General features: G+C 39.6%; 6 protein-coding genes, 1 long non-coding RNA gene and 1 pseudogene across 8 annotated transcripts in view; 4 read left to right on the top strand and 4 right to left on the bottom strand.

Annotated features, from left to right (window-relative positions):
• The window catches only part of dgke (diacylglycerol kinase, epsilon), a 15,072-nt gene extending 10,276 nt beyond the window's left edge, over window positions 1–4,796 (top strand). Inside the window, exon 11 of the mRNA XM_042485158.1 lies at window positions 1,296–4,796. Coding sequence (XP_042341092.1) covers window positions 1,296–1,517 — 222 coding nt within the window. The 3' untranslated portion in view covers window positions 1,518–4,796. The remainder of the gene's footprint in view (window positions 1–1,295) is intronic.
• Window positions 4,797–9,257: 4,461 nt separating this feature from the next.
• On the bottom strand, window positions 9,258–15,231 carry LOC121942008 (annotated as a pseudogene).
• Window positions 15,232–24,416: 9,185 nt separating this feature from the next.
• On the bottom strand, window positions 24,417–39,019 carry trim25 (tripartite motif containing 25). Its single transcript, XM_042484983.1, is given in 15 exon segments — window positions 24,417–27,435; window positions 27,552–27,611; window positions 28,904–29,047; window positions 30,332–30,391; window positions 30,506–30,556; window positions 31,947–32,165; window positions 32,418–32,483; window positions 34,010–34,030; window positions 34,119–34,287; window positions 34,623–34,856; window positions 36,316–36,411; window positions 37,996–38,120; window positions 38,123–38,395; window positions 38,398–38,612; window positions 38,921–39,019. Coding segments are annotated over 14 exon segments (2,250 nt in total). The 5' UTR covers window positions 38,597–38,612; window positions 38,921–39,019; the 3' UTR covers window positions 24,417–26,902.
• Window positions 39,020–41,334: 2,315 nt separating this feature from the next.
• rasal3 (RAS protein activator like 3) lies at window positions 41,335–57,816 on the bottom strand. Its single transcript, XM_042485128.1, has 19 exons — window positions 56,909–57,816; window positions 52,262–52,386; window positions 52,089–52,167; window positions 50,976–51,043; window positions 50,793–50,878; window positions 49,393–49,522; window positions 49,187–49,285; window positions 48,424–49,098; window positions 48,119–48,263; window positions 47,873–48,017; window positions 47,508–47,744; window positions 47,210–47,411; window positions 46,643–46,734; window positions 46,427–46,540; window positions 44,957–45,140; window positions 44,598–44,708; window positions 44,177–44,367; window positions 43,786–43,870; window positions 41,335–41,716 (listed from the first exon to the last, which is right to left on the bottom strand). The coding sequence occupies exons 1-19, from the start codon at window positions 57,516–57,518 to the stop codon at window positions 41,606–41,608; spliced, it is 3,489 nt and encodes a 1,162-aa protein (XP_042341062.1). The 5' UTR covers window positions 57,519–57,816; the 3' UTR covers window positions 41,335–41,605.
• Window positions 57,817–67,202: 9,386 nt separating this feature from the next.
• Window positions 67,203–117,448, top strand: si:dkey-237i9.1 (SEC14-like protein 1). Its single transcript, XM_042484982.1, has 17 exons — window positions 67,203–67,554; window positions 69,110–69,199; window positions 98,020–98,169; window positions 99,141–99,272; window positions 101,955–102,083; window positions 102,605–102,878; window positions 103,115–103,224; window positions 104,082–104,271; window positions 105,826–105,914; window positions 106,167–106,237; window positions 107,376–107,547; window positions 108,101–108,235; window positions 108,382–108,516; window positions 109,680–109,931; window positions 110,510–110,688; window positions 111,142–111,168; window positions 113,567–117,448. Exons 2-17 carry the CDS (start codon window positions 69,137–69,139, stop codon window positions 113,670–113,672), a joined length of 2,214 nt encoding a protein of 737 aa, XP_042340916.1. The 5' UTR covers window positions 67,203–67,554; window positions 69,110–69,136; the 3' UTR covers window positions 113,673–117,448.
• A 3,207-nt stretch (window positions 117,449–120,655) lies between these two features.
• Window positions 120,656–229,395, top strand: LOC121942501 (endonuclease V-like). 2 transcript variants are annotated; one of them, XM_042485721.1, is made up of 9 exons: window positions 120,656–120,718; window positions 122,891–123,062; window positions 126,314–126,448; window positions 129,587–129,626; window positions 132,168–132,280; window positions 147,914–147,982; window positions 148,203–148,331; window positions 179,370–179,439; window positions 229,288–229,395. In XM_042485721.1, the coding sequence occupies exons 1-8, from the start codon at window positions 120,678–120,680 to the stop codon at window positions 179,436–179,438; spliced, it is 768 nt and encodes a 255-aa protein (XP_042341655.1). In that variant the 5' UTR covers window positions 120,656–120,677; the 3' UTR covers window position 179,439; window positions 229,288–229,395. The 2 variants fall into 2 exon arrangements, with proteins under 2 accessions (XP_042341655.1, XP_042341654.1); XM_042485720.1 differs by lacking the exon at window positions 229,288–229,395 and adding an exon at window positions 187,237–187,658.
• Window positions 229,396–236,725: 7,330 nt separating this feature from the next.
• Window positions 236,726–259,356, top strand: LOC121941506. The gene is made up of 3 exons (XR_006105759.1): window positions 236,726–236,807; window positions 252,063–252,237; window positions 258,657–259,356. It is a non-coding gene; the product is annotated as an uncharacterized LOC121941506 (long non-coding RNA).
• Window positions 259,357–264,954: 5,598 nt separating this feature from the next.
• Window positions 264,955–270,758, bottom strand: LOC121942379 (neuronal pentraxin-1-like). Its single transcript, XM_042485564.1, has 5 exons — window positions 270,269–270,758; window positions 269,706–269,913; window positions 268,136–268,377; window positions 267,572–267,751; window positions 264,955–266,216 (listed from the first exon to the last, which is right to left on the bottom strand). The coding sequence occupies exons 1-5, from the start codon at window positions 270,695–270,697 to the stop codon at window positions 265,995–265,997; spliced, it is 1,281 nt and encodes a 426-aa protein (XP_042341498.1). The 5' UTR covers window positions 270,698–270,758; the 3' UTR covers window positions 264,955–265,994.
• Window positions 270,759–288,358: the final 17,600 nt, after the last annotated feature.

Here is a 288,358-nt window from a genome sequence, read left to right as displayed (position 1 = left end):
ACGTTGGGGAATTGTTGTGTTCATGAGCTTTGAGGTCGTAAAATGGGAACAACATGGAAGCTGAAAAGAAGATGGCTTGCATTTTAATGCTCCGAGCCTTTAAACAAGAGGTTGGTAGCTGTTTCCAGTTTATATTTTTATATCTTATTTTATTTTTTAAACGTTTATAAGTTATATATTATATATTCATATTTTATCTAGTTCACTCTACATGGACAGCAGTTAAGAATAATACCATATTACACATTACATGTGAAAAAAAAAAAAAAAAATTGATATTTAATACGTGAATTAATAAAAAAGTTTCCATTTTTTTTTACCAAACTTTGACTTTTGCCCATCATGTTTATGTATTTATGACGTCAAGTCGCCAACTCGTGTTATAAACTAACGTTATCAGTGTTATTATACTCCTGGCATGCTTTATAGTTTAAAGTTTGCTTGCTTGCTACAGCTAATAGATGGCAGATACTAAAATGCACAACTACTAAAAATAAATGATAGTTGTATAACTTTTTACCATCAATAGTTGACACTGTTTCCATGGTTTCTGCCATTTCTGCCACCCCGAAAAGTCCCAACTCTGCAACTTTGGTATCATCAAAAGTGTCAGTTTTCTTGTGTTGCGTTTAGATTCATTTCACAAGCATTTAAACCTGGAAACCCAAGCAAATTAGTTTGATTTATTTTGAAAACATAGAAGGCATGAACAACTTGGAAAAAATGTCCCGCAAATTCCCAAAAATTTGTAACAGGTGGCAAGAAAAATGACATAAAAAAGAGAAGATAAAGATAGAAAAAATTATTGGAAAATGAACACAAAAAAACAATTGTTCATAATTATCATAACTATGTATTTAAAATGATGTTATAGGAAAAAAATCGAATTTTTTTTAGCACTTTTCTTCTTCTTTTCAAATTTTTAGGTAATTTTTTTGTAATTTTAACAAATTTCTTGCCAATATTTTAGGTAACTTATTATAGAGTTACTCATTGCCACCTTCTTATGATCTTGAAAGGAATAAGGTCAAAATTTCAGTTTTCAAAGTTTTAAGATAGCCATTCATGTGCCTGTAACTCATAAATACAGGAAACACGATATTGCCGAGGAGGCTGTGAAGGCAGCGTTAACTCTTATTTAGTCGTAGTCATAGCAGCAGAGTTGTTCTCCTCTCTCACCACATGAAAACACAGAACAGAAACGTCAGTGAGCACCAGATGTGGTGCTAACTTCCATTATTACCACCATTATTAACGCGATACAGGATATCCCATAACTCTCTTTCCCTCTCCAGCTGGTTCTCAAGAGCTCCAAGATGCCCATGCAGGTGGACGGGGAGCCGTGGGCCCAGGGTCCCTGCACCATCACAATCACCCACAAGACCCAGGCCCTCATGCTGTACCACAGCGCCGAGCAGACGGACGACGACGACGACGAATCCAGCGCCTCAGAGACAGAGAGCCCCACCCCTCACGACTCACCCAGGCCCCCGGGGCCGGCCTCCGCTCGTGCATGACCCAACCTGAGCACCATGTGATCTGAAGCTCCCCTCCTCTTAGTGTCTGTCTTCTTTCTGCAGCCCAGTTTCCGTTAACCCCTCATTTGCAGCGGCACTCCTTTAAAGTCTTTGAACACCTCGGATCATATTGATGAGCAAAGGTGTTATAATGATCCTGTGTAACGATTTCAGATGTTTTCAGAGAGCTCACAGGAGTTAGTTTGGAAACGGGCTGCTGTGGTTAGTTTTCGGTCTTTTATCTCACCGTGTATTGTGACCCAGAGCTCAGGCAGTTCCTCCTGCACAGGCAGGGGTGGTCAGGAGGAGGTGAATGTTTTTGAGGGAGATTGTTGTTTGTTTGCACTGATCCCTCGTGCCATAGACATTTAGAGCCAACTATAGTGTATTTATGATACTGTATTTATAACCGAGTGCCCAGCGCAGCCCTGCAGGCATCAGTGAGCCATTTTTAACAAGTTGCGCAGGTTCCATTGACCCCACAAAGCCATGTCTCAGTCAGTGAGGAGCAGGTGAGGAAGTATTAATACAGGAAAGATTGTCAAGTGGAGGTTCTGTTGAGGGAGCATCCAAAGCTTTATTTTCCTTTCTTTTCTTTTTTTTTTTTTTTTACCTCAGAAAGAGCACAAACAGCAAACACATTTTCTGGGTGTGAGTTGTTAAACTGCACAGAGTATTTGTTAAAATCCCCTTCAGGAATCACAATGTTGATAGTTTTTTAGCATCTCTTGCATTTGTGGCCAGAGATGAAGCTTTGGATTGTGTGTGATGGAGCGAGCGCTCTGATGCCGTGTCTCTAGGAGCTCGCCAAACCTTTGTGTTGTACCAGGATACCGTTTTGAAACTACATTTAACTCTCCTCTCCTCCTAAAAGCTACAGCAAACAGCTAGGCTTGTTTATTTGTTTATTTTAAAAGTACTGCCAAGTAACTGAGGACTGATTTAACCTTTAGTTTTCCTTCTTTCTTTACACAGCTCCTCCTGTTTACATGCTTTGTGTTGCACTGTTTTGGCACTTACACTGATAGATCCCTCACACTGCTTAGAGTGTAGGTTATATAGTCCCCACCAGTTGGCCGACTAAAGACAGTATTTTCTGCAGACAGGTCAAGTAGAGTTGGTCTTCTACTTAATATTGATAGCATCAGAGTTACTTGCATGTGCTGTAGTGTTTAGATGACATTGATCTAACTGAGTTTTATTTGTTGCATTTTTCCTGTACTTTACATAACATGTGCTAGAGGTCATGTGTTTTTCTGTGATTAATTGAGTTATTTAATGTCCTGTTTCTCACAGCCATATCAGAGAAGTCTGAGGAATGTTTGTTTCTGATGAGTCTGGAGCCAACATGCTGCTCAAAAGGCTGGACAGGGATGGGGTTTTTTTTGCCGCGTGATGCCTATGCTTTTGGATTATGCACCTCCTTGGCACGTAACCAAGCCTCATAGTTTTATCACCCTCTATGTGTTTAGTGAATGTCCTCTTGCCTGAGGACAGCTGTTTGACCTTTGACCTTATCATCTGTGTTTACCAGAGTTGTGTTTGTCTTGTGTTGCACTGAATGAGTTTAAATGTTGCTGGGGGTTTATTGGTGGGTTTTTAGCCACGAGAGCAGCATGGCTCTAGTTCAGAACACTGTTTTAGAACAAATTACCTCGATAACCTTTTTGGATGAATTGTGATGCAATTTGGTACAGATATTTGATGGTGCCTTTAGAGTAAATCCTAATGATTTTGTTGATCCTGAGTATTTAGTTAGTGCCATCCACTAGGCTTGGGCGGTATGTAATATTTCATACCTTCCTGAAATTTCACTGGGGTGTACAGTACATGACAGTGTAAGTGTGTGGTGTCACGGTTGCTAACAATCACCAGCCCCGGTTTGGGCAGAATAAATCTTTAATTCACTGGGTTAGATGTAAAAAAACATGCCATTATTCCCCAAAGTCCTGTAACTTCTCCCTCTACTACTAGGTGTCGCTGTGTCTTTCAGCTCAGCTACTTGTTGCACCAGTCTTGCACTACATACAATTTGTTTAATAGAAAGAGGAGTGCCTGTATTTATGATGGTATTTAAGGATATACTTTTGGGATTTCTACATTATCCTGGTATACTATAACACCGCCCAAGCCTACCACCCACAGGTTGAATTTTTGCTTGTCAAACACTGTTGTTCTTGATACCAAAACTACTGAATGAATTTCTCTCAGCCTCAGCCGAAGTTTGAAATGAATGCTGGAAAGTACGCTTACATGCTATATTTAAACATATTTAGAGTTGGACCTATATAAAGATGTTGTTTGCAAAACAGCTTGAAGGGATAGTTGAGATTTTTGTAAGTTGGTATGAGTCAGTTTATTACATACAGTAGATGTCAGTCAGTACACCCCCAGTTCAGAGATTGAGGCTGGAGTCTGACGGAGGCTATTGAATGTACTGCTGTGCAGGGGTCAGCAATAAAAGAAATTTTATTAAAATATGTATTCCAACATACCGTGATACCGCCCAAGCCTACCTGATATGCTGTCTAAAGGATAATAACCCTTTTGATTAACATGACATGGTCATTTTTTTGGTGCCAACATTGAAATGTTTTGCGCCACTGGTGGTAAGGATCTAAGACAAGCAAAGCAATCGCTCCATTTTTTAAGACCATCCATAAAATTTGTTTTCTGGCATATATTAACTACTTAACCTCAAAAAAATGCTAGCGTGGCTAAAAACTTATTTCATTGTTAAGGGTGGAGGGACATGAACGTGATGTTTTTTTTTTTCTTTATTATGTTCCCAATTCAGACATGTCAGTTTATTATTGTTTGTGAAATCTTGGCAGATATAGATCAGTATTTATATAGACAAAAGGCAAATTTCACTGTATTGTGCGTACCAAAATCTTTCTTTATTAATTAATATATATTTGAACATGCTTTCTTTTGTGCAGTAAAATATCTAGAAAAAATAAGAGAACCCTTAAGGCTGATAAGAATGTGTAGAAAACATAATTAGTTTCACTTTGACTTCAATACACAAGGCTTCCCAGAAGGAAGCCTAATGTAGCCTCTACTAAACAGCAGTGAAAATACAGATAACCGTGTCTGGGAAAGAATCAGCTTTTATTGGTAACAATCATGTAAAACATAGCTGTTTATAAAAATGGTAGTTAAGAGCTTTTGTGGAAATTGTAACTACGGGTGAGAAAATCAGATTTTGGTTGAACTGAATGTAAAGAAGCGATCTTTTGAATTTGAAGTCATTCCCATAAATATTTTCATATATAAGCCAGCTGTCTTTGTGTTTTAATTAAATTATATTATAAATGATTCAATGAATTTGGGGGGAAACTACAATCCCAGCCTTGTGGTTGTATGCCTTTCACACCTGTCAAGTTCTTCCATGAGACATCTGTGTAAACTGTTGATATAATTAGTGCATGGATTCTTGAGTTATAGTCAAAAAAAATATTTTTTAAATTTTTTTGTTTTTTAAAAAAAGCTTAAAGACTTTACTTTTTTAGAAAGCCCTCAACTAGCCATGCACTTAAATGATAATTACCTTGGCACTCTACTGGAGATGTTTACTCTGTAGCACTTTGAGATTATCTTCAAATGAAAATTACATCACTAATACATTTTCTTTACCTTAGACTTCGACCATCAAATTCTAATCAAGTCATCATTGAGTCCAAGTGGACATTAGTGCCAAATTTGAGGAAACTCACTTATCTTATAAAGGTGTTCCTAAGATGTTGCGTTCACAGGAATGAGACAGACACAAGGTCAAAGTGACTGTTAGTTTTACAATGTTAAGTTACAGCTGCAGAATGTTAAGTTATGATTGTTTGTTTGTTCTAAAATGTAAAGTTTCCAGGATGCATCCAGCATGTTGTGGATCTTTCGATATTGCATTCACAAGAATGAAATGGATGTAAGCTCAAAGAGACTTTGACCTTTGACCACCAAATTCTAATCAGTTCATTGTTGAGTCCAAGAGGATGTTTTGAAGTTTGAAATTTCTTTTCTTCAAATTTGAAGAAATTCCCTCAAGGTGCTCATGAAATAACTTGATCACAAACATGGTACGGATGCACAGATGAACAACCCAAAAAACGCAAAGCCTCAGACCCTGGCTATTGGCAGTGCAGAAGCATAAAAAACTGCTGCTGTGATCTCTGACCAGGGATTTTGTGCTCCTGTTGGTTAAAATAAAATCATCACACTGACATTATTACATCGATGGATATGTTAATCATTTACCAAGTTATCAAATGTTGAGCTCAAGTTGTTTAAAAATGTCCTGCTCATTTCAAAGCAACTGCTACCGCACTCAATTCATCATTTACATAATTATATCCTCATGTTGAAAACAATCATGCAGTATATATCTGTAATGATTAACATTATGCAAACAAGTGTGAATGCGGACTGTGCGCATGTGAATGCTGTTTGTTTAAGCAGCAGGATGGTGCCATTCCCCATCATGTGATTTCATTTTTATGATGCACCAGTCTCCTACAGAGCCTCATACCACACACCTACTGTGTTCACTTTTTTTTCCAAGCCCGTGGCTGGTGTTGTGTTTATTTCTCTGATGAAGGATGGCTTTTGGGATTGTCTCTCTTCTTAAAATCAGATCTTTTCCCACCACGGTTATTCCCTCCTGGAGCGGTGGGGGACATTTTGTCTTGTTCTGAAGGAAATGAACCAAAAGGTTTCTTAAGTACACCTATAAAGGTGTATCACCAGCAAAAATGAGTGGAATTTTCAAATCAAAAATCATACATGCTCAAATATCATTGAGTGTGAACACCTGAATTTGTAGTTATTAGTTGCTTCAAGTTGCTCTTGAAGACACAATTCCAAATTCAAGTCATCTGAAGCCTCCAGAGTTTGCCAGCATCTTGCTACATAGGTGATTGCAGGACATATGAGACAGTTTATAAGCCGTTGTTTTTATTGGACTATCCTGGTGAGCTTTGGTCTTTGTCACTGCCACAGCTTCAGCACGTGGTTATTACTGTGCAAACTAAACTGGTGTGACCTTTTTTTGTAATTCAAGTTTTTTTTGGAGTCAAATTAGTACACATCATACATCACAGCATACTGACATTTTCTTTCTTTTTTTGTTTTTGTTTAGGACAACACAATTCAAAAGAGATAAATTAGAGTAAAAAAAATACGAAGCCTATGTTGTAAAATCACTCATACAAGCTACAACAACACCGGTTGAGAAGTTGTTGAGAAGCAACCAAACATAGGGAAAGAGGGGAAGAAAACAAGGTAACAACAAAACAAACCAACAAAAAAAACAAACAAACAAAAACAACAAAAAATAAATGAAAATAAAAATTAAATAAATCAACAATGAAATAAAAAGGGGAGGCAAACAACTTTAATACAGTAAACGTGGAGAGGATACTGAACCCAAGTTACATTCGAGGTAGTTGTCAATTTCAGTATTAATGAACCTGCACAGTTCCTTATCCTGTAGTGTACTATTGCATAGGTGCCAGTTAAAGCACTCCATGGGCTTTTGAGGAAAAAGAACAGCAAGTTCTACTGGGCTATGGCCAGAAATATGATGACTATCTATATTGCAGGACAGGGTGTTGTCCACCCAGGGCTTATTCACCAGGTAAAAATCCAATCTAGACTGTGTGGGAATTGTGGGGTACTGAATAAAATGTAAAGTTTTTCTCTGTCGAATGCGTTAGTCGCCATATATCCACTAGTGCTTGGTCTTTAATCAGAGTTTTCAACACCATTTCAGCCTTACTGTAGTGACTACTTACAGCTGAGGGTAGTTTGTCAATTATATTGTCCAAGACAGTGTTATAATCTCCCCCATCACAAGAGGTATATCTCCCAACATAGAGATATGATTGTTAATTTCATGAAACACGGAACCATCTGAACTAGGAGGAGCGTATATATTGATAAATGCCATCTGCTCATTATTAAGTTCACCAATAGTAATGACAAATCTCCCAAAAGCATCTACAATATTTCGTGATATGGTAAAATTTAAGTTTTTATGAAAAAAATCACCCCTCTACCTTTTGTATTATATGTACTATAAGAAATTTGGCCAACCCAGTCCCTAGTCATTTTCACTGCTTCTTGTTGAGATAAGTGTGTTTCTTGCAAGAATAATATTTGACATTTTTGACTTTTAGCGAAATTCAAATTTTTTTTCCTTTTGATGGGCTGTTGTATGGCTCTTACGTTCCTTGTCATAAGATTAATTGTATTAGCTCTGTTCAACATAACACAAGTAGGCCAGCCCATAACAACACAAATACACATAAAAGAAAGGGGGAAAAAAAGAAGACCCCTCCCCCATCTAATAAAGACCACCAAAGACTCCCGTAGTCACCCTCTATTGTACGACAATGTAGGTTTACACCTAGGGAAAGAAAACTTTACTATCTGCAAAATGGGGGGTAGATTTAATCAGCCCGATAGAGATTTGGCACTTATTATAGTCTGTTGCTCTTAAAAGGCCTGAGACTTTATTTTAAGCCATAAATAATTAATATTTAGACATTTAAGATGAAATGAAACATGCAAAAGAAAATCGAGCAGGACTGCTCCAAATAATAACAAACAAAATAAAAGGAAAGAATAAAATAAAATAAATAAATAAAATAAATAGGGGAGAAAAGAAATATATATATTAAGCTGAATTACATAATGACCCACAGTGCTATGCCGGTAGCCTACAGGTAAAATATAATAAAAAGAAAAAAATATATCAGTAGCTCTCCCAGCCAGAAGAGTTCGTACCTTTTTCCCCCTCCTTTCAGTCAGTAGGATTTAAAATCCACATTATTGCGTATAGGCCTATTCTCTCTTTTTTAAATTTATTTATTCATTTATTTTTTTATACTTCACAGTCACAGTCAGTCCATTTATTACTGTTACTTGCCAGACCTTGGAGCAGGGAGTCCACTTTTTGTTAATTTTTCTGATGCTGTCTCTGGGATCTTGAGTGCTGCGTTGTCCATCCTCCGCTGATGGTGCCATCCTGCAGAAGAGCCTGTCTTCCTTCACTGGCAGTAGTGTACAGTTGAATGCTGTTTTGGGTGAACACTTTGAGCTAAGATGTTGGGCTGGTTGGTCTTCTACATTCAGCTCAATTCATGCTTATCCCCTTGGATAAATCCTGGTTACACGTGTTGGGCTACAGGTATGCTTAAGTCATTAATCTCATTTAATCTTAAAGAAGATGTGAAGTTGTGGCTGTGCTTTAAAAGAACTATGGTGTTGCAATTGTATAACAAAGAATGTGTTTACTTTGCAGAAGTGAAAAAGACCAGAGGAAAGGGGAGTTCAGTTTTATCAGGAATTCGGTGTGGAGCCAGATAAGCACGGGGCAGATGCAAGAGTGGAGAAGAAGAAAACTGAGACAGCCAATGAGGAAGGGCAGCGCCCTGCGTGCACAATGACTCATGTAACACTTAAAAGTACTGGGTCAGGGAGAGACAGGTAGTCAGACTTCGTGAACTGACATGCTTTTGTTGCTGGTCAGGGAAAGGAAGAGTTGGCCCACAGCTCTGTAATTTTATTCCTTCACTGCTTAATAAAATACTGAAACCGGATATCTTCTCCTATTGCTTCATTAAAGAACTCGCAGGACAGCACTCACACATAGAAAAAGTTGAGAGTAGGATGAGTTGCTAGTCCACAAAACATGCTAAATTTAAATGAATGTGTAGAATATTCTTTTGATTATAGCATCTTTCAAATGATTCTGATGGCACAAGTTTAGGAAGAAGAGAATTTATGAAATCACCATGAAGATTTGTGCAGTTGAAGTGTTGCTGGCATCCCATTGTTTCACCTCAACGTCATTTTAAATGTCTAATAATAATGTGTATAATAAATATAACAATTTCATTGTGTGTGTGTGTGTGTGTGTGTGTGTGTGTGTGTGTGTACATTTATATCGTACTTACTCGTCTTTTGTCCTGCAGTAGATGGAGGACCCCTGTAAGAGCTTGGTGGATGCGGGGGTGGATTCCAGCCTGCATGTGACCCGATATAAACAGGTACAGGGATGGGCTGGAATATCGGCTGAACTGATGGACGAGCTGGACTGTGGAAACTGGGTGGTCTTTTCTGCTCTGCAGGCTCTGGTACTCGTGAAACAGAAGGTTACACGAGAAAACATTTTGTGCACCCATTACTGTTTTATCACCAGCAAAGAGTTGTGTCTTTCAAAATGCTTGTTGAATTGTGTTTTATAAAAGTAAAAGTTCCAGTCCCTCACTACGATTGAAACTAGGGATTGAGCGATGTTGTTTTTTCAGGGCCAATACTAAGAGTGATTTTTAGTAGTTAATGAGACAAATAACCAATATTCGGAACCAAAAAGCATTTAAATTATTTAATTAAAAAATGAAAATATTTCTGTTAATATTTATAGAATTTATAGAATTTAAAATATGACAAAACTTTGTCTTAAATGCTTTTTACAAATGTTTAATCTAAATTGAAACTTTCAATATCATATACAGAAATACATATATTGAAATAAAAATGGCTTCCTGAGTTCTTACAAAGTAAAAGTTACTCCCATGCTGACACCTTCTTTGCAATTTATAATTCATTACTTTTATCATGGATTATTAAAATAAAATGCCGATAAGATAATGCCAAATATCAACCCTAATCACCCAGGCCGATGATCTGTTGACCCCCAATTGAAACCAATGTAAAATAGTACTCAGTCGTACTGCACCAACTGGTCACATCTTGTCACATGGGATGCAGAGCTAAGGGATCGCCATCCAATGGCAACAAACTACATCAACGATCTTTCCTAAGTGTGTAGCCATAGCATCATGTGACATATAGAAGACAAAAAAGTGTTTCCATTGCAGTTTTGCAAAATATGGCTTTTTTTTTTAATGTATGTGTTTCCATTAGGCATATTTTATAGTCACAATTTAAATTTGTGCAATTTGAGGGTTAATGGAAACCCATTAAGGACCCATTATAGGAACCTTCATAGAAATGAACATACCATATTCCGGCTGAGATCCAGTACTACTCCAGTACGTGAATGGTAAACAGACTGCAATTAGAACATCCAGGTAGAACATCAAGGGTTGTTTCAGGTTTATGGGGTTTTTTTTAATACCCAGACAGTTAAACAGTTAGTCCACCACTACAAAACACAGCTACAATTAAGTCTACTTTAGGTACCCTTTAGGTACACTTTCTATGATGCCAATGACTATAATGCATTATTACTCATTCTGAACATACTTATGATGTGTTATAATGCCTCTATAGCGCTGTATAAGAAGCACTCATAGTTATTTATAATGCTTTATAAAAATAATCATAACTCACTGTAATGCCAATGTCTATAATGAATTATGAACATTTGATAATGAGTTATAGTGTGAATATAGTTATAAGCATTTATAAATATTCAAAATACTTTATAACAATATGCATTATAGACATGGGCTTCATAGAAAGTGTCACCAAATTTCAGTATGTCAACACATGACACAAAATCACCAGATGCATCAATGTCAGTGTTGATTTGGATGTAGCTAGCTTCATTATAATTTCATATAATGTCTCCAAATATATGATATCTCCCATTAAAATGTATCTGCACATTCACCTGGTTTAAGCATAGGTAGTCTGTCCTCGACAGGCTGTTTGAGGATCTCTGTCAGCTGCTCCTTCAGCAGCAAAGCTCTATGTTGCTGTCACCTTCTTGGAGTCCAGAGTGATTAGAGGGCAGAAAGGGTCAACCTTTACTGCCCGAGGCAGATCAAATGTAGCCTGTTAGGAAAAAAGAGCAAAAAACAAATACAAGTAACTCTTTTAAAACTGGAGCTGAATCATTTTTCTTGTGCTGCTTTCAGGCACCTTTCACAAGTATTAAAACATTTGATCTGTAAGCAAATTGGTGGAATTTCTTTCAAAAATATGGGGAAATGGGCAATGAGCAACTTGGTTAAAATGTTCCACAAATTACAAGAAATTAGTAGATTTAGAAAAAAATATTTTTTAAAAGTTTAGGGAATTTTAAAAAAAAATCTATATAATATAATAAATTTCATAAAACTAGATAATCACAATTATGTATTATTAATTAAGCATTTTCTTGTTTTCCTTCTTTGTTTTAGTACTTTCTTTTTCTTTTTTTATTTATTCATTTTTACTAATTGTCACTTTTTACTAACTTCTTGCTAATTTGGGGGTCATTTCTTCTTTTGTAGCTCGTTTTCTTTCTCTTTTTTTAATGAAAACAAGCCAATTTGCTCAGGTTTCAAAGGATTCATGGGATGTTTTTTCCCAAGTCTTACATAACATGGCTGTAAATATGTTCTGGGCATACTATTTGTTTTTAGGCTAAACCCTGATTTCCCTAATTTTCACCCTCCCAGACTTCATCTTACTGTGACAACGTTCATCCCACCTGCAGAAAGGCCAGGCTTTGGGACTGACTCAGCAGACTGTTGACATCTTCCCAGGCTTTTGTCATCTTCTCTGTATTCTCAGTCAACCTCTTCATGAGGTCCTGAACTTTCATCTGGCCGACCTCCAGCTCGCGGTCAACCTCATGTTGGGCCTCGCGTTCATCCTGGGCCAACATATCCCGCATCTGCTGATACACAGCTGCCAATGCTGTCTTCCTTTTGGTGGCAGCATCCCGAGAACCACGAGGGAGACATATAAGAAATAAATACAGAAGCAAGTAAGTAGATAAACAAACTGACATGATGTAATTGCCTTCACATTTAAAAATCAATCACTAATTAATTTGTCTCCAGTTCTTGTAAAAATCAGGAAATGCAATCGATGAAAATAACCTTCAGCTTGCTCTGCATGTCATTCATTTGAAACAAAATAGCATTAGTCTTCTCAATCTTCCTGTCCAGCAAACCCAACTTGTCCCGGAGCTCAAACTACAAAGACAGGAAGGAAACATGGCTTCAGTCCAGGGAGAACTGTGCTTTGTTTGGTGCAGACCCTGTTCACCTGTTCACAACAGCCTCAATGGAAGATCTAATATTCATATTTGTATTTTTACTACCATTGTTATATGTTATTTTATTGTTGATATTAGTAGGCACGTTTACATGGAGCCTACTAATCTGATTAGAATAGGTTAAAAAGTCCAAACAGATAAAATATGATCTATATAAAAACCTCAGTTAGCTTAAATAGGCCCAAACCAATTCAAATTTCAATCGGTTGCAGAGGAGGAGTTTAAACCTTTTCATAAACTGATCAAAAGAAACTTTGTATCATGTCAACGATTAAGCTGATTCATCTCTGGCTGCATTCTTTCTGCACATGCTTCGTGTCATATGCTACTGTAATTTTATTTTTCATTATGACATCTATCTGTCTGTTCAGGAAAAGGGATCTCTCCTCAGTCGCTCCTCCTAAAGCTTCTGCCATTTTTTCCCACATTAAAGGTTTTTTGGGGAGAGTTTTTCCTTCTCTGCTGTGAGGGTCTAAGGACAGAAGGATGTTGTGTGCTGCAAAGCCATCTGAGGCAGATTTGGATGTGTGATAATGGGTTTAATAAATAAAATAGACTTGACTTGGCATTTGTAAACAGTGCTTTCCATGGGGCCGTTCACACATCAACGCTTCTTGCATGAAACTTTAAACTTTTGTGAATATTTACCGATGAATTTTATCTCATATAGAACAAATTGTAAAAGTCTGTTAAACTGGTGCGAATCTCAGACCATATTTCCGTCATCTAACAAAAACCCATTGACTTTGAGACAAGAGAAGAACTAATTCCTGGGACACTAGGATTAATTGAGTTTCTCATGTATTGTCCGTATGTTAAGTTTTAAGTTTTATGTTTTAATGTTCTAAGTTATTCATTTCCTCAATAGCTGCCTGGACTAGATTGGGTTGTCAGAACCGGCGGATAATAAACTAGAGTAGTTTGACATTTTCGGAAAAACTATTACTTGCTTTATTGGCAAGAGTTACCTGGGAGGATTAAAATCACCACTAGGTCAGTTCAGTATGTAATAGAAGTCAGCAGCCAACTGGTTTATAAATAATGATGTTGTGGATTCTCAAATTCAGCTTTTGGGCTATTGCCATCTCAGTGTTTTTGGAGCCAAAAGGGACCATATTTGAATGAGAGAGGATGAGAGAGGATGAGAGGTTGGAGCTGAACATGTGCAACTTTGGACCTTGATCAAATGTAAAAAGGGTGACTCATAAAAAAAAGACTCACCCGCCCAAAACAGTTTGTTGCAGCAGGCTGTAAACAACTTTGTTTTTGCTGTAAAGTTGGACGTTATAACATGGGGGTTAATGGGGATCAGAGTTGCCAGATTGAGGATCAAAATTATCGTATTCTGAGAAAAATGATCAGTCACAATCACAAGAATGAATAGGTTAAATGTATTATTTCAGTAAGCAAGAATTTAAACGACTTGCTGACACATCTACAAATTTACCCATTGCTTCAGAGAGAAGCTATTTCTCAATCTACACAGCTCAGCCCACAGCAGCCGAGTGTTTACAAAAACAAACGGCAGTGGCGTGTGCTCCATGAACGTGACCCAAATATGGCCTCTACCAAACGGGATTGGCTGTCGGGAGATCACGTGAGAGGTGACGCGTAAACAAAGATGTAGGAGCCAGGAAAGCAGTTAAAATGAGATGGCCATACTAAACTAAGTGCTTATTGTAAGCGTCACAACGGTCAAATTATCCTACATTACCGCCGTTTTGGAATTACTGATCGGACATCATACAGAGGGCAAAACTATCGTACAAATACAATAATTATTGTACATCTAGCAACACTGATGTGGAGCAACTGGCTTCTGTAGCCAGCCTCAAGTGGCCAATTAGAGGAACAGCAGTTTGGGCACTTTTCATTTTTCAGCCCCCAAATTTGCCACCTGCTGCCAATTTAGAACAAGCAAAGAAAAACTTGGGAAACAGCTAGCCTGGCTCTGTGCTAATCCAACAAACCTCTAACGCTTACCCATTAACACATGATACCTTGTTATTTATGACAGAAATGACAGAAAATGCAGTGACAGTCCACATACACACACACACACACACACACACACACACACACACACACACACACCTCTTTCTGGTTCCTCTGCTCCTCAGGAGACATGAAGGAGCAGCCTTTGTGGAGCTGCTGGAGGCAGAGGCTGCAGATGGGTCGGCCATGTTGGCTGCAGAACAGCTCCATCAGCTTGTGGTGGTCCGGGCACATCCGCTCCGACAGGTCGCCCACAGGTGCACTCAGCTGGTGGAGACGAAATGTGGGGTTTTCCCGGTGAGGTCGCAGGTGCTCGTCACAGAAAGAGGCCATGCAGGTGAGGCAGGTCTGGGACGCTTCAGCTTCCATACAGGTGTCACAGCGAATGACATCCTGCTGTCTCTGGTCTTTGGTCTCCTGTGCCCCCCTGCCGGCCTCGCCCCTGCTCGTCCTCATGTTGAAGGTCTCCACCACGGTGCTGAGGACCGTGTTTTTCTTCAGCTCCGGTTTGGTGGAGAAGTGGGTCCGACACTGAGGACAGCTGTACGAGTCCTTCCAGGTGGCCAGGAGGCAGTCCTGGCAGAAGTTGTGTCCGCAGGGGATGGTCACCGGACAGTCAAAGGTGCTCAGACAGATGCTGCAGGTCAGCTCGTCCTCCAGACTCACCAGAGAAAACGGACTCTGGTCCACGTCGGCCATCATGTAACCTGGGATAATGCTGAGAGGGAGAAACTTGACATTTTTCCTTTATTACCCTCATGTTCCTCCCTGTGTTCCTATTGAATACCAATCCCCCTACTGGGGTTAAAAAAACGTTCAAACATAACCTTTTGGATCACACGTCAAATGTCAGCATACAATCAACCTTCTGATATTTTTTTTTCTCATTGCAATAAATGTAGGCTATAAGCCACAGCACACATAATATTTGCAGAGACCTTTTCCTCTAGTTCAGCCAACAGCAGCTCACAGGCAGTAACTGTGTTATCTCATGATAACTCATGACTCAACTGAACTAAATAACTGTGTGTGTGTGTGTGTGTGTGTGTGTGAGAGAGAGAGAGAGAGATAGAAAGAGAGAGACAGAGAGAGAGAGAGAGAGTCCTTTTATAAGTACAACAATTTAATCCTCTGTTCTTGATCGCAACACAACCATCAAATGATACTGAGGCCCCGGTGGCTCTCATTTGCATAACAGTGTGATATTGAGTGTGTTAAAAAGCAACAGGTAGCATGTTTTGTCACACTTCAATAACTCTGTGAAAGTAAAATCATTTCTAAAGGGATTGTTATTCTTTATTTTCTAATGCACTTGTGGTGTTGGGTGAACCCCCGGTGTGGAGATGCAGGCTGGATTCCAACAGAGAAGCTAAGAAATGTACTACTGTGAAACTATCCACCATGGACTCTGTACTTCCTGTTTTATTTTTTACTGGTACTGCAGCTGCCCTTACATCGTATGTACTGTTGCATGCAGTCTGCACACAATCAGGAAAAACTACTTCTTCATAAGTACATACTGTATATATAAAGATGAATGACACGCTCCCTCTTACGCCCATTATGCTGAAGTGAGGTGAAAATATCAGAATACGGCAGTGTCATCTTGTGATGTCCTTGAAAGCTGGAGTCTGCGCAGTAGCAATATCCACGGTGGCAGATCAATTTTAACTTTTAAGTTATAACTGTATATATTGTGGATTCTAACATTTTGCGTATTTGATCAGCCTACATATGCACTTCTCTATTATTATTTTCATTTTGCTGTTGTGAGGTTAGTTTGTGTAATGTATTTATGGCGTTGGGCGAGCCCCCAGTTTCGAGAAGCGATGTACTGCTGTGCAACAATCCAACAATCCACCATGGACTCTGTACTTCCTGTTTTATTTTGTCAACCCTGGTATTCCTTCGGTGGGTTCCACTACCCATATGACCGTACTGTATATTTTTTCTATTTATTTTTCTAAATATATCCTTTATTAATCCCCACAGTGAAATTTTTCATTCTGTTGTCATTTACACATACATGCACAAACAGGAGCTACACATGTACTAACTGGAGATACATCAGAGCAAGGGGGCTGCCCATGGATAGATGCCTTAGCAGTCGGGGGTTCCCTGCCTTGCTCAAGGGCATTGTGGCAGTGACCAGGAGGTGCTAGTTCACCTGTATGCATGTAGTATGCCAAAAAAAGATTTGGTATGTCAGATGCAGTATGCCAAGAGTACCAGGATGCTAGACTACATTCCAGCAGATTTTGCAGCATGCAAAGCGGCATGCTTTTCTGGCTATTCATACCCACAATCCTCTGCACAGCGACTGAGCCGCAAACAGATGGCAGCTGATTGGCAGCTGATTGGCAGTGGATTGGAAGCTGATAGGCAGCTGGTTGGTATGTTCAAAATAAAGATCTAACTTAGATATATCTTCAAGTTAAACTCTGTACATTTCCATGTAACCACAGCAGAGCTCTGTGGGTCGATCTCTTCTGTGGCAAGTACTGCGAATGGTGTTTTCTTTTATCTCCATGGTAACAGATAAATAAACAAGAGTGTTGTGGAGAAGTAATATGTTCATACTGCATGCAACAGTACATACTTTGCAAGGGCAGTTGTAATACGCACTAAAAGTAAAAAGAATCAGTATGTAATTCAGACTGCACCCCTTGTTTCTGTGAGCGTTCCCTCCTTCCTTTGTTCTGCATGACCTGCTTTCAATCACTTCATCAGCTGTCTTGTATATTAACCCTACCCATTGACTCAACTGTTTGCCAGTTTGCCTTGTACTCCAGTCTTTCTTACCAGTAAGTGTCTGCATGTTTTTCTGCTGTGTGTGTGACTCCTCCTTGCTGTTTGCCTTGTGTTTGATCTTTTGGACTGATTTCTCTGGTTTTTGCCAAACTGCCTGCTCCCAACCTGCACTGTTGCTGCTGTTTAGCCTTCCCATGTGTGTTTGGATTAAATTTTTAAACTTGAACTTTGCTTTTTGTGCCTGATTTCTGCATTTGGGTCGATTCCTGTCCTCTGTCCTTCACATTGCTGTGGTGGGGGTCAGAAACAAAATGTATTTCAGCTGCCAAAAAAAAAAAAAAAAAACAGTTTTAAATGTGTACTATGTTGGGAGTATTTTCACGGCTTTACCTTGCTCATTTAAATGGGAAAGTTATCAAAAGCTTTAGTTCCCCATCTATGCCCTCATCAAAGCCACCAGACTCCATTGAGAAAAATGATAATTTTAGCTCCCTGAACTCAGGAGCTGCTGGTCTACCGCTGCTTTGATCAGTTGGTTTGTGTTGTGTGACTTTACTGAATCCGAACAACTTTTTAAGACCTTGACAGATGTCAGTTATCTTGTGCTGCTTTGAGACACCTTTCACAAGCATTTAAACGTGTAAATCATAAGCAAATTAGTTTGTTGTCTGCCAAAAACATGGCATTTATAATTCTAAATAAATTATATTTATAATATATTTAAAAGAAGGTTACAGAAAAAAAATTAATTGATATTTATAATTTAGTTTTAGTATTTTACTTAGTCAGGTCATTTTTCTGTTCTTTACTCTTTTTTTGTGCTAATTTCAGGTACTTTTCTTGTAACTTTTTTTCTAATTTCTTGCTAATTTTTGGGCCATTTCTTAAGTTGCTCACTGCCATTTTTTCCATGTTTTTGAAGGAAATCAAGACAGTTGGTTGAGGTTTTAAAAGGTTAAATGCCAAATAGACACACATAACACAAACTAACTGTTGGAGGCAGCAGCAGATCAGCAGCTCCTGTGTTCAGTCAAGTTAAATCACTGTTGTTCTCAACGGAGCTTTGTGGAGAGCGATGTAACTGCTTCATTTTCCTGTCTCAAATCACAGTGAAAGTGAAGAAAAGCAGTGAAAATACTCTCAGTACAGTGTGTACTTACTGATATTGATTTTTTTTTTTTTTAGGTGGTAAAAATGTATTTGTTGCTGACGCCTTCACAGCAGCACATTGCTTCCATGTCAGACTCCAGCTTGCTTCTCCAAACTTAAGAAAAAACTGAACTACCCCTTTAATACAGTGACGTCTTAACTCTTTTCTGGCACTATGTTTGAGTTGCCTTTTTAATTTTAAGCCACTTTTTAAAAAAAATCTACCTGTAATTTACCTGTAAATTAGCAGTCCTGTTAACGCTGGCATATTCACTTATGTATTTTATACTGATGTCAATTAACATGTGTGTCCCTTTTCAAATAAACAAACTGATAAACACCTATTAATTTATTCAATGGCGATTACATTAAAGGGGAACACCACCGAAATTCGGAATCCCAGCAAGTTTTTTGGCCTTGGAATGTTCAGTTGATATTTGTGAGCTTTCTTTGTTGAGCTTCTTTCTGTCAAAGCCAAAAACCCCAGAGGAAACTCTTAAACCTGTCATGTCACAGGGTATAAAGTTTGACCTGGTGTATTTATGTCTTGCAAATGTGGGTGTAGTTTAGAAGGCAGCATCTGTGCTGACCTCACACCCGGGTGGGCGGTGAGTGGAGTCAGCATGGTGCACGCCATGAAGTAGATATCAGAAGAATGTCGGGTCCAAAGAGGAAAAAGACAGAAAGCTTTTGGCACGTACCCCACCATCAACGCTTAATGTTAACAGTTACACAACAAGCAAAAGAGCGAGCTGGCCAAAGAGACCCATGGAGCGGCATCTGTGGCGTTGTTCAGTGGAGTCACCTGGTCCAGAGGAGCTGATCACTAAGAAGCATGAGTGCTGTCCTCATGGTGAGTCTGACCACACTCAATCCCCCTCAGAACAGGGAGGTTACATTCACCCAGAGAAGCTCAGAACAGTTTCACGTCTATTGCACCATGTAAAGAGAGACACGAGGTTGCAGGCTTGCTAATCTTAGCTAACCCTTTGGTTAGCTGGCCTGATTTTTTCTTTGTTTTCAAAACATGGGAAGAGGGCGATGAGCAACTTAACAAGAAATGGCTGAAAATGTTGAAAGTGGTTCAAGAAAATTACCTGAAAATAAGGACAAAAAAAGGTAAAAAAAATAAATAAATAAAATGACCTCAATAAAGTGCTAATATATTTGTGTATGTGTATATATATATTTTTTTTCTCAGGTTTCAGAGGTTTAAATGCTTGTTAAAGGCATCTGAATGCAACACGTTACCTGATGCTGATCCAGGTGTTAAATGGTTCATGAGAGTGCATGAGCCAGGTTAGCATAGCGGCGTAACAGATTGGAGCAGCTCCATAGACAACCAATGTGAGGTTTTGTGGATCCACAGAATGTTTTTTTTTTTTATCATTAGCATTAAGTTGATGATGGCTCCTTATCTAAAACGCACACCTGTCTATTCATTTATGCCCTTATTAATAAGTGAAGTTTGCTAAGAGTGCCAGTGTTCTGCTTGTTTTAAGACCATCGGAATTACATGCATGAATTTTGAAAATGATTGTGGTTCCCCTTTAAGTAATAATATATTATAAATTTAGACAAACTGACTAACTGGACTGCTGTCCTTCTAAATATCTGACATGAAGAACTCGAAGACTGGAAATTTGAAAATATTGCACTAATAATACCAATGGTGACAAATGACACTGAATGGATACCAGCTGAATCAGATAATAGATTTAAACAGAGCACAACTATAGTGGTATCACTTCATATTGTATAATATCCTCCAATAAGTCTTAAGATACTTTAACACTCACAGAAACGTATAATTTAAGGAAACAAGATTTTTTCAGGCATATTCAAAGGAGACATAATTTTGATATAATATTAAAAATACTGGGGAGAGAGAGGAATGAGTCTGATTAGGATATTCTTTGATGCATTTAAGGGAAATATAAGGAATAAAATGATCTTCAGGATTTATTCTTCACATCTGAAAAGATCTCGTCACAGTGTAAGTTAAATCGTAAGTAAGTGATGATGATGGTTAAACATCTGCAATCTACCACTTCAACATCTGTGAAGGGGATTCATCTGATAAAAAAAAAATTTCTGAATATAACTTAAAAAAATCCCAACCTAAACCGTCAGTACTGAAGAATGTGTGGTAATAATTTCTGCTGGGTATTTTTATATTTTGTCCTAAAACTTCCTCTCACTAGGTAGACATGGCCACAGAGGTCAGTTCAATAATCTGCTTAGAACTTGATTTAATTTCAGTGTTACCTGGAAAGTGTGCTAACTGAACTGATAAAGCAGAATCAATATTAATTACAAATATTAATTGCTAATATAAGTAAGAGTGTCAAACAACCTCTGAATGGATAGAGGATAAATACTGGAAAAATCTTTTTTGAAATTAGAATTTTGTTTCATGCATTTAATTAGTTCCCCATGATGACTATCTTGTTTTGTAAAAGAGAAACAATATAAAAATATAATATATTACAAGCCAAAGAAACACACACAGATATTTTTCAAAACATGAAAAACTGCTGAAATGCAGGTAATACAGATTAACTATGAAGGGCACTGTAAAATTAGCTGGCGTGGGCAATATGATATATGATGTCGCTACTGCATATTCCAAAATTGAAAATGAATAAATAAATCACTTGATCCATCAACCACATAAATGCAAGGAAAAAAACAAGTAGTTTCAAAACACAGTAATAGTTTTTATTTAGAAAAGCCAGCATGCCACTCGAGACTGGATATTGATCAGCTGTGTGATGTCTCTAAGCCCCCCTGTGAAGTCGACTACAGAAACGCATGTTGACTTGAGAAAAAAAAGTAATAATCACAGAGAATCATGACAGGATGAGTATGAATGTCATCTCTGTGCTTCTGGAGGCACATTTTAACAAGACACAGAGATGGGGGTTGCTATTGATGTTATTTACTGTATGACAACAAAAGAGAAATGAAAATAGAAAAAGAGTATCTCACAGAAATAATAATCTTTTATTTGCAATCATTTGTTCATTCTTATTACAAACTGATTTTGAATTAACTAAATCTGATAGAGAAATCATCTTAAGAAGTTTAACACAGATGAGTTCATTCTATCCATACATCTTCTGTTCACCGAAAACAACCAGCACACACTTGAAGCACTATGCAAAGCCTTTAAGCATTAGACGCTAGGAACAATGAAAAACGCCACAGCTGAGGATCAACACAGGACAAACAACAAAATGATCAGAAAGCCATCAGAGTATGTGGATGATCTACCATATTTTTTACAAGACAAAAACAGAGACATAAGCAATACAGAAAAATGCTGCATCAAATAAACTTTAAACTCCTTGACTTTGCAAAGCAGAAACACACCCGTAATGTTACTGAAGCACTGTAAGACTAAACCTGTGTCAACACAATAACAGCACTTTGAAACTTCTTACATGGTATGGAGAAGCTCTCCGTAATTTCAGAGAGCCAAACTAAAACTCTCCATTGTGTTGATAAGCAGCTGCAAACGGTGCAAACAGCAGATATGACTCTATATGCAGCCATGTACTGTAGCTTCACATATCAGCATGTAACCTCAAAGTAAAGGTCCATACCTGAAGTGCACTGCCTGACAGGCCTCATAGAGATCATGTAACTTAACCAGCAGCTAACCCATTAACTCACCGCAGCAGTGGTCATGCCTGAACCTGTACCAGTTTTGTCACTCTGGACAACAGTGTCTCTAAGACCCCTTAAAGGAATACATTACCCAAAAAATGATCATTTGTAAATCAGTAAGTTATAAGAATTCATGGGAAAAAAAATTATTGCATGCCTCCACGGAAATGTTGTGATGTTACCAAATTTTTATTAAATTTTTTAAATTAATTCAGAGCCAGTTGCAATGAAATTTTGTTCCCTGTACACTGTTGTGTAGATTTGGAATGACAAAGTTGATCTATCTATCTGATTTTTTTCACACAAAAAAAGGTACTGGAGAGTAGGTTTGAAGTCCCTATGAGTTTGGTTTTAAACAGTAAAGGGAGAAATGTGTGTTACAGCTGGATGAATGACACTTGGTTTATACTGAATGGGTTGTTTAAGTTTGTAAACTGATGGTTTGACATCATGGTTGATGGTTTGGTTTGGTTTGTTTTTTGTTTTGCTGTTGTTACACGTGGACCCCAACCAACCAAACCAGTAGCCACTCTGACACTGCCTGCCCTCTTATGCTGTCTTGCCGTTCTGTATTTAATGGCCGATTGTGGAAAGGGGCGACAGAGTTGTCTCGTCTCTAAGGCGTGGACAGATGTAGTAACAGCGCTTAAACGAGGTCTGTGTAAAACGAAAATCCAGAGAGACATGACCACGGGCATGGCCAGTGTGACGTTTTAGCAATGTGTTATGAGTGCGACCCACTTCTGGAAATTTAAAAATGAGCTGTTAGCGGATGACTCAAAGAAGAACAGTGAGCATAAATGTCCGCATATTGGGAAAACATTTAAAACCAGGATCTCCTTTCCCTCCGAGCAGAGGACAAGTTTAGCTGCCATATAATAGAGACAGTAAATGATCGTTATTGACATGTTAATGCCATAGTTATTGTTTAGAAAGCACAGCTGAGAGAAGCCGCAGTGATAGCATATAAAAGTGACTGATGACCAGCTGAATAGCAGTATAAGTGTATTATATATTAATTGTTTAGGTGAACAAAGTAATCATAGCAATTACTAATAAAGAAAAACAAAACAGTGCTAGAGAAATCTTGGCTAATTTTAGTCATAAAATATGCTTAAATCCACAATGCTGTTGTTAGCCGTCACGCCTCTTTTATTCTGCAAAGCCTCAATGCAAGTTTTTAATCACACTGAGCAGAATGATGCTGCTGTTGTTTGCTTCTGTGTTAAAATCCAAAGGAGGCATAAAGAAGAGACCCCGAGTGCCTCTATACGACCATCTCTGCTAATATGTGTGCTGCTTTTTGCAGAGGCATGAAAAAAAAACTCTTCTACATGGAACACAGCATGACTAACTGATACACTAAAGGTCATTTTGTGGGTAAGCATTTCTTTAAATGCAGTGAGGTCAGAACTCACTGAGAAATAGACCAAAGAGAACCAAAACTGCAGCCCTCACTGCTCATGAGTTTGTCATGTCACCTCTGAGCATCTGCAAGGTGAGCATGATGGTGGTTAAGCTGATCAGAACGCACTGACCAACCACTGATGTCTTCCTGTGGCGCCACATCAGGAAACGAGCCACTGTGAACTAATGTGACCAGCGTGCTTCAGCAAACAAACTTTTTATCACCCAACGAATAACCAACCCCTGTGCACATCCAGCTGCCCTCCTGCTGCCTCACAGAGAGCCAACAGAGATCCTGATGGCTTTAATGTGCCAAGCATATTATGTGAAATTATTGCATTATATTTCTATGGGGCACACCATGCAAGCACGACATCCCGGGTCCAAATTTGGCCAAGGACCATAGCTGCATGTCATCTTTCTCTTTTTGTCCCTTATTATTTTCTGGGGTAACCCTTTGAAACTTGGGTTGACCTCGCACCTCTTGTGCTGCTTTAAGACGCTTTTAACATTTTTTTTTTAACCTTTGGACACTGAATAAATTAGGCAGATTTCGTTTGAAAACATGGTAAAAATGTCTCTCAAATTGCAAATGATTAGTTGATTTATAACATTATTTTTGAAAAAGCTAGGGGAAAATGTTGAGTATTTGTAAGTATCATAATTATGTTAACAAAAATAATTGATAAAATTATTTTAACTTTTAAGCACTTTTTAGGGTTATTTTGGTCTTTTCCTATTTTTTTATTTTTAAATTTGTTTTTTAAGTTTTTATTTATCTTTTTAGCAGGTGGGGTAGGTGCAATTCTTTCTGCACTTTTTACTAGTTTCTTGCTGATTTTCAATTCTTAAATTGCTCATTGCCTTCTTCCTATGGTTGACAGAAATCAATCCAATTTTCCCAGGTTTCAAAGGGTTAAGGTCCACTAATAACAGCAAAATGCCATAAAATAATCGAAAGAAAAAGAAAAAAAAAACTTTCAGCACACGAAAATCAAGTCAATATGACTTTTCTTCTCATCCGCATTTAAGAGTTGAGGATACAGGGCTTGGTGATCGAAACAATATATTCACTTATCCAGATAAACAAAATATTGTCTGTAAGACACACTGCATGTGCACAGCGGACAGCCAATCCAGCACAGAAACATATCCATTTCTAATCAATTAAATTTCAATCTAGAAATGTACAGCCCCTGTAAAAAAGGGTTAGTTGAGTTAGCTCAACCAACCACATGCTGTTGTTTTGTTGTCGAAAGTTGGATAGGTCTGTAAGTTGAGTAAGAAATGAGTCATATTCTGATGATATGAAATCAATATCTTGATAAAAATGTTTGCCACGCTGCCCAGCCCTATAACCTTATGATCCACACCCCAAAACAAATATTCATTTTCACATGCAGACTGCATATGAAAACACTTCACTGACTGGAGAGTGACATCATTCCTTCACTCCTTTGTCCAGTCACAATACAGGAGACACACCTGCACACACAGGCTGCACACTGAGTGTACACAGCGTCATCTGTGTGCTGTACTCCTAGTGAAGGAGGGAGACCAATTCTCTGAAAATTGAAACCAACACAAAAAAAAGCCTGTGACCACTATTCGCAGCTTCATCCCATCAGACAGCTGGCTGAATTGGACTGACAGCCCAAGTGACCTTTAAATTGTGACTTGCTGTATTTATATCTGTTTCAATTAAGTTTAATGGGAAAAAAAAACAAAGAACAGGCAGCATGGCAGATCATTAATTCTGCTCATCTTTTGCCATCAAACAGCATTATGTGTTTTTCTTCTGCATACAAGATAATATTGCATTCAAAACACACATTTAGCTTGTTTTAAGTGCTTATAAAGTGATTGAGACCTATATCTTCATCCTAATCACTTGGCATGCAGGCCGTGGACTTAAAAACACAAGAAATTATTGTTTCTCTTGTGATTTCTCTCTTTCTCTTCTATTTCATTTTTTGGTTGCATAACCACAAATTCTGCAGCTGTAAATAACAACTAGCATAGCTAACGACAAACAGCTAAGGACTTAGCCGTTAACTCTTCACATCCATCTCAGACGTGATGCTTTCAAGCTGTCTGCAGACAGGTTATCCCAGACTGGGCAGAAACACTGTAAGTGTCAATGGCAGGGGTAATCATTGTTTGACCTGACCTGTTACAACTGCACAAAAGGCCTTTCAGTTGCAACAGTACAGGCAACACTTAGGAACTGTTCATTATTTATGAGAGAAGGGGTGTGTGAAAAACAGGAGGCAGAAGATAGAGTTTTGATTCATCTTCAAAAGGTCTTGTTTTGTATTTATTTTGAAAACTTTTAGAACCCCAAACACGCAAGTGAGTTTGAAACAGTGATGTATAAAGAGACTTGGATAAAGCTGCTGAGTGGGTCAAATGACTGAATACTGGTTTAGCGCTCTGCTAACTTGAATAAGGATAAAAATGATATAATGTTGCTGCTCTCTAAACTTTCAAAATGTTATCGCACCAAATCGATCAAATTCTGATAGTGAAAAGTCATTTCACGACACTCAAACAAATGCATCCACTCATTTACAGACATCTCTTTGCCGACGTAAGTAAATGGGAAAAGTCTTTTTGGGGCCACAAGGCATCATGTGACTGTAATAGTTTGGCCACTAGAAAATTGGCTTCATTGTCTAGCACACTTCCTGGGAGACTGCAAGGCTGGGCAAAAGAGGGTGGGACCAGCTCAGGTGTTCTTTAGGTGCACTTATTTTAGCTTCCTTAGGTGCGCTCACCTGTCTAAACTTTTAGGGCAGACACAAATTGATGGTGACCAATACAAAATGGAGTGTTTTCACAGAGAAAGTATTTACTGCTGTTTATCAGTCTTTTTTGTTCTGTGACAGTGCACCAGCTATTGAGCCTCTCAGTAAGTGCGCACCAGGCTGCACTGTGTTATACACCAATGCTGTGACGTCATTTGAAACCGTGACTTCTCTTTTAAGCCTCCTTGGGGACCTGGTTTGAAAGGCAAGCTTTCTTTGTAAAATCTCCAAAATCACACCATTTATCACAGCCACAAACTGTGAAATATGATTGTTTATGGTGGAGAGAGGGTCATGCACTTTCCCCCAGTCATTTAGGGAAGCTCAGGGAAAAATATTAGTAGCTCAGGGGAGGGTCATGATATTGGAAAAATTAAGTCACACCCCGCCCACCCCTATTCTCGGAAATAAAGAACAGTCCCTTATCAAAACTGTTAGCAGAATGGCTAACTGGTCAGCCTCTTGAAGTGAAAAATAAAGATTGGCTTTATATGTTTAACAAGCAAAGTATTCTCTTCCATCATTAATGACAGTGATTAGAACAAAGTGCTGACTGTGTGTGTGCATATGCCTCGTGCATACGCTCCTCAAGCCTGCAGCTTGCACAAAGTGACGGACGAGCCGCTTGAGAAGATCCAGAAAGCTGGATACACAGCTTCAGCGAAGGGGAACACAAAGGTGTGGAAGGGATATGCCCTGTCTGCCACGTTATAGAACGTAGCGGTGCCCTCCTCACAATCCAACAGCACACCTATGCGCTTTGGATTGGGATTGACCAGCATGGTCTCACTACTGTTGTGCCAAGCTGACAGCTTGACGTTAAACCACTCGACACACCAGGACTGGCCGTTGCGGCCCAGTCGACTGGTGGGACCTTTGCGGTCGATGCTGCTGTAGGCCAAGCCTACACCAATGAAATTGTTGCTGCTCAGTCGGACCTCCCAGTAGTGGCGGCCTCTAGAGAAGCCCTTGGTGGCGAGCACCTGGGAGCAGACAGCAAAGCGTTCAGGGCAGTCGGGGTAGTCCGTGTGCTCATCGGACACAGATGCCTTCGTGAAGCCCTCACTCAGTATGATGCGTTTGTGGGCCGTCTTTGGATCCATAGTGAGCACTGTACCGTCTAGTAGGAACAAAACAGATGAATAAATAAATTAATTTAAAAAACATAAGAAATAAAAACATCCAGATTTGCTCCTACCACATGAGGACAGATATCTGCTGCACTCGTACACTTACATTTCAGAAGTTCAGTTCTTTTTTCAGCAGATGTTATGCTTGGGGGAATGTCTTCTGTTTCTGCAACAGAAGACGAGAAAGAAATTGGACATCAGGCTCAGGGATAACAAATAAAAGCTTAAAAAAGGGGAGACCTAAATCACTAAATCACTTTAGTCCATTTACAGAAGCTAACATTACATGTGAAAAAAAGTTTTACAAGCCACAAATTCTGATAAATTGCCTCCAGCGATGTCACTTCAGTCATCCCGGGATTCCACCAGCAGCATGTCCAGAGCGTTACGGCTGCGGCGCTGTTTTGCTCCGTCCTCCAAGCGCCTCTATATCCCACTAAGAGCGTCTGTTCAGCGTTTCAGAAGCAGAGCGTTCTGCCAGCTGATACTGTAGACCCTATGAGATTGCTTATTTCTTCATTTTCCCTTGATTTTGTGGTCATTATACCTTGATTTTAGTGATTCAACCATGGCGATTGTTTGGGCTGCAGCCTGCAGTCCAGCCACAGAAAAATAGATCAAAGATTTTCTGCCATTTTTCAGTCAAAAAAAAAAAAAAAAAACTCATCTTGATAGCTATAAAGATCAAAAAAAATAAATCCAGTTACACATAAAAAAAGATATTAGATTTGTGGCTGTGATTTAGTTAAATATCAATCTTATTAATTATACAGATGGATCAATAATAATTTTAATCATTAACGAAATAGATATGAGGTAGATACGATTTTAATCGCGGTTTTGTGAACAATACAGTGCTTTTGTTAATTATGATTCAATTTTGGCTGTTTCATGTACAGTGACTGTTATCAGGAGCATTAATTTTCCTGCTGGACAGCGTTTCGAGGGCTGCTGGACGGAGAAGCAGCAGATGCGGCCGATGTAAGGTTTTAGTAAAGTTAAACATGATCCCACGCCTCTGCAAGGCCTTTTAAATTTGAAAATTCACCGGAGAAAATGCTGCTTGACTTCCTGCCTGGTACGATCTGCTGTGTGCGGTTGACGTAGTTGCTGTCTGTGTCCGTCAAAAATAGACTCGCTGCACATTTCACGCAGAGCAAAGTGGCAAGCTGCAATAACAAGCATTGACTAGAACGCCCGTGATCGGCTCCAGAGGCCGTGCTGTGGCTGTAACGTGCCGCTGACAGACTCTGTGGAAGTTAGGGGGCCAGTACAGAAGCATGAAAACATCTTTGGGTGCTGAGTGGGTTGTGAGTGATGTAGGTGGCAGGTTTTGCAAAGGAAGAAGAGAGTGGGGGAAATACCTCTGATGAATCCACTCTGACATTTTTAAACTTTCCATCAAGAGCCTGTCAATACTAACGTGGTTGAGTGCTCTTTTGAGCGCATGGTGTCTACCTGGTTTCTCGTTGGAGTCAGTTTCAGGAGGTTGGGTTTGCTGCTTTTTCTTTTTAGGTTTGTTTTTCCCACCTATGTCCAGGAGGTTTTCCATTGAATGGGCTTTGTTCATTTTGTCTTCTGTGGCTTGAGCAGGTTTTTGTTCTGATGATAAAAAACACAGCACGTTTGATAAGTAACTGCAGTGATAGTTCTGAAGAGCTGTTCAGTGTTATGAGACAGGCAGCTGCAAATTTGAGTTAATTTGAATTGAAAATTTTTAATTTGATTAATTTAAAACAGTTCTCACACCCAACAATGATCAGTTATAGGCAGTAACACATTACACAGAGTCTACACAGTCTCAGTGTAACACATAAGAGTTCAATAGCACCAAAACTACAGCTTCCAAAATGACCATTCGGGTGAATCATCACTACATTTACTGAACAATACCACCCTTCTGAAGGTAGGATTTGTTATATTGGTGCAGTGGTTGAAGTATTCAGATACCTTACATAAGGGAAAGTACTAATACTACCGATTGAAAATACTGCTATAAGTAAAAGTCCTGCTCTGAAACCCCAAGCCACCAAATTATAAAAAACATTAAAAATGTAATTAGAAAAAAGATAAAATACCCCAAACTTTAACAACTGAGAAAATATAGAATAAAACACCACTTAATTACCATAATACTGCTAATAATAAAATATAATAAAATTATATTTGAAATTAATAAAAAAAAAAAAAAACAACACACGCCCCATAACATTATTTTTTTTTTAAAAAAAGAGTTAAATGACTTAAAATCAAAGTAGTTGGTAGTGGGGTGCCTGGTGGCTCAGTGGATAGAGCAGCGCCCCATATGCAGACATTCATACATCGCCCCCCCCTCTCCCCCTTTCACTCTCAAACTGTCCTATCCATTAAAAAGGCAATAAAAGCCCCCAAAAAATCTTTAAAAAAATAAAAATAAAAAAAATGAAAAAAATTTGTTGCTAATTAATTTTCTGTGAACTGACTTATCACTGCAACTTAAAACATATTTTATAAACTAATTTTTTATACAAAAATCCTCATCTGCAACATAACCAAAGCTGTCAGACAAATGTAGCAAAATAAAAAGTACACTATTTTTCCTCTGAAATTGAGTGGGGTAAAAGTAATAATGTAGCATGAAAGTAAAACTCACGTTAAGTACAAGTACCTCAAATTCATACTTAAGTAAAATGCTTGAGTAAATTTACTTAGCTACATAACACCACTGTACTGGTGTTAATGAAGATGCAAATAATATATTTTAATAATTTACCAATGCTTCACTGTGACAGGTCTTCTTCGGGGAATTGTACGATTTAATGTATTAGAATGCATTCGTTTCAGCTAGATGTATACTGGCAACTAAGTGTTATCTATTAGTCAGATAAAAAACTAGACATTTCTTACTTTGAGGTGTCTTCTTTGGGCCTGCTTTGGGTTGAGGACCTGGACCTGTCCATTGTTGCTCTGAGACAACAAAAGAAAAGACATTGAACTCTTGAGCCGTTAATTGTCATGAGTCAGTTTTGTTTTTACACATATCATAACGTGTAAGTGTTGGATAGATGAACATGAACATACCAGATGTCTGATACGTTTCAGGGCTGAAAGGTGTAAATCCCCCAAAAGCCCCTAAGAACATGTCAGATAGAGTGTTGTTTTAACAGCGTAATCCACATGATTTATGCCAAATCCTACCCCACCACACATCACAACACCAATTTGAGGAATAGTTTCAGTTTGGGCAAGAATTAGTCATTGTTTTGATTTGATTTTTTGATTTGTTTCCACCAATTCCACCATTAACCAACTCACCCAAAATACCAGTGTTAATATCTGCAATAAAATCCGACATACTTGGTTTCACAAAACTTTCTCAATCCATCTTTAACTGTAATGTTTCCCACTTATTAAAAGGAAACTGACTACTGGAGACAACTTTTTTAATTTGGTCCAGTATTGAGAGGAGACTGCTGCAGTGCAATCTAATTATGCTGTCAGTTTAATGCTTAAATGCTTAAAGTTTTTGTTTTTGCCACTGACAGGCTCACATTGTTATTTGTGTGTCTAACAACATAACATACATTCCACTAGACTGTCTGTTGCTGTGACATAATGCCTGTCCCATTTCCCAGTTTGTACGTCCTCAATTCCTTTCCTCACCTCCTCGCCTCATGTCTTGGTCCCGCCCACAGGAGATGCCAACAGAGGAGGTGAGGAAAAGACGTGATGAGGAATTACAACAGGCATCTGACAAAATGAGACATCCTTACCTCTAAGCGCCATTTTAAAGTGATGTCAATTATATATGATGCAGGACACAGTTGCACCACCTGTCCACTGTTTTGTTATGGCCAGTGCACGGTATAATTGTAGTGATGATGATGATGATGATGATGATGATGATGATGATGATGATTGTATTTGAAGTATTGATGATGATGATTGGGTGACAGTAACAGTACATATAGTATTGTAATATTGATGATGAGAGAGTGACAGTAATAGTACATATTGTATTGTAGTATTGATGATGTTAATTGGAGAGTGACAATAATAGTACAAATAGTATTGCAGTATTGATAATGATGTTGATGTGAGAATGACAGTAGCAGTACATATTGCATAGTAATACTGATGATGTTAATTGGAGAGTGACAGCTAAAAAAAAAAAAAAAAAAAAAAAAAAAACACACTTGGTCGGGGCTGATTTTGACAAAGTGGACAACTCCGTAAGACTTCACAATAAGACTTATCCTTGAATGAAAATGTTCCACACACACAGCGAAAAGCTTGTTAAAACAATTCATTTCTCACTTCTGATAACAATCTGAGTGGCAAAAACAAGCAATTCCAGTGGATGTAAACTGACCGTGCTCAATTGCCTGTTGGGATTACACTGCAGCGTGATTCCCTGCTGCAGCACTGTCTCTTAGAACTGGAAAAATTTCAAATAATTTTGTCTCCAGTAGTTTTCCTTTAACGTAACGAAAGGTCAGCTGTATGTTTATCTGTTACTTACTAGGGTTTCGTCCTGCCATAAATCGAGGTCCTGGTGGATACTGGGGTCCCTGGTAGCCTGCAGGTGGCGGGGGGCCGTGGTAGCCTGCAGGTGGCAGGGGGCCGTGGTAGCCTGCAGGTGGCCTCATAAAACCATGAGCTGGCTGGAATAATGGTGGGACGGGTGGACGACCTGGACTGTGAGACCTTGGAGGCTTTTTCTGCTTTGGAGGCTTGTTTACTTCGGAAACAGAGAAGGTGAGAAGAAATTTTGTTTGAGTTGTGTGCTAAAAAAAGTTGATCAAATTGATTGTTGCATTTGTTCACAACTTCACAGACTCAGTATGTACAAACACCCACACATTAACTAGCAAAATTCTACATCTTTAGCATTTTTTTCTGTCACTCCAAAGCTGTGCAGACATGTGTGTATGTTTTTCATTCGCATGGGCAGATATTTTATTAAAGGTTGTATATGTAAAGATGAACATACCAGATTCTGGCTGGGATCCAGTACTTCCAGAACTTGCAGGTGCGGAGCCAGAAGCTGCTTTATGATCTGTGCATGATAAATAGACTGCATTTATACCCTTTTTCTATTACTACAACGTCACGTTGAGTCAAACAAGGCAGTGTCGATTTGTCTTGCCAATATCAGTGAGGGGGCCGTCAACATGGCAACAGTTCTGGCATGATCCAGAGGTTTTAGCAAACTACAGACAAGGATTTTCCGTCAGGATTCAGAGTTCATCATAGTACAGAGACTAGTAAAAATTACTAATGAGTTTTTGATTGCCTCTGATAGAGGTCTGGTCTCTGTATTAATCCTACAAGATCTCAGTGCTGCATTTGACACCAATGACCATCAAATCTTACTGCACAGACTGGAAAACTTTATTGGCATTAAAGGATCAGCATTGAGCTGGTTTAAAAATCATACTTATCACATCATTCCCAGTTTGTTCATATCAATGATCAGTCCTCCCTGCATACTAAGGTCTGCTTCAGAGTACCACAAGGTTCTGTGCTTGGACCAGTCCTTTTCATTTTATATATGCTTACGCTAGGCAATATTATTAGAAATCACTCTGTAATTGTCATTTACGACATCTATAGCACGTCTGTCCGTACTGGAAGATGGATCCCTCCTCGGTCGCTCTTCGTTAGGTTTCGACCATTTTTTTCCCCTGCCTTACAGTGTCTTTTTTTGGAGAGTTTTTCCTTAGTCGATGTGAGGGTCTAAGGGCAGAAGGATGTTGAATGCCGTAAAAGCACTCTGAGGCAAACTGTATTTTGTGATGATGGGCTTTATAAAAAATTGAATGAAACATTAAGCTTTTGTTGCATTTGGCCTTTCATTCATACAACAACAAGGCTTTAAGGGCCTTAAATTGCATCTGTACGACACTTCATGATGCAAAGGAATACACACAATTAAAAAGAACAAAAAAAAAAAAGTTTGTCATTGTTCCCATCAGCTACCACCACATATACACTCCATTTCTGTGGGAAACACTGACGAGTGTGTGTGTTGCAAGACTCACACTCACCTCTGTCTGTGCAGGAAACCAGTGAGAAAGATGTTTTTAAAAATCTCCGTTCAGTTCTCAGCTATTTTGTAGCTTTTAACTGAATTATTTCTCTCCTGCTACCTGTTTGCAGTTTAGATATGTACTTTACAGTTTCATGTTCCCATGCAGCCGTACAATGCAGAGTTGTGTTTAGTGACTGCTTCACAATAAAAGCTTTTACATAACTAAATAACATGGGACTTTTATTGTGAAGAATCTATAAGAAATTAAATGTGTCATCAAGCTGCTTTTAAGCATTATTACTGAAGACAAGCCACCATAAGTTAAAGACACACCATCAAGCGGTAAATTGTGATGCAAATCTATGCTGAGCTGGGCTGACGTGCCCAGTCAAGCTAAATCAAGCCAAGCCAGCACATGAAATGGAAATAGGGTATTAGTGAACCACCTGTTTGAGCTGCTGAGCCACCCCTAAAGATCAGTCCCAATAACCCGCCAATGCAAAAATTAATAAGTCACCAACTGATTTATCTCCCTCATGACATAAACTCACCAACAATATCAGTTGTAAGTTCTGCAAGAAATTGGACATAATTCATTTCACCTCCAAATTCTGTCTCCAAATGTGAAATCTCTCACTCAAAATGTATCTGCAAAGTTACCTGGTTTAAGCATGGGTAGTCTGGCCTCGACAGGCTGTTTGAGGATCTCCGTTAGATACTCCTTCAGGGCCGCAGCAAAGCTCTGTGTTGCTGTCACCTTCTTGGAGTCCAGGGTGAGTCGAGGGCAGTAAGGGTCATAGTTCATGTTTGATGGCAGCTCAAATAAAGACTATGGGTAGAGGAACACAATGTTTTTTTCTTGATGAAAAGTGTTTACATTCAAGACAATGAAGATAAAGCTATGCTATTTTATACCATGGATCAAATCTGTCATAAATATCAGTGGAAGGAAGTAAGAATGACGTTGCCAGATTGCATAGTTATGTTTGAAACGTAGCAGTAAAAAAACATCTGGCCTGTTTCTTTTTGCTCATCCCATCCCCTGATATGAACTGTGCAGTTAGACAAGAGAACCAAAATGCTACCTCATTTCTGGGGTTTTAGACCCACTCCTGCAGCACTGGAAACAGATACTTTGCAGACAGATGATCCCAGTTGTCTCACCTGTAGGAAGGCCAGAGTATGAGTCTGACTCAGAAGAGTGTGGATGTCTTCTTTAGCTTTGTTCATATTATCAACGTTCTCAGTGAGCTTCTTGGCAAGACTCTTGAGTCTGGCCTGACCACTCTCCAGCTCATGGTCCACTGTATTCAGAGCAGCACGCTCCTCTTGGGCTAACATGTCGCGCATGTGCTGATACTCCGCTGTCAAAGCTGCCTTCTTGTTGGTCGCTGAGTCCTGAGGTAGAATCATGGGAGGATAGATAGATCAGTCGGTAAAAAGACAGGTAAATACAGGGCAAGCAGCTGAAATACACGGAACATGGATTTGTCACATAATGCAGACACAGCTACATGGACTCCATCTTTCCAGCATGCACTTTCTGCCAGCTTGAATGTGTGTATATTGACTTTTACCAAGTGGTAATGTTATGGTTATGGAGGGTTTGGAAGTGTAGGCTATGTTAATGACTGGTACTGAATTAACTGTGAGGGCCCGCATTAATATTACACACACTTCTATCGCACAAAATGCGCTTTTCAAAATCAAGCTATAAGCATATATTATGCAATAATATATGATTTTTTTTTTTACTTTCATTAAGTTTATTTTTTTTAACCAATTATTTTAATTAATTGGTTAATTAATTTTTTATTTTCAAATTATTTTCGATATGCTATCTGCTGTAGATGTTTTTCTTTTTTATCTTGGGCTGCAACAACAAATCAATAAAGTTGATTATAATCAATTATTAAATGTGTTGGCAACGTATAAAATTATTGATTCGTTGTGTCGCGTAATTCCCATGTGTCGAGTAATTCCATCACTCGCTGTGTGACAGTGCACCTAGTGGAAATTGCATGTATTTTCTCCATATGCCAAATATGGTTAAAAAAATGTGGAAAGGTGGAAAATAGTAAAAATGACAAATTCCAAGGCAAAAGCCCAGAATGACACCCAGAAATAATACAATGCATGTTTTTATGCTTTGATGGCTGTGGGATCAAAAATGTCAGTTTGAAATGGGTTTCGAAGGCGCATTGCTTAACAGTATAAATGTAACAATTTAGTTTTTCTACGTGTATTTTACACTAATTTGAAACAAAAATAAACAATATTGACAAAGTGTATGCCATATGCATGAACACAGCCAAAATTTTCAAAACATGAAGAATGAAAAGTGCATAAAATGTGCCAAATAGTCCTTAAGGGTTAATTAACTGGATTGTTTTAAACAATATGATGCATTGATTTGATTCATTTATTTAATGTGAAATGTAAAAAAACACACAATTTTTAAACACTTTTTTCCCCCCACACAGTTTTTAGTTTATAACTGTTTGAGTGTGGCAGAGCCAATGTAGAGAAAAATAAATAGACAGCTTTGTAAATGTAATTGAGAAGCACAGTGCCTGTGCGGTGCCTGTGGGCATGCATGGCTTCCATGTTTAGTGTTGCAGCTTCAGTTCATTGTAATTGACATGCTGTGCAGCGGCCATGCTGCAGAAGATGCTGCAGTGTCTCATTTAATTTACAGCAATACCCTACCATACCAAAACTCAGGTTTATTGATAGCAAATGAAGAGCAATCATTTCAGTATTTTTCTTTGTTAAAGCTTCTTTCCAAGCAGTGTTTTTTAATTTCTAATATTTATTTATTACTAATAATACTAATAAAACAAACATTAAGGCTTACCTTCAGTTTGTTCTGCGTGTTACTCAGTTGAGATAAAACATCCTCATTCTTTGTAATCTTCCCATCCAGCATGTCCAACTTGCTTCTCAGGTTGGACTACAAACAGAAAACCTGTCACTTTTCGTGAACCACACAGTTGTACAGTCTTAGGTCCTGCTCTGCTACGTCTGCCAACAATTTTACCTGGAACTACTTTCTACCAAACAAGTAGTCCCTATAGTGCATGTTGAGGGCACAGTTTGTAAATTTAGTAATACAGACACTTTAGGCAGATTTCCATTACAGATTTGCGCAAAACAAAATGTAAATGATGAGAAAACACAATTGCGAGATGACTGTGTTTCCACTAAGTGATGTTCTTTAACTTCTCCTCTGGTGATAACGTTCCAAGAAGCATGGTGATGGATGCTCAAAACATTAGCAGCTTTATTTCTATTGCAGCCACCACACTAGCTATCATTATTTCCAATCCAAGGCCACGTATGCCTGTTATGGAGCGATAATGGAACAAATATGTGTAGTAGAGGCCAGCAGCCAACTGGTGTATAAATAATGCTGTTGTGGAGCCTCGAATTCGGCATTTGGGCTATTGCCATCTCAGTGTTTTTGGAGCCAAAAGGGACCATATTTGAATGAGAGGCTGGAGCTGTGAGGAGCGAGGGCTGGATCTGACTCACTGCAGTGACTGGAAGCAATGACTCACAGGAGCAGCCCCGCCCTTAAATACCATATGTGCAACTTTGGACATTGATCAGATGTAAAAGGGTGAGTTATAAATAAAGGATTCACCCGCCCAAAACAGTTTTTTGCAGCAGGCTGTAAACAACTTTGTTTTTGCTGTAAAGTTGGACGTTATAACATGGGGGTTAATGGGGATCAGAGTTGCCAGATTGAGGATCAAAATTATCGTATTTTGAGAAAAATGATCAGTCACAATCACAAGAATGAATAGGTTAAATGTATTATTTTAGTAAGCAAGAATTTAAACGACTTGCTGACACATCTACAAATTTACCCATTGCTTCAGAGAGAAGCTATTTCTCAATCTACACAGCTCAGCCCACAGCAGCCGAGTGTTTACAAAAACAAACGGCAGTGGCGTGTGCTCCATGAACGTGACCCAAATATGGCCTCTACCAAACGGGATTGGCTGTCGGGAGATCACGTGAGAGGTGACGCGTAAACAAAGATGTAGGAGCCAGGAAAGCAGTTAAAATGAGATGGCCATACTAAACTAAGTGCTTATTGTAAGCGTCACAACGGTCAAATTATCCTACATTACCGCCGTTTTGGAATTACTGATCGGACATCATACAGAGGGCAAAACTATCGTACAAATACAATAATTATTGTACATCTAGCAACACTGATGTGGAGCAACTGGCTTCTGTAGCCAGCCTCAAGTGGCCAATTAGAGGAACAGCAGTTTGGGCACTTTTCATTTTTCAGCCCCCAAATTTGCCACCTGCTGCCAATTTAGAACAAGCAAAGAAAAACTTGGGAAACAGCTAGCCTGGCTCTGTGCTAATCCAACAAACCTCTAACGCTTACCCATTAACACATGATACCTTGTTATTTATGACAGAAATGACAGAAAATGCAGTGACAGTCCACATACACACACACACACACACACACACACACACACACACACACACACACACACACACACACACACACCTCTTTCTGGTTCCTCTGCTCCTCAGGAGACATGAAGGAGCAGCCTTTGTGGAGCTGCTGGAGGCAGAGGCTGCAGATGGGTCGGCCATGTTGGCTGCAGAACAGCTCCATCAGCTTGTGGTGGTCGGGCACATCCGCTCCGACAGGTCGCCCACAGGTGCACTCAGCTGGTGGAGACGAAATGTGGGGTTTTCCCGGTGAGGTCGCAGGTGCTCGTCACAGAAAGAGGCCATGCAGGTGAGGCAGGTCTGGGACGCTTCAGCTTCCATACAGGTGTCACAGCGAATGACATCCTGCTGTCTCTGGTCTTTGGTCTCCTGTGCCCCCCTGCCGGCCTCGCCCCTGCTCGTCCTCATGTTGAAGGTCTCCACCACGGTGCTGAGGACCGTGTTTTTCTTCGCTCCGGTTTGGTGGAGAAGTGGGTCCGACACTGAGGACAGCTGTACGAGTCCTTCCAGGTGGCCAGGAGACAGTCCTGGCAGAAGTTGTGTCCGCAGGGGATGGTCACCGGACAGTCAAAGGTGCTCAGACAGATGCTGCAGGTCAGCTCGTCCTCCAGACTCACCAGAGAAAACGGACTCTGGTCCACGTCGGCCATCATGTAACCCGGGATGACGCTGAGAGGGAGAAACGAAACTTAACTTGCCAGGTGCAGGAAAGCGAAAGTAAAGTAATATCGCTTTGTTTCGCTCACAAAGCAGTATTTAGTCTTAATTTAGACGGCTCTCCGTTAGTTAGGCGCATTTTGTTCGCAAAATAACGTTTAACAAAACTGTCAGTGATAAATGGCACATATGTGAAGACGGGGTTTAAACATTAGCGCGACGCATGGTTCGACATCCATTTACACAAATAAAAACTGACGAACAGACATCTCAGAAAGAAAAATACTTTGATATTTTCTGAATTAAATTTCTCACAGTACCTTAAAGTCCTCGGGTGGACAGTAAAAGCAGGATAACTCACTCCGACTCGGTGACGCACTGCAGTGTAGATCTTGTGCTGTTAAGTGTGCGGGTCAGCGGCACAGCCTCTATATAAATGATTAGGAGTGTGCGCGTGACTGACACACGCCCTCTCGCGCACGCGCTTTCACGTTCTCTCAGTTTTAGTTTTTAGCATTTGAATGTACAGATGTTTGTGGCTTTTTTTGGCATGACGTTACCAAACCAAAACAAAAAGTGAAATATTACATACATAATACTCTTCACAATAGAATAGCAATTTTAGGCTTAATAAGAACACGAAATTAAATAAAAGAGGGGAAAGTATCTTCCATTGAATTATTTCTTGCCTTGTGAAATTAATATATTCTCCTGCCAGCTCTACTCTAGTGCATTTTTCCCTCAGAAGGATTTACGTTTGTCAGTGTCTTTGGGCATTTTTAGGCTATTGTTTGTTTCTTGTTTTATTTTGAAGGTCACTCTTCTCGTGTGTCATGTCTTGTTTTACTTCCTACCTTTGTCTGGTTCCCGCCTGTGCACACCTGTTTTGTATCAGTCTTGCAGTCTTTTAATTCCCCGGGTCTGCACACCTGACTTGTAGGCTGTTATTCTTATTTGTTAGCCATCATCCTCTCTCTTTCTTTTACCTGTTCTACTGTTAAAAGGATAGTCAGTATTTTTGGAAGTGGGATAACATACTTATTCATAGTTGATGTGTTGCATATAGCAGATGGTGGCCGGCTCGCTACCAGTTTGGACATACAGGTAGGAGTACTGGCATGTAAGCAAGGCAATGTAGCAGTGGCGAAAGGTAGTTACAACAGGCCCCAGTGCACATTCTATGAGGGACCCTAGTGCACACTTTGGTGCACACATTGTTTTGTCACATGATCAAACAGAGACTTGACATTTGATAACATCAGCATGCATACTGCTCAGCGATCACAGCTGCATATCAATATGATGAAAAATCCATAGAAAATAAGAAATTTATTTGTTTTAATCCATTGTTTGTTTTCATTGTGTATGTAGAATAAGCAATATATTGTGTTGTTTCTACAGACTATGGGTTTGCTTTTTTTGAGGGGAACATACAGTAAGTGGCTACATATGCACATGTAGTGGATGATGAGGACAACTCCTGATAAGAAGATATTCAAATGCCTACCCAAAACTGAAACTTCTTTTGGAGATTCCTTAGATGACCCTCGGGGTCAGCTAATGGACCTAACTGCTCTTTTGAACTTATGACTCTGGGCAGCAGAACTCAATTACGACAGTTTTTACTGCCCGAACGCCAGTTTGAGTTAACTTACGACTCATTTGGGGCAGCATCTAATTGGAATCTAATTTATCCATATCCTAATTATCCTTCCTTTACACTGTTGTTTGCAGATGTTATATTATTTTGTAATAATATAATGGTTTAATAATGCCAATTGTGATTTTCTATTTATAGGTTTTCTCTGATAGACCTTTGCTCATAATAATTACTTTCATACTTTGTTATATTTTGATGCTAGTACTTGTATACCTTTACCTTTCAAATAGGATCTTTAACAACCTTTAATTATAACAGTGTTTCGATACTGTAGTATCACACTTACTTATTTTCACACATATTCGTTATGCTTGTTAAACGTGGTTAATGGTTGAAGTTAGTGGTTGAAGCGCACCTTCATAGTCACATATTTGTATTTTTTGTCTCATCTATAGATCTCTGAAAGTCTGGCCCAAGCATCTGATCAAGCTTCAGCTCACACCAAAACAAGCTGAAATAGATGGATCAATAGCAATATAGGTCAGAGGCTTAATATATTTCTTTTGATTTGAGGTTAAACTGTCCCTTTAAGGCCCCTAACTATTGTAGGTTGTATGTTTTGGTGATTAAAGCAACGTTAACATTCACACTTGCAGTTACTTAAATCTCCACACTTAACTTGGTGAATCAGGTTGGTGATCCAGCCTCGATTATATTATTGTATGAATATTAGCGATTAATGCATTTATGTGAATGCAGCATTTTAATGCTGGAGGTGATGGATGTGATAATATGGACACTGTAGACAGCTGGGTAGTTTAATATGTCAATAAATCATATTTCATAATGCGATCATATGTTTTCATGTAAAATCTTGATATGCAAAATAATCATTGCAGCCAAATAAATGTAGTGGAGTGTTAAGTGGAGTATTTCTCCCTGAAATATGGTTTTGTAGAAATTTAAAGCAGCATGTAATGGTAATCTTCAATTAAAGTATGCTACATCTACCTCAAAACTATACTTCATTGAAGAAGCTGAGTAAATACAGTTAATTGTTTCACTACTGTTGCAATTTGCAGTTAATGATGTTCGACGACTGTGACCTACTGTAGAATGTCCCGAGAGAAGCACTTGCGGTTAAAGTTCTTTTATTTATCATAAAGCTTTACAAGTCAAAAACATCTGTAGCAGAGATACAGTAAAAGCAGAAATGCAGACAAATCCTATTGGTTTCATGTTCAACTCAGTCAGGGTTTGCATACTCACATCCATTCTAAATATGTTCATAAAATCAACTTACACCTGATCAAAACACCATCAATGACTTCATTCACAGTCTTTGACATAACTGTAATTACACACATTGTGATCCTGCAGCTGTAAATCTTTGTACCATCAGAGTTCAGTTGCTGTTGATGTGGGGCTTTTCAGGATGCTGGGTGTTGTTTTGGCCACTGTTGTAGGCCTCACTGAGCTGGTGAAGGTCCTTCAGCAGGTTTGCAAACTGCTCCTCCTGTGAGCACGTAGAAAACAGCCATCAACATGTTTTCATCCAGTCAATCTAGTACACAACTCAACTGCTGTACACTATTAAAGAGTGGTTTCTCCCACAAAAATTCCATAGAAAATGGCTCAGTTATTATGGAAAAGATGCATTGAATGTGAACTGATAACAACATAAAGTGATAGTAAACCCTTAGGACCTGTTTTAATATTACACACACTCCTATCGCTCTGCACACAAAATGCACTTTTCAAAATCAATCTTTAAACAATATTATACATTATTATTATGTTTTTTTTCTAACCAACATCAGTCCTAATTATAAATATCAAATATTCACTAATTTTCTGAATTTTAATCTTTCAAGTGCCAGTTTTTTGTCATGATGTCACTATGTTTTTATATGAAAAAAACCCACAAAAAATTGATTATTTTCAATAAACTACATGCAAAGCAGATTTTTAAATTATTATTATTTTGATGATCACAGCCTGGATATGTGAGCAATTAGCATCAACATTGATTGTGACAGTGCACCATGGAAATAGCGTGGTAAAAATGATGTAATCAGGTGGAAAATAGTAGAAATTACAAATTCCAAGGCAAATGCCCAGAATGACACCCATAAATAATACAACGCATATTTTTATGCTTTGATGGCTGTGGGATCAAAAATTGCAATTTAATTGGATTTCAGTAGTGTATTTTTTTGCACGTAAGAATGTAACAATTTTTTTTCCACAGTGTATTTTAGACTTATTGTAGAAACTGAGCTGGAAATTGCAAGATTTAACAAAAATACAAATAACAAAAAAAAAAAAAAATAAGAAGAAGAATGAAATGCATGTAAAATGTGCCCAACAGTCCCTAAGGGTTAATTCCAAAATAAAGATTAGTTAATTCAACCACAGGTCATGCGAGGAATATAAAAGGGCACCCAACACACTCTCAGATTAATTTGAATTTAATTTTAACACTACACAAAAACAGTGCAAATACTTAGCTACAAAAAAAATTAAATTTTAAGTTAAAGGAACATTTTGGTTTTTTTTTTTTAAATCTTTCTATTTCTGTTTATGGCTTTAATCTATGCTCTTGCCATAATCACCAGATTTCATTGACAAAAACAGCAATTTAAGCTCATTGAACATGCTGGTCTAAAGGTGCATGCCCACTATACACCACCAATACACCTGAATTCACGTCTGTCCTGCCCCGTTCACTAACAGAGAAAGTTTCACTTTAGTATTTCATGGATTTATACAGAGCTGTTCAGAGAGTCACATGAGCTGCAGCTTGAGTGGCTGTGGTGATGTGAGTTACGTTCAAATTTTTGATATTGCCACTCAGTGTCGTCGCGCCTCAGCTTGGTCCGCATCGCAGTTATTACCAGCATGCTTTGTACAGGGAATCAGTCGCTTCCAGTACACAATGAATGGGAACAGAATTCTAGTGTAGTCGTGTATAGTGGGGATGCACCGTAAGACTGCTTCAATCAGTTTGTTAGTTTGTGTTATTGTGTGACTTTGGTTATAAGAACTATTTTTTTCTTTTAAATGCCAAAGCCACACAATGACACAAACAATATCTTGAGCGAGGCAGCAGCAGACCAGCAACTCCTGTGTCTAGAGATGGTAAATCACTGTTTTTCTCTATGTAGTCTGGCTTTGAAGAGAAATTATTGTTTGAAATTAAGGTAAAGGAGTAAGAATACTCTAAATATAGCATGCACTTAAACTGATATTGATGTTTTTTAGATAGCTAATATATGTTTTGTTGCTGGCCCCCCTCCAAAGCAAGATGCCAGCTGACCTCTACTGTATCTAATATACTGAATATGGATAAGAACCCCATAAAAATCCCACACTGAAAATTCGGAACTATTCCTTTAATGCTTTTCACCTTTAGACCTGTAAAAACAAAACCGTCAAACTCGATAGTTACAAGTTAGCCTGTGTGAAGTAATGACCTACACACAACAGTGTTTTATGGTTCTACAAAAGTTCAGTGCTGTTTTGACTGACATTGACTTTTCCTTTAATAAAGCTTGTTCTTTGGCTTCTGTCTTTTTCTCTTACCAGTACGTTCATTCGCTCGGCTGCTGCAACGGCAACACTCAGCTTCCTTTCATCTTCCTCCCTCTCCTCCTCAATCACACCCAGTCTGTGACACACACAGATATGCTCATATAGACAAATACAGAACACCTCAGTAAAAAAATGATATTGAAACATCAAATCATTTACTGATAATTTGAAATATAACATAACACACTGTATAGCATACTGCTTTCTACACCCAGTGCAGGTGAAGTATCAACAGCTTTATTCATCTTTTTGAGAATAATTAGAGTGTGGAATACAGACTGAATACATGTATGCACACTAAACACACAAAATGCAAACAAAATTCAATATATTAAGCTTGAAAATGGAACATGCACATTATTGTTCAGCTCTACTATCTTACCTGAAGGTGGCACTGGCGAGCTGCTCTTCTTGCACAGCCAGCTGATTCCGGAGCTCGGTCACCTCAGCCTGCAGCATTGCATTCTGGTCCTGGCTTTGAATAATAAAGTCCTCCAGGCGCTTTGCCATGTCCAGCTCTCGCTCTGTCACCTGCTCTATTCCCAGACGAAGCTCTGATAGCTCTTGAGCATGCTTGGATGAAAATGACAATTTGACACTTTATGAAATCCAAATCTTCAATAAGATTTCCATGCTTATCCTTTAAAGGGTTACAGGGGCTTGAGCCTGGTGACATTGGGCAACAATGCTAACCACAGTTTCACCTTATGCCCCATCCCATGCATTTTATGCAATATCATAATGAAATCTTACACTGTACAGCCAGAAATATGTCACGTTAGTGGGTAGAGGGTTTAACATACCCTATCCAGTAAACTGAACTGCTCATTCTCAGTTTTCATCTCATTTGAGTCCCTGTTGTGGATGACTTTGATCCATGGAACCGGTGCAGGTGGACGTTTGACAGTGGCACTCTGAAACAAAAAGAAAGTTGGTCCACTTGATTCCTTGTAATGAACCAAAGGCATCCTATTTCTGTGTTAACATACATGTCAAAAATATTTTTACTACTATTAATTAAAAATACAATATTTCAAGATGGCCCAGTAGAAAAAGATGAAGTATCTATTAGTGTATTAAGAGCAGTGGCATGAGCACATGACCTGCTGAGGTCAGTAGCCAAAATAGCCGAGCTGGGCTCATGGTTCCTCTTTGTACTCACAGTATTTGGTGATGAGATAAGTGGTTGGATGGTCTCCATCTCTTGCTCGTTGTCAGCTGTCGGCAGAGTTTCAGAACTAGTCTGCCTCTTCAAGGTATGTTTTGCCTGACCAGGACGTCTGTGTGGAGCACTCTGAGTTCTGGTGACTGGCTTCCTCCCTCTCATACTCCTAGTCCTGCCATCCCTGTTGGATAAATTAATACATGTATTAGTAAGTGCCATACCTCAAATGACGGCATTTTGAAAATTTGCAAATCAATTCAGTAGGTTAATCCATCCTATATCTGTTTTGGGCACTGTGTGCAGTTTCGTAAGGGGTTATGATAATATGACAGAAGCCTCTCACTTACCGATATATTGCAGTGAAATGGTACTTTTATTGCATATGGTGCATATGATTTTCTAGATGTTTGAGTATTCTTCAAAAAAAAAACCTTCTCTACTTTTATGATTTGGGCTGAAAAATATCAAATTTAAAGTGATAATCACTTATCCAAAGCCACTGTTACACTAGCCTGTCTCAAGAGGCCTTAATTACCAGCTTATCAACTTTCAGCCTCAATGTATGGTCATGGTCACTTGACCTGACAAAATCTAAAGACTTTCAACTTAACTTGGACTTAAACACAAATGACTTATGATTTCAATTGGACTTGGGCCTTTTGACTTGAAAATACTTGCTCTCTTCTCCAGAGCCCAAAGATCAATAAGTATGTTATTTAAAAAGTGTGCAACAAATCTATTCTTGTCCCTCCAGTCCCTGAATCAACCAATTTTAATACTATTCACTCCCAGTAAGTCGACTTTTAATTTCCCAAGATCCACTTTGTTTAAACCAATCCAACATCATCAAGTCAAGTTGGGGAAGAGAGCCATGAAAAACTAAAGTTTCATGACTGAGCGCAAGTTAAAAAAAAAATTATATATAAGTTTGCGTACAAAAACGATGTGGTGGTTAACAACAAACAAATTATAGAATGCAAAATGTGTGTAATTTTACAGATAGAGACGCAACCACTTCCAACAAATTAGTTTTAACACATAAATGCAAAATTAGAAGAGTCATGATTTTATTTTTTTGTTCAAATTGATTTGTCTATATTATTATTCTGTTTTTAAAATTACATTACACTTGGTGAATAGCACATTAGGACTTGTTTTGGACATGAAACTCAAAGTTTAGAACTAGGGACTTGTCAGTCTTGATTGACTTGGAAATTGAATGCAAAGATGTCAGACTTTGTTGTGATTTGCAAAAGAATGACTAGGTCCCACCTCTGCACATGGCTGAATAGAAAATTTACACCTAAGCATTACGAAACACGAGTTAAAGTCATTTGGTCTTTGGTCTTTGCAACTACCTCTGGATCTGCCAGAATGATCTGGAGAACATGTCTAACGGCCTAGCATTCAAAGAAGAATGGGTGGAATCATTGATACAAACACCTAATAGGCAGTCAGAAATCATACCCATCTTGTAAGCCTTTGGAGTCCACAGGAAGCTGCTGAAGGGATGACTGATGGGGGCTGTACTTGCTCAAGTCTTTGGGAGGAACGTACACTGGCTTGACTTGTCCCATTTGACTGCAAGAAAGAGCCTGCTTAAGTAACACGTATCAACACCATGTTCAAGTTTGTAATACATTACAACTTACAAGTCAAAGAAGATATAGGCCTTCAACATACCTGCTAATTATGATCCGATGTGCTTCAGGGCCCAGTGACTCTGTTATTTGGTTCAGAATTGAAGGCAGAGGGTGCAGCTTGTCAACTGTGTCCTGAGGGAGAAAAGAAAATGCATTTTGGACCCCATTTAGTATGCATTAATTATCTTGATACCTTGATGGAATAAGGGAAAAGGCCAGTAAGGCAATCTGTATGTGCAAACATCAGTCAGATATAGTCAACTGTGCCTGACTACATCTGGAGCTGGTCTGGCAGATTGAAATGAAATTGTTTAATTGCAAACATCGAAACTCAGCTCTAAATCCAAATAATATCTGGATACATATCACATTTTTACCATCAGGTGTAAATGAAGCTTTTAAGCAGATAATTGTCTTGTACGCTTTTTGATGCCACTTGTATATGAGTCTCTGAATTGACCGAAAACTATACAGTAAGCTGAACAGTCTACAAGTCCAAACATACACAAGCTTAAAGTTTGTATACAAATATGTTGTAAATACTATGGGAGTTACACAAACTTTTGTAACTAACCACCAAACTAGACTCATTGGTCTTCTGTCCTACCTGGTCCCTCTGATAGATGATGTCTACCAAAAGGCCATGGAGCACAGCCAAGCGCAGAGGCAGATCCACATATCCATCGAAGGAAGACATTGGGATTTCTGTGTCTCGATTCGACACTGTATGTAGAAAACCCCTCATTCCATCCCAGTGCTGCTGCAGGAATTCGTTCATAAAGAGCATGTACTCCTCCTTCTCTCCAAACCTGAAATCAGAACAATAGATTCCTTAAGCTACTTCCGGTAAACTAAGAGGATTCTTCATTCTCATTAGATTTTGTAGCAGGAAGGAGACCACTCACAGGGTGAAGTTGGCCAGATTCTGGATGACTTTGGCAGTTAAAGTGAGGGTACGCAGAGTGTTTGGCTCTGGATAAGGCTGCGTCAGACCAAACAGAGAAGGACTAAGGATAGCCGGACATAAGAACCGGAGGAAGAGGGAAGCAGAGATGAGACGCTGGCCAATCTCTGGCCTGCCCTGGTCTTCACACAGCTCCACCCAGCTGGAGAAGATGTTGTTTAACTCTTCAGGAAAGGGTCTGAAGGCAAGAAGCATATCGAGGATCAGCTTTGTGAATTTTTAAACTTTTTCATCAGCTCAAACAACTCTGCTGCTCTAAACACTAATTATTTCATGTCGTTTTGATGATGACCTCTCTTCTCTCACCCATGGGTCTCAATAATCTTCTGCACCACCTCCTCACACACTTCCATCAAGTGCTTCTGGTTGTTGGATAGTTCAGAGGCAGGGCATTTAAGAGGATCAACTTCACAGTTCTCCACTGATGCATAAAGATGGGTGATAAAGTCCCCTGCAGTGAAAAAGAAAGCACAGAGTTTGGTTAAAATAAAATAAAAAAGCACCAGCCAAATCCAGTCAAAAGAAGCCACCTTTACAACTGAGCTGTGCTACCTAGTGTGACTATGAGGTACTTCTGGCCAACCAGCTTCATATATTCATCTATGGCTTTAGTGGCCAATGTGTTTTCTCTGAAGATCAGTGCCTCCCTCTCTCCAAGACGCTCCACCTCTGCACTGCCAAGGTCAATGAGGAACTCCTGAAGCACAAACATTCAGATAAGATGACATATGTCTCATTATACCTTTTTGTTGTGGTTTTTAATATCAGATTGTGTTTGAGTTGTAATTTCCCATGTGGGAATTGGAAACATTAATACAATTAGCTTATGAGCATTTTCTGTGAGACTCATTCTCTACCTTGGCTTTGCCAATACTTTGCAGTACATGGACCAAAGCTCCTGCCAGCTCTTCCTTCTCCTTCACATTCAGAAGTGGCTCCAGGCTTCTGCACATTTCCACATAATCCAATGTCACATATTCAGCGAACTCTTTGTATTTCTCCATAGGCAGAACTTGCAGATTCTGAAAACGGGCCTTGATGCGGAGTGATGCCTGTGGCCCCAACAGTTCCTTGTTCCCCGCTGTTCCGGACGCCTTGTATGGAGTTATGGGATACCACTTCTCCTGATAGGCCCTCCCTCGAATCTCGGCTAAAGAAATGGCCACACTGCCCAGTGGGTGCAGGCAGGACTCTTCTCGGGAGTGGCGCTTTTTCTTGGGGTCTTCTTCGCGGAAAAGGTGCAGGGTGATTTGGGAGACACATGGCAGGTTGTCTAGCTCAAAGAATTCACCCCAGAATAACTGACACCCTCCAGCTGCACCTCCACTTGTCCCTAGGCTTCCTGAGGATCCAGTAGAGATGTCCCCTGCCAGGCTGGAGCGGTTAGACGGCTTGCCAACAGCTCTGCTGCTGGTGCGCGCGAAAAGGGTACCATCCAGGTGTACCTCGCAGTAATAACTTCGTTTGGGTGGCAGGTCCTTAGCTTCATTTATCCACAGACTCAGGGAGTTCTCTGTGCGCTCAATGTTATCCTGTGAAAAGTGATGCATTTAGCTCTTTTTTATAAGGATGTCAATGCTACATGAGAGATTTGTTTGGAACAAATGGCTAATGGCTTACCTTATTGGGTTGGGCAGCCCGTCTCAGGTCTTCAATCCAGCGATCACGTTCAGCAGCTGAGGAGCAGCCGAAGCAGTGGGTGTTCTCAGAGTTTATCACCTATAAGTACATTGAAACCAACAAGAGCTTTACTGGGATAGAAATGTTCTTTTTATACACAATAAAGTGCATTATATGGTAGACAGAATGCACAAGTCAGTGTGTACCTCAAAGCAATACTTCTCCCCCAAAATGGAGCTGTGGACTGGCCTGACAACAGTGCTGGTGTCTGCACTGAGATCCAGACTCCCCACTGCACTGACTGGAATTGACACAGACTCTCGGGAACCGTAGTGCCTTTGAAAATATCAGAGTTGAAAAAGTCAAATGGAAATGCTAAAAATGTGAATTAGAGTAACAAAATCCGGAAAAGTTGTGTGGGTTTGGACTGAATGCAGCAGACCATGAGAGGATCCCCACCAACGGCATATGCTGATTGGACAGTCAGACCAGAGGGGTAAAACAAAAATGAAAGCGACGGACGAAGAGAGGGAGAGAGCTGGCATCAAGGCGAGGCTGACCCGACTTGGACAGAGAGCTGTTCCTCTACCAAGCCTTCCTCTGGCTAATGTCCAGTCGCAAGAGAATACAGTGGATGAGGTGCAATGGAGGCTCACTCAGTAATGGAAAATCAGAGACTGCTCTGCACACATCTTCACAGATATGGTTAACTCTTACATCCCAGACCAAGCTATTGCACTGGATGGGCAGACCTTGTTGGGAGCCGTAAAGACACAAGACTCTGATGCAAATTAAGAAAAAATGCACTGCAGGAATTGTATGCCACCAGCAGCAACATGCAAAAGCAACCAGATGGCATTTTTCATTATAGCTGCTGATTTTTACCAACTCATCCTTCAACTCCAAAGATGTAGCAGGATCAAGGACAAATTTCGTTTTTTAAACTTTGTTCTACCTTCTACCTTCCTTCTAAAATTAGCTTTTACGTTTCACCATCCGTTATTGCACACTTGGGACTCTAGCTCTTTGTAGAACTTAATGTTACATGAATATATGTGCATGTGATATATGTGCTAATGAAGTAGAATCCCTTTTTTCCGTGAAAAGTTCAAAAGTTCAAAATATATGGCATTGTAGAGATCACATTGATTGCCATGACATTTTGCACAGACATTTATATTCAACAGGGACTGTAATCTACTGATTTTGGTGGTCCCTCAGTTTTCCTCAAGCGCCACCACAAATCATTAAAGTTTTATTTGTGAAATATCTTTGCAGCCATCAGATGGTTTGGCATAGCGTTTGGTACAGGTATCCAGAATGGTTAAAGATAGATAGTGTCACCATCAGTTTAAAATTTAAATGTGTCAGGTACTTTGGTTGATGACCAAAAACTGCTTTTACAAAACTAATGACATTTCCATCATCCTCAGATATTTTTTGTGTTTTGTTCTGATTAGCAAATGTTAGCTTGCTAAACTAAGATGGTGAATGTGGTAAACATAATACCTGTTTAACATCAGCATGTTAACTAGTGGCTGATAACAGTTAACCCATGATGTAAACAAGTCCTTTATTTTCCCTCATAAACATTACTGAGTGCTACCTGCTTCCTTTGCTTAGTCCTATAGGGTTTGCTTGGGTGTTGCTATTCCTCTTGGCTCTGTTCTCGAGACGTCGCTTGATGAGTGCCTAAGGGTGAAGAAGGCAAGCACGATGTATCAGGGCAATTACATCAACAGGAAGTGCAGGGCTAGCAGAAAGATTATTATCTCTAGTGTATACTTACCCTCACACCGCCATCTTGGTTCTTTGGTCGAGGGCCGCCAGGCGACCCCACATGGTCAGGGCTACATTCTAAGTATAGGAGAAAAATGAATACTCTTAGATTGGAAATGGCCTGAAAATGTACTTTTTATATCATTTTTTTTCTTTTTAAAATATTTTTGGCAGAAATATATTTTCTTTCTATTTAGGGTTGGGATAAATACTTTTGAATCTGAATAATTTGCTTCCAAGTCTCAATATGCAAATCAAATGTCTGATTGGCTCTGTCAAACCCTTTTCTCAAAACTCTAGGGGCATTATTCTGTGTTGTCAATGCTCCATCACCACGACCAGCACTTATTTCTGCATTTGCACTGAAGACTAAATTCTGAAAACATTAGGCAAAGCTGTAATATTAAGAAACACTTTCAGATTAAGCCATACAGGATGTGGTCTTCATAGGGAACTGCAGCTATCTAAGTAACTTATATACCTCGCTAGCAGACATTCTACTGAAACCCAAAAAGAGTTGCAGAGAGTGAAAATATGATATCTTTAAATGCAAAGATTTAAATGTAGACGTTTTTTGTGTAGGGTAATGTTACACAAATTTTCTTTCTGCTTACCTAAAGCCCCACCACAAACAATCCAGCGTCTAAATCCCATCATTTAGTCCACAGGCGTGCCACAGTCTTGTTACTTCAGTTTCTATCCCTTTAACATTGCCCTCCAGTCTTCATTAAAATATGTTGATGGTGACACTGAGCCAACCAGCCGAAAAACAATACAGGATCAGTCACTTCCACAGTGCAGCTTCTTCTAAGCCAGACACCTTGACTGTGCTCTGTCTCTCACTACGTACTGTCATTGGACAACTAGAACACCAAGGCAAGATGTTATCTTCCCCAAAAATGTAAAGGAAGTAATTTGATAGTTGCTGGCACGCATAAACACTCAGCCATTTCCTCTGTGACTGTCTGCAGCATCACTCTGAGTGCTATTGTGATGTCAGTAGCTGTGCATGCTTGTCCAAAACTTGTCCAAATGGGTGTTTACTGCATTACAAAACAGCACTTTGCTCTCTATTTTGCTTAATTTATATAGATATGTGTGTGCGAGTGTTTGATGTATTAACCTGCGTCGATATCTACAAGGTTCTGCATGCTGAGGTTGGACACACAGCTGCTGACACGGTTTCGGGTCCACATCGTTGGCTGAAAAAGACACCGTAATTTCATTTTTCCACATTTGCTACTTTTGTAATGACTTTTGGTGAGCCACATGGAATTGGCATGTGTGTGTTGGTACCTCTTCCTCTGGAGAAATGAGAATTTGTCCATCTTCAAGCATACAGTTGGTAATATCCCATAACGGCACCTCTTGAGGCGGGGCCCATTGTAGTCTGGGGAGTGCCGGTTCTGCCTCAACCACATCTGCCACACAAGCAGACATACACACACACATTGATATTCATCACTACACAGAGAACTGACACCACACGATCACATTCCACTAAATAATAAACATCTCTCACTCTCTGAAGAACCAACTATACAGTTAAATGTAATGTGTATATTGCAGGAAGGTAATTGTAGGCACATGCTGGCCCTTGTTTTTTATTTTTGGTAATTATGGCTAAATTACACTTATCTCCAACAGCATTTGACCACTCCCATCTGTGGAGCTGCCAGGGTTACTGATGCTATCTCTCTTTTCATTACACACCAGGGTGAGCTGCGTACATCCTGTAGTTCCTCTGTTTTTTTTGTTTTTCCTCGATGTACACGTCTGTCAGGATTCATGTTGGAAATAAGTCATGGACTTTGTCATGTAGTCGCTGATAATGCAGCATTTCTCCACATTTAGTTCTAAAACATCATTAAAAAGAGGTGCGAATTTTTCAGTCACTTTTTATTCATATTTAGAGCATTTTTGCATACTTTGTCAGATTTATTCTTTTGTGAAAAATATCTTTATGATAATGTCACTGTCAAATAAAAATGTTTAATATTAACATTCCCTCAGTTAGTGGCAGTATTTAGATTTTTCTTTTATCAAAACGAAAATCCGTTGGCCATCAAGTACACGGACCATCAGTACATTGAGTTCTTATTTTGATACTTCTGCTAAGCGGCAGTTTGAATCTGCATATTGGCTAAATATTTAGAATAGTGAAATAAAGATTTAATATTTATATTTAACATATAACGTTTAGATTTAATATTTAACATCTAGATTTAACATATAACATTTAGATATACCATTTGATCGATCATGTTTTAGAGCTAAATGTTGCTGTTACTTTCAGAGAGCACAACTTTACAATCAGCGCACCATATCTTATATGCTTGGATTTTTACCACTGTATTTATATTTTGTCATCTAAACTAAATATGAATTTAAATGGTACTTAATGCTGAATTTTTTTCCTTCCTAAAAAGTTGTGATGATGTTTTACTTTTTTATGCTGAAGTGCAATAATGAATAGGTTGAAAATAACACTGAAGTAATTGCAAGCAACAATAAAATGAAAATTATGATCAATATAGGTGATTGTAGTATACGGTAGGACATATATTGTATAGATAAAGTATTGCACCAATCAAAACATCTGTACGTCTAAAATGACACTGGGGAGTGACATTTTATGGAATGGATGAGCTTTTCTCCTTGTTTATCAATATAATCTGGATGAAATTGTATGTGCAGTTGCATGATTGTTGCTCACTCTGTGTTGCCAACATTTCTCTCAGATTCTGGGGCCAGAGTTTACTGTCAGCTCAGGTCCAGATATGTAGGCCACAGTAGTTTTTGTTGTAAATTTTGGAAACAGGTTTTAAATCTCTGGAAATATCCCAAAACCTGACATTCCATGCCATTATAGATTAAAGGTTAATAGCAGCTGGCGAAGGGGAAGATCAATCATTTTATTGATGGACAACAGGAATATTGAAAAGGTGATCCCTGCCTGCTAGGGTGTGTGCTGCTGTACTTTGCAGCGGCTGGTGTTTAAGTATGAGCCGAGACTTCATATGTAATGGATGTTGCTACTGTGATGTCACTCATTAGCTGTGTTTTGGAGCCAGATTAATTACCATTTTTGGCACTTCTGCGTTGGCTCCATTTTTCAGCCTCAGAGGTTGTCGCTTGATTCTACCAGTAAAGGCAAAAAGCTGAATAATAAAATAGTCTTAAAAAAAAAAAAAAAAAGCTTAGCTACATCTGCAGATTTTGATAAATCCTTTTTGATTCACATTCATTTACCAAATTTTTCTTTAATCAACGTATTTTTCTTTGTGCAGTATTGAACACTGTGTGTTAGTTCTGCCCTTTTTGGAATCAGAAGTCATGCAGCTCAGAGCCACACAGAGCAGTTGGTACAAGAGCTGATTACATCAGCCATGTCCTCCTCAGGATTTGACTGCTAAACCTCTATTGCTTTAACTTCAAGTTCCTCCTCAGCAGAGCGGAAGTTTCCTGCAAAAGTAGTTTGTAAATTTAGGTAGTATTGTTGTTGTTTTGTTGCTCTTCAGTTACAACTACAGAAATTTCTGTGTCATTTCTCACCAGTTTTGACATTTTTTGGAAAAGTATGGCTTTGTTATTTGCCAAGTTCACCTTACGTGTCTGATGGTACAGATACAGAAAGTATCTAAAGTCTTTTTGGGTGGGAGAGAGAAAGGCCACATCATCTGCATAAAACCAACACTTTATTTCTGTGCTTAAAATGGCGAGACTAGCTGTTGTTGATGCTTCAGGTCCACAAATGTTTATTTACATATTCATGAGGGGCAAGGCTTGGACCACAGTATGGTTTGAGGAAACCTTTCTTGCTGCAAAAATTTACATACAGTTTTGTGGTTACCACTGGTTGTGATACTGAGTTTGTCCTAAGTCTTTAAAACTTCAACTGGGAAGTACCTTCTTGAGGTTAACACTGACGTGGATCCTTCTTCTCCTCTAATTGAGCTGATGCTGAATGTTCTTTAAGATGCTATCACACGCACATGGACTCGACGCACATGACTTGGACTTGAGTCATAAATCTGATAACTTTAGACTCAACAAAATCAAAAAAGACATGCAATTCAACTTGGACTTAAACAACAATTACTTTGTTCACTTGGACTTGAGCCTTTTGATTTGAAAATACTTGATACCTTCACCGAATCCCAGAGATTAAAATATTATGTTTTTAAAAGGTGTGCCATAAATTAACTAATTTCCTGAATCTAATGTTAACACTTTTCACTTCCAGTAAGTCGATACCTAATTCCCCAGATCCATTTTTTTAACCAATCAGCATTCAGTCAAGTTATAAGAGAGGACCATAGAGAACTTATGTTATGTTAGTGAGTGCCTTCACATAAACGACACCAAGAATAATTGGATTTACGTACAAAAACTACATCTGGTTAACAAAAAAACAAATTGCATTATGCAAAATGTGAAGGCCAAAAATAAGAGACACAACCACTTCCAACAAACATATTTAAACAAATACAAATTTTAAAAATCATTCACAATTTTTGTATATTCATGTACAGTTAAAATGGTGTTACATTTGGTGAAGAGTGTATTTTGACTTGTACTTGAGACTCAAAGTATAGGACTTGGAACTTCTCAGTCTTGAATTTGGACTTGGAAGTTGCCTGTCTTTACTTTGGACTGGAGTACAATGACTTGAGACTTGTGACTTGCAAAATGATGACTTAGTCCCCCATCTGCTTGTAAAACATTGATGCCTAGTAGCTTTAATATTTCTGTCAAGCTTTTCTGAGATCTGCTTTTTTGCTTGAAGTTTTGATTTTTTTTTTTTTTTACATGGAGATTCTGATTTAAATGTACTTTTAACTGTAGCTTTAATTTTTATTTTTAGATAAAAAGTTTCTTAAATTTGAACACCAATGCTCTTCAATAATTACATCTACTTTTGTTGATATTATTCTACTTTTATTTATATTAACTGTGATACCAGCCCTCCTTAAAGTTCCTTCTTAAAGGGGGACACCACCTAAATTAAGTATTCCTCAATGTTATCTCCATGGCCAGGAAAACCAATATGAACTTGAGCTCCTCTCCCTCATAGCCAGAAGCTGTAAATATGTCTCAAATTTGCGATTTCACAAACTGCAGCTGCTCTATAAACAGTGAATGGTTTCCTTATGTTGTGGAAGGTGTTTTTTTTTCTACGATGTGCCCAAATGAGCTTGATCTGTTGCAGTGTTGTGTGAGTGCCATCTTGGACAGCTTTCACCATTTGTTGTAAATGGAGCAGCTCCAGGCTTTATGCCCAAGGACATCACAAATTTGAGTTTCAACAATCTAGCTTTTGGATTTGGGAAATAGTTGTTCATTTTGACTAATATTTGTGGACAGTTTCAGATGGTAAGAATAACACATATACATTTTTAAAATAGGTGATGTACCCCTTTAAGGTAATTTTATCTTAAGCTCTTCAGCTTTTCTCTTAGGTTGTGTTTTTTGCTGAGTTTGTCTAATGTAGCACAAGCTGCTATAACATTCTTAATAGTAATACTGCTGTATTTATTATGTGTCATTGTGAAGACAGTCACACATACTCTGCGTACTGGAAGTGTGTCACTCAGTGATCCCACCTACAGTCAAAGAAAGTCATGCCTGAACCACACAGGGTCATCTTTGGTATGTAAAAACAAACTGTTGTCGCAGTTTGATTTGTTTAACTGGAATTTATGATTCCAACTACTGTGCTTCTTTCAAATGTAAAATTGGAAGACTGTGCAATAAAGTTAACCCTTTGAAACCTAGAGGAACATCTTTTCTTACTAGTTATTTTAATCTCTTAAAAAACTAAGCAAAATGGCTTCATTTCTGTCTGTGTTTTTGAAAGAATTCAAGCCTATTTGCTTAGGTTTCAAAGGGTTAATATAGTTTAACTGTACATACGTAAGCTTTTAGATAAGGTGGTATTACCTGGCAGTAACGTTGGGGTGCTGTTCCGGCTCTGCAGTCTGGGCCTTTTCAGCTTCTGGCTCACAGTCCTCAGGTACTTCTTCAGGAGTTTTCCTCCACCTCCTTTCTGTGAGGGGTCCGTTGAGGAGGCCCCTGAGGCCTCTGCAGCAGCTGACAATGACGCTGCGTTAGTAGAGCTGGAGGACGGGGTAAGCGACGCAAAAAGGGACCCGGGAGGCTCAGACAGCGCCCTCCTAAAGGGGTTCTTTCTGGCGCCTTTGTCCGTCTTGGTGCCCTCTCCACCTTTCCCAGCGGATGAGTGCTTGTCTCCGGGGTCCTCGCTCAGGGCCTTGCGCCAGTTTTGCATCTTGCTCCACTTGTTGGTGGAGGCCTTCTGAATCCTGTCGATGGTGGAAGTGGAAGAAGCTGCTCCTCCTTCTCCATCTTCCTTCACCTCATTTAGCGCTCCCCTGGAGTCGGTGTGCCACTTGTACGTGTTGAGGGGGTCGCTGGTGTCTGGGGTTTGACCTTGAGGAGGCTCCAATGGAGGCTCCTTTTCCTTCTCTGGTGATCCTTGCTCCTTCGCTGGTTGCTCAGCTGCAGACTCTAAATCTTTCTCCTCTGTGCCCATTTTAGAGTTTTTGTGAGTTTCAAGTTTAGTCTCTCCTCTCAACAATGCATCAAACTAAATTCAGATACCTTCATAAGAGTCCTCCTCTGATTTACTGCTATGTTAGAGACTAACGTGAGGATGACAGACTGCCTTCTCTGCTTCTATCTCTCTGCTTCTCTCGTTTCCTGTCTTGCAAAACGTTATCCGGCAACAACATGCGACGAGCTGCTGTGTCTGTGGTTGCTGTGCTGCAGCGCCCAACTCTTGTCACTCACAGGGCGCGTGCTTCCCCATGAAATGCCACCGAGAAGTTCACTTATTGACAGGAATCCCACTCTTTTTGTTTTGTTTTAACTTAATACTTCCCTTCTTCCTCACTTCCTGTTCTGCTTTTATGTTAAGATTTACCTCTGAAAAAACCTTTCTGTTGTGTCCTTTTAACCCTTTGAAACTCAAGCAAATTGGCTTGATTTCTTGCAAAGATATGGAGAGGAGGAAATCAGCAACTTGACAAGAAATGACCCACAAAATAGCAAGAAATTAGTAAAAACCTACTAGAAAACAACCTTAAAATAAGTCAAAAGAAAAAGAAAAAAAAAGATTAAAAATGAACAAGAAATGACAAGATTTTTTTTAAAATAAAAAAATAAAAAAATAATTAAAAATATAATAATAATTTCTTGTAATTTGTGGGACATTTCCTGCCAAATTGCTCACTGACTTTTCCCCCATTCCTTTGAAAGAAATCAAACCAATTTGCTTAGTTTTCAAAGGGTTAAACAGCTTGTAAAAGGTGTCTGAATGCAGCACAGGGACCCTGATGTCAATCCAGGTCTCAAAGGGTTTTAACTCTTAATCCGGGATGACTAGATACAGTGTGATTGGATGTTGGGCTGTTGTAGGTAGTTACCAACTCCACCTTCACTTCAGAGGAAAGGTGTCTGTCTGTCAGTTTGCTCTTGAGTCATTTAGTCTCTCACAATATGAGTATGCGGTTTTACATTCAGTTAATTTCAATTTCTAACCCTTACTCCCCCCTCTGTCTTCTACTATTCATGGAATAGAAAACAAAAAAGCAAAAGATAACGTTTTTGGGGGTTCTTTGGCTGTATTATTGATATTGATGGCTTTTTAGATGCATGCATGGTTGTATTCAATTCAATTTTCAATTTTATTTATAAAGCCCTTTATCACAAAACACAGTTTGCCTTAGAGGGCTTTACAGCATATGACATCCGCATCGGCGCAACCTGGACCCACAACACAGACATAGCTTCAGACAGGAAAACAGCAATGGCAAAACCAAGACCACAATTAAAGCGAGCTGCAGGTACAGCATCAGTGCAGCCACAGCATGAGCACGACCAAAGGCAGGATCAAAGCATCGCCACGATTGCAGTCAGGATCCGGGAAAACTAGGAAACAAGGGAGCACGAATGCTCCGGAGAGGCAACGGAGTTGGCGTAATGCAGCAAACATGCAGTGACATGAGTGTTTGCAGATGGAGGGAGCAAGAGAAGCAAAAAGGAGCTCAATGTATCTTAGAAAGTCCCCTGGCAGATTAACCTATGTCAGCCTAGCTAGGGGCTGGTCCAGGCAACCGGAGCCAGCCCTAATTATAAGCTTTATCAAAGAGGAAGGTCTTAAGTCTAGCCTTAAAAGTGGAAACGGTATCTGCCTCCCTGACCGAAACTGGAAGAAGGTTCCATAAGAGAGGCGCATAGTAACTGAAGGCTCTGGTTCCTATCCTACCTTTGGAGACTTTGGGAACCACAAGTAACCCTACGTTTTCAGAGGGCAGTGATCTTGAGGGTTGGTAGGGAACTATACTACTATACTACTGTAACAGCTAAGACGGAGCCTGACCATTTAGAGCTTTGTTAGAACGGAGAAGGGTTTTAAATTAAATTCTGGATTTTACAGGGAGCCAGTGCAAAGAAGCTAAAACAGGAGAAATATGTTCCCTTTTCTGGGTTCCTGTTGATACACATTCAGCAGCGTTCTGCACCAGTTGGAGAGACTTCAGAGATTTGTTGGGGCAACCGAATAATAGGGAGTTACAGTAATCCAGCCTAGAACTAACAAATGCATCTACTAATTTTTTGGTGTCTGTTTGAGACAGGATATGTCTAATTTTTGCAATGTTATGCAAGTGAAAGAAAGCAGTCCTTGAAGTTTGTTTTATATCGGAGGCAAAAGATAAATCTTGATCGAATATAACTCCTTCCTTCCTCCGTTACTGACAGTTGTGCTAGAGGCCAAGGTAATGCCATCTAGAGAAATCACATCGTTAGAAAGGGAGTTTCTGAGGCGTTTGGGTCCAAGAACCATAACTTCAGTTTTGTCTGAATTTAACATCAAGAAATTGCGGCTCATCCAGGCTTTTATGTCCATAAGACATGCTTATAGTCTAGAAAACTGATCAGTTTCATAATTAGTTACAGTTGCATATCATCCACATAACGATGGAAATTTACAGAGTGATTTCTAATAATGTTGCCTAGGGGAAGCATATATAGAGTGAAAAGAATTGGTCCAAACACAGAATGTGTGTAAGTGTATGATGCATTTGAAAGGTATACTTAGATATGCACAGTTTGTTTTGATATTATATATATATATATATATATATATATGTATATATATATATATATATATATATATATATATATATATATATATATATATATATATATATAACATATATATATATATATATATATATATATATATATATATATATATGTATTTAATTTTGTATTTTTTATTGTAAATTCTGCATTTTTTCAGTTGTTACTCTGAGCACAAATTAATTTCTTTCAAAAACATGGAAAAAAGGTAACATCAGGCTTAGAATACATTCACGCCCAAAGGTTTTACATGGCCCCAAAATTAGTGTAAAAAATACAAAAAAAATTAATGGAAACAAAAAAAATGTACAGAAAATAACTGAAAAAATCAAAGAAAAGGAGAAAAATCACACATAACAAACAAGAAAATGACCTACAGTGCTTAAAAAAATACATATTATTTATTTATTTTTTGTGTAACATATTTTTATAAAATATTTATTACAATTATAAATGTAGGTATTTTTTGATAATTTTGTAATAACCTTCCTCTTTTTTTAACAATAATTTTTAGATAAGTTTCTTGTCACCTTTTACAAAACACTTCATGCCAAGTTGGTCATTTCCTTTTTCGCCCATGTTTTCGAAAGAAAATCAAACCAGTTTCAAAGTTTCAAAGGCTCAAAGAACTTGTGAAAGTCGTCTTGATGCAGCACAAGGAACCTGATGTCGATCCAGGTTTCAAAGGGTTAATGAAAAATAAAAAACCAACCTCAAACTCAAAATCTATTAGAACAATTAAATGATTGAAAAATATAATGAATCAAAAGTTTAAATACCGTTACTGCTCAGCAGTGTAGTTGTATTAATTTGAATGACATAAACAAACAGGGACATTTCTCCTGTTTGACAAAATCAACATTTTAAATGATTTGCATGGAAAAATCTTTATTATTAATAATACTATGATCTGTAAGTAAAGGAGTGACAGTATCAGCGCGCTATCAGCTACCTGTGGGTGTGTGGAATGTTGACTGTTAACATCAGTTTCCTGTTGAAGCGAGGCTGCACTTCCTGCTGATATTGGTTTGTCAGACTGAAAAAACCACTTCCTGCACTCATGCTGCTCTTTGCTCAAACACACCTGCAAGAGACTTCTGTGTCCCATTCAGGCCACATGTTACCACTCATGTCAGCTGATGGCTGATGGTAAAATGTCAGTGGAAAGCAAGTTATTGAAACCACTGCAGCAAATATTTTATCTAATATGCACATATTCAAACATGAACCGGACTGATGATTTCTTCATTCAAAGCTCCTGTTTGTGCCAAATCTGCTTCAATTCATATGTTACCTCAAAGTAAGCTACAAGTTATTACATAGGACCAACTCAGACATACATACCTTTTTCTTTTTTTTATTGTTTTTATTTAAAGAATCAGTTATATGAAGACACTGGAATTTTGTTTTGTTTTATTTAGGCCCTCTGGTGGCTGTGTAATGTTATACATTTAAAGGGACAATTCCGTTCATGAAATGTAGTTTTACACCTGCCAAAAACTAATCCTATCTAAGTTTCTAACTTTGACTTTGACTATCTTGTGACTGACAGGTTACATATGCCTCAAAATGAATGTTTTTTATTAATGGCGGTTATATTTGAGAGTTTATCGCTCATCCAGTCCTTTTTACCAGTTTAAATATACCCTTGAAGAGGTCATTCAAACCATAAAAAAGCAGTTTAAAACCTGACAAAAAGTGATTTTACCTCCTATCTTGTGACTAAAAGGTTACCCATGCCTCACAATGAGTTGATTTCATTCATGATGATTTTATGTGACAGATTATATCTCACCAAGTAATTTTTATTGGTTGAAATATCTTTAAAGGGGAACTAGACAATCCATTAAATGCAGTTTTACACCCCCCAAAAAAGAGAATCAGCTGTGATCTTATAATGCAATTGTTTGAATATTTTTTGAGGCAAAATTAAATCACTTCGCACCAGCCTAAAGTGATTTTAGTTCTTGTGAGTGAAAGGTTATATGTGTCAAAATGACTTGATTTCATTCAATGATGGTTATATTTTACAAATTATTGCTCTCCTAGTCCTGTTTACCATTTGAAATACCTTTAAAGGGACAATTCAACCTATAAAATAACATTTTTTGTTTTGTTTGTTTTGTTTCTGTTAAGCATCTTTGAGTAATGTGAAAAGCACTTTAATAATAAAATGTATTATTGTTATTATCATTATTATTATTACTAGAATGCAGTTTTACACCTGGTAAAAAGTGATTTCAGCTCCTCGTAACTAAAAGGTTATAGATGTGTCTAAACGATTTGATTTCAGTTGTGACAGGTTTATGTGAAAGACTGTAGCTCACTTATTCCTTTTCACCAGTTGAAATCCTATTAAAAGGAAAATTCAACCCATAAAATGCAGTTTATCAATTGCCAAAAGGGATTTCAGCTCCTATCTTGTGCCTGAAAAGTTATATGTATTTGCCTCAAAATTACTTGATTTCATTCATGATGGATTTTGTGACCAAGTATAGCTCACCCAATATTTTTTTTTAACAGTTAAAATACTTAAGTAGGGACAAGTTAACAGTTTCCACTTGCAAAAAAGTGATTTTTAGCTGCTATCTTGTGACTGAAAGGTTATAGAAGCCTCAAAATGGGCTTGATTTCATTCATGAGGTTTTAATTTAAGGGATTATAGCTAACCTAGCTTTTATAGCTTTTATTGGTCACAAAAAAATCTTTTAAGGGACCATTCTGATCCACGTCAGAACTCCACATTAACTACATTTTATCTGAGGTGAGTAAGTACCAAAAAATGATATTGCAAGGGTAGGTCATTACAAGTGAGAAGTCAAGTTCATCAAACTCGTTAGACAGGATGAAGTAGCTGATCCTGAGAGGTCAGCACAAACTGCCACAACACTTGCATGAATTGCAATTTGATGTATGCAGCAGCTGTTGCCCAGTAGAGGGGCGCTGCATATCCATGTGAATTCCTCCAAGTAATACAGTATCATTTTTTTCCCCATACAATATTTCTTATTGTCTGTTGTGATTGATCCAGCGTAGCATATCTCAATTTTCCACAGGTGCTACTCTATCTGTATCTGTATTCTGTCAATGAATAATTTCATATATTTTCAAACAACAAAAATGATAATAATAATAGTAATAATAATAATAATAAATAATAATAATAATAATAATAATAATAATAATAATAATAATAATAATAATAATAATAATAACGATAATAATAATAATGATAACAATTATTATTATTATTATTATTATTATTATTCATTTTATTCAGGACACTTCACAGAGGTAAAAAAAAATTAATAAAATAAATACATGAAAATGCATAATAAAATACACACAATGTTACAATTTATGAAACAATAATTAGACATTAGATTAGATTAATTAGACATTAATTACATTAAGAGCAGTTTGGGATTTTTTTTAGATTATTTTTCTGGCATTTTTGCCTTTATTAGATAGGACAGATCAGCAGTGTGAAAGGGGGAGAGCGAGGGGATGACATGCAGCAAAGGGCTGCGAGCCGGGCTCGAACCCACGGCTGCTGCAGCACAGACAGTGCCATTATTGATTATTGATAATTTATCCACTAAGCCCTTAAGGCTTTGACGCCCCTTAAGAGCAATTTTGAAACAGGTGAGTTTTGATGAGTGTTTTTAAGGTTAACCCCCTGTAGGCCTTCAAATCTAACTATTGACAATTCCAACACACAAGTACATGGAGGACGAGACTTCTAGAAGTCTATAAATATGAAGATTTTTTTTTTATTATATATTTTTTATTATATTTCTAACATTAAAAAAATACACACAAGAAGATTACCAACACATCACAAACCATCAACATGCCACAAACAGATGACAAAGACATTATTCATTACTAAAGAAAAAAACAAATAAAAGCACAGTCATCATGATAATCAGTCTTCTAAACATGGCCTAAATCTATTCCATTTTCTTTCATAGTGCTGCACTGTTCCCTGTCTATCTGTGATATTGCCCTCTAACCTGAAATAATGTTTCAAAAAGAGAAAAAATGAGGGAATGTCAAACGTTCTTTTTCTTTTAGTTCAAAAATAAATCTTTTACCCAGTAAAATAACTCTATTTAGAATAACTGGACATCCATTTCTTAATTCACTCCATATTACAATTCGAGGGCATACAGTTATTCATTTTTGTCTTCACTGGATTGTTGAGAGTGCAGGGAATGATGGGAAGATGAATACAAGGAGGTAATAAAAACCAGGATGTATATGGAGCTGAGATATCGCTGTTTGGTATTTTTCGTCAGCCTGCCGAGCTTATTCTGCTCTGCATGATTTAGGCCTAAATGTTCTGTTTTTACTGACTAAAGTGACCACAGACCAACACACAACATGATGACCTTTTGCAATGATTGAATCCGAGCCAAAGCTGTGATATTTATACACATCCTGTTTTTGTGATAACACTATGAATGGCGTATTCCTTTATCATAATGGATTCTCATCAGATCACATCATTTATGCACACATTCTCCTCCGGCCAGACATTATGTCACCATGCAATAACACTGGGATGGACCTGCTGCTGTTGTTGAGCTGCTGTTGTTTGGTGTGGCGGCTGTACAAACTAGCCTGTCCTTTGAGACACAATCGCCTTACTGCTATCGTCCACCGCCATCGCTGCTAAACCTCTTACATAATTAGGATGTGAATGTATTTAACTCTGAGAACTAAACAGAGGCTTTACGGGCCACACCAGTCCAGACAAGGGTTGTGCAACTCTATACACACAGTACAAAAAATCTGTACTCGTAAAGCTTCAGTTTTAACCCCTTGAAACCTAAAGTCCTGAAAACGATATTTAGAATGATAATAATTTCATATTTAAAATAATGTTACAAAAAAATGCTTAAATATATAAAATAAATATATATTTTTTGGATTGTCAGCACTTTTTAGGTCATTTTCTTGAGTATTTCTTGTTTGTTGTTTTCTTTAGAGTCTGCCCAATTGTTATACACACACACACACACACACATGTATATGTATGTATGTATACATACATATATATATATTATTTCTAGGTTATTTTCTTGTAACTTTTTTTAATAATTTCTTGCTATTTTTCGGGCCATGTCTTGTTAAGTTGCTTGTTGCATGTTTTTAAAGGAAATCAAACCAATTTGAACAGATTTTAAAGGGTTAATTGTTCATAGATAAACCACATAAATGTTTTTTTTCCATTTCATTTGAGGGTTTTTTTGTAGCTGTTTTTTTTTTTTTTTGTTCCAACAGTCATTCTCCCACCACGGATACTTTCAGGGTAACCTTACACCATTAGTTCCTGTTTTTGTTTATGTTAACGGCAGCAGCCATGTTCCGTGTCAGGTGTGTAAGTTAGCTGGTTCATATTTAGGATCAGCACTCGTTTACAAAGCTCCTTTTACATGTCAGTGATACAGTGACCATTGAATGTGTGCGCTGGTGTTGATTACCTGTGGTCTAAAATGGCTCAGGTTTCAAAGGGTTAAAATTGTGGTATCTAGGCCTTTGCCTCTATTCTGGACATACTATTTCAAAATCGTGTCTCTTGCAAGTCTCCTGACTTTATGAAGTGCAAATTTTAAGTTGCTGGAATCTCCCTTTAAGTAAGCAGGTCAGTTTAAAATAAACTCCCACCTGCTCATGCTCAAAGTATATGTTATGTTATGTGAACTGTCAGCAGTGGTGTTGTTAGGCTTTGCTTTCCAAGCCCTCAGTGTTTTAAAATAGCCTTGGATCTAAATATGTAAGCTAAATGTATGTTAAAGACTTTTGGCCTAATAATGATGGTAATGGTAATGGTAATGGAATGGTAAAAGCCCCAGATCTAATGATTTATCATTCCGTTTGTACATGTACTTTAATAAATGCACTTACTTACATTTCACCACTGTTGAAATCAACTGATACATTTGACTGTATTTCCAACTGTAGTGAATAAATGTTTAATGCTAGCAGTTGTAAAGTATTCTGTTTTTACTCAATACAAACTACTTACAAGTGAACTACTACTCATTTTAACACCAAAATTAAAGATCCTGTAAAGGAAAAAAAGAGTTTAAAAAAAGCTGCCAGGATGCATAAAAAAGCATCAATATAGAGCTTGTTCATCATCAATTTAAAAAAAAAAAAAAGAAATCCACAGCATGATCCCCCATTCTCCTCTCTGGAGGTCTGGGCTAAGCCCCCAGTATCCCGAATTTCTAGGAACACCACTAAATGTAAGTCTCAGTTGCAATGGGTATATATATATATATATATCTCAGATTATAAGTAAACCTCATGGTGGAAAGCATTCAATTAAATAAAGATAATTATACGGAAAAAAAGAAAGAGAAAAAAAGCTGTAACACACTGCAGTGGAAACCCTTTGAAACCAGAGAAAATTGGCTTGATTTCTTTCGGAAACATGGGAGGAGTGCAATGACCAACGAAAGAAGAAATGACCTCCAAATGATTAAGAAAATAGCCATAGAATAATCAGAATTATTAGAAATATTTTTCAAAAGAAGAATGGTCTAAATAGAAGCAGTGGTATCATGATTTTGACCTGTTGAAACCTGATCATATTGGCTTGATTTCTTTTAAACACATGGGAAGACGTCAATGAGCAACAAAACAAAACACCCAAATATTTGCAAAAAACAAAAACAAAAAAACAAAAAACAAACCGAAATTAGTTACAAAAAAAACTTGAAAATTACCTGAAAATTGGTTTGAAAGGGTAATCTAGTGGCCACTGCTCATCTGTTTGCAAAAATGAAAACTACAGATAATTGTGCACATCCCTTGTGACTGCAGCATAATTCATTAGATTCCATGAAATAAAGCAATAATATCGTGCCTTAAGGAGTAGGCTATGTTTCATTCAGGACTGACGGTTAGCTTTGCTCACAGATGACTGTCCTCCGGTGTCCTTCCGTGGAACAGATGTGCTCAGAGGATTTTTATGAACGCAGCTCTGACTGTGGGAGCTGGAAAAAACCTGAGCGGAGGAAGCGGGGCGGAGCGACGGCATCACAGGCATGACTGAGAGAGGAGGAGGACCTGACTGAGACACTCTTGTCCTCCTGCCGACACTTCCACACAGGCGTTAATTCAACACGGGACCGTTGAGGAGACTTAGTCCATCGCTGTCTCTGTGGTCATCGGAGTCGGACTGTGAGGAGGACTGCTGCCACCATTAGCCCGTTAGCTCCGGCTACATGGCAAGCTAGCATAATATAGCTAACCCCCCCTTAGCTTCTAGCTTCATCTGAGCACCCGGACCCGGCGAAGTGAGGAGACGAGGAGGGGAATGGCAAGAGTTGGCTTGGAAAGCCCATTCAGAAGAAATAACGACTAACCAGAATAAACCAGCCCAATTTCTTTAGTTCTTTAGATCCACGGTAAGCATCATTTATGGGATGTATTTCAAGTTGACAGCGATGTAATAGAAATAAGCGCTAGCTGACGGGCTAGCCTCAATTAGCGAACACTGTGGTTATGTAAGCTAACAAGTCGGCGTGGCAAATGTTGTTAAACACTGTCAAGGTGGCTGTGTTAAAATAACTACCCAAGTGTCATTATTTGAATTTTAGCTAAAACATAACACTTGGAGATTTAAACATTTTTCCAGCCCTGTTTCAGTTAAAACTGTCGAACGTTGCAGCCTGTTCCTGTTTACATTTTTGACAATGTGTCACCTGAAATCTCTTCATGAACACTGAAGTAACTGTCTCGTTTTGACATGTCTTTGTATTTGCTGACAGATCCTGAAGCATGACGGTAATTGTGTATTTCAGTAGTTATAGTTAGACGTAGCTGACTACTGAGGTTTGTATATTGTTAGCACCAGCCCGGTTATTATTAGTCTGCCTGTCCTGATCCCTGTGTAAGTAGTGCCGGGAATGAAGCTCACACCCCTGCTCTCAGCCACGGTGTTCCCATCCCTGCATTGCAGGAATTACAGGCATGTATGAGCATGCTGGACAGACACAGAACATCAAGTTCAGGCCACACTTTGAGCTTCCTTAAAAATACTAGGAGTAAGCAGAATATTGTCTTTACACGACATTGTTTATTTTTCAGTAGAACACGACATGCATTTGTCTTTTAACCCTTTGAAACCTGAGCAAGTTTGCTTGATTTTTTTCAAAAACATAGTATGAAGACAATCAGTATCAAAAGAAGAAATGACCCCCAAAATAGCAAGAAATTAGTAAAACGTTAAAGAAAATGACTTATAAAAATAGTAAAAAGAAGGAAAAAAGAGAAGAAAATCCACATGTACTAAAATAAAAACAAAAACAAAACAGCAGTTCTAAGCACATTTTCACAATATGATTTTGTCATGGACGATATGATGTGGCACATCCCTACTCCAGTCTCATCTTGTTCTCTCGCCTTCAGCATGTTCCATTTGAAGAATTAGTCTGTCTTTTTTTAATTGTTGTCATTATTGATGTGTAGATGTGACCTGAGCTTCTGTTAAGATAGTAGATGAACCCAACTAAGTTATATTCCCAGTAGTAGCAGTGAAAAGCGATTGCAGTGGTCCAGTCTCTGATAAATGAGCTGGACATGCTGCATCCATTGATCAGTGACATCGTGGTCACAGTTCAGGAGAGTTCCTCTCTGCAACCCATTACTATACATGGTTTTCTAGTTCTTTGGGCTACTTGCCATCACACACACACAGATACACACACACACAAAAGCACCTGGCATCATTCAATCAGTAAGCCAAAGCACACCTTTACTTAATTTCACGCTGAGTCAACTATTGTCGGGCCAGATGCAGCTATAATGCTGAATTTTTGGCACTCAAGTTTGCAAATGGTTATTGTGATGATGCCAAGAGTGAATAAAATATCTTGCATCGCAGCTTTTTTTCTTTCACCAAGGCATATGATCATAGTTTGTTTCTTTTTTTAATTTGATTTTATTCTTCTTTCTGTTCAGGTTGTTGGTGTTGCTGTAATCCCCACCATGGTGCAGAAGTACCAGTCCCCTGTGCGGGTGTATAAGCATCCCTTTGAGCTGGTGATGGCGGTAAGTGTCTTTACCTGTATTTGCAGTGGACTCTGTGTCCACATGAATATTGCATGCCATAGATGTAAAGTTATGTAATGCTGGCGAGTGGGCGTTTCAGAGGTCACTTGGAAGGTAGTCATTGAATTACACACCTTGCATATGATTGGCTCACAGATTCAAAATGCTGCTGTTGAAGGCACACTGCACTGCATGAAGTGTACTTTATGTTCCCACATCACCATTCGAATCCACGGAGTTCGGTGTTGGCTTGCTGCACTGGCAGGAGTGGCTTCTAATAAGCAGTGACAACATAAAACTTAACAGTTTATATCTCAGATTAAAGAAACTGACTTGGAGCATTTTGATTTGCTTGCAGTGTAAACACCAGCAGCAGCCTAAAACAGGCAAGTGATTATCTAGCTACAGTCATGACTGTGTAACTCTAGAGGTTATGCCCCTGCGGCCCACAACACACACATCATGTGGGCTACCTGCTCCATCGGGCTTCCTGCCATCTCAAGGTCTAAGATTTGTTCACTGTTCACTGAGGTGTGGAACCATTGCGCTGTACATCTGCACACTCAGCATCTGAATATACGACACCACTGTGCAGTTCTGTCGAACAGAGGTTCCACCTCAGGTCTGGTGTAAAAAATTCAGTGCCTTGCCTGGCTTTTAGCGTTTGCCTTACTGTGTGTTGTTGACTTTCAAGCATGAGTTCTCATGTTGAGTGCAGAGGGAGCTGTGGATTTGCATGTCCCTCTGGTTCTTATTTGCTCTTTTTTAAATCACCTTCTCAGCAGTGTTTCTAGTGCCATCTTTGCTTTCTCTGCCTGCATTTTGGAACTTGTGTTAATTTCCTCTTTTATACCTATAGTTTGCCATACAAAGCAACTTGCCAGTCTTTTACCCCAGGAAATGGAAAACACAAACTGAAGCCCATTGTAAGAGCCACTTAATCACATATTTTATACTAGGTAAAAATGTTAATGTTCTTACATGACATATTATATAGGTTTTGATATGATTCAAGTTTTTGCAACAGTTTCTGTATATTTTGAATGGTGTATAGTAGAAGTGTAAACTAAAGTTATGTTTGTCATGTACCACAGCTATGGTGTCATAAGGCAGTTTAGTGCGCATGACAAAAGAGGATACGATGACAACATGCTAGAAGATGACGACAAGTCTGCATAGGTGTGGATCGATAGAAGTTTTTGACCAGGCTTTATCGTATAGGAATGTGTTTCGCCGTTTTATGGGAGATGGGAACAGGCGTCAAGTTGGTAGTGGAGCAGATGAGATGTGATTATGAAAAGACTTTGCTGGCTGTATTTTTTTTTTTTTTTTGTATTCCAAAATAAACCTTGTTAATGTTTTTCCAGCCTTGCATGAGTACTTGGATTTTACATAACGAACTTGAACATGAGTCAAAACGAGACACATTGCAGACTAAAAGGCCTAGGAACTATGGTGTGTTGAAAGGGCCACTATACCCCTGCAAACCTGACATTATCTAGACATAACCGTGCATTTGTGAACAGAGCAAGGCATTGTTTTGAGAATTCACCACGAGTAAGTAAGTGTATGGAGACATTTTTTAAGTGATTTTTTTGCGGAAAAGGAAGAAAGAAGAAATTTACAAAAAGATGGCAACAAGAATGTCTACCTGGAGAGTCAACGAGGTCTGGGAACTTCTGTCGATATGAGCAGGCGTCAAAATGGTCAGATGAATTTAAGGAACGAAAAAAGACTGTTGTTTTGGGCTAAATTACAAACTGACTACGGAACCGCAGTGCAATCTGCGTCATGTCCTGCCTCCTGCGCACTCTACCCAGGCACTGCCCCTCACCTAAGCCAAACAGAATACTTCGAGTGGGTGAGAATGCTTCTGCCACATACCCCCTTTTCAGCAAAATCAGCATGTCTTGCAGGTTTTTAAACACTGGAAAACCCGCTAAAAACAGGCAATAGGCAGTAGACCAGAGTGGTTTACAGGGCTCTGCTGCAGACAGTATGCTTGTCTGTGTGTGTGATTGTGTTTTTGTCTTTTTTCTGGTGAGTCATGTTTGACTTCACAGATAGGCCAATTTTGTATGGAAAACAGAGTAATAAACTAAAGCAGCATGGAGGCCAGTGAAAATGTTACAGCGGTAACCTCTTTTTCATACTTCTTACTTACTTAGTCTCTCTTTCAAATTCAGTGCAGACTCATTTGGAATGAGCGCTGCTTGGATTGAGACAGACCTTGCTTTCTGGTGGCCCATTGTTGCATCGCGCTGGCAAAGGGGACGAAATTTGCATGTTGTATTTCCATTAATGGTGGTGGAAGCAGATCAGAGCAGAAGCCGATAAATAATAGAGACTACTGCAGAGTCATTTGACCTGGGAGTGAATGCCATTGTAACCTCTCCCATAAAACAGCCAGATGTTAATGGCTGTTAGTAGGGTTTTTTATGTGCAGTGGGAAAAGGGCTACAGAAAGTCTCCTGTTGTGTGCTACATGTGTGAAAGGGAAACTCTCGACAGTGCGTGGACCTGATTCTCTGAACATTGTCCGGAGTTCAAATGTTTGATTTAGCCTCTGCATTGCAGTGTCTCTTCCTATAATGTATTTTCTGGACACCACTGGGTCTGGAAGACATGAGAGAATACATTTTCCTCATATTTTCACACATCATTTCTTTATCATTTAACTGAGATCTATTTTCTTTCTAAAAACAGTGAAAGAGAAAGTAATGATAAGCTATTGCATGCTACACCATAAACTATCATTTCACAGTAGATGGATGGTTTACTCTGCAGTGTTTTGACCTCAGCTGCTGTTTCTCAGTAATGTGGCCTGCAGAGCCCTGGCCTGATTACACAACGTCAATTTCAACCAAACACTCTAACTAGTCACAGATTCGTTGAGTGGACTTCCTTTTGTTACATGGTTTAGCACGCTAGGTGCAAAGGGCTGTTTTTTTTTAAATGGGATGAGCTTTCTACACCAGCGAGAATGAGGATGCAGGAAGACTAAATCTCCTTAGCACAGGCAGGATTGAGCACTGGGCAAACAGATGGCTATATATAGAGGGCTGGTACCTACACCTGGGTCTTAAGCATGCAGCTGAAGGGGGAAATAATAATGACAGCAAAGCAGAGTTACACCATTTAGTAAGCTGGAGATGACCCACCACATGGGCTTTTTGTCGATGGGACAGGCTTAGTTTTGCAAAAACTAATTGAGTAGCCCTGGGTGTATCTAAACTAGGGCAGCAGCGGATAAGGTAGATGTTAAAAGTCAGGATACAGAAAAACATTTACTTTACGTTTACTAGTGTAATGATCTAATGGTAAGACACAAGCAATGTGGTCACAATAGTGCTGCGCGATATGGAAAAAAGTCTTAACACGATATTTTTTTTATATCAGTGGATATCAGTATGTCATGACTTACATTAAATAACTATTTCTGTCAAGCTTAAATGTTTCCTTTTACTCATAAGTGAGATATGAAGATATCATAAGTTTAATTTTAGTTTAAATATTTATTTTCTGTTAGACATTGAACATGACAAATATACTGTAGAACAGGCATCACCAACTGGCGGTCTAGTTATTAAAATTTCCTCCCAGCAAAGGTCCAAACCTCATACCTAAAATCAGTGTCACAATTAATTGAACATTTTACTTCAAGTACGATTAATGAATGATTATTTTGCTTTTTGCTTTTTTGTGAGTTTTTTTGCCCTCGTAGTTCACTAAATGTAAGCAAATTGTGCTGATAATAGGCCAACCTCTCCTGACTGCAGGACTCTGACTTTAACTTCTGTGAATCTTCTGTGAAACTTCTGTGCTATTAATCATTTAACTCAGGGGGAAAAGAACAACTTTTGGGTAGGCCTACTTCTCCTATAGCTGCCAACAGCTCACCAACATTCCCAGTCAGAGAAAAGGGTGAAAATAAGGTAATGTGCCTGCGGCTGTAGGCCCCCAAAACATTACATCTGCCCCCGGTAATAATAATGAGAGCTCAGCGCGAGCGGCTGGATGAGACATGGAGTGATGCATCCTGTTGTTTCTAAATAATTCACCCAAAGCCAGATTAAATCTGAAAATAACACAAAGTAGTCTGTAGATGGCACTTTCCACCAAATGTCTCCGTTTCAGACACTTTGGTTCTGTGAAGCTCCGCTCTGTGTGTCTCACTGCGCTGCTGTTGGACCATCAGCTGTTTAATCCACGATATTGAAACACTGTGGAAGCGCAAACTACTCGGTTGTCAAACACTCAGCTGTATTATAGAGTTAAAGTTGTTCTTTGCATTTGGTTCGCTGGGACGCTATTCGTATTATCATTGGCTGTTCTTGTTGTCTGTCAAAACATGGCTGGAATGCGTTCTATCAACTACATCTCATATTTCAATGGAGGAAAAGTTATTTCGCGTACACCTGTTTTAATGAGACACAAATAAGACAGAAGTTCTGATAACTACTATATGACTACAGCTTTCACTACCGTTGATGTGCAGAGCAGCCACTTTGGGTTTTGGAATCAGGGTTGGTGAGGTTTTTTGCCGATTGGAAATCTAACTTGAGGGGGTGTTCCAGTTGAAATTTCTGAATGGGAATGTGGAAATTCTGCAAATGGAATGCACCATTACTTCTCTGGTTTCTGGCTTTAATGAAGAGGAGCTGATGTTCACAAATATTGAGTTGACTTTCCAAGGCCATGGAAATGACAAATTCTTAATTTAGGTGGTGTTCCCCTTTTAAGATCAGACTACTGTCAATTTCCGATGTGCATAAGGTGTTCATATTATGCAAGCAGGCCTAGGCATTATGCAGAGTGGTTCCAAATAATATGCACATTACTGTATCGGGCCAAAGCTAAGTTCAACCTTGTTATTCTTCCCTCCAGTTCTTCTGTCAGATACGTCTTGAATATTTGCCAGTAGCGGCTTTCCCTTTCATCTGGTGGGGGATTATATTTGACATTTTGCTTTGAGGAATTTGGTGTTCTCTCTCCACTTGACTCTGTTGTTTGGATACTGCCAGTTCTTTGAAATGTCCATTTACTCTTCTGAGGGTAAAGACCAAGGCTCTACATTCCTTCATTAAAGCTGTTAAATGCATTCTTTTAGTTTAGATGATATTTAGCCTTGAGGAGCCACTCTGCTCACTGACAGGTGCTGTTAATGTATTTCAACCTCTGGCTAACACTGCTTTGCCTTGAGTGTACTCTTGCATAAGTCATGTTTGTATCTCAGATGCCCTTCAGCTGTGTTTGTTCTGCAGTGGTTACTGTACTCTACTTGGAACATGTTATTCTCAGTATTCCCAGTGTTGACAGCTTATTGGTACATTTGACACTCTCCTCACAATTTATGCATTCATTCATTCATTTTCCATAACCGCTGGTCCTCGCAAGGGTCGAGGTGGGGTACACCCTGGACAGGTTGCCACACTATCGCAGGGGCGACACGTATTGCCAGACAACCTCTCACGCTCACAGTTACACCTAAGGGCAATTTAGAGTCACCAATCAACCTGACCTGCATGTCTCTGGACTGTGGGAGGAAGCCGGAGACCCTGGAGAGAACCCACGCAGACACCAGGAGAATACATGCTATCTCCGCACAGAAGGGCCCCCACCCACGGACCGAAACCCTGTTCCTCTTCAAAATTTAGTAGTTGAAATTCGAATCTCTTGATTTTGCAATCTGTATTTTTAACCACAACAATTATGACATATTCTAGCATGGGCTGTAAAGGCAATCAATTTTATTCTTTAGAATGAAATTACCCATGTGTACTACGACATGGACATAATGAAGCAACAAAAAAAACTGAAGACTAACTGCCAGTACCTTTGTGTCACTGGGTGGTGTTGCTTTGCTTGTTTTGATTTTTGGCTTGTGCTTTAGACATGACATGTAATTAAAGATTCTGCTGTACTGTTTCACTCAGTGATTTATCATAGGAACGCCTGATGTTGAGGATTGCCTGACACCAAAGAGACCAGCTGAAACAACTCACTAGCTTGGAATGGTGCCATGGTAAAACGCACAACATGGCACCTTCAGTATGTACTCTAAAGGCCCAGATACACCAAATCGACATCAGAGAAGTAGTGGCGATGAAAGCTGCCTATTGCGTCCCCTCCCGTCGCCTGTGTCTTGCTGCGCATAAACACACTGCAAAGATTACAGCCGATGGGCAACAAACTATTTATGTCCTGTGCCTGCATGAAAGGCAATGCACCTCTGTAATGTGATTGTCTGTAATTGTTATTCAAAAAGGGTAACCGGAAGACCATCTTGAGGTTAGTTTGTCAGTTAACATGTTAATAATACAATACAATGTTGAAAGAACAAAGCATATTTACTTTGTACTTTGAACAACAACACAAGCATCAGGAAAGGTTTCTGCCAAAGAAAAACAATCTTTACTTAAATAACAAATTTGTTTCTATTAGGATTGTGTGTTATTGAATATTTCATAGCGTCATACCTTCCTGAAATTTCACTGGGGTTTGCGGTATATCATGGTATAAGTTTGCAGCACTAACAACCTCCCACGAAGAGTGCGGTACATACTTTCAGCTTTTCAGATTAATAATACACAATAGAAACCCCAAAAATATGAAGAAACACACCTATTATCCTTATTCGACAAAAAAAATACAACTGGACACTTTTTGAATTCAACTTTCTCTCTGTCACGGAAGACTGATGAGGCTTAATGGCCTTGCTAACTCATCATAAAACACACTTAATTCAAACTTGACAGACACAAAATTAATCTCATCCAAACAGTCTTGGTAAAGAAGTTCACTGTTCCAACAATCATCAGCTCCGGTTTGATCAAAATAAATCATTTATTCACCGAGTTAGATTTAATAAAACATGCCATTATTCCCACAGTCTCTCTCTGCCTGCTGATCCCTGGCTGAGCTCTGGTGGTATGTGCTGTGCACCACATAGAGTGACTTTAATAGAAAGAGCACCAGCGAGGGCAAACGGCATGGGACACACCACAGCGGCTAGGGCGATTGACACTCAACGACAGCTCAAGATCGACTGGTGGCTGACTGTCTGCTCTGTGTGTCAGAGCCTTTAAACCCTAAACTTCCTTTAGAGATAAAGTAAACTCAGGCGCAGATGTCAGACGACTGTTGTTGACTCTCAGTGGCGGTGTACCAACACAGCTGACTGGGTTTGTTTGAGCTTCCAAAAAGCACACAAACACCAATGTGTATAAGCATTGACCTTGATAGCCTTCTTATCGCTCCACAAAGTTGACTTTTTTTTAAGGGTTTATAAAAGAGTATCACTCAAGTAAGGAAGTACAGAAGCAGTTGTTTTTTTATTAGAATCACCCTCAGCCACAGCGGTCCCTTGAGTTTGCTGCTGCATCTCAATAACAGGAAATGTAGTCGTGCTGTTGCTGCCATTATCGCAGCAGTCCAGTCTCAGAGCCTCTAGTCTGTCCTCAGGGAGTCACATAGGAATGTGAAAAGCACAACACAATACCCCTCTTGCTGTTGTTTCAGACCTGAAGCGACAGTTGTTTCTGGAACACATCCACAGATGAGAATGACTTCAGTAGCCACAAGGGGGAATAAAAAACAGGCTTACCCTGAAATAGTAAATAACTACTAAGTTGATGCTGCCTGTTATAGTTCAGCTTAAAAGACAATAAGTATATCTTAAGTCCCTCAATTCCCAGATCAGTATGCATGCTACAGAGAGAGGTAATTAATTGAGTCTAAGCCTACCATAGCCTAACCTGCTCCATGGAAACGTATGGGCCTAATCCACAAGGACAAAGTGCTTTGGTCTTGCCCCTGTCCTGGTGGAGTTTCTGCAGGGGGGAAGAACAGGATGTGCCATGCTAGTTTAATGCCTGCTGGGCTTGTTGGCACTATCGGCAGCAGGATGTTTCCTTCTTTAGTGGCTAAATCCTCTCTATCAGTGGCAGCACAAACAAATGCATACACTAAACACTAATTGTAATCGTGTGTCATCGCACATTACAGATGTACTGTTTAGTGTAGAGAACATACAATCAAATATATTGGCTTAAAGATGAGGAACCAGTGCAAAAATACATTTAACTAACAGAAATGGCATAAAAAGACAGACATAAGGAAAGAGAATGAAAGGGAGTGGCAGAGTTACCCCAGACTGTGTTAGCAACATTAGGCTGAGCTCTGCCTGCAAACACAGTTGCCTTTGGGCAACAAACGTGCAACTTAAGATTCTCTGAATTTCAGTGTTCACACTCTCTGTTATAGTAAGGTGAAAGCAAAGGGTGACAGGGTGCACTGCACACACCTCCTCCTCAGACAGACTGAGAGCTGTTGTTTGCTCTAACACAAGTTGTTACCAGAGGCTCATTAATGAGACCTTCAGTGTATTGCTGCAAATGATTGTTTCCTATAATCCAGATTGTATGAGCTGCTCTTTCATAACTCAGTTATTGTATGTACCAGCTGTGAAAACAGAGAGTCCTCATCACATGGACACCTGTGATAGTTGGTAGGGTACCTTATCATGAAAGTTTTGTGATTGTTTAATTGTGTTATCAGCTTTGTGTCAATTCATGGGAAACATAAATACCAGGGTGTAAATCACTGGTTTCATCACGATACAATATTATATTGATACTTTGGACAACAATACACTATTTGCCAACATCAAAAAGTCTGCCACTTTGATGATTTATGAGCCCCAAGTTAGGCTGGGCGATGTGACCGCAAATCAATATCACGATCAATTGAACAATTTACCTTGATTATGATTTACAAACAATTATTTTGTTTTTTGCTTTTTTTTTTTGTTTGTTTTTTTAAAAAAAATAATTAAAAGCTTGATGTTACACAAACTTGAGGTAAATGGGGTTCCTGACAAAACCTGAAACTAAAACAAATTAGTCTGTAGAAGTCTAAAGAAATCACTTTTCACTGCCAGTTATTTGTCTGTTTGCTCATTCAGACACTTTGGTGCTGTGAGGAGAAGCTCCACTCTGTTTGTCTTTCTCACTGCGCTGCTGTCAGACCATCAGCAGTTTGATCCGCCATAATGAAACGCCGTGGAAGCACATACAACTCTGTTGTCAGAGACTCAGCTGTATTTCTGCATTACATGATTTCTCGACACCTCTCACGCCAATGTTTTGGCGTGAGATTTTCCTCGGTGTCCTGAGAGTGTGAGACAGAGCCCAAAAGTGTGAGACTCATGCCAGATGCATGAGAGATGGCAACTTTGGTGGGAAAAGGATTAACAGAATATAAAAAATCCGAAACATCTGGCATGGGTGAGATTACGTCGCTAAGAATTTCGGTTTCGATTAATTTTCAATCAATTGCCAGCCCTTAGCGCCAAGCCAATTTTCTCATGATCTTTTGTCAGGTAGCTCCAGAAACTGATGGCAAGACGAAAATCAGGGCTAAAGTCATGTTGTGCGAACTTGGCATAAGGAAATGTTTTTAAAATCTGAGCCCCTATCATGCAAAGCAGAAATAAAAACAGTTTGGAAGTGCATGTGTCGAATAGATGCATATCTGTGTCTGTTTTGCCTTTTGGTCGGTTAGTTAGCAGCAACGAAACCCAGCTGTTTGAAGACAACAGGGCTCATGTTACCAGGATTTCTGATAATTTTTGCTGCTGCACTTGGGAGCTCTGATCCTGTAATCCGCTCATTCTGTCTTCTTTTACACCATGAACTACTTTGAGCTCCTTGTGCCTCCTCTAACTGTCTATAAGTGGGTCATCCTTAGCACGCTTCTCCAAGTGTTGAAACGCCAACACATTGTTTTGTGCCTGTTTGCTGTCGAGCCAGTGTTTCAGAACTTGGCTCATCCTTCTGTCCTGCTTCACTCTGTGTTGTCTGGCTAAGCGCAGAGTGGCCCTGCCAGGGTGACATCCTGTCCCACCGTGTCCTGACCCAATTCTGGCCAGGTCTGGTTAAGGCTGTTGCAACCCAATTCTACGGCGCAGCAGCATTACTCAATTGTTTTAATCCATCTGTGAGCTGCTGGCTTGTCCGTTACTTCTATCAGCTAATGGTCTCCCGTCTGCAGGCGTGCACTCACAGAAGCTGAGATTCACCTTCCTGTTTGCATTGAGCAGAGAAATAAGGTCATTTTATTCACACTATCTTTTCTCTCATGCCACAGTGGTGTGTTGAACAAGAAAGCACAGATGAATAGAATGAAAACTGGTTACACTTGTAGTTATTCAGAGAGAGCTCATGATTGGAGATTTAGAGTCAAGACAGAAATGTAGTGTGCCTGCCCCAGTGCAGCCCTTGCTGATTTTTTGCTTTCCCCAGCATTTCACCTGTCTGTTCTGATTCAGAGAATTTCCGTCCACTCTTCTGAATGAATCTGAGCTTGTCTGCAGTGTCTAATTCACTTACTCAGCTAGCTGCCGTTTGCCAAAAACAATGAAGAGTTACGGCCTGCATCGGGGAGGGCAGCTTATCTTCCAGCACGCTGCTTCACACAGCATTAATAAAGAACTGTGGCACCATCACGTGACTCTGGGAGCCTATGAGAAAATTCTGGAGCTGATTTCATTCACTGATCGCCAGGACACTCATTCACCCTCATTCTTGCTGCAAGGTCGAGATGCTGCCCCAACAGCTCCCCTCCCCCTCTCTGCTTCGCTCTGCTAGACACAGATGAATGTGTACGCACATACTTTTACACAACGACCCTGTATTTTACACCGCAACCGTGCTACAGTGTGTAGCAGTAGAAAGTGACTCAATCTATGCAGCAGCTTTGTGACGTACAGTATGCTGTCATGGTCTATCCTAAGATGTGTATGCCTGCTGCCTTTTTTCCCTGATAATGTGAGGTTTTATTTTAGGACTGATTAAAGCTCTTTCTCCTTGATTTTAACTTGTAAAAGGCAAGGTTCATCTTTTTAAGTCTATTGGAAGGCAAAAAATCTGAAAAGGGTGTTTACTTGAAATAGAAACCAAAAGGCAACAACTGCCTTGTGTGAGAAAGGACTACTCTGCACTCAGATTTTCGATGTGACCCAGTGTGAGTGGTAGGTGACAAACCACCCCCATACAGCTTTATATTCCTTCCCTACTATGTATCGCTTTCTTTTCCCCTTAGCTTTGTGTGCATTCTCACAAACCCTTTTTACACAGAGACTGCACTATAGGGCGACAACAAAGTCCTTTCTTTATGCTGCCCTGGCATTTTTACACAAAATCAAACAACAATGGCATCATGTAACTCCAGTGGGTGTTTATTGGCTATATGCTGGAATTGCAGAACCAAAACACGTGTGACATGCATAGCATGTAACACAACAGCGCCTGCCCCCAGGGTGACATAAAAAATATGTATTTGTAGTGCTTTCAAACCATTAACAATGGAATAACATGAAAACAACAATCATTTGATCAGCTGCCATCTCTGTTATACAGCAGCTGATCTTGTCCTCTGCTCGGAGCGGAAGGAGCTCCTGGACCTTATTGTTCTCCTAATTTTTGAGTTAGTAGCTAACTGTTAACATTGGTGGTTCGCACTTATAACAAGTTGGCAAAACGTCACACCTGTTCTGCCTATGATCCCATCCTTCCCGTTTTTCTCTTTTATACAGACATTGTTTCTGTTGCTACCCATTGTGGCAGATTAAAGGTGAGACCACTCTGTCCAGTCCCACCTTATAGACCTTTTCATTGCTATTCTGTTGCTACGGCAGCAGCTTTAGTCCCTGTTTATTCCTGTCAGTTACTTCATTTACAAACATTCCAACAGGAAATACACTTGGACCCATTTAGAATGATTATGATGTCATGTTTAAAAAGGTCTATACACAGAACTAGGGATTGACAATATGGATAAGTGATAGTTTGTGCACATCTGAAGGTAAAAAAGGCTAAGATGTAGCTGAAATTTATTGCAAATATTAATTGGCAGCTTCAACCAACTTTAAAGGTGTACCCCCAGCCACTGCATTGGGGTGTGTAGTTGCTGCCCTCAGTAAATAAATGAAAGTAGTCTGGCTTCATATTGTCAGCGCTATTTATGGGCTTAAAATCTAAGTATTGGAATAATACGTCATGATAAAAATGCCCCATTATCAGCCGATAATTTGTTGGCCTGATATATATTGTAAATCCCTATACAGAACTGCGAGGTGGCATAATTGCACAATAAAAAAAGGCTACATTCATTCCCTACTCACACAGAGAGTGGTCCATTCATCTCTGAAGAGAAGTGATCAGAAATCTCCAGTATCACTGCCCCCCCCCCCCCCGCTGCAAGTTCATCACAGTTAATAAAACAATTGGTTGTTGTTCTATATTGGCAGAGCAGTGAATGTGCTTTGCCAGCACCTCTTCTTACCTTACTGTAAGGCAGGATATCAATAATGCTGCAGTTTCCTGTAACACGTTGCTCATGAGGAGTTCTCATTCTGCAGTGGTTTGGTCCTGTGTGGAGAACACAGTGATGAGTGCGGCCACTCAGGAGGAACAGCATTGATCATCTTGAACGCTTGAACAGATAATGTGTCACAAATTATGTTACACTTTGTTTTCATATTTGTGGCTATAGAGGATATTGTTTATGACAGGCAGTATCAAATTGTATTTTATGGAAAAGATTTAATTGATACAATAATGTTCAACTTCAGATGGTAAAAAAATAAAGTTGTGATTGACATATCTCTTAAAATGCTCAGTGACACTCCTATAAAACCAGCTACACTTGCAGGATGTTCAACTTTTGTGGGGCATATTTCATATTCCTAATTTTGAGTTTGTTTTATTTCATTATTGGGGTGTTTGCATTGCTTATTTCTTTTTGAAAGTAGATTTCAGCAAGACCCTTTTCAACTTATGGTGTCTTTTGTGAGTTATTCTTTTGTTTCTGTTGTTATTTATTTTGTAAATGTCAGTAGTGTTTCAGAAAATTGCTGAAAACTAACCTTCAACAGATTTGGTAAGGCTCCATATCCAATGAGTTGATTGCATACTGGATTCAGATTTGGTAAAATATAATTGAATCGCATAGAAAATTGTTCTAAGACACTTGCCCTGTGTCATTATTTTGAAGCATTTTTTTTTAAATAAGCTGACAGATTTAAGGCTTATTTCAATATGTCTATGTAAGCCTTACACCAACAAAAATGTATATAATTCAGCATTTCTTGTTCTTACTGTAATGACTTTTTGATAGCTGACAGATGGCCGGTCCTGCTGCTTTCTGTTCCCTGGTGCACACATATATCCAGTCATGCATGCCTAACCCAGCACTGCAGCTTAGCTTATTGCACGGCCCACCAAATATTTAGGGCCTTACATTTATATAAGCTCTGTGTGCAGGCAGATTGTCCCCCTCCTCTCTCCATGTTGGTAGTTCCAGGCAGTTCTGCAATTATAATGCGCAGTGAGATCACTGAAGGAGATAAGTGGGTGGTATGGCATGCAGAGACCAAACACTCTGTTGTTGCATCTGTTCAATCAGGAGCTTGTTCTCTCTCCGACCCTACATCCAGTCCACACCTAAGCCCAGATGCATTTGGACCTGCTGGGTGAAGAAACTTTGCATCTTGGCCTAATTTTAGGTAGTGCTATGATTAGCCTTGATTTGCCATTATGACCCTTTTCCATCACACTGACCCGCATCTTCTCTCTCTTTAGATTCAACAATAGGTCAAAGCATTTCCCTGTTAAGGTACAACAAATATTATGTTAAGGACTCAACAAATAAAACAGTATTTGTGCTATACTATATATCCCTGTAGTCTCAGTGTAAAGCTGTTAAACAGGTTGGCCCAGCCATGGAGAACAGGGATATGGAGGCTTTTGGATACATTACACAATCTTTTCCCGGGAGTGGTTTCACCTACTTATGCTCACAGAAGCAGCTCCCTTTTCAAAAGCTCTGTCTGTACACATTCATTCAAAAGCTGTCCTGTGTCATAGTGAAACCATGCTTTTTGAAAAACTAAGTGGTAAAAACTAAAGTTCTACTGCCATTGTTAAGGTCTATACATAAAGATGGATTAAATGTCAGCTCCCCGAAAGTGAAGTCAAGACCGCAGTATAGGTCAGTAACCCCACCCCTCTATGCTAGTGAATGGGTCACAGGCCAAAATAAAAATTGGCACCGGATGTATGGGTAATAAATACAACACCACGGTGATCGCTACTGCGCAGATGTTGGCTCCAAATGAAGTCGCCAGAGCAAGAAGGGTTGACCGTGTAGGGGATATTTTGTATAGTCAGGTCAAGTAGAGACATTTCGTCCATCTTTATGTAAAGTGTATGGTTTGGGCCCTCAAAAATGTGGAAAAGAAAGGAAAATGAACACTGCATCTTTTGACTTCTCTGAACCACAAAAAGTAAAAAAAAACTTAAATTATACTCCTTTCTCACCAAAATTAGCGCATGGATTGCTCGCAAGTTTTTGAAACACTGGTAAACCCACTAAATATAGGCGATCGACTGCATTCCCACTGACAGTGAACACACTACTGGAGCACAAGAGTCTGCCACTCTGTCTGCTTTTGTTGATGTGTCTGCGCAACGTCATTGACAGGCAGGAGAACAGGTAAACCGTAGACAGCAGTAGGAACAGAGGTCTTTGAGAACTTTTCAGTGGTTTCTTCTCTTTATTTATCTCTTACTTATTCAGCCTCTCTTTCAAACTCGGTACAGATCAATATGGATCAGTGTTTTAGCTGCTTAGGAGGAGATGGACTGTAATTAGTGTTGGCGTGTCATTGCATCTCACCGGTTAAAGAGCTAAAATTATTAAATTCCCGCGTGTGAATGCTGATGGTACATTCTCATTGCATTAAAAAGCCAGATGTTAGTGGCTATAAGCAGGTGTTTTTGTGCAGTAGGAATTAGGCTTTACACTCATTGCAAAGATTTAGATGTAAGGATTGGAGTCCCCAAATGTTTTTGCAGTAACTGTAGCATTAAGTCAATGAAATGTCAGGAAGGGAAATAAGATCTATTCACAGAACTTGTAAAATTTGGAAAGCTTTATCTCTTCTTTACAGTTACATCAAGAATAAGACATTTTGCTTCCTCTTGACCACCGCTTGTACCCTGATAAACCAGCAGAGCCTGCCTTAAATGTAATTCCAGTCAAGAGAAACCCTGAATTTTCCAATCTGCGTGCTCAGTAACTTTCTTCCTGCTCTCCCTCCATCCTCATCGATGACCTAGTTTGGAGTTTATAGCTTTGCTCTCTGAAATGAAAACCAGGAGCAGTTTTCCTCTCCATATGCCGTTCCTTATGCCTCATTCTCTATAACTTATCCACCTCAAACTATGTAAACAGATGCCATCAAGGCCTTTTGCGTCAGGACCATTATATCCAGAGGTGGTTTGAGTGTCTAAGTCAACATGTCTCATGAACAAACCAGACATCTTTCATTTGACCAGTGATAGCCAGGAGTGGCTCACTTATCTATAAGCCTAATTGTCCCTCAAATGTTGTCATTATCTACCAGGCAGCATCTTAACATCCTCTTTGTGAGCAACAACAAATATGACCCAGTCAGACAATGCGCCAAAAGAATGCAATTATGTGACAGGACTAGCATGTGATCTCACCCCCTGTGATGATGTTCCCAACAGGTCAAGGCCCAGGACAGCCTGAGGTGGGGGGTGAGAGCTCATAATGATTTTTGCCACCCATCACTGGTTAAATGACGTCACACCCCGGCCGGCAGCACTCACTCAAAGCCTGGCTTGTTTGTGTCTGACGTCAAGGATGGTGTGTATTTGTTATACAATATTATTGGGTCTTTTAAGAGGAAACATGGGAGAGCAGCTTCAGAGAAAGCCTGTGGCAGCACTACAGATAATGTAGCCTGTTGTTAGTCGTCTGACAGCGGGCCTCATATATCAGTGTGGCTGAATGCATGTGACACCGAAAGATAGTGAAATGTTCCGAGGGAAGTTTGAGTGTTTTAGGAAGCACTTGTTGACATTTGCTATCTTTTCTGTGCACTCAATGTGTATGCCACCGGTTTTACAACAGAAACCAGATGTGTGTCATCCTGACTCATTTGTTTGTTTGAATGCCAACAAAAGGCATAGTTTGTTCTGTATTCAAACATCGGAACCATTGAACCTCTGAAGAGAACATGTCAGGTGTTTCTTATATAACTCTGTAGTTAGTCACTCTTTTTCCTGCGAGTTTTCCTGTGATTACACAGGAAATGCAGCCAGATCGTCTGCTGCGTCTCAGTTTTTTTGCTTTGTTTGCTGCTATGATTTGACATCATTTCTAAGCTGTCCTAATCAAGTATGTTAATCTTAAAAGTTCCCCCGACCAAAATTTTCCCGTTTTCCCAGCTACCAGAAAAGCCAGCTGATAAAAATAGCAGAGGCCTACCTCTGGGCGGCTGTTGTCTCTATTACACAACCATTTTCATAAGCTACAGAGATGTGACACTGCTACTGAGGAAGCTGGAAGTGTTCTCCAGTCACTGATGGTCCCAGGACACATACAGTTCAAGGATTTTAATCTTAACCATAGCATTTGCTGCAGGGCATTATTCCCCAACAAAAAATAGCCCAGTCTTAACTGGTAATCTGTGTTTTACAGTCTGATATAAAGTCTCTCCAAAATAAAATGAATGCAAGAACTTGTTTTACTCAAGTAAAAGGAATGTAGTGCAATCTACATTTAACAGTCCAACAGCAAAATAAATAAAACAATGTAAAATTCAAGTCACCTTCAGGAGGAGTAACAAAACAGTTACTCTTTGTAACAGTAACAAACCTCAAATCTAGCAGTCCAACAAAACATCTTACAGTAAAATTAGTGCAATTTGAAAAACACTCTAACTTTTCTCTAACAGAAATAATTATAACTAGTAGATTCTTTCTGCATCAGAATAGTCCATCCTTAACTGGGCCTTAAGGCATATCGCTGCCTGCTGATATGAGTGCTGTATTTTCATATTTATGAGCATATATTCCACTCATTTATGAAATTATACAAGCTCCTGCACAGCTGACAACCCCGTCCTGTAAACGTTCAAAATAAAATGCATTTTATCAGCAGCTGATGATGCACAGTCAGCTTTTGTTTTGAAAGGGAAGCAAGGAAGTTGTGGTAAAACAAACATCTTTGTACTTCCTCATCTCTGTGACAGAGAGAGACTTTAAACTGCGTATAAAGTCATATAGAGTCAACAAATGCCCTAGCCCTAAATAAAATACAATTACAAGGAAATTAAATAAAGCACTTTTATAATGAAATTTAAAAAAATATTGTTTTAGTAAATAAGTCAAAGCGGAACACGTGGTGCTTTTTGAAAGACCTTGCTCGTCTCAGTCCGGCAGTGTCAATGTTTGTGCCGTGGACTTGAAGCTACTAGTCAACAGTTGGATGTTAGCATTAGTAGAGTTTAAACTGTAACGGCAGTATTAGGGTTAAACCACTGCTAGCTGGATACAAACTAACAGCTCTCCAGTTCATAGATTGCAAAGATTTTCCACGTCGCACTGGGGCTCCGTGGTCACAAAATGTGACTAAATAGTTGTCATCAGAGCTCTGCAGATAGAAAAACACAAAGCCTCACCTGCTCACATTGCCACCACCACCACTCATTAAGTTAGACTGTTACCGTGGCGCGTTAAACACGATGATTTATTCACTGTAAGCTGGAAAAAAAACTAACAACTCTCCAGTTCAGATATTAATCGTAATTGCAAATCGCACGATGTTCATGATATAGTCATTTTGTATATTGCATGTGAAACAAACTGTGATACCTCGATTATTTTCGACATATCGCCCTCCCCTAAGTGGAACCAAGGTTTTTTCAAAGTCTTCTGCAGTCTAGCAGCAACTAGAAAATGTCTTCACAGTTACATCCAAAATGCTAATCATGATTATTTCAATCAGTACCGAGATCACAATAAAGGATTAGGGGCAATTTTTTAAAATTTACTTTTACATTTAAATGAGTAGAGCACTGCGTTCACTTCAGGGGTGGGAATCATCAGAGGCCCCACGATAAGATATTATCACAATACTTAAGTCTCGATACAATATTATTGCAATTTTAAATGTTTTGGGATGTGCTTAGTATTTTGATACCATATATCGCAATATATAACTATTTATTACCATGATTTAACTGAAAATTAGGTCCACATAGGAAAGCTTTGACAAGTTTCCAGGCTGTTCATCTCACTTCAATCATTTTATTGCATCAAATTGTATGTAGTGGACCGAAAAAAGCAATTGATTTTATTATTATAGTAGGCTACCAAAATATTAATAGTTTTGTATTATAAATATTTCATATAATAAAAACAAAACTACTCTTGCAGTTGATGTAGAGATATGATATTGACACGGAAAATATTGCAATACGATGCCTGTGCATCCTGCTTATGTACTAATATTAGCATGAAAATACAGCTTAGAATAAGTCCAATGCAGTGCATCGCCTATGGATATGCATCCACCCACTGTATATTTAATTTTTTACAGTTCAGGTACCATAAGGTACTGCAACATCACTTTCATGGACGTCTGAGTTGATCCTGGACAAGGACTAGGATTCAGTGAGGTGACTTTAGGGAAGTTATGCTTCTGGTGATTCATGCATTCATCATACTGCAGTTTGTGGTGTTTCTTTGGGTGGTTAAACAAGTCAGTCGTGTTGCTTTGTGGCACAGGCAAAAGTCTCATGCACTCTTTGCATATAATTTGTGTCTCATAAATGCTAAATTCTTCCAAACAATGGTTCATAACTGCAGATTTTTGTTTTTCCTGTCTGCAGTTGCAACATTCAGGAAAGTTTGACACAGCTGCTGCTGACGGATGCAGTGTGTTCATTTGATTGTGGGAAGTAAGAATCATGACCATAGTTAATATTCGATTAATTGTTCTTCCGTAGTCTTGTCTAACAAAAATTGAGTAGCCCTGTGTGTTTGTGGCAGTTTGTTTTCGGTTGTGTAACTGAGGCTCATGTGAAGGCGTTCTAACATACCAGAACATTTTCAGTCGTGTTGGTTCATGCCTTCTGCAACTGGCGGTTCCCTCTAGTTCTTTTGAACAGCTGTAAGTTGACAGAAACATTGCATCAGAGTTGTTATGTTACATCTGCTTTGCCTTTGGGGGAAGGTGTTCCTTATTTTTTCATTTAATCCTGTGCAACTGTTCTTGTGGTACCATATTGCAATTCATTGGTGGACACATAACACCCTCCTTCTCTAACCACAGTCACCTTATTTTTCAAACGGCCCTGCACAAACTTTGCCTTCTCTGATTAGTTTTAAGCCACCTAAAAAAAATATATATATATCAGTAGAAGTGGATGCTATATTTAGAATATTTTACCCGCTTTACCTTGCCGTATAACAGCCCTTACTGACGAGGATTTGAAAGCTGTTATATCAAAACACCAGACTCCATTGTGAGAAAAAGCTATTTTACTCCACTGAACGGCTTCCAGTGCCTCTGTCAGCTGCTGTGTTGGTAAAGAAGAGAGAATATTCAATTATTGTGAACACTTAAAATGACATTGATTTTGTTTTAGATGGCTAAAGAAAGTTTTGCTGCAGCTCCATCCACAGTAGGGCATCACTTAGCTTCCGTGTTGGTGTTGTGGGACTGTTCTTTATTTATCAGAGGAGGGGCGTGGCTGGAGTGTGACTTTTTTATTTAAAATAAATAAAATTCTACAATTTTAAGTTGTATGTCCCTAAGCCAAAATTAAAAATACAAGTCTCTCCTCAGTGCTTACATTTTTTCAAATGGCCTTTTTTGCCGTAGTCCTTCTCCCTTCATAAGTGATGAACCGTTCCTATCCGTAAACACGGGGGGAGGCTGCTGCGGCGACTAGGAGCATGCACAGGTCACCTAGTCTAGTTAAGTATGACGCAACACTTCTAGCTCCAATCATATGATCTGGTTGTGTTTGTCCAATTTCAGTTGGACTCATATGTTTACATGTAATTTAAAAGTCCAGTTTTAGTGTGACTAACACAATAATTTGACTTTTTCTAACATCATGTAAACATACTGAATGACATTAAACAGAACTTGTTTGGCATTTCTTCTAGAAATATTGATAGTCTAATTATCAGAGTTATTTCAGATAAATTCTCTCTCTCAGTCAGCTAATCAATTAATCGACTTAATCTTCACAGCTGTTCTTCATTTGCTAAAGGTTAAACTGCAGAGATGTCACACTCAAACTTTAATTTTTTCATTTAAAGAAACTTGTAATGTACTAGTGAGCTCTTTTTCCTGTATTTGTTTGGATCCCTCCTGCAGCTATTATGCTTGTGCCATAACTTCAGGCCAGATAATGGCTGGGCTGGTCGCCAGCTCTCTTGTTTTCTTGCCCGATAGTACGTTATGCACCTAGACATGCACCATGCATTCCTTAGCAGTTTTAAAATTGATTATGTATCCCCTCGGAACTCCTGCATTTCCTGAATGTCCCTTCCTGAGCAGAGTAGCTGTTGTTTCCCATACCCATGCCCTTGTCCAAAGGAAAAAAGTTGTCTGTGTTTGCAGGAAGGGATTGATTGGCTATGTATTGTTTTTATATTTTCTCTCATGTGCCCCTGGAAAGCGCATGAAATCTCAAGCCAAATTCCAGGAACCATTAGTCATTGCTTGGCCGAGCGAGTTGTGTCCAAACATCCCATCACCACGGACACCCGAGGACATTGTTCCTGCAGTCTTTCTCATTCCCAGTTGTTTTATCTAGCCGGGAAACTTGGATAGTTTTTGTGTTGTTATATTTTTTTGTCTCAGTGTGCAAACATTGCTCAAGGAAGAGTTGAGGCAAAGGAAAAATGCATATTTACAGTGGTGGAGTTTGTTTACAATGTCTGTTTGTGTTGGTCTTCGTCATCATCTGCTCCATATCCCAAAGACTGTCCTCAGGCCATGTGAATATTTGTCATTAAACTGCTGCTTTGGCCGGTTATTGACAAGTCACATGATAATCAGGTTTTAATATTGTAAATAGAGCATCGCAGGTGTTAAATTATAGCTTTTTGATTATATATGACACACACTTGGCAATGTTATGTGATGATGGATCCATTATGTGTTATGTTAAACAAATGCATTAGCAGATTTTGGGGCTATCGGCATTGTTTCTCTCTCTCTTACAGTTGGAAAGAAAATAATGAAAATATGTTTTAATGAAATACTCTTGTTGGACCCCATGAAACCTATTTTTTTCCAGATTCTTTTTTTTGTTTTTTGTTTTTTTTCCAAATTCCTTCCTTGTTTTTCATTTTCATTTTTCTGAATTCTGTGTTTTACAATTTTGTCACAATTTGTCATCAGAAAGATTGTCTAATCATGGATGAACACAATACTAACAATTCAGTTATACAATTTTCAAAAAAATATTAACATTGTACTTTTCTAATCAAAGATAGTGCCTCTATGCAGTTATAAAATCTTTTAAAAATCCATCTTTTTATAAAATTAAGTGCTTCACATCTGACCTTCATGTTGCACTGCTCTTAAAAGCTTAGTTTGTAGGGTATTTTTGACATCACAGAGGGCCTCTATAAGATCCACAGCTCTTACAGCCATCAACATTAATTGTCATCATCAAAATATGAAGTAATCTCCCTTACAATTTAGTGGGATTTCTAAATTAATAATAGATAATTACTTTAATTTATTTTATTTTTATTTTTTTTATTATATTGAATTTAACCTTTATTTAACCAGGAAGGTAAAATTAAATAAAATAAGAAAATATCCATTATAAATTTTATAGATAACCTCTTTTTAAGTACTCTCTGTGAATATAATCCAATTAAATCCAATTAATCCAAATCTGAAAACTAATTTTAACTTTAAGTCCAGAATGCAGAGTTTTTTTTTCTTTTCGTTTTGCTTAAGCATTATGGAAAAAAAAAATCTTATCATGGTAGGTAAAACCCTATTTTTTTATTATTGGCATCCATATTTTGGCAAATTCCACGACATGATTTATTATCAAATTCGGCACTTGTCCATGTTCTTCACTTCAGGTAAATTTTAGGGCGCTGTTTAAAGTGTTACACTCTTCCACATTGTTTGCCAACATTAAATTGTAGGTCAGTATGCACTTGAGTAATTCTCTGTATAAATGCCAGATCATCTAAATATTAACTATGTTGTGTTATTTACTCACAGCATTTAGCTGTGCATGTGAGTCATGCCTCAAGAGTAAGTCACAACATGACGTGTGACTGAAGGAGGGTTATAGATGACATGAATGTAGATTAGATCCTGTTGTTAGTGAGTTGACACATCCTGGATGAACTGTAGCCTCGAGGCTCATTTACTCACACAAGTACTTGTGTAAATATCTGCTGTGCAGTGAACACTCTTTAAAGTTTGCATTTACCTTTGAGGTCAAAGAGGCAAAGGGCTAAGAAATGAACAAGAAGTTAACTGCAATATGTGGTGCAATATTTCAATAACAAAAATCCTACTACAACTATTTAAATGTGCAATAATTCTCCAACTCTTGAATGTATGCTATATTTAACATGTGGCACATATTGTATATATTCTTACTGTTGTTCTAAGTTATGCATATCTATGTTGCTCATTGTAGCTTTGCACACATATTTATATTTATAACTTACATACTAGTTCTGTGCATTGCATTGTAGCATAAGGCACAATTATAGTTTACACACTTTCAACACTCAGCACTTTATCTGTATAATCTAAATATCCCATTGCTGTTTACATACTATTGCTAATTTTGTATTACTGTATTTCTTTACATTTATATTTTATTTTATTCTTTACATTTTTTATTTATTTTATTTTGATGGTTTACTATTGCTGTGTTTCTATGTTGTATTTATATTTTGAAATACTTGTGCTGGTAGTTATTTCTACTTGTAGAGTGTCTTTGAGTACTTAGAAAACCGCTATATGGGGCCGTCTCTTCTTCTTCTTCTTCTTCTTCTTCTTACTATTTTTATTTTTATTTTTATTTATTATTTTTTTTTAATTTTAATTTTAATTTTAATTTTTATTTTTATATTACTTGTTATTATATTCCATTTCGGCTTTGGAGCAACTGTAACAAGCCACCGGTGATTAATAAAGTATTTCTGATTCTGATTAGATGTGACCAGATTGTGCTTCCGTGTCTTTTTAAAGCCACCAGTGGAGCCAGTCAGCATGCTCTTACATTCCCTTTTTGAGGATTGACCTTCCTTTTTCCTGTTTTTAATACTAAAACAGCTGAGTTATTTTCAGTGCACAGGAGCAGTAGCTGAAACTTTTTTCATCGAGCAGAGCAAGGCTTGTTCCTCTCAGTGGTTTACTGTCTCATGTAAAGCAAACCCTGTATTTTTGAAGAGTATGTAAGCCTATTGTTTGGGACTGCACATGGCAATTGTGGTTGGGTTTATTGTTGACGTATGGCTGCTTTTAATGGGCGAAAGTGTTGTTTACAGTCAGTGCTGTTGTGCTGACGGCAGTACAAAGCCTGCGCCCAGTGTTCCAGAGCATCAGCGCTGAAAAACAGAGCTCAGCATTCACTCAGTCAGGGGACAGTGGGCAGCTGAGTGGCTCTGTGGCCCTGGCAGCGGTATGCCAGGAGCTGCTGAACCCTACTGACTGCCTACTCGCACACAAAACAACGACATGCTCAACAGTCTTAACCTAACCTTTGTTTCATTGTGTGGACATGCTCCGAGCAAGGCAATTCAGTTTCAACCACTCATAAAGATAAAAAAATGATATTGACAGTAATATGCAAATAGTCTGATGGATACAAGTGGCTCCAGATCAAACATCTAACTTGCTTTTTGTTCAGTTAAATTGAATTTATAATCCATGTTATGTCACAGTTATTTCTGTTATTGTGGTTTTCACAGAATACAGCTCCTTTATCAGGGAGACTCAGCTGACTCTAACTCAGCTAACCCCCGAAAGTCTCATGTGCAGCACTCATTCCTTCAGTTGATCTTGCACAGTCTATTCCTGCTCTTGTCCTTCAGGCGCTCTTCTCACCAGGCATACTGTATATGGGCCATCAGATCACCTCATAGTTCCCTGTGATTCAGGCCGCACAAGATACCAAACTGCAGGGAGCAAAAAATGCTCAGTTCAAAGGGAACTGAGAACTGTGTCAGGAACAACGGTTCATCAGTTCACCAGAAGCTGACAAAAAATGAATTAAATGCAACATTCATAGTTATCCAGGATGACATATTGACATAACTTAATAATAATCTGTAAATAATCAACATGTAATCACAATAACCTTCAAATAATCCACATGATTAGTTAGGGTTGGGCATTTTAAGTAACTTTGATATTCTAGTGCTCACCTTTTATTAATATATAAGAGTAACAACAAAACAAAACAAAAACAAAACACACAACCCACCCAACCTAGACACACCCAAGACTAAATCAAAATATCCTACATTCAGTTAATAGCTAGAACCATCAAATGGCATTACACTGCTGTTTTCTCCAAATATTGAATAAAAGGTTGTCAGATGGCATTATATAATTTTGCCAGCTCATTGCTAATATATCTTATCCTCTCCAGCTCAAGAGTACTGATGAGATCATCAAGCCACATTTTAACATCAGGGATGCTTCTACCTTCATTTACTTATATTAGATTTGGGAAAAAGAGTTCTAAAATACTTCCAAAATCGAATATAAGAATAGGAATGCAAACAAGCGCAGTCTGAAGTGTATTTGTTGAAGAACCAGGCTTCAATTAACCTGTTAAACAATAAATTGAAAAAATCAGCATGCTTTCTGTTGTTACTGTTAACGATACGGGTTAAAGGCAGCACCAAGTCAATTCATCATCTGCCCTGCATGAGCTAACACGGCAGCAGCTGCTGACACTCTGCTAACAGCCAACACTGAGCTGTTTGAAGGCCCCTCTAAAGCTCTACATTAAAATAAGATTTTACCTAGTAAAACAACAACTTAAAAGTCATGTTCACATGTAGGAGTGGCAGGCAAGTACTCTATATGTTGAATTAAAGCTGATATCCAAATCTGCACACGTGTACTCGTGCCCGTCCCTCATATTAATCTCTTCAGGCATGACATTGTGCATCTTATACATTGTTTCTGTGCACTGTGGAACAGACTGCAGCTCTGGTTTCTGGTCTTTGTACCCGATGATGAAGTGATAGATTTGCACTGCCACATTCCACATGTCCTGGTATTTCCTGTGTCTTTCTTAATGTCTGTCTATGCTTCTCTGTTCCTTTTTTTTCTTCATCGTTTATCCGTTTGCTCATTCACTCACAGATAAATGCGTTCATTCATATCCTGGAGACTTCGGTTACAGGATGGAGTTTCACAAGCTGATAAAAATGAGGAAATATCCTGTTGGTTTATGCAGAAAGGACACATGACATAACAGACTCAGACCAGCTCAGTGTTTTGACTTTAACTCGGCCATCTCCAGCAAACTTTATCATGGACATCACTATTTGCTGTTGACTTACAAGTCTAGTCTAGTGTCTAAAGACTTTCCAGTTTTGCAGCAACGCCTATCAGATGGGAGATGAGAGACTGCTGCTGATAAAGAAAACGAAACAGCCGCCACTGCTGCACATTGTGCCAGCCAAGGCCTTGTTGCATAACAGCTGGCTCTCCTCCACACACAAGTTTGCCTGTGTTTTGCATTTATGAGAATACATCATTTGGAGACACAGCGTGACCCTTGGGCTCAGCAGCACTTATTGTGTATTAAGCCCTTTTGTGTAAAGGAATTAAAAAGTTCTTTAGTTGAGTCAGAGCCATTCTTTGCTGTTGCTCGGCTTGAGTGAAAAGTTTGGGATCGTGCAAAGTTGAAGGAGCTTTTGTTCGGCCTCTCATGTGTTTACTGCTTAAAGCTATTCTCTGCCCACCTATTCAAATTCTTTAGTTCCTTTTGGCTCAATACCTACATTCTTACAGGATACGTTTTACTTTTTTTCTAATGAAGTTTATGTAAGCTGGCATTACAAGACTTTTAGAATGTATCCTGAGCCTTTCAATCCTATCTTTTTAAAATCAACATCGGCAGAGCTTCTCTGAATAAGACCTTTTCCAAATGCTGTTAAAAAAGTTAAACATTTTTTAAAACTCTCTGCATAAAATTGAAAAGGGAATAGTTTTAACACCGAAAGTGGAGAATGAGCAGCCACTTTTCAAATTAACTTTTTTTAATCACTGGCCCAGGGGACCGATAGATGGAAAAAATCCACTGGCCAAACATTTTTTTCCCACACCAATGTAACGTTGGCAAACAGCAGACCTGCTGCAATTAATCAAGTTATGTGTAGGTCAAGTTTGCATATTCAACCAACCAAAATGCATGTATATGTACGACTTTAGTATTTAATTATTTATAAATGCAGTAAAACAACTTTAAAATAATCACAGAAGTATTGTATTAATATTGTAATATTATGGCAGTTTGCAGATCACAATTTTGATTTTTTTAACAGATTTTTAAAAATAAATAATGAATGGAAATAAATGGAACATTGTTCTGATTTTAGCATCTAATTGTTTAAAACGTAGTTGTAAACAGTAAAAAAGTAATGACAGATCTATTACAACAAAGGGAAAAAAGTAGAAACTGTCCATCCATCCATCCATCCATTATCTACCGCTTATCCGGGGTCGGGTCGCGGGGGCAGCAGCCTACGCAGGGAAGCCCAGACTTTCCTCACCCCGGCCACTTCGTCCAGCTCTTCCAGGAGGATCCTGAGGCGTTCCCAGGCCAGCTGGGAGACATAGTCTTTCCAGCGTGTCCTGGGTCTTCCCCGGGGCCTCCTACCGGTGGGACGTGCCCTGAACACCTCACCAGGGAGGCATCCGCGAGGAATCCTATTTAGATATCCGAGCCAACTCAATGCGGAGGAGCAGCGGCTCTACTCCGAGCTCCTCCCGCATGACCGAGCTTCTCACCCTATCTCTAAGGGAGAGCCCAGCCACCCTACAGAGGAAGCTCATTTCGGTGGCTTGTTTCCGCGATCTTGTTCTTTTGGTCACTACCCAAAACTCGTGACCATAGGTGAGGGTAGTAACGAAGATCGACCGGTAAATCGAGAGCTTTGCCTTTCGGCTCAGTTCCCTCTTCATCACGACAGATCGGTGCGGCGTCCGCATTACTGCAGACGCCGCACCGATCTGCCTGTCGATCTCCCGCTCCATCCTTCCCTCACTCGTCAACAAGACCCTGAGGTACTTAAACTCCTCCACTTGGGGCAGGATCTCCTCCCCGATCTGGAGAGGGCACTCCATCCTTTTCCGGCTGAGAACCATGGCCTCGGACTTGGAGGTGCTGATTCTTATCCCGGCCGCTTCACACTCGAACCGATCCAGTGAGAGCTGGAGGTCACAGCCCTGAGGTCAGCAAACTGCACCCCCTCAACGCCCTGGCTTCGCCTAGAAATTCTGTCCATAAAAGTTATGAACAGAATCGGTGACAAAGGGCAGCCCAGGTGGAGTCCAACCCTCACCGGAAACGAGTTCGACTTACTCCGATAGTCTGATACCCCATACTCCCGGAGAGCCCCCCACAGGACTCCCCGAGGGACACTGTCAAATGCCTTCTCCAAGTCCACAAAGTACATGTGGGCTGGTTGGGCAAACTCCCATGAACCCTCAAGGACTGGCAAACTCCCATGAACCCTCAAGGACTGGGCCAAGGGTCCAGAGCTGGTCCACAGCTCCACAACCAGCACGAAAACACATTGCTCCTCCTGGATCTGAGCTTCGACTAATTGGCGGACCCTCCTCTCTAGTACCCCTGAATAGACCTTACCAGGGAGGCTGAGGAGTGTGATCCCTCTATAGTTGAAACACACCCTCCGGTCCCCTTTCTTAAAAAGAGGGACCACCAGCCCGGTCTGCCAGTCCAGAGGCACTGCCCCCGATGTCCACGCAATGCTGCAGAGACGTGTCAACCATGACAGCCCCACAACATCAAGGGCCTTAAGGAACTCTGGGTGGGTCTCATCCAACCCTGGGGCCCTGCCATCAAGGAGCTTTTTGACCAGAATTAGAAACTGTTGTTTTAAACAACCTCCATGGCCATTTGAGAATAGATGACTGAGTTTACAAGGTTCACTTGAATGCACCATGCTCAGCATCCAGTTCCACACGCTTTGCTGTACAAAGCAATTTAGATTTCAGAGTTTACAGGGTGCGCTTGAATACACCATGAGTGTTAAACTTGTCATCTGAGACACAGACAGACAGCAGAGGACAGAAGTAACACGGTTGTAAATGACACCAAAACGTGCTGTAGAGTAGCAGCACAGTTTTTTTATTACGTGACTATTTTGGTACAAACATTTACCCGCCAGTGTGGCGGATAGGCACCTGAGATATACATGCCAAAAAAAAATCTACTCTAGTGGGTGTTGATTTCTGTCCCTGTAAGCAGCCATATCATGTTTGTTTCCAGTCTATTATTCTGGTTTTCAGAAGTAAAAAAAAAAAAAAAAAAAAAGCTTGCTTTGCTGGATAAAATGTATAAACCACTGTGACTCTCTGCAGAAAAGAGATTGCAAAGAGATGTCTCTTGCTTAATCTAAAGCCTATTTTACTACCTTCATTAATAGACTGAAGATGTACCAAAATGCTCCCTCTAATAAATAAGTTGTCTGAAGCACTACTGTTGATTTCTGTCTGCCTGCTTCTCAGCTGTAGTGAGACAGAGAAATAAGACACGCTAGTTATTGAAACCTCACCTCTTTTAGTCCAACGTCATTCACAAAAATGAAACTTGAAACCTAAAAGATATATATCCTCCCAGACTGAAAACCACTGCGTTAGCTGACACTTCTGTTTCCCTCTTCTTTTTTCAGGCCTATGAGCGCCGGTTCCCCACCTGTCACCTCATCCCCATGTTTGTGGCGAGCGACGTGGTGGAAGAGGAGACCAATGAGGACGGTTCCATCAACAGGGTGGAGCGACGCTGTGCCCTGGATGTCGACGCCCCGCGCCTGCTCAAAAGGGTATGTTTCATCACAGATGATCAGCTAATGTGTATCTGAAATTTGAAAAGGGTTCATATGATCATGAAAAACCTGGGAAGTCATGGAATTTGCAAATAGAAATTCCAAGCCTGGAAAAGTTTTGCAAAACTAAGGATACTCTGAAATTTTAGGAAAAGTAATGGAAATTTGTTTCACAAACCTGTAAAAATAATAAATGCTGTGTCCAAGGACCATTGGAAATATGAAAATCCATCAATAATTTCTGTCTTTACAGTTTCTGTTAGTCATAAATGGTGTGATTTTGGTGATTTCTAAAGAAAACGTGTGGGTTTGGATGGTATGTTTTAAAGAAAAAAAATGGCTAAAATGTTTTGTTTAAAAATCACAAAAAAGCATTTTTTTCCCTCAAATATCACCCAAAATTTTTAAAAGAAAAATTTAAAAAATTCCAAAATATTTTCTTCAAAAACCTTCAAATATTAAAAACAAAAATCGCCAAAATGTTTTCTTTAAAAAATGCCAAAAAATGTAAAGAAAAAAAAACAAGCCGATTTGAAAGGCATGTTTTCTTTTAAGAAAAAAGTCTGTAAAATAACATAAATAACACTTGTTAACACTTGTCTTAGTTATATATACATATTCAGTATTAATCCTGTTCTGAATTTGGTACTTTTTAAAATGATATATATTTTAGAAAACTATTAATATAGTAATGAAAAATGATTAGTATGGATGTTGTTTTCAGAGAATGTATGGTCTCAAAGTCATGGAAAAATCATGGACATTTCTTGGTGAACTCATCACTGCTTGAGGGATTTAAATTGGTTTTCATTAGTTGGCAAGTTTGATTTATGTATAAACAGTTTAATAGTGTGTTTATTTTTTCAAGGCCTACGTTAAATACTTTATGAAGGTGTTTTGGTTACTCATGTCTGTTAATTTTCTTGTTACATGAGTTGTTGTTGTGTATGTGTGTGTGTGGTTTGCAGATTGCAGGTGTGGACTATGTCTATTTCATCCAGAAAAACACGCTGAACCGGAAGGAGAGGACACTTCACATCGAGTCCCATAATGAGACCTTCTCCAACAGGGTCATCATCCATGAGACCTGCTGCTATTCGGTCAGTGGCATACACACCACCATTTAGTGCAAACTGTCGTCCAAAAGCACCTCATAACACACTAGTGTGTGTATTCGCTTGTTCAGATTTACCCAGAGAGAGCAGTTTTTATGACATGCTCAACCCACTGAGTTATACAGAAGCACACGTGTATATCCCCACAGACAAATGAGCAAACACACACGCGCTGTGTAAAGCTGCTGTTCAGCTGCTGAAAGGCAAACTGCTGCCAGTGCACCAATGTTAATGTTTGTGTCTCCTCTAATCTCTTCCCTGCTTCTCTGCACAGAAAGCCATGTTTCGACTTGCACTAAGCATGTCGTTAGCTTTCTCAGCCTCTCTCTCTCTGTGAATTATTCAGTCCGCTCACATTCTCTCAAGTACTGATCTGAAACCAGCATGTCTTCCTTTTTCTCCCAGCTCCAGTTCTGTGTGCCTCATGCTTTACCCTGACCTCAGATCTGCCTTCTTCATGAATGAATGTACTCTGAGTTAATGAGGTCAAGCACATTGTATTAGCCCCCAACCAACTAATGTGCTAATTTTAGGTCCAAGGCAGCACCGAGGATCTTGTTGTGTGCTTTAGCACAGCGTGCTAACAGTAATTGGGATGGACAGCTCAATTAGACTGAGCTAATGGACCTGGCTAAAGCTGAAATATTTTGGTAGCCAAGGGTAATGAAGCTAATAGTATGGTGCCTTCAGAAGGCATAGCACTCTTACTTTCTTTCCAGTTTTAAGGATGTTGTCGCTTGAATCAAAAAGGATTTAAATCATTTGTTAAAAAATATTAAGTATGTCCCAATCAAGTTTTTTTTTTTACCCAGATCAGAGCCATGTGATATTGGCCCAGGTTTTAGGGCTGTGCTATATGACGAAATACATTGTCAGACGATTAAAAAAAAGGTCTTTGGTTTCATATTATGCTATATCCTTTATTTTATTTATTTCGTCTAATAACGCTTCCATCTGCATGGCAGAGGGGGCGTCTACACAATGCACGGCACCAAAATAGACAAACATGGAGGACCTGGAAAGCGATACTGAACATGGAGATTCAACACAAGACACTGATATTGTTGTCGTTTTGCTAGCCAACGACCATGGAGCACTACTGAAATTAGCAAATATTATTAATATCTGAACTTGAGAGCTGTTCACCTTTAACAGTGCTGTGGTAACAGTCTAACTTAACGAGTGGTAGTGGTGGTAATGTGAGCAAGTGAGGCGTGTTTTTCTGTCTGCAGAGCTCCAATCACGACTGTTAAGTCACATTTTGCAACCAGGAGCAGCAGTGCGACGTGGAAATCTTTGCAGTCTATGAAGTGGAGAGCCGTTAGTTTGTTTCAGGCTCTCAGTGGATGAATCCTCACACTGTGGTTACACTTTCCCTTTCTGCTGACATCCAACTGTTGACCAGAAGCTTCAAGTCCACAGCAAAAACATCAACCCTTCTGGCCTGAGATAAGCCAGGTCCTTCAAAATAAAAGCACCATGGGCTCTGCTCTAAGTTATTTAATTATCACAATACTTTACTGAACTTTACGAAGCCGTACTGTATTTAACTTTATACTTTACTGTATTTAACATTATAACAGTATTTTATTAAACTTTGTTATAACAGTACTTCATTTTATCACAGTAGCTACTTTATTTGTAACTGTAGTTCATTTGATAATTTTATATTTAAGTGTATTACAGTAGTTAAGAGGAGATTCCAAAGTATGGAAATATATTTTGTGTATCATGATATAGCCTAAAAATATTGTGATATTATTTTTATGCCATATATATATTTACCTAAAAGTCAATTAAATATGCATCACATCGAAACACATTGTGACCAAAATTCTCTCATCACCCCCAAAAAACAGAAAAGTTTGAGTAAACAAACACAATATGCGCTGCTTGTCCCCGTCCGACCTCTTCTGACATTTAATTTCATGTTGCCGTGCTGGGCACACAGTCTTTGCAAACATAATATTATGTTAGTCTTGTTTTCATATTGATTCTAACTAATGCAATACATGCTGGATTTAACTCTGTGAAGCCATTGGCACAGGTTGCTGATGTACTTTTTAATTTGCCAGAATGTCTCACAGTGATAATTCTGGTTCAGCCGGTTTGCATGAAACCAAACTGGTTTCAGCTCACTCATGGGACAGGACCAGCAAAACCAGAAATCGACCCAACTCTAGGATCTATAACAATATACCCGGATCAGCCAGATACCAGTCCTTTGGATCAGCCCGTGACATCCTCGTAGAATATACAAAGAGTATAAAAAAATTGAAATATTTCTAGATATGTCTTTCATCTCAAGCACCACCCCCATGGAGCTGCCTTGGCTATGCTAGATTTAGATGAAAAACAGATGGAAAATAATTGTGCTTTGTATCTGGTACTGACCAGCTACTGCTGATGATTCTTTTCAGTTTTGTCTAAAAGAGACTCTGTTCTTTATAACAACACACCACAAACGTGTATGTTTGTACGGCTAATTTGACATGGAGGGACTGGCACACAAACGCCCACTCACAGTGCACAGTGTGAAAATTGCTTGCTATGTGCGTCATCATCGAGTGAAGCTGGGTGTGTGGTTACCATAGTAACCTGGTCATCTTGTTTCTTCATGGGTGTACAGTATAATATACAGTACGTGTTTGTGTGTGTTTGGTACAGGTTCATCCGGAGAATGAGGACTGGACGTGTTTTGAGCAGACGGCCAGCCTGGACATCAAGTCCTTCTTTGGCTTTGAGAGCACTGTGGAAAAGATCGCTATGAAGCAGTACGCCAGCAGTAGTAAATATGTGTGTGTGTGTGTGTGTGTGTGTGTGTATGTGTGTGTGTGTGTGTGTGTGCGTGTGTGTGTGTATTGTACCTAATCACTACATTCACATGTCTCCTGTGTACAGAAACCTGAGTTCCCAGTAGGTGAAGAGTTGCAGGATATCTATGTATGTTGTGTGGATTATGCAAACTGACATCAGTCTGTTGTTTGGTGTTTCTAGAGTTAGTCACTCTGTCTCATGCTGTAATTGCATAAATAAGCTTATATAATCTCTTTGAGTGGACAGGGGTCTTCTGCTTAGCACCCAGTGAGTCATCTGTTAGGATGGATGTGGGCAACGCTGAGCACATTCCCTATAACATCTCTCAGTTTCCATCGCACTTTAGATGGAAACACTGAATGAATAAAGTACATATGAAGATACAGTATCATGAATATTGTTGGTCTTTATGCCAGATTCCTCACATCAGTAGAATTTCTGGGATTTGACAGCCTCTTCTGCTGTTTTTATCCTCATTTCTTCATTTGTATTCCTCACAGGGAAAAGAAATCATAGAGTTCTACCTAAAGGAGCTCCAAGATGAAGGGATCACCCATGTGCCACGCTGGACTCCCTCCTCCCTTCCCCTGCCTCTTCCCAGACCAACCAGCCTCGCCACCAGCCCACCTGTTGACCCCAAACCCGCTGTCACGCCTGCCATTTTGATCCCGCTGCCCACTGATGCCAAGGACAGCACCTCTCAGGATGCCAAGCAGGACAGCAGCGTACTTCAGGCAGACAGCTTAACAGAGATCTTGGCAGGGACTCCCGAAGGTCTGTTCCTGCTGGTGATTAAAAAATGAGAGCCAGCTTTCTTTGCGTGTGTTCTGTGTAAAAGAGAAAAATACTAAGACAATGACTCTATAATAGGTCTTGCATTGACACAAGAATGACAGCATATTATGGGGTTTCATTACAGATGTGTACCACATGTCAAGGCAGATGTATACCAAGTGTCAAGTGTTTGACTAAATAATGTTGATCAGAGATGTTATTATTTCTTGTTTTAGATAAGTTGGATGCAGACTATATCAAGCGTTACCTCGGCGACCTGACCCCCCTGCAGGAGAGCTGCCTGATCCGACTTCGCAAATGGCTGCAGGAGACGCACAAGGGAAAGGTCATTTTTTGCATTCTTTGTAATTATGGAATCACACAGAATTGCCCTTTTTAGGTATGCTGCACTAAAACTGGGCATACACTGTACAATTTTAGAAAACTTCTGCAATGTCAAGCCAAAGCTCACGATTAATGTGCTCACATTATATGGTCCGATGTCAAGCCACAACCTGAGAGTATGTGTAAAAACTGCCCGTTGGCCTCTGCGGACGGTCCTGGCTATTGACAATTGTCAATACAGATGAGCTTAAAGTCTCTGAGGCAGCTAACATTCCTTGTTGTGCATTCTCCATCCAGCGGCATGTTGCCATGGCATTTTCAGATGCTCCGTTTGCCACTTCGCACAGGTGCAATGAGAAAAAAAGGCACTGATATTTGGGATTTGACTCGTGGCTCTGACATTTCAGACATTCATCTGACCATCTGATGGCTGTTCAGGAGTAAAAGATCAGTCCTCGCTCCCCCCGTACACTGCACGTCAAACCACGCCTGATGATGTCAAAATTTGGCCTAACTCTAAAATGAGTTGTGTGGCTCAAAAATCAGGTCAAAATTGTGCTAAAATTATAGTTTATACTAGGATCAAGAAGAGGTTTTTTTTCCCCACATCCAGATTTTAACAGGGACTTCTGATTTTAAATCATGTCTAAGTCTGAAAGCTACCACCTGCTTTTTACATGCTAACATGCTAACTGACTTAACTGTCTGCTGCAATAAAAATGGTCTATTTCAATCAGCCAGTTGACAGTGTCATTGGCAGCGTTGTTGCAGTTATGAAAGTTTTTTGTTCTTTTGTCATGTTTTATTTAATCTGTTCACAAATCGAGTACAGCTCAACGCTCTCCCCTTACAATCCAGATCCCCAAGGACGAGCACATACTGCGTTTCCTGCGTGCCAGGGACTTTAACATTGACAAGGCGCGGGAGATCCTTTGCCAGTCGCTGACCTGGAGGAAGCAGCACCAGGTTGACTACCTGCTGGAGACCTGGACCTCACCACAGGTCCTCCAGGACTACTACACTGGGGGCTGGCACCACCATGATAGAGGTAGGACCTGACAGATGGAATTAGAGTTTGCATTTTATTCAAGGAATTAACGGAAATGCTCCCACCTACAGCCATCCACAGTCATCAAAAGTGCACACCTATGGAAATTAAAGTGCGCTTGTGATTTCTGTTGGCCATTGTCAGAGTTGGCTATACTTGCAGATTAATGGAGGAAGATCTCCAGTTTGTTAAGCCCTGTTTGCACCTTGTGGTAACATGTGTCTTGGATGATCAGGTCACAAGTGGACTGGTGTAAACAACCACCAATACACATTGTCATCTGCTCACTGAAACCACTTGCTGAGGTGGTATTGTATGCGTCGGACCACAAATCTTCAGTAGTGTAAATGCTAATGCATACTGATGTGTCCGTGACAAGGACTGCGTCACCAGTGCAGGAGGTGATGGCTGTTTTGGTGACAGCACTTTCTACAGGGTTCCCACAGTCATGGAAAACCTTGAAATTCATGCTGTCATGATATTGGTAAAAAATCATTTAAAAAAAACTGCAAAAGTCATGGAATTTTGTTGTGTGTAATGAAATTGTTACAGTAATCTTCCCCAGAAAACCTTCCCTGTAATGTAACATACTGGCGAATTTATTTACTGTAGCTTTACATAACCTACCTTTAATATGCATCAACTCAGGGCTGCACAGTATATCGTTTTTAGCATCAAAATTGCGACATGTGATGTCACGTAAGGCGAATCAACTCAAATGCTGCTTGATACAAATGCAAAACTGGCACCATTTTTATTAACATGCCTATCACTGACCAAACTTTCCCCCTTTAAGACAGGTGATGTGTATTTGTGACCCAGTGTGGGCGGTGTTTGCTATGTGAAGTGTGCTTTCAGAAAAGAACCGTAACCAGGTTGACAATTGCTGCAGACACAGTGAAGTGCACTTTTTTCGGAAATGGAAATGCTATTATTTATCCTTAAAAAGTCATGGAAAAGTTTTTCCATGAGAATGTGTGGGAACCCTCTCTCTATAACTGGTCCATTTTACCATGTGTTAGACGTAGACAGTAATGAAATCTGAACACAAGCTGGAGAGGTGTTACAGATACAGGTGTGAAAGGCAATGTGTCTCATCGTAACACGTGTTGATACCAGGTGTAAACAGGCCCTTATAGACTCAAGTTACACACCACTTGCTCTAAAGTTATTCTTAGCAACCCACAGCCTTCAGCCATCCAAGTGAATTAAACATGAGGCCAACTTGTCGGCCCTTCTTGGTCACCCAAATAGTTTACACACACTCACACACACTCACATTCTTCATTTTGATGTATGCTGTGGGTTTCTTGTTGAGAACAGAGTGTGACTGTTTATAGTATAAATCAAATTAAAATGACTATTATTTTCTCATTCTCATCTTTCCACAACTATTTGTTTGGGATCCACGGAGACAAAACATGAAAGCATTACTGTGTGCGTAGTCACTTATTGTGTCCGGCAACAGGGGAACAGATCCTTCCATGTAACATGCAGCCATGTTGAATGTAAATTGTGTTATGGAACGTGTAAATATTTGGTTTACCCCTCTAGATGGTCGTCCTCTGTACATCCTGAGGCTGGGCCAGATGGACACCAAAGGGTTGGTCCGCGCCCTTGGAGAGGAGTCTCTGCTCAGACATGTATGTAATACACTTGAAGCTTGCGTGTATCAGTGTGTATCAATGCAGGTCGATAAGCTTACAGGTCAGGTTGGTGGTTTGGATTACAGATTAGAGAATTAATGTCCTCTGGCATGTCCTGACAGATGTATTAACACCAGGATGTATACAGCACAGGGAATATATAAATAGCCTGTGAATTAGTGATGTTGTGCTCACTGTCAGCTCAGGTTACAGGTGTGAGAGCACTGAGGTCATGTCTTGTCCTTTCAGGTGCTGTCCATTAATGAGGAGGGCCTGAGACGCTGTGAGGAGAACACCAAGGTGTTTGGCCGACCCATCAGGTAAACCTTCAGCACAGATCAGAGCTGAAAAAAATCAATGTGAAAGATCAATGGAAAAATTGATAATCAATTAAAGATGTAATTCATTTATCAAGGAAAATGCAAACAGTTTCTAGTTCTGGCTTCTCATATTTGTAGATTTGCATCTTTTCTTTATTAAGTATTGTTATAAAGTCAATATCTTTGATTTCTGGACTGTTAGTTGGAAAAACAAGTAATTTGGAGACACCTTGGGACCTGAAAATGAATGATGATTATGTTTTACTTTTTTGCCATGTTCAAAATGTAGAGTGACATCTTAGATTGCTATATACAGTAAAGAATACTACATTGAACTAAGAGGAAAAATTAGGTGTGGGAGAAAAAAATCAATACAGTGTAGTATTGTGATAGTATGAGTGGGAATATTGTACTGATACACGGGAACTAAGTACAGATTTTTAAAAATTTTTTATGAGTTATTAATATTGCTAATACAGGTTGAACTTTTTGTGTAATATTCAACTTGTTTTGCAGTCTGTCCTGAAAATTACTCACAATTTAAAAAAAACTACTGTTAATGAAAATAATTTTTAGTTGCAGCCCTAGATCGATGCAAGTGTCTCAGTAAAATTGTTGCAAAAGCTTTAAATGTGGATTCAGATAAATAGAAATGCAGGGTTAGATTAATGGGAAAGATGAAAGACGTTTACTTTTTTGACTACCAAGCAGCATTCGAGTCAGTGGCATTCAGTGATGAGTCCGGAGGAGAATTATGTCCCCAAAAACGGAAAGTATGCAGGACGCTGTGTGAGTGCACTGATTCAGATGGCAGTGGAGAGAGTGAGAGGGAGGAAGCGGAGATGGAATCTGTCATTTGTCAGCCCTCTCAAACAGGAGGCAGGGATAAGAGCCACGCAGGAAGGCATGTGAGCCGTGAATGGCTGTCACGTCACAGCCCTCAGACACGATAGACAGAGGGAAAGGATGTCCAGAATTAGCAAGCTTTGCCTTCACTGCTGTAGCCTCACTTCAGGGTGACAGGTGCTAAGTGGTCGGAAAGAGGCTGTGGCCCAGTTTTGTGTGTGTGTGTGTGTGTGTGTGTGTGTGTGTGTGTGTGTTTATCCACAGTCTAATCCTCTCTCTTCCTCCTCTGTAGCTGCTGGACGTGTCTGGTTGATCTTGAGGGGCTGAACATGCGTCACCTGTGGCGACCAGGCGTCAAGGCGCTGCTGAGGATCATTGAGGTCGTGGAGGCCAACTATCCCGAGACTCTGGGACGGCTGCTTATCTTGAGAGCTCCCAGGGTTTTCCCGGTCCTCTGGACACTGGTAAGATCCAGGAGGGGATCATCACTGGCTCTTACAGTCTTCTCACAGAAAAAAAACTTTATATGCATTTGAAAGATGTTTCCAGTGTGTGGTCCACCCTCATTTTTATACATGAAGACATCATAAATATCAGTGTATCCCAGCGCACTACCAACCCAGTTCAGACCCAAGATGGGTTGAAGCATGCACCAGCTGCTGGTGGTTTGACCAGCTGAGCTCCAGGAGACACCATCAGCTGGTCTGAGCCAAGCTGAGACCAGCCAGTTCACTCCACTGCAACTTTTCTCTGCAGCGTTCTAAAACAGTTTCATTTTGTCACCAATCTGTGGTCTGAGTTGGACTTTAACAGCACCTTTAAAACCACATAATAGACTGAAAATGCCCCTGTTCACAAACCCAAGCTTAACAAACTGATAACTCAGACTATAACCACAACAAACAGTAGTTTCTGCTTGTTATTTTTGTAAATTCATACATTTTTGCCATGGAAAGACTAGGATACAGCTAATTTGGTATGCCATAAAACATACCCACATCTGTCTCTGCTCTTTAGGTGAGTCCATTCATTGATGAAAACACCCGCAAGAAGTTCCTCATATATGCAGGCAATGACTACCAGGGTCCTGGGGGGCTGGTGGACTACATAGATAAGGAGATCATCCCTGACTTCCTGGCAGGAGAGTGTATGGTGAGTGACCACTTACACTCTTAGATTATCATTATGAATATCATTTAATTCTGAATCTGAACATTTTGGAGACGTGACTGCACCCACATTGAGATCTCTGCTGACCCAATTCTGTGTGTTTTTGTGTGTGTGCGCATGTTCTGCAGTGTGAGGTGCCAGAGGGCGGCCTGGTTCCCAAGTCGATGTACCGCACAGCCGAGGAGCTGGAGAACGAAGATGTCCGCTTGTGGACCGAGACCATCTACCAAAGCGCCAGCATCTTCAAGGGAGCTCCACACGAGGTAAGGCTCAGCATGAGAGCACGAGAGTGAGAAGAAAAGATGGAAGTCTGCAGTGATGTTTGAAATGAATATGTAGGGCAGCACATCATCGAGCTCCTGTCAAGTTCTGTTGTCAGGTCTGCCATCTAGTGGCTATATGTGGTAGATTACTTCTAAATGGTTTTTCAATTCAGATGGGGAACAAATTTGGCATGGCTATGAAGCATAATCTGTCTGCAGTGACATAGCGTTAATAACGTTACATCATTTATACCAGCGGGAGAAATGCATCGTCATACATAATCATCCCTCTGGAAATGGGTTTTATTTCAAGTTGATGAGCTCACAAACTCACAAACAGATGCTCAGTTTTCTCTCACTGCTTGCTGTCACTTAAATTGTTTTTATTTGGCCACATTTAGCTTGTGGGCAATAAAAGCTTGTGCTTGTGTTTAAATCACCACAAACCTACAGACTTCTGATGTATCAAAAATTGGGCCTACAGTGCATCAAAAGGTTTGACTGTGAACATATACTTGCAAATTTATGCTAAACAAATCTTCATGAAAAAATTGACAAAATTTTGCTGTCATGGTAGATTAAGAGTGTAACATTCCAGGATTTTATCTCAAAAACTGATTTTTTGACAGCATTTTGAATTCTGTCCTCATGTAAACTATTGCAGTCTATGGGAAAATCGCACCTTTAAACATCAGTTTTTACTGATGGAGCAAATCAATCTTTGTTAAAATAAAAAAAGGTTGACATCTCTTTGCTGTCAGGATTGAGATTCTTAGCATTTTGTCTTGATAACTGAATTTTTGATAGCAGTTTGAAATCTGCCTGTCCATGCACAGACAGCTGATATCCTGCCTCCTTGTCAGTCATAGTGTGAAGATCTGTTTTCTCACTTTACTTGCCATGAAGCTCACTGGGATAGTGACTTGCCCCTTGGAGTCTGAGGTTATGAGTTCAAGCCTCATGTAATGCAGAATGTACATTCTAGTGTGTACTCATTCATTGTCTCCCAATTTGTCTGCTGTTTGCTGCTAAAAATGCCTGGCCCCGACCCACTGCTGTGCAGCAGCTATAATTTCTTGTTTCTCTTCTGAAACATCTGTCAATTTCTGTCCAGTCTTCTCATGTTCGTCTTCCCTCCCTCCCTCCCTCTCTCCCCCAACCAGCTTCTGATCGAGATCATCGATGCCTCCTCTGTCATCACCTGGGACTTTGACATGTGCAAAGGCGATGTGGTTTTCAACATCTACCACTCCAAGCGGGCCCCCCAGCCTCCGCGCAAAGACCCACTGGGAGCCCATGGCATCACCTCCCCAGTAGGCAACAACGTCCAGCTTATTGACAAATCATGGACGCTGGGGCAAGATTACAGCATGGTGGAGTCCCCGCTCATCTGCAAGGAGGGCGAGAGTGTGCAGGTGAGCTTACACCATTGTGAACCGATGCACAATAGTCCTGTTGTTTTTGTGCCTCCACATCGACAATAGCTGTGGTCAAAGGCATTGTGTTTTTTGGTTATCCGTCTGTCCATCAGTGTGTCATATTCACGTGAACCTGATATCTCAAGAACACCTTGAGGAATATTCTAAAAATTTGGCACAAACATCTGCTCGGACTCATTGAAGAACTGATTAGAATTTTTTGGTCAAAAGTTGAGGTCACTATGAGCTTGCATCCATCCTGTTCCTGTGAATGCAATGTCTTAAGAACGCCTTGAGGAAATGTCTTGAAAGTTATTTAGTTCCATATGTCAGGATCTTACTTATTCAGTCAGATACTGAAATGGTGATCTTGGGTGTCCACCTTGAAACTGTATTGACTGTAGAGATCATCTGTGCTGCCAGAGGAGAAAAAAAGTGTTTTCACAGACATGGATGTAAACTGTAAGAGAAACTTGGCATTTAACCACAAAGCTGTAAATCTAGTTGAAATGTATTTTATGTCTTGGTTTTCAGTCATTGATGTTGTCTTTCCTATTAATGTGTCCTCTCCTCAGGGCTCACATATCACGCGGTGGCCAGGTTTCTACATCCTCCAGTGGAAGTTCCACAACATGCCAGCCTGCTCTGCCACCAACCTGCCCCGAGTGGACGACGTGCTGGCCACTCTGCAGGTCTCCTCGCACAAGTGCAAAGTCATGTACTACACTGAGGTTCTGGGCTCTGAGGACTTCAGGTTAGTAACTGAGAGTGTGTGTGTGTGTGTGTGTGAGAGTGTGAGTGAAAGACATACATTTGTGTCCATGCTATATACATGAAGTGTTTGTGTCCATATTTTTTGCAGTTTGAAGGTGTTTTACCATGTTGTTGTGATAGTTTTAATTTCCAACATTATTCCTTTATGACTGCTCATTTTTACTCCTTCCTTCTTTCAGTTTCCCCCCTCTACAACCTACCACGTAGTGCCACGTATGACATTTAAGATTTGAATGAATAGAATCTGTCATGTTGTTAAAATGACACTGATAAGACTTAAGAGCACCATGAGTTTTCTAGGCCCTGAATTTTGAAATGAGGATGCTTCCCTCCTTCAGAGACTCCTTTAATTCAGCTTTTTTTCTGTCCAATCCACTCCTGTTCTATCGCTCACAACCCTCTCCTCCTCCTGCTCTGTCTTCTTCCTGTGAAGAACGGCTTGCTGTGATGTGCAGAGTCTGTAAGTGGCTCAGTGTTTGCCCCTTTTTCTTTGGCTCTAGCTCATTTTCATTGCTGCTATTTCGAATGCCACCCCCCCTCCCCTCCATGGCAGTCACGCTTCTGATGCAGCAAAGAGATGCTTGTGTGCATCTGTTCCCGCTCATGGCTGTAGCTAGCATTTGCTAACAGGATGTTCCTGCTTTGTTCACTCTGAAGAAAGAAACCTTGCACTGAGATGACAGTCTGACTATCCCCCTGCTGGCCTCAGTCCCCTGCCTGCATGACTAACAGTATCAGGAATCCTAGGCTGGGTTAAGTTCAGCACACTTGTGCTCGACTGCTGTTTATCCAAGTGTGCAACTACGCAGCAGACATTTACACATGCACTTATACAGCACTTCCACAGATATTTCCTTTCATTTCTACTTGTTTTTCTTCACTCATCCATTTGTACTACCAGCTTACTGAATCTCACTTTGCTTTTAATGCACCTGCTGTTTTTACTTTAACATCTGAGACTGACCTGAGATCACCATCTAACTCATCGTAATTGAATTTCACAGGATGTCTTGCTAATGCTTGACGCATCTGTTTGAGTCTGAAATATCTTCATATTTGAAACATCAGCCTGAATTAAGACTGTGGAATGTAGGTAACCCTTTCGTTTGCCATGTCTGTAATGTACCTGCAAAACAACCCATAAGCACATGCCAAGCATTCAGAATGCAATAGCACAGTGGTGTTACAGAGTGATGCTTTTAGACCCTGAGCTCAGGCTAAGAGTCGGTCATGGCCCTGTCTAAATACATATCACACTATAGAGCCACTACCAAGTCTTGTCTTCACGTCGCTTTGCGTTTGTTTTTTACACAGAACCAAACAACGGCATCATGCTGCTCCAGTGTGTGATTTTAAATAACATCTAGAATCGCAGAATCAAAAGGTTGTGGCGTTTAGGACAACAGGGTCGGCCTCTGGTGTGACATAAAACATGCAGCACTTTATAACCAATAACAAAGGCATAACCTGTCAATCACAGTCATTTAGCATCTCTGTCATATGGCGGCTGATCTTCCTCTGCTCAGAGTAAGGAGCTCCTGAATTTCATTGTTTCCTCAATTTGCTGACATTTACAGCTGCTGTTATGACCCCCATTGGCCGCTTAAAGGCAAGACATCTCTGCCCCCCTACTCCGCCATCATATCTTACATACAGAATGGCGAGGCAGCATAATGTGCTTAAGTGTAATGTTAGTTACCGTTAACAACAGCAGATTTGTTTGTTTGTTTTTCTAAAATAAAAGATGATCATAAGCACCTTCTAAACTGTAAAAGCTACATGTCATATTTGACCTTCTAAAATATCACAGTTATATTTGTATGTCCTTTTAAGCTTGATTCAAAAACATTGTAATGTATTTTCGTGTTTTGTCATGAATTATATAGTGTGTGTGTGTGTAGGATACATTACAGACATGGGCATCAGAGAGAGTATTGCTAAAATGTTCATGTTGTTTTTTTATCCAAACATCAAGCAGCCAACATTCTACATAAATAAAAAACAGACTTCCTTTTACTTGTTTTTCAGTTATTATTAGTCATTATTTTAGTTCTAAAATGAATGTAGACACAAAAAGAGCAGAATGCATCATGCTTTGCCACAGGCAGGAAGTGACAATGTTTGTGATACAGAGTGGATCTGCCTCTGCTCTCAACAACACACTCTGAATTCCCACCACAGTAAAATACTTCACTCAAACAAGTAAAGAATTTTACATTCTGAGATCCTCTCACACATAAGCATTTATACATAGACGCTGCGTTGACTGTGTTGGCTGTATGACAGCGCGTCTGCCATATTGGATGTGACAGATCTGTTCTGTGAACAAACACAAGTAGATGTAAAAACTGTGGGGTTTTGTGAGTAAAAAGCACTAAATCATTGTCATTATTATTACTTAAATGGATATAAATCATTGAATAAAAAAACAATTCACTGAAGTCAGTTAAATGTAAGCGTTGATGCTTTTTATTCAGAAAACCCACAGTTTTTACTTGTATTTGTTTACAGGGCAGATCTCTCATGTCCAGTATAGTGGACGTGCTGACTTATCTCACCAGCGGGCCAACACGGTCGATGCTGCGTCTACGTATATATGTCTATGCTCACACACTTCAGCCTGTCCACCTGATCCACTGTTGGCTGTTGCAGTTGATGGCAGAGTCTGAGCGTAGTGTTCCACGCAGTGAGTTAACCTCCCCCCTGTAGGTTTGTTGTGGCTGCATGGTTGTGCATCATGAGTGCGAGTCGTGCACACAGAATGCGTTCAGTCAGTGAGCGGCAGACTGCAGCAGCACATGTGCAGTGAACAGTGTGTGCGTAATGTGCGCTCACATGTTCTCTGTCTTTTACATCAGGGGTTCAATGACCAGCCTGGAGTCCAGCCACAGCGGCTTCTCTCAGCTCAGCGCCGCCACCACCTCCTCAAGCCAATCACAGTCCAGCTCCATGATCTCCAGGTAGAAACCAGGAGCTGAGGACCCCCCCCCCCCTTCCACTGCCCTTACCATCTACACAGAAGCCAACTGTCCTCCTGCCCCTATTGGTCATCTTTGGACTCTGTTCCTCTTGCACAGCCAGTCTCTGTGGAACTGAAGCATGCTTGCACAAACAGAAGACAAAGAATTTAAAAAAAAAAATCTGAGGCAAAAAGAAAAAAACAGACTGTGTACACAATTTAAAGGGCTGATTTTTGCACAAAGGTCATATATTTTTTTGTGCCTGACATCTGTGCCGGGCAGCAGTTTGAATCAGAACATAAGCGAATGTTTGTTTGTGTGGAGAGGTCAAAGGTCGGGAGGTGAATTGTGGTGCCTTTGTGGTACCAGAAGCTGCAAGAAGCAATATTCTCATCCTTGGAGCGATGGGGACGTAATGAAGACACTGGAGGCACTGTTACATATATGCATTCACATCTCCTCCTACATTTACAGCACTGAGACGATGCATACCTCATTCATGTGCACTCTCTGAAAAACTGGATGTGCTGTTACATACAAACACACACACAAGCAGAAACACACACGTCTGATGACATGCAAAAATTGACAGTGTTTGCCATATTACCAGAGGATTGTTCAATCTGGTGAATTGTTTATAGGTCAAGCGTGGGTGGGCGGGGTAAACCATGAACTGGACCTGGGTCAAAGACTTTTTTGTTTTTGTTTTTAAATCAGCATGGAGTTACGGAGTGGGTGGAGCTTACCAAATCAAAACAATGCGGATGATGTCAGCAAAGTTGCCCGTTGACAGGAAAATGTGTCGATATTTTCCCGTGGCCGTGTGAGCTTTCTGTCATTTCATTTTATTGTCTCATGTGGCGAGGCCCCACCCCTCCGTCTCACGAGGGCTTTATCACAAGCATTTGAACCTTTGACCCGGAGTCTGACTCTTAGCGAAGTAACTCCTCTAGCAGCAATAACACGAATTTAACTTTCTACTGTGTGAAATATTTCTATTTATCATCAAGATGTTTGTGGATGATCATGGGTGCTGATTGCAGGTTTCTGTTGTGTACCGGCAGACATGGACAAACTGAGCCAGTAAACAAAGTTTCGTGGCGCCACTTCTTGTCTCTGTTACCACCCTGTCAGGAGAGAAACAAAAATAACTTGCCAGATTTTCTCTCCTGAGCACTTTTTAAAATTTTATTCAGAATGATCACAGTTAGCTTTATTCCAGCGTCTGCACGATTGAGGAACTCGGCTCAAAATCAAGCCATGCCTTGTTACTGAGTTGTGAATGTGCTACTGATTGGCTAGTGCTCGCCAGCCAATGAAATGCCTGAATTTGGAGGGTTGTGATGTAACTGGGGCATCATTCATGAGTTACTTTTCAGAGTGATGTAGATTTCAGTGTGCATTATGGATGAATGTTTGTGATTATCATTTGACAGCGCGCCAGTAGATGACATATTGATACTGTACATGTGCTAGTTGGAGTGTGTTACTGTCTTTTGGAGATGAGTACTTGACGGGGTGATGCGGTGTGGTGTGTTGCTGCATGCTCACGTGGTGATTGGGTTTACAGATATTATTATTTAAAGATTTAAGATATAGCCATTTTAAGAGTCATGTGTCAATAAATACCATTTTAGCCTTTGTAAAGCATCACTTAGAAACGTACCTGCTTTTTTCAAGGTCACCACTGTAACAGATTGTGAATTTAGTGAACATTTCTTCATGCAACAGTTTTATTTGGATGAGTAGCGATGAGTACGTTTACATGCACAGTTTTTCCCCTTATTCTGAAAAGACAACACTCCTACTGAGCTGTTTACATGACTAATAAGAATGAATATTCCACTAACACTCCTGTTTACATGCAGCCGTGCATACTCCAATTAACGTCATTTATCACATCAAAAAATGGATAAGTAGAACAGCTGGAGACACTTCTCTTTTTTGGTTTTTTTTTTGCATCAAAATAGTTTTTTTACTGCAATATTTGCGCATGGGGCTGGGCGGTATGGCCATATATATATGTATCTCACAATATTTTTGATTTCCTCAAAAGCTTCATAAATGGTGGACTGGGCAACAAAATCAAATGTCACAATATGACAAAATACCTAGATATTGATACTGTGACAATATTTTAGGGATGACTGTTTGCACTTGGACACAATATTAACCCAGTGAGATTTTTGATTATCATCAGTAATGTGGATTTAATGACTTGAGTGGGGGAAAACAAGTATTACAACAAATATAACAGTCTGGTAAGTTTAGAAAATGACATCACTTTACTGCAGCCTTTAACATCAGGAAAAGACAACACAACATATCATGATGTGACGATATCCAGACTCTTAGACGGTATGTGGTCTCATATCACGGTAACAGTGTGTCGTGTATAGTGCCCAGCCCTGTTTGCGCATATCTGAGAACCGATTGAAATCCAAGTATGTCAAAATCTCTAAAAGCAGGTGTGTTTCTCCTTCTGATCAGAAATGAGGGCTTTTGGGCAGCCATCTCTAACCCACAGCTTTGCAAACTGGTGGCGAGATGGTTTGTGTGCAATGTATCTGTGCACTTTGGAGATGCAATGCTGCATTTTAAAGAAAATCTGTGTGAGACTGTGTGTCGCAAACTGCAGTGAAACCCACAACTGAGGCGCATATTTGGAATTGGCTGCATACATGCCCAAATAATGCTCTGAAGACCCAACTATACCAGCACATGAATGATTGGGAAATGCTATATTCGAAAAAACAGCCTAATTTGGAATATTCAAACGGATTATGCTGTTTATATGACCTGTCTGAAATGCAGAATATTCAGAATTATAGGGGGAACACTGGTGTGCATGTAGCCGTAGCCATTGACAGCTTCCTGTAGATGTGAGTCCCTGTAGGGGACAGATATTATCACCATTGCCAAGAGTCATTCTTGTGCTGTTGCCATCTTTACCAAGTGCAGCTGACAGCAAAAGAAGAAACAAACACATGAGACGGTTTTTCTCCCAACACGAGAATTAGACTCCTTTCTTTTGATACATGAAACTGCTTGGTTTTTTTAATTATTGTGAAAGGTCAAGGGTTAACTTTATGTGTTGTTAACTGCAATAACATGGAATGCTTTACTGAGAAAAAGGACCTCCTCAGATTTGGGGTTATAAAAAGTGTGTATGATGGTGTGTAAGAGTGAATGGAAAATGGTGGGGATAAAAGCCTGTAAAAATGTGTGTTGACACTCTTCTTTTCTTCACCTGGTTCTTCCCTCGGGAGGCTTGGGTTTTCCATTTCTTCTCTGGTTCGACTGATGATGAATCATCGGACCAAACTTCTCTTATAGTTGCTTTTGTATCTTTCTCGCTATCATTTCTGTACACTCCAATTTTGCTATTTTCATTTTTCATATATCTCAGAAAGCAGACTGGACCTTGATTGAAGCCAAAGGCATTTAGAGGAAGTGGACTCAGATCAGATGTTTCATTTCCGTCTCAGTTCAGTGGAACCAGAAAACTCCCCGTGGTCTTCTGTCTCCTGCCTCTCTGACTTCAGCTCTGACCACGTGCACACATTTCATCAAGATCTCATCGATGAATGAGGGCTATAACTGTTTGTCTCAACTGTTCAACACATTTCTCTTTCTCTCTGCTTCCTTCTCTGACGTCGTTGCATATCTTCTCTCTTTACCTTGATGTGAGGAATTGTGTAAAAAGTACATGTTTGGATTAATGAGAATATGGCGCCTTTACATTTTTTGAAAACATTAAACTTGAATTATGAGAAAATACACCTGCTTTTGTCACATTCTTTTTTTCTTTTTTTTTCCCCGCACAATTAACTTTGACTAATCCCTTGAAACCGAAGCAAATTTGCCTGATTTCTGTCATGAACATGAGAAGAAGCCACTGTGAAATGACCCCCAAATTATCAAGAAATTATTAAAAGAACTAAAAATGCAATATAATATAAACCAGGAAAAAAAAAAAAAATAAAAGAAAAAAAGAGAAAGAAAAAAAAAAAATAAATAAAATAATGAAATAACAGGACAAACAAGACTTTAAAACAAGTTCTCACAAAATATAATAATTCTGTGACCTTAATTTAAAATATGTAATTAGGATAATTATAGTTTTTCCCTAGCTTTTTCATACTTTTCCCGAGACATTTTCCCTAGCTTTTTTTTTTATTTTTTAAAGTCTAAATCCACTGGTTTTTATTTTTTTGCAATTTGTTGAACATTTCTTAACAAGTGGCTCTTTACCTTTACCTTAAACTGTTTTTGCTGGTGCCTTGAAAAACACCACCAATGTCCAATCGCACCAATTTGCACAAGGTTCAAAGTTAAAATACTTGTGAAAGGCGCCTGAAAGCAGCACAGGAACAGTGATGTCGCTCCAGGTTTCAAAGGGTTAACTGAGACTGTAACTCTTAAACTGCATCTTTTGCCAAACTGTTTTGTTGTCCACATTGTTAATAGATTGAAATTGCCGAAACTGAGTCGTTGTGTTTCCCTACATTTTATAATCTCAGTATTTGCTTTTCATCACTTGTTAACCCTTTGAAACCGCGCTGCGTTCAGGTACCTTCACAAGTATTTTAACATATAAAATCTGAGCAATTTGGTTTACTTTCTTTTGAAACATGGGAAAAAAGCCAATAAGCATCTTGGCAAGAACTGTTCCTCAAATTGCAAGAAATTAGCAGCTAATTTTCGAAAAAGATCAAGAAAAATGTTCAAAAAAACTAGATTTATAATTCTGTAAGTCATTTTAGAGAATTAATGTTATTATAAACACTTTTTTTGGTAATTTTGGTAATAGGTGTTTTATAGTGTTTTAGTTATTTTTTTCCTTTTCTTGTTATTTTTTGGGGGGTCATTTCTTCTTAAGTTGCTCATAGCCCTTTTCCCATGTATTAAAAAACAAATTTAAAAAATACAAATTAAGCCAATTTGCTCAGGTTTCAAAGAATTATTAATGAGAATTCTAAAAATGGGTTTCATGTTTGCTGCATCACCGACTTTAATGATCAGAAAGATCATCTGTTCCCACTGACCTGAATCTCCTTTTTCCAAACTGCAGTTTTTCATGCTCATTTTTCCCGCTAACGTACGCTCAGTCCTGCCGTCAGTGCGACTGTATGTAGGTGGAAGAAAGTGGTGCTGTTGACTTTCTGAGATTAGGATCAAAAGGATGAGAGAAGGATCAAAAGTAACGCTGAGAATCTTGGCAGTCGAACACCATGAGATCACACAGTTTTGAAGAAACACTATTAAATGCTGCCTGTGGAGCAGCACCACAGGCAGCATTTTCCCTCTTTTCAGAATATAGAAAATAAACAGCTGCCATGCTAGGCTCTGATTTCGCAATCGTGGTGTCATTGTCTGCACATGCACATAGAGCGGTGTATCATCTGTGTGGCAGCAGAAATTCATTCTGTGATTTTTGTATAATTTATATAATTTAGAGGAGGAAAAAAGAAGAGCAGAGGACCAAAACAACAACAAAATGAGGCGAAACCAGCACATGAGCTGCGTTCATGTGATGTTGGAAGGTCCTAGTTTCCGAGTTGGTAATTCGTTCTTCTGACTTCTTTGTGTTCATGAGCTTTGATGTTGTAAAGTGGGAACAACATGGAAGCTAAAAAGAGGATGGGCTGCATATTAATGCTAAGAGCATTTAAAGAAGAGGATGATAGCTGTTTCCAGTTAATTTATATTTGGATATATTATTTTATATTTTATATATTGTAAATAAACATGGACAGCAGTTAACATTAATACCACATTGCACTTTAGATGTGATCAAAAATCAATATTTGATACATGAATTCATTAAAAAGGTTCTTTGACCAAACTTTTGGCTGGCATGTTTATGCATTTATGATGTCAAGTCAGCAACTCGTGTTATAAAATAACGTTATCAGTGTTAGTGTACTCACCTGGCATGTTTTATGGTTAAAAATTTGCTTGCCTGCTGCAGCTAATAGATGCATATGTTGCAATGTGCAATTACTAAAAGTAAATGATAGCTATGAGAAACAAAATAATGAAATATATATATTTTTTACCGTCAATTGTTGACGGTGTCTCCATGTTTTCTGCTATTTCTGCTGCCCTGAAACTTCACTCAAACGTCACCAATCAGTAACTCTGGTATCATTGAAATTTCCCAATTTCCCCTCATAATTACGATATTCAAGGGATGTTCATGTGCTTATCACTCATAAATACAGAAAATATGATATATGATATGGAGCACGTGCAGGCAGAATTAGTCTGTGTGTCTTGCTTGTGCATAAGAAGTGGTTGGGCCTTTTACGTGTCTGTGCCCTGGGGCCCACTGTCTCATAATCTGCCCTTGAGTGTCTGTAATATCAGAAAACCCTGCTAAAATAATATAAAACACAAAAGGCAGCTAAAAAAACAGCCCATGCCATGGTAGCTGGTTCCAGTTAGTTATAGCTGGTAGAAGATGGTCTGAGATGGTCCTGACCCAGTTCTTGCTGGCCTTGCTGGTGGTTTGACATGCTGGAGTGAGCAGCCTGTCAAGCTGGGCACATTTATCTTTATGCACGATACATGACAGAAGGCTGAACTGATTTATGCCTTTTGCTTTTCATACTTCCCCCTCATGACACTGTTATGTCTCCAAACTCATGCACATTGTTTGGTTTCTGTTTTACAGGAACTTTATTGGAAAAAGCAGCTAGAGTGACCATCACAAGCTGATTTGAGCAGCTAAACCATCAAAAATGATGCAAAAACATACTTTAAGCTGGTCAAGCTGTTTTTATTTTTTAGCAGGGAAATGAAATGCATGCATAAAGATGTTGGGAATAAAGTTGATTTTTTTTACAGTGTAATTCATACTTTTGACCACAAAATGGCAGGATTGACCCGCTGAACACCACAATGACATCAGCTGCAGGCCCCGCCCCCTTAGTGACGCCAGTACACGGAAGCAAAATAGGAACTCTCGCTCAGCCGGTGGTGTCCCGTCAGCAGGCTATCCCAGATGTCCTCTCCTGCAGAAGAGCTGGTCAGAGAGTGGGAGAGGTCAGAGAGCTCTGCTAACCTTTCTTCATCTTCACAGATTCACAGCACAACTGGTATCACTGACACACTGACACAAGTGCAGGCACTGTTTATCACAAACAACCTCGAGTATTAACTTGGTAAAAAACAACAACGAAGTAACGACAGAGTGTTTGACAGGCTGATGATGGATGTTTGTCCTCCTCTGTGTCTCTGTGTTGTTGTAACTCTGCTGTCAGCTGCTGTGGGTTCGTGCCTCCTCTTAGTTTGGAAAGACAAGGCCAAGATAACACTGTGATTCTGTATGTGCTTATGCTGCCTGCCACCTCCAGCTCTAATGTGTGTGTGTGTGTGTGTGTGTGTGTGTGTGTGACTGTGGCTGCAAGTCCCAACACGTAAGTCCACAGCTCCTTTTCTCAGACAGAGCAGCAGAACTTCTGTGCAGATCACTTTGTGCAAATTGAGAAAAAGGAAAAAATGTTTTTAATTCCCTTTAATTTCCCATTGAATTAATCTGGAATTATTTCAGCTTTTTTGTTTTGGAAAGATAAAATGCCCTTTAACATGTTGCGCCTTTGCAGCATTTTCATGTCACCAATCTTGAAGTCATATGCTTTTTGCAGGGGTATATATTTACTTCGAAGGTTAAAGTAAGTGCACTTAGTTTTTGCAATGTGTTTTATTTCATTTTGTTCTAAGCCCTCATGTTGTTGACATTTTGTGAATTAAAATTAAATATATGGTAATTTTTCTTACAAACTCTGGACCCTGTGCCTGGACTATATGGGAACCATTGTTACCATATAGACCAAACAATTCATAGGGAACACTCCATAACACTTGAAGAATTTTGCAGAATCACACCCTGTGTTTATTCCTTCAACATATCGTATTGCTCTACAGTATGATGTGTTGCCGGGGATATTTTAATATTTATAATCATAAAATGTAAACTCTCAAAACATCTGCGTTTAATGTGTTTCTCAACTACTCATAACTAAAAATAATTTTTTAATTATTACTATTATGAACAAATTATATTATAAATCTTTATTCAACCCTTAGGGGCTGTTTGGCACATTTTATGTCATTTTCATTCTTCATTTTTTAAATAATTTTGGCTATGTTCTTGCATATGGCATATACTTTTTCAAGATTGTGTATTTATGTTTAATCTGTGAATTTCCAGCTCAGCTCCTACAATTGACTTAGGTTACAGTCAGAACGTTAAGGTCAAAAAATGGGCCATTGAAACCCATTCAAACGGACATTTTTGACCCCACAGCCATCAAAGTGTAAAAACACTGTATTGCACTGTATTGCACTATGCACTGTATTATTTCTGGGTGTCATTCTGGGCTTTTGCCTTGAAATTTTTCATTTTTTAAATTTTTACTATTTTTCACCTTATATTTTAGCATATGGAGAAAATACATGCTATATCCACAAGGTGCACTGTCACAAACAGTGTTGCTGCAAATCATTGACATATCCCAGACTGTGATCATCAAAAAAAATCAAAAATAATAATTTACATTGCATGTAGGCAAGTATATTGAAAATAATTATTTTTTGTCTTTTTTTCCCCCATCTGAAAGCATCATGAAAAAAAGGCATTTAAACGGTTAAAATACTGAAAATTAATGAATATTTGACACTTATGTTTAGGACTGATGTCGGTTAAAAAAAATTAACTCAATGAAAGCAGAAAATAGAATTATATTATAATATATTTTTAGCCTGATTTTGAAAATGGCGCAGAGTGATACGAGTGTGTGGAATATCATAGCGGGCTATAACAGGTTAATCAGTCCCACTGAGATCGAGATGTCAAATGTAAGAGAGACATGAGTGCATAAATAAAGACATAAAACAAACATTTTAAATTGTACAATATCAATCGTTGTAAATAAAATAATGTAAAATAATTTCAATAAATCATAAAAAAACAGTAAAGCAATATAATACAATAATAAGTCCGTTAAAAACGGTCAGAGTAAAATCAGCCATGGCTTTCAGCAGTGTCCTTAAACTCTGAGAAATTGCTGTAAAGTTGTCCATGTGATAAAACACAGATCTTGTGTTGAGATTTGTTATTTGTGTCAGTCTGAATGTCCCTGTGTGTGTCCTGTGACTGCACTGTAAGACTAACTGTGGCCTGTGTGTGTCCTGTTGTGTGTGTCCTGTGTGCAGCGAGCAGGCTCGTCTCCGGCTGCAGCTGGTGGAGGAGGACACTGAGGACTGGCAGAGAAGTCCAGACTTCTCTGGCCTGGACAGAGTCGGAGGGGTGGACCTGTCCTTCATTAAAGGGGACGATGTGAACGCCTGCGCTCAGCTGGTGGTGCTCAGCTTCCCCGACCTGCAGGTAACCTGTCCCCTCACATTAATCACTGCACACAGTGTTTCCACAGGAACTGACTACGAGCTCTGTCGGCCTCTGGTGGTCACAGCTGGACACAGCAGCAGTAGCTCTCACAGAACAGATTAACCCTTTGAACCCTGTAGCGACATCTTCTGATGCCACTCTCACCCTCTTTCACAAGTATTTGAACCTGAAGCAAACTGTTCAAATCATGAGAAAAAAGACAAAGAGCAACATGGTTAAGACATATTCTATAAAGTGCAAGAAATATGTAAATTTATTAAAAAATCAAGAAAAAATGTCGACGGGGAAAAAAAAATTAACAATTGGGAAAATAACTATTTGTAATCATCATAATTCCATATTTAAAATTATGTTACAGAATTATTATATATATGTTTTAAGTGTTTTAAATGTTTTTTTATCAGGTCTCATTTACCTTGTTTTTTGTGTGTTTGTGTTTTACTTTTTTGTCTTTTTTATTTTTTTTTGTTTTGTTTTGTTTTACTAATTTTTTAGGTGATTTTCCTGTAGTATTTTACTAATTTCTTGTCAGTTTTTGGGGGATTTCTTCTGTCATTACAATGCCTTCTTGCCATGTTTTTGAAAGAAATCAAGACAATTTGTGTCGATTTGAAAGAGTTAAAACTTGTGTCTTTAGTCAAAGTCAAAGGACCTTGTTGATTTATGTTGTAGAATTGCCTCATAATCGCTCTCATTGGTTTGATAAATTGTAATATTTGTAACCCAAAAAGTGTGTAGATGTCTAACGTCTTCCCACAGTCAGCCTCAGCCTTTGAAGCATAGAAAGCAACATTAATACACAGCAGAGCTCAGCTTTAATGCACCCAGCAGCTCAAGGTGGAATCTTATTGTTAAAGTGACTGTGGCAATCCCAATTATCATTTCATTTTTCATACAGCCTTTCACACACACTCCTCCTCACTGGTGTTTATGTGTGCATTAATTTGAGCTACTGCCACCATCTCATTATAGAAGCCGTTATCATTAATGTCACTGTATGTTAATGCTACGTGGACCAAAGCAGCCTAACCAAATGCTGTCCAGTAGTCGGATCATTTTCCCTGCTTTCATGCCACTCACCTGAGGCAGCACAGGATCAACGTGTGTGTGTGTGTGTGTGTGTGTGTGTGTGTGTGTGTGTGTGTGTCATAGTCCTGAGGGCTATTGCACAAAACCTGGATAGTGGATCAAGCTGGGATTTTCCAGGTATCCGGGCTGAATTTAGACGTGACTCAGTTGCATGAAAGCAGAGGCACATCAGTTACCATGGAGATTTATTCTGTGCAGCTGGCCTGCTCCTGACCTGACCAGGCTAACAGCCAGGCTTGTTTTATCCTGGAGCCTGACTGGTTCAGTCAGCTGTCACAGAAATAAATATGTTTTTATAATTTTTCCATGGTCTTCCCGGCCTATGTATTTTTTATTTATTTCTATTAGCCTGCATTAAAACAGGCTTCCAACCTGTGATTCAGTGAAACAGACCCGTTGTTTTGTTGTTGTTTTTATTGTAAAGTTAAAGTGAGATTCAAACCTGGGCCAATCAGTTAAAAGTCAGCACACCATCCATAACACCATCTCCTCTCCTGTTCATGTCACCCTCAAAAGGTCAGTCAATATGTAGCAAATACCGGTAGGTGATTATTACAGTTGTTGAGCTGATTAAAAACGACTGTCGCAGTGGAAGTTGCAATGGTTATTTCAGTGAAATCAGTGATGAGGTCAACAACCTGCCTTTAAAAACTCAGACTGTTTAACAAGTTTGGTTTTAAATTTAGAGAAAACCATCTATTGACTCAACATCTGCATGTACATAATGCACTGATACGCAGACAGACAACAGTGCTGCAGTTACGTTGCGCTGAGTCAGACTCGAGCCATGAATGTGATGACATCAGACTCGTCTCGATAAAATCAATAAGCGTTTAAAATTAAGACTGTTACTCCAATGACTCAGGACTTCACTGGACTTTTGACTCAGAGTGTGCAACCAATCAACTTTTTAATCTCCTGACAGAGTTTGATCTAATTTGATCTAATTATCCAGCAGCCAATCACAGCCTGCTGACAAGCAGACAGATGATAGCCGACGTACAAAACACTCAGCGGAGAAGATTGGAGATGCGTCACACATTTTTTTCTTTCTTTCTTTTTTTTTTTTTTTTTACATCTTCATCTCACAAAACAACCACATTTGGGGGCTGAAAAGTTAAAAGAAAAACAGTCACCCACATTTTGGGGGCTTGAAAAAGAGACTTGAAAAAAAGTTGAAAACAGCAACAGGTTGCTAAAAATGCCCACGTATAATGCCTAAAAAGTTGTTGGAAAAACAGTGACAGTTCCCTGAAAACACCCAGGCCTGGTGCCTAAAAAGCTGCTACAACCACAATTATGGGTGGCAACAAAACAAGCAGAATTATGCTGGAAAAACAGCTAAAGGTGGCTAAAAATTACACGTTTGTTGCCTATAAAGCCACAGGAAGGACAACTTTAGGTCAGCACAAACAGCCACATTTGGGGACTGAAAAGTTGCTTAAAAAAACAGCCACAGGTTGTTAAAAAACGCAGATGTTTGATGCTTCAAAAGACAACAACCATTTTCGGTCTGTAGCTTGTCGACTGCCTCGCCTCGGTGTCAGGCCATCCATCATCCCCTCCACCTCCAGAAGACTATGTTAGCTCATATACTACGCCACTTTAAAAATGTTGATATGATACCTATGAAACCTGTAAATGAAACATATTCCTGTTTTGCAGAAATGTGCAGTGCCAACATTTTATTCTTGGCTGATGCTGTAGCGCACAAAGTATATTACAGCATATAATGCTGTCCATTTGTGAGCAGGAAACTTAAACACAGTAGCTTTGGTGATGTTCAGAACATGTTCACAGCCTTAAATCAATAAGTAACAGGTGTTTCTTTTGTGCCAGATGGGGGTGTTAGTGGTTCTGTTGCACAGCTTGTGTGTGTGATTATACATTGATACATTGATAGATTGAAGCATGCAGCTCCTGAACCCTGGCAGTGCCGCTGTCTGAGCTGCAGGACCATGGAAGCATGTATCCAAGCTCAGGGCTGATATTGCAGTAAACTAACACCGTGTCACACTGTGTGTCACACTGAGCGAGCATGGAGGGGATCAGTACGCTGCTCAGGTCACTGGACATAAATGTCTGTGGATGGACTGCGGGGAAAGATTAACCAGTGTTTCTGTCTCCTTGTCTCCTCCCAGCTGCTGCATGAGGACAGTCAGATGGTGACCCTGACGGCCCCCTACGTAGCTGGCTTCCTGGCTTTTAGAGAGACCCCCTTCCTCCTGGAGGCCCTGCAGCGGCTGGAGAGGAACCAGCCCCAACTAATGCCTCAGGTCAGCTTCTTCTCACACACACACACACACACACACACACACACACACACACACTAATGGGGTCATGTTCAGTATTATTTTATGAATGAATGTCTTTAACCTGTTTGAGGACTTATTGTTGTAACTGTAGTTAGGACATTACATGTAATTGGAAGAGGAATGCCTTAGATAATCCGTCCCACTACAAAATTACTACAGACAGTCAAAAAGACTACAGAGACTCAAAACAACCACAAAGAGACTCAAAATGATCCCAAAGAGACACAAAACAACTAGAAAGAGACTTAAAAGGACCACAGACACAAAAAGACTACAAAAGACTCCAAACAACTACAAAGAGACACAAAATGACTACAAAGAGAATCAAAATCAGGGCAGTACCCAAAGCAGAATTATGCCAGTCGAATCGGTTTTGGGCTTCAGTTAGATATTTGATGACTGGCTTTGTTGTCCATACAAAGTTTTAAAGTCTGATGCTCAGTGTGACAGTGACATTTACGTAATATTGTAAACAATAGACATCAACAAAAGCCAGAGACTGTTTTTTATTAATTTGCCGTTACCTGTAAATTTACCAAATCTTCACCTTACGGTGTAGTCTCTCTCTCCCTCCATGCTGCTGACTGAGTGACATTTGAGTCAAGGCTATCAGTCGTGCACTTGTTTTTCTCCGGAGGGGTCTCCGACTGATGATTTTAGCCTTCGACTTTCAAGGGATAGCCCCACTCAAAATGAATATTAAGGGTGTAAAATGACCACAGAGATACATAATGACTAAGAAGAGACACAAGGGAATTGAAGGGACACAACATGACTTCAAAGGGACACAAAATGACTAATGAAATGCACAATTACTTCAATTATTTCTATGAAATAGTAAAAAAAAAAAAATAGTTTAGTTTAAGTATAGTATAAAATTTTGGGGTGAACTACCTCTTAAAGTCCAGAGGAAGCTGCTGTTTTGCTGATTCCTTTTTGGGGAATCCAGGATGAACTGAAGTTAACAAAAATGATTTTAACATGAGTTTTGAGTCACTGACAGACCCAATAACACTGACAGCTCACTGACACTATGGGCTCATGTAAATGGTCAAATCTTCCCAAACGTCCTGCACATTAACACACAGACAGAGTTGCAACTAACAAGCTCCACTGTTCTCTGTCACTGTTCCTCAGAAAGTTGCCCTTAATTCATCCTCACCCACTCACTTCTGTTTGTCTCAGCCCACACGCCTCCCACACTTCCTCCCCCATACACACACACACACACACACACACACACACGCACACACGCACACACACTCACACTCACAGAGTTTTTCTTCTCCTGACATTTAGCCCTGGACAGACACAGTCACCGCTCCCTTTATCTGCAACCTTTGAAGTGAGTGTTTCGTGGTGACTCATGATTCAGCGCTGAAATATGTCCGCAGAGTCACCTTTGGCTCTGAGAATTCAGCGGCGTGTTGGGGCTGGAGGAGTTAGAGTATCAGTGTGAGGATCTTTTCTCTTACTAACTTTGCCTTTTGGAGCTCGAGATAAAGACTTTCTGCTATCTCACTCTGCGTCTGACACCAGGCAGCAGCGCACGCGGCTGGGGTCACACGCTGTAGATCAGAAGAACATTTCACTGCAGACATTTGAACTCATCATATCAGGAAAAACCAAGGTGAACAGATAATAGGTCTCAAATTGCACGAAATTGAAATTGCAAATATAAAATATGCAAAAAAGTTTTTACACTCGCATGAGGTGGTATTTCAGGCGATTTTGAAAAAGCCATGCAATGGAAACGCTCCCACGTATAAGGGGCTCATCTTTCCATTATAGCTCCATAACTCGCCTACGTGGCCTTGGATTGTAAATAATGACGGCGAGTGAGGTAGCTACAATAGAAATAAAGTTACTAATGTTTTGAACATCCATCACCATGCTTCTTGGAATGTTATCACCAGAGGAGAAGATGAAGAACATCACTCAGTGGAAATACAGTCATCTTGCAATTGTGTTCTATCAACATTTTAAAAATATCGCTTAAGTTTTTTGCAAATCTGTAATGGAAACTTGCCTGGTGCCTTGGCTCCACTGTGTCTCAGCAGCTATGATTAACAATAATAATCACACCTGTACTTTTCCTGTTGTGACGCATCAAAAGAGGTTCGTTCAAGAGGTGATCGGGAGCCCACTTTTCCAGCAGCCTTCAGTCTGTACAGGAATTCACAGAAACACACACATCCTGTTCAGTTTGATTCCTGTTCATTAAAATCGTATCATACACGTATATCAGTGTATTCTGTCTCAAATCATTGTCATCATGACTCAGCAACCTGATAAAGGCGATCTGAAGCTTCTGTTCATGGCTCGGCCTTCATTTCACATGAATTCTCAAGTAGATCAGCATCACATCAATTTGCTTTTGTATAGAAATCATCTGATATGCAGAATAAGTGTCCGCCTCAGACTACATTAATAAATTAAAATGATTAGCCCAAATAATCAAAGAACAGCTTTCAGTCCAGATCAGTCAGACAGCCAGCAGCTTCACATCTGTACACATTATTTAAATAATCCTCACATCCCACTCAGGCTGCTGACCACAGTATTGGTGTTGTTAAATAGTCCTACTTACAATAATTAAACTACTAACAAAATCAAACTACTTACAATAATTAAACGAGTCCAGTGTTAATATAACAGAGTGCGTACAGTCAGTTTATGATGAATGTATTTAGTCTCTCTGATGGCTAAACTTCACCATCAGCCACAACATGTGTTATGTCATCAGAATAAAATAAAAAGTTTACGTGAAACATCATATTGTTGAGCCAGCATTTAAACCAATCAGCTACTCAATCAGCTGAGAGCCAGGCGTTTCCCATCATGCCCCGGGTCTTGCTGATGGGTGGAGAACAGCTGCAGCTCCTGGCTCTAACATGTGCAGCCACCTTCATCTCTCGACATAATCGGCGTCCACTTTTGCATGACGTCAGAACAAGTTGGGATGAAGTCGGACATTGTGTGGCGATCGCTGGTGATGGACTCTGCACATGACTGGCTCAGCTCAAACAGGATGAAATGAACAGCTCAGTTTTGATTTGTGTCACAGGTGAATTAATGTCAGTCGTGTCCTCTCCACAGGTGGTGTTTGTGGACGGGAATGGAGTCTTCCACTACAGAGGTAAGTCCAGCTGCTCCACACTGATCTACTCTGCAAAATTCACTGTCAATAATCTGCTCAAAATTCATCCAAATCTCTCATTCTACACAAACTGTAGTTATTGCATTCACCTTTTGGATTAATTGTACAGTTTATCAGTTGATGTGTTTTCGGTTTCCATTGAATATTATATCACATGTCCATAAAATAAATCATGTAGTTGGGGACGGTTAGTTTACACAAAGATAGTAAAGGAGGTTCTTTAAGGAAAAAAGGTTGAGAACTGCTGCTCTAAACGGCATGACATGAATGTGGCGTGTGAGGGATGAAGCTGGCAGGCATCAGGACTCAGGCGGATTTTCAAAAGTAAGGTTTTATTTACCTGAAAATGAAACGTGCTTATCTGACTGAGACAAGTCAAGATGGCCATGAGAAAGACCCATTGCTGTCAAATCCTTAGAACCACTGATGGCACGAGTTGCATTCATATTTTGTTAATAACCCCAAATTATTTAAAAAATAAATGTAAAGTGATGTAGAAAACAATCCTCCTGGAGGGAATATATTGAGATTTGACATATTTTGTTAAAATGTTTTTTGCTTTCTTCCTGAGAGTGAGAGGAGAAGAGCTGGAGTCAGGCCGTGGTTACTGAGCCACAGAGTTCCAGCAGGTTTTTATTTTTTACCCCAAAAAAGAAAGAGACATTATAAACCAATTTTTGAACAACTAGACCTATAAACAGTGTATCTATTCTCAAGATGACAGCTAAACCTAACCCTTCAGACACTTTTCACAAGTGTTTAAACCTTGGAGACCCTCAGCAGATTAGTTTGCTTTCTTTTGAAAACATGGCGAAAAGGGCAATAAGCAACTTGGCTAGAAGTGCTCCACAAATTGCTGGAAATGATGAGTTTTAGAAAATTATTTTTTAAAAGACGGGGAAATTTCCTGAAAAACTATATTTTCAATTATCATAATTATTATTTAAAATAATTTTACAGATTTATTATTATTTTAAGCACTTTTCAGGTCATTTCATTTTTTGTTTTGCTTTTTTTTTCTAATTAACTTTTTTCCCCCATATTTTTAGGTAATTATTTTTGTTTTTACAAGTTTTTACATTTTTTGTTGGGATTATTTTTGCACATTTTTAGGCCATTGCTTGAAAAATCAAGGCAATTTGCTCCAGTTTTTTAAAGGGTGAATAAACAAACTAACCTGTCACTCTTGAGGGGTCATGGGAACGTGGGTCATGTAAACATCATATTCCGTGTAAATATTCTGAATTAGGCTGTCTTCTGAGTTCAGCATTTTCTGAGGAAGAGGTGGGATATACTGGTATTATTTAGTTTTAAGGAGCATTATTTGGACATGTATAGAGCAAATTTGGAATACTGTGTAGGTAGCTTGATTTTGAAAAGCGCATTTTGTTTGCAGAGTGATATGTGTGTGTGTGTGTGTGTGTGTGTGTGTGTGTGTGTGTAATATTAAAGTGGGCCCTAAAGGTAACTCATGCCCAGACATGAGATTATTATCAATCTCCTCATCTCACTTTGGGTTAAAAAGCAAATAAATTATATTTTTCTAAGTGTTACAAATATTCTTTTGAGCAATTTTATGAGACAGGGAGGGAGAACAAGATGAAGTACTGCGTGCTTAAATGCAGCCCACAGGAGGCGCCGTACAGACACTGAGGTCAACTTATTAAATCACGTATTTAGATTTGGATCCACTTGAGCTCATTTAAAAGCACCGGTTAAGAGTTGAAGGTGAGCGCAGCAGGCTGTGGAGGTCAGCTGGATACATTTCTCAAGCTGACTTACCTCGCTCTAAAAAACAGCCTCGGCAGTGGTTTGTCTTATGTGCATCATTGTTACGGTCTATAACAAAACTAACAAAAGGCTCAACAAAGACCACAGCATATGAAGGACGCCAGACAGTTGAATACCGAATTAAGACAAGACTTTATTCAATACTGGTAAATTACCTTGTTTAAACCCCCTTTGTGATTGCTCTGCTGGTAACCCCCAACCCAAACTAACATAACAAACTAAAACAACAAAACACGGCAATCTAGACATGCCGGGGTGAAAGGAAAGAAACAAAAACCTAGGGAGAGAACCCCCACAAACCTGGCTGCCGTGCTGCCTCCTCCTCGTGCGGCACACGTCTCAGAGAGCAAGCCTCCCACTCTGCACCCCCTTACCTGCCCTCCTGAATGAAGGAATTAGCAACAGGTGCTCAGGAAGGAGGGCGGAGGGAGCGCACAGGAAGAGGAGGAGGACAGCAACCGCAGCAACCGCAACAACACAGTACATAATTTACGCACACAACCGGGCAGCACGCAACATCATCATGCAAGTATTATACATGATTAAATCACACTCTCTCTTGCCTATTGTCAGCTGAAATAGGCTCCAGTCCCCTGTGACCCTGAACAGGTTATAAGCAGTTATGGATAATAAAAGATTGAATATCACACTAAGTCACTGCTGTTGTGTGAGGAGCAGCTCTTGTTGCTCTGGCTTCAGATTTGACGTGCTCTCTATTTGGATTTGCAGAGTTTGGCCTGGCGTGTCATCTGGGAGTGCTGTCGGGTCTGCCGTGTGTGGGCGTGGCCAAAAACCTGCTGCAGGTGCAGGGCGTAAACAACAGTGAGGAGCACCAGTCACAGGTGAGACTTCCTGTTCTCATGTCTGCAACGGCGATACAAGTGGCAGGAGGTATTGTTTTTTTTCAGTTGTAAGTCCATCCCATTCTTGTGAATGGGATGTCTCAGGAACGCATCAAGTGATTTTTTAAAAATTTGGCACCCTCTCGACATCCTGACATCCTCTCGGACTCAAGAATGTACTGGTTAAATTTTAGTCGTCATAGGTCAAAGGTCAAGATCACTCTGTGACTCTGTATGTCTCATTCTTGTGTATCTGATATCTAAAAACACTGAGGAATATTTTTTTAATTTGGCACAAACTTTCAAGGGAAGGTCAAGGAAAGATATGAAGGAGAACTGATAAGGACTTAGGAAAAGACAATCACGGTGTTTAGAGAATCTGACTGTACTCCTCCTCACTCTGTGAGGATGCGACAGCGTATGTTATTGATGTTGGTCTGCTGTGATTAAACTACGATGTTCATATGATGGACTACAAAAAGCACATCCTCTTATGCAGCTAAAAGTTTTTTTTGTAATTGTTTTATTTGTGTTTTAACTTTATTTGCTGCCTTCTTCAAGCCCTTTGTAATGTGAATCTGAAAAAGTGCGCCATAGACTCTGAGTATTAATATTATGACTTTAATTATTATTATTACTGATATTCTTATTGTTATCATTATTATCTTAATCAGGCCTACTTCGCTCTGTGCGTACTCGCCACATTGTTTAATGCACGTTATAAAGGCTAATTGAGGACAACCCGATGAAAAATATTACATCATTACCAAGGTGAGAATGAAAGACAAACAGGAATAAAGGCTGCCAGTCATGGAGGTGACATGTAACATTGTCACACAAGTTGGTTGCTCACAATCACCCTCCTTTCCCTCATATTTATCGTCACAAATCCTTATGTGATTTTGTAAAAATAGCCTCATAAATATAGAAATTTGTATGATGTGTTAGATCCACTACTGTACATATGATCATTCTAACATTTCAAATGTGATGAATTGGAAACATCAGTTGTCTTAAAACATCCCCTCGTGTTAATTTGCTGATTCTGATCTTATAGGCTACGGATACAAGCTCTATTAGAAACAACAGTCAATAGTTAATATTAAATAAACACAAAACATGATAAAATACAATAACAAAATGAGAATATACATAGGATGTATGTATATAACAAATAATATATTATTTGATAATAAATGTATTTTTTCATAAATATAGGCCAGATTATGATTAAGATCTGATTATGAGCCTGTGTCTACAACAGCTTAAGAAGCAGCACACAACTGTGTAAATAGCTCTATGTTGACGTGATCGTGTTTTAAAGTTGTTTCGGCTCATACAGACTGTGGATCTGTGATGTCATGAAACAGCTGATTCCCCAAATAGCGGCTGATGTCGCGCGTCACTTTAAAAGATGTCACTGCAAAGAATTGTGGGGCGGATTCTCTGTTTTCCTTTGGTAAAGGATGGTCTGGTGTATACTATGCTAAAGCCCTGACGCAACTTTCCTTGATATTAGGAGAATTCAAACAGCTCTTATCATGGCAGCCATTCAGGTACTTCAGGTTCATCTCACTCAGTTAGGAACCTTCTTAAGCAAAAAGAGGTATTCGACTGCAGCCTTGGACTCAAGGATGATGTGATTAGATTTTGGTGGTCAAAGGTTCAAGGGCTGGGTGACCTTGAGTCCATCACATTCTGTGCGTGTGATATCTTAACCCTCATGGTACGCATTATGACGCCAGCTGGTAAAAAAAAATGTAATGTTTTTTGTTTTGTTTGGGTTTTTGTCATAAAATAGCCTAAGTGAACATAATTTTCTAAATTTTTTCAAAAAATCACTTCAGGGTACACTTTTGGGTATGTTACCCTAAAGCAACACCGTACCATAATGGTTAAAAAAAATGAAAAAAATAGGGTGATTTTTTTAAACATTTTGATCAAATTTTGCACAGATCTCATTGAAAATATTCAATGACCATGAGTTTAAAAGACATGCCATTCAAAATAGAAAAAAATTAAAAATGAACAATTTTCGTAAGTTTGTTTGTTTGATCATAACTCTCCATTAACCAGGATTGTACCAGAACAGCCCAGACAAATGAATGTGCTAATGAGTTTAAGCATATTTCAGCAAACTTTACATAAACAGTTTATCACAACCAATAGATCATAACCCTCCTTTAATTAAGACAGAGTTATATTTCAATGTGTGAGTATTTGTCGATGCCTGTTGTCAGTTTCCTGACAACACACAGTCTGACAGACTGTATGTTGATGCCATTTGTTGAGTTGCTGCTCTGTTTCTAACAGCTTCTAATTTCTGATTTATCTAATAGTTTTACCCTCCTCCCCTTAGAAAAGTCACAAAGTAATATTGCAGTCATGCTGTAAATGGAAGTAAAATGTGTGTAAAATAGAAGTATACAGTCTGCTCTGGAGCCAGGACTGACAAAGTACAGTGTCATAGCCTCAACTTTAATGTAAATAATACTGTTAATGCCGAGTTATCTAGTTTAATATTTAGAATTAAAAAGAAAATTATGATGACTTTCATGCATTTGAATAGTATATAAAGTTAAATACACAATACTAACGAGATTGGTCATATTCCATAACTGTACGATGTTGCGTCAAGGCAACATTTGCATTTGAGCAATTTTATATTAATTATTATCAAATTAAGTGCTATAAACAATAAAAAATAGCAAGAAATAAAAGGTGCAAGAAAATTACCTTAAAATTAGTAAAAATTAATTAATAAATAAAAAAAAAAGTTAAAAGAAGCAAAAACTACCCTCCACAAAGTTCTCAAAAATTATAAGAATTTTAAATATGTTATCTTAGCTTTTTTACAAATAGTGTTCTAGTTCTAAACATTTTTTTGATATTTGTGGAACATTTCGTACCAAGCTACTCATTACCTTTTTCCCGTGTTTTTGAAAGTAATGGCACCGTTTTGCCCAAAGGTTTTAATATTTGTGAAAAGGTGTCTGAAAGCAGCACAAAAAAGTACTGTCCCTACAGGTTTCAAAGGGTTAATAGATACATTATTTAAGTTAAGTTATCAAGGTGTTATCACTTTTTTCTGTTGTGTTGTGTCTGCTTTCTAAAATAAGCAAAATAAATGTCAGAGGGACGAAGCAAAGGACAGAATCCTCAATTACTTTTGGTTGTGCATGAGAACTAACGCTTTCATGTGTGTTTGTGCGTGCATGTGAATATGTGCGTGTATTAGTGTGTGTGCTGTTTTGACAGGGTGACTTTTATTACAAGCCAAGGCCTTCCTGTGTAGCTCATGCACAGCGAGTCCTGTGACTTTTGGAATACAAATCAAGCTGGAACACATAGCTGTTGGTCAAAGTAAACCTGTGGGACAGCAAGAAGTGGGTTTCATTAATATGCAAATGTTCATTTTGTTTCAGCCTAGAGCCTCAGTGACCAGTTAAGGAAAGAATCAAATGCCTAATGTGCAGATGTCTGTACTATGCTGGTTCAACATAGCCAGAACATCTTCAGGTTATCTGGCTTTATTAACCCTAATGTTGGCTGTCTGAGTAACCAGTGACATGAAGCAGGTTATTAGTGATGTCAGTCAGCTGTGGTTTTCCTCTCCAGCTAGGAGTACGTTCATGTGAAAGTTGTTAAAATGCAAGCAACACCATTAGAATCATGAAGTACTTCATATGAAGATGTAGTGATGTCACCAAAACCAATACTTCAGTACCAACATTCTGAAAATGTGACGGTGCTTGTCTCTCTGCAGTAGCGTAGTCACTGTCATTCACATAACAGTTAAAGTTCTCAGTCACTATGACAGATGTTTGTCATTTAAGGTTCATTTTAAGGCCATTTTTTAAATTTAAGGCCATTTTAAGGCCATTTTTTTAATTTGTGTGAAACTGAGGACAAAAAAGACCCCATCACAACAAGTAACAAGGTCACTGATGCTCTGTAGATGAGAACCAGCAATGTTCTGGGCAGTTTTAATCATCTGCTGTAGAGCTGTCCTGTCCTGGGCCATGCACAAACCATGCTAGTTGGTGATGTTTCCATTCAGTATGTTTTCTCTTGCTCCTCTGAAGAAGTTAACCAGGATCTTAAGATAGGTTCTCTGGGGGGGCTCCGGTGTTAAGCACTAATGTAGAGGAGGTGTGACTGCTAATTCGAACTCTCTGTGCTCTGCATGTGAGGAAGTCCAGTATCCAATTGCAGAGTGTTGTACTAATGCCTGTGTTAAGTTTTCAAATCACCTTCATGGGAGAGATTGTGTTGAATGCTGAGCTGAAGTCGACAAGCAGCATTCTGATGTAGTTGTTCTTACTCTCCAGGTGAGTGAAAACTGAGTGAAGAGCAGTAGATATGGCATCCTCTGTGGATCTGTTGGTTCAGAAAGCATACTGGTGAGGGTCCAGGCTGACAGGGATGTTGTCATTGATGTGCTGGAGAACCAGTTTGTTAAAGCACTTCGTGAGGGTGGGGGTAAGAGCCACAGGGCGGTAGTCATTAAGACTAAACGCTGCAGACTTTTCAGGTATAGGGACGATGCTGGCTGTCTTGAGGTAGGAGGCAACAGTCTCTTGTGAGAGTGAGATGTTAAAAATGTCAGTTATAACATTAACTAGCTGATCAGCACAAGTTTTTAGTATGCGTCCAGGAATGTTGCCTGGGCAGGTGGACTTGTTTATATTCCCTCTCAGCAGGAATTTTTTCACATCATAATCACATCAGTAGGGATAAAACAAAGATAAGTCTATAAAAACAGATCAATAAGAGATAGATGAACAAGTAAATACATTCAAAACATGAAAAGGTGTTAAGAACAGGACATCAGAAGGATAAAGAATAGATAGATAAAGAACAGCAAAAAATAATAAATGAATAAATAAGTAAAGGTGACTTCACATAAAAGCAAGTCTGTAAAATTGAGTTTTAAGAAGTTATTTAAAATATGTCACTGATAATGACTTTATTCTTATATAACTTTTCAGAGATCATATCTCAGAGATATGTTAAATATATTTTGAATGTGCAGACAGTTGATATCTTGAAATATGAGCAGGAAAGTTACTAAAACACACATGGGCTAAAGTCCAAACTTTTCTTAAAATTTGTCACTAATGTTAATAATAGTAATAATGATGATGATAATAATAAGCGGCCCATAATAATACTAATACTAATACTAATACTAATACTAATACTGAGTCAATTATACTGTCAAAAAAGTCATATTATCAGACTGGAATGTATAAAAAATATGTGTAGGTATTATTATATATGACTTAAGTAGAGAGTGAGTATTTTTTGCTATGAGGTTGGATGAAGACAAACAACTTTAAAGTGATGCCAGACTCTTTCAGCTCCTGAAGTTAAGGGCTGATGCGTAGTTACCGACTGTGTTACTTTGAGCTGCAGTGATGGAATCAGACTATGAAATCAGCCACACGGTCGGCTCTCACTGCGGGGATAAAAATAAACTTTATGTCATTAAAATGCAGCTGAAATCAGCCGTGTGTGTTGAGTGTTGCAAATTATCTCTCACTATGATAGAAGCTCTGTTTTAAAACCAGAGTGGAAAGCCTGGAACAATAATATAACTATGTGGCATATGAAAAATGAAGTCCTCTCTTTTAACAGTAACTCACTTTCATGCCTCCGCCCCTGTGATAGCTGTGGTCAGAGGCATTATGTTTACGGGTTGTCTGTTCGTCTCATTCTTATGAAGGGATTCTTTAAATTTGGCACAAACGTCCATAAACTGGTAAGATTTTGGTGGTCAAAGTCACTGTAACCTGGCTGCATCCCATTCTTCTAAACACGATTTGTTAATAAAGCCCTGATGGAATTTCTTTTAAAATTTGTCACTAATGTTAATAATAGTAATAATGATGATGATAATAATAAGCGGCCCATAATAATACTAATACTAATACTAATACTAATACTAATAATAATAATGATAATGATAACAATAGTAGTATTTGTATTGCACCTTTGATACATAAAATGTGTTCTAAAGTATTTTACACGAAAGAGTGCTGAAATTTAAAACCTATCAATATATAGAAATATATTCATAAATAAATAGATAAATGAAATAAAATCATTACACAGCACAAGGAAACCATAACTGGAAATCAGTTGCAGACAGGCCAGAGGCCAAATGTCCACTTGGACTCAAGAATGAACTGATTAGATTTTGGTTGCCAAAGGTCCTCCTAAGAGCATCTTAAGAAGCTGCTTAAGAAGAAATTATGCAAACACAAATAGCACAAAATCAAAAACAAGTACAAGGCCTGAAAGTTATCAAAAAAAACAACAAACAAGTTAAAAAAAGCCAAGAAAAGTACATGAACATTAACAAAAATAAAAGGAAAGTTAAAAAAGCCAAGGAAATGACCCTAAAAAAGTATCAAATACATAATTATAATAATTATAAATATAGTAAAATGGAAATTTTCCTCAAGCTTTTTTAAAATTATATAAAATTTTATATATTTTTATATTGTAAAAAATTCTACTATCTACTAATTTCTTTCAATGTACAGGACATTTTTTGCCAAGTTCCCACCTTTTTCCTATGTTTTCAAAAGATTTAATACCATTTGCTTCATGTTGAAAGATTTAAATACTAAATTTAAGCAGCTGAATGCAGCACAAGAAAATTGATATTGATCCAGGTTTCAAAGGGTTATTATTATTATTATATTCATATAAAAGCTTATTGACTCAGGCTGAGGAGCGTGTGACCGCATAGGTCTGCTTTACATTTAGGGACGACAGGTAACTGAGACAAGTTGCACAATGAAAAAAAAAAAAAAACAAAACAAAGAATCACCAAGACAACTACTATTTAAACTGTTGCATTTTTTGTTTGTTTTTTTAATAATATTTTAATGATGAATTATATTGTATCTATTATATTATATTATATTTTTTTATTAGAGCCATGCAGCCATTTCAACAGAACCTACAGCTGTGATAGAGAGTGCATGTCCATGTGGCAGTTATAGTCTACATTTTTTGGACACTTTGTAGCAGTTTTATGCAAAAGCAAAACAACAGGATGAGTCATATTTAAATCAAGAAGACAAGAATACTACCTTAAAGAAAAAGACAGTTAATAAATAACAGCTATTAAAAATAATACCCAACTCAGCCACTCCCTTGAAAAAAAAAAAAACCAAACAAGCAAACAAAAAATGACATAACGGCAACAGTATCAGTACTTTTCTTCGGCTATATTTTGAAGCATTAGAAAGTAGAAGGTAATTTTTTATCATTAAAATGAAATTACATTTGTCCTCAATCCTGCATCATCATCAACATCTTTGGAGTTGAAGGATGAGTTGATAAAATCAGCAGCTAATATGACAATTCCATCTGGCTGCTTGGGCATGTTGCTGGTGATGGCTAATTCCTGCAGTGCGTTTTTTAAAATTTGCATCAGAGTCTTGTGTCCTGTCTGATTTACTGTTGCTGAGTGAGCCTCAGTCACATCTCATCCACTTTATTCTCCTGCGATTAGACATTAGCTAGAAGAAGAGTTGGTAGAGGAACAGCTCTCGGTCGGAGTCGGGTCAGCCTTGCCCTGATGCCAGCTCTCCTCCCTCTCTTTGTCTGGAGCTTTCGGTTTTGTTTCTTTCCTCTGGTCTGACTGGTCACTCAGCGTATGCTGTTGGTGAGGATCCACCCTTTGTCTGCTGCATTCAGTCCAAACCCCACACCACTTTTCCCATTGTTGATGAGTGCTTCTCTATCTCTATCAAGAAAAGGCAGCCAGCCTTCAGCAGAAGGGGCCATGAAGTCGAAGAAATTGAAAAATAAAGCAAAAAAGTACCAAGGATTTGAGGAGCTACAGGCCTCTGCGTCTACACGAACTGTTGTAGATTGATGGCAGAAGTGATTAATATGTAGCTGTAGATCCTTAGATAACAGTCAGACTATGATGTTATAGCAATTCTCCAACTCAGATCAATTTCCTCTGCTGCACCGCCAGTCCATGTTGACTCAAACTGACACTAATGTGAGATTTAATTCGTAGCCTCCGCTCACATGCATTTTGATAAATGCCGAGCTTTGCGTGGAAATAACTGTATGCCCAGTTTTCTGTTGTATGTTCATTTCTTAAATGAGGGTCAGTGTGTTGTTAATGCATCTGTCGTCCCTCTGGAGCTCCAGTGTTTTGGGTGCGTAACGCTCAGCAAACTGACACCAACATCGTGAAAGAAGCTCCTCATATAAAGAGGCTGATTCTCTTGTCAAGTGCTGTACCTGAAGAAAATATCTTTGTAGATTTTTAGAGTAGCACTCATTTCTTGCACTGATGATGACAAATGCTATTGAAAAGTTTCAAAGAGGACCAGCATCATCTCATCCTCTGCTAACTCAGTTAGCAGGCAAAGAGACTCTGCTCGTAACCCTGGTGCTCTCCATGCAGCAGTGTGACATACTAATTCAATTTCGCTGTAGGAGTGTATCCATCTCCCGCAATTACTGTTAGTGGCTTTGGCGTCAGAAAATGTTGCCTTGTCGCCACCAAAGGGAAGAATCTGATCTCTTTGTTTCTGCAGATCATGATCACCTCAGAGGATACAGTTGCACATCTGCTGATACTTATCCCGCTGGCTCTGTTATGTTCATTTTAGATATCAGGTAGCATCGGCACTGCACGTCCATGTTGCACCTTTGGGCTCAAGCTATCAGATTTAGATCAGTATGTGTGCATGAAATTTTAGAATTCCCTCCCCATCCATACTTATGTAATAGTCACTCTGGGGCTCAGTCTAATTTTTCTCAGGGCTCGGCACAGAATTGTGACACCTCAGGTCGCCATTGGCATTGGTGTTCAAGCACTTTTGTAGGAAATAAACTATGAAGTAATCTATGAAACACAAACTGTATTAGCCTCCTTACCAAAATTGCAGAGAATTAGCCAAGAAGAAATAAGATTAGCCATGACATGATCTACACGTATACTGCAACGCCCCGCGGACTAGTAGTGCGCTGCCATACTCACTTAGATGTCAGAAAAAGTTTTCAAAAACACTACCAGCTTTCAAAAAACAATCTGCAGTCTGATTCTGAAGGTTACAGAGAACTTCCTCTCAGTCGATGTAATTAAATGTGCGAGTCTCGAGAGGAAAAGTGTGTGTGTGTGTGTGTGTGTGTGTGTGTGTGTGAAAGAGAGCACAGAAGATATTAAAGTGAAGATAAAACACTTTGAAGCATAGGTATCGTGTGAGTGCATGCACACATACTGGGTTAAAGACATAGTCCTCGTCTCAGACACCTTTCACAAGCTATTTGATTTTTTTTGAAACCCGAGCAAATTGGTCTGATTCTTTCAAAAACATGGGGGGAAAAAAAACAATGATAAACTTTGCAAGAAATGCCCCGCAAATTGCAAGAAATTATTAAAATGCGACAATAAAATTACCTAAAAATTTGTTTTCAAAAAGAGGGGTGGAATAAATAACAATAATGATAATAATAATAATAATAATAATAATAATAATAATAATAATAATAATAAAAACTTTATTTATATAGCGCCTTTTAAAAACACAGCTTACCATTGCTTTGACAAACAAAGCAAAGCCACGGCAGTAAAACCCCACAGATAATAAAAAACAATTGAGGTTAGTCAGTAAGAAGGGGCAGACTAAGGCAGAGTTAAGGCAGAATTAAATAGGAGATTGAAGGCAGAAACATATTAGAAAATACAGTAACAAAATACAGGCAGTAGACACAGAATATTGATGATAATGATAATAAAATAATAATAATAATAATAATAATAATAATAATAATAATAATAATAATAATAATAATAATAATAATATGATAATAATAATAATAATAAGCGGGATCAGGGTAGAATAGAAAGTCAGTGACAAGATAAGTTAAAAGCTAATATTAAAAGACAAAATAAAATACTAAAAGCTAAGACAAATTAAAGGACAAGTTAAAAGATGACATCACATAAAGGTGAGTCTATAAAAATGGTTTTTAATACGTGATTTAAAAGAAGACACTGATTATGCCATCCATTTAGGAATATCCGAAAATGATCCAAAAATAGGGAAAAGAGTCCGGAAAACATAAAAATATGATGAAATATTTAAAATAAAAACTTTAAAAAGAAAATCAGAACTTTTTCGATCATTTTTTGTCTGTTTGTTTTTTTTAATTTAGGTAATTTTCTTGTAACTTCATTGTTTTTGTTGCTAATTTTTGGGCCATGTCTTGTTAAGTTGCTTGTTACCTCCTGTCAATGTTTTTGAAAGACATCAAATCAATTTGTTCAGGTTTCAAAGGATTAACTTTTGAGAAGATCTATATCACTCATGTGTATTAACGTGGAGCTGCAGCCAGTAGATCAACATTTAATTTTGATTTGATTTATTTTGAACAAGTAAAAAAGAAAATAGAGAAATTATTATAGAAACAAACAGACAATTTACAGACAATGAAAAACATAAAGCAAAAGATATGATGACTTGTTTTATTTATTTATTTATTTGAAAAGGAGTGAGAAGAAGTACAAACTTATTTCATCACACCACCTCCCCAAGTCATTAAATTTTAATTAACCGGTGTCCTTAATAATTTAAACCTATACTCTGATCAATTAAACATATATGCTTGCAACCACATAATCAAAATCACATACTGTGCAGCCATTTTGAAACATTCTGTAGATGTTTTTACTAATTTGCAGACTGACATGAACATTTATTGCTGTTTGGACAATAACATAAATACAGCAAATACAACCACATTAAAAATTCTTGAAAATTAAATAAAAATTAAAAACAACTGTAGATTGGGGAAAATTCAGTTGTTCCAGTGCAGGATAATTACAAAGTAACTCTTGAAACAAGTCAGATGAAAAATTTCTTTTTCCTTCAGCAGTAAACAGTGGACCAAGTAACTCGTTAAGATGAAATATGCACAGTCCCCTGAACAGCTAATGTGTCCATTAAAGGTTGCTCTGAAGTGTCCTTGAACAAAACAGCATGTCTCCACCTGCCCGCTCACTGTACGTTTCCTGCAGCTGAATGCCCAGCAGATGTAAATGTAATGTGTCTGTGCTTGAATAGAAGCAGAGTGTATTCTCATCTGTGCAGTCTTAGACATAACAAAAAAGATAAAACTGTAGAAAAAAAAACATCTTCTTTGTTCCTCTTTGTCCTCCATACACTTTGGGAAAATGACATCCTTGTTGTTGAAGTTCATGCTGCTCAGCGTTCTTCAGATCTCTTGTCCTCTGTATTTGTCTCTCTTCCTCTCTCTCTCCTTTGTCACCTTCAGTGTCCTCACCCACCCCCCATCCCCTGTCTCCCTCTCAATTTCTTTTTCTCCCATCTCTCCTCTTTTACTTTCATCCCTCTGCGTATCTCTCTCTCTCTCACTGATCGCCTGGCTCTAACTCAAACTACCGTGTTATTGATGACTTGCTCTGTCTTTCTGACTTCTGCTGTTCTGGCTTCAGTCCTACTCTTGCCTCGCAGGAGCCAAACTTCCCTCTCTCACAGGCACACACACACTGTTGGCCTCATCCCAGCCGGGATCGGAGGCCCCGTGCAGCCCCTCCTGTCTCCCTGCTGGCTGCTTGCTGTAATCAGTCATAGTAGAGCGGACACCCCATCCATCATGGAGGCTAAGCTCCCTTCATCACGGTGGCCCATAACCCACAGCAGCCCTGTCAACAGCGGCCCACATCACCACATCTGACTTTGCACCATCTCTTCAACTATGAGACCAAAACTTTAGTTCCTGTAGACAAAAATATTTTTTAAATGCAGTTTGAGTTCATCATCCACTAAGAAATATGAAGAATCCTAAAGAGTTATAATCTCTTTTTATTACATAACAAATAGTACCTAGTCAGTGTCATCAAGTCCGATTTATTTATTTATTTAAGTTTTTATGAGTGTTTCAATACAAGACTAATCTCTGGACTCATATCATCAGCAATCAGTATATTTACATGCACAGTTAAGTTGAGCTACGATTACAGCTCGATTAGGCCGTTTAATTAGACCGCTGTCCTTGTTCCAGTATACAAGCAGCAGGGGAGAATCCATTTATTGACAGAAGTTTTTCCGACTGCCACAGTAGGTGGAAATCTGCCCCCTTTCAGCTAAATGCAAAAAAAAAAAAAAAAAATCTATATTATTTATACAGTCTATGATTTACATTGAATCACCAACATAAGTGTTTATTTGCAATAACTTCAAGCTGCCGCGTCACGCACATACAATCAAACCACACTGGGTAAACTCTGCCTTCGGGGATTAGTTTTTAAAAAAAATCAATATCCATCAAAGTGTATTCAACGCTATATTTTTTAGAATATTTTCAGCGCTTTACCTTGTTGTAAGACAGCTCTTACAGACGAGGATTTGAAGCTGTTCTATCAAAAACAGAACACTTAATCCAGTTAAAGTCAGACTGAGGTGTGCACACGGCAGAGAAAATCCACTTCCAATCGAATTACGTGGGTTTGTTAGTCCGACTTAGATAAATTTGGTTTAGTCTGATTTCAGTCGGACTAACATGTTTACATGTATTTAAAAGTCCAGTTTTAGTGGGACTAACACAATAACTCGACTTAACTGAATGATAAAGCATGAGGCATGTTGAAATAATTGATGTAGACTTATGCACATCTTATTTTTCAGGAGCTATTGATCTGAATATTGAAGTCCTCCTGATTCAGAACTATTTAGTTTAAATCACTGATATGATATGAGAATTCTCACTCCTTAATCTCCTTAAACTGAGGTGATGTAAACTGCCAGAGAGAAGAGGTATCACTCTGTTGCAAAGCTGGAACACTTGCAGCTATATAAGGTTCTTCTCTCACAAAAGATCTTTGATTTCAAATGATCAGCATGAATTTTTTTACTAATTTTTCTTTTTCTCTCATCATCAACAGCATCTAAAATAATAAAGAGGATTAAATAAAGAGGATTTTTATAAGTATTTAAGCAATTGTTTGGAAGAAATTTCATATTTGTTGGGGCTCCCAGCAGCTCACCTGGTAGAGCAGGCACCCCATGTTCAGAGGCTGTGTACTTGCTGCAGCGCACATGGGTTCTGCTCCAACCTGTGGCCCTCTGTTACACGTCATCCCCTCGCTCTCCCCTTTTATGCTTGGCTGTCCTGTCAGTAAATGGCAAAAAGCCCCAAAATAAAATCTGAATAAAGAAAAATTCACATTTCTTGACAAGTTGTCATTTCCAAAGACAAACATTTTGTCACCAATAGTTGTCTTTTTTTTCAACAATGTTCCTGAAAAAAGGTTTTTTATATATTTTATTATTATTATTATTATTAAATATAATAAAACACACATACCTGGACCCCTCTGCTCTATCCAACTTCAGACCAATCTCTAAATCTCCCCTTGTCTGAAGTGCTGGAAAAAGTTATTTTTACACACTTGCAATAATTTTTTTAGTACAGAATGATATCGCTGAAAAGTTTCAGTTGGGTTTTAGGCCTTGCCACAGTACAGAAACTGCTATTTTGCAAGTTTTTAATTTTTTAAAAATTATTATAACTGTTGATTCAGGATGCGCTGCTATTTTAGTGACCTTAGATCTAACCGCTGCTTTTGATACTGTTGATCCCGCCTAGAGCACTGTGTAGGTATTAAAGGCTCTGCCCTCATGTTGCTCCAGTCTTACCTGACTGACAGGGGTTTTGCTGTCCACTTAGAGGATTTCTCCTCAAATGTGGCCCCTCTTACATGTGGTGTCCCACAAGGATCCTCTTGGGTCCTTTATTGTATTCTTTTTACATGCTGCCCCTGGGTTCAATCCTCCGTTAGCATAATGTGTCTTTTCATTGTTTTGCAGATGATGTTTGTTTTTACTTGTGCATTTTATACTGCATTTTATGTCTTTTATTGATTATTTATTTTGTGTAGTACTTTTGTACAGCACTTTGGTCAACCGTGTTTGTTTTTTAAATGTACTACATAAAAAAAAATGATCTTGACCTTAAACCTGTTTTCCACAGTATTAAAAAATATATTTTTTGAATATTTTCTGACAAATGCTTTGCAAAAAAAAAAACAAAAAACAAAAAACAAACAAACATTTTAACACTTCTACAAACACTTTTTCAGACACTATATACAATATAGAAAGTATATTACCTACAGCAGGCAAAAGAACTGGTTGTTATAATTGATGAAATCTCTTGCTATAGTTTCCCTGCTGCACTAAATGCCTTTGATCAGTACTACATTTCTCCTGAATAAAAAAAATGAACTCAGTCCAAACTAGAGGATGTCGCTACATAAAATTTTTCCCGGTAGAAAAAAATACTGTTTTCTTTACTTTCCTTTTTCTTAGAGTCCTAAAGCTTCACCTTGATAAAACACACACACTGGGGTTTTTTGGGTTTTTTTTTGCATATTAATGCAGTATGTATTATGATCAGACGCGTAGCGGATGTGGGGTACGTGTGGGACATGTCACACTTGCCGTATCTGCGCCTTCTGTCCCCTGCATTTAAAAAAATTTTTTTTTGCTATCGCTCAATTCATTTGTAGCATGTCGTACCCATGGTCGTACCTCATTTTTCCAAGCGGTCTTGAAATGCACCGTGCATAGAGGTGCAAAGATAAAAACATGATTTAAAATGATTTAAAATCTTGTTTAAAAAAGTCTGTAGTCATTATCGGGTGGAGTAGGCAGTGAAAAAAGTATTTAGCTTTGACTTAAAAGCAGCTCACAGCAGTCAGGACAGAGAACAGGCTGCAGCACTGACCATCAGCCTGAGGCTTCACAGGTGAGGACAGATTAAAACTGGCTAAGGACATGTCTGTAGGATAACAGAGACTCTGGGATTAATTTCCAAAGCTATTGCTGAACTTGTCATGTTCAGCGTTGTCACTTAGCCTTAATTATCTGGCTTCTTACTCTGTAGATGCTTGAGGGCCATTCTGTGTTAACTCAACCAGAGCTTGGCAGCTCAAACTTTTGAATTTTGATAGTATTTGATTTTGATCATTTTCAAAGAACTTGAAAGAGTTGGTCCCTCGAGTGCCATGCTGTGGCTGTTTGTGGTTATCTGGTTCTTTAGCCACTAAAGAGAGACACAATAGAATGTGAGAGGATGATAAGTCACTCAATAAAAGTCAGCTTATTCCTGAACAGTCCGTCCCCCTCACTTATGAAATGATGGCTATGCCCCTAATTATGAAGTCTTTCACTGATGTCGTTAAAGTTGACACATTAAAAACAGGGTCACACTGACAACATTTTTTTTTTTTCTGGTGCAGCATTGTCATTAGATTGTCGACACTTTAACGTCATTCTTGGTTTTAGTGGCAATGTGACACTATTTGTATTTTGTCAGTAAAGAACTTCATTTGCCATCCTTTGAAAACAAAAAAGAAGCTACAGTTAGTTATTAGTTTGGAGCTTAAAAACATATCACAGCTCCAAATGTGTGGCCATGAAAGTGAGGTCACACAGAGGTTAAAGAATAAGAAGAGAGTGTGAAGCCTCCACTGCAGGTTAATGGTTAGTTTTGGTTGGCTGCTGTTTGTATTGGCATGCTGTACATCTTTTTTTGACTTTGATTTTTGTGCCTTTGCCTCCGCAGATAGCTGCTCTGCAGAAAGGAGGAGACAGCTTCCCACTCACAGCCGCCTCGGGCAAAGTGCTTGGAAAGGTATGGCAAAGGACAGACACACGAAAAATAGAAGCAAATCCGTTAACAAACAGTTTGTTTTGTTGCAGCTGACTTCAAAGGACAGCCATCCTGCTAAAAGTCAAACTGCAAAATGTGTATCACAACCACAAAGAGGGAGACATGTCAAGACAGTTTTTGTGTTTGTTTGTTTGTCTGTGCGTGCGTGCGTGCGTGCGTGCGTGCGTGCGTGTGTGTCCAGGCACTGCGAAGCTCCGACGAGAGCTCTAAGCCGGTCTACGTGTCTGTTGGCCACAAGATAAGTGTGGACACAGCTGTACGCCTCACACACTCCTGCTGCCGTTACCGGGTCCCAGAGCCCATCAGACAGGTACACACACACACACACTTGCACACACACACAAAGCACAAAGCAAGAAGCAAAAAGAATCAGTGATGAGACCAAAGTAGAACTCGTCAGCTGTAAGACATAGTGAGCAGTGCTTGTCACTTGTGTAACAGCGTCCTGCTGTGGAGGGAGGAGGTGTGAGCGTCACGCTGTGTGTTTCTGCAGCAGGGCCTGGGAGGCTTGGAACAATACAGGGAACAATGCATGCAGCCAAATTAGGGATGCTCCAAATTTTAACTATTATAATGATTTTTATATTGCAGTATCAATGCATGTTTCAGATAATAACACAAGGCTTATTGTCAGGGACTGTTCCTACAAAGATACAGCAACAGTGATTATTATTTTTGCTTTAAACCAGACAATCATTTTTCTGCCTTGCAGCATATTGCCAATGCTGTCACTATTATCCCAAAAATATTTTGCTCTGACATCATCCGGTGTGTTGACAGCATTGAGTGGATGGTAGGGTATCATGAAATACTCTGAAGCACTTATTCTCCTGATGCTCTGCACACTTACTGAGGACATGTTGTTTATCAAAACTCATGGAATTCCACTCTCACATTTTCCAGGCTTGGGAAAGTCATGGAATTGGGAAAATCCTTGAAAGCTTTGGAACAGTCATGGGATTTTTTGTAATCAGGGTTTCCACAGTTTAAGGCAAGTTAGATTTAAGACTTTTTCAGACTTTTTAATGCTTCTCTGAATTAAATTTAAGACCAATTCTTACAAGTGCCAAAGTCTGCTGCTGACCCTGGTGCTGGCATCAGGCGTGGCAGAGACAAGAGTACAACAGAACTGGGAAACACCTGGAGTTTGTTGGCAAATTTTCTCAGCAATTTTGTGTAATCAATCTTCATGGAATTTGCACTTTGCCATGTCGCCCAGAATACTAGAGCAAATACTGATTTTATAGTGGAAAAATTCACTGATTACCGATATGACGACCGATATAGTGAATTTTTGAGCTGGAATGAAAATAGATCATTTCTATGTGGATTGTACACTGACTTTGCACCAATATGACTATGCAAAAGCACACTCAAGGCTGCTTTCTTATACAAACAACTTTTATTTAACAATTTACTTATTGAACATTACACCCAAACAAAAATCTAGAATAGATAAAAATGAAATACACATCAGTTCTGCATGGTCTTTGCTGACCATTTAAGTAAAGAATAAATACAAAAAATAAATAGTTAAAGAAACATCAGTACTGGTCAGAATCAGTCAGTTGCTGACCATTCCTAAACCACCCAAACATAATTTTTTGCATTATATGGTCTGTAAAAAGACCATATAATGTTTTCTTATCCGTGCATAATGGAAAAAATATACGCCGATGTCGATATGCTCCGATGTGCTCTGATGTCTGTGAAAGGCCCATATGGGTCGATAACAGCAGTTGACCGATAATATTGGACTATTGGACTCTGCTCTGAGTATCCCGACTAGAAACAAAATAGAGTCGCTGTTGGTGTTGCTGTTCGTAATCTGTGTCACGTTGATGCAGGAGGCATTCGGTTATTGATTTAAAAAAGAAATCTGTTACCAATGATGTTGATATTTTACAAATTAAGAGTTTTAAAGGTTGATTTAGAACAACTTAATTGTAACTAATGCCTTATTTTTAAATTCATTAATTCAGTGCCTTTCTTCCGTGGATAGTCTTGTCATGTCATGTCTATTTCATTTAACATAGCAGCAAATTTGCTCTCAGTAGCTGTTGAAGAGTTTCCTAACTCCAATATGTGTCGATGGGTGATGTTTTGTCTACCATCACATACTTTTTTTTTAATCATTTTCTGAACTTCATTCTATCAAACTATCATTCTGACTGAACTATCCCTCTCTGGGAGCACTTCTGCTCTGTGTCCATGAAACGCCTATAATATAATTCATATTTAAAGTGTACTACACAGTGCTGCTGGTCTTGTGAATAGTCATGGAATTTCTTATTATGGGTCCTTGATAAGTCATGGAAAACTTTTGACATTTTGTCCACTTTTTTGTGGTACCTTGTGTATCCGGTTCTTTGATGCAAGGTAATGTCAGCCAGTGCAACATTTTCAGTTCTATATTTGCTTTGAATGTTGATTGGTAGATCGTCGGCATCGTTGTTTCGGCTCATCTCTCAGCCAAGTCCTGGAGAAGAGATGCTGCAGGATAACAGACACCTTGTGTTGATGAGACGATTCATTTTTAAGCAGGACAATGATAGCAAGCAAACAGCCAACTCTTGAATTACCAACAAGATGAAAGTCCTTGATGTTTACAGCCACATCTCAGATACCGAGGGACAAATGAAAAAAAAAAAAATAAAATAGAGAGTGGAGTAACATAACAAATGCAGAAGCGTCCATACTGAATAGTTTGAAGAAAATGATGTGAATCATATACTGTGGCCTTCACAGTCTCCGTGTGAGACATCACTCCTGACCCCATCATCAAAAAAACATATGAGGAAATGTCATTAGAGAGAATGCTGCTCATTTCTCGTATAGAGTTTCAGAGACTCAGGGAATCTGAGTGGGCTTGTGGTGGCCGAACACATAACAGTACTACAACACTTTGTGAATCCCACTGAAAATCTGTCGAATAATTTGAAAATTACAGAACTTTTTACAGGTTTTAATGGGTGTCTGTAAAATATTGATTCCATAAAACCTCTGAGAACCAAAATCACCAAAAGCTTTATTCATATGTAATTTAGGGTCTTCCATGCATAATAAAAAGCATAAAAAATGATCAGACATTACCCTCAATTTGAAATATTGTCATTTTAGTTGTTTCCTGAAGCTGGGTTGATTTGGGTGAGGTCTTCGATCCATATCACATAATATGAATAAAGCCACTCAAAAACTCAAAGTCAGCTGTCAGTTGATACTAATTTAACATGCCAAACTGAAATCCCTCAAAGCTCCTTTTTAATAGGTTGCGTTTTGAAACACTCACTGTGAGTGCCGGAGCCACTCTGGCTCAAACTGGATCGTTGGTAAATTTGAAGCACTGTTGGAATTTACCATTCAGTAATTCAGAGCAGTGCACTCTGGGAGTGTCAGAGTGACTCTGGGCACTCTGACACTCCCAGGAGCAGCAAAGTGCTGAACGGAGTGAATGCATGATGACCTTAACTGTTTGTTAATTCAGAAAAAATTCAGAGAAACAGAACGCTCTCTGACTTTGAACAACAGCTCTCTCATTTTAGTGTAGAGCGTCAGACTGGATTTAGGAATGCAGTCAGAGTCAGAGGGCTGGAACAGATAGAGCTGTACCACGCCAACTCTGCTTTGCTCCATGGTTGTCATCGTGGAGATAAGAGACAGCTGACAAAGGAGGGATCCAATGAGGTGTCAATCAAAATGATCTGCCACGCCCACGCAGTCTGGAGAAATGCTGTTATCCTCAAAATGAAATGTTTTCAACTCGCTTTTCTAATAGTTGTGAACATTTCACTCAGATTTTTGTAGATACTTAATGAGACACTCAACTATAATATGTGCTTTCTTACTATTTCAAGCCACATTTCCAGAGGCTAGAATTCTTATCTGACGTGACAGCTCCAACAGCTTTGTCCTCTCTGGACAAACAGCAGCACAGGGCCTCTCTGACCATCCTTTGTTGCACAAGACAGTGTAAGATCACCTACATTATAAATGATTGTATTCTATTATCACCTGTCGTTGGTTGTCTGCCATTTAAATCATGGAAGACTTGCAAGACATTTTTATGGCTCAGTGCTGGCGACAGCCGTGGCTGGAGGCATTATGTTTTTGGGTTGCCCGTCCTGTATGTCAAGAATGCCTTGAAGGAATTTCCTCAAATTTGGAAATTTTTTATTTGCAAATGTTTACTTCGACTGAAAGGTCACTGTGACCTCACAGAACACATTTTTGGCCATAACTCAAGAACTCATATGCTAATTATGACAAAATTTCACACAAACGTCTAAGAGATTAGTATTGTGAAGTAATGGAACAATAAAATGATTCTGTGACCTATAAAAATAAAACTTTCACCTTTAGCCTGTCACTCACTCACTTTTTATGCCTCCACGCTTGTGATAGCTGTGGCCGGAAGTATTATGTTTTGGGATTGTCTGTCTATCCCGTTCTTGTCAATGCTATATTTCAAGAACACACAAACACACACAAATGTTCACTTGGACTTAACAATGAATTATTCAACTCGAAGGTCACTGTGACCTCACAAAATGTTTTTTTGCCCATAACTAAAGGAAATATGCTAATTATGATGATTGTCTAATAGGACAAAATGATGACTTGCTGACATTTTATATCCAAAAGGTCAAAGTTCAGCTTCACTGTAACATCATAATGTTCAGCAAAAACACTTTTCTGGTTGTTATCGGTGCCATAAAAGAAGGGAGACAATTGGTCAGATACTGAATTATTGATAAGAGATCTCTTGTGCTGTGGTTTTGCTGAAAAACTACACTTAATGCCTTTTCATTAAATGCCTTCAAAGTCTTTATTACATATGAATCTGGAAAGACATGGGTGTAAACCACAGCATGACTGGTTGGTGGAGGCATATAAAGTTGAGGTGATAATTCTAGTTTGGGATATAACTTTATGTCAAATTGTTCTTTCTCTTTTCCGGTGAGGTACGGCTCCGTGGTGACAGCTGTAGTTCTTTCTTCTTTATTTGTTTGGCTCCCCTGTTATACTTCTGACACTAGATTGTGTTTCGATTGCTGATTTCAAATGACACACTGTGTAGTTCTTATTTTTACCTGTGGGTGACATTTCTGTTAGTGAGTGTTTTGGAAAGACTGCTGTATTTGCCGTCTATAGCGTAACATCTCCAGCCTATCCAGTGCAGTGCTAAGACACTCAGCAGGATAAGTGGGTACAGAAAATTAGTGGCAGTTTTACAGGTTTCACAGCTCCTTGTGTTTTATTTTAGCCAAAAATTGGTCTCATTTAAGGTCGTTCATGGAGTGGTTTGAACTGATCTCGCCTTGGGCTCTTTGTCTTTCTGCCACTAGGCTGTGCTGTGCTTCTGCTGTTCAGTGTGCTCTAACTTCTACTGCACGAAAAACACACATTCACACACACTGACACACATGCACACACACACACACACACACATCTCAAATCAGTTTCTTTTTGTTTTTTTTTTTACCAGGGGAGCTGCAGTAGCAGCGGCTAACTCATCTCCTCCTGTGTGTGTGTGTGTTTATTTCATCAAAGTATAAGAGTGATGTGTTTAGCTGGTGGGAGGAGCAGGAGGAGAAGGGGGCGGAGGAGGAGGGGGAGGAGACAGCTACAGGGACAGAATGTGGACATCAGAGAGAAATAGGGACACTCACCTTCCTCTGTCCAATCACTGGCCTCTCTGTCTTCATTTTTCTCTCCGTCAAACTGTCTTCCTGTCTCTCCACAACTTCCAAATTCCCTTTTTCTCTCCCGTGTTTGTCCCATGGTCTCTCCCTCGCTCTCTCCCACAGATATTTTCTATTCTCTTTACTGCTGACATCACAGAAGCAACCCCTCACAGATCCACTTCTGTGAGTGTCACATTTGGAGCTGAACTCTGAGTTTGCTTCACTGTTTCGTGGGCAGAGCTAGATTCACATCCCTCAGGCCTGAGAAACCTCAGACGCAACTTGTGAAGAAGAAATCAAAAAAAGCTGTCAGTCCGACAGGAAGACTCTCAGAGTTACATAACAGTTGTCTTTTTGAAGTTTGCAGATAATAGAAGGCGAGCTGCAGTATTCTGTCCCCCTGTCCAGACACTCATTAAGGCTGGCTGAAGGCAAACAATACACACACGCACACACGTGCAGACCTACTTACCAACATAAAGTCAAGTGCATATACATAATGATATGTAAATCTACCAAGTGGATATTTGCACTTATTAGCATGCACTTGGTCAGACTCAGCAGCTGAAGGTTGCCACGGTCTCTGTGGCCGACAGTGTTGTGGTTTGTGTCTGGTTGTAATTCACCCCTGACACACACACACACACACACACAAACTGAGGAGCGGTCACATAAGGGCACGGTAAATGTTTATGTGTTCTGGAGAGAATCATTGTGAGAGCTTAATGGCACTGACTTTGCCTGCTCTGGAGGAGCAGGATGTGTGGCAGATAATGTGGCCTGATATGTGGATAGACTGAGAAATCTATGGAGAGTAAAACCAGCCTGTTCTCTCCGTGGACTTGTCAAATTATGCCGTTCTGTCAGTGCCTTTGGTGCATGAGCGTGATGCCAAAGCCACCTTCCGCGTCCAACCGGAATGTGGCTGGATGGCGTCCGATGAGAACCACCTTGTACAGAACTGGTGTTGTTTTTTTTAATGGTGGGGGCCAGAGGGCACTGGGTACATCCACATGCAACATGTCCAGGTAGCATCACCGTCCCAAATAACTCACTTTCACACGGGAGTCTGGAGTTCACTTCTCATGTCGATGTATATGTTTAATTCTACACCTTACCATGTGCCTCTTTTGCCTGAACCTAACCATCTGTGACTTTGTTGCCTAATCCTAACCATCATGACGGTCTACACTGTTGTGTAAACATAAGGACTGTGCTGCTTTACAGTAACGTGCTGCGTCATCCCAGGCTGATTGCTGATGATCAACTGTTGCTGCCTTTCTAAAACAGGGCTAAAGGACCGTCTCCGTGAACTTCTCTCCTTCTGCTCTCTGCGTGTCTCTGCCTGAGCTTACACAGCAAACATTGGACACCGTGCCATTAAACAGCCCCAATAATCTAACAGCAAAATGGCTCAACTCTGTCATTAAAATCATTGATAAAAGTTGGGTAAGGTTAGCTGTGTGATACCAACAGTTATTCCTTTCAGAGTGTATGTGACTCTGTCACAAGTGCAGTAGTAGTTTCATGATAAACAGAAAGAGAGATTGGGGAAAGTAGGGGCTGAGTGAATCAATATGCTGTCCACAGCTCTACAATGAAATGAGATTTTAACATTACCTGTTTTAAAAAGTCAAATGCAGTGAAGCTGCAGTGATTTGATAAAATTTCAACACTGTGCAAAAGCCACAGGGATTGGCTGACTTCATGTGAATTGCTGCGATTGCAACATCTTGAAATCCTGGAGGGACTGTCGAATGATAGTGTACTGTAAAGAAGGGCTGCCCCCTGAAAGTTGGAGATTCAAATGATCAGTCAGAGACCTCTCAGTCAACAGAGATTGCTTAAAATTGAGTTTTTGCTAGTCACTGTGCTGTGCACTGTACTTCTGTAGACTTTTGGAGCGGAGTGAGCAATCTTGACTTTCATAATACTCTTTGATACAGGCTGCTGCGTAGATGCGATGCAGCAGCACAGAGAAAGCAAGATTCTGCACCATAAAGCCCTGAGACAACATCACCCTCTCTCTTTTGCTAGAGGAAGTTAATTTAAAGCCTACAGTAACATAATATAACACAGTGTCTGGTTTATCTGTGATTTGTAGTGTAGGCAAAAAATGTTGTTGCACACTACCTATCTGCTGTTAGCTTTTGTACTTTATTACATGAATGTCACTGTCACACCGAACATCCCACTGATGGTGGGATTTGGTTCAGAGTTAGGAACAGCCCTACTATAATAGTTAATTTTAGCCAGAATTTCCCAAATCTGACACTTTGGACCCCCACCTCAGTCAGCTGCCCATCCAGACACCATCTGCCCTACTTACTATCACTTCATTATGGCGACTTCAAGTATTTTAACTGCCCCCCTGAGTTGTGTATCCCAGCTGTTACTGCAGTATGCATTCGTGAATGGGCCAAATCAGCAGCCAAACCACAGAAACTTTTGCCCCCCTTGAAAATGAGATTCATTTCAAGAGGTTTATCCTAATGGCTCAACTTGTATAACAACAACAGCAGACTTTTAGTTGCTGTCAGAACACTGGCATGCTCCTGTGCTTTTCATCTTATCAGTGTCTTTGCTTCACATACTGTATCTCCCTTCACACCTTTCAACTGTCCCTGCCTGCAGCTCCAGCGTACCTGCTCCTGTTCAGTTCTGCTCATCACACAGCAATAGATAGCATTAGCCTTCAGCTTGACTACATTATCAAACAGCTAATAATGTGTTGGCAATGTTAAATAGACCTTGTTCTCGATTGCCAGCTCTGACAAGTTGGTGTGAAAGAGAAACTTAAAGCTTGCAAAATATAGCTAGTCCCATTACACCTTGTTTTACCATAACATTGACAGGATTGGTTCCAAATACCCCAAAGACTCAGTTAGTATCTGCTGTGACATCATTTGCCACATGCAGTATGGCACAGTGTATTCACATAGAATTGATCATATTGTTGATTGTGGCCTGTGGAGTGTTGGCCCTCTCCTCTTCAGTAGCTGTTGCTGGATATTGGCAGGAACTGAAACAAGCTGTTGTACATGCCGATCCAGAGCATCCCAAACATGCTTAATGGGTGACATGTCTGATAAGTTTGCAGACTGACCAAGAACTGGGAAGTGTTCAGCTTATAGGAATTTTAGAAGGAGAAGAAGGTAGTCAGTGTATGCAGAAATTCTTCAGTTGTGCAAACCAGTTGTTGCATCAGCCTTTCGGTTGGCAGCTGTCTGGCAATCATGCAGGTGAAAATGCTGGATGAGGTGCTGAAGTGGTGTGGTTACACATGATCTGTGGTTGTGAGGCTGGTTGGATGTACTGCCAAATTCAAAGAAACAACATTGGAGACATCTTTAGGCTAATTCATACTCCCTTTGCGTACAAAAATGGATATCCGTTTCAAAAGTTGTGAATGTTACTATCCTCATACTTCCTTGCGTCCTTTATGTTGGCATATATACTGCTAATAGATGGCACTAGACAGCAGAGTTAAGAGTTTCACACAACAAACACAGTGATGTTGGAGGAGGTGATAATATTTTACCTTCTCATGGAGGCAGTGTTGTAGACGCTGGAGATCGGAGAATTTTTTTTTTTTACTAATATAACTATACATTATACTATGTTCATGCAGTTTTAATATTTTTTATATTTCCAATTCACCATTCCACCATTATTTAAATTTATGCACCCCCTCCCACAGTCTTATCTTGCTTGAGCCACTGTACACTGCCTGCGGTGTACTGCTCCATTTCGTCCGTATCAGTAAGCTCCCAAAAAACATGCACAAATACAAAAAAGCTGAGCATAAATGAGCCCTTATGGTAGTGAAATGAACATTCATTTCATGGGCAATAGCTCTGGTGGACCATCCTGCAGTCAGCATGCTTATGGCACACTTCCCCAAAGCTTTTAACTGTATCTGTGTAGTTGTGTTGTGTAATCAGACTACACATGTTAGTGTCCTTTTTATTGTGACCATCCCAAGACACACCTGTGTAGTGATGATGCTATTTAATCAGCATCTTGATATGTCACACCTGTCGGCTGGATGGATTATATCGGAAAATGACAAGTGCTCATTAACATGGATTTTAACAGATAAGTGACCAAAACTTAAGAGAAATTCATAAATATTAAATATTTAAATATTAATAATGTATAAAAAGTGAAAACAAAAAACAAAAAAGAAAACAAAAGTTTTTATATTTTATGAAAATTCTGGCAAATTTCTGACTGGAAAAAAACCCAACAAAAAACAGAACAGAAACACTTACTTCACTTGATTAGTAATGTTTTGTTTTCAGACTGTCATAAGATATTTCATGTGCTGTTGCTGTATGGTGCCTGTGCTGTGAAGACAAAATGTCTTTAACCCTGTGAAACCCTAGCATATTGGCTTGGTTTCTCATGAAAACATAGAAAAAGGCAAATTAGCAAGAAATTCTAAAGAAAAAAACAGGAAATGACCTGAAAAAAAGTTTTATTATTAAAAAAAGTTAATGATAAAATTAATGATTATAGTAATAAAAATGATAATGATAATACATTTTCTGTGATGTAGTATGTAATTAAGTATGTAATTATAATCAATATAAATATAGTTTTCTTGATATTTTTCCTGAGTTTTTTAAAATCTTTCTAATGACTCTCTTTCTTTTTCAAAGCTAATTGTCAGGTCATTTTCTTGTCACCTTTCATACATTTTTTAACAAATTGCGGGATGTTTCATGCCAAGTTTCTGTCTCTTATGTTTTGCTCACATTTCAAAGGTTTAAATGCTTGTGAAAGGTGTCTGAAGGCAGCACAAGAAAAGTTTGAGCCAAGTTTCAAAGGGATTTTTTTCTTTGTGTTTAATTTTAAAAAATAGAAGAAAGCAGCAAAAGTTTTGAGAAACTGAAGGAAACGAATATGAAAAACTATAAACATCATCAATTCTCAACATTTAAAAATCTGTTGATTAATTGTTTAGGCACCACTTCTCTCTAGAAAAAAAGGGCATCTTAACATTATTAGAATACTTTATTTTTTATTACATTTCAGCAGAATGGATTTGGGGTAAGGTAGAAATTATGTTTTGCAATAGAGCAGGAAGTCAGTTGCTTCCTAAAGTTTTAATACTCAGTAATCAGACCTGGAGATGTAAAGTTATCTACTGCTTCACATTGTCATAGCAGCTGGATGTTCTTTTCCTGAAACGCCAAGTACAAATTAACCCTTTACTCTTCAGCTTCCTGTCTTCACCAGCCCTCTCTTCTCTATCTAATAACATCCTCTCACTTTACATCCTGACTGAAAGAAACCCCTCCTTTCACAGTCAGAGATTCACAGAGAGAGAGATGAAAGGAAAAGATGACATCATGGTTGGATTCTGCAGTGAAGGCTCATGTGTGGAAGCACTGCAGCAGAATCTCTTATACCACAGTGGAAAGGGAAAACACACATACACACACACACACACACACACACACACACACACACACACACACACACACACACACACCCCCACACACACACACACACACCCACACACACACACACACACACACACACACACACACACACACACACAGACACAGGAGAGAGCTCAGACTAATTCACGCCCAATCTCAGCCATGCTCCCAAACACCATTAAATTCTCACACTTCTTCTGTATCTGTCGCTTCACCTGCATGCAAGAGGAAGTGGAGGGCGAGCTGACACCTGCCTCCATTCATCCTCTGCCTTTTTTTCTCTGCCATCACTGTGACAGCCAGAGAGTGACAAGCAGAGGTCAGAGACAGGAAGCTTACACATCAGAGGGATGTTGTATTAGTGGCCACTCCGTCCCTGTAAAGGCACACTGTGGGTTGTGTGGTTCATTGTCTGTGGTTGTAGACACTAATGTCTTGTAGTTGTCTTGTGTTTTTACTGCCATCATCTGAAGTGGAACTGACTATGGTGTCCATGTGTTCTTGCAGATTAGCAGAGCAGTCCTCAGTATTATGATACATTACTTCATATTTGGAGATTTAATCACAAGCCCAAAAATGATAAAAGCAGCAGGAAAGTGGATAAAACTGTGCTCATGTTGCAGAAATAAACACCTAGAATACATGCACTCTTATATCTGTCAAGGGGATAAGTTTTTTCATCTTATTCTGCGTAATGGTAATGGTAACGCTGATTTTGCAAGTCCATATTCTAAATAATTCCTGATAAGGCTTCTTGGAAAGAACAATGTAATTTGGCACCAACTATAGAGACAGTGTTCAATAAGCACACTTCCAATACATTCATTTGGTTACACTTTCTGTGACGACCACATCTTTAATGCATTATGAAAGCATTCATGGTGAATTATAATGCATTCATAATGCTTTATGACTACACTCATAAACACACATAATGCTTACTGATGCACTATATCTACAGTCATAAAACATTATAGAAGTGGCTTAGAATGAATTATAATTGTCAAGTGTCTTATGGATGCTCTTGACTAGTTGTAAACTAGAGGCTGAATGATGTGTTTGTGAGTGTAGTCATAAATAATTATGAATGCATTATAATTCGCTGTGAATGCGCTTATAATGCATTATAGATGTAGTCTTCATTAACAGTACTGTGTTACCATTAATTTCAATTAATTTGAATTTACCACCAAGATGCATTGTAATCTGATCATTCAAACCACTTGCCGAGATGGTTTGGGATTCATTTTAAGACACATCTTTTGTAGTGTAAACTAATAAACCCTGATACGCCCCCGACAATGAGTATGTCATCAGTACATGACATGGTGGTTGTTATGGTACCAGTGTGCAAATTTTACCATTACTTACCTGTTTTTATGTCGTTAGACAGTTTAGAATTGTAGGGTTCTGGAATGTTATGATGTAATTGTAGAATGTTACAAATCTAGACTGGTATGATGCAAGTGTAGAGTGATATAGTTCTAGACTGGTATGATGGAGTTGTAGAATTATACAGTTCTAGAATATTACAGGTCTAGAATGTTATAGTTCTTGAATGTTTTGAGGTTATTGTAGAGTGACAGTTCTAGCATTTAAAATTTCTGGAATGTTACTTTTCTACAATGTTTTCTACAAATTTTGTTGTCAATGCAGAAAGACTTAGTTGTAGAATTTAAGAGTTCTGGAATGTTATTCTTCTAAAATGTTTTGTAGAATGTTATAGTTCTAGAATGTTTTAAGGTAATTTAAAAATAGCCCAGTTCTAGACGGGTATGATGGAATTGTAGAATGATACAGTTTTAGAATAGACTAGACTAGAAGTCTAGAATGTTATAGTTCTAGAATGTTATGATGTAATTTCAGAATGACTCAGTTCTGGAATTTAAGAGTTCTGGAATGTTTTTTTTTTACTAATAATTGTGGAATGTTACAGTTTTAGAATGTTTTGAGGTACCTGTAAAATAGCACTGTTCTAGAATGTGATGATGTAATTGTAGAATGATGCAGTTCTGGAATATTACAGGTCTAGAATGTTTTTGTTCTAGAATGTTTTGGGGGAAATTTTGGTAGTATCTATTCAAACTATTTTTTTTGCAGTTTGTTTAATATTTTTTGCCTAGTTGCTCATTATGCTTTTCTAGTGTTTTTGAAAGAAATCAAACCACTTTTCTCAGGTTTCATAGGTTTAAATGCTAGAGAGAGAAGACTGAATGCGGCACAGGAAAACTGCTGTAGATTCGGGTGTGAAGGGATTAATTGTTTTGTTCTTTGTTTAGTTTAGGCAGTTGTTTTGATATTGATAAGTCTTTTAAACCACTTATCAAAGAAAAATGCAGAATATTTGCTGGCTTCAGCTTCTCCAATGCAAAGATTTGATAATTACCCCGTTGGTTGGACAAAAAACGAGACATTTGAAGACGGCACGCTGAGCTTTGTGAAACTATGATAGACACTCATCACTCTTTTCTCACATTTTGGGGAACTTCTCCTTTAATTAGTGTCAAATTACATACCTTTCCCAAGAAACCTAACGAAAACATTAGTAAATAACACTGGTAAAATAACACCAAGAGAGTAGCTTTTCCCTCCTACATGTCCAACTGTGAAACATGCAGCCCTGCAGTCACAAGCTCACTCTGCTGACCTCTCTGCTCACAACACATGTGTATACACAGTGCACCCACAGACACACATAAAAGCCTGTACACATACCCACAAGCACATACACTACACTACACTACACACACACACACACACACACACACACACACACACACACACACACACAGAGAGAGAGAGGCTCATCTCCTGTTCCTTCCTTCCTCTCCTTGGGCAGTCAGTTAAAAGCTCTAATGGACAGCAGTACAAGTGAAACCTAATTCTCTCTCAGCTAATGTTCCCTGACAAACATACTGCTGCTCTGTCAGTAGGGCTCACTTGGAATTAGTAGGCCTGTCTGTTGTCTCTTTAGGAAACAGATACAGAAAATAATTTTAAAAAAAGGAACGGTTGTAATGGATTGTGGATGAAAGCCCTATAACTCTACCAGCTCCAGGTACCGCCTCCTTTCTGACAGGTTTCTCACTCATAGCAACAAGTATGATATTTCCTTTTAGTCAACAGCAAGGAAAAAAGATATTTTTGACAAATGTGTATGTGTGTGTGTGTGTATATGTATGTGGATATGTTATTAAAAACTAAACATAGGATGTATTCTGAATTGCATACTTTTTTTGTTTAACTTTTAGTAGGTAGTGGCTGCCCTTGCAAAGTATGCTGTGTTGCATGCAGTATGCACATGATCAGGGGTTCTTTGATAAACTTTAACCTCTTTCTCATATATATCCGTTACCATGGAGATACAACAGAGACAGAGATCAACCTGGAGAGCTCTGCAGTTGTTACTTTGCAGTTTTTAACTTGTAAATAGTGTATTTTAGCATTTTATACACATTAAATTAGCCTACATGTGAATTTCTCCTGTCATTATTTTCTAACCCCCTTTTTTTGGGGTTTTTTTGGTTTTGTCATATATATATAGTATGGGTATGGTGTGGGTATTGGAATGTACAGATGACCTCAATATTTACTCACCAGTTCCAAGCTGTTGTCAGTTGTTAATGGTTTTCTGTACCATGCATATTTTGTGTCATGCAAAGGCTCAGAGGAGATGAACTCATATGTGATCATTTGTTTCATATTTTTTCTATTAGCTGCTACTTAGGATAAGTTGGGTTGATCTCATTACTTTTGATTTGCACTTCCATCATTTTTTAATTAATATATCAGACTGGGCTGTTGTCTCATCATAAAATTAACTCTGCTCTGTGCACTTTTCTTACTTACCATGAGTGGCATCATTACTTTAAATAAAAAAACAAAACATAAATTTCCTTTTACAAATCAAAAAGGATGGATTTAAAAGTAGGGCTGCCTCCTGAAAGTCGGACAATGAAATCAACAGTTGGAGAGCCAGAGTCAAGTTACAGAGTAAGCGCTCCTCACACCCCTCTTTGGTACAGGTGGCTGTGGGCCCGCAGGCAGCTTCAGTCAGACTGCTCTCATTCCCAACTCATCAAATACCACTGCTCGGTCGGTGATTTCAGCGTCAGACATTGACACAAAAAATCACCTTTCATTGCTGTATGATACATCCAACAAACCCCCAAATTTTACTGGGAGCCTGCTGATCACTTAGTTAGTTAGTTAGTTAGTTGGTAAGTAAGTTTTTTTATTTCGGTGTCATGCCATTTCTGGCCCATCTCACATAAGATTGCATGACGCCATCACAATACAAAGCATGTGTCATCTTCCGGTTTTACAGATATCAGCAAAAAAGGAAAAAGTAGGTACATGAAATAAATTAAGTAACAAAATAATATATGACCAATATTCTTGCAAAAAATGAATTGTACAATGAAACATACATTTTACAAATTTTACAAATCTACAGTTTATCTTGATAAAGAGCTTGTTTTCTCATCTCCCATGCTTTCTCCAAATAACGAGCTAATCAAAATGTTTCACATGTAAATAACCAACTTTATCTTTGTGCATCATCCAGATGTACTAAATCAATATCTGTTTTTATGCTACTAAAAAAAAGTTGCACAGTTCCACATAAAAAGGGCAGTAAAAACAAAATGTGAGCCAGTTTTATTTTATTTTATTTTATTAGCACACAAGATTACGTAAAAGCAAGTATGTAATAAACGTAACAAAAATTGTGCAGGAGAGGTTTAGAAACCTGAATAGCCTCGTAGTAAAAACCTCCCCTCTAGAATTTACAATCTATTCATATACCAATGGTAATTTTCTCCTTGACATGACAGTATAACAAACATGTATTTATAATAAACATAGATGGAGCAGACGCATGCACAGTACACATCAGCACAGTTAATACATTAACTACAGCCCAGATTTTTTTTCAAGTTAGATTTAAATGAGAATAATGATAGACCAGTTTTAATAAACTGAGGAGTGGTATTCCACAGTAATGGTCCTCTTTATTTCCAAACCTAACCATGTGCTTTTGTTGACTAAACTTAACCACATGCTGGTGTTGCACAAGGAAATAAACATAAACAGGTGTTTTACAGATTTAAGTTTATTCTAAAAAAGACATCTTACAAAGAGTAACTGTACATTTCCTGTGAAAATGGAAGTGTTAACAGGCATAATTTGGCACAGGAAGGTCCCAGCGCATCGCATGTAGACTTGAATGACGCTGATGAAGTAGTCGGGATGACAATGTGTTGACCTGGAGGAGGAGAGGCTTTGCCCCGTCAGGCTTTGAGTTTTCTTCTACCTTCTAGAACCTACCTCTAGTGTGTTGTATAGTTCTTCTATTAAGAACTATACAACACACTCTTGCTTAATTCTCCCAGTCTGATAGCGATTGTTAGCAAACTTTATGATAGATATTGCTGTGTGGCTCTTCACTTGTGCAACTCTTACACTGTCTTAGTGTGTCACAGATAAACATTTCAGTGTGTTTTATCTCAGAAGTCAAACAAAAAGTAAACACAGCATATCTCACCAGGGTTTTTTGTTTCCTGTTTGTGGTCTCTTCACATTGCTTAATAAAGTCTTTAAATTATCATAGAAAACAGACTGACCCACTTTAAACACCCACCGTGTTTTCACAACGTCCCCATCTTGTTGCCTTCTGCTCATCACATCCAAACATACACATGGATGAGTGATAATCTTCAACAGGTTAGCTTATGTTGCTGTGTCATGTGTGGAGTTGTGGGCTACATCTGGTCCATCAGTCAACATCTCCAGGATCAAATCTATTACTCCCAGTCTCCTCCTCCTCCTCCACACACAGTAATGGGAAGACATTCAGTAATGGGACTCTCAGGAGCTGCATGAGTCGTACAGTAACAGCCTGTTTCCAGACCTCTCCTCTCTGTCTGAGTGCTTGGCACGGAGCGGAAGTCACTAATTATGTTTCTTCTATAGATTGTGCAACAGAAGAGGACGCAGCCTTCAGGTCTGAAAGTGAAGCAGATGTGAAAGTGCCTTAAATCGGCATGTTTTTTTCTTCTAATGGCCAGCAGGGGGTGACTCCACTGGTGTTTTTTAAAATTCAGTAAAATTCAAGTTTTATTTATCCCAGAGGGCAATTTTGGTTCAACAGTCTAGAGACCATACAAACATTTAGAAATAAACAGCAGATAACAGTAAGGAGTATATCCGAGACAATAATTAAACCAATCAATATGTTGACAAGCATAATGGCGCCCTCGTGTGTCCCCTTAAGTAGTGAAAAACACACGAGAGAAGGGCAAGGACTATAAAAAGAATTCAGATGGAAAGTTCTCAATCTGAACCCCAGCTACAAGTGGGCCCAGTGGGTCTCGAAAAGCCAGAGGGTTTGGGCTGAAAAGGTGTGTTAATTGGCTGGTTCAGAGAGATAGAGAGAAAGAGAGAGAGGGAGGGAGAGAGAGAGAGAAAAAAGAGAGAGAGAAAGAGAGAGAGAGAGGGTCGGGCTCGATCGGGCTCAGGTTTATTATTTTTAGATGATTTCAGACGGGCTGGGTTCAGGCTTAAACTCGATTTGGATTAAAAGTTTTTCGGCCCGTTAAGACCTTTAGTCAAATTGTATAAAATGACTTCACTTGGTTTGTTACCTCAGTAAACTCTTAACGAGTGCATGGTCTCAGTCACCAGTCTTCTCTGTTACAGCATGATGTTAATTTTTGTGAATTAGGGTCCAATTTAATGTAAAATAGGTAATAAAGCAAGGTTTGGTTTAGGGTGTCTATCCTGTCAGATCCAGCTCTCACTCCTTCACAGCTCCACCCTTTACTCTAAATATGGCTCCAATAAACCAAGATAGTGACGGTCAAAATGCCAAACTTAAGGCTTCAAAACACATGTGCTCAAGCCAGTGATGTCCTGGTGGCTACATCCACTTCTTAAATACAGTCTACAGAGGTTTATACAGAGGTGGCGCTATAGAGCCACTCCAAAGTCCCTTTTTTATGCTGCTCTTGCAACTCCATGGTGTGATTATAGACAGCATGCCAGCATTACTTCAAAAGAGGCGGGACGGGCATGATGTTTTACACAACAGCTTCTGCCTCTTCTGTGACATACAATATATGTTATGGCAGCTCTTCATGAAGAATAACATGGCATAACATGTCACTCACAGTTATTTACTGTCTCTGTTACATGGCTGATCTCTGCCTTTGCCCAGAGGGAAAGGAGCTCCTGAATTTAATTGTTTTCCCAATTTGCAGACATTTATGGCTGCTGTTCTTCTTTGAGTTAGATGCTAACTGCTACTAACTGCCTTTTAAGGGGCTGTGAACAGCACCGGTTTTGCATGAAACGTTGAACTTTTGTTGTGGTTTGGCTTTTCATTCTCATGACAACAGCGTTTTGGGGGCCTGAACACGCAAACTTTTAAAACCTTTGAAAACGCCACCCCTACTATTGCTGTGTAAACTAGCAATGCACTGACTCTGTGAGAACGGTGATGTCACGCCCGAGCTTTGCACATGTGCATTCGAATACAGACAAACAGCCATGCATGAGAAAGAGGACAACAGTAACAACAATGGTGTACTACTAAGCTGTGTTTGTGCTGGCCAACAGTACGACTTCATTGTCTGTCTTGACAAAGCTCTCAGTTCTCATGTGTGCCTTCGCCATCGTCTTCTTCTTTGTTTGCACTCGCTACTCTGTAGAAGAACGCCTTTATGCGTAGGTGTTCTATGTTGTGTCATTACAAAGTTACACAGCCATGACATGCATACTACAGCATTTTCAGTTGGTTTTGCGGATCCGTCTACACGAGGATCATTTTCACAATGTTATCATGTGAATGCCTATTTTTTTTAAAACACAGATGAACCAGTTTTCTGAATTTAGTTGGGCAGTTCTCGTCTAAATGGGGCCGAAATCCCCTGCTGTGGGTCGCACGCATAACATCAAAATATCTCATCTGTCCCACACATGATCCCATCCTACTGACTGTCCCTTTTACACAGACCTCAGTTCAGCACTGTTACTACCTCTGTTGGCGGCTTAAAGGCGAGACAACTCTGCCCCCCCCATTCCATGATCATACCTTGTATATAGAACTGCAAGACGACACAACAGCATTATATTCCTGCCTTGAACATCCAGTCTAAAAAGGACTTATGGTTCTCTCTCCTTCTGCTGCAGTCACCTTTACACTGTACATATGAGGCATATAAAGTTGGTCTTGTCTTGCACACAGTTTCCTGGAACTATCAGAGGGTTTTGACTGGTATTTCTGTGCGGCTGAAGTTTATCCACGGCAGCACTGAAACAATCTCCCTGCAGAGCCGCCCTTGCTAACAGCAGCTTCCCTCACATGGCTGGAAGCTGTGTACAGTTTGCCCACTAAAAGACAATAAATGTGGCATGGCGATCCTCTATCTGTTTTGGGTTTCCATATATCCCTCACCCCCCGCTACCCCCCACCCCCCAGCCTCTGTGCTGAGCAGGAAGACAGGGAATGTGAAAGCTCCACAGCTGCACTCCCAGATTGCAAAAACAGATGGAATTTCGATGTGAGTGATAGGTGATGGGGAGCTGCATGCATAGAATAAAAGAGATTGAGGGATGCACTTTGTGTGTGGCTATAAGGGGGAAAAAAAGGAGGAGGAGACAAGTGTTTGTGTGTGTGTGTGTGTGTGTGTGTGCGTGTGTGGGTGTGTGTGCGTGTGCGTGCATGTGTGTGCTTTAGAGATATTTTGGTGATGTGTGTTTTTTGTGCGCAGATATTGAAGGGCAGGCTATATTTGTGTGTGAGAGGCAAAGATTTCTGGTTTTATTATTTTTTTGTTTGTTTGTTTGTTTTAGAACTGAAGTCTGCAGATGCAACAATTCATAGCGCTCCCCAGCATGCCATAACAAAATGTATGTTTTTCTGTGTGTGTGTTCTCTCTTATTTCCCCACCACCTGCGTGTGTCAGGTGTGTGTGGCTTGCTTTTCATGACTCCTCACTTTTTCAACTTTCTCTCACCTCCTTGTTCTCACCGACTTTGTCCGTCCTCGCTGCACTGTTCCTCTATTCTGTCGCCACCGTCTCTCATTCATCCATCTATCTCCACCCCCACCCCCTGCTGCTCCTGAATAATTCAGCCCTGCACAGCAAGTGTATTTTTGGTTGTTGTCACCTCTGCAGTAACACAAACACAGCCTATATGAGCGAGCATGCACACAAATACACTTATACATGCAGCCAACATGCACACGCGCGCGCACGCACACACACACACACACACACACACACACACAAAAGAGGCGTCCAAAAGCAGCAAAAAAGTACTTGGTGAGACAGTTGAGACACGCTAACTACCAAGAATTACAGGGATTTCCAGCCCGTCTCAGCTCTGCTGTCCCAACAATGAATAATAATTTGTCTCACTTTTCTGTGTCTTCTACAGTTACACAAAGTTTGACAGTAAAGTAGCAAGTTAGGAAAGACATAACTTGGAAAGTCGAAGCTTCCACTACCCAGTTTTTTGTTCAGGCAGTCAATGGGAATAAATTTGGAGGTCATCGTTCAGCAATTTAAAGAAAGCAGCTGCATTCATTGATTTTTTTGCTTTTTAGGGAGAACCAAAAAAATCTGAAAATGCAAACCAAACACCAACATCACCTCACAAAGTAAGCAAATGTGTGAGCATGCAATTGCCTATTTAACCCTAATACACACTCATATTGTTCTGAGCACAAAATGGGCTTTTCAAAATCAAGCTATAATATTCATTAATATTCAGAATTTCAACCCATTAAATGCCCGGTCTTTTTTATGATGCCACTGTTTTTAGATGAAAAAGAAACAAAAAAAACATTGAATTATCACAGCCTGGGATATGTCGATGATTAGCAGCAACATTGATTTTTATACATTATTATTTTTTGTGCAGTGTCAAATCCTCAAACTCATACCGTTCTGCACATAAAATTGGCTTTTCAAAATCAGACTATAAAAAAATATTATACAGTCATATGATTTTCTATGTTCTACTGCTACAGTTCTCTTCCAACAATTTTAATATGTAAAGTTGTATTGCTCTTAAGCTCAGCCTTGGCCTTGACCATTTTCACATAGTCAAACATCTACCAACAAAGCTTGCACCTGGCATTTTACAAGTTTTACAATCCTCATGCAAGTCACAATAGATGAACACATTTTCTCTCATTTTTGCCCATATCTGGGATTTGTTCTTATTTTGTTAGTACTCAATGATTTCTGGGATTCAACAATGTTTTCTTATTTTTGCTCAGTAAGTTAAAATTTTATGAGTGATCGAGAGCACAAAATCTTGTTTTCACAGACCACTGATTGTTGTCCAGTGCAGGGAAAAATATGTTTTATATTTGAGCAACATTTAAAAAATGAATATAATGAATATATAATTTCATCAATTTAGATCATGTTTGACTGTAATCCTAATGACTGGATTATTCAATGTCAGGGCTGAAGAGATATTACTATACTTGGTGCATTGATCCCAATTACTCTGATTTCAGTTACTGTGCATCCCTTTGCTTATCAGAGCTGGAATGTAACTAAGCACATGTAGTCAAGTACTGTACTTAATAATAATAATAATAATAATAGATAAGACTTATGTAGCGCTTTTCTAGGTACTCAAAGACTTAAGTAGATATCTGAGCAACTTTCACACTCCCTAAGTATTTTTATCTCATGCCACATTTCACTTCTTTTTTTTTTTTAGATTTTTTTTTGGCATTTTTGCCTCTATTGGACAGGACAGAGTGACAGTGTGAATGAGGGTGGGGGGAGAAGGGACGACATGCAGTAAAGGGCTGTGAGCTGGAGTCGAACCCCAACCGCTGCAGCAAGGACATTGCCTTCATACATAGGGCGCCTGCTCTATCCACTGAGCCACCGAATGCCCCAGAATTTCACTTCTACTCCATTACAGTTCAGTGGAAAGTACTGTACTCCACTACAACAATTAGATAACTACTTTACAAATTAAGAATTTTGCCCACAAACCAAAATTATGAAAATATGCAAGTGCAGCTGAAATGATTGGTTGATTAGTCAGAAAATTAATTGGCAACTATTTTTTATCATTGTCAATATTTATGGAAAAAAATTAATGGTTCCAACTTCTCATGTATGCTTTTTGAATGAGTACTTTTACTTCTAATACTAAAGTACATTTCCCTGAAATCATATTTACTTTTCTTAAGTTAATGAAACAGTACGTCAGTATTACTTCTGCAGAAGTTCTTCTTTTAGCCTTTTTGGTGTCATCTCTTCAGTCTTTGCACACAGCACCTCACCTGCCCTTATGCAGTCTTCGGGGGGCATACCTGTGCTAACAGGTGACTTATGATCAGCACTAAGCACACCTGGTCAGAGCAGATTTGGATGGTTAAGAGCATTTGGTTCATCTGGAGCTGACTTCTCTTATATTTTCTCTTACTAGAAATTTTTAGAGAAATTTAAGTGAATGTTGCTGCATGAAGCCCATGGAGAGTAGGGCAATATTTGTGCATTACATTGCCATGTCAGTTTTAGTTGGATTGATCATTCAGCCCTAATCAGCACTGAACACGAAGTACAGCTGAGACTGTTGTTATTTTTGCAGGTATTTGGTTATAAACCAAAGTACCAGACAAACAGAAATGGCGAGCTGCAGGGAGCACTAGCAGAGAGGTCTGGAGATCACCACAGTCATTAGCTTTCATTTTCTGGGGTCTGCATTTGATGGCAATGCATTCAATATTTATGGAAATATTTTTGTCTGGTGGGCTGACTGTCTGACCAACATTGCTCTAAAATATGAGGATTTACTACTTTTATCTTTTTATATATATATTTGTGTGAATTGAACATCTTTGGGTTTGGACTGTCAGTCAAACTAAAAAGGCAATCTAGAGTTGTCACTTTGGGATCTGGGAAACTGTGATGGGTGTTTTTCCACTGCTGTCTGATTTTTTATTGAACATTTTATAGACAACTGATCAAAAAATGCATCTGATTAATCAGTATTGAAAATAACTGACCAAAAAAAAATAGCCTGCTTGTTGCTTGAAAACCTCTTTGGGGGCAGCTAGGACATCACCAAAAAAAAGAGAGGTGGACAAGCTTGTATAGCTATGAAACGATCACGTCGGACAGCTGACGGGGTAAAACATCCGTGCAGATTGACAGCGGTGCTGCGCTGGTGCCAGCTGTACCAGTCGGAACTTTTCTGAACATGCAGAGAGGATGTGACTGATTTCAACCACAGCTCCCCTTCGGGCCCCAAGGCTGTCTAAATGTTAATATATGGCTGTCTGACATTCTGGTGCTTCAGCCACTGGTCTCTGGACCTCCGCAGAGAGACTGGAGGAGGGCTGGAGAGAGACCACAGAGCTGCGGGGGGGGGGGGGGGGGGGGGGGGGGCGGGGGGGGGAAAGGGGGACATCGAGATCTAGAGGAAAAAGTTTAACGATTGGAGCGATAAAAAGGATTTGGTGTGAAAACAGTTGGTGGATTCCAGGGAGAAGAGGAATTATAAAACTGATTTGGAAAAGGAAGGAGGGATATGAGAAGGTGAGCAGACTGGCATCGCTTCAGGGCTTGAGGGGCTTTGGGGGGCTGGAGGATAAAGACCTGCCCTAGGCCACTGGACCAAAGCCAGGACTCAGACACATTTGTGTGTGTGTGTGTGTGTGTGTTTGTGTGTGTGTGGAGGGAGCCAGCAGTGCACATCTGTTCACCTGTGCATTCCCACCTTGCCAGGGACTGTGAGGAAGCCAGTTCTGATCGGATCACACTTCAGCTGAGAGTTTTTCTTTGCTCTGCAGCAACACAGCTGTCACATTCTTTTCAGTTTACTGCAGGGTTTTTTTTGCTCCTTTTTGTCTTTGTCAGGTACACACAGAGCAATAATTTATGGCGCTCGCAACCAGACAGGGAATTTTTTCTTTTCTGCATTATTTACAAGGTTTGTTTTGGTTTGAACTATCTAATTAGATCAAACATTTTGGTTTTAAAATTTGGGTTCTTTTCCAGCAGCTGCCTCAGTGACAATTTTTCCTGCTATAAAGAATATATTTTGGAAATGCTCTCATCTTGCTTTCTTGCCAAAACATTTGAAAGAGAAGATGGATACCACTCCCATGTCTGTAGCCTGACCAGGGTTCCTACAACTTAAAGCCCGAAATACACTGTGTGTGGGTTGTCTCAGATAAAAGATAACCATGGTGAAAGAAACATGGCAATATCTTTGGTCACGGCTCTAAAGCAGTGGTCCTATGTCGCACAGTGAAAGAGGTTCAAGGATGGCCGTTGTCATGGTTTTGCGATCAAAGACAGTCTAGGATCTAATTCTGACAGTGTCAGAAATTTGGGATAAGCATCTCACTGTGTGACTGGTGTTACCACCTACATCTACTAACCAACCAACAGAAATGCAGCATGAAATGATGCACTGATCAGCACACCTATGGAAGTGAATACTAAATGCTAATAGATGCAAATACTTACTTTGAGCTTATGTTGCAAAATTGGTGTGCCAAGTTGACCACTTTTCCCAGCCATGACCGTGTTCACACTCTCTTCCTCTTCTTGAGACTTTATTTTCACTTTTTCGTTTGCATTTTGCACTTACCACTACAGCGGTGTAGATGTATGACGCACGCCTGCTGACGTTTTGTTCTTTCATGTTGATGTCAATAGAAGCACGTCATAGCATGCGATTCAGTAGGTGATGTCATCACACAGTCTGCATACATCAAACTCAATGTCTTACCCAAATTTATTAAGATCCATGTCACACAGTGTAGCTGTACTAAACTTTTAAGATTGCAAAAATCTTACAGTCTGCAGGAGGCTTAACCCTCTGAAACCTGGATCAGCATCAGTTTTCTTCTGCCACGTTCAGACATCCTTCTTAAGCATGTAAACCTTTGAAATGTATGAAAAATGTATTACTTTTGATTTCTTTCAAAAACATTGGGAAAAGGAAATCAGAGACTTGGCCTGTGCATATATATATATATATATATATATATATATATATATATATATATATATATATATATATATATATATATTAGTGCTGGGCATAGATTAATTTTTTAATCTAGATTAATCTCACTGCAATCCTGTAGTTAATCTAGATTAATGTAGATTAAAATTATAGATTTGAATTTTGCCAAAGACATTCAAAATAATATCTATCTATCTAAATGATGAAAATGCATCACAAACTGCTTGAGAAAGCTGTTCTACTATAATATTTGGTAAAGAAAATAATGTTCCATAAGATTTACTTTGGTGTTTAACTTTTTTTTATTTTGTTAAACACAGACATTTAGGAACACAGGTTCTGTCTCCATGTGGAAAAAGCTTTTTCCTGCTAACTGGAATGAACAGCAGAGGGCGCAGCCTCTGATAACATGACCCTAACTGAACTGTGGGCCTACATTAGAGGTCATGAAGAAGACCATTAACAGTCATAGCTTTGTGACACGGCTTGAGCCAATCACTCCAGTCTCTGCTTCTCCTTTTTCCACCAGTCACTCAGGCAGACCAGCTTCCGCCTTGTTCACGCCCCCTCCGCGTAATTCGACCAGGTATACATCTGCGCTTAAACAACAAAGTGAAATTGGTGCCTTGCTCACTGTATAGACCCAACTTAGTGAATAGTTTATCGCGCGATAATTTGCTTATCGCGCGATAAGAATCCCGCGTTAACGCAGCACGTTAACGCCGTTAACGGCCCAGCACTAAGATATATATATATATATATATATATATATATATATATATATATATATATATATAATTACTGATATTTTTTGTTTATTTTATTCACTTTTTTCTCTCTTTTTTACTTTTACTTTTTTGCTAATTTTAGGTATTTGTCTTTTAACCTTTAAGAACTTCCTTTTTCAAGTTGCTCATCGCTCTTTCCGTATATTTGAAAGAAATTGAGTTAATTTGCTCAAGTTTCAAAGAGTTATTTTGCTCAAGTTGTTTTAGAGGCAAATTCACACTTTTTAAGACGTTTTTAATGCCACACCATCAATCACTCTTTGATGGTGTGGCATCTCTTGTGGGGAAAACAAAGGGAAGAGCAGAATTGGGAAATACCTTGCAGTTGTTTTTTTGTGAGCAACTGTGTGTTTTCCATTCTCAAGTCAAGTCTATTATTTTGAACATGATGTGAAATTCATTCATAATTCATTCATGTATCCATAGCATAAGCTCAGTTTGTTAAAATAAGAATCCTCCATGTGAATCACAATGAGCTGTAGACAGTTATATGGATTAAACAAAGCTTTGGTGAAGATAATTTGCATCGATTTTCAATTTCAGTCCTAAATGCAACATCAAAACCAAAAACAAATCATAAATTTCCACCTCCTGTATCTTGGCATTTTCAAGACTTAAAAGATTGTTTCAAGTAATTTTAATTCAAATTAAGACCTTATTTTTAAGATTAATGAATTCAGTGCTTTTTAAGACTTTTTAAAGGATCTGTGGGAGCCCTGCTAAATATGGAGCTGGAGCCAGTTAAGCATGGTGTAAAGACTGGAAATCACTGGAAACCACTAACAACATGTAACAAAATCCACCTACCAGCATCTCTAAAGCTCACTAATGAACTCCCCGAGTTAAGTGGCTGCTGCTGTTACTCTTTGCAAGAAAGCAAAAAAAGAGAAACCTGCATCCTGTTGGTCAGTGATGAGGATGACACTGGGGTCCCTTTGAGGTTCACCTCTGACTATTCACAGTGATAAAGTCAAATCTGAATGTAAGTAAAGCTGCCTGTTCCTCTCCCACAGGACGAAAGCACAAAATGTAGTGCTTGTAGTTAAATATTCAAGATGGGCTATAAACTCTAACATACCTTTTAATGACAGATAATAAAGTAGAATCTTCATGCGAGTAAAGCTGCCCACTCTAGCTCCTACACAAAGGAAAGAAATAAAAGGCATAGTGATGTGTTAGTTAAGTTTGCTTAGTTTAGTGCTAGTAAGCTAATCAGCTACTATATTTACTGCTGGAAGATACATTGTTATGCACCTTTTCATTGCTTTTTTCTTGGTTGTGGAGCAGCGATGGACTCTTCATTTCCCGTCAGCAATGCATTAACAAACATAGCAATGGAAAATATACTTGGCAAAAATGTAAATGCATCTTTTTTGTTTTAGCTTCCATTTGACATAGGTTTAAGTTAAAGATCCAAGACGGACATAATTCGGACATAATTCTGTGCAGAAATTCTTCGGTTGTGCTAAATAATTGTTGTGTCCGCTGCTTGGGTGGCACACAGTGTTCTAGTTTGTTCTCATTCTGAACTGATTTCAGCATAACATCTAAATGCTAAAAGCCACTTTTCGCGTCTGCATGATACGCCACTGGAGGGCGTCAGCTGAGAACGCAGCTGGAAAGAACCATTTCTGGTGTTATTAAACACTGACAGACAAACAAAAAGGCAGTTCATTAATTTTGGCTGGTAAAACATATGCTTGGCTGGTAGATTTTTCTTACCTAATTGGCTGGTGAATCAAAAAGTTAATTCTGGACACTAACTGTCAGACTGTAACGCATCAACCAAAGTTAGCAGCCACAATCACCTACAGATGCAGGAAAGCTGAATGTGTAGCCTCTCCCTCCCCTTTCGGAAAACGTGCTAGGTTTTCAGAAGTGTATTAGTACTTTTTGAACATTTTCCAGCACATTTTGATATTATCACGATATATTGATTATTGCGATAATTTTCGTCACGATTATCGTGATATAAAAATTTAATATCGTTACATCTCTAATAGCGACAAATACTCATTGTTTTGCCGACATGGATCAAAGGATCGTCTCCGGGTTTGTGTCCCGCAAGTAGGGAATGGCAGATGGGACGGATGGCGCAGTGTTCATGTTGTTATATTTGGTCTGTGTGCGCATGTTTGTGTGTGTGTGTCTACATGAAAGCCCAGCTCAAGCAGCTGTGGGCTCCTACACATATATTTTCTAATGGCACTGCGAATAAGCATTCTCAAACCTGCTGTTCTGTTCCATTCTGTTTTTAGGTTTTCCGACATTTCTCCAGCTGTAGCGTTCTACCTGTATCTGCCTCTCAACTCAGAGTATTTTTACCCACGATTCCTAGCTACAGTTTGTGCAGGGACAGAAAACAGTGCGACAGGTTTATCACTGTGTGCTACACTAATTCTCATCACCATAGGTACTTTCTATTCAGAAGACTGAACAAACATATAATGAGTATGATTCAACATTTCCAGGCAGTGACGACTTCATTCAGTTACTCTGTGTGTGTGTGTGTGTGTGTGTGTGTGTGTGTGTGTGTGTGTGTGTGTGTGTGTGTGTGTGTGTGTGGGGTGAAAGTGTTTTTTTTTTGTTTTATAAAAACGTCTCTCCCCTCTCACACACACACACACACACACACACACACACACACACACACACAAACATGCATCTAAATGGCCTAACCAGCATCAGATGACTGTGTGGAGCAGTTTGATCAGAGGAGACCAGGTTTATGGATTCAAACAGCTTCACTGAATCACAGCACTGATCAAACGCTGATGTGTGTAACCTCTGTTTGATGCACAAATTGGACAAAAATAATCAAAGTGGGCCTTATTTTTCCTTTGCCATTTTGACATTTAATAGCAGCAGAGCGTCGCCTTCGTCAGGTTTTTTAGAGATTTGCTTTGATTAATCACCAATCAAGGGGATAACACGTATGAGTGAGAATACTAATCTCTAACACAGTCCCAAGACATTCAAAGACAGACACAAATCACGACATAGAAGTGACTGATTTAGCCTAACTCCCTCAATAGCCTTCCCTGTCTAGTTTTGTTATACCCGAGTTCCGCTAGAATTTGCATGTGTACGTAGGTTTTTTTAAACATGAGTAAACCTGCTAAAAATAGGCTCTAAGTGCCTCTCATTGCCAGTAGAGCAGAGCTGTGTACAGAGTTCTGCAGTAGACAAGCATGCCTGTCTGTGTGTGTGTGGGATCTCAGAGCAGACTGATTTGGATTAATGTTTTAGCACTGCTTGGGTAGCGATAGGCGATACTTTGTGTTAGCACATAATCGCATCGTGCCAGTGAAGGGGCTGGAATTAGCATGTTCACTTGGGTGTGAATGTACAATTTCCCATAGCATTTACACTAGGAGGCCAGAATTCTGTTCCCTGTAAGCAAGGCTGATTCCAAACTCCATAATCTCTCATGATAAATACACGAAATATTTTTTGTATGTGCCTTCTAATCTTATTTATTTATTTATTTTTATTGGATGATGTGTTCTGTATAGTATCATTTTTTAAAAAATTTAACATTATTTTGGTAGAGGCTCTAAAGAAGCCGCATGGGTTTCTCTGTCTCTCCCTGCACTGCATGTCTTTGTCATCCTTGTGTGCCTGTGTATGTTCCAGTCTCCCCTACTTTTGTCCCACAAAACAGCACAACTCATGTTAACTAAGATGCAGCTGCCTAACATTTCAAGTGAAAATTCAGACATTTTTAGGAAAAAGTCAGGGATCAGCTGCACTGTCATTTTTAATTCACCAAGGTTATATGACATATAAATCTGAAAACAGTCAAAATGACCGTCATGACCGTTCTAGTGTTAAAGAGCCCGATGTTAGTGGGTGGTAGTGGGTTTTTGTCAGTGGAAAAGAGGCTTTAGCTACATATGTAATGACAGGCTTTTTCTCAGTACACCAGTGAACAAAAAGAGCTTTTTGCGACAATATATACTCAAGGCACTTTAAATAAGAAGTAATGCTTTTCCATATTCTCCAGTGACATGTTGCAGGTTAACTTCATCTCTAAATTCTCTGAGGATGGGATGCAAACAATTATAGGGACAAATCAAAGGACAGCTGTTATGCAGGTTCTATATCCTTAATACAGAGCTTTTAAGGTGTCAAACAAGTTGCTTGACTAATTTTAATAGAGGGCTAATATAGGTTAAATGTGCCCTAAAAGCTTTGTAATTTAAGTAGAACTGAAAAAAATATTGTTTTGTGAAATGTGATACCTGAACTTTAGAATAGAAATGACAGACTGGGATGTGGATTTAAAAAGATACTTGCAGCAGTGATCAGAATCTTGGATAATCCTAGAATTGTACAAGGATGTTAACACCATTCGATAGCCCAACTGTGGGTCCTTGTACACTTTATTAGATGATTATGATATGTAAACAACTGCTGTGTGAAAGCGCTTTACAACCAATCGTTAGACAGCTTCTGTCCTTGCAGTTTGATTAATGATGACAATTTCAAGATACAACCACCACAGCACATGGTTCCTCTGTTGTCTTAACAATACTGATTTCTTATCAATTAAGGCTATCTAGAAGTGTTGTGATATACATTAAGCTCCTAAATAAATATTTCTATCTTTGTTCATTTGTTTTTCACTCATAATCACACGCTCAGTACGTTGTTTGACCCTCTTTTTTTTAGCAGCACTGCTTATGCAGCCAGTGTGTTCCAGGCGTTACACTGCACATTTACAACTAAGCTGACCACTTTCACTGTTCGGCAAAGACCTGTTTCTCTGTTCCATATACTCTGATGCATTCACTGACACTTGAATTACCCACTCGCACGCTTTCACACGACACTGGCCTGTCTCTAAACAAGATAACACAGTCTTACCAACGAAGGCACAGAGTAGCCAATCCGAGGCAGAGTTGGGTGGGTCATGAATCCTGCATCCTTTACATCTCCATAGCATGAGTTTTGTTGTGTTCTGAACCATTATTTAGAAAGAGTTACTCACAGCTCACTTTTATAGTAAATTATGTATCTCTATCATTTGTGGAGCCACTGAAGGGATCACAAAAAGACTTTTCAGATGTTTGGATCTGAGTACAGGCGCTGTAACATCCTTAATGAGAAGGCAATGCTGCCGCAGTAACATTTGTACAAATAAGCGGCTCTGTCTCAGTCATTTATGCTGTTTGTCAGATTTGGCAGCAAACAGAGGAGCTTAATTTGTTCTGTGTAAAGTCAGCATCAAGGCACTTAATTTTAATTTCAAACTTCAGAGGAACACGTTCAGTGTGTGAGTGCATTGATGCTCACCTCTGATCGCAGCTGAAAACAGTTTGTGACAGCTTGCTAAATGTTTTTCTCTCACTCCCTCTCTTCCTCTGGCTCCCTCCATCCTCGTTCTCCCTCTCCTCTTCCACAGGCCGACATTCGCTCCAGGGAATACCTTCGCACAAACTTCCCAGCGGTAGAAACGTCAAACAAGGAATGAGGTAAGTGACAAAACGCACCATATATGTTTCGGTTCTCACACTCCAAAGAAAACACTCGCTAGTACACGTACACACACACACCTACACACCCACCCACCCACACACACACACACACAAACACAAACACTTTGGCAAATGATGAGAGAGGAGTGATTTACACAGGCTTAAAATAGGCTTAAAAGCCACAGCAAGTGACTCATCAAGGAATTTCCCCAAATCTGAAAGTAAAGCCACGTTTCATGGTAGAAAGCCCAATTATTCTCATCTCATTTACTGTTTAAGTTAAGCAAATTTCTTATCAAGGAGGATAAACACTCTACTATCTTCAGAAAACTGATTTGTTTCTGAATATGACAGAAAACAATTTGTCTCAAAATTTTCCTCTTTCAGCTTTATTAGCTGGGGCGCAGCAGGGACAGAGGAAAGATATAGCAAGAGAATAATTTAAATCAACACTGTCAAATTAAACGTATACATTACAAACAGTCTACAAAGCATAGGTTCTACTTATTTTTTGTTTCATCCCTAACTGGCAGTAGAGTTGCAACGGTGCGTGATTTTTACGGTACAATGATTGTCTTAGAAAATATCTTGCTATATGATATTACACTATTATTGTTATTATTATTAATAACACAGTAACAGTGACCCCTAAAGAAAGGGGAAAAAAGAGAAAAGATTTGTATGGATGTGGGCCTAACAGTGTTGTTTGAGCTGGATCAGGAAGGAATTTGCAGAGCTACCTTGTTGTTGTGGTGTTGGAAGCCACGTGCTCATGTTGTGCAAACATAAACTTGCAGCGTCATACCACCATGTACATTGTTGATGTCACAGTAGCAGAATCTTGGAGCATAAAAAGCAGAAGCAGAAGGACTCCAAAAATGTAAAAATGGACGTGGAAGTCCTCTGACAGAGGTTGCAATATGTGACGACATGGGATGAGAACGAGTTGCGCACACACACACACACACACTTATATCAGCTCTGCTGATGCGGTAAAGTTTGGTGTGTGTTTGTTTGTGTGTGTGTTCCTTTATTGGGGTCAGATCATGGTCAGTGTGTGGACAGAAAATGCAGATGAAACCAGAAGCTGGCCAGGATGTTGGAAAAATGATTTTAATGGCGGATTTTGGTGGAAGAGTTAAAAACAGCACACATACATTGATCTGCACGGAGCAATGGTTATCTCCGTGATGTGCTAACATGTTTGATGTGTTTGCATCCTCATTTTTTGCAAATTGGAAATCTTTATTTTAACATTTATTCTGAGGGTGTCAGCCTCGCTTCTCTCTGCCATTTTCTCCGCCACTGCTTGTGTGTGTGTAGTGCAAGCTGACGAGTCTTACAAGTAGTCGGGAAGGAGAGGAGATGGTCATTTTCATGTGAGATTCTCCAACCGGTGGCATTTTTTTCTCAATAACGGTGAAAAACAAATTGTACAATAAGCATAAATTCAAATTACACAATGACTGTAATTGGCAGGGAGGTCAAAGGTCAGTAGCAGCAGTAGTCCCGCAGCTTGTTGGGATTGCAGTTTCTTGCTTAAGGAAGGGAGCTTGAACTCAGGCTTCCTGTTTCAGTGAAAGTACACACCTCCATCCTGCTGCAGCACAGGAGCAAGTTTAAGACTTCAAGAGCTTTTGACAAGTTCTCTGCTTTTTCGGAGGGGTGTGGACGGGGCAGAGGTGAGCCAAGGACGCCTGAGGTTAAGCAGAAACACACAGGCAGAAAAAGAGCAGGAACGATGAGGAGAGAAGGAGCCTTTGATCCTGTGATTCTCATCCGCAATAACAGGCAGCGCCGCTCACTTCGAGCCTTCCTTCCTCATTACCGATCAAAGCCGCAAACCATTTGCACACTCAGAATCTTCGAAAACTCAATCATCCTTCGCTCTCACTCTCCACAGCCAAGTATTTTTAAACGTGCACAGAATTGAACACTCAGGACAGGAAGTGCTGCAGCTCACACTCACAGGGTTGTTCACAGTTGCTCCCACGCAGGCTCACGAGGGCTGTGTGCACTCCCATATCCCTCAGCAACCCCGCTGGGAAACATAATGGGATGTCCGTGTTGATCCTCTCAGAAGCTCCCTGACGTGGTGAATCCTCTGAGCGCACTCGGCTCTTTGATCAGCCCCTCTACAAAGAGACTGAGACAGGGAGGGAGGCTTTGTGCTGAGTCGGCAGGGCTGTAGCAGGTTCCTCTAGGCCTTAACCCAGCTTTACCCTCGCACTCACTCAACAGGCTGCAGGAACATTCCAGCACACACACTGTACCTCTGCAGCTGGGGCTGCTGGGACATGTGATCTCTTACTAAACATCAGAGCAGGACTATTATTTGTATCTGTGTATCATTATCACTAAGAAATTGCACATGGGTACATACCCATGTGCAATTTCAGATTGATTGGGTAACCCATCGAGGAGAAAAATGGGTGCAGACTGACAGACAGACAGACAGACAGAAGGTGGATTTCCATTAACCCTCAAATTGCGCAAATTTAAATTGCAAATACAAAACACTCCTAATGGAAACATGTCAATTTTGAAAAAAGTCCCATTAATCACCAAAAAGTTTTTACACTTGCATGAGGTGGCGATTTGAAAAAGCCATATTTCGCTGGCTGCATGCGCCTGAAAGCTGAAGGACAGCGTCAGATAATAATGCTGCCGGTAACTGCATAATATAAGGAGCCTGAGAGTGCTTATATAGCGGGCGGATGGTAAAGTGGATGGGTCCCACAAAAAACACTTTTGTGTGAGTTTGGAGTTGGCTTCCCGCATGGATGTGTGTGGGGTTTTTTCAACACCTTACCATGTGCCTCTTTTGCCTTAACCTAACCATCTGTGACTTTAGCGCCAAATCTCAATCAGCATGACAGTTGTCTCTTTCAGGTAAACATAAGTTTCAATCGTGCTGCTTCATCCCACCATGTGCATTTGTTGACATCATGGTAACGGCATCCCAGAACATAAACAGCTGATACACAAGGATGCCTAAAACGTCATAGGCTGGCGCAGAAGGGCCTGAAAGAGCGGCACCATGTGATGAGTTCGAAGTGAGAATGTGTTGGGTTCATGCAGGGAGGAAAAAATTAAAGTGGGGCCACTTGGGCCTGCAGTGTGAACGTAGTGTAAGAGAAGCTGCTGTAGGTGTTTGCTGGATCTTCAAAAAGGTAAAATGATTTGCCCAAACTGTTTTCCTCAACTTCGATCTAACTTGTGGGCCCTCTTTGTGTGCAACCTGGCAATGATGCATTCACTTGTGTTCTGGCATGTTGTTAGCATGGGTTAGCAGCTCTTTCTGGCTGAGTCAGTTTTAACTGCAGCACCGAGCTCCACAGTAACAGGCTGAACTCATTCCAGTGTTCACCTGCAGGTAGTCTTGCAGAGCGAGCGGCTCCACAGCGGACTCTGAGTTGTGTCCCTGGGTGGCAGAGGAAGAGAAACAGCGTTTCTGTCTCTGTCAAAGAGAGAGGAGAGAGACATGAAAGACAGAGCAGCAGGAGAGGAGATGAAGAGGTCCGAACAGAAGAGGGAAACAACAGGGGTGCAGAGGGAAGGAGGGGAAGAGCAGGAGTGTGGAAAAATCAATGCCTGAGTAAGAGAAGAAAAGAGAGGAGTCAAGGCAGGAGGATAAAAACTTCTCAGTGTTTGGAGTGATGGAGTGGTGCTCTTGTTGTTTCTGGATTTAACTTCCTTTGCTGCTATTGATTGCTTTTATTGCTGAACAGCCATTTGATTTGCCTGATACCTAAACTATGGAGAGCGGGACATCTACCCCCTCTCTCTGCTGCTTTGCTGTCTCTGTTTTATGACAACAACAAAGACAACAACTATTTGAAAATCCATCATGCATTTCTTTAATATATCACTCACTGCGTTTCTCCTTTGACCTCACATCTCAACTTGTGTCTGACTTGGTAATGTGAAATGTATGAGCCAAATTCTGTATTTGGTACTTTAGAGTTAAATCTAGGAGACGGGAACTTTTACGGGAACAGCTTCGTATTCGGTCCTCTTAGCCTTTGTTTCTCCTTTGCAGTGGAGGTCCTCAGTAGGACCACTGGACTCTGGAGTTGACATAATCATTCTACAACAGTTTCAATCATGATTTAATCCTTCTTCTTCTTGGCAGTACATCCAACCAGCCTGTGTTCTCTTTTTTTAACCAAGTGATGTTTTTTGTGATGTGAGATTGATGTCAGTTCAACGTTACCAGTAGTTTCATATCTGCTATTTGCTCTTTTCTAAAAATAGGTAAATAAATTAAAAGAAAAATACATTGATAATAATAATAATAATAATAATAATAATAACATTTGTGGCATTTGACAAATTAAATGAAAAAGAAAATACTTCACTTAATTGTTCAACACTATAATCAGACAGGAAGCACAAGGAACTCAACAAGGAAGGAAGGAAGCAACAAAGGTCCCAGCTGAACTGAGAACATTGACATAAGATATTCATCATCACCAGTTTGCTACCAGAACAACCCCCAAAACCAAACTATATTTTGCGCGAGTCAGATTTGTCCCATCGGCCAAAACTATCACTACGCCATCGGACCATCAGTCCTCTGGTTAAACTTTGAAATCATTTCAATCAACTGTATGCAGTTATACAAACCTTACTGCCCTTTTTGAAAAACATTTGTAAAATGTCATGGAAAACATTGTGGAGGCAGTCAGCCTAGGTCGGAGTGATGAGCTCTGTTGGGAGCAGACGCTCTCATTAAAAAGTTATAGTGATACAAGGACACAGCTTGTTGCTTCAGGTACTATTCAGCTCAGTATTAACTGGAGGACTGAGCTGCAGAGGCGATGAATGTTTCACTGGCTGTGTACCTGACATTTTTTAAAACACCATCACCCCATCTCACCTCACTTTAATTCAGATTAACCTGTTAAGGCTGAGCTATCGACCAGCTGGGCCACTGTGGGAAAAAAAAAAGTGTGTGCATGTGTTTTTGTCACATCATGCTGGATTTCTGATGACTTTTTTCAGTAAAAAATAAAACTGATGTCCCCATTTTGGAAAAAAAAACCTCACTTTTATTCATTTATTTTTGACTAAGAAGCAAGTGCGTATGCTTGATTTTGCATTATTTTGGGACAGCCATCAAGAAAATGTTGACAGTTTTTAAATGATAGTTTGTGAGCACAAATAATGTGATTTGAAAAACAAAGTAGAGTTTTTTTCCCGCTTTCAGTCTTACACATTCTTATCCTTACTCATCAAATATCGCCACTCAATGCCATTCACCTCTACATATAACTTGCTAGGTTTCCTCCTGTGTCTGTTGTTGACATTGGAGGATGTCATGTCAATTTATGTCTGTCAAATGCATTGTGTCTTTTCAAAAAACACTTTAGTTTTCACAGGAAATGTACAGTTTTTACCCGTTCGAGGCATACAGTCTTTTTAGAAAAAAAACAACTTGTGAAGTTAGTATAAAACTACTTATATTTTGGTTTAAATCATTGTGCAACACAAGCACGTTGTAAGGCTTAAAGAAAATCATCATGGTTTGGCTCAACATTCATACGTGGTCACTCCCACGTATGAGGGCCTTGCCTTTCCATTATCGCTCCATAACAGGCATACGTGGCCTTGGATTGGAAATAATGACAGCTAGTGAGGTGGCTGCAATAGAAATAAAGCTGCTAATGTTTTGAACATCAATCGTCATGCTTCTTGGAATGTTATCACCAGAGGAGAAGTCTGATAACACCACTTAATGGAAACATCATCTCACAATCAACATTTCAAAAATATCGGTTTAGTTTTGCACAAATCTGTAATGGAAATTGCTTATAGTCAATGTTGTGCTCCATGGTGTCACATGATGGACCCGGTCGTTGTAATTCCTGTTTTGGCCAGTCAGTGAAATTGGCTCAAAGCCTGGCACTGGTCCTGGGGCCATAAGGCTATGGCAATAACAAACCTGGGCAGATTCAAGTCAGCTAGGGTTTACTTCATAAAGTCATTTCTCCATTTCAAAGATAAATCCATTTCAAAGTTTTATTTTTCATTTCCACATATACATAGTGCTGCTTTGAGGTTGGAGTTCATCTGTTATAGTTAAATAGTTAATATTAGTTGACACAGTGTCTCAAAGTCTGCTTAACCTGAGTGTGTGTGTGTGTGTGTGTGTGTCAGTGTGTGTGTGTCTGTGTGTGTGTGTGTGTGTGTGTGTGTGTGTGTGTGTGTCTGTGTCTGTGTGCGTGTGTGTCCAGAATGTGTCCTGAAGGACTATAGCCTCTGGTAGTGTGTATCGGGCGCTGGGCCCAGACTGACCCAGACTGTGGAACTAACAGTTCTGACGCCAACTCTGTTTCTGAGAGACGGTTAATAAAACATGTTCAGGTGACTCAGGGGCTCAGCGGTCTAATGATACTTTTTTTTTCTCTCCGTCTGTCTCTAGCTCTGTGTCTCTGTTCTCCAGGCTTGTTCTTTCTCTCTCTCACACACACACACAGTGAATCAAGGTTAATGTGGAGGACTGAAGGATAGGCTCACTATTTGTCAAAGTCTGTCTTAAAGCTGTAGTCAGGTCATGTGGATGTTGAGACAGATTTTGCTTCCTAATCACTCCCCCTGTTTATACTGTCCATTAAAACATCCCTAACAGGCTCTCAGTGTTAGAAATGGGGGACAAAATCCACACTCCTTGTTCTGTGCAAACATTTATTCCACAGTTAAACCAGAATTATTACTTTAAAGCTATGGTTGGTAACTTTTATATAAAAAACAACCCACAACTTGTTATCATATTTGTTGAAACTGTCTCTATTCACACAGCACTAAATGAGATGGATAATCTGAGAAAAAAATCCTACCCCTGTGTCTACTCTTTGGCCTTGTAGGGCTCAATCGCATCACTGTAAAAGATTAAAAACATCAAATTAGAGCAAAGTCTCACAGCTGTCAATCAGGATGTTTCTAAGAATTGAGTACATATCTTGGATTTTAGGAGTATCAGAGTGGGTCATACGTAGGCAGGTTTCCATGATCCCTCAAATTGTGTGAATTGAAATTGTGAATACGAAATATGCCTAATGGAAACACATCAATGAAAAAAAAACAACTCCTGTTTATCTCAAAAAAGTTTTTACATTCGCATGAGGTGGTATTCCAGGCGTTTTGAAAAAGCCATATTTTGCAAAACTGCAATGGAAACATTTTTTCGCTTATATATCGTATGATGTGCAACACTGGGTGGCGGTAACGCGACTTTATGGATGCAAACTGCCATTAAACCCAAATAAGAAAGATGTGTGACCGTAGGTGTGGACGGAGGAAGAGACCGAGACAAAAAAAGAAGGCAGTATTAGATTGGCTTTATTGAGTGGCTAAACCTGCCAATGTTGTGAACATTCATTGCTATGTTTCTTGGAATGTTATTGCGAGAGAAAAGTTGCGTAATATTGCAAGAAAGTTGCATAACATTACCTAATGGAAACTGTGTTGCAATTGCGTTTTATTGAAATTTCCAAAATAGTGTTCAGTTTTGCGCGAATCTATAATAGAAACCTGCCTAGTGATAATTTGAAAAAGTTTACTTTTGTATAAGTCTATACATTGTTTTTAAGAAAAATCCTTCATTAATCCATCATTAATTACACTAAAGATATGTTTCAATAAATAGCCAATGTCAGATGTTACTTATCAGTCTAAATGAAACTCTGTGAGTTCAGCATCAAACTGCATCTTTTTACTTTTCAAGAACCGTCTCCAATATTATTATAATAATTTTGCTTCTACTTTCATCTCTTCCTCTCTTTGCTGCAGAGTGTTGCTTCTTTCTGGGAGCTGCTTGTGATGGAGATAACGGTTGTCTTCCTGGAGCTACTGCCACCGCTGTGTTTCTTACTGACTAATTCACTGAGACTGTAACTTCTATGCTGTATCTATTGACTCTGTGCTCCGGCTAATTCAACTTCTTCATCCTCTCCTGTGGCTCACTGAAGGCTACAGTGACTCACTATCGCCTCTCAGGCCAGGATGTATTATTACAGAAGGGACAGCCTTACCCTGGCTGCTTAGCAGTGAATATCTCTGCAATTCAATATATAGGCATCCTGGACATAACGTCAAAGGTGTTTCTTCTCCACAATCTGTTGATAGGTTAGTTCATTTTTTGAATGTTGTAAAGTAAAGTTATGTCCAGATCTAACAAAATGCACCTTTAAAACCTATGTTGTAAAGAGTATACTTCTGCCATTAAAGCTTGTTTTTTCATGACTTCTGTTTCAAGAACAGTTGCATGGAGAGTCCATTTATTCTGGCAATATCCAGTCAACTTTTATATGCTTGATCATCAGACTGCAAAACTGCAGCCCTGCTTGTAATTTAGTAGTTTAGCTGTAGTTAGTTGTAGAATAGTCCTTTCCTTTTCCTCAAAATCCTTGAATCCTTTTATCAAATGCATTTTATCACATACTTTGTGAGTGCTAAGTTTTTGTCACAGCATTATAGCAGTTTGCAGTGCTGTGTCTTCACAGTTTGTGTATGCATGAACATCAAACAGAAAGCACTCTCTTTTTAATTTAATGTCAGAATCGAAAGCTGGAGTTATGAAACCATTTTTCTCCACTCAAGAATCTCCCCAGGTATTTCCCCTATGGCTCTCTTGTTTCCTTTTCGTATTTGTCCTTGTTTTACCTTCCTCACTCATTGTTCCCTTGTTTGTTCCAGTTCCACTGGCTCAGCATCATCAGGATGTGTTTGTGCTTTGTATATATTCAGCCCTCTCTAATCGCTTCTGTGCGGCTCCTCCCTTATCTGGCTGCAAGATGAAATCATTGGCACATACTGCTTTTTGTTGAGATATTCACAGATGGAGTCATTAGTAATTTTTAACCAGTGAAGGACAACTCTCAGCCAAGAGGCTTTTTTCTTTATTAATTGACTTCTCCAGTATTTTGGGCATGCATGTTTTTCTGTCTTTTTTTGCTGCTTTTTTATCACTTGACCCTCCATTGCCTTGATGTGTCTTTCCCTCCCTGTGGAGAGAGCTTCACTGTGTGCCTGAGGCAGCTGCAGGCATCGAGTGAAGCCCGCATAGTACAGTAACTGTGTGTGTGTGTGTGTGTGTGCACAGAAGGAAATACTCAACCTGCTTTGCTTGGGGGCCACTTTTGCAAAATAACAGAAGGCCAGGGGCCAGTTGCAGCAGGCCCACAGACATGCTTCTAGGACATTTTTACAATTGATTGTAAATTACAAATGATTATAGGACATTTCTATAGGACAAGTCTCTAGGATTTAAGAATGTTTCTGCAATTTTCAGACATTTTTAGAATTTTAGGACATTTTGACTTCGACTTTTCGAGGATCTCAGGATGTTTCTAGGATTGTATGACATTTCTAGGATCTTTGGGGTGTCTGAAATATTTTAGCAGATTTCTTGAAATTTAGAACATTTCTAGGATTTCAGGAAATTCCTAGGATTTTAGTACATTTGGGTTTTAGGATGTGTCTAGAATTTGGGGCTTTCAAGGATTAGCTAGGACCTCTGTTCGGGGTGTGGGTTTCCTCCACTGGCACTTTAAAAAAAAAAGTTCTATTTTGATGCTGTTTATGCTCTGTGGCCCCTCGTGTTTTCTAAAAGTTAAAAAAAAAAAAAAAATCCAGGTTGATTCACTTTATTTTTATAGTGAATTAGAGAATGGTTGGGGTTGACATCCTGTCAGGGACCAGATTTGGCCCACGGGCCGTTAGTTGAGCATCACTGGTGTACAGTGTCTGTGTGTCTTGGTGTGTTTATGCATTGCAATTCACTGGGGGAACAAGAGGGAGATGATGGCGAAGGAGATAAATTGCAAAAAGGTCAGAAAGTGGAAGGGTGGCAAGGGGGTTTGCACCTGTGTGTGTGTGTGTGTGTGTGTGTGTGCTGATTTAGGGGGTTGAGAGCACAGATAATAGGAAGGGAGATAAATCATGAGATGTTTGAAAGTTAAAGGGTGGGTGGGAGCGAGAGGGAGAGTTGACATCTTTGGACTTTGAAAGAGTTTCTCTCCCTGTTCATTCCCTACATCGGCATTCTGTCATCTGTTTCCACGCCAAAAGAAATACAAATTACATAGGAAAGAGAAAAAAGGGAAAGCAAAAATAGTGTGTGTTGCACATTTGCAGAGCAAAGCCTTAAAGACTGACTCCCTGGGACGAGGAAGAGGGGGGTGATGTGGAGCTGAGGGAGAGAAGCTGATGCTCGATGTGGACGCCTGCAGACAGAGGAAAGACCCTCCCCTCTCTATTTCTCTCTCCATCCATTCTCTGTACTGTCTGACTGAGGCAGCTGAGGAGAAACCGCATCCATTTCATCACGCCTGGCCTCACACAGAAAAACCCTCAGTGTCGTGTTTTGCGTGGCCTCGCCTCCCTCTGCCAGAACGCCACCATGCGCCACTCAAGTGTTGATAAATTGCCGCCACCTGCCTCATTTTTCACCAGCGCCGCCTGGTCGTCAAACACATACGCACTGACACAACCCCCCCTCCAGTGCACTCCTCAGCGATAACAAGAACTATCGCTGAGCCCTGGGAATGAGAGATGGGAAGAGAGAAAAAAGAAAATGGGTGGGTGAAGAAGTGGGTGGGGTCTGGGGAGGAGGCAGATGGAGAAAGCAAGCGGAAAACATGGCCTCATTTAGTCGTTGACAGACAGGTAGACAGTTTGCCAATGACAAAATCACTGTATGCTGAAGAAAAAATGCTCAGTTTTATTTCAGTTGACTAAAGTTTAGTTATTTTCAGTTTGGCTGTACAGACTTAAAGACTGCTGCTTTTAGTCATGCTAAGAAAAAAGGTATAAAAAAGCTGGAAAGCCGGAGTGTTTGAACCCTGGGAAAATTGCCTTGATTTCTTTCAAAAACATGGAAAGAAGGCAATGAGCAACAAAATCTACTGATTTCTTGCAGTTTGCAGGACAAGTTTCTCATTGCCTTTTTCCTCCTTTTTTGAAAGAATATCAAACCAGTTAGCCCAATAAGTTCAAAGGTTTAAATACTTGTGAAAGGCATCTGAACGCATTACAAGAAAAATGATGTCAATCCTGGTTTCACAGGGCTAACCAATATTAATGATTCTTCTAGCTGCTTAATAGCAGTGTCATATTTTTGGATTTATGGTTACCTGCTCTTTCTGCATGCCCAATCATGGAGCTCTCGGTCAGTTATTTTCCATTTACCCAGGTTTTAACGGTCTTCAGCACTAGCCATGCTCACCTCATGAAGCCAACTTAGTTCACCTGATCCTCATTACTCTCAGCCAGCATATATACCCCAGCACCACAGTATTGCTGTCAGATTGTTCTTCGCCATGCATGCAAGACTCTCTGTACTTTCTTCCGGACTGACCCTCTGTCACCTGACCTCGACAGCTGCTTTCGTGTCCCTGGTACGTTTGCCTGTGGCTGCTTGGCATTACCATCCGACAACCGTGCTAAAATAAGAGTGTTCTGTTAGCTTCCTGCAGTCCAGAGACCTGCAGAGTCATCCCTCTATGTGCTTTTGTTGACACAGCATCCTGAAACAATATGTGACAACTTGGGATGAGAACATGTTGCCCCTGGTTGTTTGTATGCTTGGACTATATTCTTACCTGGTTCCAGATTTTCTGCCTGCGCAACTTTGTCCCCTAGCTTCTCTTCCATGGTACCCTTGCTAGCTGTTGACCTAGACTGTGTCTGTTGGGCTAAAGCAACCGCTTACTCACCTGTCTCTCAGCCCGGTTTGCCCCGCCAAGGACTTTGTAAAGAGACCTTGCTGAAGTGTTGAACTGTATTGTGTGCTATTCACCTGCCCTGTTCTGTACCTGCTGTGTAGTGGCATTAAACATCATTATCACCTGTTCCTGGTATCCAGTGTGCATTTGGGTTTAAACACAACCCATCACAAGCAGTGGCTTATAAACAGTGTCCCTGTTTCCCATAAACACCTCGTCGTGGGGCGTCGCTGGCTTAATGCATAGCAGGTGCCCCATGAATGAAGGCAGAGTCCTTGCAGCAGCCGCCTTGGGTTCGACTCCTGCTCGAGGCCCTTTGCTGCATGTCGTCCCCTCTCTCTCCCCCTTTCACGCTATTAATCTAATCTGCCCTATCCAATAAAGGCTAAAATGCCAAAAAATAATCTAAAAAAAAAAAATCCTTGTCGTAACCACTCCGTCATTTCCAGTGGCCATTACTATAAATCACACCCTGAGACAGTTGTGTCTGAGGGGTTGAGTCATGCCATAGATTTATGTGGTACACTACAGTGATCAGAAGACATCACTATGGCAGGAGAAAGGTCTGGAGCTGACTCAGACATATAGAAAGACACATGGCAGAGTTAATCAATAGAAAGTCTGTTTCTCCAGGCTCCCATCATGCTTTGACCTTTTCACAAGGACTTTCTTCCTGCTGGCAGATGATGTCAGTGATGCAGTCATGCTCGGATTCAGATTCATTAGGTGGAAAGATCATGTTTTTAAGAGGTAGATGTGTATTGCACCATCTTGATTTACTTCAGCTTTTGCTCCTGGCTCCAAAATACAAGAATAGCTTCAGAAGTTACCCTCTACACAATGTGTTTATTTAGTTTAATTCAGGAGAAAAAAACTGTGACATGGCTAAAATGTTTTTCCAACTGGCTGCAGTGGAGAAGTTGGCATTTATAATGAGAAATTTACGGATGGCCGCAGCAGATTTTCCAAATACACCTTTACGTTACGGGACCTGCTCCTGCCCACTGTACTGTAGATGGAGCATTCATATCAAGCTGCCTCTCACCGTTACATGCTGCCACTCAACCACAGTAAAGAATATAGAATCCAGTAATAACACTGTTGCATGACATCCCTGTCTTTCACCACAGCAGCTGACAAAAACAACACATGGGGTGACAAAATCATCAATAAAACATGGATACCATCTTAGGTGCAAAGCAGTGCTAGAATGCTTAGAAGTCTCAGAGTTATTGGTTAAATATGTCAGATTGTCACCTCTTTGAGAATATATCTGTGTAAAAGTGTAATTGATAGAATGTTAGGGATTCATATTTAGTCGGCAGAAATGTCAGAAATTTGCTTAAATTTGCTTGCTGTGAGTCATTTACAGACACAGGCAATCTGAGCATTGAAATGTTGATTTAATTTGAGTGTATTCAGGATTGGTATGATTGTTACTGTATGTTTACTATGATTTAACTTTTCAGAAGACACTCATTCCATAAAATGTCATATTTTTAAGGTTTTCTGATAAATTAAAGGGGCAATCCACTAATTTCACACGTGAAGTCAGTTTATGGAATACATGTGAGGAGCACAAAATGCCCAAACTCCATGCACTATGTAACTGAAGGTGCCCCGTCTCTCTCTTTGACTTTCTGTCTCTCTCTCTCTCTCTCTCTCTCTCTCTCTCTCTCTCTCTCAATTCATTTAAATTCAAATAGCTTTATTGGCATGAATATTTTAACAGAATTGCCAAAGCATCAGGTATAATACAGTTCAATAGGGATACATTAAAATAAACAACACAATGCAACAGAAATAGATACATAAATAATTATAACACGAAAATGTCAGAAAACACTAAAGACATGTTTTGTGTGTGTGTGTGTGTGTGTGTGTGTGTGTGTGTGTGTGTGATATGTCTGCTGCATATAGAAGTAGTTAATGTTTGTTTTGCATTGAAAAGAAAAACAACATAAATTAACACAAAATTGCAAATGTTGTGGGGAAAGAAAAAGACTAAATCAATAAGGCAGGGTGTGAGTTGTGAGGAGACTAGTTCCAGCTGTCAGGTTGTTGTGCTGGTTGTCTCTTAGGCTGTGACATGAAAAATACATCATTCTCTCTCTCTCTCTTTCTCTCTTTTAAAATCTGACTGTCGTCATCTACTGTAATTTAATTGTTTTTTTACGACATCTATTGCACGTCTTACCATCCTGGAAGAGGGATCCCTCCTTAGTCCCTCTTCCTGAGATTTCTACCATTTTTTCGCCCCGTTATAGGGATTTTTGTGGGAGCTTTTCCTTAGTCGATGTGAGGGTTTAAGGACAGAGGGGTGTCGTATGCAGCCCTCTGAGGCAAACTGTGGTTTGTGATAATGTGCTTCATAAATAAAATTGACTTGACTTGAAATTGACTTGTTGAAAACCCATGGTATAATGAAAGTTTCAGTAGAGTTCCATGATGGGAAACATAGGATCCAGAGTTTTTTAACTTAACTCATACTAGGGACTTAAAGTCAGGATGTCTCAGCCTCTGCTGCTTCAATTTTCATAATTTTTTAAAAAAAAGATCTATCTTGCACAGGTCTCTCTGCTTTTTGGATATGCAATAGTAGATCACTGGAGTAGAGCTTTGAAAAGGTCAGGTCCAGTAGAGCATTTTAGTACCTACAGATGAATAATTTTATGTGATGGGCAGGTATTGCTCAGCCCATGATGACACACTGTACTCTGGCAAGAAGCCTGCCACTGCATGCAAACTGTGTATCAGAGTAAAGTAAAAGTGTCCCGAAGGTGTATTTGAGTGTAGCTCAGCATTTGTTCATCCACTTATGACATTCGAAGAATTTTCTGTAAGGTTAAACAGAAGCGCTGTGTGTATATTGTGTTATGTATTTCTGTTGACTCTGAAAGAGACAAAAACAAGTCCCTGCAGCGTTGTACCTTTTCTGCACTGTTGTCAGTAGCGTCTTGTTCTGTTGTGGCATCCTGACGTGTGTGATTGATAGATGACCGGGCCAACACCGCCTGCCACTTGAGTTATAATGACAGGTTAGCTGCTGCAGCACCAGACAAATGGCCTTGTTTTCCTCTGATAGAAACCCGGGCACGAAGCACACCCACTCAAACCAACCGCCCACACACACACACACACACACACACACACACACACACATTCACACACACACGCGCACACACACACACACACACACACACACACACACACACCTGTATATCCTCACCTCTGCACCCTCTCATGCACACATGAACAGCCCGGGTGTCCTGCCATCCACTTTAACACCAACTCCAACTTCTCGCATGCCCTCGTTATAAACCAGAAAATCGATGGTGCCTTATGTTCCATAAGGCTTCTAAAGACAAATCAATTGAGGCCGATCTATTGTAATAAGGACGCGTCAGCCTTGGATGAGGCAGAGGAGATGCTGCTAACATCAGTTATTAGATTTTCCGGCGAGGAGAAAAGAGGCTCAGCAGGCAGGGCCAGGGCTTTTGTTTTCATTGAGTGGCTGTTATGTGAAGTCCACCCCTGCTTAGTAACTCCATCGTCGCTGCCAGCAGGCCACTGCTCTCCCGCTTGTGAGGTGCTTCAGTCAGCAGCGATGCTCGGATCGTCAGGAGTGGGATTAACACTCTCAGAAGCCTCTTCCACTGACTGCAGGCTTTAGACATTAATGAGATTCCCACCTTAGCTTTGTTGTGTAACATTGAACTCTGTGTTGAATCTATGAGCAGAATGTTAAATTCATTTTCACAAATACGGTGCAACAAAAAGTGAATTATTGGTTATTGGTCCAGCAGTTTGTTGAGTTGAAATCCTCAACCTGCTGGGTCCCCAAAACCCCTACCAAACTGTTCCTTTACCTGTTTCCTTTATCCTAACCTGTTGTGCAATGCTATTATCAGAAAATAGTACATTATGGATGTAACTCTCAGCTTTGTGTGTTGTGTTCAAGCCCCTGGGAAATGCACTGGGCTTTGAAGTACATTTTACATAGTGGCCAAAAGTTTAATACCATCTGAGTCTGTCACATGATGCCATGGAGCCAGAGTGACTTTTTCTAATTGACTTACATTTGGAGAGAGACATCTATAAAATTACTAAATGAAACCTAAACTTTAACAAGGAGGAACAACAAAATGTTGCATTAAAATTTTTGCTCAGTGTAATTTGTCACTGCTTGTGAGGCACTATGACATTAATTTAATCAAAATTAATGTATTGCGGTGTGGAATGAATAGTGAAGTTCCAAGGAACTGTTTTTGTTTCCACAGTATACTGTGGCATTTAGTTGCCTCATAAACCCTCTCACCCTCCCTCCCTCAAACTGTTTTCGTATTCCAGTGTACATCTTTCAAAATATTCAGACAACATGTTCCATTACGGCGGCTCAGAATTCTTCAAAGCCCTGTTTACTCTGTTTTTTGCTCCATGAAAAGTAATCAGCTTTTCTTTAGACTCACGGGCTCATTCACATCAATGCTGTCCCGACATCTCTGGGAATAATACCTGGAAAGATGATTTGTTTAACTTTGTGCATATGTTTGTGCGACTGTGTTTTTGTGCAATTGATCAGACTTGGCTGATGCTGATGAATATTAATAATCCTACGGAGTGCATTAGCTAGACATCTGCCCTGAACACTTCAGTGCACCTCATCACAGTGAATTGAGCCAAGCACACTGCATAAAGAGCAGCTTGTCTGTTCTCCTGCTGTATATGTCATGTGTCAGGTAGAGCTTTGCTAAACCACTCAACTAGTCAAACTAGTCCAGTAGTATGTAAGCCTGTGCTTTGTAATGCTAACATAATTTTACTTAACATAAACCAGATTTACAATAGTAAATGTGTAAAACACATTTACTTATTTATCAGTATTATAAACACTGCATGGATAATTATTGTTGAAAAAGCATGTAGGAGAATAGGCCAAAAAATGGGGACTGGCAAACCCTCAAATTGTGCAAATTGAAGTTGTCAATTTAAAAAAAAAAAAAAAAAAAGCACAAAAAAACTCCCATTTAGGCATTTCCGAATCCTCACCATCACCTCCAGGAAATCCCTCATACGTAGGAGCAGGGGCTCGCCTTTCCATTACTGCTCCACAACACGCTTATGTGACCTTGGATTAGAAATAGTGACGGCTAGTGCGGTGGCTGCAATAGAAATACGGCTGCTAATGTTTTGAATATCCATCGCCATGCTTCTTGGAATGTTATCACCATCTCACAATTGTGTTTTATTGGCATTTTGAAGTGTCAGAGCTATGTTGACTAGCTCTTTACTAGTTTTCAAAACCTTGCATTAGTCAGTGTATCCTCATACAACAGCATGTGTTTGTATTTGTTTGTGATATCTAATGAATTAGCGCCCCTCGAACAACATCACGTGCTTTATGTAAAGTTACATACATACATAATTATTCTTAAGTTACGTAGGTTAGATTCAGGAAAGAAACATGGTGACGAGGTACCTTAAAATAACTTACCTCTAACACTGTCAATTCTAAATACCTGTACTCGCTTCCAAAGATGTCAATACCCAACGTATCCTCAAACAGCAGTTCTTATGATATCTAACGAATAGCACTCAACAAATAGCATTGTCACTTAACATACTTAACATACTTAATACATTACATAAGTCAATGTAAAGTTAGGTTAGGTTCAGGAAAAGAAACATGGTGATGAAGTTAATTAAAACAATTCAAAGTTCACTGGGTTTCACACGGTCTGAACACCAGTCTCCTGAGGTGAAGTCCTGTGTTTGTCGAACCCACTACCCCAACCTGTCTCCTTACTCTGACTTTTGATCTTTATAGCCTACTACTTTCCTCTTTACTCTCATCGGTATATTGGTCACATGTACACATGGATTTCCATGTATTACTGGCTCATTATTGCAAGTGTTAAATGAGTTGTGGTCCATTACTTTTCATATGTATACTTACAAAAAACAGTGCATGCAAACAGCCTTCAATAGTAAAAATGTTCAAATGTGAAACCACTTCTGACTAGCTGTCTAGCTAGCTGTCTTGCAGGTTATTTTTCCAGTTGTGCATTTAATTAGCTAAACAGATAGTTAGAAGAATACTTGGTGTTTTAGTTAGGTACCTACATCACCAGCTGTATTTCTGTCAGTCTAACTTTAGAGGTAAATTTCTTGATAAATGTCCATCTCCATCTGTCCACTGTAGCTATGGATCATAGCTACTATGGAGGACACTAGTTCATATGCATTTTTTAAAGGGTCCAGATAAAGCATGGCAGACCTATCAAACACGACATTATCATAATTTGTTGTCAGTGTCAGACAATAATTCCCTGAAACACCGTTATTGTCTGTGGTCCAAAGGTCAACATGTTGCTCCTGGGCAGGCAAGTTGTTCCACTTTTCTCCTGGGCTATTAACACCCACGACAAAGTTGATCTGAGGAGGTCATGCACAAAAATAATCAACAAGTAAACTAAGAACAGAGCATTATCATTAGTGTTTTTCCAAATGAATAATAAAATATTAATGACAATTATAAAAGAATGCTGAAAAAAACAGTTTACCAGCTGCTTTTGACCTTTACGGTCCATGATATTGTTGTGCAAATTTACACTTGAAGTTCACATTCATAATTCACAATTTAAGTCTTGAACTACAGTCACAATCCTAAAACTGACATAGTTTATGTTAATTTCTTTTTTTTACATAGCTGCTCCAAACTATTACTAATGTAAAACTAACTATCCATCTCCAGCCCCAAATCATTGCAACTGCCCACCTTCTAAACTAAATAAATTACTGTACACTACTATAGAGAGGATCACAAATAGAGATAACTTTTAAAAGCCAAGAAAACTACTGTAAGTATATGTTTTACCACGTAAACATATATGACGTTATGCAGAAAGTGGGAAAAGACATGCAGTATATGTAAACTGTAGATGCAATGGAGATTTTTATTTAGCCTGCATGAACCAAATTATGCAGCAGTTCAAAAACATCAAGTATAAGATTCATGCTTCCAATCGAGCTGGTACAGGCTCCACTGCTGGCTCCTTTACAGTCACTACAGCTGAGAGATGTGTTTGGATTTAAATTCTGCAGAGCATATGATTTTAAGAAAGCAATAATAGGGGGAAAAAGACCAGAACTTTACAGCTGATGATTGGTGGTTTTCTTGAGAGGCAGGGTTGTGGGCCCGTCAAATACTCACTGCAAGAGTAATTTCTTGTGATCATCATTTACTCGCAGATATTTCCCAAGACTGGTCGAATGCTTCAACTCGATATGTTGTTGCAAACAATGTTGATGGGGCTGTGGTTCAGACTTGTACTTTCAGACCTGGTGGGCAAAATTTGCATATGATTTTGTTAGAATTCTTTTGAATGATTTTTTTTTTCATGAAAATCCTACAAATAGTCTTATGAATGTGTTCAGCAGTGCTTGTAGCTGAATTCCCTGAAGTGTAATTAGCATTAGCCATACTGTTGAGTTTTGAGATGGCATTTACGGCCTTGAATGCCATGAAAAGAGTGTTGTGAATTGTTGTGAGAGTGAACACCACATGTGCATTCAGTTTACCATTTACCACAAACTGAGTATCTTTAATGAATGCACACTTTTAGCACTTTTTAAGGTATCCATGAACTGTTCCATAAGACTCTGAAGGACTTCAGTGACAAACTGATTGCCAAGCCTTAAAATTTTAGAAAATCACCATACCTTAAATCATATACATCTTTGTCCACCAGAGCCATCCATATTCCATGGCAGACTGTAACCTCACATTTTAGGTATGCTGGAGCTAAAGTGCCATTTAAAAATAGTGTAGCTCCTTTAAAATATAAAAAAAAAAGAATAAAAGCAATAGCAATAAAGACTAAAGGTTGTTTGCACATAACATCATGACATCATGTCACCGTGAAGAACTGCAGATGGTGGGCAGGAAGTGATTTCTGCATGGAGAAGCGCTATAAAAATGCCAAAGTTTTGTGCTGTTTACAGCTGCTCCAGCTGGTCCGAAGAAAACTGGAAAGAAAAACAAGAGTAACTCTCAAGTCCCAAAAGTATTGGCACATATAGGCAAGAGTTTAAGAACACTAAGGTAAGGTAACATAAGGTAGGTAAGGTAAGGTATAGTGCTTTCAGAATTGTTTCTCCCCTCTGGTCTGACTAGCTGTTCGGCACAGACCACCATTGGGATTACGAAACACAGGATAAGATGTAGATTTCCTTTGTGCAAGCACTTACAAGGGAGTGTCATCTTGATGTCGTCTTGATGGTGACGGTGGACACAAGGCAGCCTGGGCTGGGTTCGGACGCATTATCAGTAGTGTATCTTTGGTTTTGCGGGTGTTTCGGCCATTCACACTATACACCCTCCTTAAAGGTGGCCAGCTACAGGGTGATCAAACCTGAGCTTGCAGCCCATACCCACTTGTTCATAAGAGCCGCCTTGTTGTTGAGAGTGGCAGACATCTAATGGGACTATGCATGGCAGGGGCGTCCTATTCCCTGAGTCAAGCCTAAGCTGACTGCATACCTCCTGGTCTGCTACTTTGGAGCCCAGCAGGGGTCTTTCCTCTTGATCAAGAGCCACTGACTGCTTTTGTTCTGCTGCCTCCGCTGCAGCTGTGATGGCTGAGCATTGATTCTGGCCTCTTATTCCCAGCTCTACAAGCAGTCTGGTGGTAGATGTTGCCACAAATCCTGGGAACCCCACTTCCACTGGGTGGACTTCAGTGTTCCAGCCACGATGCTTCGGAAGCTAAATCTGCATAGGGAAGCTGTTAACGCTCGTAAACCTCATCCACTGAGTCCTCCCAAGGTACCGTGAGCTTGATGATGTACACCTTTCTGAGAGAAGGAGACCAGAGTACCAAGTAAGGTCTTAGGGTGGTGGTAGCAATCTCAGGAGGAAACATAAGCTGTTGGCCAATGTCAGCCAGCATCTTTTAGTTGGAGATCCTCTCGCAGTCCACTGCACTCAGTCCAAGCCACAAACAGCTTCTCCCAATGCTGACAACTGCCACTCTGTCGTAGAAAAGTCATGCCTCAGTAGAGGGAGCTGTGGTATCGACTAAATAGAAAAATATAAAAAGTAGCAAGGATTTGCGAAGCTACCGGCTGCTGCATCTACACGTGCTGCCATCGCCATAGCAACGCCATAGCATTTCTCACAGAGAAATGGCAGCAGACATGCATTAAAAACCCTCCATCTAAAGTCTGGAGGAGCGCAGGCAGACTATGCTTGTGTATGCAGTGACAACTTTATTAAAGGTAAAGCTACAATCATTTTGCTACTTAACTTTATACATCTGGCTAAAATTTAAAGAGATACAGACCAGAGTTGCACTATTTCTGTTACGATATCACTCAGTAGAGTTGACCATAGTCTGATGCTAGTGCTGCATCCTTCCATGTAAAGTCACTTTAGAGATGAAAATGCAATATAAAAAAGACCGATTCTCAAGCAAACGCACTCACCCAGGAAGAAACAAGACAGCAGTAATGCAATGCTACTTCAGGTCCGATGTTGTTGACCCAGCCACACACAAAATAGTTATAAGCCTCAAGACTCTTGTCACCTTCTCTTGACTAGCCATTTCTGATATTGATTGCCTCCACACCAGACATATCAGTCAACCCCATGTCAAAAATAACTTAAAGTATAAGTATCATATTCATGTGACTAGAAATTTTCTAATGATAGCTGCAGCATGCAGGTCCATCTAAGGCTTTCAAACGATTACCAACCGGTGTTCTTTACTTCCTGACCCTAATCTGACTTCCATGTTATCAGAATCACGTGACTGCAAACAAGCTGAATAAAAACAATAGAAGTGCGCTCAGTAGCGTGTAGATCTCTGCCACAAGGCTGTTTGAGCTGATCACAAATGCATATGCTCTGGTTCAAAATAATACCAAACTTTTCTTTGGATGTAAGTTTTGAGCCACCACAAATACCAAAATGTATCCTGCAACAGACAGTAGGGTGTGTTGTTTGAGCCGAGCCGATTTCTAGAAAACTTAGGGCCCTTATCGGCTAATTAAAAACACATGGAAAAACTTGAAGCCAATTGGTTTAGTAGTTTGCAAGATTAGCTGTGGAGAAATAGAAATACACACTCACACACACACACACACACACACATTCACACGTGCACACACACACAACCAAATGAACTTACCCAACCTATTACCGCCGTTCCAGCTGGATTAAGAGTATTGTTCCCTAAAGATATTCTCCTGAGGTCTGTCAGCGTCTTCTCATTCACCGTGAAATTGTGATGATTCATAGTACAATGCATTAGAAAGATGTGGCTTCCCAAAGACATGATGCATAGAGGGTTCTTGTTTTTTTCTCATTTTGGAGAAAAACTGCTCAGCTGTTTGAGAATACACCCAACCAGGTTGTTTGTTGACAAGGCAAATTATGCTCTTGTGTTTGCCTCATGGAGAGTGTTGTCAAGCACATGCCACAGGCTCCTTTTTCAACTTTAAAAAGTTGAGATTTCGTGGTGCGGCCTCAGCCAGTCTGCCTTCATTTGGCTTGGGGGGCTTTTTGTCTGGCTCACGCAAGATGGTTTGAGTAACCCAACCTTTGGCAAATCTTCCCATTGCCACATTTGGCAGGTACTTTGAAAGAGAACAGCGCGTCTTTAAAATCTCATTGACTTTCTGCTCTCACATTAAACATAACTGCATTCTCAGTTCCACAAGCGTACATTATCACTACCCAGCCACATAAAAAAGGAAAAGGAATTGAAATATAAGTACACTGACAATGAAAAGTGTTAAATGGAATGGAGAACACCTTACTGATGATGTTTAATGATGATGTTGAAAATGTTCACTTACTCTTCATAAAGCCTTGCCAAAGGAACAGATTGCCAAAAATCTTTATAGTCGACCTGGCCATCAAATTGAGATGGCGGCTCTTGGAGGTCGGTCACTCATTGAAAGAAGAAATAAGCACTCACTTGGCATGCTGAATAGTCCCGTCTTGCGCAAATCCATAATCACAACATGAGAATGGTCTACTCAGTTTAAACAACAAAAGTTATAATCGTGATAAAATAACTTCAAAAGCAGGGATGGAGATTGATATTTTTTATTGATATTGATACCATTATCAAGATTTCTTAACAATCCGAGTCCTTATCGATACCACCATTGATAGTTTTCTGTTATTTGATGAAAGACAAGTCAAAAGCTCGTTTTTACCAGAACTGGTTTTACTGTCACTTTCAGTAATGTTTTAGTGATTAGATAATAATTATTGTATTTGAATAAAAATATTTACTGTGAAAATCTTGGCATTAGTTTTAATTATGTCTTATAAGATGATTAGAGCTCATGATAGGATGTTAAACAGGTTGTAATTATCCATTTATATCACTGGAAAAACAAATGTCTCACCCAAAATCATTTGTATTCAAGTTTTGTGACAAAAACTATTTTTTTTTTTTCTTGATGTTACATTTGATTATATTATGATGTTTTATTTACCTTTGCCTGATAGTCATTTTACTGAGCCAACCCTGAACAAATCAGACTAAAGCCTTACACAACTTCGTTTATTTAGCTAACTAGTTCTTATCCTGCTGATTTCAACTCGTTTTCAACATTGGATTTCTTTTTTTAAGTGACAGGAGTTCTACTAAGTTTGGGTATGCTTACAGACAGCTGCTGTGAGTGGATGATGATGAAGACTGTGTTGCAGCAGCAGCAGCTGACAAAGTTGAAGGAGTTTTTTTGTTTTTACCTCAAAGACGGTCAAAGGTTCTGCATAGAGGTTTAATCTGACGTACAGTTGATTAATATGGACCAATGATTTGATTTAAATGAAGTGACTCGACTCGAGATTTAATGTCACATTATAGGTCCCATGGGACTCAACAATAGTATCAGTAAACTCAAATGTTATTGATTTTGGGGTTTTAAAAGGTGGATCATTAGTAGAACCGGGTTTTGATCCCCATCTGTTTTCAAAATGAAAGTACCCGTGGAGTATTGAATGGTGGTCTGGATATTTTTTGATTGTTTGCAGCTTGTAACGCCTCCCACTAATGTATGGTTCTTTAAATGGATGTACAGGAAAAACTGTCAGGTTGATATCAAATGAAACGGAATACAGGCTAACACATACAACGTAGCAAACTTGTATTACCAGAAGAGTTCCTGAGAAATAGGCAGAGATGATGTGCCAAAAATTATGCGACCCCCTCTGCCCACTGGCGATAGTGGTAAAATGTGCCACATGCGGCACATTTTTCACAACATGTTGTTGGATCTGCAGAAGTGGATGTTGAAGTCTCGTTAGTGGCATGATGGTTACCACATGATAGACTTAAATTTAAGCATGCATGGTACTGAAAAATTCAGCAATAACAATTTCTGTAATCAAATGGAACCTGCTCTCAACAGTAACTGAACTGACTGACTCCTCCAAAAAAGCTAAGATTGTCACACAGAGAGAGCTACTTTGCCACAATGCTCATGGTGATACAAAAGTATGGTGCGAGATCTGCTCATATAAAATTTGTCCTGAAATAACTTTTGTTTTGACTTGGCACAAAATGATAATAACATGGACTCCTCCTGTGGAACCAAGTGCCTTGGCATATCAGATGACTAACAGTACCAAGTTTTTTGGAAGGTTTGTTGGCACAGCTTTATGTAATATAAGGTACTCTACCATTTCCACTAGCTCCTTTCCTTCTGAGGGATACAGAGGAATACCTTCAGCATGTGTCATACCACAGGTGCTGTCTCAGCTGAAAATGCCTCAGAAAAGTATTCACAACCCGACTTTTTATGAAAAAGTCGGGTCTTGATTGTTACATGTGCCACTTGGCTATCGATTTGTGTGGGCAGGATTGCCATGTGTTTTTGGTATCATCATGGTGGACGATGATCCTCCTCAAAGTAGAGGAAGAGGAGATGTGTGGTTCCAATCTAAAAAATAAATGCATCCAAATAAATGCACCACAGACCGAATATGGTCCCAGTTGTAGTAATTTAAAAAAATATGTGGAGGTGGTCCGTTAGGCTTAACACAACTTTTACTAAAGCTTGTGAAGTACATGTGGTGGGGAGCAGGCCTGCATACAATTCCAGCCCGCTATATGATCAGACACACTCTTTTATAGACTAACAAAATAACGTCAGAAGCTTTGGCATGCATTAACCGTAACCGTTAGAAACACCCTAACACGTGCCTTGACCCAATCCCATAATTATTACCTGTTAATCTGTTGCTATTCTCTGCTCTCCAAAAGGGACAACAGTGGTCTTAAAAAAACAGCCAAAACACATTCCTGGTATTCCTCTGTCATTAACTGAGCCCAACTGTATTCTATATTCATAGGAGCTTCTGCATGACTATAAACCTGTGATTACTCAGAGCAGATAAGAAGATATAACTTTCAGATATAAAGTGAGGTATGATATGTGAAATGTAACAATAACATATCATTAACAAAGTAACAACCATAGACTGTATATAAAGATGGACAACATGCCCCCACTCACCCCTGCTTTATGCAGAAGTGAGGTCAAAATATCTGGGATACGGGCATTGCTGTCATGTGCTAGTGATGTCATTATGAGATGGATTCTGCGCAGTAGAGATATCCGCAGTGGGGGAGTTCCTACCAAAACACTCACCCGACCAGTCGCGAGCAGCTCCATTGAATATGAGCACATTTGGCTGTCACCAAAAAGCAAGCTTATCATAACAAACACTTGAACAAACATCTGGGACAGAAACCATCTTTGGGAAATAATTATTTGGTGTGTACTTTGAGTTTTTAGTTTTTTTCATTCACTAACATGGAGGGGCAGGCTTTGGTGACTTATACTGCATTCAGACACCAGAGGGCGATCAGGAACTGTCATGTTGTCCATCTTTTTCTACAGTCCATGGTAACAACAAGTACATAGAACTCACCCAATATATACTATTGGGTGAGTTCTATGTACTTGTTGTTACCATGGACTGTAAGAAAAGATGGACAACATGACAGTTCCTGATCGCCGTCTGGTGTCTGAATGCAGTAGTGGTCACCAATAATATAACTTGACAAGACACTTGGTGGTTTATACATATTACATTAGTATTTATTTGGACATGAACGCAATGAACAGGACCCTTAAAAGGTCCTGAAAACAATGAAAGTTCCTCTCGTTTGTCAGTGCACACTGACTGTAGATAGTAATTTGCTGTAATGTCTGGTGTTTTGGATGAGTGGTGCCTTTGTATTTGCATTTTGGTGTTTTTAAAATGGAGCTGTAATGTACATAAAGATGATGTTTTGAACTGTGACATCAGTATTTTGGGGGCTGTGGAAATATGATGGCCTCTTGCTGAAACTGTTGTTGTTGCTGTAATTTCTGGGGCCTTCATTGTCAGAGCCGCAGACGCTACTGACATTGCAGTCAGAGCTGCTGTAGTTGCCAGAGCTAGAATCACTGGAGACCAAGTTGTTGTCATTACCACTGTTACTGTAGCCATTGCCATAGCCAACGTTGCCATGGTAATAGGGAGGTCAGTGCGGCAATTTCAAAAGTGATAAAAGAATAGCTACTGTAAGGGCCTTTTGTCTGCAAAAATTAAAATCAAACTTAAATCAAAGAATCAAAGGGCTGCTGATGCACAATGGGCATGTGTTGTACACAGGCAACAAACCAAGTTTGTGCCGCACATGGCGATAATTAGCTGCTTCACAGGGCGTAAAATATACTAATGTACTAATTATATGTGTTAATAATGATCATCCCCTCCACTGATGAAGAGAAAATACATTATATAGGTAGAGGTACAGTTACTTTTCACGGATATCCGAAGCAAATCAGTTCATGTTAGCATTGCTATTTTAAGTTTAACGGGCACCTCACTAATAAAAAAAGTAAATAAATAGCCAGCAAGCCACCATGTTCTGACACATTTTAAAACACCCACATAAAGTAATATTGTGTTTTGGAACATTAAACAGTAAACTTAACTGCAAAGGTAAAACTACGCACTCCAGCACTAGGCATGATGGGAATGTGGGAATCGCTACAGTAAGTTAGCATCTCTTCAGGGGGAGATCCCGAGGGGCTGAATGTTTCTGAAAATGTTGTGAAATATTGTGGGATGTCAGCAGGCTAGCATGTATTACAAAGTGGAGATGATGGTACGATGTAGTATGGAAGCTACACTAATGATATCTATAATTTATCCGCAATAGTACCATTGTAAATGTGAGTAATGAGAAAGTAAGTGCTTACATCTTTCAGTGGGTATGTTGCTGAGACCACAGCTGATAGGTTAGTGGTTTGTTCACATGAAGTGACGGAGGTCTGTTTTAATGGGTGCAGAGTGGACACAGAGCATGCCATGTAATGCGATGCAGTTCGATATCTGACGCTCACATCCAGTTAGGACACGGTGTAAGACAAAATTTAAAAGGTGATGTAGGAGATTCTAGAAACATGCAAAAAAAACTTGTATTTGTAAGTACATAATTTGAAAAAAGCTGCTTGTGTGCTTGCCTAAAACTAAATTTTTGCTAAATAAACGTGTTAATTCTGAAATTGTGCTGTTAAACCCACATTATTATACCAGCATTACCAACAGGTCAGAACCTGAATCTAAATCTCATTTGGAATGTGAAAGCTGGCACAAACATTAAATGAGCCCACAGGATGTCCTGGGGCACAGAAATAACATCTTAGTTCATAATATGAGAGGCATTATCCCTTAAGGAAATATGGAGACCATTCAGAATTCAAATTAAATGCATGACATTCATATTGATGAACTTAGCTCAATATTTAGACATCTTGTGGCCCTGCAAATGAGCCATAAGGCGAAAGTACAAATGTAGTCCAAGACTAATATTTCAATTTGAAAACCTTTTTAATTTGTGTTATCTGGTCAGAATTTTCTAAAGGGTGTGGTGCATTGGGGCAATTATACACACTCGTATTGCTCAGCACACAAAATGTGCTTTTCAAAATCAAACGAAAAATATCATATGTTAATATTATTTTCTACTTTTATTGAGTTAATGTTTTAACCAACAGTCCCGATCATTAATATCGAATATTAATTAATTTATATTAAATATACTGTGTATATATATATATATATATATATATATATATATATATATATATATATATATATATATATATATATATATATATATATATATATATATATATATACATGATAAATTAATATGATTTTCTACTTTTATTGAGTTTTTTTTTTGTTAAACCAACATTAGTACTAATCATAAATAATACATTTTCATAAATTTTCAGAATTATAACCTTTTAAATGCCAGGTTTTTGTCATAATGCCACAATGTTTTTAGATAACAACCCCACCCAACACACACACACACACACACACACACACACACACAAAAATGAATTATTTTCAATATACTACATATATAATGTGGATTGTTTTTTTGTTTTGATAATCACAGTCCGACACCCAGAAATAATACAATGCATGTTTTTATGCTTTGATGGCTGTGGGGTCAAAAATTGCAGTTTGAATGGGTTTCAAAGGAGCATTTGTTGATGAATGTAACAATTTAGTTTCCACAGTGTATTTTAGACTTATTGTAGGAGCTGAGCTGGAAATTCCATGAGTAACCAAAAATACACGATCTTGCCAAAATGTATGCCATATGCATGAACACAGCCAAAATGATCATAAAAAGAATGAAAAGTCTGTAAAATGCACCAAACAGTCCTAAAAGGACTGCCAGCTTACTGTCGAGCTATCTGCAGTTGTTTTCCTCTAATATTGTCATCTCCCTGTCTGTCTGTCATCTTAATTCACAAAACACCCACGCACTTTCCTGTACACTCTCCCTCTTTCTGTTACACATTGCACACATTTATGGCCACAGACACTCATCATAACCCCCTGAGGAAATAATGGATGCAGCTCACAGGTTCAAACCTGGAATAATCACATGCTGATCTGCAGCGTCAGCCTCATCTCAGCCCCGCCATCAGTAGCTCCTGTGTCGTAAGCCCTCTCACACACGTGCTCTTTCACTCACATTTCACACCGTACCCCAGAGATCCACTCTGCATCAATGTGTGCTCACAAGTATGTTTTATTTTACTTGTTTATTGCAATATGCCATCACGCTCACTGTGGGAAAACCAGCAACTCCTACGCACAAACACCTCCCCTCACTCACACACATCATTACTCACCATAAAGAAGCGGCAGCATGCAGGCTCCTTCACCGCAGCCCACCATAATGCCTGGCCTCCCAGGCCATTCATAAGCCGTAATGTGCGTGTTGGTGCAGAGTAGATCAACATGAGTGGTGGAGGCTTGTATCAGCTGCGAGTTTCCCGAAGACACTACATCCAATTCCATGCATCACACCCACTACAGCTCATTTTCCACAAAGTAATATGGTATATTACTACGGGCGAGGCAATGGTGTGATTTGTCGATGAGATGAGCCCTGAATCAATGATGTTGATATTTGACTGCAGACTCAAATGTCACACGAATGTGTTTTTTCTCCCTTTGTGTTTGCAAACACGTGCAGAGCTGGTAGATTTATGAATGACGTGGTGGTGTAATGCTCCATAGTTACAGAGCTCGCTGTGCTTGGTGGTAAATCTTGGCTGCAGGAGAGGCAGTGGTGCAGATTGTTAGGTGCACAGATTGTACTATTCGTTATGTCAATTCTTTTCACTGATGGAATTTAACACAAGGACCCTTCATCTCTCCTCCTCCTCCTCATCCTACCCTTCAGTGTCAAGGCTCAGCTGCCTTACAAAGCCTGCGCTTTTATGTCAGCCAGCTTCAAACATCCTTTCTTTCTCTTTGTTTAGTTTCTGTCTTTCTCACCCCCTCTGCCTGTGTCCTATTTGGAACGTCTCTTTACTCTGTCTTCATTTCCTCTCTTCCTCACTCCCTCTGTCATCACACCTTGCTCTTTTTTCTTCACCTGCCTTTGCCTCCCTCTTTCTCATCTCTCCCCCGTCCCGGCCGTCTCTCTAACTCTGCCTCCCCTCCATCACCTTCTCACTCTGGTACACAGCTGTCAGACATAGCAGCGAATTGTTTCGCACTGACCCAATCAGAATTCAGTATGAGGGGGCATCTCTTCAAAGCCATGTGGCGATTGGTAAGCAGCTGCTGTGGAGCAGAGAGAGACGGAGAGACGGACAGACAGACGGGAGGCAACGGGGACTCAACTTCTCACTGTTGACTGATTTCTCTCTGCCTGGAATTCCTGATTAGGCGGGATGCTGTAGGTGTTGTTAAAAGGGCAGAACTCTGAACGTCTGAATTTACGGTGGCAGTGATTAAAGAACTCAACCTGATAAAGTTGACTTCATTGGGCAGTATATGGTGTGAGCCTCCAAACTGAAATATGATATAAAAATGTGCTTTATTACAAACCCCACAGTATCTGTCAACCACCACAATAGTGGAATGTTCCTTTTCACTTCCACTAGTTGAAGAGAGGGCAATATTATTTTTTTTGCAAATAATTCTCTTGGGGAAGGAGCCAGTGGGCTTCAGCAGGCAGGCTGTCGATGTTAACAACGCCAAAAACTGTTTTTGGTTTCTGCTGCTGCTTGGATTTTGGTGTGTTAGGACAAAATATTGTACAATCTCTTAACATGTCATTAACTGTCCCACTGTATAATGTATACATTATTAGCACCACTGCTGCTGCTATTGCTGCTTTCCAGCTAGCAGGGAACGTTCCTACAACATTGGCTAACGTTACCTACAAGTTGTAATCATGTTTTAAAGAAACAATTTAATCTAATGTTCAAAGAACTTTTTAAAGATTAATGACCGTTCCTTTGTTTACTCCCATAAAAGGGCATTGGTCACGTGATTGCAGCCTTTCAAAAGTCATGAGACAAGTACGACATTTGGGGCATTACTTTTCAGAAACGTACAGTTTTTAAGAACAGCCTGCTGTGCGAGTAGCCTTCTGTTACACTTACTATTATTAATATCATTGTCACCAACTTGAGTTCAACATTGGGGGTGGCAAAAACATTCTGGTAAAGTGATGTCATCATGCTCTTACTACATTAGTTTCAGTGTAATGGTGTATTATACCCTAAATATATACATCGCTTTTGATACAAGCAACAACTTACTTTGGTTTATAATTAAATAATTTCATTATTTATGACAGATCCCTGCCTGCACTGTGCTGCGTTGGTATGTAGCCTATCTTAGATTCCAGTAGTTTGATAATGTTCCATAAAGACTGCACTGTTAATACAGGAGCATCTCTCTCTTGAGCGCAGTGGGCTGGAGAGTGTTCGAATCAGAGACCACAATGAAAGTGCCATTTTTTTTTTTTAAGGGAAACGGCTAACAAATATGGGTTCAAGCAGAATTTTTTGTAAGATGAAGATGTATTTTTTTTGTAAGTTATTTCATCCATATGCTTTCAATTCATTTTGACTTTTTGACTTTTCAACACTATGGGACATTTTGGGATCACACTGAAACTGTTGAGCTTTGATGTTAGATACCCTTCCTTCATCAGCAGGATGTGGCTACTTATTCATTTTAAGTCATTTCAAATTACTCAATAGCCTGTGAAGTTTGCAAACATGTAACGTCCTAAATTTTTCCATTGAAAAAAACTATTTTATTCTACTAATATCTTATTTATAGCGACACTGAGCTGACTCGGCATGTTTGTGTACATCTGTGCAGTATTTATTCAGTGTGAGAAATCCTTCAAAAGAAGCACCTGGATCCTAACCGCATCACTGTTATGCCACCGTTTAACCCTCTGGTGTAGAATTGCTTAGATGATATCTTAAAATAAAGAGTGAAAACCTGTTTGGGTTGATCTCAGATCACTTTATGCTTTGGTTCTTGCAAACCTTATATTTCACAGGCCCATCTAAATGAATATTTGGCAGTTTATGACCAAGTTGGATACAGTTTAGTGGAAGCAGCAAGCACAGCCAACCAGCATGACCAACCTTCTTATGCTACAGCTAAACAGTATACTTAAAATATGTTTCTGAAAACACCTGAGGTGAGAAATAGGTGATCCAGTAACAGAATGTTGGTGTCACATTTGATCAGCACTTCCTGCTTTGACAGTTTGTTCGCAGTTCACAAGCAGTGACTGGCATGATTGACAGCTGCGTTGCAGCTCTGATTGGGTGTTTTGGTTTACATGGAGAAAGGCCAGGAGTCAGATTTTTTTTTTTACAGGTTAACTGTCTCATTTAGGCCTAGTCTACACATACATGGATATTTTTAGAAATACATATTTTCCACCTCTGGTAAAAAAAAAAAAAGCCTGTCCACACCAACACAATATAAAAAAAATTTCCATCCACAACAAAATGGAAACGCAGGCTGTCAAGCACATGCCAAAGGAACACGTGGTGATATAATATCTACCGTAAGGCCATGCTGGCCAATCAGAAGCCTGAAGTCATTAACAGAAAACACACAACAACAACAACAACAATAGCGCATCACAGGGAAGACTGAAGTGAAGTTACACACACCCTGCCTGTGTGAGCAGGCACATCTAGAGAATCAGCAGCTCACCAATTTTTTCAGCGTACCACGCACATTTGTCTGCAGAAATAGACAGACAAAAATGTGTTTTGATAATTATATTGAATCTATAACACCTTTTATCACAGCTTCAATGTCTTCATCTGTCAAAATGATGTGAAAATACAAATGCATTTGTTGCACTCAAACTTCCTTGATTCCTTTTCAAAATAAACACACACATGACAACATCTCTGTGGACCCAATCTCATCAGTTGTTCACACAAGGCATTTTATTGTCAAACATATGCAGGAGCTGCACGACCATAAAAGAGTGGAATATGCACTTATAAATGTGGAAATACAGAACTCATAGCAGCAGGGAGCCCTCCAGAAGCGTCACAGCTACAATGCTGAGCGTGAAACACACTGCATGGCGAGGTTGCCGTCACACGCTGCTCAGGCGTGCAGTGAGTTACAGGTGGAGATAATGAGGCACACTCTGAGGTCAAAAACAAGGAGGCAACACAAAAAAAGAGAGTCTAAATATCTCCACCCTGGCCGGAGTTTTCCAAAATGTCCGTTTTCAGTGACTAGAAACTCTGGTTGTGTGTGTATGGAAGGCCAAAATGCACAGAAAAAGCTACATGTTAAAAAATACCCATGTATGTGTGGACTAGCCCTTAGTGCTGCGTGAATGTAGTGACAGTGTCAGCAGATATCAATAATACAGGGTTTTTTTTAAAAAAAATATGAGTTACTAACAATAGCTTTATTTAGTAGATTTTGCTGATCTGTTAACATCAGCTGAAAATCTTTTTTTCTGACTGAGATTCCTCAGCTCTGATTCTCGTTAATATCATCAGAAGCATAGCAAGACTGCACATTTTTAACAACTGCAAGACTGTTGTATCAGACTGCATTAGTTGTAGCAAGGTGTACCTTATAAACTGCAAACTGGGTGCAAAAGGAGCATTTTAATGTTGTAGCTTGTGAAGGTGGAGAAGGTGAATTTCCCCACTGCAGGACTAATAAAGGATTATCTTATTTTATCTCAGTCTTGTACTTTATTACCTTAGTAACTGTACTTACATCTACTGCTACTGCTAGTATTACTACTTTAGGTGTGTGTCATAAATATTAGGCAGAAGTGTCAACTCCTATAAAATGTGCTGTAGATGTCATTTTGAATCATGAAGGCACAAGTTCCTAAAAACTCACCCTCTGATCTTGACTTGCGGCCTGTCACCGCAGCGCAGATGTTGCCCATAAATTTAGGTGTTTCTGGGTTGTTTTTTTTTCCTCCAGAAGTCGATGAGCGGTTTGCGTAGGTAGTGAGCATCTCCCGGGGACTGGATCAATGGCAGGTGTCTCTGTCCCTGTCACGCTGCCATGTCCTCATCACTCAGGTCACTGCTAACGTCACACAGCGTAGGTCTGAGACCTGCCACTGCATCTGATACACTCGTCAATTCCCTTTCATCATGGCTGACGTCCCACTCATCCCTTCACTTTGAACTACATGCGGTTTTGTAAGTTTTTCAGAATCTCCTCAACTTTATACCTTCATGAGTTTTTTTTCCGTGTTATGTTGATGTGAATACTGGGAAAGTAAGACCAATGCTGTCATAAAAATGGACTTAAAAAACTGAGGAAAAGGTGCGTTTCTGCGACCAAACCGGCCGCCTGCATTTTCATGAGATTCTGTTTAATCAGCCTGCTCTCAAACGAAGTCATGAAGGAATATTGAGCACAGAAGGAGCTCAGTATGAGTTATTTTACTTCAGCTCATTTGATTAGTTAAAGGTTGGGAAAAAAAGGCTGAACTTTGATGAAATCCGGAAGGTTTTGGGAATCTGTGTGAAATAAAAAGACCTTGAGGCCAAACCACGGCATGAGCGCACATTTTTTAAAGGTTTACATGAACGCACCAATTCAGACACACAAATAGCAGCTAGATGCATCATATTTGCCTTACACAACATTTTATCCAAACCCAAGGTAAAAAGGAGCCTGCATACACTTTGACTATCAAAATGAATCCAGTAGAGATGACACTTTATAGTCTGGCGTGCAGCAGAGGCATTTAATATTATGAATGTTACTTATAGTTTAAAATTGTTATTTTGTTTGTATGAAATGTACAGTATGAGTAAGAAAACAATACTGATGATTTATATTGATGATTGAGCTCTTAGAGGAGGTTTAGAGTTCCAATCACCAGTAATGCAAATTTGTTATTTAACCATTTTATGGGACCCTTTGGAGCACAAACACATACATCTTTATTTTAGGTTTTTCAATACTATTACTTTTCAATACTACTTAGAACACTGAAACCACACTCATGTCTGTCTGTTAACCCTTCAAAATCAACATCAGTTTTCTAGTGCTGTGTTCAGACACCTTTCACATATAAATCTTTGAAACCTGAGCAAATTGGTTTGATTTCAATCCTTCATGACTGGGAGCATACATTTTTAAGGTAAAATGTTTTGTTTTATACTTTTCATTCATAAATTGGTGCCTTCGCCAGGGATAAATAAATTATGACCAGAATGCACCATATTGCACCATAAAGATTTTTTTTTTTTTAATAGTTGACTATTTTCCTTCAGGGCTCTTCAGCTTTGCCACACACCCTTAACACCACAAAAAGAAATTTAGTTGAAACACAATTTTCTCACTAGCACCCATGAGTATCAAAAGACGGCCTTCAGTGACTTTCCAACCAGCCACAGTTAGCCCAACAACCGACAATCTATATCTATATTCATTTACTGCATTCAATCTCAACAGAAGCAAAACAAAATTTACCAAAACTTTCACATTCATTAGTCCCCTTTTTCAACAATCGCTAACTCAGTCGAAATGAAAATCTTAATTCACAGAGGATAAGATGTGAAATGTACAGTAGTAGCCCTAGCACACCATCACCCAAGTGAAAAAGCTTTAAATAAGGTGCACACAGGCGCTCCATGGTTTGCTTGCAACAGCATCCGACATTAACTGCCCATGCTGTGCAGCTCAGTTGTTCTGTTTCTGTTAGAATCAGAGGTTAATTTGAGCAACAGCACCACCAGTCGCTGTTTGCTCTCAGCATCTCAGGTTTTGTAGCCGTTTCTTCTTGCATAAATTGAATTAAATACCATGCTTGAATATCAAAGTTAGCTTAAAAACACTGTAAAAAGTTTCCTTGTCCATAATGCCCTCTGCACTCACTATAAATGATGTCATTTTTGCTGTAGGACATGTGGCTAGTTTACAATGGAAGTGGATACCCAGAGATGTTCAGAGAAATCCAACCTAAAATATCTTATATAAATAGCTCTGAGAACCACTGATCTCAGACAGAAACAGCAGATTTTGAAGCAGCCCTCAGAGACACAGAGAACACTGTAAATAAGGTTTTGTTGTCTGTCACATATATCCCTAATTTGGAATGATGAAAAAAAGGTTGAAAAATAGCAAAACTTTTCTTTAAAGAAGGTTCAGATGGATTCTGTTCCCATGAGATAGTTTGTAATGTGCATTACACAAAAATGCATGCTGCCAACAAAACATACAGTAATGTAAAGTTGATATTATGAGCTGCCAGCAAAAAACGTAACATTTATATACAGTATCTATAGTTCCTATCTAAAAGATCAATGTATTTGTCTTATAGCTTTAGTCTTCAGATTCTTAAAAATCCTATCTTCTACATAAAGAGATGCAGAGCCTGCCTCGTCTCCTTTACAACAAAAGTACAATATGTGTATCGGTCAGGAAAGGTGAGTGAAAGCTGTTGAGCAAATCACAGGGCATGTTTCTGCAGTTTTCCTTCACCTTTTAGTTGTTACATAAAACTGTGAATCCAGCGACCTCATCTGCATCAGTGAAAACAGCTCTGCCCCTCCACTCTGCTGACACTGTCTGAACAAGATCCTTGGCCTCTCTCTGCACCCCTCAATACATACACACACACACACACACACACACACCCAAAGACCATAAAGGGCAGCCTTCGCAGGGCACATCAGGGCCCCCTTCCCTCTCTCACACACAGTGACAGCATCCACCATGATTCATCTCTGGCAGTGTGAAGTGTAAAGGAGATTATTACCAGTGAAGGGCTCAGCCCCCCTGAAGATCTACTGCTCTCCTGTCTGCCCTGCAGAGGAAATGGGAAAATATTGCTAATGTTTACAGCCCTGTGTGTGTGTGTGTGTGTGTGTGTCCGTGTGCGTGCATGCATGCGTGTGTATTTGTGTGTGCGTGTGTGTGAGGGGGGGGTTCATGTTATGTGTACTAGTAATGCCTGAAGCCTGACCAGCATGGCTAAGCAGTTCCCAGGCTTGTTTACTGTCTCCAAATGTGCTGACATCAGGGGGTTTTGAGTGCAAATGTTTTTGTATGCATGCGTTTGCTGAAGTGAATGTGTGCTGTGTGTGCGCGTGTGTGTGTGTCTGTGTGTGGCCATGGGTGTGTCATCATGTGTAAATTTAGTTTTGCTCATCAATAAATCCAGCAACCAGCTGGTGTTGCAGCATGTACAGCAGGGATACTCAACCTGCTTTGCTTGGGGGCCACTTTTGCAACATGACAGTAGGCCAGGGGCCAGTCACAGCAGCCCCATACATGTTCCTAGGATTTTAGGACATCTCTAGGATTTTATGATGTTTCTAGGATTTTACAACATTTCTCAGATTTTAGTGCGCTTTGATGATTTTTGAACATTTCTTGGATTTCACGACATTTCTAGATTTATACGATGTTTCCAGGATTTCAGGATGTTGCTAAGATTTAAAGACATTAGGGACTTAGCTAGGACCTTCATCGGTGTGGTGCAGGGGATTCCTCACTGGCACTTTTTTTTTTAATAGCTCTTCTTTGATGCTGTTTTATGCACTCCAGCACCTTTTGTAGAGTAAAAGTACAAAAACAATTCTCATTTTGATTCAATTCATTTTAATTGTGAAGAGAAAATGGTTGGGGGGTCAGCGGGCACCCTATGGGGGGCCCCAGATTTGGTCCACAGGCCATAAGTTGGGTATCAGTATGTTTACAGTGTTTCTCTTTTCTTCTTTCTCTGTTCGTTGGCTTCACATTTGATATTCAGACTAAAACAGAGCTGAGGCCCATTTAAAATGACCAAACAAATAGTTTCATTATGACAAAATCATCATGCTGCTCTGATCACTAACTGTGCTCAGTGAGAGGAAGCTGACTAATATGCTAATCTAAATAAAAGCCTATTTGCACATATCATGTAAATGATACAGAGGGTCACTCTCATTATTTCTTAATGAGTTGTAGAATAAGGGCCTCTATATCAAGACTGCACTCAGTTCACCAATTAGCATAAAGATTTAGCAAAAGTACCCAGAACAAGTTGCTATAATTGTGGTTAGAGCATGCAGGTGGTGCAAGGAGGAATGTGCAGAGGCCCAGTTTTTCTCATTTGTCCTCTTTCTTCTGGCTTTATGCCACAACAGGATTTGCATTAATTGCCAAAGATTAAATTTGTTAGATTGCTCTTGCAGTGAAAATTTATTGAGTATGGAATTTAATATAGCTTCCCCTTATTATTAGCATCTTAATGAGATTTGATTATCACTGTGAAATTTGAAAGGAATGTCAATTAATACATTGTTAACAAAATGACCATAAATTAAAAGGTAAAATTTTTTTTAAAAAAGACTGCTTCCCCTTTTCCACCAACATTATTGTGTGTACACAGATTTTTGAACACTGGGTAAAGCCACTAAAAATAGGCTTTAGACTCCTTTCCCAAACGCTGAAGCATACAAGCATGGTTTACTGTTTTTGTTTTTGTTTCTTTCTTTGATTTGCTAGTGTGTCATGATTGACATCACAGACAGTTCAGAAAACAGGTTAGTAAACACTAGAAAGCAGCATGGAGGCCTGTGAAAATGTTACAATGTTTTGTTTTTTTTTTCTTGCATATTCAGCTGAGCAGACAAAGTGGGAACAATGTGTGAGCTCTACTTGGGTGGAGACAGACAGTATGTTGTATTGGCGTGTCATTGCATCTTGCTGGCAAATGTTGTCTGACAGACAGACTGCGGTAGGCCCATGAAAGCAGAGCTGTCCTTTGCTGTCGAGTGCACAGACAGTCGGGTCAAACAGGTTAGCAGAGATGATGGTTCACCTGGCTACTGAAGGCCAAAGGTCAACCATTTCATTGCTTTTTCTGTTTCAACAACAAACTGCTTAAGTTTTGTTATAAAATCCCATATATTTTAATACAGTATATTAAAGGCTAATAAAACATTAAATCTGTAAAGATGAACAGAACACAAGCACCAGAAATATAGAAAATATATATAAAAGATCAGCAATGCTTACAGTGAACAATAAACTGAATGTACAGGTCGAGTTTACTGAATATGAACACAACTTTAGCATAAGACTAAATAAAACACGTACTATACAAAGGCTACAAACTAGCCTATTAGTCAGAATCTTCAATTACAGGGGAGAAGATCAAAGTCTTCATAAACAGGATTTAAAATGATGCTCTAAAATCATTTGAGGCTTTAAAATTGCTTTCTTGATGAAACTGTGAGACATATCAGGAGGTTTAACAATACTGGTGCAACTTGCTCTATGTGAAATCAGGTTTGGAGAAAGCTTTGCAAAGATAAAGCAGATTGGTGCCTTGAGACCCAAGAGATTTGCTGGGTTTATAAAGAGACAAGCGAAGATAAATAGAGATAAGAGAGACTTTGTCGTCATCCATCTATATACAGTGCAGCACAGCACATAGAGGAACAAAACTGTGGACAAACAAGGACGTGACTGATTTGTTGTGTGGTCCAGAACATTGAGAGCTTTGGACAGAAGAAGGACAATCTCAAGTTGGACTGGCAATGAAAGTAACAAGTAGCCTAAAAATGTTTCTAAAGATAATTCTGAATGAACCTCGAACCATGAGTAGTTTTAGTAGGAAAATTGTTGAAGAGGGAAATGCAGTAATTCTGCCTGTTCATATCAGGCACTGTGAGTTTCCACTGTCAGATTGTCAGCATAGGGAGTGTTTCTTACTAGAAATGCTATTAATGTGATCCCGAAAGTTCAAAGTTCAGTGACCCCTAAATTTTTAATTTACATTTTAAATGACTGAGTTTGATGTCTTTGCAACCACAACCAGAGGTATACGAGCAGTTTATCAGAGTCTATGGGATTCTTACTTAGATCTTAAAATTAAAATATTTTTTGGGAGTGTAATCCCTGTTTCCTAGGAAACACACAGAGTCTGACTAATAACTGGAAAACAAGTTTTCAGGACTGTTTTACTTAAATACATGATTTAGAAAATATTCTGTGTTGTATATCTCTATTCAATGATTTTCTGGTGATTTTATTCATTTATTAGGCACAGACCATTTAGAAACTGTGCTGTTGCTCAAGTGACTATACCATAGCAAAACTACAGATTAAAGATCATCAAATTTAGAGTCATTTATGCATTAAAGGGAGCTCTGACAGAACAGCTTTGCCCAGTTTTTTTTATTTTTTTTTATTATTACTTGTTTACTTTGAGATTGTATTTTTATTTTATTATCCATCTTCACTTTTGCACACTTATTTGCACATTTTATTCTTTTTTATTGCTCTTTTTAATAATTTAATAATTCATGCCTTTTGTTTATTTGTTTGTTTTCTGTACATACTGTACATATCTTTATTATTATTGTTGTTATTTTATTTTCTTCTATTTTTGCTGCTGTAACAAAACAATTTCCCTCACAGGATTAATAAAGTATTTCTATTCTATTCTATTCTATTCTACTCTATTACTTCAGAGGCTATCTATAGCTCAGTAATTTGCTTCTCAGTCATCTTTACTAACTTCATTCTAGGAGCAAGCTAGTAAATTAGAGGAACTAGAACAGTTCTACTCAACTCAAAATGACAGGAGGCCAGGGGCCAGTAATGGTGAATAGAACATTTATTGGATTTTAGGATGTTTCTAGAATTTTAGGACATTACTTGGATTTTATAACATTTCTACAATTGTAGCATGTTTCAAGGGTTTTAGGATGTCTCTATGATTTCAGGACATTTCTCAGATTTTAGGAAATTTCTCAGATTTTAGGATTTTTCTCAGATTTTAGGGCATCACTTAGATTTTAGGATATCTCTAGGATTTCATGACATTTCTAGGATTTAAATGGCTTTTTTTTCTTTTCTTTTTTTTTTTACAATTTTTGGACATTTCTACAATTTTCGAAGGTTTCTAGTTTTAGGACATGTCTACGTTTTAGAACATTAGGGGCTTAGCTCGACCTCTGTTGAGGGGTACAGGGTTTCTCCTTTTTTTAAATAAACATGCTCTGTTTTGATGTTGTTTTATGCACTCAGGCAGGCACCCAGCACCCTAATGGGGGTCAGATTTGGCCCACAGGCCTTACGTTGAGTATCACTGAACTAGAGGAAGAATGGTGTCATGTTGCTTGTATCTAAACTAGAGTTCTGTGAGAAGTTACAAAGCATTGATTTTCCACTGGCTTCAGCCCTTTATTAGGAGTTACTTACATTTGTGTGTGTGTTTGCAAATACATAATCCTTTAAAATATTTATATAACTTAAATAAAATAAATAAATTAAAACGCTCCCTGTTTATAATTAAAGTTGCATCCCTGTAATACCCCCCTTATGCATCATCGTGTCTTATATCTAATTTGAAAAGATGCCTAATAGCCTATTAGAGAAACACTCCCCAGCTCTAATTGCTTGAGTTATAAGCCATCAAAGCCCCAGTGTACACTTTAAAAAGGTGTTGGTTCCAAAACTCCATGTTTCTCTTTGATAAACAAGAGGCTTTTAATAGCAACATATGCAATATCAAAATGTGTCGCCGTAAGCATATGTGTAAAGGCCACACTCGACAGCATGGGACATTTTTAATGTAAGTAGCATCTATTTTAAGAAATATCAAATGTGAGTTGGAAGCAAATAAAGACATTTGAATGGATTACTTTCATTTTTTTAAGTCAATCTGTCATTATCTTTTACATGTAAAAGCAATGACTAATGACTTTACATCAGTGACAACATATTGAGTTCAAAAGCATAACATGCAATGTGTTTTGCTCTATGAAATGAACAGATCTCTAAAAAGACGTCCTTTCTCTGTGATCTACATTCATTGTCAGTTTCATATTTCACAGAGGAAGAGCAGCAAATGATGCCATCTCCTTTATTTTCCTCTTTGTTCTTCCATCTCCTGAATCTGTCAGATCGGATGCAGATCAGCCGCAGTGTCTTTATTCTGTGACAACAGGAAGTGTATGGGGAAACCGCTACAAAACAGTGATTCACCTCATTACTTATTAATCAGCTCTGAGAAAAGTTAAACTGTGTGTTGTTGAGAGATCTATGCCTTTTGCTCAATTGTTGAGAAAACATTTGAGGTGACATTGACATCTTGGGCCTTACAGGGGAAGTTTATTTGTATAACACAATTCATACACATTGGCAATTCAAAGTGCTTCACAAGTAAAAGATTTAAAAAATCAAAGATAAAAGAATTATAGAAAAAAACAAATGGAGAATAAAACAGTTGGAGGAACACATGAAAATAAATGATTTAACATGAATAACAGAAAAAACGAGTGCATTCATTTAGTTCACAACATATCTCAGGCCTATCTGAGAGGTATTTTGGTCTAACACAACTTGGGTCTTATGTAGTTTTGGTTTTTATTTTTACCTCTTATAATATCACTTTATTTACATATGTAGAAATGGAGACAATTGAGAGCCCAAGCCTGGCCATTATCCTACTTGTGTGCATCCAAACCTTTGAGGGTGAGAGAGATGCTGTTTCTCAAAGTCAGGATGCGGCCTTGGTTGGAGGAATCCTTCCTTTAGCAAGGTACACAATGTACAATTTTATTTTTGAGTCGCATGACATATCTTAGAGTCAGACCCAAATTTAAGTTTCATCGGCCGTCGTTGGCCGTGCAGTGTGAAGGGGGGAGCGAGGACCTATCATCTGCTCCTGATCTGCTGTCGGACAACAAATTAATTTCTGATGTCAGAAATTTTGGTCAGCCACCACAGACTCTTACACAGTCCAAGCAGAGCCACGAGTCGATTCTCCAATGTCAATGCCGTCAAACAGAGCATCTGAAAACACCATGGCAACACGACGCTGGACATCCCCTGAATAATAATGTTAGCAACAAGTAGTCATAACGGAAGTGCAGTTTATGGCTGGCAGCAACTGCACAACAAGGAGCCCTGGCATAGCTAACATTAGCTATCAAGTGCATTACAGTAAAAGTGACTAGTTTACATCCAGTTCTCTCTGCATATTGGACAGGCCATACTGTCCACATCTTTCAAGACATCATCACACACAGAATTGCACAGATTATCAAGGCAGCACACTTCTGCCTTGGTAGCATTGTTGCTAATACCTGCCTTGGAGCTTTCAAATTAATCTTAATTGACAATTGTCAATAGACAGGACAGTTCACAGGGGCCGAAGGGATGTATAGTGTGAGCTCTCAGGTCGTGGCTTGATGATCAGACTGCACAGTGTGAGCACATTAATTGTAAAATTTGGCTTTACATCACAGACAATTTACTTACACAGTATGAGATGGAATTAGCATCAACATTTCTAAAATTGTACAGTGTATGCCCAGCTCTAGTCAGGTCCTTCAGAGGACAGGCAAGACTCCTTGCCGCTGTGATACTGTCAGATTGTGGGTACTGTTTGGATTCACAGATGCATCCTTGAAAATTCTTAGAAGGAAGGACTCTGTCCTTGGTTGGATTTGGAGGATCCTTGACACCAGAACAGTCCTTTAGTGGGATGCAGTGACGTAGCATCCTTGAAATTTGGCCGTTATAGGATCCTTTCTTAACTTTGAAAGACACCCAGAGACTGTCTCATAATGAACAATCAGTGTGTGATCCCAGAGACACTAAAGCTCTCTGCTGTCTCTAACCAGGCTTTGATGCTTTGATGCTTTAGGCATCTGATCATCTCATGTTGTTGACTCTACCTTCCCCAAAGGTTCTCAGTTGTCTCCATGTCAGCTGTTTACCTTCCACCACAAAGACATACTGAGGCAGCATAGACGGAGCTGCATGGCTGGGTCGGACTGGGAACAAAATTCTGCCCTTGCAGTTTTAATCTCAACCAGTTCCATTGCTATCTGCCACCAACAAGAACACTCAAAGCCACTAGTTCAATAACTACAAACAAATTCACCCGTTTCTCATCAAAACAGGTAACAATGCAGGTCAATTAACGCAAAAAACAGTATATCAACTAAGACTTGCATATACCTGCATCTTCAGAGGATTTACAGTACAGGACAAACAAATTCAACACCAAAAATTTGGTAATGGCAGTTTTCATCTGGACTGGCCCCACTGCTGCTACCTTATGCAACAGGAGTACTCACAGCCAATGGTGCAGTGACTAAAGAATAATGTATTTCAAAATGGACCCCTGTATTTTCATTCCACTTACTCTGGTCTTGCTTTCATTTATTTTACACTTTACCTCTCCTGCTTGACCTCTGACATCACCCCTAATCAAATGGCTGTTCTAACATCAAGTGGGCTGCAGCCAGTGAGTCTTTCTTTCTTTTTCCTGACATTGCTTGGCATTTACCAGAAATGCTCAGTGGCCACTCTGGTTCCTGCTGAGTGGTGTCCTGGGGATTTTGACAAAGCAAACCTTACAAATGTTCTGCCAAAATTTGCTGTTGACAGTACTGTAAAAGAGACTGTGGTGTCAAGAGAGGCCAGGTGTTGGACTGCCCTGTCAGAGTATATGTTCCAGTCCAAATCTGACAACATCAGTGAGTTGTCAGAAGTAGTGACAAGCTTCATAGCATTGCCGGTCAAAAATATTATCTCTACGGTGGTCATGCAGTCATACCTGTTCCAGGAATCAAGGTTATGGATCCCTCCGTGCTGCTTTGGGTGGCCGCACTGCTGCTTGCAGTTCAGGACTTGCTGTCAGATGTGTGAATGAATACAAGGTGCTGTCCTATGGGCTGAGAGGTAAAAGTTTATAAGCATACTCTTTTCCATTTATTATTATAGTCGCATACTAACTTTATATCACATCCTCTGGAGTATGCCACCCGCTGCATTTAACTGCACATACTGAGAAATGTGATAAATTAATCATTGAATCTTGAATCTTATTCAGATGTGTTGTAAATAAGCCAGCAGTTTAACCTTATTATTTTATCGATTATGACTTTATTTGGAGGAAGAACTGAAAGTAAATGCACTGAAGTGTTGGTATGTGCCCTTCATTCTAAATTAAAACTTTTCATGTGCATCCATGGCCACTTTGGTTGGTCAAAGTTCAAATACCAAGTGTCAACATGTTCTCATCCCAAATTATCGCTTTGCCATTGAACTTTCATGTCTACGTATTACACGCTAGATAACCTCCTGCATCTGCTGTTGATGTTCTGGGATGCCACAGCAAGTGTCGGGGTGTACATTAAGAAAAAAAGCATCATGGTTTGGCTCAACATTCATACAGGAGGCAAACAGCAGGTTCCTGGGTGAAAGTCTTGGGTTTGTTGGACCCATCCACCAACCCTCCAACACTCCCTAAAGGGACTTTCCTGTTCCTTACATTATGTTGTTACAGGCAGGGTTTCCAACTAATGCCATCCGCTGGCATATCATACTGCCACAACAGGTGTTCTCCAACAGCTTTATGAATTAACACCGCCTGTCTGCATATTAGCAGCATATCATAACACTAGGACAGCATGCACAAAACTTGGACGCCCTAAATCAATGACAAAGCGGTGGCATTTGATGAATGAGAACTGGCTGGTATTAATTTTGCCCTTCACCTTTTTTTCTCTTGCAAATACATGGGAGTTTGTTTAAAACCTATCTGATGGTCTCACTGCTGGCGTTTCTTGCACCATCTGACTCAAATTTCAGCAATTATCCTGTGAGAACAATGTCATTATTACTAATGGGGATGATGGCTGAAAGCTGCAAAAGACCCAGGTTACAATAAACTGTAATAATCCTTTAATCCTGCCATTGGTAATGCCCAGATATACCTAATGATCTGCATGGTCATACAAGGGAAGACAAAACAGCACTAATTATAGTAACCTTATACCTTTTTTGTGCAATACTACTACTTTTTACAAACCCTCAGTTTCACAGAAAAGAGGTGAAACAAGCTACTTTGTGTTGTGCTGCTCTATTAGGACAGACTCAGGGGTGCTGTGTGTTTTATTCACCTGCAGTGATGATTTTGCAGAAAAAATGTGGCCACTTGAGTCATCAAACACATGCATACACCCACATGCACAGAACTAATAATACCGCTTCATAATCATCCACCATGACATAGTGTGTCCATATCTAATAACTAATATTAGACATGTACGCCCTCCGGCTGCTGCGGACGCTGCGGGGGCCTCATATTCTTTCCTCGAACACTGACCCTAAGTCAGCCTTATGTAATGTCTGCTCTCTTGCCATTACAACTCTATTATGCTGTCCTGTTATTGCCCATTCAGCACCTTGACTAACGCTGTGGCCGCCTGTACCGTGATAACAGCTCGCTGTCTCATTCTCCGCCCAGCTCTCTCTTTTCTGCTATTTATCCATCTTTCTTTCTCAATTCCTGATTTTTGTTTCTTTTAGCTGCTCTGTCGCTCAGTGTCGCTCTCTTCCAGTTTATTTGCTGATGGCGATTGCCTTTGTAATGCACAGACAATGTCCTGGGTGGCTATTCAGTGCAAATTGCTTTGTGTTGTGTTGCTGTAGGGTCCAAACTAACTGGACCGGGGAGGCAGGCTTAGGTCTCCACAGTTTGAGGGGAAATAATGGCGGAGGCTGCTAATGGGCCTCACTGTTGGGCTCCAGTTTTTGCTGTTACAGCACAGAAATAGCATGGCATGATAGCATGATGTGTTCAGTACTGTGTTAATAAAGCCCCTTGGAGTAAATTCACCTCTAAGCTAAAATTAATCTCCTATACCATCAGATCTGGATACTTTCCTATTAAGGGATCAGGACCTGTATTCATGAAGCATCTCAGGGTAGGAAAAAACTCCCAACTGGCCAAAAATATTCAGCATGACGCATGTTTGGTCCTATCTTTTGGACCAAACATTTTATCAGCTTTCTTCCCTGCTGAAAAAAAAACAGCTAAAGACCAGCAGCAGGTTTTAGCTGGTTGAAGACGGTCTTAGATGGTCCTGACCCAGTTTTTGCTGGTCTTTGATGGTTTAGTTGGGTGGGCCACCAGCCAGACATGCTAGTGTGACCAGCCTATCAAGCTGTACACATTTATCTTTATGCATATCGCATGACAGTAGACTGAATTGATTTATGCCTTTTGCATTTAAGACTTCCCCGTCACGATTTCTCTATACTCTAGGACATTGAATTGGTTTCAGATTTACAGGAACTTCAATAAATAAACCAGCCAGAGTGACCATCACAAGCTGATATGACCAGTTAAACTATCAAAAATTATGTAAAAACATACCTGAGGCTGATCTAATAAGCCCCTTTTTTTCAGCAGGGCTACCTTATGACAGGCTGTTATCATGCACTGTTCCTATCTATACGCACGAAAAGTAATACAATAGAGTTTGTTTATCTACGTAATCAAGAGGGTATATGAATGATCATGTAACTAATGAAATGGAGTGAGGAGAAAAGTAGTATGAAAAGCCAAAGTCCACATAATGAGGTAGGTTGCGGTGGTGGATAAGTCCAACAAACACACACGTTTTCCCAAGGACAGGGGTCGGCAACCTTTACCACTCAAAGAGCCATTTGGACCCAATTCCCACAGAAAAGAACACACCGGGAGCCACAAAACCCTTTTGACATTTAAGATGATATAACACTGCATATAACGTTTTGGGGGGTTTTTTGCCTTTATGCTATGTATAATCAAACTACAAAGTGTTGCATTTGTGAAATCAATGAACTCCTGCAAATTGGTTAATGTGATTTCTCCTCATGAACCTCAGCGCACAGCGTCTACACATCAGGGCTGTATGACGTCACCTTCATCTTTACAGAGGATCGGAAGCTGTCGCCTGTGAGGCGTGCGCGATGCTTGTTTTTAATAAAGTTCATGTTGGAGAACACCTGCTCACATACATATGTGGATCCAGAGATCGACAGGACTCCAAGCGCATACTTTTTCATGTTCACATAAATGTCGGGGATAGCATTCCATGTTTCGAACACAAGTTTGTCCGGTTTGGGGAGATTTTCAGTATCACTCCATTTGTGATTCTGAGCAAGAACGGCCTTCTGACAGGCAAAACCTTCAAGGTCTGCTGTCAAGTGTTTTAACCTGGACACCCATACGTCTTTATCGGCTATGTCGGCCATTTCTATCTCAAGATCAGGTTGACTCACACCTGCCAAAGCAGTGGTATTCGTTAGGGATGGATCAATGCTTAAGGGAGTGAGCGTTTTTTTCCTCTCTAAACTCACAGAATCGTTTCTCAAACAATGTTTGCATTGTGATGATTGCAGAATGTAAATACTCCGAATTTATCATCTGAAATCTTAATAAAAGATTCTTTTATATATTCTCCATCTGTGAGCGGCCACAAAACTAGCATATGTATTTGAATTTGCAGACTTCATCCACTTCTTGAAATGATTTTTGCTCAGATCAACCTTCCGCATCAGTTCCGAAACTTCCGAAACAGATTTTTTCCTCTTATCTCCATCCGGATATTTTTGAGCAAAGGATGCGTGTTTATTCTGGAAATGTCTTGTGACATTTGACAGTGGACATCTTGTTGTTTGCTAGTTTCTTATTACATATTAAGCATACTGGTAAACCAATCTCGTCAGCAGTGAAAGCAAATGAACCTGCCCACGTAGCATTAAACATTCTGTTTTCTTCAGACACTTTTCTTAGAATTCTCCATAGTTGGCCTACTTGGGGTCGAAATGTTCAAGAAATCGCGCACTGGCGGGTGCCGCACATTGGTGGTTGTGACACATATTAAGAGCGACAAAAAACTTTAACACGTTTTATGTAGATGTTACAAGATCACCATAATCTTCAAATTTAGAATTACGTTTTAAAAACTAACAAATTAAAACTAACGAATTAAAAAATATGCGGCTCCGTAGCCACGGGTTGCCGACCCCTGCCCTAGGAGATGTGTGAGAAATCGATTGAGCTTTGAGTTTTATTATTTTTTATTGAAGGTGCACCACCCGACCGTGTTTCTTTTCCTAAACCTAACCTAAGCTACATAACTTTATTTTAAGTCTGAAACATGACGATGCCCAAAGTTTTCCTAAACCTAATCTACATTATTTCAATTACCTGGACCTAACCTACATACCTTCATGTTAAGTGCATAATGTGACGATGCCCAATCAGATTTTTTCTCAAACCTAACCTATGCACTTTTACTTTCCTAAACCTAGCCTTTGAAGAGTAACAATGAGTACATAATATGACAACGCCATATAACACCATGTTTCTTTTCCCAAACGTAATGTACATAACTTGTAAACCGAACGAAACTTAATTTTCCCAAAACTAACTTACGTAACTTTATGTTAAATACATAACGTCATGATGCTCAACCATTTCTTTTCCTAAACCTAATCAATGGAACTTTATTTTCCCAAAACCTAACTTATGTGGCTTTTCGTTAACCTATGTAGACCTAAACTTTGTGAATTTACATGAAGTACACAATGTGTTGACGTCCAATCATGGTTCTTTTACTAGACTTAATCTGTATTACTTGAATGTTGTGTGTGCATTTTTGTAAGATATCATGTGAACCACTGTATGAGGATAATTTGCTCAGGAAATCCTATCTCTGCTTATATGTCAGGACATGATGATTTGGGAACACTTGATGACGAGAAGCTTATTGAAAAATAGTTTTGACAGAGACCAAATAATATTTGAGACTGACCTTGTGCGAGACATAGAACGCACTTGCTGTCCTTGCAGAAACCGATCTCACAGTGTTGCACTTTATTGTAACAGCGATGATTCTGTTGTTAATCAAACTTTACATAAAGATAATGTGCACGGCGAGGGTCCTCGGTGACAGCAGACTATCACAGCCCCCTGGCAGGATGTCAGCTGCATAATGAAGGATGTCTCAACTTAATTACAACGGGTAAAATATTTTTATAGGCTCTTATATCCTGCAATTTTTTAATTAGGCTATTTTGAATAATAGCTGGGTTGTAATATTTGAGAGAAGAGGATGCATTGTAATAATATATGCTCATATTGTTATGGTGAATCTCCCAAGACTGTGTGACATGTTAGAAATAGCTCATTTTCCTCTCATGTGGTGCACCCAAGTCAACTAATGGTGCAGCTGAAGGAGGAATTGGACAGTGAAAGAAGGTTTGCAATATTTGCAAGATGCGGCACTGTTGTAGGAACTGTAACATGTGGTGGTTGAATGGGAGAGCGAGGCTGGATTTTGTGCATCTGAGTTTTTAGCAATTTGAGCTCAGAGCAACTGCTGAATAACTGAGATGTAGATAGTAATGTATTCTTTTTCGTCTCTTCTTTTTTTTCAGGTTGCAAATGCAGCAAACAATCTCAGGAACTCTGCAGACCAGCGGCTGCAGAAGGCCACTTTGAAGTCCATCATCTGTGTGTGTGTGTGTGTGTGTGTGTGTGTGTGTGTGTGTGTTTGTTGTTTTTCATACACACACACGCACACACACAAACACAAAGAGAGGAGAGAGCATGAGTGCTTGTTGTAACTTTCATGTGCTTTTAAAAGTGCAGCTGTTTTAGTCTGGGCCAAGACGCCGCCAGATTAACTGTATCTTTTTATGCACTCGGCCCATATTTAAACTGGATATGGGTCAGAGTGGCTCTTTTTATACACTGTTCTCCTTACATTTTTGGGTCACTCAGCTTTTCAAACAGGGAGCCTTGTAAATAAATCATAAACGTCCCTGGTCTGCTTTAAAGTGTTGGTCATCAGTTGATATATTGGTTGTGTGAATTGTGTTTCATGTTCAATTATACAGTGAGCTAGACGAGAACAGTAAACAACATGCAACACACACTGCCACTGGCCATGTTGTGCATAATGTGTCGTCACTGAGTGTCTCTCTTTACATGAGTCAGACTTGGCAGGGGCACCGCTGTGCCAGGCCGGTCCCAGCAAGGCGAGCGGAAAGAAGGGCAGGGAGGAAGGGGGCTGACTCTGCAGGGATGGTGGCTAGGAATAGAAGTGGTCAGATGGGGCTGTATTGATCAGCAGGAGGGGTCAGAGGATCAGCTGGCGGAGGGCACGGACTGATCCCACGTCAGAGGGATGACAAAGCGCAGGACACTGGGAAAATACTGTAGATACAGTACAGCACGGACAGATTGTGGCATTTAAAGGAGGGCAAATTGTTTCATGCTGCTTACGTCACATAAAGGCTTATTTATAATTCTTTCATGTATAAAAATAGCATCATGTTTTCATCCACAGTTGTCACATGTTGCCACTTTGCAGTGGACTTCTTCGTTTACGTATAACCTTCCAGGTATCCTTTCACATCTGCTGTTTATGTTCCAGGATGCTGTTACCATGATGTCAACAAATGTACATGGTGGGATGACGGGGAACATGGTTACGTTTAGACAACACAAGCACCTGGCAACCAAGGCTGGGATGTCAATGAACGCACATGCTAGCACAGATAGTTAGAGTTAGGGGAAGGAGGCACACGATAAAGTAGAGAAAAAAATCATCCCATTCAGACGGGAACGATACCAGACTCCCCTATAAAAGTCTGAGGTTTGCTGGACCCACTGGGCCCAGAAAGACTTTTTCCTATAGACTTACATTTGGAAAGAGACATCTGTAAATCAGTGGATGATGGGGTTTTTGTTGGTTTTTTTTTTAGCATCACAACCCCACAAAATGACTCATTTCACCACCAGGAGTTAATTCCTTTGGTCGGATAACATTTATAAAGTCTAAAAAAGCTGCAAAATTTAATTATTTGATAACAAATCAAGCTAGCAAAGCGCTAAACGAGAAGTCAACCTCTCTGCTAGCGGAAGTTGGCCACTTAGTCGCCCTTGGCTGTGCTCGACAGCTGCAAGTCTCTAGTGCGCCTGCTCCATAGGACCAGCAATGTGGAAGCAGTGCTGATCATCCAGGTAGTTTTCTACTGCGGAAATATTTATTTTATTTTATTTTTTTTGCCTACTCAATTGAGCAACTTCCATAGGAATGAGTGGGGCCCCACTGGTAATATATCCATGGCTTTGAAGCCAATTTTCGTAATGGCCAAACAGTGGTATTACAACCTGCAGCTCAAATAGACTTTCCCATAGACTTACATGGCTAAAGAGACATCTGTAAATCTGTGGATACATTTTTTTGAACATTACAACCCCTGTAAAATGACTAATTTCATCACCATGATGTGATCCATTCCATCCAATAACATTTAGAAAGTTGAGAAGAGCTCTAGATTGAATCACTTTATCCTTACTGAAGTTTACAGAGCAATGAATAGGCAGTGTTGGGCAGTAGCGACATTACTAACATTACTTTATTTCACAGTAGTTGGGTGGTAACGTTGCTATTTTCCAAGTCCAATAGCTTTTCAGTAGCATCAAGGCATGAAGACTTCTGTGTGACGTTACATAATCCTGCAGTTTAATGTGCTTGCTGCTTCACGAGACCGGGCCTACTCTGTCTCTGATTGGCTACATTGTGCTTCTTGACATGTCTTTCATGTGTCTTTCTGTGCATGTTAGAGGTAAATACAACTAACAGCACAAGCTACAGATATACAAGATACAGGACAGACAGGAGGGAGTGGACCTCACTGAAAGCAGATGGCAGACGTCATCTACACGTCAGTGTTTCCTGATAGAGCAAATCAGGACATTGTTAGACTGTAAAAGAGGGACAGCAAATATGGCTGAACAAGAGGCCAAAGGCAATGTGAAGTGCATATTTATTACTGATTTACTGAGTGGATTTGCAGTGGACAGTAGAGATATAGGCCATAACAAAGGCCAAGAGAAGAGCAAGAGATACAGAGAACAGTATGCAGGAGGAGAGGAGAGAGTCTCATACTGATGTCGTGTTATTTGCAGGACATGTTCATGTTCTAAAGTCCCATAAAAAGAAAAGTTTTTACTAAGGTCTATTTTGTTGCCTGCCTGAAAGTTTTTTCTTGTCACTGAGATAATGCTGATTTTACATAAAGTTAAAAACAAAAAGCAGCTTTGCAAGTAGTAAGCTACTTTTGGCATTTTTTGTAGCTTAGCTTGCAAAATTTTTCTGTGTAGCTTTAATGTGGTAAAACTTTATTTCGATGTAGAGTAACAGGTTTCTAAGTTTACTACATTTTCCAAGCAGCTTGCTCTGCACTGTAAATCAGAAGCAGCTGGCTCAGCTGAAGAAAGTCTCTCGTGCGCTTGCTTTTTGAGCCGCACGGTGCTGAAGCTGTGCAGATTGTGACGGTACTTTTATACGCAGCAGTTTTGGCTTCATGTGCCACTGAGCAGTTATTAAGAATGAACAGGGCCTCACATTAAATGCTATGTCCAGGTTTCTTTATACATCCAGTCATCAAACTAGCTGTTTTCACCATATTTGCAGGAAATTTTCAAAAGGAAATGTAAGTTGCCATTAAAAAATTGCAGAGGAAGAAGATGCAGCAAAAGGCATTAATTAAAAGAGCACCAGTGCATCCTAAAATGAGTGAAAAACCACATGGAAATAGATTTTTCTGCTTGTTTTATGTATTAATGTGAGGAAGGCTACAGTCTCCTCATCGCCCCACACAGATTTGAGGTTCTCTTCTGCTGCTATTTTCAGCCTCGTCAGTGGAAGCTTTAGTGGATGTTTAATTCACAAGTGCCTTGAACGTCAGGATTTAGTCTGTTTCCATTGCACTTTGTTTGCATTTTGCCTTTATGGATTGAATAACTTCTAGCTCAGCCAAGAGGAGAAAACTATTTTCAAGCATTTCAACTTTGATAGTTTGGTTTCAACTTTTGTTCCGCATAAATTGAAAATGTGCATAAACAGATGGATGGAAATCATGATAAAAGAGGCAAAGCTACCGCTCAAAATTCTTTCTTCTTTTGAAACAATCGATGCTTGATTTCAGACAGAGAGGTAGACCAAAGCTAAAGGACATATTCTATTTCAAAACCTTCCTACCTGTTAGAAGGCATTTATTTCCATTGCCACCTGCTTACATTTTCAGCTGCGCCAACCATCGCCAAATATGAACATTTAACAAGTCACAAGTCAGACAAAGCTAAAGCTTTAGCAGTATTTCCATTACAGGATTCCACCTCTGCTGCTCTCTGTTTCCTCCTCAGTTTTCCCACCTGCAACCCCTCCATCTTCTCCTCCGTCTCCCCTTTCAATCTGCGTTTCAGAGGCCCTGAGCAGTTAAAACTTGGGTGGACATCTTTGCTTTTTGGTTATTCAGCACCTGAGTACTGTGACAGAGGGCAGCGATCCTGCTGTCCTCTTCTGACAGCTCTGCCACAGTTTTCTCAGCAGCTTTTCTGTCTCTCCTGTTCCCCACATATTTTTTTTCAAAGAAAGCTGGTTTGTTTTTTGCTCACCATCAACTCTGACCTCCTTTTATCTCCACAATCCAATGTCTAAATGTTTTTCTTAGCTCTATAATTGTCCTGTCTTTTTTTCCTAGATGTTATTTGGTGTTGAAATATTTGATTTTTTCCTGACTTTTGTGGCTCATAATATCAAATATTGTTTTTTACAAGGCTGTAGCCCTGATCCCTGTAACCTGCTGTAAAATGAAGTTAGTCATTTGATAACTTGCAAACAAAGGTTGGACTTTTAGTACCTGGCTTTTGGAGTTGAAATTGCCAACATATGTTTCTTTAAATATATATAATACAGCATATAATGTATATTATGCTAGATATAACATTTATTTATTCTAACACAGTGATGCTATAAATTATATTTAGCCAAGAGGTGATGGTCAATAATGCAAAATCATTCTAAATCTAAAGTAAACAGAATGTTCAAGTAGTAAATGCTGCTTCTCTACATTATGTTAAATATTGGACATTAAGACACAGGAATATGTAGCAAAAGAAGAGACAGAAGCATAATAAATTGTGCAATATGAATTATCGCAGCAGAAATATGCAAATACTTTTGAAATTGGTGCAACATGACCAGAGAAAAAAAATGGACTGTGGCTTTCACTTTTGATCAAGAGGTAAAAAACCAACAACTACCAGAATGCACTGCGCTGCACGAGACCAATAAATGCTCCCGCTTGTGTGTGACAAAATGCACACTCCAACCAACACATTCTCATCCCATGTTTGTTTTGCAGTGGACTTCTGCATCTTCATATTACACTCCGGGTATCGTTAAGTGCTTTGCTGTTGCCATTCCTACCCCCACTGTTATGAAACAAAGCTGGTTAAAAATCGTCAATGTAATTTCAGAGGCAATGAAGTCCACAGGCTTCAGCAGGAGGGACACTCCTCTTTAACATTGAGAACCGTGATATTTCTTCTCTGTATTCTCCCTGTACATTGTGAGAAAAAGGTCTGTGAAAGCACAAGACAAGAATTAAGGAAATGCTTTAGAAATCAATCCTCCGAACTTTTGAAGCCCCGCTATGTACAAATGAGAAGATGCTCTAAAACCGTGGCTGCCCTTGAGACATTTCTCTTAGCGGATTTGCAGCAATCCAACAAAGAATGGCGAGTGAAACAGAGGTGAGGGCCACAGCTCTTTGTAAAGAGAAGAGCGAAGTTTTCAGTTTTCTTTTGATTGCAGTCGACGAGCTTCAGAGATAGACACTGAGAGTTTAGAGAGGCGTCTGCAGCAGGATGAGGAATCTCTTCACAAGAGACACATTAACAATCTGGAGACACTGAGGACCACTTAAAGAATTACAGAAGGTATTTTGTAATCAATCTTGCAATTCACTCTTAAATTGTCTAGTCTGGGATATCTTACATTCCCTTAATGTCGTCTGATAACCTGTAAAAAACAGGCACAAATTTTGGCTTTGGTTATATAGCTAGCTAGCAAAGATATTTCTTTCTCTGCACAGCACCAACACAGCAGAGAAATATCTAAGTCAGTGTTTATCACCAAGAGTGTTTTAAACATGCTTATGTATTTTAGGGTGGATATTTCTACCTTTATTATTGACTGTAGTTAATCAAAGGTGTTTGTTCATATCATGGTAAGTTTTATCTGTCTAAATCTATTTTGTTACTCATAAATGTCTCAAATGTTTTGTCTTGCAGAGATTAAAGAAGTTAAGTTCAACAAGCTCCAGTCAAATCTAAATTGAAACAATTTACAGTAGAGTCAAGCTCTGTCATAAGCAGCAGTGGATAGAGGCTCAGTACAAGTAACACCCGTGAGAAAAAAAGTATTTAGAAGGAACTATAGTGCTTTTGATGTTGAGTTTACTTTTTACCTCACTATATTTGCCATTTATACCTTTGTTACAACTAGTCTACTCTGAATGTGGAGACTGAGTGTAGGGGGAGAGCACACAAGGAGCACCTCAACTGCAGACACCAATTTGCCAGCTGCTTGGAAGAAAAAGAGGCACCACCTTGTCTTCTGACCGACTCGTCACATAGTGTCACTCTGTCAGTGACCTCCTGCATCTACTTATGATGATTTAGGTATCCCTCTGCATCAGCTGTTTACACTCCGGGATGCCATTGCAGTGATGTCAACAAATGCACGTGGTGGGATAAAGCAGCACGGTCCTTATATTTACAGTGCGGACTTAGGTGAGGTTAGGATTAGGCACCAAACTTAAGGATGGTAAGGTTTACGCAAAAGAAGCACATGTTAAGGTGTGGAAAAAAAACACACATCCACACTGGAAGTGAACCTCGGAAAGTCAGTTGTTTGTGGGACCCATCCACCTCCTCACCCACCCACCCTATAAGTGCACTCGCACACCTTGTATTATGTCGATGTCATCAGCGTTATTACCTGACACTGTCCTTCAGCATTTCACGCACACACAACCGGTTCTGTCCAGCTGTGTTCTCAAGTGATGTCACCCGTGTGTGTTGCATGTAGACGCACCTGCTGCCACCCAGACATCCTCCAGCATCTGATAATAACGCCACTGGTTCTGTCCGAGCACATTCTCACATGCCGCAATCCAGCTGCATTCCAGTTGGATGCAGAAGGTGGCTTTTGGCGTCCTGAACACTGAAAGCACAGACAGAGCAGCACTATTTAATGAGTTCAGAGGGAGAAGGGGAAGATTTTGACCATGACGCAATGATGATGAAGCATAACCTAGAATAAGATGCAGCTTCCAGCGACAATTCCTGACTATATCTGGCTGCAGTTTTCATACCAAATCTAGAAAAGAAAATAGGAACATGATGAGCTGCTGAATGCATCTCCTAAAAACTCCAGAGATTCCCAGTTTTCAGAGGTGTAAACTCATAAGGAGTGAAAAAGGTGATGAGGAAAGCAACCATGCAGACTGGTGCTGTCCAAACTTTCTCCAATGCTGTTTAGCTCATCCAGACCTTTTATTCTGTGTAGTAGGAGGGATTCAGCTTAGTTTAAGCGGTTTATTATAAAACAGAGAGAGAGTGCATCCTCGGTATGTTTGTGAGAATGTACGCAGGAACATTGTCACAGATGCTTGACTGCACAGAATCACAGGGACTGGCTACAGATTCATACTTTGCTTTTTCTGTGGTCCAAAACGATCTCAGATTCTCTCAGATGAATTACTTCCAAGAGAAGGAAGAGACGAAGTGCTTTCGGTCCCTTTCATCCCGGAGGTTTCCTCCAGGTGATTTCTCACCACTTGGTTTAACCATCAAACAGTGTTTCATGTGGTCCTGAGCTCTTCTTGCACTGAAAGTCTCTCCAGACATGAAATATTAACTGTATGTCTGTCTGTGTCTCCCTCCTGGAACAGCTACAGTACACCTGCAGGGCCCTGCGGTGCTTTTCAGCTGGAATCAGATTAAAAGGGCCAAGACAAAAATCACGTCACACAGAGCTCCACAGAAGATGAACAGAAAGAAGCACTTCCTCTTTTATGTGCCTCTCTGACTGAAGGTAACACTCTTTGATGCATTCGGGACACTGTGTGCTCATGTACAGGTGAAGATGTGTGTTTGTGTGCATTGGTGTGTGTGCTGGCAGCGGGTGAGAATTCCCAAGGCTAACATGCAGGATTTCCTTGGAAATTCAGTTTTGGTGAGGAGTTTCATCTCCGTCTGCCTGACTCTGTCCTCTGCTTGGCTGTCTCCTGGCGTTCTTCTCCTCCACCTGCTGTGCTGCTCTTATGAGATGAAGTGCAATTTGACGCTTCAAGTGTCAAGTGTGTGTCACAGACTAAAAGCCACAAAGATTTTCAAAGACTTAACTTGTATAACCTGCATTTTTGGCCACTTAGGGACAAAGGAAAGTGGCTGTTAACATGACCCTGACATGTTATCTATCTATGTTGTATGTGTGAATTTTCTCAGCGGATAGATCTTTATTTACACATCTAGCGGATACAGAACAGCATTAGCAGTCATTTAGTTTTGTGTCGAGTTAGTGTGAGGTTTGGGTTTAAATGCAGCACTCTGAATATATATATATATATATATTTATACACCTTTTCAGGATAAGTAAAAACTTGAAAGATAAGGGCTAGCATTCTGATTAATGTTTTCACTACTTTTCCAGTTCTATTTTAGTTTCCATCCATTCTCAGGAAATATGTCTCCTTAGCTGCTCCACTATGCTTGTCAACTTGTCACTACCTTTGTCTGTCTGCTGTTTGCTGTCATACAGGTAGTGAACAGGGCATTGTAATAGTGATTATTTTGTAAGGGTTTTTTTTTTGCTGTTGATGTTGATGATGTTTGTTTTTGTTTTTGGTCTTTGGCCTGTGTCAGATGTCCTTGTTAGTTTCAGGGCTGCAAACTCATAAGGAGTGAAAAAGTTGACAAAAATGCAAATCCTCTAAGGAGGATCTGGGCATATGTCCTCTCGGGAAGAAATTCTTTAAAATATCAGCTTTAAAATGTGGATTTCTACTTCATTTCAGCATAAAGATCAAGGAAAAAACCCACCCAAGAACATTACTTCAGGCCACTAAACTGTTGCAAACAGGATTTAGATATGACATTTATTAATTGATTTTTACAACCACTACAACTAAAAATGATCTGTCACAAGGTGATTTCAATCTAGCTTCTGTTGTTTTCCCATTTCTTAGGCAACCAAATTTATGCTTCTTTAGCAAGCATTCTGTTTAACTACATCAAAAAGGTCCATTCAGCTGATTGTTTACATTATTGGCATTTATTTTAGAGATGCACTGATTGTGACACTCTGAGCTGACAACAATTTGTCATACAGCCAATAACAAAGATTCTTATTTTTTAAATTTTGTTTTGATTTATTCCCCTTTTTTGCCAGAGAAACAGAGACAAAAAAACTAAAACTAGCATTGCATTACACAAAGTCAATCATACGCATTTCTTAAAACCTAAAATAACCGTCTTTCACATTAAAATGATGTATTTAATAACTGTTTCAAAAGGCTTTTAACTATATGTATCATTATTTTCTCTCATATCTTCTTTTATATCGCTGTGAAAACATCAACACATTTCTCCCTCAAATAACTTCTAATTCAATTTTCTTGCCATAGATTAGATGGATAGATTTGTTGTCCATAATTTAGCATTATCAGCTATAGTGCTAGACATTTCAGTCAATCTAGTCTAGCCCAAACCAATATTTTTCTGTCATGTTAATCAATCTAATTTGAGATTTTTCTTTTTATGATGAATCATTACTCGTCCCGCTACAGTTTCACAACAGCGTCCCCCTGTGTGTGACCGACTCTTGCAACACCGACCATGCACACACACACACACACTCACACACACATACATATTAGCTGAACAGTCTTTCATATGATGTGTCGTCTTTATTGTCAATGACAATGAAGACAGATTTAAGTACAGTTTTTGTTTTTAAACTACATTTCAGTCTCACCAACAGTATTACATGTTAATACAGTCACAGCTGGCATTTAACGATGTCGGTGCTGTCTTCTCATCTTCTCATCTTAGTCATGGAGAAAGAGGTTGTTGACGAACATTTATAGCGATATTTTTCATCAACAGACTGAAAACAGGTTGATAAGGGCTTTTTTCACAGAAAGCAGCTGCCTGCTGTGTCCAAACCTGCTGTGAACAAAAACCAAAACAACGGGCTGATGCTAAATGTTTCATAGAGCCTGCAGAGTTGGTTGATACATATCTGTGGGTTCATCACTACCACGCTTTTTATATACGCACAGCCATTTGATCTATCGCCATAAAATAATGATTATAGAAGCTTTAAAGGGGAAGTTCACCCCCAAATGAAAAATATATACTTTCCCTTGTTGGTGCTTTTTATCAGTCTGGATTGTTTTGGTGTGAGTTGCAGAGTGTAGGAGATATCGGCCATAGGGATTTTATCCCCAAATTAATAGAACTAGATGGCATTCAGCTTGTGGTGCTAAAATTGCCAATGCATTTGAAAAACTCAACGCGATGTCTCTTTCAAGAAATCATGACTCCACAGGCAATCCACAGATCTTGTTGTGAGCAGATTCATGTTTGCAGTATCATCATTCAGGAGGGAGTGTGCATTTATTGATTTATGAAAGATGTTCATTACAGTGCAAGTTATTAACATTAACATGTTTTTTCTTGACTAAGCTGTAAGATTAGCTAGCTCAGTGGTGCTAGGTAGGTTTTTATAGCAGGAAAAGCACAGGTGTAATCTTATTAGGGATGGCACAGTTACATTAAGTGTACAGGTGAGCCAGGGTCCTGGAACCAATCCCCCAGGAAGTGCGCCACACTCTGATGCTAAATTTACGTAGTGGCTGAAAGTGGAACTACAGCGTCATGTGATGCACACTGGCCAAAAAAGACTTTTCCCCGTTTGCCTAACATTGGGAAGGACATCCTTAAATCACTGGATAATTTTTTTTGAGACATGTTGACTTTTCATGACGCATTTTTAAATAGCCATGATTAAAAGTCCTTAAGATGTTAAATACAGTTGTAATTACTATGGTTAATTACACCTGTGTTTTCCTGCAATGACGAGTGAAAATATGGACCTTGAAAAAAGACCTTTTATGAACATTACAATATTACATTTTTGGCTAAGGTTGATATCTAAACCTTCTTGTGTTTTTTCTTGGTTTCTTATGTGTTACTTTTAATACTCTTTCTTGGTGATCACAAGAAATTTCTGACAGCACATCACAAAAAGTGTGTCGTACGGTGGTGAGTACCCTCAGAAGGTGACTTCTTTGCTTGTTCATCAATGTGAAAGTCAGTTTGAGGCCCGGCTAAGTGGAACAGGGAGGAGAAGAGATTCTCAGGAGTCCCTTAGGGGAGACGTGCACATGAGAGAAGACCAGAGGAGGGATTTTTAATGAATCTCTGAGCTACCTGTGTGTGGTTAGAGGGAGGCGAGGGATTTTTGCAGTGTGCATAGGGCTCAAGTTGTCTTTCTTTGGGACATCACAGCAGTAATTGGTAAGGGGGTTGGGAGAAATCGACCCTGAATAGCTTGGCCTTTAGCCCACATATAGCCATCTCTGGTTCATGAAGTCATGTTCTACTGCAGAGCATCAAAACACTTGTTTTTCTCTTTAAGGATGATTGCAATATGACTGCTTGTTTGTGTTCATTTTTTAGACTTGCTTTTAATCTGAAATTCTATGCATGCGCCACATTTAAAGATAAATTAATTGTTTTTGTGCTGCTGCATTCCTTTCTGCTACAGTACATTTTTGTGCAGAAGGAGTTTGATGTTTTTTTTTTGGCAAAGTTGCAATAGGACATCAATATTACACTCCATTCACCATGATATATTAATGTGCTGGTCAAGAGTGGCGATGCTAGTTGAGAATCATGTTTCTTCATGATTCCTGCTTCACCATGTCAGAAATCACAGGACTTTCCCTAAGAGACCAGTGTGAATTCTGAGTCATTTTAAGGCATGTCCTCATCATGTTTCTTTTCCCAACCTTTACCATTGGAAGATAATTCCCCTTAACTTACCCTCAGGACCACTACATTAATTAAATAATTTTATGCTAAGGAAGCGATATAATTCTTGGGGCATTGATTTGTAGGATATCATACCAACTGTTGTGTAAGATTTATGAACCATCGTTGATACGTTGAACTTTCATGACGTGCTCTCGGGTCCTTCTTTTGGGAGGGATTGGGGGGGTCCTCATAGGTATCAAACAAGTCCAGCTCCAACATAAATATTTTTAACCAGTAGCAAATGTTCCAGCAGGCAAAGCAAAGTAACATGCCACAGCGAGCTGGGGGTCTGCAGTTATTCAAAAGTTCTCTTATTGTAACAAATCCCTTCAAAAGATCTTAATAAAGGGGAGCCCCCATGGCAGGGACACCAAACAAGGTCCACAGCATTCCCTGATGGAGTCCGCTTTGGGCCCGAGGCTTGCATGTCTTCTCCATCATCTCTCTTTCTCCTTTCTGTCGTCCCTTTGAACCAACCAAATACCCAAAGCAAGTCAGTGTTGCAAACTTGTCACCTTACACTGAAATTTGCTGTTTTTAATGAAATATAGGTCATTTGTTTGATTCATGTGGAGGCAATGAGTGGGTGACAGGTTGCACTGTATCTGCACACTGTGTGGCAGAATGTCACATTTGACAATAATTGTATCGCAGTTCTTTGATTGATACTTGCTGTCCAACATAGTTGTGCTCGCTCTATATAGCCGGCGGCTTGGCTTTATTATCAGTGGCACTGGTTGAGTAATGTTACCACAGAAAAGAGTTTTACGCTTTCTGCAAGGAGAGTGTGGTGGCAAATTGCTGAAGTAGATTAGAACGATGGAAGTTTCGTTTAAAAGAGAACTAAAGAGAACTGAGAACTAACGCTTCTCAAATAAATGAATGAGGAGAGATTAACAGCAACACCAGAAGTAGTCACTGTGCATATACATATAAAAAACAAAACTTAAGAAGAATTTAGTCCAATAATACTTTTCAATTTCCCTTGCTGGCAAGGCTTAATTTGTGCCAGATCCTGCCGGACCTCCCACGTTGAGACCGGAACATATTAAATTGGATCCTGCTTCACTATGAAAATATGTAAATAGATTTTTGTTTGACATTTAATGTTACCTGTGTTGTAAGCCTTTATTTTCCACTGAAGTCACACAAAAATCCTTTGTTTGCCTATTTTAGAAGCATTTTAAATTGTATTTTAAAAGAGAGAAAGAGAGGGCACTTCAGGTCACGCAGCACACAAAGTTTGGGAATTTTGTGCTCATCATGTGAGCTGATGTTGTGATTTGAAACTGTGGTTTGAATTAAGATAGCCTGCCCTCAGCCGCAGGAGGAAACTGGTAAAATGGCAGAGAAAAAGAAAATGATGTTTGCTGAATTTCCTTAAACTAGCTGACCAGTCAGACCCTGAGCAGGCCAAATTCAGACCCAGGTGTGGTGATTGCAAAAGGACAAAGAACTGTGTGAGACATGGAGTAAAGAAACAAGCAGGGGAGAGGAGGCTGAGGGCTCTGTGGATGTTTTATGGCCTGTTTTGGACAAATAAGCATGAAAGCAGGAAGGATTTTTTATTGCTGGTCTCTGCTGTGTCTGTGTTGATTACTGGCACTCCAGAGTGTTGGTGCTGTCCGCTGTACTGAAACAGAATGAAGGTACAGATTGACAGATGTCATTTAGCCTGCTTGATCTTCGTGGTTCTTAATAGAAAATTCGACCCTAACTCCTAATTTCCCCCCATTGTAGAAACCTGGCTGTAGGTACAAGACAGAGTTACCATAGAAAGCATGTGCTGCAAACTGTTAACAGCTGTTTCTGAGCATCTCATCCTGCTGATTTTGAGTGAACAGAATAGTCTGAGTAACAAATCTATATAAATATTACTCTATTTGTGAAGACAGTGTTGTTTAGGTTTGTTTAGTTGTAACAGCGAGCACTCATGCAGTCTGAAATGTTGCATACACTGTGGATTTTTTTATGCGTTCCCAGAGCATAAAGAGAAGATGCAGAACATGATGGCTGTATCAGATTTTGGCTAAAGATGCAATACTATATGTGATGGAAGGATTTCTTCATCTTTTGTTGTTACAGTAGAATACATGGTGCTTGTTGTGAAATGCACAGGCTTCTTGAAAACAATATACTCCAGTTACAGTGATGTAAAGCACTAATGGACTGCAGAAACCTCACTGTAAAATCCTTTCACTGTTTCCCTCTCCATCACATGACTGATTGTTGTCTCATGGTGCTTCTCTCAGCCTAAACCAACTTGTCATCCATCCAACAGACTCGCACGCACAGGTGAGCACATGGTGTTAGAAACACATCAGTAAGGATATTTTTGTCCTGTATTCTCCTTATCTATCATCGCTCACAGTCCTCTTTATTCCCTCTCCTCTCATGTTCTCTCAGCATGAAGCTCATCTATCCGAGGAAGACCTGGGTCTTTTCCTCCTGCTTGCATTTGAAGTCTCCTCTCTCTATGCCTTGTCATCGTGCGCTTTGCAGCCACATGGCTTCTGCTTGGCTTTCACTCAGTTGCTGAATCATCGCTTTGATTCCCTTCGTTCTGTCTGTTTCCCTCCATCATCCGCCAGCTCGCAGTCCCCAGCCGCTGATCCAAGAAAAAGTTGCTGCTTCTCTCTGCTTGCTTATGTAATTCCAACTTATTTATATGTTATATTATGTAATGTTTTTGCTGCAGTGGCAAACAATATCCTTGCCAGTGAGGTTTTATGCAGAGATGAATCATGTGGACCAACAGTCCTCACTACTAATGAGTAATCAGCAGGGCTTGTTAGGACCATGAGGGCATTCGTTGGCATTATAACCGCACTGGTGGGTTAGCTAGCTCTCCTGGCCCTCACTGTCTTGATGAAGCTTTATAGTACGCAGCCAGCATTTGAACAAAGCTCATTTAGCAGCAGAGATTTGGCTTTGTTGACTTTGCATTACCATTTAATACAACAGATGTCTGATTTAGAGTTACATCTGCAGTCGTGCTGTTGCTGTACACTTTAAAGCTGCGCCTTCTGTTCACTTTAGATGCCGAAACTGGATTTAGGAGACTTCTGAGAAAACAACGAGTCTGAGAAAATAACCTGATGATGTTAATGGAAGGTCTAAGCAACAGATTTATAACCAAAAAAAAAACTGCCTTTTGAGTTTTGAAAGAAAGGACCTGTTTTAAGCAGGGAGGTCAAAATAAGAGACAGTGTCACCATATAAATATAGATAGATAGATAGATCATGTTTCCTCTGATGAACCCACACCGACGGGTCCATTCTCTCTCCCTGAACGCTTCAGTCTTCCCCTCATCCAAACAGCAAGTACTCTACCTTTTGCTGATATGTTTACTTTGGTGGATATCATAGCAACCAGACACAATCAAAGCATCTTAGCTGAAATAAAATGCTTCAGCTGGGTGTTTCCTGAGCAGCGCCTTCTGTGTTTTAGCTGGAAAAAAAAGCTTTGGTGGACGCAGGGCCTTGATTCTTGTTGTAACCCTTTAAGACTTGTGGGGGGTTACTTATTTCCACTGTGTGTTTTAATGCACAAGCGTGCATGTTTTTATGTTAAAGGAGGGGCGGTCAAACAATTAATTTTTAAATTTGTCATTAATTGTAGAATTTCTATGCTTAATTGTGATTAATCATATTTTTTAATCGCATGTTTTAAATGTTGTTATTTAGCATTTCAAAACAGTTATGAAATTCATATAAACAAGGTGAAGCAATTCTGACCATATTTGTCTTGATTAGGAATAAAATGACTCATGGGTACCCACAGAACCAATTTTCATTGAGATATCTTGAGGTCAGAGGTCAAGGGGCCTCTGTAAACTGACCACATCGTTTTTGCATCACCAAAATGTAGTCTGAATTTGGAGTGTATGCTAATATATGATATGATACATGGATCATCACTAAAAGTCTCTTTAAAACTCAGACCAGTGCATCTTCTTAAAGACGGAATGCCACCAAGGGATAAATGCAAGTTTAAAAAATTAACGCATTAGTTACTGACTTTAATTGCACCGTGATAAATGCCTTAATGTTGACAGCCCAAGTTCCAAGTAGGCTAATTATGAGAAGTTCTCGTTTGCCATTAAGTGTCACTAACAGGCATGTAGAATCCAATAATATGAGCATGAAGAAATCCAAGAATCCTGCACACTGTCAATTACTACTACTCACTTTTAGTAAAGTTGCAACTTCGTCAGGTAAAATTAATCTGGTCAGACAGCAGGTTACAGATGAATGGGGTTAAAATGTTATGTCATAAAGGAGTGTGTGTGTATGTGTGTATTCTATATCCCAGTGAATATGGATTTTTTTTAAAAATCACAGATGACCTAATTACTTTGCATGTCTGTTGGCTTTGTTCCCAGATGGAGGCAAGGCGAGTGGGCAGGTGTGTGTGTGTGTGTGTGTGTGTGAGAGAGAGAGAGAGAGAGAGAGAGAGAGAGAGAGAGAGTGCTAGTTTAATATGTCACTTATGTTCCCTCACTCCCCAGAGGCCACATGGAGGGGCGAGTAACCGGCCTCACAGAGTGGCAGATTTGGGCCAATTAAGCTGGAACTGATGCATATATACACAAATTGACACACACACGCGCACACACACACACACACTCACACACAAACACACATACTGTAGCTGTAGCTCTGGCCCGACCTGACAACACCCTGTGGATACACCCTCCTGATCTTTCATACACACACAGACACTGTTCCCTTTTGTTCCACATTTCACAGGCACTTAACCAGGTACTCAGCCTGTTTTCTGTCCACACACACACACACACACACACACACACACGTTGCAGCAGTCCTGTCTCTTCTTTCCTCTCACATGCAGAACATACACACATATCTCCTGCAGTACATTTCTAACTTTTGTCCTCGACTTGGTGTTTTTTCTCCTCTGGATAAACGGATTGATCCGATCCTGCACAGATTCCCCTCCAAGGGAAATCTGCTTGGGAATATTCATATCAAACATCGCTTGTCCTCTCCTCCTCTCAGACTGTGACTCTGAACATCGGCTTAATGTCATACAAGGCTGAGAAAAGCTCCAGTACATCTGTAGCTGAATATTCTCCCTTACTTAAATCCCCACAGTGAGACAGCAACACAGGCTACTTACTCTGAGCACAAGCTCCTGCTGTGTGTGTTTGTGTGTGTGTGTGTGTGTGTGTGTTTGTGTGTGTGTGTGTGTGTGTGTGAGAGAGTGTGTGTGTGACTGTGTGTCTGTGTGTGTGCTCACATTTAAGCAAACAGGAAAGTCAGGGATTGTTTTTTTTATTTTGTTTTTGTCATGAATGCCCGCCCGCCTGCCGCACCAGCAGACACAACCGCAACAGAAATTCTCGATCCCGATTCAGGCTCGTTCAATTATTCATACTGCTATTGCGGTGCTCTGGCACAGGGAGAGGGAGGGATGGAGGAGGAGAGAGGCTGCGAAGGATTGGAGGGAGAGAGAGGGAGAAACAGAGAAGAGGAGGGGGGTATTTCCTAAGAAAGGAGGCTTTACAGATGGAATATGTATGTGTACCCAGTAGCAGCATCTACTCTGTTTCACTGCTGTCAGCCCGGTCCTGCTGCGCCTCCTCTTATAACCTCCCTCATCTCCTGTGACTTTCTCCCCCTCTGCCCTTTATCTTCCTCGCATTGCTCCATTTGATCTGTCTTTCTTTTTTACATCTCCTCGTTTTTTTCCCTTCTCCTTTTCCAGACACTTTCCTGTTCACCTCATCTGTCACTCTCTATCATTTTTATTTACACCAGTGATCCTCAACTTAAGGCTCCTTGCCTCCAAAAGGGTACCAAGTTGCCCGACAAACATTTTCTAACTCACATTAGAAATAAAGCGATTCATACTGGGAATTGTTTTTGCTCTTTTAGTATACATAAGGTGCCAGAGTGCATAAAACAGCATCAAAATAGAGATTTTTTTAAGTGCAGATTTAAGCCCGTAATATCCTAAAATCTTAGAAATGTCCTGAAATCCAGAAACACCCTAAAATCCTGAAAATGTCCTAAAATCCAATAAATGTCCTCAAATCATAGAGATGTCCCTAAATTCTAAAAATGTCCATTCTAAAATTTGAGAATTGTCCTAGAATCTGAAAATTGTCCTAAAATTAGAAATGTCCTAGAATCCTCGAAACATTTTTAAATTCACTTCTGAATTCCAGAAATCCAAAATGATCATCCAAAAAAATCTTTAAAATGTCCTAAAATGTGAGAAATATCTTATAATCTGAGACCAGTCCTAATTTAAAATGTCTCCAAATCCTAGAAACATCCTTAAATCCTAGGAACACCCTAATATCCCAGAAACGTCCTAAAATCCCAGAAATGTTTTAAAATCTGAGAAATGTCAGAGAATTTGAGAATTGTCCTAAAATCAGAAATGATCTAAAATCCTAGAAACATCCCAAAATAAAAGAAATGTCCTCAAAGCCGACAAATGTCCTAAAATCCAAGGAATATCCAAATCTTAGGAACATATGTGGGGCCCCCTGTCATTTAAAAAAAAAAACCCGAGTCAAGCCAGTATCCTCAGTTGACACACCTTCATGCTCCATGACACTTTAACTCGTCCCCTCCTCAGGGCCCTGATCACACAATGGGCCCCACTATTAAAGTCCTCAAAACTCAAGGGAGAACCGCGGTGTTAATCTCGATCCAAGGATGCTTTGTAGTGCTCATCCTGCTGACCTTGAATATGTGATCCACAACCTGTACTCGGTCAAAATCATTGTTCAAACCTTTTGACCTGTATGTCTCCAGGCACCTCATTTTCCTTCTTTTGACACTTGTGCTTTTACTTGTTATCCCCTCTGAGATCCTCCTGTCCACACCCTTTTTTCATGTCAATGCAGCAGACCACTTTCAGCCCCCGCCTCTGCCTCCCTGTTATGGAAATCACTGGCCTCCTCTGGTGGATGGCCCGTTTCTGTGAGATATAGGCTGTAAACTGGCTCCCCAGTGACAGGGAGAGAGAGAGAGAGAGAGAGAGAGAGAGAGAGAGAGAGAGAGAGAGAGGAAAAGAAGAAGAAGAAGAAGAAGGCAGTGAGGAAGGGAACATGAGCGAGTGCAAAGAATTTGTGGGGAATGTGGGAGGCTGAGCATGCAGGAGGGCAAAATGAAGAAAAAGCATTCGCCTGCTGAGTTGGGTTCACAGTGAGAGAAATAAAGATGATGAAGCAGGAGGATGGAATATTAGAGAGAGAAAGCTGCAGGGAGAGAGATGGGCTTATAAAGTAAAGCACACAGTGCACAGGAACATGTGTGGGAACCAACAGCAGCAGTATGACTCCTTACTGTACACCTCTGTGTCATGGTTACCATGGAAGTCCTTGCACCACAGCACTTTGTGAATGGTTTAGAGGTTAATTGTGTTATTATGACTTAATAAATCACTTACTAATTCTATTTTGATCAATTTAAGGTCCTGAAAACATGACTTAGCTATGACATTAAATATTCACGACTAAACGAAGGATAATCATTTTTAGGCTTTTAATTATTAAGAGTTTAACACTCAAAATAAAGTTAATATGATAATTCAGACTGTTTTGTGAGATTTGACTGACTGTGACTGTACTACCCACTGACTGTTACTAACACATTAAAAATAAGGAAATTTGCAGTTGGTGTTCTATCCTCCACATGGCACTTGCTTTGTTTTTATGCCTCTGCTACCAGTGATAGCCGAGGCCAGAAGCATCATGTTTTAAGGTTGTCTGTCTGTTTGTCTGATTCTCATAAATATCTGAAGATTGTTTCGATGTAATGATGACATTTGGCACAAAAGTCAACTTGGACTCAATGATGAACTGGCTCAATTTTGTTGGGCAAAGGTCACTGGGACTTTGCATCTTTCTCATTCTCATGAGCACAATATCTCAACAAGTCCTTGAAGTTTCCTCAAATTTGGCACAAACGTCCTCTTGGACTCATGACTGAACCCAATAGAAGTTGGTGATCAAAGGTCACTGTGACTATGCATCCATCTCATACATGTGTTTGCCATATTTCAAGATCACCTTTAGGGAATTCCTTCAAATTTGGCACAAACGTTCAAATGGACTCAACAATGAACTAATCAGAATTTGGTAGTCAAATGTAAAAGATCACCGTGACTTTGCATAAGTCTCATTCTCAGTAATGCAGTATCTCAAGAATGCCATGAGGGCCCATGTTTAAATTTGGCACAAACGTTCACTTGGACTCAAGACCGAAGTTTGCAGAATTTGGCGGTCAAAGGTCAAGGTCACTGTGACTTTTCATCTATCTCATTCTCATGAACCCCATCGCTCACCAAGGCCTTAAGGGAGATTCCTAAAATTTGGCACAAACATCCCCTTGGACTGATGACTGAACCCAGTAGAAGTTGGTGATCAAAGGTCAATGTGACTATGCATCTGTCTCATACTTGTGTTCACATTATTTCAAGATCACCTTTAAGGGTATTTCCTCAGATTTGGCACAAACATTCTCTCTGATTTAACAATGAACAAACTACAATTTGGTGGTCAAAGGTCAAGGTCACTGTGATGGTTTGTCTTTCTCATTCTCATGAACACAATATTTTATGAAGGCCTAAAGGGAGTTTCCTTAAATTTGGAACAAACATCAATTTGAACTCATGACTGAACTCAGTATAATTTGGTGGTCAAAGGTCAAAGTCATGTTTTGGACCATAAGAATTCAAACACTAATTCTGTAAAAAAAAAAAAAAAAAACCCCACAAGATTGTCTAATATGATCATCATCATAATGTTCTGCAAAAATGCTTTTCTGGCCATTATTCAACATCATATCTCAGAACAGAAGGGGAGACATTTGGTCAGATACTGAATTGGTGACACTAATCTTAAAACTGTGCTGATTGTAGAGATTCACTGCTGGGGGAAGCATCCCTGTTTTCACAGACATCAATGTAAGCTGTAACTGCAACTTGAGTGGTTCATAGAGGCATACAACCATGAGGAGGTAATTCTAGGTAATGTTGTCACTTAAATTCATCAGGACAAACCCCTTCAGTGGACCCCTCAAACATTTACACTAGAAAAATGTATTATTTTACTATTTGTTGTTATAAAACAATTTCATACCATAATAACTGCAAATTGAGGGATAATTTTAAAAAAGGCCTTTGTTAATTACTTGGTATTGCTGCAGACTTGGTAGCTAATTAGAAAATTAGACACTAATGACCTGTTATTAATGACTTGCTAAACTGAAATGTTACTGGACTGTTAGAAAGTGAGAGAGCCATGCGCATTCATTATTGACTAACCTTTTTTAACTGCTGGCTTGTGAGTGTTTTTTCCACACCTGGTAAACCAAAGTTGTTCCTATGAATGGCCTTAAAAAACATATTCACCAAGTGATTCATGAAACATACTGCTCACCTCTGTATTCAAGGTTTGTTTATATTGAACGTGTCATGTTCAAATTTCACTCTTAGTATAGATTGCTTTTTTATTTGTTTGTTTGTTTTTTGATACAATCTAATTTTATCCACAATCTCCTCTCTCTGTAAATACCATGACAATGCTGTGGATGGCAACCTCACTATTGCCCTCTGTCCTCTGTCATACTGTCATACTCTGTTTTTGTTAATTCATTAGAACAGCGTTCCATGTTACTATTGTACAGCTGCTTATAAATGAATGTCACTGTGTTGCTGATGGTTTTACAAATACAGATACATACATTATTTATAAACTTTTCTATATAAACATGTAAAGATGTTCAGTATATATACTATATACATCTGTAATATGACTCATTTCACTATCTAGAAAGTCTGAAAGAGCAGCAAGATTTAATTTTTGTTAGACCACCATTCAAGTCAGCGAAGCACTAAACCAGAAGTCAGTCGCTCCACCGGCAGAAGTCACCCGCTCAGGCACAATTGAAAGCACTCGGCCGCCATAAGTCGTAGTGCGCAAGCCTTATAGATACCTTTAGATCTGAAAAAGAGCTCTCATAGGAATTAATGCCCCATGAGAGCTCCACTGGTCCACTGGTCCACTGAAGGCCGCCCCCCCCCCGCCTTCAAGGTGGCGACAACCGGAATGTCAAGCCCAGATGACATGTACAGCTGCGGACACATTCCATTGGTAGTGTACACAACAGTGTCCACCACCAATACAAATGACGAACGCAAGGGTTATCAGAGCCCTGTTACAATGCTACACTGTAGCACTACTGTGATCCTACCTCTGGTAAAAATCCTTGAAAAAACAATTTTTGGCTCCCCCTGCTGGGATGTACCAGGCTGTTTACATTTGTGGATAAAATCAATAACACCTGAGAAGATTTCATTAGGTTATTGCCAATGCACATGCTGAAGAAGGGCATCTGCCCCAAAACGTTCATGTGGCAATAAAATATATTCAAATTGGAGGGCTGTCATTTTTGATATTCATTTTTTGAGGAGTCAGCACCCTTTTTTATCATTTATATTGGGAGTGAGCACATTATATTTGATTTTCACACGGTAGTGAATAACTATTAGACCAAATGTAACAGTGATTCACTTTATAAGTAACAAGTTGTAGCCTTGGCATAACCCTTACCCTAACCTTAATGCCCTCTGTTAATGTAATACTTAATAGCTAGCTAACTGCTTACTTACCATTTTCATTACAGCTTCCGCGTGCAGACCAAGGAGCGAAGGGGGCTGATCATGGAGTAACATTTTAGATATGTTGGGTGGGTCGTGCTGTTAGAGGGCGGGTAACATAGCTGCTCCAGCTGCAGTTACTTTGAACTTAAGCCTTTAAGCAGCAGTCCACAAACCAATTAGTGACATCACGGTAGCAACCTTTATTATATACAGTCTATAGTCTGTTTCTCTATAGGCTATGAACATTGAAAGTAACAAAAACTGGAGTCATTACTTGTAGTGTCTGTGCTCACTTACTTGGCGATTAAAGCAGGTTCTGAGTGTGTAGTACCTACAGTGCAGCAATGTGTTCTGAGAAGATAGTTCCTTGAACAATATTTTGTAATTTAATCTCTTTTTTTGTTTTACCTTATTTAGTGGTAATATTGCATTATAATATTCATTTTCTGTTATTTTTATAAGTATTTTCTCTTTATTTATTTTTTCAATTTAAAGTAAATAAGTCATCTGTTTTGTTTTGAATTTGAAAAAAAAAAGTTTCCCAGTGCAAGCTACTCCAGTGTCTCCTCCTCTGATGAATCCGTACATTTGTCTGCCTCACAGATCCTGATTTCCACGGGAGAGTTAACCTGAAACGACCTTTTAAATGAGATCAGGCCTCCCGGCGATGATGACTCCTCCTTTTCACCTTCCTCAGTGTTCCTCCAGCTTCCTCTTTGACATCCTGTTGTCGTGCGTCAGCCATGCAATACATATTTCATGGAGGATCCAGTGAGGGGTAAGTGGCAGTGGGTTAAGGCTAGGCGCATTAATAAATCAAAGCAGATCGGGGGGTGGCGTGGTGGGATTTCACAGACTTTGAGCTGTCATGGCAGCCGGCATGTGTGCTGCACTCATGGTTGTTTTTCTTTTGTGTTCGCTTGAACTGAAACTTTATTCAATCACTTGTTAATGTTTGTTTTATGAGCCTTGAACACCTAAATCTAGCTTTAAAAAAATAGAATTATTAATCAAGAGATAAATAAACACCAATTCATGTAAAACACACAACTAGAGAGAGGTCTGGTAAGCGGGAGCAAACCTGGAATCACCTGGAAAAAGTTATCTCCATCAGAAAGAGGAAACACCTGAGAGCTCCCTGAAGTACAGGCAAGAGCATCTATGTTCGGAGAGCTGGGTTATAACTCAGCAGGGTTTCACATCAAACGCACACTTCAAAAGGCTTCCGCATCTCAAAGAAGTGCCTGAATTGTCAAGATTGTCCAGACTTGTTTGGGATGAAGACAAGCTCATATACTGTTGATACTAATATCTCAAAGAAATGTTTATTCCTCATTCAGAGTTTATTATTTTGTATGAGGGAGACGTCAGATCCCCTTGCAGCAGTTAATTAGTAGAAAAAAATAAAAAAACAAAGAGAAACTTCAATCAAATCAATAAATAAATGCTCTGACAAAGTAAGTTATAATGGTGGCAGGCAGACCGACCACAGTGACACTGTGTGGAGCTGCAATCCTGCACACAGACTGAACCAACCTCTCCATGATGTTAAATGGGCTCCAAGCTGAAACACTTTTAATTTAAATGAAATACTGTTGTTTTCCTGTGCCTTTGATTGATTACTTTCTCTTTTGCACTTTTAATTCTTTTATAAATTTGGTCTATTTATTAGTGTGTTCTGAACTGTAAGTGCTCTCAAATTGTATTCCAAGTCTTTTCTATTTCAATTTCATCCATTACTTGATTTAGTTTTCCCTTTTAATTGCATTTTTGAATAATGTTTAAATTTCATTTCCATACTTCTATTATAGCTGGGGTATTCAACATTACCAGGCAAAAGAGTACTTACTATATATAGTATACAACTGAGTTGCGTATTAAACCAGGGTAACAGTAACATGTAAACATGTGTAAACCTTTTTGGTGCATACATTACTAAGCTGTTTTTACAAATATTATTTGCAGATTCATATATTTATTCATCATGTTTGTTTGTAAGATGGACAGTGTTTATAGTCTCCTGCTCGAAAACCCACAAAGTATGTCTGCACACTTGAAATATTTGGCAAGTACTTCTGTGAAAACCCAGTATCTGTTGTGGAGAGAATGTAAAGGTTGGTTAGCTCATATATTAGGAAGTGGTTAGGTGCTCCCAGGTGTCTTAAGTAGTGTGGCGTTGTATGGGAAAGGGATACTTCAGCTGCCAGTATCTAGCTTAACACAGGAGTTTAAGTGCACCAAGGTCAGGGCAGAGCTGTTGTTAGCCGGGAGTAAGGATGTAATAGTCAGGAGTGTGGTTCCAAATCCTTCCAAGGGGAGAAAATGGAACCCAAGAGTGGCAGTTCAGGATGCAGAGGCTGCACTTAGGCATGCAGAGATAGTAGGTAATGTTCAATGTGGCCTGGGGGCTTGAGCCAGGCAAACCTGTGTGGAATACAGCAGGCCCCAAGGATAGAAGAAAACTGGTAGTGGAACAGGTGCGTAGGCAGGAGGAGACTGTAAGGGGTGCTAAGGCAGTTGCTCAGGCGAAGCAGGGTCAGTGGTTGAATTGGGAAAGTGTAGAGTGGAGGAAGCTTAGCTGGAGGGACCTGTGGAGCATAGAGAAGAGTCGCATTAGATTTCTGATAGGGACTACATATGACGTGTTGCCAGCCTTCCAGAACTTGAAGCTCTGGGTAAATGGCAACCCATCATGCCCATTGTGTTCAGGTACTGCAACTTTAAGACATATTCTGTCAAGCTGCAAAATTAGTTTATCACAGGGTCGGTATACGTGGCGACATAATCAGGTGTTGAGAAGCTTAGCTGCAGGTATTGAGGGGACAAGAAGACAGGTGAATTCAGGAGGTTTTTAAAAGGATAGTCTCGATGTCCAGTTTGTACATGAGTGTGAGAAACAGAGAGGCAGTAAGTTAGGGAGGAGGCAGGGGTATGGTTGTGGAAGGAGCTTGTGACTGGGAGATGCAGGTAGATTTGGGAGAAAAGCTTGTTATTCCCCAGAAAATAGTCTGTACTAATTTGAGGTCTGACATAGTGCTGTGGTCGGTGAGTCAACAGATTGTTTATTTCATTGAGCTAACAGTCCTTTGGGAAGCCTCAGTGGAAGAAGCCTATGAAAGGAAGAAACTGAGGTACATAGACTTAAAGGCAGAAGGCACTTAAAGCTAGGGTTTGCCCAGTTGAAGTGGGATGTAGGGGATTCTGTAGCTGGATCAGCTACCTCTCTCCTCCGGGAACTGGGAGTAAGGGAACAGAGCTTGAGGAAGACAGTGAGGAAAATGTCAGATGAGGCAGTTAAATCCAGTCAGTGGATTTGGATTAGAAGGAACAATGGTAGTTGGGGACCAGCAGGGGGACCCACTGAAGAGACAACTCCTTGAGATCTGGCGGAGAGATCCACCAATCAGTCCTCTCAGGAGAAAATCCAGGAAGTGTGAGAGTATTTAGGTGTGGGAGTGGCCTATTTGAGTCTCTTTGTGTGAGACCATGCTGCCATCCAAGTAAGTGTGTTTGTTGATCCAGTTCATCCTTATTTTCCTTAGCTTGAGTCTTGTGTGTGAGTTTTAGTATATTGGCAATTGTGATGCATGTGCTAGGAAAGGTAGCATCAGCACAGTCACTACCTGTTGAAGGTGGCATTGCTGTTTGGGCTGTGATAGCCATGTGATAGCCAGCCTAGCTAGCCTAGCTAGCTCAGCTTAGCCTCCTGGGGAATAGCCATGTGTTAGCTTAGCTTAGCTTTGTATCTGTGGTAGCCAAGTAGTAGCATAGCCTTGCATCTGTGATAGCCAGGTGGTACTGTCACTACCTAGAGCTCGCATAAACGGAGCCTGGGTCTGTTGAAGGTGGCAGGGCTGTTTGGGCTGCATAGGAGCAGTGAGAGCTGGCAGTAGGGGAGTGGATTTGGGACGTCAGAGTTCACTGCCTAGCCTCCTGGAAGTGTTGTGGGACCAACGAGGTGAAACACTGATGAAAGAGGGTTCCCACCTGATGACCCCAAAGATGTGTGATGTGTGATAATTGCTGACCCTAGGATCTTCATTGAGAGCTTATCCTTCTCTGGAGCACAAGTTTCTTGTGTTTTAGTTGAATAAAAAAGTACTAATAATATATGCTAATAATGCATGTCAGTCAAATTGCACTTACAGTTTATATCTGTGTCTGTGAAAACATGGATGCATAACATCCAAAAGATCTTGAAAATCAGCACATTGTCGAGATTAATGTCACCAATTCAGTATCTGGCCAACTGTCTCCCCTCTGTTCCTGACTTATGATGTTCAGTAATGGCCAGAAAAGTGTTTTTGCAGATCATTATGATGTTACAATTGACCTTTGACTTCTTGGATTAAGTCAGAATTTCATCATTTTATACTATTGGACATTTGTATAAAATTTTAACTTATGAATTCTTGAGTTATAGCTAAAAACATGTTTTATGAGGTCACTATGACTTTGACCTTTGACCTTTGACTATCAGAATCTAATCAAGTCATTCTTGAGTCCACTTAAAACGTTTGTGCCAAATTGAAAAAAAAATCCCTCATGGTTTTCTTGAGATATTTGCTTTCACAAGAATGACACAGACAAGGTCTCAGGGACCTTAACCTTTGACCACCAAAATCTATTTTTTTGAGTCCAAGTGAGCACTTGTGCTAAATTTAAAGAAATTCCCTCAAGGTGTTATTGAGATAAAGCATTCACAAGAATAGTCCGGACAGATGACGGACAGACAACCCGAAAACATAATGCCTCCAGCCGCTGTGGCATAAACACTGAAATAAAACCTGAAATAAAATTTCAAAATGATAATTTTGATGCCCCCCTGCAGTAACTCTGAGGCACTTCTAGGGGTCAGGGACCCGTGTTGAATACCCTAGTATTACACACATTACTGAAGGATAATAGTTGGAATTCTGTGTTGGTGGATCCTGGGGCCAAAATTTCCATTTGGGCCCCTGCAGACTCCCTGTCACCTTGTTGGATCATTGTTTATGAAAAACAACCAACAAAAGGTGAACCACATGCCTCTGAGGAGGAGTCAAGGGCCCTGGGGAAGTTGTCTAGAGGTGCAAATTACAAATCACCTTGCATATTCGAATTTGAATTCTGACAGTCAGGAAAATGTTAAGCACTCAGAAAGTAAGTGGGACTGACACAATTATGCAGTCTATCATGCAAGAGTGACTGAATCAAATCTAATGGGATAGCTGGGGCTAATTATCTTGCAGTATCAAGATTTAAAATCAAATCCAGCTGAAATGTACTGAGAGCAGAACATTATGGGCAGCTGCATGGCATTTTTTTTAGCCCAATGAGCAGCTTAGCTCGTGGAAACGACAAAGTCCTTGCTTGGAAATTATGAAAAACTTATTGGCTACCTGTGGCTATAACTGCTGTAAGACGAATTACCTTTGCCAAGGAGGCTATGTATTGGGTTCAGTTTGTTTGTTTGGCAGCAGGATTACAGAAAAACCACTTGTTCAATTACCATAAAAAAATTGGTAGAAGGGCGTAGTTTAGGCCAAGAAAGAATCCATCAAATTTCAGAGCAGATTCAAATGGATTTTTAAACGCAAACCTCACTCTGGTCAAACCGTAAAACTAGGCAGTGCTGATCAAATATAAACCAAGTTTCTGCACTGCAATGTCTTTTGCGTTGGCCCACAGAAAAACATCATCTTTGCAGCACTCCAAACCTGCGTTTTCAGACTTATTCACCAGTTCAGCATTTACAATTGTAAGAATTGCATGCTTTCCTTGGCACAACTTATTAACTTACTTAACTGCACATTTGTTATAATGAGCATGTCTCCAGTGCCTAAAGTTCAGTCATTGTGTGATGGAGCAAACCTTTATTCTTGGTTTTTCAGTTGTTCGGAGTGAACTGAAACGGGATGTAATGGTTGACCGCACCATCTGACAGCGGGGGTCAGATCAGGGTCTGAAAAACAGAACACACCGCTAAATATGCACAGGGAACTGCAACCTGACTAGCTAAAAATGCCTCACCAAAAATCAGGAGCTCAAAAAAGAAAAACCGGGCTACAGAAAGAGCACAAAAATGAGAGGAACGGAGAGGCAATGGCTAAATTTAAGTCTAAAAAAGAAAAATGAAGACGCACCACTGGATAGACCAGCAAAACTGGACATTTATGCTGGACATAGAACAGCTGCAAAACGTGCTGATTTTCCATGGAGCATTGCTCACTTCTTGTCAGCGCCCATTTTGAGCAATCTGACTGTTCACATTCGTCAAACGCAATATGGTCCTATTCTATTCTGTTAAATTTGGATGAATAATTTAAGTTTCTTCCTCCTTACAAGTTTGAACATAACATTTTAATACGTCAAATGTGAGTGAAAACAACAGAAAATGCCCTGTTAACAATTATATTTCAAACATATTAAGATGTTACATTAAGATGTGTCATTTCCAGATTCGGAGGGACACTGATGAAATAGTATTTGGTAAACAGCGTATTCATATAAAAGCCCACCAGATGGCAGAATTAAATTATGTTTGAGTAAACTGGGCATAAAATTTAGTGTTGCGCCAGCTCACTGTGAACCTTGTTCCACTGTCCTTTATACAAAGCTCAGATTTCTTGTGTTGAAGAAGAATTTTGGTTCAAATTTATAATAGGCAACTGTTTGCTAACACGTTAGCCAAATGAAATTAAAAGGTGCCCACTTGTTAATGTCTTCATGGTTTATTACCTCTGCCACCAAGTTGCCAAAAAAAAAATCAGTTAATGCAGGTTATGTAGATTAGAAACTTCATTGCACAAAGGCGATTATGGCATTATCTTGGTCTAATATCAGTTTTATCCTCCTTCCGTTGAATCCCACCTTGTATATAGGGTACAAGTTTCCTTCTGTTTTTTGCACATGCATTTTCCACCTTCAGCTCCCTCTCTATTGATGGAGGAGACTTCTCTTTTGAACTTGCTTCTCCCACACTGTCAAATATGTCCTAATGCTCTTTTAGGGGAAAATTTTTCTTTGTCTTCCTGGGGTGGTTGGTGAACTGCCGTTGCTGTCTGTGAAGTCCACGGAGACATATGTGTGATATTCAGGCTATATATAGAGAGGAATAACACCTCTGTTGTTCAAAGTAGAGGCTGAAAAAGGAGTGTGTCCTTTCTGTATAGGTCTAGACAGGTCTTCGTTTAACAGAGAGTTTTTGTCCCACAGTGAGTCCTGACCAGTGGAGCGCTCTCCTGCCGTGGCCTACATTCACCTTGATCCCATCTTGCCCAGGGAGCCTCATTATCCTCGCTGCATCCTTCCTGGAAGCTTCTGCTGATCAGTAAATGCCACAAGTTCCACTCCCCGCTGTCTGTGGGAGCTCTCACCATGGAAGGAGAACGGAGAGGAGGAGAGCCGAGGAAAAAGACAAGACTCTTTCTTTCTCACATACCTCTGGGGAAAAAGCTTGCTGTTGGCACTCCACTTTCAGGCGTCCGCTGTGAGTCAAATCCATCAGACCATTTCAAGTCTCGGAGCTCATTGATGGGCTGTCAATAGTCCAAAGGCTTAACCATTTTACTGTTCTTTGAAGGAACACACACTCTTTCAGCAGGCATTCTCCTCAGTTTCTTTGTCAAGCATGCCATGCCATCCCCCCCAAAACTCTCATTACATGGTGCTGCTTTGTCACCCCAATGTTAACAAGAGAAATTGCTGCAGTTCTGAATTGAAGCATTATTCCTGTCTTCCCTCTGCCACGGGGGACAGCTTATGAATTAATGAGATGTCAGCAGAGATGTCATGTCTTTATCCACTCAATCTCTCCAGAAGAAAAAACAACCTCCATGGAGGAATTGATATAACATAGCACCATGATTCTTGTCTGTCTCTGGTGGTTTGACTCAGGGGGCCTCTTTAAAAATGCTTGCGCCTTCTATTTTGTTATGGCAGATATATACATTCTCAATAAAAGAAGTAGTCATAAGTCAGTGGATCCCAATTATTTTGGTATCATAATCAAATAGATCACTGATTCAGACTGGTTAATGTTTGTATGTGTACCAGCTCTTTGTAGGCTCAACATGTTCTCATCCTAAATTTTCACGTTGCCGCTTTGCAATGGACTTCCACGTCTACATGTTATGCTCTAGGTATCCTGCATCTGCTATTGACATTCCGGAGTGCTGCTACTGTGATGTCAACACAAGCACATGGTGGGATTATGCTGCAGGTGGTTATCTTTAGGCAACAAAAACACATGGCAACCAACAGCAGGGTGTCAACAGACGGCACAGATGGTTGGAATTAAGGCAAAAAAGGCACACGGTAAGGTGTAGAAAAAAACATCATATTCAAATGGGAAGCAAACACCAGACTACTGCAATAACGTCCCGGGTTTATTCAATCCATCCACAGGCCCTCCTGCCCGCCATATAGGGATCTTCATGTTTCTTATATCACATCATTGCTGGCAGTTTTTTAACCTGACACCATCCAGGGGCATATTATGTGGATGCGACAGGTTCTGTCCGTCTGCATCCTCAACTGACGCCAACTCTCCACGAATCATGCTGCCATGGAAGGTGTTTTCCGCCATCCAGCAGCATATAATAACACTGCTTAACGGTTTTGTTCTGACAATGTCCAGCTGCATATCATGCAGACGCTAAAGGTAGCCATGATCTTAAGCCAAAAGCACTGCAAAAGTAGCAGTATTTTAGAACAGACCAGTTGGCCTGTAGCCTCTCAATAGTCTTTTAAAATTTTTAGGCATGCTAGTGGCATGACTCCAGGGGGGATGACAATGTCGGACTGTCAGTTGGTCGAGTTGAACCAACCCTTTGGCTCAGTCTGAACTATCTTAACAACTATTGAATTAATTGCTAAAAAGAAATGGTACCAATGCCCACAGGATGAATTGTAATCTCTCCCTGACCTTTCATTTCAGGCCATCAGTTTTTCCCTTCTTGTCCTATTTATTTTGGTCGCTAAGTAGCAAATGTTAGCTTGTTGACACTCTAAGGTTAGATGGGGATCACGGTAAACATTATATCTGCCAAACATCAACATACTAGCATTATCACTGAGGGCAGGTTAGCGAGCTGACATTAGCATTTAGCTTGAAGCACCACTGTGTATAAGTAGTGACAGCCTCCTAGAGCCACTAGCTTTGCTGTAGACTTATAGTATTGAAAACTTTACCTAAAGATAAAAGGTGTCTTAAAAAATAAACTAGAACACCTTCTCTTTAAATCCATATGAACCACAATATCTGTTTACATTGCCAGGTGAATTGTTGCCCCAGAATATAATGCTCTGCCAGCACAACATTATGTACTATACTGCACCTTTGTAGCAGAGAATTACTTTTCACCCTTCAGAAGTGCCTCTGTACTCTGTGTCCTTCAGTCACGTGCTTTTCTTAGTGCTTAGGTCAAGGCTTTATGGAGCAGTAATAATGCAATCAGTTTACTGTCTGTGCCAGCAAGGGTAGGCGTAACCCCAACATTTCATCATGTGGTGTCGTCAGTCAGGATTGTTCATGAAAGTGGTGGCTTGATCTTTGTATGCTGTGTCCGTTTAGTGTAAGATCATCTTTTAGGCCTTCTGGATCTATTTTAGTCTATTTGCATCTGCACAAAGTAGTGTCTGGAGCACAAATGCATTTGCAGTGCAGAAAGAAATTCTGTCAGGGATTAGCAGTTGTACACCAGGAAGGTTTTAGCAGAGTAAAGTAAGCAGACCTACTGATCATAGCTGTGTGGCCATTGACGTGTGTTATGTGTGGCTGCATCAAACTAAGAGCATCCTCCAGGCTAAGGCAGTAGTGGGATAACCTGTTAGTCTTAAAGGGTTATATTACAATAGAGGATTTCTTTATTAGGTGGTAACACAAAACAATGTTTATCAAGGTTAAATGTCTTGTTTCAAAGAATTTTATCAGGCTTATCTTTGCAAAACTTTCTGATAAGTCTTGAATATGTTTGAACAATTCTTCCAAAATTACAGCCTCTTTGGCCAACTACACCCCCATTCATCCTTCATCTGTCCTGGTATTTTCTATTAATGTAATTGGCTGATATACCCAAGTGTTTTGGGATCCATCTGCCAACATGGCTAAGGGACAGAATAAATTGTTTTCTGCTCCTGTGAGTGTGTTTAATGCTGCAACAGCAATTGTATTGATGCCTTGTATTAATGCCTTGTCATTCTTTGAAAATGCTCTTGACCCTGGCTGCTGGCTGCTGTGCATCATGGGAGATTATGGTGATGCAGACTTTCTCTCAGCTGAATAAAATCCACCTCAAAGACAAGTTTAGGATCAACATTTATTGAACAGAAACCCCTGCAAGGACCTACAACTTTGCCTTTCCCCAGTAATGTTTCAGACAAGGCCCAATGAATATATTCATGAGCAAACCACACTGAGGAGTGGAACTCAAGTGTGTTGACAAATGCTAAATCTTCAGCTTAAAGTAGAAAGTTCAAACACTGGAAACATGAACATTTCTTTAAAACTAATAAATGATAAATGTTTGTACGTAAGCTTATTGTATATGAGTTGAAGTTTAAGTTGCAGTACTTATAGCAGTTGAAGTGTCAGTTGGATTTGAAGTGTCTGTTTGAGTGTAAGAACTGAAAGCTGTGAAATTCTAGTTTTAAGTTAAGCCCTGTAGGCAGTCAAACTGTCAGTGGTGTATATAAACATTTAAAGTAGCTGAAATGAGTGCTAACAAGTGAGAGCTGAAAACAGGAGATGTCCATCCTGTTCTCATTCCGAAGTCGTCATATACTGTTGCTTTTCCAGTGCTTTCAGCATAAAATCCTGATGCCAAAAGCCATATATTGGCGTCTGTATGATACACCGCTGGACAACATCATCTGATAACACAGCTGTACAGAACAGTTTGCTGTGTTATTATATACTGCGGATGGTTGGCGTCAGATGAGAGCGCAGCCAGATGACAACAACATTATATAAGGAGCATGCAGGTGGTGGATGGATCAAGCAAATCTTTTCATGCGGGAGTGCAGTGTTCCCTGCCCTTCTGAATGTGATGGGATTTTTCTACACTTTACCATGTGCCTATTTTGCCTAAACCTAACCATCTGTGCCTTTGTTGCCTAATCCTAAGCATGTGCTTTTGATGACATCCCGGTGTTGGTTACCATGCTCTTTTGTTGCCTAAACATAACCATGTCCTTTTGTCGCATAATCCCACCATGTCAGTAGAAGTATCCCAGACTGTCAACAGCAGACTCAGTAGGATACCTAGAGCATAATATGTAGATGCAGAAGTCCACTGACAAAGCGGCAATATGTGACAACTTGGGATGAGAACATATTGGATGGTATACAGGTCACAAGACTCAGGGCTTGTCCCCTGGACTTTCCTCAGCAGACTGTTGTTCAGAACTCTGTGATCTTTGAGTCATTTTAAAGTATTTTATCACCATGTTTCTGTTCCTAAACCTAACATAGTTACTTTACTTGCCTAAACTGTCATGCTTCTGTGTTGGGTCTTGTTTTTGTTTATTTATTCATATTGTCAATTTTCTGTGTTGGCTCATTTTGTTAATCTCTGTCCCATCTATTATTTGGGGTCCCCATGTCCTGTCGAGCTTCCCTCCTGTGTGATTACCTGCCTTGCACTAATGTGTTCCACCTGCATCTGATTGCCACACCTGTGTCTTGCTATCATCTCCTCCCCTTGTGTATGGACTGTTCTGTGCCAGTTCATCCTTCCCTCTTGTAGCAAGCGCTCCAACAGTATTTTCCTCGTATTAGCTTTCTTGTGCCAATTATTGGACTGTTTTTTGTATCTGCCTTTGCCTTGCTGACTGATCACCCATGTACTGGACCTGATTTTATGATGACTTACCTGATAAGATATGTGCCTTTGTATGGGAATGCATTGCAGAAATGAGAGTAGCTAAAATATCCGATGAATTGTAAACAACGGAAGCATTTGAAATTTCAGTTGAAGTTTGTGGACTGTTAACAGTTAAAGTGTTGGAATGTGCGCCGTGAAAGAAGTTGCATTGTCAGTAAAAAAATAAAAATCAGTTTAAGATCAGACATAAAGATGGTTAAAGTAACTGAGATGTCCATTCCTTTCTCATTCCATACTTGTAAAATACTGCCGCTTTGATAGAGCTTTTGGTGTAAAATCGTGACGTCAAAAGTCACTTTTTGAGTCAGCACCAAGGTCCATAGAGGGTGGGCGAAAGGGGATGGATCCAGAACACCCGGACTGTCATGCTGGAGTCAATAGTTTGTTTCCTATTTGAATGTTGTGTTTTTTTCTGCACCTTGCCACCTGCTTTTTTTGCCTAAATCTAACAATCCATGCCAGCATGTGTGTTTGTTGACGTCTCAGTGTTGGTTGCCGTGTGTGCTGCTGTTGCCTAAAAATAATCACACACGGTGTGATTCCACCATGTGCTTGTGTTGATATCACGGTTGCAGCATTCCAAAACATCAACAGCAGACCCAGAAGGATACCTAGAGCATAATATCTAGACGTAGAAGTCCACTGCTAAGTGGTAACATGATGACTTGCGATGAGAACGTGTTGAATATATAGGAGAGTATTCCCCTCAATAACCTCCACATCTACCCATTGATACACCCACCTCATCAACAGCCACTACACCACTGCCTATAGCTTCATCTCTCCTAGTAATATTTCAGTGAAAACTCAATGAATTTATTCATAAGCAGAGCCCGGTGGAGTTGAACCTCTTTAGATAAAACAGAATGTGATAATAAGACAAAATGTGGTGTATATGAGCAGAAATTATTCAGCACGATGTGACATGATAAACATTTCAGGACCTAGATGTGTTTTTAATAAAGAAAATACATGTCAGAAAACAAAGATAACAGCTGTCTACTGTGAGGAGCTTTTCTTAAATGGGGTCCAATAGCAGGAGAACGAATCATTTTATTCTAATTCTGATGTTTTTTGCTTTCATCACTTGAAGTGATTGTGTCTCATTTAAATGCAGAAAATGTCAGCATGTCTTGAATGTAAGTGTTTGGTGCTACAGCAACAGGTCATCTGGATAAAGTGACACTCTAAGTCAAGCTCAAAGTGCTGTAGTTTGAGTTTAGGCTGCTCTCACTTGAACTGGGCCATTGAAAAGCTGATATGACAAAGCACTTTTCTCCTCCGACAGGCTCGCTGTCGTTAGTGCAGGCACTGCACCTCACAGCAGCAACAACAAAGCAGCAAGCAGGTTATCTTCTGCAGTCAGCTTAAAAAGAGTCCATGCACACAAACACACAACCACCCACACACTTTCATTTCTTTTCTCAAGCGCCCTCTGTGTGACCTTCACTGACTTTGTGCATTTCACTTTTCTGGCAATTACCTTCTTCACTGTTTGACCATAGTGAAGCTGCACCATCTGATCAGAAATTCTTTCTCCTGCACCCACTCACTCCGCATTCCCTCCCCTCCCTCATGCTCCCGCAGGTTTCCACGCACATGACCAAAGCCAGGAATGCACTGTGACATTAAGTATCACAATTTTATTACAAAAATTAAATTCTTCATCTCTCAGTTTTGCCATGCTTGGAGCATATAACAATACAGTAAAAAACCCAGACCCAGAGAAGATAGTAAAGCAGATTCCAACAATGCTTTCACAGCACTCTGTCATTCATGCTGTTACTATACACATACTGTAACATTCCTAATACAGAGTAGTACAAACACCTGCCAAAACACATCATGTCAGATAACAAACTGTAATTAAAGTACATTTACCAGAGAAACAAGGAACTCAACCCAGCTCAGAAAAGAAAACAGAACCCAATAAACATTGAATTTGCAACTGAAAACATACCAAATGTGCTGAATATTTGTACCAGCCCAAGGCACCCAGGCTTTGTAGCAATGTTGGCAAGTTAACGACATTCTTACAGAAATACTTGAAGCGAACAACGATTACAAATTGACTTGTCCCACAGTCTGACTTTGCAGTGTCCTTCAACATACCCTCTTCTCCTGGCGATCTCTTTGTCAGTCACAGTGCAAGTTCCGGAGGGGCGGGGCAGAGTGAAGGAGAACGGGGAGATTGTGGTAGTGGGGAGGGTTCGCAGGGAGCTGTACCGCTTCAGACATCACTTCACAGCGCCAAACACTGACAAGAATTGGATGGACAGCGTAATCTCCCACTTTACAAAGAGAAGGGGGTGGGAGCGGTTATGTAATTCCTCACTTGGATTGTGAATTGTCCAAACATAAGGCGCAGATTGCCAGCTGCCAGTCCTAGACGAAATAAGCCAAACGAAAAGCTTAGGTGTGCTTTCAACAGAATGTCCGAGAACACAAAGGAGAAACAGATACCAAATACATTTTTTGCTGAGGTTTCTGAGACAATTTTTTTCCTCTAGATGAAGCGTTGTTTTGCACATAAATACCTAAGAATGATAGAAATCCCAGATTTAAGCTTACCAATAACTCAAAGAGTCTCTAACAAACGTCAAATGAAGACAAGAACGACAAAAGCTCAGAAATACAGAGAGGCCTCTCTTGAATGGTAAAACGCAGTTCAGTTGAGTGAACGGCAAGGCTCGAAGGTCCATTTGGTCGCTCCGCCAAATATTTCGATGTTGTTCTCTGTCCAGGAGAAGACATTGCCAGCTGGTGCTTTGCTGTTGCAGGTCGCCAAGTTGTAGATCTCGGCGATAGAAAGTTTCCTATTCCAGATATTTAAGTTTGCTAGTTCACCGACGAAAGCTTGTGTCGCGTCAAAACCTCCTCCCAAGGTGTCCTGTGGAACAATGTAGAATATGTTATTCATCAGTACTATCAAAGCTTACATTGAAGTATTTGTTATCTGATCAGAGAGGAATGCTTGTTGTAAAAGTTACATTCCTATATCTGTTTTTATTGTAAAGCAAGTAGAGATGCTGTATAAATACTGTGAAACCATCAAAACCCTCAAGCTGTACAGGACTGTGCCTTTAACCAAGCTGTCAGGACTTCTTTGAAGTTGTGATCTAAGAAATTTACTATATAAAGGTAGAAAATAGCTACAGTGCAGGTACAGTCAATCCCAGCTGCAATCATGGTATGAAGATGCCAAGAGCGCAGCGAGAGCTAAAATGCCACCAGACAACAACATGACTTAAGAAGCTGGAAAGTCTATGTCGGATGGGTGGGAGGGGCAGTAGATGGGTCCAACAAACACCAGACCTTCACCTGGGAGGCCAGTGTTTGCTTCCTATATGAATGTAGAACGCAACAGTGATGTTTTTTTCTTAACCTAACCACGTACTGTTGTGGCAAAAGGAAATAAATGTAAATATGAGGTGTTTTACCAACGTGTACTTTTATTTTGAAATACCTAGCATGTCATCTGCAGACGTCAAAAAAACCCTGGATATGCGGTGATATGTGACAAGTTAGGAGTTAGAATATGTTGGTGAAAGACCTGAAATGCCGACCAATCAAAGCTGATAGGGCTTTAAAAAGACAGGCGCTACAACTTAGTGTCTCAGACAGAGGACAAATACAGGTGCATTTAGGCAGGCAGTATGAGAAAAAATTAGGTATTTTTTGAAAATTAAAGAATGTAGACGTGTTCTAGTACAATCCACAAGCATGAACCTTAGCATTATAGCATAAAAAATAGCATAAGATGGAACCTTTAAGTTTCATTTGTGCACATGAGATTATATGATAAGACTTTGTTATTTGTGACATCACCTGAGAGAATGATTGTTCGCAGATACAGCTGAAGCCTGAACAGAATTAGCTGTCTGTAGTCCAACAATGCAAAAATTTGACTTAGGAGCAAATTAGTTATCTTTTTGTTGCTGAACTTTAGTCTGGGAATCTTCTGTAAGCATGCATGACATGATTTTATTTCATTTAAATGCTTGAGTATATCTCTTCACAGTGGATATGTGTTGCTCTGTGCAACATGTTTTTGTTTTTCTATGTATTTTCCAATGCTGGGATGATAAATCAACCTAACTGGCCTCCTCTTTAAGGTCTCCACAATCTCATTCCATAAATACCCCCTCCTTTTATCTTCGTCCAAAATTAAGTGCATGATTGTATCAGAATTATTTTCAAATATGTGCAGAAGTTGTAATCACTGATTGGAAAATAAACACCCACCTGCTCTTGTCCCAGGACCAGCACTCCCTCTGGTTTGATGGGATGGTACGGTGCCAGATTTTCTCCACTGCCCCGCATCACTCCGTCCTGGAAGGCTTCCCACATCCCGTCACGGGTGGTCCACGTGATGCACAGGTGATGCCATTTTCCATCGTTGATGAGAAATGGCAGCTTTGCCACCTGCAGCAGAGACATGGCAAAATTTACATCTTTTAATCTCTCTTGTCTCACTTTAGCAGCAGAGTCACTCCTCCTCCTGGAAACTTATCACTTCCACTCCCTCTTTTTTCACTGCTGAAACCCTTTCCCTGTCACAGATCTTTGCCTCTATAAAAAGACCCTCTGTTGCTCATCTATTCTTATTCCATTTCCAGTTGTGGCACAGAGAAGTTGATAGGTTATTCTGAGTCATCCAAACACAAAGTATAAGAACTTTTTCCTTCTGTGGCACCCACTGTAAGATGTTGTGCATCTCAGCGTGGTTAATGGACATGCAAAAAGACACATGATGCCCTGCAAAGGTGAGAAATCATTATTTCTCTGTAATAATCAGCTTTAAGTTACCTTGTCATTAATAAGAATCTCCATAGGGTTGTTCCCCCACTCGATGAGCACCAGCTCGTTGGACTGACCCGGCACAGCGTAGGAGAAGGGTGTCCCAACCCCAGGCGAGGCGTTGGACTTAATCCACAGACACACGCTGAAGGAGTACATCTCAGGGAGGCTCCTCTTGGCTTTGGCGTACATGTAGTTGGTTCTCAGAGGGAAGGTGAGCTGAAACTTATCTGTTGGCCGGGTGTCTTTACCTGTTGATGAAATATGACTTATCATAGAGAAATTTCAGCATTTTGTTTGTGTATTTAGGGATTAAGTAAAGGCGAAAACATCATAAATGCATATTAAGTTTTACATACAAACTCATGATGAAGATTATTGGATTTATATGAGTAAGCCTTTGAAAACTAAGCAAATTGCTTGGTTTCTGTTAAAAGCACGGGGAGAAGGCAGTGAGCAAATTGATGAGAAATGGCCAAACATTTGTAAAAACAGAAATTACCTGGAAATTATGTGAAAATAAGCAACAAAAAAGAATAGTAAAATAAGCACCAACAATAAAATGACCTCAAGAAAGAGTTACAAAAATAGATAAAAGAAAGAGAAAAAACGTTGTTTTGTTTTTTTTTTAAAAGAAGGTTGGTTGTGTGGAACATCATTTTAAATATATAATTATAAGATTTATAAATATAGTTCTGTTGACATTTTTCACTAGCTTTTTCATATTATCTAACAATCCCCCCAGCAATTTTTAGGTAATTTTCTTCTCACCTTGTAATTATTTATTTATTTATTTGCATCTTTCGGGGCATTTCTTGCCATGTTGCCCATGGCCTTGTTTACCACGTTTTCAAAAGAAATTAAATCACTTTTTCAGGTTTCAGAGGTTTGAATGCTTGGGAAATACGTCTTAACGCAGCACGAAAAGCTGATGTGAATTTAGGTGTTAAAGGGTTCTATTCATTGAATTAATAAAAGAAATAGCAGGAAAACGGCTCATCTTAACATTTTTAATTTCTCCTTTTTTAGCTATCTCAGATGAAATGTGAAACTGTTTTTTTCAGTGATTTTCTGTGTTGCCTGTGTAGGAGGGCTCTGTCTCCACCCTCTCTCGCACAAAACAACATACGCACGCGCATTTTGCACATGCTGAAAGACTGAACAAGCCTTGATATGTGCTCCAAAAAACGCGCCAGCGCGAGGCGCACCCTGCAAACTTTCTCTGCCTGTGACCTCTGCATTTGCATACCGGCTCCCGTGAAAGTTAGACAGTCAGGGTTTTGGCTGTGAAAAACATAAACTCAGCGAAGCAAAAGTGCAAACAGGTCTTGAGATATGCAAAGCAATGCAGCTATCCTCTCCTCCCTCACAATCTCTGTGCGCAACGTGATGGTTGCGGCACAAACGGCTCCACGTGAGTCTTGTTACACTTAAGATTTCTCTTATTTTCGCAACATTGCTCAGTCTCTCTTTAGTTTAAACCAATTAAATGACACCTTATCTTGTTAAGAACTCCCGCAGAGACACATTCAATGCCGCCAAATAGCGCGCTCTATTCGCCCCGAAAATCCAAACGCACCTTTCTCCAGGTCCGTGATCCGGTGGTGCAGAGAGGTGAGCGTGGACTCCACTCTGTTCCGCTGCTCAGTGTCGTTTCTGGAGGCCGGCTTGGTCTCTTCTATCGTGTTGACCCGGGACAGAACCTGCTTCTCCATGTCGTCTATCTTGTTTTGGAGCAGATCTTTGAGGCTGTTCGCCTGCACGGTGTTGTTCCCTCGGCTGTATTGCTGCATCGGACAGAGGGACACACACACTGGGTTACAGGAGGAAGACTTTCTTTGCTGTTAAACTCCCTGAAACATGTTCCCTCTACTCTATGTAAAGCATGCTGCCGCGTGTTCCTATATGTTTGTGCGTGCGCTGCGCCAAATTATCCAAAAGGCAGCTACCCTGCGCTTGGTTTACTTTACATGATCCTTCTCTCTGTCAAGATAAAATAAACTCGTATGGTTCCATGCAGAGGCGGCTCAAAGCCAGAGCTATTTTGCAGCAGAGGCATCACCCTCATCCTAATGAACAACCAGGGAGGCTAATTTAATTAACTTTTGACCCGCTCCGCGCAGCTCTCCTCTGCTCGCCTACCTCTAGATTCTCCAGTCTCTGTTTGAGCGTCTGTAAAGTCTGTCCCAGCTGGGCCAGAGTGTCCGTGGTGCCCCGGGATACATCCCCCATCGTGTTCTTTCCCCCCGGCCGTCTCCCGCCGGGTCCCGCCGCCGGGAGGCTCTGGCTCTCGCAGCGGCTCAACTTGGACGTTAGTTCCCTGATTGTCTCTTTTTGGTTCATAATGGTCTCCTTTTGCTGCAGCACGGTCTCCCGCAGCTGCATGACCGTGGTCTTCAGGTCCTCCGCCGGCCCGCTGTTCTGCATCGTGGCCGCGCACAAGTCCATATCCTTGGGCACCGACGTGCAAATAAACTGCGTCTGTCCGAAGTCTTGCGCGGAGTTCTCCAAAACAACCAGGCAGGAAAGTAGAAAAAGTTTCCACGAGAATCCGTCCATGGTTCCAGTCATGAAGAGAGAGCGTCTGGGAGTGTGTGAGAGTGAGTGTGTGTGGTGTCTGTGAGCTTTCAGCACCACGGAGCTGTCCACTGAAGCTGTGCGCTGAGCTCGCGGTGTGCAGTTTATATAGCGGACAGACCGCAGCGCACACTCACCGCATCACTGAGGGGAGGCAGCTGCTGCTGCTACACCTCCACAGTCCAGCCCCTTATTTAAGGTCGTCCCACTGTTTACTCTGCACCCACACAGGCAGAGAGCAACGACACCGGCTCAGTGGAGGAGAGGAAAGTGTGGACCTCAGTTTAATTCAGCTCTATCGTCATGTCGCGCTCCATGTACTTGAGCAGAATGAAAGAATGTTTTTCAGAGATCTAAAGTGCAAATATAAAAATAAATAACTCTGAACACACTGAACACACACAATAACTCTGAAATTATTCCGACTGCCAATGAAACAACCCTAAAAACAAAGTCCCTAAAAATATGAAATAAAAATAAAATAGTACCTGGTACAGATATGAAGATAAAAGGTGCCAAATGAGGTGTGCAAATACAGTCAGATACAGTCTTATAATATTAGACTAGTTTTGCTTTGGAAGTGTAAACAGACATGATATAGATTCACATCATCATATGTTGTCTTTCTATCCTTCATATGACTTTAGAAGCGATGGAATAAGTACTGAATCCTCTACTTAAGTAAAAATACTACAACAATGTAATGTTTTATAGGTAACAGCCATGCGTTTAAAACCTCACCTTAGTAAAAGTAGCCTACTGAAGTACTGTCAGCAAAATAGCTGACAATTCTTCAGTATTGTCAAACACATTACTATTATACTTTTGTTAAGGCTACTTAACAACTTAACAAAGTATTATAGTAACAGTAATAATGATTATTTTTTACAGAACACTTTTCAAGGTACTTAGACACTTAAAAAAAGTTTTTAAAAAGATATCATAAACTAGAATACACTAAAATATACACTAAAATACACACATTTACCAAACTATACTATTCCTTATACTATAAAGTTTTTGAGTCTTATAGATATGTCTGTCTATAGCAGAGTCCTTAAATCAAATTTTACTGCACACATTTTTAATTTAAATCAACGTGTTGTATTTTTGAAAAATAAAAATAATAGCCGGTTTAATCTGCCTAAAATACAAATTTAAAAAAAGAAATAATAAAAGAAATAATAATAATACAATTTTTGATGAAATGGAATAATCTTTCCAAATAATAGTAATAATAATGATCATACACTTTTTACTTTTTCCAATAGAATATAATGTAAAGGACTCCAGACTAAAATGACTGGGGCGATTTTTCCCTGAACAATGCATAATGTTTAAAGCTGGTAATGGTTTTGCAAAAAAAAAAATCCAAAATATGGAAAATAGCAAGTAATAAATGTTAAAAGTGGTGGAATTAGTCATTAGTAGAGTCCATTTTGCTTTCTAATATGTAGTGTGGCATGTACTGTAACATACAATGCTTATACTCAAAGTAATTCTATAAGACTGACTGAAAAAAAGATAATTATTAACCGACTTCAAATATTTTTTTCAGTTGGAAACACACAAATCAAGTTATCAAGTACGATTAGCACAACTGCCTGGAAACCAAGCTGAGCAAACTTAATTCACTTAATTCATTATTTCATGTTGGTGAACATTTCTATTTTCAGTGATATAAACATTTTCTGATAAGATTTTATTTTTTATTTTTAATCTGTCTCTTATTAGTTAGAAGTTGAATTCATTAACAGTAAAATGAAGAGCATGGCAGGCATTTTAAGCACTATTTGATGAAATTGTTGGTCCACCTTAAATGAAATCTGCTCCCCATCTTCAAGAGGAGTCTGTCCCATGGAGTCCCCATCACCACCTCTCTCTCTCTTTCTCTCTCTTTCTCTCTCTCTCTCTCTTTGTCTCTATCACCATCAAATCTTACTGGCTGACCTTGTGCTGAAAATGTGGTTTACAGGGTCACAGTGTTTGCTTGGTAATGAGGTTACAGTTGAACAGGGTACTCACGATTCTCCACACATGTGGGCAGAGTTCTGTGGCCAGTTCTATAAAGAGACAGCCTTGTGTTTTTTCGCTGAGCTCAGAAGTGTGTGTGAATGTAGGCTACAGACTGTTGTCTTCCACACCTCTGAGAGCAGCAGTGAAGACACAGAGGTGTTAATTGTCAAAGAAGAACAAAGTTTGGAGCTCTGTAGCCTACACACAGTCTGATGAGACATCCTGCACGGATGGCAGTCATGTTAACTCTTTAACCTCTGAAACCCAAGAAAACTGCTTTGATTTATTTTAAAAACATGGGAGAAAACTTGGTAAGAAATGTCCCACAAAATAAAAAAAACATATATATTCAAAGGTGGCTATTAATGGATTTTTTTAATGGTAATATTTAAAGGTAAAATGTTTAGAAAATTCTATAGATTATTCTAATTATATATTTAAAATGATGTTACAGAATTTCTTTAAAAAAAAAATTGACAGCACTTTCTTGAGGTCATTTTCTTAAGTGTTGTTTTTTGTTGTTGTTTGTATGTTTTTCTTATTTTCGTAGTTTTCTAAACTTTAAACTTTTTCATATTTTCTTGTTCATTTTAGTCCATTCCTTGTTGAGTTGCTTGTTGCCCTCTTCCCATGTTTTTCCCTTCACTATGAGACAGAGGCACTGAAAGAAAAGTGAAATGTTTCCAAATAATCGAAAGACAGTTACATAACCACCCCCAGCGGCTTTTACAATATGAAATAAGATGCACAGGAGAGAAGGGGGCAACACTCTGGCATCAAACTAGGATAAAAAATCACCAGTGATGGCCGTGACAGAGGACAAACAACTCTGTAAAAACATCCTGACCGAAAGTGAACTTCATCTGAACTTCAGCTGGATTTTTACCATCACAGTGCAGGGAAAGGATAAGGCAAAAACCAAATCAATATGCAAAATCAATAAAGATATAGGTAATCATCCCTAAAATAACACATTGCAGAGTGCATCCAGAGTTTCCCCTGAAGCAGTTTAACTGAACAATGATAAGAAATAAATGTCTTTTGCGATACAAGTTGTTTTCCCTAGATTCTCTTTAATCTTTGCTCTTTTTGTGAACATCTTTAAGCTTCTAAAAACTGTAAAAATGAAGCAATAGTCTGTCAGTGGGAAACAGCGCTTTTAAACTACAGTATAGGAGTTGCGTTTCAAGCAGCCCATTTTGAAGTCCTCAAATGCCGCCGCTTTGACAGTGCTTTTAGCATAAGATCCCAATGCCAAAAGCCAACTTTTGTGTCCTCATGATACACCCCGAAATGTCAAGTGGCATGTCCAGATTTTTTTTTTTACTGTGGTGGCCCAAGTGGGGGACTGACGTAAGCAGGGGTGGCAGTAAGTACGAGCGCTGCTGTGGTGCAGATGGCATGTGTCGGCATAGCTTTTATTTACCATTTTTTCCACCCACGATAACTACTGTAATTACCAATATTGCAGTATTGTAGTGTCTAACATTCCTGTTTATAGTTGAGTTTCAAAGATAAATAGACCAATCAATCACAACACAGCAGAGTGACACCACACAGAAGTAAAATAAAGTTCCATACTTTATTGAATTAATTGTTCCTCCAAAAGTAGATAGCATAATGGCAAGTATGAGCTGGAAACAAAATTAAAGTGCCAAAAAAATTGAAATAAATAAGCCCATGTGAACAATTTTTTTAACAGTTGCATCAGTTTATTTGTATGTAAAATTAGTCAGGTGAGACATGACTCTGGCATATTACTGCCTCTCAGGTTTCAGATTGAACTGCACCTATGAACTTAAATTTAGTCCAAATTGACTTGGCAGATAGCTAATCATCATGGGGTGGCACCTGGGCTGGCCTGTGCAACTTATGAATGAGATGCACAGGTTTGATGCCACCTGAAGAGTGACCGTCTAATCTGACACAAACCCCTTTTTCCTCCCTCAGTGTGGCAGTGTGGCAGTGCGTGAATCTGCACCATCAAACAGAACCCTGCAAACAAATGTGCAGTCTTAACATTTTAGCAAGCCTTTTATTTTGTATAGTTGCATTTCAAGAGTTGTTTTTTTTTTTTTTTTGCATGACGCCTCTGCAGCTGCTGGCTAAGATGGGATGAAAATTGACCCAGCAGTCCGCTTTAATTTGTTTAATTATCGATCCAGCACGTTGTAATCAGCAAGGTGCCAAGCTGAAGGCGAGAAACAGCACGTATAACAAATGGTTAATGGCAGAGCCTAATTGCTGGGGACCGGAGACAGGCATGTAACAAATTTTCCTTATCTCAGCACCATTAAAAACCAAGCAATACTTACCATTAGTACTCGCAGCCTGAACGGATCAACAAGTCATGCTTCATTCATTATGTGCAGCAGATAAGCAGCGATACAATGCTCGTTTAGCAAATGAAGCAGTTTTGGATTGTTTTGACATGCGAGATTGAATGGTAACAATAAAGCTGAGCTGTGCTGAGACAGCCCACCTCACATACTGTCAGGTTACAGTAAGGGATGAGCAGTTTGCCACGGATAGATCTATTCAATATTCATGTGCGATCCCACGCAGAAAAAAAGTGCTGCAGCACCATATGTTCAGCCGTGTTTCCTCTCATGCTCACCATGTGCCTGCCGCATACTCGCCTGTAACACTGAGAGAAAAATGCATCACATGTCAATCAGCTTTTGCTGAGCTTTCCAGAGTGGAACTCATTTCATTCATTGCCAGGAACTTAGGAAACTGTGGCACTGTGAGCATATTGTTATTTTATTTATTTTTGAAAACCCATTCTGTCTTCCTGAGAGCAAAACATACCAGTGGGACTTGATAGTTTGCAGCTATATTTTGGCATGTTGTATTTTAATGTTTTAATGTTTGGCAGGGAAATAGAGACAATCACGAGCTGACCCAATCCTTCTTCCACTTCTTCTAGCGTTCAGAGTGTTTGGAGCACGAGGTCAGATCTATGCCTGCATCAACCAGCAGGCCGAGCTGGACTCCGGGGACCCGCATGGAAAAGGACTGAAATCCATAATGATCAGTCTCTCAGGCTCACTGAATAATGCAAAGCTTTATAATAGAACCCACTCTCTAATGGCAGAGATAGATAAGAACAATTTCACACACTGGCAGCAAACTGCTTGCTTATTTATCCAGCCTGCAAGAGAGGGAGAGGGAGAGAGAGGGAAAGAGAGAGCGAGAGAGATGATGTATCATTTGCTAAAATATACCACCAAAAGTTATTGTTTTTTAGTGTACCAAATTAAAAAATTCTGCTTTTCTCTGATCACAGTCCCATTTTACTCTATTTTACAGCTCAAATAAACTGCAGTTTTATCTGTTAAACCTCTTAACTTGCTCTCTCTGTTTGCTCTGTCCAGGTTCCACAAAGTAAGCTTTACTTTCCCTCTGTACACCCTTTACTGCCTCACTTCTGACTGCTGAGAATCAAGACGTGCTGCCAGGTAACTGAAGCCTCAGCACAGTGGCTCAGCTGTCTCTGCTGCACTGACATCTCCATTTCAACCATCCCACAGAGAAGGAGATGAAGGGGGAGTCAGGAGGGAGATGTCCTGTGGGACGCCTACTCTGTGGAGCCGTGTGCTGCTATGCATGGATTCCCACTGGGGACAGCATGAGAGGGGTGGAGGAATGGAGAAAAGCAGCAAAAGATGAAGGAGGGCATCCATTCATACATGCACACAGACAGCTCCAGTCTTATGAGCAGTATTCAACCCATGTACAAACACCAGCCCATTCTTATTTCGAGGTTGTCAAATACCGCTGCTTTGTCAGTGATTTCGGCGTCAGACACCAATGCCAAAAGCCACCTTTCGTAGCTGTATGTCAGTTCGTTATGCAGTGGGACAGAACCACTCCTTGTGTTATGATATGCCACCGGCACCTAGCTTGGCAGTATGATACATGGACAGGTGGTGTCAAATCATTGCCCATTCGGATGGAATCTATTGAGGCCGTTTAATACACCACTGGAGAGCGTCAGGTAACATTACTGGTAGCAAAGTAATTTATCAAACTGTGGAACAAAACCAGAGCCCAACCATGATTTTGTTGATTAAACCTAACCACATACTTTTGTTAATGGTCCAACATTGGTTGCCATGTGCTTTTGTTGTCTAAACCTAACCATGTGCTTTTGTTGATATTGCTGTATTGGCTGCTATGTGCTTTTGTTGCCGAAACCTAACCACAGTCTTCTGCTGACATGCAGCGGGCATCCCACAACATCAACAGCAGACACAGGAGGGTTCCTAGTGTGTAATATGTAGATGTGGAAGTCTACTGAAAAAGTTGTGATATATGATGACTTGGGATGAGAGCGTGTTGCAAACAAACACAAACATTATAAATCGATTCATCTAGGGCCATTATTTCCCTCAATATGTGCATGTAAGTATGAGTCACAGGCTGATTGATTTGGCCTTAACCTTTTACTCTATGATCAATTGCTCATAACTCCTCTGACTGGAACATTGTTTTATTGATGTCCAGCCACACCAGAGAGTCATTCACTAACTTATCCCCTCTCATTAAAACCCAAAGTGACATAAACAAATACCGCTGGCATTATGTGTTCCACTTGGTGCTAAGCTAACCTCATCATAATTCTCCAAAGCCTGCACATTAACGCTGCTGCTCCGACAGTGCTGTTCATCAAGCAGCTTGTGTTGGCCTTGTTGGACTCCCTCCAGAAACAACATTTCCCCCATTAGGCCTTCCTCTCAACAAGTCTGCGGCCAAAATGTGTCCAAAAGAGGAAGTGGGTTAAGTCTTTTAACATAGACTGACTGAAATGAACTGAAATCTGTTTGTGTGAGAGATGTGTGGGGAAATTAGATGTTTTTAATAGCTGGAGGCTCTTGGGTTTCATGTTCTGTGGATTTTGGGAAGAGGAGTAACAGCTTGTACTACTTTTAGATTTATTTTGTCGTTCTAAACAGCTTGTACTCCAAAGACAAACATGATGATAATAAAGGCCTCAGTATGCTTCAAACAAACCAGGTCCCGTGACAATAATGGACAGCTTTCTTTTTGAAAAAGTGCAAGATGAAGGTTACAATATTGTAACCCTAGTTCTGTTGCCACAGGCAGAACTCTCTACTGGACTCTCTAGGTAGTTCTCTCCTCCAAACATGAGCACGCATTTGCTCACTGAAATTTGTTGTATATGTTGCTGGTTAATCAGGACGTGCCTACCTGATAATATCTGGAGCGGTATACACTGTATAGGAGCCATATCCTACACTTTCTTAAACGAGCGATGTAGAAGCGACAGGGCCCTAGGTAGTGGGCTCCTCCTGTGCAAATAGAGCTACAGATACAATATTGTTACTTTTGTTTTATGTCTACTTGACTTTAAGGGTACAGTAGGTAAAGCCCGATGAATAAACAGCCTAGCCACATTGATCATGACTGGCTAGATTGTTGGGCAATCACCATCACGGAAGAGTTAAAAGGATGTCATCATGTGCCTTGTTTATATACAGCTCTCTCTCTCATCCCAAATCATCAAATATCACAGCTTTGCCAGTGGACTTTGGCGTCTACTTATTATGCTTACTGTATCCTTCTACATCTACTGTTTATGTTCTGGGATGTCAATAAAAGCACATGGTTAGGTTTAGGCACCAAAGGCACGGGTGGTTAGGTTTAGGTAACAAAAGCACATAGCAACTAATGCAGCGATGTCAACAAATGCTTCTGGTTAGGTTTAGGCAACAATAACAGGTAGCTGGTTTTAGTTGGCTTTGTACTCATTGTGAACAGCAGGCTCCTGGCTGAAAGTCTGGGGTTTGTTGGACCTATCCACTGCTACTCCCACTTGCCCTATGGGGACCTTCCAACTCCATGGATTACATTGTTACCAGCAGCATTTCAACCTGATGGCATCCAGTTGCGCATGATACAGCTGTGACAGGTTGAGTTCGGCCGCATTATCAACTGACACCGCCTGTCGCGTTTAATGTTGCAATACCTGGTGCCGACTGATGAAGTAGCATAATACTGGGAAAGGTTCCATCTGGCTATGATACAAACTGACGCCACCAAGCCAGAATCTTGCACCAAAATCACTGACAAATTGGCGATATTTGACCAATAAGGGTGGGCTGATATCTACTGAGGGCTCTGTGTATTAGGGTAGGTACATCCTGACTGGCCGCCAACATTTATGCAAACTTCAGTGGGTAAATGCATGCTTGTAATTTTAGGAATGTATTACCTGTAGAGTCCAGTAAAGGGTGGAGCCTGTGTGAAAAAAACTGAAAGTAAAGTAGCCAGTAGATCTCTCGATAGTGCCTTTAAATAGCAACAGTTAAAGGGATGGTCAACGATGTCATCCAGCTGTCTACTTGTTTGCCATACCCTGCAATACATGGAATGTTTCTTAAACAGTGTAGCCTCCTCTTAACTGTCACTAGTTCAACTCCTTAATGTCTAACAACTACAGGTAAAATAAGCAAGGCTTCCAGAATCAGGTCATGGGTAACAGAGCAATTTCATCACTGACCTATTGCATATACGTGAGGATTTACAGTAACTAGGCTGCTACTGTGCATGTAAATCCATTCTCAGATTACCTTCGTAAGTTAATTATTTGTGCCTGTGAAATGGTTTTATAGATTTTTAAATGGCTCCAATTGCTTCCTTGATCTGTTTCCAAGACTTCTACGAGTCTTTCTAGTTTTTCTTGATAGAAAAAACTTAACAAATGGCAAACTTTCAGGCAGCCTCTCCAAAGGTGTTAACAATGTTGTATTCCGTTGTTCTCAAGTAAAGTGATGAAAATAGATCTTTAACCCTTTGAAAACTGAACTAATATCAGTTTTTTGGGGTTTTTTTGCTGTGGTCAGATGCCTTTCATGGGCTATTTGACTCTTTGAAACCTGAGCAAATTAATTTCTTTCAAAAACATGGGGAAAAAAGGCAATGAGCAAATGGGCAAGAAATTTCCCATAAACTGCAATAAATTAGCAAAGACGACAAGAAAATTGCCTAAAAATTGTTTTTTTAAGGATTAGTGCAAAATCAAGGATAAGGATTATTACTGAAAAATAGATATTTTTTTCTATATTTATAATCATAATAATTTCATATTTAACATTATGTTTCAGTAAAAAATACACCAAAATGCATCAAATAAATTTTAGATTTAATTTTTTTTCTGTGTAACTTTTTAATGTCATTTTTGTGTTTGTTTTTCACTTTTTTTTAACTTATTTTAATGTGACTTTCTTGTGACATTTTGCTAATTGTTTTAGTCATGTTGCTCATTGCCCGTGTTTTTAAAAGAAGTCAAAGCAATTTGCTCAGGATTTAAAGGGTAAAAGAATGAAACAGACTGATTGAGAGAAACCTGCCCACTTTCACACCATTTCACACCAGGCCATTCGTTGCATAGAGTGGGCCTGATTTTTGGAAGTTACACATATTGTTGCAATCCCGTATTAATACATTGAAAAAGGATGTTCCAGTTACTCTAAGGCGATCCAACGAGCATGTCAAATGAAGCATTGTCAGGCCTTAAATCTGATCGCTAACAGACCGTTCACTTTTATTACTACAGATAAAATCCCTGAGGGTTTTCATCTCTTTAAATCTCTGTTTACATCCACATATGGTGGAGCGGAACCCTGTTCAATCTTTCATTTTATTGCAAAGAATGATTTTTTTTAATTAAAAAAAAGATGAATTAATTAAAATTTAAAGCAACACAGTGAGGTCTCACAGCCCTTGTGTGTGTGTGTGTGTGTGTGTGTGTGTGTGTGTGTGTGTGTGTGTGTGGCAGGCATGTAATATTATCACAACACACTGTATTTTGCTTGTAAAAGGTCACTTTTTACCTGTCCGTGAAAATGTCATTACTTGTGCTGACTATTAGTGGCTGTGAAATACACACACGCTTAAATCAGAGCCATTTTGAGGTGTACTACATCATCATCTGACAGATATAAACATTAAGCCTTCTAAAAATTTTATACAGTGCTATAAATGGAGCAACAGTTCCCACAGAGCCCGCAGTCTTAAAGACGAGCCTGAGCACTTAGCATTTAGTGGCAGAGCGAGGCCGTCGCACTGTGGGAGCAGGTGTGTTTTAGGACTCAATAACGTTGTGAAGATGAAACCCTGTAAAGCAGGAGGGTCTGGAGTGGAAGAGAGTAAAAGGGAGAGTGAGCTCTCTGCACTTCCCCTCTCAATTACATCAAGTGACCAAAGCGTCCTTGTAAAATACAACTCTCTCTGCCACGGCCCTTCTTTGTGCTGGGTTATTTCTCCCAAAAGGAGATTAAATTGTGACTGAGGTTGAAGTGAACCTAGTTTACAGAGTAGGAAAGTGAAGGACATTTCATCACATCAAACAGAACATGGTAAAAAATAAAATGTTACAGCTGTTCTTGTTTCTTTAATCATTCGTCACATGGAAGTCATGCAAGGTACATCTCCACTGATATGATCCCATCAGCTTCTTTAATCCTAAAAACCTGGATCGACATCAGTTTTCTTGTGCTGATTTCAGACACCTTTCACAAGCACATATACCCCAAAAAAGTGAGCAAATTGTTTTATTTTCTTTCAAAAACATGGAGGAAAAGGCAATCAGCAGTATGGCAAGAAATGAATTGCAAGAAATTTATACAATGTGGGAAAAAAACTGTAGTTCTGATTGTTATAATATTAAAATTATGTTACAGAAAGAATTTATATTTATTATTATTATTATTATTATTATTATTATTTATTATTATTATTATATTATTATTATCATTATTATTATTCAATTTTTTAAAAAAAACTTTTTTCCATTTCACTTCGTTTGTTTACTTTTTTAAAAAACTTTCTTTCTTTCTTTTTTGCTAAGTTATTTTCTTCTAACTTTTTACTTATTTCTTATTATTTCTAGTACAGGGGTCATTCCTTGTTAAACTGCCTTTTTCAATCTTTTCCATGTCCACAACTGACAAAAAAGTAAGCCCAATAAAAATTTAATAAACACATTTTGCTGATCACACAGTTGATAGATAGATTGCAGCAGACTGACAATGCTGCAAAGTGACAGGGGAGACAAACAGCAGTTTTTCTTCACAGCATCTGAACAGTCAAATGTTCAGCAGGGAAAAGTGACTTCCTTAGACTTCTACAGAAGACTTTGTTTTACTCTGTTTCAGTCAGACTTCAGATGGAACCCTTTATAAATATGACGATGCATTGCTTGGTCTCTCATCCAGCTGCTTTCGTTATTATCAGGGGTGGATTTAATGATTTGGGGGCCTGGTGCCCCAGCCAAGCTACCTTGCTTTGATTTCACCCATTCTCTAACTGGGAATGGTGGTGGGCTGTAGAAGAAGTTATGCTGCTCTCTCTATCCGCAATGTCACTAATATAGCCTAGTACAGGTAGAATTGGAGGAAATTTGTTTTAAATTGCACCTTTTTTTTCTGGGATAGTGTTATATTTCATTATGTGCATGTCAGTGTTATGAGAGATGTCACATTGTTCACAGTTAATCAGAGCAGAGTGTCATCATCACTCATGTTTGCTTTGGGTGCATTTTTCAGAGCTCTATATTATTCATAAAGCTGCAGCAAAGCTGGGAGATCTCAGCATTGTGCCACACAGTTTATTTATACACTGTACAGTCAATGAGGAGCAGTGACGAGCTGCACATCAATAATACAGATGCAGAGGGGCTCTCGATGAATGCCAGATCATCACGTTCGAGCTCACAAACCCACCGCTTAATAACCAGAATGTTGCTTAATTCTCAATAGTAATAAAACGGAATCTCCAGATGCTGTTGCTTTTCGTTTCAACCACACCCTAAGGCATTGTATATTATCATATTTTCCCTTTTAGTAAGAATGTGCCAATTCTACTGAAAATGTCTCACAAGTTCCCCTTAAGTGTAGCATGTCCTGTCACATCGCTCTGTGTTTGATTCTATTTTCTGCATATGTGGACATTTAAGACCTTGAGCAATGACAAGTGAGCCAGTATGATGTGAATTCAGATGCAGCTCCTTTAAATCAGCCCGAGATGCTGCCTGTATCGTCAACCTTTGATGTTGAGCACAAGGCCACTTGACTCTCCCCGTTTCTGTGCGAGGCGCTTGCTCTGAACAGCTGATGCTTTGTTACACTCATGTTTCATTAATCTTTTCTGCTGTCGAGCAGGAGCTATACAGCACGCTGGGTTTAAATGAACGTGAATCATATGTTAAATGTAAATTAGTTAGTGAATATAAAATATCCTGTCTTCTATTTGAAGTCATTTCAATCTAACTATGAGCTTACCAGCCTTCATACTTCTACTCAGAAAGTCTGTTTGAATCAGAAACTCTGTGATTAAAGAATTGAAAGAATTCAGCGTGCAGTAAGAACTGAGAATAATGAAGTTGAATCGGCTGATTCTAAGATGTAACATATGATGCAAAAGCTGATGGACACTGTCGTTGTTTCCTAAGCAGCAATGATGTGTAGACGATGAAGAAACCTCCGCTGACACCGACTTGGTTGCATAAGAATCAATTTATTACAACAAAGTTCAGCATCCACCAGGCACCATGGTCTGCCTGGGAAAAGATTCGGGACCAATGTGAATCTCTTCCTCTTACAGCTCATGCATGTGTCTTATATAGGTACAAGCATCTACAGATCTATCAGTAAACATTCCTTCACCCATTGTGTTCACTCACAAAAACCCCAAGGGGACACATTCCATGTAATTTAAGCCGGGTGTCCATACTCCAGCCATCAGACCCCAAGGCCTAACCATCCCTTAACCTTTGATCTCAAGATAAGAACCATATAAACAGAGCATAATACACCTCAACACATCACAGCAACCATGGCTAATTTGCAACTGTAAATCAGTGCTGCATGAATTATATTTTTTATTCATATAATTAATATGTTGATATTGAATGTGTCAATAAGAAATTGACTGACAACACATTTCATTTGTTTTCCACCAAAATGTCTGATCTTGAAATGTATTATCGATTCATCATTAAAGAATAATTATACTTTCTCATCATAAATGCTTACTGCTATGTTTTGACAATCACAACATTTGGTTACGAAAATATCGTGGTCTTGGTTTGCACCTTGAAACCTTGATCCACATCTCTTCTCTCGTGCTGCATTGAGATGCCTTCCATAAGCTATTTAACGCTTGAAACCTGCGAAAAAGGGGTTTGATGTCTTTTGAAAACATGGGGTCAAAGTAAGCAACCAACTAAGCTAGAAAATACCCCCCAAATTGCAAGAAATTAGTAAAAGGTGACAAAAAAAGACACAAAAAAAATATATTTTTACAAAAGAGGAAAACTGAGAACTTCTGGGGAAAAATATCCAGAAAACTATAGATATTATTATAATCACCATATACGTATATATACCATATATTGTAGCATGTGACCATATGATGTAGCAGGATCAAGGACAAATGAACTAAATAAACTTTGTTTAGAAAATGACTAATAAATGAACCTTCTACCTTCTTCTTAAAATTGTATCATAGAAAAAAAAGTATTCTTTTTCCTGGTCTTTTAATTTTTTTTTTAATTTTTTTGGGGGGGGGGGGGGGGGACATGTCATGTAGGACATGTCTTGTTGAGTTGTATTTGAAACAAGTCAAACCAATTTGCTCACATTTAAAGGGTTAAACCTGTGAAACCCAGGCAAATTGGCTTGATGTCTTTCAAAAACATTGAAAGCCAATGACCAAATTGATAAGAAATGACCCAAAAATTTGCAAGAAATTACACACAGTAATATTACTTGAAAATTATCAAATATAGAAATAAATAATAAAAACATTAAAAGAAAAAAGAAAAGGAATTGACCTGAAAAAAGTGATTGGAAAATTAATCATTTTCTGTGAAATAATAATTCTTTAAAAAAAATGTAAAATAATTTTAGATATACAGTTAAAAAGAAATATAGTTTTCTAAATCTTATTTTTTGCGATATGCGGGACATTCCATGGCAAGTTGCCCATTGTCTTCTTCCCCATGTTTTTCAAAGAAATCAAATGACCCAGACATTGGCAAAAAAATTAGTAAAAAGTTCAAAAGTGGGGGGCGCTACTGAGCGAGCAATGGAGTAGACGGTTTTTTGCTGAGCTCCGCGGAACAACCTTTTAAAAGTTTGATTTTCAGCACATTTTGCTAAAAAAACACTCGGTGGTGATTCACTTAAACTGCTTTGTACTTAGTGAAGCAGTAAAATGTCTGGGAAGTCGACCAAAGGAAGACAAACAACACTTTTAAACACGAGGCCTGCAACTCCTACCGCTGCCGCGGCCTCCATTGAAAAGGCCTTCCTGGGAAGTGTTGACTCGTCCGCGGCGACACCTACGATGGACACCGAGTCTCTCAAAAGTGAGCTTCTGTCCTCTCTGCGCAAAGACTTGGTGGACATTCTGAAAACCGAGGTCCGGGCGGTGCTGGAGAGTGAAATGTCAGTCATCAGATCCGACATTAATGCAGCCAGATCCGAGTTGAAAGAATACAGAGAGTCAATTACATCCGAATTGTCTACGCTGAACGTCGTGGTAAAAAGTATGGAGGAAAGTCTGTCAACATGCACGGATGATATCTCACATCTGCAGAAAGAAGTGCAGCGCCTCACTGCAGTAGCTGACACACTGCAAAACAAATGTGAAGATTTAGAGGCGAGATCGTGGAGGAACAACATCAGAATAATTGGAGTTCCTGAGGGCCAGGTCTGTTCAACATCCTCTGTTTCAACTCTGCTTCAACAGGCGTTTGATTTGAAAGATGCGCCGCTGCTGGACAGGGCGCACCGATCACTTCTCCCGGTTCCCAGGCAGGGGACTCCGCCACGCGTCATTGTGGCTCGCCTCCACTATTACCAGGACTGTGCAGATATCCTGCGCCTTGCTCGGGAAAAGCAACGAATCAAGATGAACGGGATGACTATTTCAGTTTTTCCGGACTACACTGCAAAAATAGCAAAAGCCTGTGCTGCATTCAATGACGTCAGGCGACAGCTGCGTGGGATTGACGGGATCCGGTTCGGAATCCTTCACCCAGCCCGCCTCAGGATCACGTACAAAAATGTGGAAAAAACTTTCTCCACGCCAGAGGAGGCCCAGATTTACATCTCCCGGATCACCGCGGGTGGCCATCCAGAAGCGTAATGACTCTGGTTGAGCAGAGACTACAACTTGATGAGACAGTAAGACTCTAACAGATGGACCTGTAATGATACATCCAGGTCAGTCTCTTAACCGAGTGTCTGTAAGTTTTTGTTTTTTTTTTTTTCCACTCACCTAAAACACTATGCCACCCCGCTTAGTTCTCAGTTCCAAAAATGTTTAACAAATGTTGTAAATTAATGTGTGTGAACTCTGTTCATTCATATTGTACCATAGCTGGGTAATACTCCTGGTGGTGTAATGCGGGCGGGGATTAAAGGCCCCATGTTATAATGGCTGTTGGCTGTAGAAGAGGCATAGATAAGGGAAATGCCTTAGTTTTGGCATTTGGCGTTAGTTAAATTGTGCCCTCTCTTCCATGATTGTTGTTCTGCTGTGTTTAGCGGGCAGTTTAGTGGTTACCCTGTGCACCTTTGTGCTGTTTTTGGTTTGTGATAGGAGTGTTGGTGCAATCTACCACTTTTTGGGAGATCAGCATAGGTTTGGATACCCGGGTTTTTTTTTTTTGGGTTTTTTTTTGTTTGTTTTTTGTTGTTGTTTTGTTTGTTTTACTCCTTTCAATGGCAGGGATTCTATTTATACTCAGTTACTTAACATTGGACTATGTCTAATACATTCTCTTCCATTGGCTCAATGCACTTTATAAGCTGGAACATTAAAGGAATACATCATCCCATAAAGCGCAGCTGTATCTTCACACATTTGAAATTCTTGGGCTCAGAAATTATGTTTCTACAGGAGACTCATCTCCGGTCTAGCGAACACTCTAAATTAAAGAGAGGATGGATAGACCAGATCTACCACTCAAATTATGGTGACAGATCTAGGGGCACAGCTATATTGATTAGAAAAGGTGTCCCATTTGTAGCAACTCAAACAATATCTGATACCAAGGGGAGATATGTCATAGTTGTGGGGAAGCTGTTTGGGACTGAAATTATTTTAGCCAGCATCTATGGTCCGAATTGGGATGACCCACAGTTTTTCTCTAATATCATGGCAAATCTTCCCAATCCCAGTAAGTACTACTTGATTTTAGGTGGGGATTTTAACTTGGTGTTACAACCTAGCATGGCCAGATCCAATCCTAAATTTCAAAACAACTTATCTAAATCTGCAACTGTAGTTCTGTCGTTCATGGATTCTTATAAATTATCAGACCCCTGGAGAAATCTCAATCCCACCACCAAACAGTATTCTTTCTTCTCCCCTGTCCACCGTTCCTTCTCTAGAATAGATTTTTTTCTTGACCGACAATAGAATTCTCCCTCTTGTTACTAATTGTCAGTACCATAGTATTGTAATTTCTGACCACTCCCCTGTCCAACTAGATATAAGTTTTCCAGATAGTATTGTACCCCAACGTACATGGCGTCTCGACCTGTTTTTGCTATCTCGTAAAACATTCCAAAATTTTATTTCAGATCAAATCGATTTTTTTCTTGAAGTTAATAGTACACCAGGTATGTCCTATAGTTCTATTTGGGAAGCGCTTAAAGCCTTCCTTAGGGGGCAAATCATTTCTTACTCAGCTCATGTGAAAAAGGAACACGATCGTCACCTTTCTGATTTGTTTCAACAAATACAAGAATTAGATAACAAATATGCTGCTAATCCTAACCCAGAATTACACAAACAAAGACTTTTATTACAAGCAGAATTCAATAATCTTTCCATTAAACAAACTGAAAGACTTCTTTTGAAAACAAAACAAACTTACTATGAACACAACGCGATAAGGCTGGGAGACTGCTGTCCCACCAACTCAGACAAACTTCAGATAATCATATGATACATGAAATTTTCACATCGCAGGGCCTAGTGTCTAAGCATCCCAAAATTATAAACGACCAATTTAAACAGTTCTACACTAATCTCTATACATCACAAGCTTCGGTTAACCCATCTGAAATTCAGGCGTTTTTAGAACAGCTAACCATTCCAAGGATCAGTCCAGAGGAGCAGACCACTATGGACTCAAAAATTTCAGTTGAAGAAATAACACAGGCCATAAACTCCATGCAAAACGGAAAAACACCCGGCCCAGATGGGTTCCCAGCAGAATTTTATGAGACTTTTTCATCCAAATTATCCCCTGTCTTAAGTAAACTTTTTGAGGAAATCCTCTCTGTGCAAAAGTTACCCCCCACCATGACTCAAGCAACCATAATCATTTTGCCTAAAAAAGATAAAGACCCCCGCGACTGTGGTTCCTACTGGCCAATAAGCCTCCTTTACTGTGATTATAAAATTCTTACCAAAGTTCTTTCTCAACGACTCGAAACAGTGATTCCCAATATAATAGACCCAGATCAAACGGGTTTTATACCAGGCAGACAATCATTTTATAATATGCGGCGTTTATTTAATGTACTATATTCTTCCCACTCCTCCCGACATCCAGAAATTGTTGTTTCCCTAGATGCGGAAAAGGCATTTGAT

Source organism: Plectropomus leopardus, chromosome 4 (assembly GCF_008729295.1).
Source record: "Plectropomus leopardus isolate mb chromosome 4, YSFRI_Pleo_2.0, whole genome shotgun sequence".
Classification (NCBI taxonomy): Eukaryota; Metazoa; Chordata; class Actinopteri; order Perciformes; family Serranidae; genus Plectropomus; species Plectropomus leopardus.
Note: the sequence above shows the minus strand (reverse complement) of the source record. Positions and strands in the feature narration are given on the sequence as shown.

What these genes read in the sequence shown, in the direction of transcription:
- rasal3 (XM_042485128.1), bottom strand. Translation starts at nt 57,518, where the DNA reads ATGGGCACAGAGGAGAAAGATTTAGAGTCTGCAGCTGAGCAACCAGCG. An exon ending in GGGCTGCCCAACCCAATAAG is followed by an intron (nt 49,099 to 49,186) that starts GTAAGCCATTAG and finishes CACTTTTCACAG; the next exon opens with GATAACATTGAGCGCACAGA. An exon ending in CCGAGCGAATGAACGTACTG is followed by an intron (nt 41,717 to 43,785) that starts GTAAGAGAAAAA and finishes ACGTGCTCACAG; the next exon opens with GAGGAGCAGTTTGCAAACCT.
- LOC121942379 (XM_042485564.1), bottom strand. Translation starts at nt 270,697, where the DNA reads ATGACTGGAACCATGGACGGATTCTCGTGGAAACTTTTTCTACTTTCC. An exon ending in AGATTCTTATTAATGACAAG is followed by an intron (nt 267,752 to 268,135) that starts GTAACTTAAAGC and finishes TCTCTGCTGCAG; the next exon opens with GTGGCAAAGCTGCCATTTCT. An exon ending in TGGTCCTGGGACAAGAGCAG is followed by an intron (nt 266,217 to 267,571) that starts GTGGGTGTTTAT and finishes ATTGTTCCACAG; the next exon opens with GACACCTTGGGAGGAGGTTT.
- LOC121942501 (XM_042485721.1), top strand. Translation starts at nt 120,678, where the DNA reads ATGTCCTCTCCTGCAGAAGAGCTGGTCAGAGAGTGGGAGAG. An exon ending in TGGAGTCTTCCACTACAGAG is followed by an intron (nt 129,627 to 132,167) that starts GTAAGTCCAGCT and finishes TTGGATTTGCAG; the next exon opens with AGTTTGGCCTGGCGTGTCAT. An exon ending in CGGGCAAAGTGCTTGGAAAG is followed by an intron (nt 147,983 to 148,202) that starts GTATGGCAAAGG and finishes GTGTGTGTCCAG; the next exon opens with GCACTGCGAAGCTCCGACGA.
- si:dkey-237i9.1 (XM_042484982.1), top strand. Translation starts at nt 69,137, where the DNA reads ATGGTGCAGAAGTACCAGTCCCCTGTGCGGGTGTATAAGCATCCCTTT. An exon ending in CCCCGCGCCTGCTCAAAAGG is followed by an intron (nt 98,170 to 99,140) that starts GTATGTTTCATC and finishes TGTGGTTTGCAG; the next exon opens with ATTGCAGGTGTGGACTATGT. An exon ending in ACGCCAGCAGTAGTAAATAT is followed by an intron (nt 102,084 to 102,604) that starts GTGTGTGTGTGT and finishes TATTCCTCACAG; the next exon opens with GGAAAAGAAATCATAGAGTT.